This window comes from Chiloscyllium plagiosum, unplaced genomic scaffold (genome assembly GCF_037043375.1).
Source record: "Chiloscyllium plagiosum isolate Xiang-an unplaced genomic scaffold, Cpla_swu_hap1 HiC_scaffold_28, whole genome shotgun sequence".
In the NCBI taxonomy this organism is placed as follows: Eukaryota; Metazoa; Chordata; class Chondrichthyes; order Orectolobiformes; family Hemiscylliidae; genus Chiloscyllium; species Chiloscyllium plagiosum.
Genome location: NW_028270166.1, coordinates 53,206,501 through 53,494,858, shown reverse-complemented (window position 1 = coordinate 53,494,858; position 288,358 = coordinate 53,206,501). Strand labels below are relative to the sequence as shown.

The 288,358-nt window shown below is 46.2% G+C and overlaps 1 long non-coding RNA gene and 1 pseudogene across 1 annotated transcript; one reads left to right on the top strand and one right to left on the bottom strand.

Annotated features, from left to right (window-relative positions):
• Window positions 1–79,763: 79,763 nt before the first annotated feature.
• LOC148142760 (uncharacterized) lies at window positions 79,764–283,171 on the bottom strand. Its single transcript, XR_015751939.1, has 3 exons — window positions 283,100–283,171; window positions 282,735–282,833; window positions 79,764–80,086 (listed from the first exon to the last, which is right to left on the bottom strand). It is a non-coding gene; the product is annotated as an uncharacterized LOC148142760 (long non-coding RNA).
• On the top strand, window positions 97,596–207,857 carry LOC148142761 (uncharacterized; annotated as a pseudogene).
• Window positions 283,172–288,358: the final 5,187 nt, after the last annotated feature.

Sequence of the window (288,358 nt, the reverse complement as noted above, 5' to 3'; positions counted from 1 at the left end):
GTGGGCTTCGAGGGCTGAAGGGCCTGTTCATGTGCTGTAATTTTCTTTGTTCTTTGCTCTTTGTTCTGATACCTGTAAACTTCTGCAGTCTCCACAACCTTCCATATATCTGTTCGTTGCTCTAGTTTATACAATTGTCTTCTCTCTAAAATGCTCTTATCTTTGCCTTTCAGGTTGTCTGCCACTCTCTACCAACACCCAGCTCTATCTCTGGAATTTAATCCAGCCACCACTATCTCTGTAGCTTCCTCTAATCCCTAAAGTCCTTTCACCCACTATTATTCTCAACCGGTGCTTAACTTCGTAACATCTTAGAATCCCTATATGATTTGCTATCTCTGTAACACACCGATTGTCCCTTTACCCCCACAATCACTGAATCACTCCTTGCATTTGTGACAAGGCAGGTGGAATGACAGTATTATCTGAAATGATCTGATATGATTGAACTGTCAATATGAAGGTGCGGCTGCAGAATGACCATGGCTGGAAAGTGAACATAGAAAACATAGAAAAATACAGCACAGTACAGGCCCTTTGGCCCTCGATGTTGCGCCGATCCAAGCCCATCTAACCTACACTAGCCCACTATCCTCCATACGCCTATCCAATGCCCGTTTAAATGCCCATAAAGAGGGAGAGTCCACCACTGCTACTGGCAGGGCATTCCATGAACTCACGACTCGCTGAGTAAAGAACCTACCCCTAACATCTGTCCTATACCTACCACCCCTTAATTTAAAGCTATGCCCCCTCGTAATAGCTGACTCCATACGTGAAAAAAGGTTCTCATGGTCAACCCTATCTAAACCCCTAATCATCTTGTACACCTCTATCAAGTCACCCCTAAACCTTCTTTTCTCCAATGAAAACAGCCCCAAATACCTCAGCCTTTCCTCATACGATCTTCCTACCATACCAGGCAACATCCTGGTAAACCTCCTCTGCACCCGTTCCAGTGCCTCCACATCCTTCCTATAGTATGGCAACCAAGACTGCACACAATACTCCAGATGCGGCCGCACCAGAGTCTTATACAATTGCATCATGACCTCAGGGCTCCGGAACTCAATTCCTCTACCAATAAAAGCCAGTACGCCATATGCCTTCTTCACCGCACTATTTACCTGCGATAGGTACATGGACACCAAGATCCCTCTGCTCATCCACACTACCAAGTATCCGACCACTAGCCCAGTACCCCATCTTTCTGTTACTCTTACCAAAGTGAATCACTTCACACTTACTTACATTGAACTCCATTTGCCACCTTTCTGCCCAGCTCTGCAACTTATCTATATCCTCACTGTCAACAACTCCACCGACTTTTGTATCATCTGCAAACATGCTCACCCAACCTTCTAGCCCCTCCTCCAGATCATTTATAAAAATGACAAACAGCAATGGTCCCAAAACAGATCCTTGCAGAACATCGCTAGTAACTGCACTCCAAGATGAACCTTTACCATCAACTACTACCCTCTGTCTTCTTCCAGCCAGCCAATTCCTAATCCAAACCTCCAACTCACCCTCAATGCCATACCTCCGTATTTTTTGCAGTAGCCTACCATGGGGAACCTTATCAAACGCTTTACTAAAATCCATATACACCACATCTACCGCTTTACCCTCGTCTACCTCCTTAGTCACCTTCTCAAAGAATTCAATAAGGTTTGTGAGGCACAACCTGCCCTTCACAAAACCATGCTGACTATCCTTGATCACATTATTCCTATCCAGATTTTCATAAATCCTATCCCTTACAATTCTCTCTAAGACTTTGCCCACAACAGAAGTGAGACTCACCGGCCTATCGTTACTAGGGTTATCCCTACTCCCCTTCTTGAACAAGGGAACCACATTTGCTATCCTCTAGTCTACTGGCACTATTCCTGTAGACAACGAGGACATAAAAATCAAGGCCAATGGTTTGTAGGGATTGAATATCAAAGGATTGTCGGGATTTAGGCAAAATAGGCAAAAAACCAAGTGAAGTCAAGTTGTGTTGTGAAGAACAGATGCAGTCAGTGTATTAGTGAGACAACCATGTGGATTGGAAAATCAAAATGCAGATTCTTTCTGGCTGAAGCTGAGAAACAACAAGGGGCAGCAACTGTTAGTAGAAATTCTTGTGCAGGCACCAGCTAGTGATGGTCATGCAAATATGGTTTCAGTCAGGAAATTAGATGTACTTGTAGCAAGGGCACGAAAGTTACTACGTGTGATAGGAGTCTCATTCCCGACTGGATAACTGCAATGGATGGAATCCGAGATTATCTCTGAGATGGTTTTCTATCACAACATGGGCTATTCTGGATCAAATGCTGTGTAATGATAAATGTCTAATAATCTCATTATAAACGAGTTCTGTGAGCACAGAACCATAATATGAAACAATCTTTTATTGAGGTTGAAACTGATTAAGCGAAGATCATGCGACACAGAAGTGGAATTAAGCCATTTGGCCCATCAGGTATTTCTGCGATTGAATGAGATCATGGCAGATCTGATGATCCCAAACTCTACTTTCCCATGTTTTCCATGTAACCCTTGTTTCCCTGCTTAAGTAAAATGTGGCCATTTCTACTGTAAACATACTGAAAGACCCAGCCTTGACAGCCCTCTGCAGTAAGGAATTCCACAGATTCATGATCCTCTGAGTGAACACATTACTCCTCATCACTGTCTTTAGATTAGATTCCCTACAGTGTGGCAACAGGCTATTTGGCCCAACAAGACCCTCTGAAGAGTATCCATTCCCCTACATTTTACCTCTGACTAATGCACGTAACACTGTGGTCAACTTAGAGTCATAGAGATGTACAGCATGGAAACAGACACTTCGGTCCAACCTGTCCATGCCGACCAGATATCCCAACCCAATTTAGTCCCACCTGCCAGCACCCGGCCCATATCCCTCCAAACCCTTCCTAATCATATACCCATCCAGATGCCTCTTAAGTGTTGCAATTGTACCAGCCTCCACCACTTCCTCTGGCAACTCATTCCATACACGTACCACCCTCTGCGTGAAAAAGTTGCCCCTTAGGTCTCTTTTATATCTTTTCCCTCTCATCCGAAGGATGCAAAAGCAGGTTACCAGAATGTTGCCTGTGTTCGATGTTTTGAGAGTGTGTTAGCTTTCTGGTGAGATTGGACAAACTTGGATTGTTTTGTCAGAGTGTAAGTGACTGAGGGGTGACCAGGTACAGGAATATAAAATTAGGAGAGGCAAGGATAATGTGATTAGTTGAAATTTCTTTTTGAATGTGCAAGTATCAAATACAATGGTGCATAGGATTAAGGTGAGACGGAAATGTTTAAATGTTTAAATGCCTGAGGCAAGAATTTTTATTTATGTAAAGAATAGAAAGTGCCTTGGGAGATTGTAGAAGCAGAAATGTTAGCAAAGTTTTCAAATGGCATTTAGACAGACATCTGAACATATAGCGAGTAGAGCAATATGGACCATTTGCAGGCAGATGGTATTCGACTGGAATAACATCATGGTCAAAAAGGCCATGGTGAGCACTAATCTATTTTCTAACTTCCAGGCATCTACCCTGTCAAAACCCTTTGGAATCTTGAATGTTTCATGAAATATTTCACACATTCTTCTCAACTCCAATGAGTTCAAACTCAATCCATTCATGATCTTCTCATTAGCAAAGCCTTTGATTGTCAAGATCAGTCTAGTGAACCTTGTCTCGCCTGCCTTCAATGCAATTATTCTGTTCAGAACGTTCTGGGTGTGGTCTAACTCGTACCTTGTATAGTCTCAGCAACACCTCCCTGTTTTTATTCTCCATTCCCTTTGAAATAAATGCTAGCATTTGATTTGCCTTCTCCACAACCCGTGGAACCTGTCAGCAACCTTTTTCAGATTGATACACAAGGGACTCCCAAAACCCTTTGAGCAAATACTCTGAAACCAAATGGTGTTAGCCTAACAGTAAGTTTGAAATGTGCTGGAATGTGTTAGAAAGGATATGACAATAAAGAATAACAGGACTCTTAGGAACAATGGGAGACATGTTTTATAAAAGATATTTCTTTCTATGAGCCTGTTTGATTTTATTTGTTGGTATGGCTATAGGCAGAATAATTGGTAGAATAGTTAAGAATGAGGGAGGGGCATGGTGGGTGGGGGAATATGGTTTATTTGAAGTTTCAGGAGCTTTTTGACAAGGTTCCACAAGGGCTAAACAATAAATAAGGAAAGAATAGAGGCCTGTAAAAATCAACAATGCCGTCTAGGTGTGGAACCAGAGGAGATGGGTAGGATATTAACAAATATTTCCCTTCAGAATTTACTGTGGAGAAATTCATGAACAGTTGGGAATATGGGAAATAAATAGTGATGCTTTGGAAAGATTCCACAACAGAGAAGAGATGGTGCTGGAACTCTTCAAATGTATAGAGGTAGCTTAATCCTCAGGAGCTCATTAGTTGGATCCCAGGGTATTCTGGCAATCTAGGGGCACTGAACAGAGATTATGTGTGTCATCGACAGCCACAGTGAGGTGCCGTAAGACTGGAGGGTAGCTAATGCTGTTCCATCACTTCCTGCCATTGTAATACTGTCCTTCACTAACAATGCCACATCTCCCCCTCTTTCACCATCTTCCTTGTTCTTACTGAAACATCTAAACCCTGAAACCTGCAACAACATTCCTGCCCCTGCTCCATCTATGTCTCCAAAATGGCCACAGTATTGAAGTCCCAGGTACCAACACATGCTGTAAGTTTACCCACCTTATTCCGGATGTTCCTGGGGTTGAAATAGATGCACTTCAAACCACCTTCCTGCTTGCCGGTACATTCTTTCGACCTTGAACTCTTATTTATGACCTCACTGCTCTCAACCTCATGTACAGTGGCGCTACAATTCAGGTTCCCAGCTGAATTAGTTTAAACTCTCTCAAACAGCATGAGCAAATTTCCCTCCCAGGATATTGGTACCCCTTGGTTCAGGTGTAAATAATCCCATTTGTAGAAGCCCCACTTACCCCAGAATGAGCCTCAATTATCCAAGTATCTGAGCCCCACCCCCTGCACCATCCCTGTGCTCAACTCCTCTCTCTTCCTATTCCTCGCCTCGCCAGCACGTGGCATGGTTAACAAACCAGAGATAACAACTCTGTTTGTTCGAGCTCTAAGTTTCAACCACAACTCCCTGAATTTCTGCCTTAAATCCCAATCCCTTCTCCTACCTATGTCATTAATGCCTCTGTGGACCATGACTTGGAGCTGCTCCCACTACCCCCTCAAGGAATCCGAAAACATGATCCAAGACATAACAAATCCTGGCACCTGGGGGGCAACACACAAACTGTGATTCCACTCTGTTGATAAGACATGTCCTTCCCTGCACAAAATGCATGTTGCCTATCACTGATAAGCCCATTTTCTTCCAAATGGGACTAAATTCTATCCCTCAGTATCTTCTCCAGTAGTTTCCCTACCACGAATGTCAGGCTCATCGGTCTATAATGATCTGAATTACCCCTGCTACCCTTCTTAAACAAGGGGCAGCATTAGTAGTTCACCAGTCCTCCGGGACCTCACCAGTGTTTAAGGATGCCGCAACTGTTAAGGCTCCAGCTATTTCTGATCCCGCTTCCTGCAGTAACCTGAGATAGATTCCATCCAAACAAAAGTGAGGGCTTCAGATGCTGGAAACCAGAGTTTAGATCAGATGGGTGCTGGACAAGCAGAGCAGGTCAGGCAGCATCCAAGGAGCAGGAAAATCGATGTTTCAGGCAAAAGGCCTTCATCAGGATTCACCTGATTCCAGCACCACTCTGATCTAGATTCCATCCAGACCTGGGGACTTGTCCATCTCAATGCCTTTTAGAATACCCAACACTTCCTCCCTCCTTATGTTGATTTGACCTAGAGTACTCAAAGATCTATCCCTAACCTCAATATCCGTCATGTCCCTCTCCTCGGAGAACACTGACACAAAGTACTCATTAAGAATGTTATCCATTTTCTCTGACACCACACATATCTTTCCTCCTTTGTCCTTGAGTGAGCTAGCCATTTCTCTCATCAGCCTCTAGTTCCTTATATATGAATAAAAGGCTTTGGGATTTTCCTTAACCCTTTTTGCGAAAAGGTATCTCATGACCCCTTTTAGCCCTGTTAATTCCTCATTTCAGATTGGTCCTACATTCCCGATATTCTTCCAAAACTTTGTCTGTCTTCAATCACCTAGACCTTATGTTTGCTTCCTATTTCCTCTTAGCTAGTCTCACAGTTTCACCTGTCATCCTTGGTTCCCTAATCTTGCCAATTTTATGCCTCAATTTCACAAGGGCATGTCGCTCTTGCAATCTAATCAACAACAACAATCTGCCATTCCAAGATGTCATAGTAGAGCCAACGCTCAATGGGGAACTTCAAACGTGTATCAGCAGGAAAATAACATGCACGGACCAAATACTGAACAATGGAAGCAATCATCTTAAAACCCACAAACGAAACTGCATTCGGCCATTATTTCAATGAGCCGCCACACACTACAGCACTGAGGAACTACGAAGAGCAGAAGGGAAATACCTATACATTGTATTCAAGAAGAATGTGTACCCAGTAAACACAGTCTGCCGATTCCTCAGCAACAAACCCAAATAAGCAAACACAGCATGCCCAGAAACCCTAGCCACTTTACCCTACAACAAAAAGATCTCTGAAATAAAATCCAGCCTACTCAGACTGCTTGGCATCACGGTAGCCCACAAACCTAACAACGCACTGAAACAGCGGCGAATTAACTTAAACATCCCGTGACAAACAACAAGCAAAACGAATGTCATTTACAAAATACCTTGCAAGGACTGAAGCAAAAACCTCATGAGACAAACAGGCAGAAAACTAACTACCACAATGCATGTACATCAACCTGCCACAAAATGATATGACCCACTATCACTAGTACATACAGACAAATAAGGACACCACTTTGACAATACATCCATCCCAGGACAGGTATAGCTGAGATACACACAAGAATTCCTTGAAGCAAGGCATTCCAATCAGAACTCTATCAATAAACACATTGATTTGGACTCCATCTCCCATCCTCTGAGAAAAAGAACTGGAAATGACATCACCCACCCAAAGAAACCTAAACACATAAATAGAAAGCAGAACGGACCATCAGTACTTCACCAGAGACTCACTGATAATGTTGCCTAGTGTGGTGACGAAACGTCTGACAACAAACCTTCCAGATCAGTGAGCAGACTTACATCCGAAATGTCTACCTGAGCTACAAATCTGTTCAAAAATTGATTTCCATTTACCCTTCCACTACTATTCTCTGTCACCTGTTGCCCAGCCAGTTCTCTATCCATCTCGCTCATCCACCCTGGACCCCATACGACTTCACTCTTTCCATCAGCCTAACATGGGGAATCTTATCAAACGCTTTATATTGTTTTTTAAAATAAATATTTGTGTCTTGAAATCTCTTATGTTCTTTCAATTGATATTATGGGAGGTATCGAGTTATTATAGTAAGGGAATAATTGGTTTTCTTTGTACAGCTTCTGGGAGGAACTTCAAAATTTGTCGCCCTTGGCAACAGTTTGAAGGAAACCAAATCGCGTACTGACACACAACATGCAAAAGGTGAAAAGAAAGCAGGTAAGTCATCCTTTATGTTCCTTATCAGAAATGAAACATTCTGAAATTGTAATACATAAACTTTAAACTATACAACTAAGTCTGATTCATCTTTCCACAAGCTGGCACTTTGTCCTCAATATGCCGTGAAACAGTTCTCCTTACAATTATAATGAAGGCATCAGCATTTGCATGTTTGAAGCTATAATCATGTGCTGTTTGCACGTACACATGTGTTGCTTTGTGAATAGAATATTTCTATGTGTAAGATGAGTGAACTTGTGGGCTGGGTTCGTATGCATAAACATTTCCTATGTGGGAGGAAAAGGTGAGGACTGCAGATGCTGGATATCAGAGACGTGAGTGTGGGACTGAAAAAACACAGAAGATCATGCAGCATCCAAGGAGCAGAAGAATCGATATTTCGGGCAAAAGCCCTTCATCAGGAGTCATTTCCCATGCCTGGTAAATACATCCAACATCTTGCTTCAAACATTGGCATTTTTCAATGTTCACAAAGTCAGGGATTGAGGTCTGCAATTGTTCATTCTTTTTAGGATAGGGAAGGAAGAACTGAACCTAGGTTATACAATAACTCAGATAGCCATCATCCGTGAAGCTGGCTCAATAGAGTATTCACGACAATGCCCTTTGTCTCTGCCCAAGTCATAAATCAGCCATCTATTCTTATCCCATTTTCTACCACTTAGCCCACAGCCTTCCAGGTATTTTTAATCAACATATTCTGACACATGATGACATTTGTCTGACACAAGTGAAACTCAAACCCAGATGTCCTCGCTCAGCACATGACCATTTTAAAGAATTTGCATTTCTTGGTGTTTTAATCTATCTATTCAGACAGACTTATGACTATCTTCTGAAGCAGGAAGAACCTGAACTGGATCCCATGCCGCAAAGATAGGAATGATATCTACACAATGCCACAAGAGCACCACCCCAAACCACATCCCCACCCAGGAGCTTTGGGTGCTATGGCATTTCAAGAGCCCATTAAAATAGTTCTTCAATGTCTCGAGGGTTCCTGTCTCTGCCAATCTTTTAAACAGTGAGTTGTAGATATCCACCACCTCCTGGATGAAACGTTTTTACTCAATTCCCCTCTAAACATTCTGCTTCATGTATTACACTGTAGCCCCTGATTATTAACGAGGAAGGAAAGAAACTTTTCCACACCCTTTTCAATCTTTACACCTTAACCAGTTCCCCCTCAGCCTTCTGTGCTCTATTGAAGACATCCCCAGCTTATTTAGTTCCTTTCCATAGCTGAATTCTTCCAGACCAAGCAAGTCTTCCAGACCAAACAGGAATCTCATGTGCATCCTCTCGTGTGCAGTTACATACTTGCTATCGTGTGGTGACAAGAACTGTACACGGTATTCCATCTGTAGCTTAACTAGTGTTATTTTCAATTCCGTCATTACCTCCTTGCTCTTACATTCAATGCCTTCACCAATAAAGGCAACTATACAATAGCTGCTTTAACCACCTTAACCACTGGTCCTCCTGCGTTCACGAATATATCTGATCCTCTGTACTTCCCAAAATTTTAATTTAGCATGCATTGTCCTGACTTATTAATCCTCCCACTTCTGCTCTCACTTTTCAGGACAGAATTCTACTTGTCTCTGCATAGGCCTTGTCACCATTTGTGTTATCCTAGAGACTAAGACATTTTGTGACTGAGTACATCTTCAAATGTTGTGTTGCCTATGAACTTACTGTTCACACTTGGAACATTCGTGTCTTTATCATTAATGTGCACAGCAGTAAGGGACCAACACTGTACCTGTGATATATCGCTGGGTGAAAGACTCCAGTTGTAGAGGCCCCCTTCAAACATCATCCTTATTTTCTGCCATGAAGCCAATGTTGGATCCAATTTGTCAATGGCAGTGGATCTCTTAGGATTTTCACTTCTTAACCAACATTCCATATGAGACCACTAAATGAATCCTTGGGGTGAGACGATTCCTATGAAGGAACATTAAGAAGGACTATATTCTTGAGTTTAGAAGAATGAGACCTAATCTTACTGAGACAAAAATTTGGAGATCTGGAGAGATATGTTGTTGTCATCCTCAAGGGAAATTCTGCAATTCTTAGAAACCTTCCAATCTCCAATGACCAACTAATGCAAATGGGTCAAAACAATGACTGCAGATGCTGGAAACCAGATTCTGGATCAATGGTGCTGGAAGAGCACAGCAGTTCAGGCAGCATCGAGGAGCTTCAGCAAAATCGACGTTTCGGGCAAAAGCCCTTCATCAGGAATAAAGCAAATACTGAGTTTGGTTGACACTTCACAGATCAGGAATCAAACTCTGAACTTGCTTGACTTTTACAGGCCTATTTTTGTATTCCTCTGTATAACTGTGTCTAAGAATTGACTAAAAGTGTGTTTAAGTTGATTTTGTTGCGTGATAAAGCGGATAAATAAGGCATGAGTGGTATGTTTAGGAAATACATTCAATATGGATGAAACAAATTCACCTCACTTTTTATCGTGTTTAGGTCAGAGAATTGTGCCGTCCCTAACATATCTCAGAGTGCTGGATTCGGTTTTCCCTTACTATTGTTTTGTAAGTCTGTTTTACAAGATTTTGGATTCCTTATTTGCTGATGAGCACCAATTATTTCACTTTCATTGCAAGTTGCTTGTAGATGAAATTTAAACCAATAATTTAAAAAATCAGTATGTTTAATGATGTGGATTAAAATAATTTGGTGCTTTGTGCTGTGAATCAAATAACTTGTTAATAAAGGAACACATAAATCATTTTGCAGTTGATTGAATATTGACTTAGTTCAGAAAAAGACGGAAGCATATGTCAGGTATAGACAGGATGGATCGAGTGAATCCTCAGAAGAGTATAAAGACAGTAGGAGTGTACCTTAGAGAGAAATCAGGAGGGCAAAAAGGGGATATGAGATAGCTTTGGCAAATAGACTTAAAGAGAATCCAAAGGGATTTTACAAATACATGAAGGACAAAAGGGTAACTAGGGAGAGAATAGGGCCGTTCAAAGATCAGCAAGGCGGCCTTTGTGTGGAGCCGCAGGAGATGGGGCAGATATGAAACGTGTATTTTGCATCAGTATTTACTGTGGAAAAAGACAGGGAAGGTATAGAATGTAGGGAAATAGATGGCGATATCTTGAAAAATGTTCATATTACAGAGGAGGAAGTGCTGGATGCCTTGAAACACATAAAAATGGACAAATCCCCAGGACCTGATCAGGTGTACCCTGGAACTCTGTGGGAAGCTAGGGAAGTGATTGCTGGGCCTCTTGCTGAGAAATTTGGATCATCGATAGTCACAATTAGGTGCCAGAAGACTGGAGGTTGGCTAACGTGGGGCCACCGTGTAAGAAGGGTGGTAAGGACAAGACAGGGAACTATAGACCAGCGAGCCTGACATCGGTGGTGGGCAAGTTGTTGTAGAGAATCCTGATGGACGGGATGTACATGTATTTGGAAAGGTAAGGACTGATTAGGGACTGTCAACATGGCTTTGTGCATGGGAAATCATGTCTCACAAACTTGATTGAGTTTTTTGAAGAAGAAACAAAGAGAATTGATGAGGGCAGAGTGATAGATGTGATCTATATGGACTTCAGTAAGGCGTTCGACAAGGCTCCCCATGGGAGACTGTTGAGCAAGGTTCGATCCAATAGAATACAGGGAGAACTAGCTATTTGGATACAGAGCTGGCTCACAGGTAGAAGACAGAGGGTGGTGGTGGAAGGTTGTTTTTCAGACTGGAAGCCTGTGACCAGTGGAGTGCCACAAGGATCGGTGCTGGGTCCACTATTTGTCATCATTTATATAAATGATTTGGATGTGTGCATAAGAGATATAGTTAGTAAGTTTGCTGACGACACCAAAACTAGAGGTGTAGTGGACAGTGAAGAAGGTCACCTTAGGATCTTAATTAGATGGGCCCATGGGCTGAGAAGTGGCAGATGGAGTTTAATCGAGATAAATGTGTGGTGCTGCATTTTGGGAAAGCAAATCTTAGCATGACTTATACACTTAATGGTAAGGTCCTAGGGAGTGTTGCTGAACATAGAGATCTTGGAGTGCTGGTTCATAGCTCCTTGAAAGCTGATAGGATAGGATAGTGAAGAAGGCATTTGGTATGCTTTCCTTTATTAGTCAGAGTATTAGGTACAGAAGTTGGGAGGTCATTGCTTAGGCCACTGTTGGAATATTGAGTGTAATTCTGGTCTCCTTCCTGTTGGAAAGATGTTGTGAAACTTGAAAGGGTTCAGAAAAGATTTACAAGGATGTTACCAGGGTTGGAGGATTTGAGCTTTAGGGAGAGACTGAACAGGCTAGGGCTGTTTTCCCTGGAATGTAGGAGGCTGAGGGGTGACCTTATAGGGGTTTACAAAATTATGAGGGGCATGGATAGGGGAAATAGGCAAAGTCTTTTCCCTGGGGTGGGGGAGTCCAGAACTAGAGGGTTTAGGGTGAGAGAAAGATATAAAAGAGATCTAAGAGGCAACTTTTTCACTCAGAGGGTGATATGTGCATGGAAAAAATTGCAGGAGAAGCTTTTTTGCTCCGAGCAGGCAGTGTGCAGAACCTGCTGCCACCAGGGATTGTTGGGAAAATTAGCGTCAATGGACAGTATTTGAGGGAACTTTAGATGTCAAAAAGGGCACAGGGAGCATATTAAGAGTTTGAAGCAAGGTAGGAGAAGTGTAAATACCAGTATGGCCTGTTTTTGTTCTGCTGATTTGATGCAATTTCCCTTTCAGCGCTCACAACCAATTATAAGAGGAACCAGATTATGAAGATGTTGTTAACTCCGTCTTGATATAACAAATTATTTTGCCCCATTAATGCTGTTGTGTGACCAGTACATCATATTGATGTATACCCCGAGCAGCAGCCTCTTCATTCAAAAGCAGTCAGCCATTCCCATCATTTTCGGATCTTCAAGTGGAAAGAAAGGATGGCCTCTTGGATAAAGGCCACAGCTTTGTAAATTGTTCAAAGCTCTGTCCTCCATACAACTCCCTACCACCATCCAAACACATCGAAATATCCCCTGTGTCCTGAGAGCAATGGGGCCGTTGACCATTAGGGTGATGGAGTGATGTCAGAATGGGTCAGACTGAACTCTCCAATACACACTGTAACACTAACTCTTATGATAACCCTCAATTTATGTAATATTCAGTCTTTTATTCTTTCTGAAATAATCACAGGTTCACATTTCCCAACATTGTATTCCATCTGCCAATGTGTTGCCCATTGCTTATCCATTTCCAGAGTCTTTGTTGAGAGATGTGAAGGAGGAGTGGAGGACTGCTGGGAGAGTGAGTAAAATGAGTACTTACCTCAGGTTTCGGGGCCTCCATTTGTTGAGAGTTGCAGAGGAGGAGCAGAGGACGGCTAGGAAGGTGTGTTAAAAAAATTTGGTTTTTTACTGAGTGGTGAGGAGAAAGGGCAAAGAGAAACGAGGGCTGCCGGGAAGTTTTTAAGTGGGTGATATCTGAAAAGTGACCACAGAGAGCTAGGTTGGAAGCTGAAAAGCAGGACGAGATCTCGGGTTTGTTACCAGTGCTACGAGATAGTGACGGGAGGAACAGTCAGTGAATGCAGCTTAACACGTGGCAGCGAGGCTGGTGCACAAGGGAGGGCTTCAGATACCTAGACCATTGGGAGATCTTCTGGGGAAGGTGGGACCTGTACATGAAGGACACGTTGCACCTGAAATGGAGAGGCACAAATTTCCTGGGTGGGAGATTTGGTCGTGTGGTTTGGGAGGGTTTAAACTAGTCTGGTAAGGGGTGGGAATCAGAGCTACATATCTGAGAGGGGGGCACTAGTAGATGGGGCACAGAATGTAGTGAATCTATCGGGAAGGTTTCTCACACAATGAAACAAAGGGATTGGTTAAAGTGTGTCTGCTTTAATGCAAGGAGTATCAGAAATAAGAATGACAAACTTAGAGCATGGATCAGTACTTGGAGCTACTGTACTGTGGCCATAACACAGACGTGGGTTTCACAGGGAGAGGAATGGTTCCTTGATTTTCCAGGGTTTAAAACGTTTAAAAAGGGTGGGTGGAAAAACATGAGGGGGTGTAGCATTGCTAATCAGAGAGTTCATCACGGCTACAGAAATGAAGTTTGTTGAGGAGAGTCTGTTTACTGAGTTAGTATGGGTGGAAGTCAGGTGCAGCAAGGGAACAGTCACCTCATTGGGGGTTTTCTACAGACCCCCTAATAGCAGTAGAAAGATTGAAGAACTCATAAGCTGGCAGATTTTGAAAAAATGCATATGTAGCAGGGTTGTTGTTGTGGGTGATTTCAGCTTTCCCAATATCGACTGGAATCTCCTAAGTGCAGGTGGTTTGGATGGGGCTGGTTTTGTCTGGTGAGTTCAGGAGAGTTTCCTTACTCAGTATGCAGACAGGCCGACAAGGGGAGACACCATTTTGCATTTGGTCCAAGTTTACCAGGATGCTGCCTGGATTTGAGGGCTTGCCTGATGAAGAAAGGTTGAATAAGCTCGGACTTTTCTCTCTGGAGAGAAGGAGGAAGAGAGGAGACCTGATCGAGGTGTACAAAATAATGAGAGGAATAGATAGAATAAATAGCCAGAGACTTTTCCCCAGGACAGGATTGACTGGTACAAGGGGTCATAGTTTTAAGATATTAGGAGAATTGTATAGAGGGGACATCAGAGGAAGGTTCTTTCTGCAGAGATTTGTGAATGCATGGACCGCGTTGCCAGTGGTGGTGGTGAAAGCAAAGTCATTAGGGACATTTAAGCCACTGCTGGACATGCACATGGATAGCAGTGAGTTGTGGGGTGCGTAGGTTAAGTTATTTTGTTTTACATTAGGATTACACTCGGCACAACATCATGGGCCAAAGGGCCTATTCTGTGCTGTATGTTTCTACATTCTATGTTCTAAAAGCACAGAACAGGCCAGTCAGCCCATTGTGTCCATGCGGTTCTCTAAATGATCTTTCCAACCATGTGCCATTTTCTTACATTGTTTATCATCAAATAATCATCTACTGCCTTTGATTGAACCTGCCGAAACCACTGTTTCATGCAATGTCTTCCAGATCTAATTACTCGCTGAGTGAAGTTTCTTTCTCACATCCAGTTCCTTCTCTTGCAATGTATTTGAAATCAACCCTCTTATTCTCAATGCTTCTACTACTGGGAGGGATTTGGTTGAGCCCAGTTGTCTGGGTCAATGGTTTGCAGAGCAGTGTGATGTCAACAGTGAGTTTAATACCCATTGCCTGTTTCAGGTTCCCATGAAGGGCTTTCCTTCACAACCTCTGTCCTTGTCTGAGGTCTGCTGACCCTCAGATTAAATCATCAGCAGTTGCTTCTCTCTTGAATGAGGAAGCAATGGCTGTGGTCTGGTTAGACGATGGCAACACGACATACTAGTCAGCCCAGATCTTTGTACAGCGAGTCCCTTCGGACCCGGTCCATCTTTGACCTCCATATGAACTGGAAGATTGCCCAGGTTACTGCAGCGGCACAGGTTTTGTGAATAGGCCAGACCTGTGCCACGTATAACAGCAATTACAGTGCCTCACACCTGATGACCAGGTTTTTTCCCACGATGGAGAGCGACCGTAGCGTCCATCTGCCCAGTTTCTGCCTCACTTTACTGATACGCTCCTCCCAAGACTTGGCGCACGCCCCACCCCCCCCCGAACCAAATACCCAGCACCTTCAGGTGGTCGGTCCTGACGGTGAAGGGGATCGAGGATTGTCAGCCCAGTTCCCAAAGGGCATGGCCTCGCTCTTGCCTCGGTTTACCTTGGCCCCCGAGGCCCGTTCGAACTGGTCACATATGGACATGAGTCTGCGCACGGACAGCGGATCCGAGCAGAAAACGGCGACGTCATCCATGTACAGGGAGGCCTTAATCTGCAGGCCCCGCTGCCAGGAATAGTCACCACTCTCAGGCTCGCATCTTTCCTGATGGACTCGGCAAATGGCTCTATGCAGCACACAAACAAGGCAGGAGAGAGAGGGCAGCCCTGCCTGACTCCAGATCTGATTGAGAAGTTATCTGATTCCCACCCATTGATTGAGACTGCACTGACAATGTTGGTGTAGAGCAGTCTGATCCAATTGCAGATTCCCTCCCCAAAGCCCATTTTGGAGAGAACATCTCTCATATACGTATGTGATATCCTGTCAAAGGCTTTCTCCTGGTCCAGGCTGATCAGGCAGGCGTCCAACCCTCTGTCCTGCACGTAGGCGATCGTATCCCTGAGGAGTGCGAGACTCTCAGCGATCCTCCTGCCCGGCACAGCACAGGTTTGGTCAGGGTGAATCACCGACCCCAGAGCAGACCTGACCCGGTTGGCGGTTACCTTTGACAGAATTTTGTAATCCGCATTCAACAGTGAGATTGGTCTCCAATTTTTGAGTTCCTCCCTCTCCCCCTTCCGTTTGTAGATGAGAGTGATGATGCCTTTCCTCATGGATTCACTCATGGTACCTGCCCGAAGCATACTGACATACACCTCCAGCAGGTCCTGGCCAATCAAGTCCCAAAGAGCTCGAGCGGTAAGCCGTCACTTCCGGGAGTTTTATTCTTTTCGAAGGACTCGAGGGCATTAGTCCAGAGATAGCGGCTGGTCCAGCCTCTCCCGTGTTCTGTCGTCTAAGACCTCCGTGATAGAGGACAGGAACAACTGGGAGGCCGTGCTGTCAGTCAGCTTCGCGTCATACAGACTGGCATAGAAGGATTTACTGATCCTCATGAGGTCAGCCTGAGATGACGTTATCGAGCCATCTTCTTCCTTCAGACTGCTGAGCACGGAGCTCTCTTTGTGCACCTTCTGGAAGAAGAAACGTGAGCACATCTTGTCCTGCTCCACCGAGCGGACCCTGGACAAGAAGATTATGTTGGAGGCCTCCGAAGCAAAGAGCGAGGCTTGCTGGCCCTTCACCTCCTTGAGGTCCTCCGTGACATCCACCCCCATCGGCTGCAGCAGGAGCAGGTTCTGCATACTTTCCTGGAGCTGGGACAGTTTTCCCCGCCTCTCTCTCGCCTCCTGAACACCTTTGAAGATGAAGAACCTCTTGATGTTCCCTTTTACTGTTTCCCGCCAGTCCGCTGGGGACTCAAAGAGGGGCTCCACGGTTCTCCAACCTGCGTAGTCTCTCTTGAGCTCCTCAATGTTTCCCGGGGTCAACAGCTTTGTGTTCAGCTTCCACGTTCCCTTACCAGCCCGCTGCTCGTCCTGTAGGTGACAGTCGGCCAGCAGGAGGCAGTGGTCAGAGAAGAACACCGGCTTGACGTCGGGAGATCTGACCGTGAGCGTTTGGGACACAAACAGGTAATCTATCCTTGAGCGGATAGACCCGTCTGCCCGTGACCAGGTGTATCTACGCTGCGCTCCGTCTGCAGGGGCGCTGAAGACGTCGTGCAGCTTGGCATCTTTTACCGTGTCCATCAGGGCTCTGGACGTGGTGTCCAGTTTACTGTCCCCCCCCGCCGGATCGTCCATCTGCATCAATGATACAGTTGAAGTCTCCGGCCAGAATGACCGGCCTGGACGTAGCCAGCAACAGTGGAAGCTGCTGCAGGACGGCCAACCGTCCACTCTTACCCACTGGGGAGTACGCATTAATCAGTCTCAGGGGAGCATTCCTGTACATGACGTCAGCGACGAGGAGGCGCCCGCCCACCACCTCCTTAACCTCGGAGATGGTGAAGTTGCCTCCTCGCAACAGGATACCCAGGTCGGAGGCGCGGCTATCGTTGCCCCCCGACCAAACTGACGGCCCATGGGCCCACAAGCTCGACCATCTCCTGTAGCTGCTGAGGCGCGGTATCCCACACTCCTGCAGAAACAGGACGTTGGCTTTCACGTTGGCCAGGAAGGCCATCGTAGAAACCCATCGCGTAGCCGATTTGATGCTACGCACATTGATGCTGGCAATTTTTAACACCATTTTAACAGTTTACAAGGTTAACACTGTCCATTTGCTGCTGGTCTTGCCCCTCTGGGGTAGCTGTGTACATTCCCGTGGTGACGGCAAACTGCTGGACCCTCCCAGGGCTGAGGTAGCTGTCCGGCTCCACGATGGAGCCATTCCCCCACTCTGGTGTCTTCGGGTCGGGCCCAGGGTCCGCATAGTTCAGTTCTCCATCTGACAACAGAGCTGTCACAGGACCGCTGCTCCCAGTTACCTGGAGCTGTGGGGAGGTGGGTACCTCTTGGTTCTCACTGGGTGGGGGGAGGCCTTTACCCATCCCTTCAGAGGGATCGTCTTTTCCTGCTTGGGCGGTGCTGCCCTCCTTCTTCCCCACGGCGCTCTGTCTCTTCCTCTGGTGACAACTCTCCTTGCGCCCGTCCTCACCGTCGGAAGAGCTGCCTGTATCCTCGTCGCGTAGGTGTCGCTTCCCCCCTCGCTGGGTGGCTTTGAGAGGTTTCCTCTTCCTGCTTTTCACAGTAATCCAATCCTCTGCCTCCTTTGATCCCTTCTCTTCCATTTCCTCCGTCTGTCCTGAAGGAGCTTGGATCGGCTGCTGCACCTCCCCGCTGTCTGCCGTCTGCTCCGCTACAGCCTGCCCTTCCTTCTGGGTGCCTCCAGACACCGTTCCCGTGCTGTTTATTCGTACCTTGCTGGTCTTAGGCGGTCCACGGCTCGTGTTGCCACCTCCGGCCATCTGTGCGTAGGTGGCGGCCCCTCGTCTTGGGCAGGCCTTGTACATGTGGCCCGCCTCTCCGCACAGATTACAGTTCTTGGCCTCCTTACAGTCCTTGGTTGGGTGGTCTTCCTGCTTGCAGTTTCGGCAGACGGTCACCTTGCAATCCGCCGCCATGTGGCCTGACCTCCCGCAGGTTCGGCACACTTTTGGCTGCCCTGCGTATGTCAGGTAACCTCTGCTTCCTCCGATGGCAAAGCTGGAGGGTGGGTGGAGGATGTTCCCACTGGCATCGACCCTCAGGGTTACCCCGACCTGTCGTTTGCTGGTCCAGATCCCGAAAGGATCGATCACATCGGTACTCTCTCCCTCGACCTGGACGTATCTCCTCAAGAAGGTCAGGACATCTGCTGCTGGGACGTGAGGGTTGTACATCTGGATTGTTACGACCCGACTCCTCTGTGCAGGAAGCACACACAATGGGACCACCGACAAGATGGAGAACAGAGGTTCCCCTTCCTTCTCCTTGAAGAACTTCAGGAGCTGCTCGCAATTCTTCACGCTCCTGAAGGTCACATTGAAATAGCCTGCCGCAGGGAAATCCTGCAGACAGTACACGTCCGCTTTTTTATTTATTTCAAAAATATACTTTATTCATAAAATAATTTGATGGTCTGTACAGTTGGTCATGCCATACTTATGTAAACATGTACATACAGAGATCAGAATTCATCATTTTTATACAGGCCTGTACATTTTCCATCATATGCCCATATAATTAGCTGAGGTGTCAGCAGAGCCCAAATGACTGCATGGGCCCCCTGTTCTTCGTTAGGCAGGCAGACTTTAAACAGTGGTCCTTCCCCACCGCGCCTTGGCGGCAGCTGCCCCAAGCTTCAGCGCATCCCTCAACATGTAGTCCTGGACCTTGGAATGTGCCAGTCTGCAGCACTCAGTCAGGGTCAACTCCTTCAGCAGGTTTCGGACCACCCAGAGAGCGTCCTTCACCGAGTTGAGAATCCTCAAGGAACAGTTGATGTTCGTCTTGGTGTGCGTCCCGGGGAACAGGCCGTAGAGCACGGAGTCCCGCGGGGCGTGCATAAAGGATCTCACAGGCAGAGCCCTTCTCACCACCAGCCAAGCCATGTCTTGGTGCTTGTTGGAAAGTTCTGGCGATGAGACAGTCTGCTCAGGGAACCACTCGATAGGATCCGCCCTCTCCTTTTCCCGAAGGGTCTCAAGGACACTACGTGCTGATGGACTTGTGGTCAAAGGCGTTTTTCTTCATAAACTTCTCCACGAAGGACAGGTGATACGGAACGGTCCAACTACTCGGAGCGTTCCGCGGCAGCGAGGCCAGGCCCATCCTTCGCAACACCGGGGACAGGTAGAACCTCAGTACGTAGTGACACTTGGTGTTTGCGTACCGGGGATCCACGCACAGCTTGATGCAGCCACACACAAAGGTGGCCATCAGGGTGAGGGTGGCATTGGGTGTATTTTTTCCCCCGTTGCCCAGATCTTTGTACAGCGAGTCCCTTCGGACCCGGTCCATCTTTGACCTCCATATAAACTGGAAGATGGCCCAGGTGACTGCAGCGGCACAGGTTCTGGGAATAGGCCAGACCTGTGCCACGTATAACAACAATGACAGTGCCTCACACCTGATGACCATGTTTTTTCCCACGATGGAGAGCGACCGTAGCGTCCATCTGCCCAGTTTCTGCCTCACTTTACTGATACGCTCCTCCCAAGACTTGGTGCACGCCCCAGTCCCCCCGAACCAAATACCCAGCACCTTCAGGTGGTACACGAACGCTGCTTTGAACCCGCAGCACTCCAGAAAAATCTTCTTCACAAACACCATCCGATCGACAGATGTGTGATCCTCCACCTTCTTCACAGTCACCCTGATTGTGTTGCGAATGCCCTGGCCAGGGCTGCGAGCGGCTGCTGAGGCCATAGCTCTGAGGTTGGCTGGTACCTGAATTGGCGTTAGGCCGAAGCCAGCATAAAGATCCACCAAGAGCAGGTCAGCACAACCAAACGATCCTCCAACGTCCAATCATGATCCAGCGAAGGTCTCCAGCAGCTCCGACGACTCGCAGCACAATCCCTGCGGTTTCTCCCCCGCCAGCACACGTCCGCTGCGCTAACCAACAGCACTCGAGCAGAATCTCTTCCTCTGGTCCTCAGAAACTACACATATTCCGATCCAAAAGGCCGAGAAGCGACCGAACTCCAGTTACACACCAAGAAGAATGAAGCCGCTGTTTCGAGTCCCTGCTCCAATTTTCATTCCTGAGCTACCTCCTCGATCCCTCTCTCCTGTAACTCATTGTGATTCAGCCAGTTTGTTCACAACTTGGTGCTGCATTTGATTCTGAGAGGAGCTGCTGATCTCAGACTAAAGAAAAAAAAACAATTTTATATACTCAAAAACATCAGACCAGCTGATTGGTTTTATGTCATTCATAACGGTAAAATACAAATTCAGTTGGATTTTGGTATCTCGGACATAATTTAAACTGATTGGTCAAATTTGAATCTGTTGTGTACGATGGCAACGCAGCTCCAGCTATTTGTTACACAACCAAATGTTACATTTTTAAATGTTTCAGCTCACTCTGTGACAGCCAGAAGTTTCAGCTCCCTTAAAGGTACAGTACAGTTTCAGAACCAAGAAGTCATGCTTCAGCAAGACAAGACACTGGTAAGACCTGGAGTATTGCATACAAGGATGTGGAAGCTTTGGAAAGTATTCAGAATGGATTTACTAGGCTGTTGCCGCGTATGGAAGGAATGTCTTACGAGGAAACGCTGAGGAAACTGAGGCTGTTTTCGTTGGAGAGAAGAAGATTCGGAGGTGACTGAATTGAGATTTATTAGATAATCGGGGGTTAGATAGGTTGGACAGTGAGAGCCTTTTTCCTTGGATGGTGAAGGCTAACAAGAGGGGATATAGCTTTAAATTGAGGGGTTGAAAAATTTAGGACAGATATCAGGGTAGTTTCTTTACTCAGAGAGTAGTAGGGGTGTGGATCGGCCTGCCTGCAACAGGAGTAGACTCAAAGGCATTTAAATGGGCATTAGACAGGCACTGATAATAATGGAATGGTGTAGGTGAGATGGGCATCAGATTATTTTCACGTATCCGCACAGCATCGAGGGCCGAAGGGCCTGTACTATACTCTAACATTCTATGTTCCATGTTCTTTGAGTCACAAGATCATGGAGACAGTCAACAAGTTCAGTGAGTGTATGGAAAGAAGAAGTTTATTCTTCTTTGAGAAATAAAACTCTTATAGCTGGAAGAATGCATTATAATGAATGAAAAGCTGTATCCATGGTATCGGTGTTGTTAAAGTTATAGTGGGAAACAGCTGGAATAACGTTAGCATTGAACAATTATTACAGTGACCATATTCTGTTTTATTCATTCACAGGATGAGGGCGTCGCTGGCGAGGCAGCATTTTGTGTCCATCCCTAATTGCCCAAAGTGCAGTTAAGAGGCAACAATATTGCTGTGGGTCACATGGAGGTCAGACCATGTAAGGATGGCAGTTTCCTTCCCTAATGGACATTAATGAAACAGACCCAAATCCGTGGGAAATAAATCAATAATGGGCATTCCTATGCACATCCCCAGGTTCCCATGATCTCATGGTGTTTACCAGACATTGTAGTGTCCAGGCCATGGGATCTTTCTATGCATCCTATGCATTCGCATTCCGACATGACAAGTTATGCTCCCTCAGGTACGTTTCAGGCTTGCTTATATCTAATTTACTGTTCCTTCACGATCATTTTTTAGAATTCTTGGAATCCCCTTACAAACAGCTCTGTGCATTCGACTGTGCCACTTGGATAGAAGAGGTTCAAGGCGGCAGCTCTCTGTTACCTTGTCCAGAGCTGTGGAGAATAACAAACAAACTCACCACTTGCTAGTGCCTTCCAAAACCCATAAACAAATATGTTAAAATACCAAGATATTTTATGTTTTCGTGGTTTGTTCTGAAGTCTCAGAAACGGAAGACCTTGTTGTATGAGTGTGACCCCAGTGACATCAGGAGCACGACATGACACTGAGGTAACAATCTCATTTGTTTTCAAACAGTCAGAGGATTGATCGTGTGATGCCAACGCCACTGAGTTCATCATTTTCATGACAAGTTATAAAAAAACAACACATCATCGATATCGGGACGTTTAATATGGACTCTGAGTAATTTCTCATTTACTGTCCATCACCAAATACTTGACAGTGCTCTGACACAGTAGCTTTGCTGTTCCCATTCACAGCAGACAATTTGTCATAGTTCAGAAAGAAGAGAAACTCAGTAGGTCTGGCAACATCTGAATAGTCAAAAACTGAGTTAACATCTTGACTCCAATATAACTTTTTCACAATAGCTTCATCTAAAGTCGATATGTTAACTCTGTTTCTCTATTCAGATGTAACCTCATCTGCTGCATGTCTCTCCCACTTCCTGTTTGAATTTCAGGTTTCCATTGTACCCAGTGTCTTGGTTTCTTTGATGAACCAAGAGGTTGAACTTGGTTATATTTGCCCAATATGGTCCTGAAGAAGGGCTTATGCCCGAAACGTCGATTCTCCTGTTCCCTGGATGCTGCCTGACCTGCTGCGCTTTTCCAGCAACACATTTCCAGCCAATATGGTCCGTGACTTGAGCTGATGTGCCAGTGACACTTGTGTTACATCGGAGGCTGTATCTTCTTTAAGTTCCAAGGAAAAAATGTTTTGCTAAAATCCATCTAAATATGGGAATCTCAGGAATTCGATTTTACTTGAAAAGGCATTTTGCGGAAACTGCACTTCATGAAACAACAGGAATAGATTATTGATGATGCCACAATCTATGGCCTTCACTGAACAGGTTTGTCTCCTCAGACTCCAAATGCTTTTAGTACATATCAGAGACTAATTACAGCAAAACCGATTGGTCATTCAGCCAATTACCTCTGCACTGGCACAGAGTGAGTTATATATCTGCTGCTTTTATCCTGGAATCTCCCTATACCCCTACACATTTTGTTGCCTGTGTCTGTTTGAATTCTGAATATCCTGTTCAGGCATGAACAATCTTAGCAGCCTGTTAGCCTGCGATGAAAGAGTGTGTCTGTAAAATATATTGCCTGAATCACATTTATAACTTTCCTGTTCTATTCAGATTATCGATTGACATTCCATCTCCCAAATGTAATCTGTCTCCTTGCTCTGCATTATATGTCATTCCATCTGTCAGAAAGAGTGATGTTTGAATACCGGTGACTGGAGGATATCATTGTACTCCCCTCCAACCTCCACAGCCAAAGGCCCCATTCCTCTGTATCTCCGAGGCAATGTCAAATTCATTCTGTCCCTGATTCCTTAATAAGTAATGTTTTAATAAACAAGATGATTGTACATGTCACATTTAGCTTTGGTCTAAAGTCAAAGAATGTAAATATTGCTGATTTAAAGCAAATAAACTGCAATAAGATATTTGTTATTTTTTTAAAAAAGCTGAAGCACATTTTGTGCTGAAATTACAAAGTTGCCTGATTAAATCAGTGAAACAAACATTCAGGCAAATCCATGGTTGGGGTAATTATGCCCAGTGACAATCTGTTGGTTGGCGGTTGATTGCATGATCAGCACAGTAACAACCTCTTGACTGCTTTTTTTGAGGGGGGGCTGTTGGGTGTAGCAGTGTATATGAACAACATGACAAAATCATGGGCAAAAAGGAAACATCCGTTATTCTCCCTCCCCACTGACTTCACAAGAACAGTTGGTATTGGGAGATAAGACCAATAGCAAGCGATGCCAACATCCAGTCCAGTCCAGTTATTGTTATGAATTGAAAAGGGGTTAACTGGAAATGTTTATTCAGTGACTGTGATTAATGTCAATCTCCATGGAATCTAATTGTGTAACTGGAGGCTTTCCCTCTCCTATTAGTAAGGGCGTCTTTCAATGCATCATCCCCTTGTTTCTGCAACTGCTTCACATCCACCACTAACGGCAGCTGCAGAGATAGGGAAAGGCGAGACCAGAATCTGAGAACAATGGACTGGAATGTTCCAACATTGGACAGGAGTTTATCTTTGGGTTTTAACTTTCTTTCCTGGTCTTTATTATCTTTTCGGATAGAAGGTGTACTGCTGATTATTCAGGCGGGTTACTATCCCATCCTCTCTATTGTTGGTGTTCCTGGTAAGTTTCTTTATGTCTATCTCCATTCATTTATTCCCTAAACCATGTTGAACTCCATTGCTATTTCTGTTGTCTGTATTTGACAAGGACAGGAACTATTAACTTCAGTTTCAATTAAACACTCCATTCATTATCCACAAATTTCAGACCCCTGCCTCACAAGCATCTGATACCGAGACTGCTCACAATGGCGAGGCCCCTTTTTGCCCTGAACCAATTTGTGTCTTGGTATTGTGTCCATCATCAAACCTGTCCATTGCCGGCTCCATAATATCACCAGACTCCACCCATATTTCAGTACTGTTGCTGAATAAACAATTCTCTAAGCCTTGGTAAAATTCAGATTTTACTATTGCAACTCTCTTCTCGTCATGCTTTCAGTTGCAAATATTTTGATCACAAACTTGTTTTTGTCACTAAAGTAATTCCATGATAGGGACACTGTGCCAGAGTATCAATGTCACTGGGAGGGTAAGTCAGAGCCTCAAGCTAATTTTCTGAAGGCACTCATTCATATCTAACAACAACTGATAACAGACCTTAAATTCAAATGACAAGAATTGGAAAAAAATTGAATTTCACCAATAACAACCATAAGTCCCTCAGGGTTTTGTCCAAACACCGAGCTGTTTCACTGATGTTGTTTGGGAAAGAAATCTAACATTCTTATCTGGTTTGGGTTAAATGTGCCTTCAGACCCAAAACATTGTGCTTGGCTCTATTCTGCCTTGTGGAATGGCCTCACAGTCAAGGTCAATCAGTGATGGTCATCAAATTCTGTCCCGACCAGTGATCCCGACATACCCATGAAATCAAAGAAATTAAGAGTTAAATCAAACAAAGGACGACGCTGGCATTTTGAAACCAGAAAAAAAGTGTTGGGGAAAATGAACATGTCTGCCTGCCTCTGTCGAGAGAAAAACAGAGTTCACATTTCGAGTCCACAGACCATACATGAGAACTGAAAGCAGCTGGGAAATATTATGATTTTTTTAGTGACAGAATTGTTTGTTTTCAAGGGGGGAAGGAGTGAGTTGACCAGTAGGAGAAGGGTGGGGGTGGGGAGAGGGAGAGAAAAAGAAGCAATCAAAGAGATTGTTGATCGGCTGGGATGGAAATAAAATGTGGCATCATCTTATTTATTTTCTGCCTTTTCCCATACTCTTGAAAATCATTCCAAGTCATTGTTTAAACTGAGTTATGTCCCCTCTGCGTCTCTTCCCAGATTGTGCTCATCTCCTTATATTCACTAATGGGACATGGGTATCACTGACTGAGCCAGTATTTATTTCCCCTGCCAATTGCCCTTGAGAAGATGCTGCTGAGCTGCCTTCTTGACCAACTGTAGGTGCCTAGGCCCATTCAGTTTCATTTCTCTGAGACTTTGTAGTGATTGATCCAGCTGAGTGGCTGACTTGGCCATTTCAAAGGGCAGTTGCGAGTCAACCTTGTTGCTGAGTGTCTTGAGTCACATGTAGGTCAGACCAGGTGAAGGTGGTAAATTTCCTTTCCTGAAGGACATTAGATTAGATTAGATTAGATTACAGTGTGAAAACAGGCCCTTCGGCCCAACAAGTCCACACGACCCGCCAAAGCGAAACCCACCCATACCCCTACATTTACCCCTTACCTAACACTACGGGCAATTTAGTATGGCCAATTCACCTGCACATCTTTGGACTGTGGGAGGAAACCGGAGCACCCGGAGGAAACCCACGCAGACACGGGGAGAATGTGCAAACTCCACACAGTCAGTCGCCTGAGGCGGGAATTGAACCCGGGTCTCTGGCGCTGTGAGGCAGCAGTGCTACCGCTGTGCCACCGTGCTGCCCACGACATTAGGGAGCCAGGTGGGTTTTCCTGACAACAAACGATGGTTTCATAGTTTCGTTTGAGTCATAATTTCAGATGTTTGATTGAATTCAAACTCCACCATCTGCCGTGGTGGGATCAAATCCGGGGTCTCGGTTATTGCTTGGGTCCCTGGACCATCTGGAGACCTCACCTTCCCTGGATTAATAGACCACAGGCTGAGCCATCACCTCCCCGTCTTATCAAATCAACTCCCCATGCTGTCACCGTGACTGAGATACAGAAAATGGTGCAATTCTACTGCTATGGAGACTGGAATTGCAAATATTTCAGGACACTGGGACTGTGCAGAGATGTAACAGTTCATCAGCAACTGACAAGAATCTGAGAACGAAGGCATTTTCAACACAGAGTGGGTGTGCCATGCATACAATGATTTTACCTGCTCCTGTCACTGGAACATCAGTGAAGGTTCTGTAAATGGCTAACTCAGGTTTGTGTATCAGCTGCTGCATTCATTCAGGGAGAGCTGAGGGTCTGGTGACCCCACTCTGAACAAGGTGTGGGCCGGGCATTCACAGTGTATCGGGGTCTTCAACACGGCTAACAAATGGAGCAGAGACTGCATAGAAGGGAAGCTCTGTAAACAGTGGGGAGCAGGGCACCACAATCTCCTCTCTGGCATTTCCAGGAATATTTTCCAATGTTGTACCTATTCCAGGTGCAATGTGTGAAGCCAGTTTGATTAGACAATGAGGAGGTCACAGAGCTGTGTCGCCTGCTTCAGCAGAACCTGTGGTCTCACACCAGGGAGAGGACTATGCTGATACTGACCATGAAGTGAACTGGTTTGATTCTGGAACTTTCCGTGCAAGAATGGGTGTCATATCCATCATGTGCCATCGTGCCATCCTTGGAGGTATTCAAGAGGTGACATAGACTTTCTCTGTCCCCAGAGGTTGATTCAGTTTCCACAGATGAAGGAACAGAAAATCTTGCAGAAATATTAGGGAGCAGGGTGACTGGTGAAGATGAGAAAGTGCAAGGAATTTGATTTATTAAAGAGCAATTACTTGAAAAACTGATTGCATTGAAGTGTGGTAATTGCTGCACCAAATAAGTGATGAATTTCATGGACTGCGGAGATGGGGCTGCAGATGAAGTATGCTGGATAGCTCTTTTGGGAGCCAGTATAGAGATGATGGGTCAGTGGCCTCTTTTGGTCCTTTAATTCCTTGATTCTATGAGGCATTTCCATGACTATTGAGGGAAGTGAAAGTTCTTCAAAGCTCTTTCGATTCTGGGAAAGATCCTGGACAGTTGTGAGTAGGTGCTATGGCTGCAAATATTTAAAACATGATGCAGAGGGAATAATTTGATGTCAGTTGGTAGAAGATATGAGCACATTTTGTGAGGAATGTGATAACTGGATAATTGGAGAGTAATGATGTGATTTAGCAGAGCCAGCCTACATTCAGAAATTAGCTTTAATAAATCTGCTGAGGTTTGTGGAAGATGTTGTTTGTGACGTCTACAAATGAGAACAGTGGAACTGGAATATTTCAGTTTTCAGATGAATATTGAAACGCTTGCACGTTGGTGAGTGAAGAAGGTTAGAGCCCAGGGGTAAGGGGGGATATATTACATGGATTGACGTTACAGAGTCGAAAGACTGCATGATCACTTTAAGAAAGATGATGCAGGAACCATGGTTTCGATGTCTGGCTGAAGGAGCAGCGGGTGTGTAGCTGGCAGTACTGCCAGTGCCACAAGTGCCACCTGGTCACCGAGTGGCAGCGTATCATGGCAGTGCAGAAAGGGCTCCACAAACAGCAGCAGCGAGAGGAGGAAATGGGGATAACCGGCCCTTCTCAAGGGGCAGACGCCAGAAACACCAGCCTCCTGCCACGGGGCAAGAAACAGGCCAGCTCCTCAGCACAATGTTGGAGGGAGACACCTCTGTCTCGGATAGGCATGGCCCCTCAATGGGGCAGCAGGGTAAACAGGGCAGTGGCGACAGGAACAACAGTCCGTCTGCCCATGTGGTCCACACCTCTGACTCCTTTGATCATCCTCCTCGATACCAGGAGGTTTGAACTCAGTTTATCAAAGATAACTCCCCACTCCTGACACCAACCTGTTTTAATGCAGAGGTCTAGCTCCTCTGCTAATTAAAACCAAAACCCCAGGAAAGGCTCCCTCACTTCGTAATCTGGGCAAAAAAATGGAATGGGAGTGAAAGAAAACTTCTGATTTCCACTGTTTAAAGAAAAATAACAATTTCCTTTTCCTAACTCTAACAGTGAACAGTGAACAAAACTATTAACAAATCTGAGCCCACTTTTTCTTAGCTAATCACTGCTTGACTCCAATTCTTAAAATTCTCCTCCAATAACACAATGATTACCCATTAAAGTAACTTAATCTCTCAAAGTCCATACAGACCCTTACTCTGTCTTCCTTCTATCCTTCCATTTCTGCCGTCATCTCCCTGGGCCATCTTCTTACACTTTTTCCTGTTTTCACTGGAAAAGGTATGTTTGATAGGTAGTGCCTTTAAAGAGATTTCTTTGAGAGGGTGAAGAGCCCCTTCAGATGACATGTGCTCTGACTAATTTTCAAAATGCACTTGCTTTTAAATGTCCAAGAGTCATTTGGTCAGATGTTGTCAATACAATTAAATTCAAATTCAATTGGTTTTTGGTATCCTGGGCATAATTTAAATTCATTGGTTAAATTCAAATGTGATTGCCTTGACATCAAAACACAACCCCAAGCTAACGGTTACATTTTCTCAATTTTCAGCAATCTCTGCACTCACAGACACATGGGCTGTCATAATCTCTCCACTTAGAAACACACCCTCTCTTTTAAAGTAACCATGCACTCCTTCGACTTTGTAACTATTGATTATTGGTTAATGGAGAGAATACAGAGAGTTGGGTTCTGCTCTCTACTGCTCTCTTCTGCTCTCTCACTCATGGGGTATCATCTGTATTCCTGAAGAAGGGCTCATGCCCGAAACGTCGATTCTCCTGCTCCTTTTAATGCTGCCTGACCTGCTGCGCTTTTCCAGCAACACATTTTCAGGGTATCATCTGTATCAGTGCTTGGAGCATCGGTATTGACAAGGCAAAGGAATGATTTGGGTGTGGGCAACAAATACCATCCTTCTGATTTTATATTGATTAGAAGGTGTGAGGTTGGGAAGTGCTGTTGGTGAAAGGATCTGAATGGCCTTGGTCATGAGTCACTGACAGAATTCATACAGGGCAGCAAGCAATCAGGACTGTTAATAGTATGTTGTCCTTTGTCGCAAAATGATTCAAGTACAGGAATAAAGACAGCTTCCTGCTGTTGTTGAGTGTTGGTGAGACAATATCTGGAGCACTGTGTACAGATTTTCTCTCCTTTATGAGGAATGATTTCCTAGCCACAGAGACAGTGTAAAGGAGGTCCACCAGAATAATCCCTGGGAAGATGGTACCATGAGGAGAGTGTGAAGGAAATGAGTATATCATCTGTAGTGTTGGGAGGCAATAAGAGGTGGTAGTGCTGAACCGGTGGGTTATGGCCGAACCCATTATGTCCAAACAAATGACACCGATAGCATGAAAAATTGCATCTTTATTTCCTCCATGATATGTGTTTCCTGATAGTTTACATACCTCTGCGACTCCCATGTTGGTTGAGAGAAAGCTCCAGGCTCTGAATGATCTCTCACCACCTCAGTGTGTGCTGCTGTGTGACCCTGCATTGAAAGTCACATTGTTCGCAAATCTGTCAGCAGCCACAATGCCTTTCTCCTGAAAGAGTTAGCCGTTCCCATCAGCTTCTGACCTCCATCGAGAATGCCAGTTTGTCTTCTTGGAGATGGAAGCTGCATCCTTGAGACTTGGCATAAACCATCCCCTTTCCCTCCTCACCCTAAGCAAACCTCAGTAAAGTAGCACATGCGTACCATTATCAATGGAGCCAGGAGGGACAATGTGGAGAAGTCTGCCTGTGCAGTCTCTGCATCATTGGTTTGTCATGTTGGAGCATCATTGACATCCTGCAATGTCTGTATAAGCAGCTTGAGGGGCTGAATGGTCTCTTCCTGTTGCTGTGTTAGGGACTCATGCAGTGATTTGGGGATCGAGAGTGTGGTTCTGGAAAAGCACAGCAGGTCAGGGAGGTCCGAGGTACCGGAGAATCGACGTTTCGGGCAGAAGTTCTCACTTTCTCCTCAAAAGGTGAGTTGTCCTGGTCCCATGGAAGAGGCTCAGTGAGCTGATTGGGTGATCGCTGGTTCCTGTTTAACAGCTCGATGTGCAGTACAGACCTCTTTTTCTGGGCCTCTTCTTCTCCAATAGTTTCAATGTTATTTTCCTGTGAAACCAGCTTGAGGTGCTGAATGAGATCCTCTTCCTCTTCACTGTGGAAATGGGCAGTGCCCAACAGTCCTGATGCATGAATGTTACAGACACTTTAACAGCACAAGCTGAAATGTTGTCCAGCCCTTGCTGCACATGGCCACAGGAGCTGAGGGCTAACAAATAGTTTTGAACATTGTGTAATCTTCAGTGAACATCCCCACTTCTGACCTTATGATGGGGAAAGACATTGATGAAGTAGTTGAAGATGTGCCGAGGAAACTATCCTGAGGATCTCCTGCACAAATGTACCGGGACTGAGAGGATTGATGTTCATAGATCACAAACATGTTCATTTGTCCTCTGAATGACCCCAACCAGCGGGGAATTTACAACTCATTCCTATTAAGTTCAACTTTGTTTGCTTTCCTTGCTGTCATCCTTATTCAATGTCCAGATCCTTGGTTTTTTAGATTAGATTAGATTAGATTACTTACAGTGTGGAAACAGGCCCTTCGGCCCAACGAGTCCACACCGAACCGCTGAAGCGTAACCCACCCAGACCCATTCCCCTACATTTACCCCTTCACCTAACACTACGGGCAATTTAGCATGGCCAATTCACCTGACCTGCACATTTTTGGATTGTGGGAAGGAACCGGAGGAACCCACGCAGATACGGGGAGAATGTGCAAACTACACACAGTCAGTCACCTGAGGCGGGAATTGAACTCGGGTCTCTGGTGCTGTGAGGCAACAGTGCTAACCACTGTGCCACCGTGCTGCCCTCTCACTGTGCCACCGTGCTGTTCATGGTATTAACCCGTTGCCTATTTTCATAGGGTGTGCATCCCTCTGCTCCCTGCCCAATCATGTATCTGTCTAGATACATCTTAAATGACACTATTCTTCCTGTCTCGACAGCCTCCACTGGCAACGCGTTCCAGGCACCCACCAACCTCTGTGATAAGACTTTTCCACTCATATCCCCTCAAAACCTTTTCCCTCTCACTTTGAACTCCTGACCCCTAGTAATTGGGTTCCGCACTCTGGGAAAAAGCTTCTTGCTATCCACACTGTCTGCACCTCTCATGATTTTGTAGACCTCAATCAGGTCACCCCTCACCTCCATCTTTATACAAGACTCATAAAGTTATAGAGATGTACAGCATGGAAGCAGTCCCTTCGGTCCAACCCATCCATGCTGACCAGATATCCCAACCCAATCTAGTCCCATCTGCCAGCACCCGGCCCATATGCCTCCAAACCATTCCTATTCATATACCCATTCAAATGCCTCTTAAATGTTGCAATTGTACCAGCCTCCACCACTTCCTCTGGCAGCTCATTCCATACACATATTACCCTCTGTGTGAAAACATTACCCCTTAGGTCTTTTTTATATCTTTCCCCTCTCACAATAAACCTATGCCCTCTAGTTCTGAACTTCCCCCCCGCCCAGGGAAAAGACTTTGCCTATTTACCCTATCCATGCCCCTTACAATTTTGTCAACCTCTAAAAGGTCACCCCTCAGCCTCCAACTCTCCAAGGAAAACAGCCCCAGCCTGTTCAGCCTCTCCCTACAGCTCAAATCCTCCAACCCTGGCAACATCCTTGTAAATGTTTTCGGAACCCTTTCAGGTTTAACAACATCTTTCCGATAGGAAGGAGACCAGAACTGCATGCAATATTTCTACAGTGGCCTAACCAATGTCCTGTACAGCCATAACATGACCTCCCAACTCCTGTACTCAATACTCTGACCAGTAAAAGAAAACATACCAAACACCTTAATCACTATCCTATCTACTTGCGACTTCACTTTCAAGGAGCTATGAACCTGCAGCCCAAGGTGTCTTTGTTCAGCAACATTCCCTAGGACCTTACCATTAAGTGTATAAGACCTGCTAAGTTGCAAACTTACTAACTGTACCTCTAATGCTCATCTCCAGATCATTTATGTAAATGACAAAAAGTAGAGGACCCAGCACCGATCCTTGTGGCACTCCACTGGTCACAGGCCTCCAGTCTGAAAAACAACCCTCCACCACCATCCTCTGTCTTCTACCTTTGAGCCAATTCTGTATCCCAATGGCTAGTTCTCCCTGTATTCCATGAGATCTAACCTTGCTAATAGTCTCCCATGGGGAACCTTGTCGAACGCCTTACTGAAATTCAATTAGATCACATCTTCCGCTCTGCCCTCATCAATCCTCTTTGTTACTTCTTCAAAAAACTCAATCAAGTTTGTGAGACATGATTTCCCAAGCACAAAGCCATGTTGACTATCCCTAATCAGTCCTAGCCTTTCCAAATGCATGTACATCCTTTCCCTCAGAATTCCCTCCAACAACGTGCCCACCACCGATGTCAGGCTCGCTGGTCTATAGTTCCCGGCTTGTCCTTACCACCCTTCTTAAACAGTGGCACCATGTTTGCCAATCTCCTGTCTTCCGGGACCTCATCTGTGACTATCGATGATACAAATATCTCAGCAAGAGGCCCAGCAATCACTTATCTAGCTTCCCACAGAGTTCTCGGGTACACCTGATCAGGTCCTGGGGATTTATTCATCTTTACCCGTTTCAAGACATCCAGCACTTCCTCCTCTGTGAAAATAATCCTAATCTATTCAACCTCTCTTCAAAGCTAGCACCCTCCATATCATGCAACACCCTGGTGAACCTCCTCTGCACCCTCTCCAAAGCATCCACATCTTTTGGTAAAGTTGCGACCAGAACTGTCAGCTGAATTCCAAATGGGGCCGAACTAAAGTCCTATACAACTGTAACATGATCTGCCAACTCTTGTACGCAATACCCCGTCCAATGAAGGAAAGCATGCCATAAGCCTTCTTGACCACTTTGCTGACCTGCACCTTCCTGGAACAATGGACCTGAACACACAGATCTCTCTGTACATCAATTCTCCCCAGGACTTTTCCATTTACTGTTTCGTTCGCTCTTGAATTAGATCTTCCAAAATGCATCACCTTGCATTTGCCCGGCTTGAATTCCATCTGCCATTTCTCTGCCCATATTTCCAATTTATCTATATTCTGCTGTATTCTCTGACAGTCCCTTTCACTCTCTGCTACTTCACCAATCTTGATGTCATCTGCAAACTTGTTATTCAGAGCTGACAATGTATTGCTGGAAAAGCGCAGCAGGTCAGTCAGCATCCAAGGAACAGGAGAATCGACGTTTTGGGCATAAGCCCGTCTTCAGGAACTTGTTATTCAGGCAACCTATACCTTCCTCCAAATCATTTATATATATCACAATCAAGAGTCAGCCCAGCACGAATCCCTGTGGAGCTCTACTGGTCACAGGTGACAGTGAAGCCTGTAGATGCTGGAGATCAGAGCTGAGAGTGTGTTGCTGAAAAAGCTGGAGCTCCCAGCCTTATTCCTGATGAAGGGCTCCGGCTCGAAATGCCGATTCTCCTGCTCCTCAGATGTTGCCTGAACTACTGTGCTTTTCTAGCAACACACTGGTCACAGGTCTCCATTTTGAGAAACTCCTTTCCGCTACTACTCTACTGCCCAACCCATTCCCTATCCATGTAGCTAGAACACCCTGGACACCATGCAACTTCACCTTCTCCATCAGGGGAATCTTAGTAAATGCCTTACTAATGTTCATGAATATAGCCCTTTCCCCATCAGTCAATGTTGTCACCTCCTCAAAGAATTCTCTTAGGTTTGTAAGTCATGACTTTTCCCGCATAAACTCATGCTGCCTATTACTGATAAGCCCATTTTCTTCCAAATGGAAATAGATTCTATCCCTCAATATCTTCTCCAGCAGCTCCCCTACCACTGATGTAAGGGCTATAATTTTCTGGAGTATCCCTGCTACCCTTCTAAGACAAGGGGACAACATTCGCAATTCTCCAGTCCTCCGGGTCCTCACCCGTGTTCAAGGATGCTGCAAAGATATCTGTTAAAGCCCCAACTATTTCTTCCCTTGCTTCCCTCAGTAACCTAAGGTAGATCCCATCTGACCTGGGAACTTGTCTACCTTTTAGAATACCCGGAACTCACTCCCTCCTTCTGCTGACTTGACCTAGAGTACTCAAAGAACTATCCCTAACCTCAGCATCTATCATCTCCCTCTCTCCTTGGTGAAAACCAATGCAAAATACTTATAAAGAATCTCACCCATGTTTTCTGACCCCACACACATAACTTTCCTCCTTTGTAGTTTACTGCATCAGGTGTTCCCGATGTGGCCTTTTCTACTTTGGGCAGACCGAATGTAAACTTAGGGAACTTAGGGAACTAGGTAGCTAGTCTCACAACTTCACCTGTCAGGCACAGTTCCCTGACCTTGCCATTTCTATCCCTCATTTTCACAGGATCATACCTCTTCTGAAATCTAATCAACCTCTCTTTAAAGGCATATCGAAGGTGGATTTACCTTCAAACAGCTGTTCCCAATTTACGTTCCCCAGCTCCTGCTGAATTTTGGGAGAGTTGACCTTTCCCCAATTTTGCACTCTTCCTTTAGGACCACTTTCATCTTCGTCCATGAGTGTTCTAAAACTCCCGAAATTGTGATCACTATTCCCAAAATAATCCTCTCCTGAAACTTCAACCACCTGGCCAGACTCATTCCCCAACACCAGGTCCAGTATGGCCCCTTCCCTACATACTGCTCTAAAGAGTCCTCCTGGATGCTCCTCACAAATTCTGCTCCAAGCTCTAACACAAAGTGAATCCCAATCATTGTTGGGAAAATTAAAATCTCCCATCACGACCACCTGTTGCTCATCCATCTTCCCATGATCCTTTTAGATATTTGTACCTCTATCTCCCGCTTGCTGTTGGGAGGCCTGTAGTACAGCCCTAACATTGTCACTGCACCCTTCCTGTCTCTGAGCCCTGCCCATATCGCCTCATTGCTCGAGTCTTCCATAGTGTCCTCCTTCAGCCCAGCTGTGACATTCTCTCTGACCAGGAATGCAACTTCTCCACCCCTTTTACCTCACTCTCTTTCCTGCCTGAAGCATCGATATCCTGGGATATTTCACTGCCAATCATGATCTTCCCTGAACCAAGTCTCATTGATAGCAATACGTCATATTACCAGCTACTAATCCAAGCCCTAAGTTCATCTGCCTCACCTACTACACTTCTCGCATTAAAACAAATGCACCTCAGATCACCAGAGCTTTTGCTCCCTGCCTCCTCTTCCCCTTCGTCATGCTGACTTCATTATCTAGTTTATTTCAGGCTTTAGTTACTACCTCCTCACTGTCAGTTTAAACCCTCCCCAACAGCGTTAGCAAAAGGACCCCCAAGGACATTGGTTCCAGTCCAGCCCAGGTGGAAACCATCCAATTTGTAATAGTCCCACCTCCCCCAGAACCGGTCCCAATGTCCCAAAAATCTAAACCCCTCCCTCCTGCACCATCTGTCAAGCCACTCATTCATCCTGTTTATTCTATCCCTCTGACGAGCACGTGGGACCGGTAGCAATATTGAGATTACTGCCTCTGAGGTTCGACTTTTTAACTTGGCTCCAGACTCCCTGAATTCTATTTGTAGGCATTCATCTTGTTTTTTACCTATATTGTTTGTGTCTTTATACACTACGACAACTGGCTGATCACCCTCCCCCCTTGAGAATGTTCTGCAGCCGATCTGAGATATCTCTGATCCTTGCACCTGGGAGGCAACACTCCATTCGGGAGTCTCGTTTTCAAACATAGAAATGCCTACCTACTCCTCTACAATTGAACCCCCTCTGACTATAGCCCTTCCACTCTTTTTCCTGCCCTTCTGTACAGCAGAGACAGACATGGTGCGATGAACATGGCGACTGCTATCTTCCCCTGGTGAGCTCTCAGCGCCACTCGGTCCCACTCAGCACCTCATTCTCCCCACTCCCACTCAGCTCCTCGCTCTCCCCACTCCCACTCAGTTCCTCACTCTCCCCACTCCCACTCAGCTCCTCGCTCTCCCCACTCCCACTCAGTTCCTCACTCATCCCGCTCTCACTCAGCTCCTCACTCAAACTGCTCCCACTCAGCTCCTCACTCTCCCTACTCCCACTCAGTTCCTCACTCTCCCCGCTCCCACTCAGCTCCTCGCTCTCCCCGCTCTCACTCAGCTCCTCTCTTTCCCCGCTCCCACTCAGTTCCTCACTCTCCCCACTCCCACTCAGCTCCTCGCTCTCCCCAATCCCACTCAGTTCCTCACTCATCCCGCTCTCACTCAGCTCCTCACTCTCCCTACTCCCACTCAGCTCCTCACTCTCCCCGCTCCCACTCAGCTCCTCGCTCTCCCCGCTCTCACTCAGCTCCTCTCTTTCCCCGCTCCCACTCAGTTCCTCACTCACCCCCCCCACTCAGCTCCTCACTCTCCCCGTTCCCACTCAGCTCCTCACTCTCCACGCTCCCACTCAGCTCCTCACTCTGCCCTCTCCCACTCAGCTCCTCACTCTCCCCCCTCCCACTCAGCACCCCACTCTCCGCCCTCCCACTCAGCTCCTCACTCTCCCTGCTCCCACTCAGCTCCTCACTCTCCCCGCTCCCACTCAGCTCCCCTCTCTCCCTGCTCCCACTCAGCTCCTCTCTCTCCCCGCTCCCACTCAGCTTCTCTCTCTCCCTGCTCCCATTCAGCTCCTCACTCTCCCCCCTCCCACTCAGCTCCTCACTCTCCTCGCTCCCACTCAGCTCCTCACTCTTCCCGCTCCCACTCAGCACCTCACTCTTCCCGTTCCCACTCAGTTCTTCACTCTCCCTGCTCCCTCTCAGCTCCTCTCTCTTCCTGCTCCAATTCAGCTTCTCTCTCTCCCCACGCCCACTGTTGCTGAAAATAGGCAGCTGATGCTTGTGGTAAGTCCCTTTTGAGTGTGAAATATACCCAGGTCCTCTCTCTCTATCTTGCCCGTCCTGAAAATACTCTCCCCATCTCTGCCTCACACAAGGATCGTTCCCTTTGACAGTCCTTGGTTTGTGCCACTCTCCCCACTGACAGCTCCCTCCTCCAGGAATGTTGCCCTGCAACCAGAAAAGATGCAAAACCAGGCAAGGCCCCAAACAGTCCTTCGAGTGAGACAGACCTTTACCTGCCTCACTTCCAACCCAGTTTACTGCATCAGGTGTTCCCGATGTGGCCTTTTCTACTTTGGGCAGACCGAATGTAAACTTAGGGAACTTAGGCAGCCAAATCCGCAGGGACCGACCGACCTCCCAGTCACTGCCCATTTCAATTCCCCCAACCATTCCCTTTCCAACATCACCGTCCTCCCAATCACTGACCATTTCAATTCCCCCAACCACTCCCTTTCCAACATCACTGACCTCCCAGTCACGGCCCATTTCAATTCCCCCAAACATTCCCTTTCCGACATGACCACCTCCAAGTGCTCTGGTTTCCTCGAACAATCCAAAGGTGTGCAGATTGAGTGAATTGGCCATGCTGAGTTGCCCATCGTGTTCAGGGATGTGAGGTATGGGGCATTGGTCAGGGGTAAATGTCAAGTAATTAGGGAGGGAAAAAGGTTTAAGTGGGATCCTCTTCAGAGTGTTGGTGTGGACTTGTTGGGCCAAAGGGCCTGTTCCCACACCGAAGAAATTCTATAAATGATACAGAAATGATCTGGAAAAGGGCACTATTGGAATGATCAGCAAGTTTGCAGATGACACAAAGATTGGTGGAGTAGCTGGAAGCATAAGGGACTGTCAAAGAATGCAGGAGGATATAGATAGACTGGAGAGTTGGGTGGAAAAGTAACAGGTGAAGTTCAATCCAGACAAATGTGAGGTAACGCATTTCGACAAGTCTAATTCTCGAGCGAATTATACAATGAATGAAAGAGCCTTGGGAAAGGTTGATGGGCAGAGAGATCATGGAGTGCAGGTCCATTGTTCCCTGAAGGTTGCTGCACAAGTTGCTAGGGTTGTGAAGAAGGCATATAGTATGCTTGCCTTCATCGGATGGGGTATTGCGTATAAGAGCTGGCCAGTCATGTTAAAATTGTACAAGACATTGGTTCGGCCGCATTTCGAATACTGTGTCCAGTTCTGGTCACCACATTACCAATACGATGTGAACACGTTGGAGAGGGTGCAGAGAAGGTTGACGAGGATGTTGCCTGGTATGGAAGATGCGAGCTGTGAAGAGAGGTTGAGGAGGTTAAGATTGTTTTCCTTAGAAAAAAGGAGATGGTGGACGGCTGATTGAGGTCTATAAAATCATGAAGGGTTTAGACAGGGTGGATAGAGGTACGTTTTTTCCCATGGTGAAGGATTCAGTAATGAGAGGTCACACTTTCAAGGTGAGAGGTGAAAAGATTAAGGGGGTTACACGCAGCAAGTACTTCACATAGAGGGTGGTGTGTGTCTGGAACGCATTGCCATCAAAGGTGGGAAAAGCAAGCACGCTAGATTCATTTAAGATGCATGTGGACAGAGGCACGAGTAGGTGGGGAGCAGTGGGAAACAGATGCTTAGGAATTGGGCGACAGGTTTAGACGGTGGATTTGGATCGACTCAGGCTTGGAGGGCCGAAGGGCCTGTTCCTGGCCTCTAAATTTTCATTGTTCTTCTCTTTGTTCTTTATAACTATAACTAACATCTCATCTTCCACCTGGGCAGCCAAGAGCCCAGAGGACTCACGATTGATTCTCCAATTTCAAAATGCCTTCCTTCCCATCACCCCACCCCCTTCTCAACCCTCCCCATCCCTTCCACTGCACCCTGCCACCAAACGGATTCAGTCCTCCCATTGACCAATCAGGTTGTACCTTTCACCTGCCTTCACCTATCCCCATTTCACGACCCCGCCCTCTGCAAACCCCTATATCTGCAGCTCCCCCTACACCCACACCAAGCCCTGAATAAGGGGTACACCTTCGATTTCTCCACTTCCTGATGTTGACCGGCTTGCTATCTTCTCCCAATTTATGGTATCTGGGCTGATTCTCTTGGGGAGACTCAGAATTCCATGGAATAAACTGTTTCAGTTGATCTGGCAATGTCCTAATTCAATTTTCTCATTGTTGTGACAGTACTCTCCAAGCTCTCACTCCTCCAGTTAGTCCCACTCCCTTGTCTTCTTCTCCATGTTTCCACACCACATTCTCCATTAATTAATTATCTGTTTCTGTCTTTAATATGGATCTTTGTGTCCCTCTGTATCTTTCCCTGGCCTTGGTTTATCGCTCCCCAGTCTATCGAGTGCTGCCATTGTGAAGCTCAGAAACAAGAAAAAGGTTTGTGTCGGGCTGTTGCTCACTTCCCGGTATGTCCCATGTGACGCTCCATGTGGGACAGAGGGTTACAGCAGCTTTGACACACATCCTTGAAACTTGGTCTGTGCCTGTCGACTGAACGCCTGTGTTTGTCCCTCTCAGCTGATCGTGCGGTCAGTAACACGGGGAAAGCCCTCGAGTATTATTGTAAAGGAGCAGGTGTCTGACTTGTAGCTGAGGGGCTTCTGACTGACTCCTGTTATTGAAACGTTAGTGGAGGTGCTGGGGATGGTTTGCTGGAGGTTGTGCTGTGAGCTGCCTTAGACATTCAGGGAGACCTGAGGATTTGGTGACCCAACTCTGGATGGAGTCTGGGGACTGTAGTTACAGCATCTGGGTCTGTAACATGAACAACAAATGGAGCAGGGGCTGGAGAGAGGGGCAGCTCTGAAACCACAGAGTGAGTGTGGGTGGGGAAAGGGATCTGCCGTATCCACTCCGGGTTTTCCAAGAACAGCTTCCCAAGTGACACTTAACCTAGGAGCAGAGTGCGAGGGATTCCCTGATTGAACAAGGAGCTGGTCACAGAGCAGTGTCACCTCCTTCAACATGACCTGCAGCTTCACACCAGGGGTGGACGGTGCTGCCAGTGGCTGTTAGGGTCACAGCTTCATTCAGCTTCTAGGATCCGGAACTTTCCAGGCAGGCGTGGGGGACATATCCATCATCTCCCAGTATGGATCTCCCGCCATTTGGTGACGGAGGATATATATGGCGGATGAGGTGAATACAATGTTTCCTCCCTCAGCAGAAAGCTGCCAGGGCTACCCTTGTTTTCCCAGTACTGTGGGATTCCCGATGGTGTACATGGCTCTGCAGGGTCCCCATGTCAATGGGGAGTGTTAGAGGAACTGAAAGACCTCTCACTCCATTAATGGTGCAGTGTGACCATGCACAGTACATCATGTTGGTGAATACCCACTGTCCTGGCAGCAGCCACAGCCTCTTCATTCAGAAGCAGTCAGCCATTCCCATCATCTTCAGGTCTCCACGTAGAAAGAAAGGATGGTGTCTCAGATGAGGCCACCCCCTTCGGACACGGTTCAACGCACCCTGCCCCTCACCACTCCCCACCGCCAACCAACCACATCAAAATATCCCGTGTGCACTGAGAGCAATGGGAACACTGGGAACATTAGGGATCAGACCATCAGGGAGATGGAGCAACACTTCCGATGTTTGAACAAGCTCCTGCAATCTCCCTCCATTTATGTAATCTATAGCCTTGTATCCTTTCTGAAAAATTCACAGGTTTACAATTAGCCACACTAATTCCATCTGCCAAATGGTTATTTACTGCTTATCCATTTACAGATCCTCCACCTCCTCTTGATAACTTTGTTTCCTTCCTATCTCAGCATCATCGCTGAATTTAGTGAGAATTCATTTGTTCCATTTATCTAAACCGTTGATATAATTTGCAAATAGATGAGGACCCAGCAGGTGTCTGTTCAGTCATTATTTCCTGTTAAACTGATAAAGACTGATTTATCCCACTGGATGGTGTCTTCAATATGAGGCTGAGCATTTCCTTCCACCAGGACTGTGTGCCGGCTGGTGTGGAGGCAGTAGATGTCCATCATCAGGCACGTTCCTTGAACATCTTTGACCTGTCACCATGAGAATTCTTGGGTTCTGGAATCAATGTTCGGGAATTACAAGGTAACTCCTTTCTTGACTGTACAGCACGGTTTCATCACCATCGGTGGGTCTGTCCTGCCGTTGGGACAGGATATACCCAGGATTAGTGATGGGGCTTCGTGAAACATTACCCTTCAGGTTTGATTCTGTGTGTAATGGCAATGTCAAACTGTTTCTTGCCTGGTCAAAATGAGGAATATAGGTGACAATGGAGCAGGGAATAATGGCTTAAAAAGCTGAATGAAAGACACGCCATCTGATTACACATTGTATCTTCAAAAATGATTGAGGAACTCAATGCATACATTGAGGTAAATGGATACAATTTAATGACATCAGAGTGTCTGATATTTGGAACTGAACATCCAGGACCTTTTATATTTGGGGACGTAATACAAAACATAAAAGGAGGTGGAGTAGATCTCCAAGTAAAAGTTGAGATCTGTACAATTGTAAACAGAGAATCTTACATCAAATCTTCAAGTTTTTGGCTTAATCTTATTGTTTCTGTATGCAAAGTGCCAGTTGAGTTGGGTTTGGAGAGAGATTTTCACAATGACGCTGAGTGGATTTCACCAAACCTAATGGACAGAAGGGCCTGAGTGATGTGGCTTTTTATGACCCTATCACATTCTCAAACGGATATTCTCCGGAACATTCTCTAACCAACATTCCTCCGGAACAGTCTATGACTGACATTCTCCAACACATTATATAACTGACATTCTCCGGAACATTCTATAAATGGCATTCTCTGGAACATTCTACAAGTCACATTCTCTGAACATTCCATCACCAACATTCCCAGAATATTGGTGACTTGATGGGCGGCACGGTGGCACAGTGGTTAGCACTGCTGCCTCACAGCGCCTGAGACCCGGGTTCAATTCCCGCCTCAGGCGACTGACTGTGTGGAGTTTGCACGTTCTCCCCGTGTCTGCGTGGGTTTCCTCCGGGTGCTCCGGTTTCCTCCCACAGTCCAAAAGATGTGCAGGGTCAGGTGAATTGGCCATGCTAAATTGCCCGTAGTGTTAGGTAAGGGGTAAAATGTAGGGGTATGGGGTGGGTTTCGCTTCGGCGGGTCGGTGTGGACTTGTTGGGCCGAAGGGCCTGTTTCCACACTGTAATGTAATCTAATCTAATCTAATCTAATATTCTATTACTGACATTCTCTTAACACATTCTGTAACCAACATTCTCTGGAACATTCTATAAACAGCATTCTCCAGAACATTCTCTGACCCACCTTCCCTGGAACAATCTATAACCAACATTCTTCAGAACATTCTTTTACCAACATTTGTAGGAAAATTCTACAGCCTACGTTCCCGGGAACATTCTGTAACTACATTCCCCTGAACAATCTATATCCAACATTCTCTTGATCATTCTATAAGCAACATTCTATGAGCAAGATCCAGTTCCATGGAGGAGGAAACACTGTTTCGAACGCCCCTCAGCAGTTAAAGGGCTTTCCCCTACGTTTACACTTCTTCACCTCAGAGGATCGATCGACCACAATTTAGACTAAAAGACAGAAATTTCTAACGTCCGTTTTCTTTAAAGAACTGCAAGAGAATTCTTCAGGATAGCAATGTTTATCCTCTGTATTAGGAACTGTAAAGACGTGACCTATTTGCTTTCGAGTGATCGAGAGTGTGGGAATATTCTAGAATCCATCTGTTTTAAGAGATGCTTGTCTGTGCGTTTAGGGATGGAGGGTTTCTTTTGTATTACATCACGTTTCTGTCAGTAATTCAGAATTTGCCATGTGTTATTCCAGCTCCAACTACATCAATAAATCTCAGAACATTTCATTTTGAAAATCTCACTCTGATCTCAATCAATTGTAAAATGTCCTTCAGGCTGATGTCTAAATTGTTGGTTTTCCTTCCTCACAGTTAACATCATGACCATCTTCGTCCTGCTTTATAAAGATTGTGGATTGTCTCCATGTATCAGGCGTTACCTGGAGGCAATGGCAGTGACGGATCTACTGGTCATTATCCTCGATCTGATATTGAGACACATTCCCATTGTTTATCAGGAACAGTTTTATTTCCTGTACTCCGTCCCCGTGTGTAATATCCATGCCGTCCTGCTTTATGCAGCCACTGACTGTTCTGTCTGGTTCACTGTCACTTTCACCTTTGATCGGTTTGTGGCCATTTGTTGCCAGAAGCTGAAAAATAAATATTGCAGTGAGAAAACGGCGGCTGTGGTTCTGGGAACAGTGACTGTGCTGAGCTGCTTAAAGAACATTTTCTGGTATTTCATGCTCACGGGTCTCTATCGGTTGGGGAACTCCCCCTGGTTTTGTTACATAAGGAACGGTGTTCTATCTTCTCGTGTCTGGGTCACAATCGAGTTCCTCCATCACATTCTAACACCAGCTCTCCCATTTCTCCTGATTCTGCTGCTCAATGTTTTCACCATCAGACACATTTTAGTGACCAGCAGAGCCCGCAAGAGACTTCGGATTCACACCAATGGGGACACTCACCATGATACAGAAATGCAAAATCGCAAAACATCGATCATTTTATTGTTTGTGATCTCGGCCAATTTCATCCTGTTATGGTCAACATTAATGCTGTATTCAATATGGACTCGGATGTATGCCTTGGCATATAATTTTGTGTATCTGCATCGCTTTGTGCGGGAATTGGGCTTCATGCTGCAGCTCCTCAGTTGCTGCACTAACACCGCGATTTACGCTGTGACCCAGACTAAGTTCAGACAGCAGCTGAAAAATGTGCTGAAATATCCCTTCGCCCAAATTCATCAATCAATCAAATTCACTGATTCGTCAATTTATCCAGGATTTTCTCATTTCAGTTCAATGTTTCAGCAACGAAAAAGCCTGTCGCTATGATAACAGACTGAGGGCAGTGCTGTTTTTTCCAACCTGATTCAACAGGGGGTTACATGGACACATTTCAATGTTTCTCAACTCGGGGATCAGTGAAAAAAGGCACCATTTCACTGAATGTATCTGTCACTTCAATCTGTAAAAATGAAATTGTTCATTAAGAAGTACCAAGCAGCAGAACAAACTATTTTGTTGTTTGTGTTGAAGCAGCTGAGCTGGAGAGAGACAGACTCAGCCCCAAGTCCTGGTCATTAGGGAAGGGGAGGGAACTGGGTCTGAGCTCAGGAGTTGGGTTTAAGTCACTCTGTCCTTTACTTTCACCTCAGGGTCACTGACTCTGACCTGACCTCGGCAGATTTCATCTCTCTCTCCATATCCAGCTCTCATTCTCACAATGTCCCCTCTTTCTCGCATCCTCCCATTTTTGTTTCCTGTTGCTCATATCTCAGATGCAACATCGGTCAGCCAAAACTGCTGTGTCGCCAAAGAAATTGTTTGAAGAATAACACAACTGTGCAACATGAGAGATTCACAAGCTGTGATGCTCTCACCACAGAAAAGATCATCCACTCATGTAGCGGCATGTAACGACCAGCAGAGAGTGGCATTGTATCACATTAAACAATTCCGGGGAGAGAGAGGGGTGTTTAACGGGGGCGTGTGTGTGTGTGTGTGTATACGTGTGTGCAAAAGAGACTCAGCCTTTGATTCATCACTTTTTAATTCATTCACTCATTCAAACTTCCCTCCAGTCCCATTGCACGAGAGACAGATCCACAGGCACAAATATATAGAGACACAATTTGGAGATACTCTCCAATATGACACTTTACACACAAGATAGACAGACAGAAAGAAAGGGGAGAGACGGGTAAACACCATTTCAATGGATTCACCCCCAGAACAACAGAGGTCACTGCACAGTGACACAGACTTAGAGACACACTGAGTCAGAGGGACGCACACTAATACACACACTCATCTACAGCAGTTGATGGGCACACAGCTACAATAAGAGCTGAAATAGATCAGAAGAGACAGTTCAGTACAGATATACACACACACACAGATACACGCATAGATATATATATATATATATACACACATACACACACACAGATACACACACATAGATACACACACACTGACACAAAGACACAGACAGATAGACACACACACACAAAGATACACACATAGAGGTATACATACACACATAGATACACACACACATACAGATACACAGACACACACACACAGATACACAGACACACACAAACACAGATACACACATACATACACACACAGGTACAGATACACACACACACTCACACGCACACAGATACACACACACCCAGATACATGCAGACACACAGTCACACACACATGCACACAGACACACACAGATATACACACACATACAGATATACACACATACACAGATATACACACACACACTCACCCACACACACACAGATACACACATATACACACAGACATACACAGATACACACACACAGATGCACACACATGCACACACACACACAGATGTACACAAACACACACGCACACACATATATGGAGATACACACAGACACACACACACAGATACACACATACACACACACGCAGATACACACACATACAGACACACGCAGATACACACATAGATCCACACAGATACATATGCACACACACATGCACACACAGATACACACACACAGGCATGTACAGATACACACAGACACACATGCACACACAGACACACACACATGCACACGCACATACACACAGATACGCGCACACACACACACACACAGATCAACACTAATACACACATCCATAAAAACTGCCTCAAACACTCAGAGCTACGAACATGCAGATATAGTTCGTTTGGGATAGACACGCAGACAGTTACAGATAGAGAATCACATACAGACACAGAGATACACACAGGCACATTTATACACACAAACATATGGACCGACATAGATTCATACACATACAAAGACAGAAACAGACACAGACTGAGGTGCAGACGTGCAAACAGACCTTTACACAGACACAGACACAGAAACATATACATACAAACTCAAACACACAACCAAGCGCACAGACATATGTTATTGTGGGTAAAAACAAGGACTGCACATGCTGGAAACCAGAATCTAGATTAGAGTGGTGCTGGAAAAGCACAGCACGTCAGGCAGCATCCGAGGAGCAGGAAAACCAAGCCAGAACACCTCAAATATATTTTGGTAGCTGAGACCCTAACCTTTTTTTATTTTAAAGGCAGATTGGAAATCAATATTCCAGGTGTGATGCAGCTGGTCAGACCACTCAATACATAATTTATGAAAACACAGCAGTATAACAAAAGAAAATCAAATTTAGAATAACGTAATTATTGGAAAACCTAACTATCCAGATACAGCAAATTAATGAAGGGACTGTACCCATCCAGACATCCCAGAATACACACTTTGGCAAAATAGGGAAACTGAAACAGATTCTTGCAGGCAGGAGGAAACAACATCCAAAGAAATTCGAGAGCGACAGTAAGTTAGGATTCATCTGCTGAGGGTTGGAATCATTTCTGGACTCCAGCATCTTGTGACTGCCACAGTTAAACCAAACTGGAAAGAAAAACGTGAACTGGGAGAACTGGCCACTCCCCTGCCATTGTTAACCTCGGCTCTTTCTAACCCCTTCAACATCTCTGCCTTTACAATCTCTCTTATCCGTGTTGGTGGAATTGAAGAATTGCATAGGTATAAATAAAACCATAGTTGGAGTTATGTACAGGCCTCCAAACAGTCGTCAGGAGGTGGGGCGCAAGATACAACCGCCACCAGGACAGAACCCCACTGGTCCTCACCTACCACCCCACCAATCTCCATGTACAGCGCATCATCCGCCGTCATTTCCGCCACCTCCAAACGGACCCCACCACCAAGGATATATTTCCCTCCCCTCCCCTATCAGCATTCCGTAAAGACCACTCCCTCTGTGACTCCCTCGTCAGATCCACACCCCCCACCAACCCAACCTCCACTCCCGGCACCTTCCCCTGCAACCGCAGGAGGTGCAAGACTTGCGCCCACACCTCCCCCCTCACCTCCCTCCAAGGCCCCAAAGGAAACTTCCATATCCGCCACAGATTCACCTGCACCTCCACACATCATCTATTGCATCCTCTGCACCCGATGTGGCTTCCTCTATATTGGGGAGACAGGCCGCCTACTTGCAGAGCTTTTCAGAGAACACCTCTGGGACACCCGGACCAACCAACCCAACCACCCCGTGGCTCAACACTTCAACTCCCCCTCCCACTCCACCAAGGATATGCAGGTCTTTGGACTCCTCCATCGCCAGACCACAACAACACGACGGTTGGAGGAAGAGCGCCTCATCTTCCGCCTTGGAACCCTCCAACCACAAGGGATGAACTCGGATTTCACCAGTTTACTCATTTCCCCTCCCCCCACCTTGTCTCAGTCAAATCCATCGAATTCAGCACCGCCTTCCTGACCTCTCCGCCCCCCACCCCAGTCTGACCTATCACCCTCACATTGACCTCTTTCCACTATCACATTTCTGACGCCCCTCCCCCAAGTCCCTCCTCCCTACCTTTTATCTTAGCCTGCTGGACAAACTTTCCTCATTCCTGAAGAAGGGCTTATGCCCGAAATGTCGATTCTCCTGTTCCCTGGATGCTGCCTGACCTGCTGCGCTTTTCCAGCAACACATTTTCAGCTCCCCTGTTCTTGTCAACCAAGGTTCCTTAGTCTTACCCCTTTTTGCCTGTGTCAGTGGACAAATTTGTGTATCACTTGCAACAACTGCTCCTTAAATACTCTCCACATGTCTGTTATACCCTTTCTGTGGAACAATTGCTCCCAATCTGTACTTCCCAACTCCTGTCTGATAGTGTCATAATTTCCTTTTCCCCAATTAAATATCTTCCCTTGGAAACTGCTCCTTTCCCTCTCCAAGGCTATGGTAAATGTGAGGCAGTTGTGGTCACTGTAACCAAAGTGTTTCCCACCGCGAGATCTGCCACCTGTCCTGGCTCATTGCCGAGCACCAAATCCAAAATGGCCTCTCCCCTCGTCGGCCTGTCTACATACTGAATAAGGAAACTCACCTGAACACACCTGACAAAAATGGCTCCGTCCAAACCATCTGAACTAAGGAGGTTCCAGTCAATATTTGGAAAGTTGAAGTCACCCACAACAACCCTGTGACATCTGCATTTTTCCAAAATCTGCCTGCCGATGAGTTCTTTGATCTCTCTTCTGCTATTAGGGTGTCTGTAGGAAACCCCCAATGAGGTGGATGTTCCCTTGCTGTTCCATACTGACTCAGTAGGCAAACCTTTCTCAACAGCCTTCCTTTCTGTAGCTGAGATGCACTCTCTGATTAGCAATGCTGCACCCCCTCCTCTTTTTCCATCCTCCCTGTTCTTTTTAAATGTTCTAAACCCTGGAACATCTAGCAACCATCCCTGCCCCTGTGAAACCCACATCTCCGTTATGGCCACAACATCATAGTCCCAAGTACTGATCCACGCTGTCAGTTCATCACTCTTATTTCTGACACTCCTGGATGTACTGGCCCTGGAGTCTGTTCAGAGAAGGTTCACGAGAATGGCCCCAGGAATGAAAAGCTTAACATACGAGGAATGTTTCCGGACTCTGGATGGGGTTCAGAAGAATGAGGGAAATCTAATTGAAACCTGGAATACTGAATGTCCTGGACAGAATGGATTATATTAGATTATATTACAGTGTGGAAACAGGCCCTTCGGCCCAACAAGTCCACACCGACCCGCCGAAGCGAAACCCACCCATACCCCTACATTTACCCCTTACCTAACACGACGGGCAATTTAGTATGGCCAATTCACCTGACCCTGCACATCTTTGGACTGTGGGAGTTGGGAAGATGCTTCCATTGGTCGGAAAGACTAGGACCGAGGGCACAGCTTTAGGGTAAAGGGAAGACCTTTTTAAATGGAGTCAAGGAGAAACGTCTTCAGCCAAAGAGTGATGCATCTATGGAATTCACTGCCTCAGAAGGCTGTGGGGGCCAGGACTTTGAATATATTTAAGACAGAGAGAGATAATTTCTTAACTGTCAGGGGGATCAAGTGTTACAGGGAGAATAGGGACGAGAAATGTAGCAGCCATGATTGAATAGTGGAGAAGGTTCGATGGGCTGAATGGCCTAATTTCTGCTTTTATGTCTTATAGCTGTTTTTAAAAAATGAAGGACAAAATAAGCTTGTCACATCCAGATGCACTGACACAGACATACATACAGATACACAGAAACACACACACCAACACACAGAAACATGTACACACAGACACACTGACTCGCACATCTATACAGATACACAGAAACATGCACACACAGACACACTGCCTCACTCATATATACAGACACACAGAAACATATACACACAGTGCAGTAAATGACACTTGCCTGTGTATAACCATTGAGAGAGTGAAACAGTGCTGTGATGTCCCTCAGCTATTGTCCGGGAGGGGGTGAATGTGTCTAACAAACCCATGATCATGAACAAACGTCCACTGGTACAATAGATCCATTAGTCCCTTTGTGTCCATCTGTGAAATAGTTTGACGTTCACTCTCAGAAACTTGTCTGTGTAGAAATGCGATGTTCCCCTGTGGGATAAATCTGTGTTCCTTGGCTGCAGAAGACTGTTCCCTTGTCTGAATAAAGGCATTTTGTAACTGGTTTGAAACTGCAGCTTTGTCTCTGTGTGGATTTCAGGTCTGGGGCCAGTTTGTGTGTGTGTGTGTGAGAGAGAGAGAGAGAGAGAGAATGTGGGTTCTGCTGGAAGCTCAGTTCCAGTTTTGAACTTTTATCAATCCATCACTGAAACAGACCCTGTCTGAAGTGACCCCTGGAGCAGTGGCTATCCCTCATGGGAGCGAGGGAGAGTGAGAAGTCAGACAGAGAGAGAGCTGGGACCCACAGGAATGGTGAGTATCACCGTTTCAGACTGTGTCCTTCGTGAACTCCCGCCTGTCTCTGGCTGATTTCCCATCTCTTTCTCAGATTGTCATTTTATGTCTCTTTGTTTCTTACTTTGTGTCCCTGTATCTTTCTCTCAAAGTCTCTCCTCCTTTCTCTCTTTTGGTCTTTCTGTCTTTCCCTCCTGCATCTCTGTCTGTCACACTCTCAACTCTTTATTTCATTCTCCCTCTGTCTGTCCATTCCCTCCAGTTGTGTGTCCCCCTCCCTCTCTGTCTGCATTTTTTCTATCTCCTATCTCCACCTTTCTGCCCCTCCCTCTCTCTGCATTTTTCCTGCCCCTCCCAAAAATGTTTTTCTCGATCCAAAATTACTGAATGTGACTCCCTGCCAAATGTGACTTATCGAACTTTGTGTCATCCAATTTTGCGACCCCATACACCCCCCATTTTACACCCTCGCCTTCTCATTTTTGCCCCCGCAGATATTCCCTCAACATGTTTCACTACCTCCCACTTTTGCCCTTGTCTTTACTCCACAACTTTGCCGCACCCACACTGTGATTTGCCCCATCCCAAAATCTAGAGTCACCTCAGAAGAACATTACCACCCTCAGATGTTGCCCTCCCCCTGCACAAATATTTCGCCCACCATCTGCCAAATATTGTCTCGTCAAATGTAGTGTCCCATCAATTCAGTAGTCCCCAAATATCTTCCCACAGTTCACCCTCCATCCCAATTTTGGATTTTATGGGAAGACCCATGCCCTTAGTCACCAGGCCCCACAAACCTCTCCACAGATACAGCACTACCCCTGACACATGAGGCTCTGCTGGATTAGGGCCAAGCCCTCAGTAGGGTCATTAACCTTCACTATGATTTGATAAACGCAGCGATGCCCAGACCCCACCAGGAGCCACCTCATCCATTCCAACCTGGGGACTATGTAATGATCAAATCACTGGGAAAGGATTCTCGCTCTCCTCGGTGGAAAGGTCCATACTTGGTGCCTCTGACAGCCCCGAAAGCTGTCAAACTGAAGGGAAAACCTGATTGGACACATGGGACCTGCTGCAAGTGAGCTCCGCCCCCAAAAGACAACAACTAGGAAGCACAGCAAACGACAGCTCCACACCCCAAGGAAAGCTCCAGCTAACCACCACAGCCATCACCATCTTTATACTCCCCCGATCATCCTGCCACGGGATGACTGGAACCAGGATGATGCAGTGAGACACCTGACCGTTCGCGAGTCACTGGTCAATACATTCCTCTGTGTGACCTGTGTGTATGCTCAGGGGGTCAGCCAGAGTAGCTGTTGGGTTTGTGCTCATGTCCCCATGCACTCCCAAGGGGGCATTCCCCTGAGACCCTTCCCTTTTAATGAATCAGACAATGCTGAATGGTGGGTGGGACGGGACAGGTCCCCTGAAGTAACCACTCTCAGTCTACCACCGTAAATGGGATCTTACAGAGGTAATTCTCCAGCCTGCTGGAAATCCGCAGAGTACCCATTAAACAATTTTCAGGGATGGTTCTATCCCTCATACAATCTTCCCCATGAACCCCCAGCCCTACTCCTCACAGACATTCCCGGACAGGGCACACCCATCGGATCGATCTGCCTCAAAAGCAGCCATCCATCCGGATGGAATGCTGGCTGGGGCCGGTGCGCCAACTCCTTGCTCCTCACCCCGCAGCAAGTCAGTCCACAGCAGAGGGCAGGATACTGAACCTTCACATCCCCAACAGGAGCAGGCAAAACCCCACTTTCACCACCACCTGGACAGGGACCCAGACCGACCGCCTGAGAACCTATAATGGCACTTACTTTATTTACAGCCACAAAGCCTCCCCTTGGCTCCTGTTATCCTGGACCTGGAGCTGCTGTGTTGGGTCCGTGGTCCCATTGTATAACATTCCCAGTCTTCTCCCTTCACGAAGCCACCGTCTCACAGGGAGTGAACCCCCAACACCCTTGACCAGATTCTCTCTGTCTGTTCACCCACCTATGCAGCCATTCGATTGGAAATAGAAGCCCAGCTGCTGGCCATCCCCTTGGAGGAGGTAGCCAATGCCACATCCAAAGCACTCACCCAGTTGAATGCGGAAGTTCTTGCCATTCACACTGTGGCCCAACAAAACAGGTCTGCCCCTGGATTATCTGCTGGCAGAGAAAGGGGCACATGTTCCCTCATCGGCTCTGATTGCTGCAGTTACATACCCGGCCCCAGTGGGAACATACTAACTCAGCCCGACATATCCAACAGGCTGCCGCTGTACTGCACAACCCAAAACCAAAATGGGACCCATGGAACTGGGCATGCTCCTGGCTGGGTTCCTGGGGCACGGCCTTGCTCCAGGGTCTCATAGTCCTCATTCCTATCATTGTCATTATTGCAGTTCTTGTCATGGCTATTAAAATGTGCTGTCTGAGCTTGTGCTCAATGCTGCTACCCCCCTGCCCTGACCTTACCACCCAAATAGTGAAGATCCACAGGGACAATAACTTTGCTCCCGACACAGAATATGTGGTCTCAGACTCGGACTCCGAATACTACCCCACTGATTCCGACCCTCCCCCTGGCTCTGGCTACATTCCCCCCTTCGCCTCTACCCCTAACTCAACGCTTCCCTGACAAAAACAAAAAAAGGGGAATTGTAGGAGAAAAGATAAACCACTCTGCCTGCCCACTGCATGTTCAAATAAACCATGCCTGTTCTTAGCAAAACAGAGCATACTGGGACTGCAGGTCCATTCTGAAGGTTACTGCACAGGTGGATAGAGTGGTCAAGAAGGCATATGGTATGCTTGCCTTCATTGGATGTGGTATTGAGTGTGAGAGCTGGTAAGTCATGTTAACATTGCACAAGACATTCGTTCAGCCGCATTTGGAATACTGTGTACAATTCTGGTCAGCACATTACCAAAAGGATGAGGATACTTTGGAGAGGGTGCAGAGAAGGTTTATGAGGATGTTGCCTGGTATGGATGATGCTAGCTCTGAAGAGAGGTTGAGTAGGTTAGTTTTACTTTCATTAGGAAAAAGGAGATTATGGAGGGACGTGATTGAGGTTTACAAAATCATGAAGGGTATGGACAGGGTGGATAGAAACAAGCTTATTCCCAGGATGAAGGATTCAATCGCAAGAGTTCATGTTTTCAAGCTGAGAGGTGGAAAGTTTAAGGGGGATAACACGCGGCAAGTGCTTCACACAGAGAGGGTGGTAGGCATTTGGAACGTGTTGCGAGCAGAGTTGGAAGAGGCAGGCACGGTAGATTCATTTAAGATGCGTCTGGACAAATACTTGAATGAGTGGGGAGCAGAGGGGTACAGATGCTTAGGAATTGATCGACAGGGTTAGAGAGTACATTTGGATTGGCTCAGGCTTGGAGGGCCGAAGGGCCTGTTCCTGGGTTGTAAATTTTCTTTCTTTGTTCTATAATCCCTCAACTTCACGACAACCAGCTCAGGAACTAAACAGCAAAACCAGACATTACCTAAACGGCTTCCAGACTGAAGGAATACACTCCTCAGATGATCTGATAACAGACTTCCTACCTCACAATAGCATCACCGCTCCTGCAGCCCCGAGGGCATCCACAGTGCCCTCAGGTACTGAAGCCCCACAAAGCCTCCCTAGACTGAGTGGCACCCAGATACCTGACAAGAATACGCACCCCCCTGCAGGCCCATTGGAACCAGGATACTGGACATTAGCACCTGCTCTCGCAGAGGGACGGAACCTCCTGTTATAGTTATTACCTGATTGCTGTGACCGGCCAGCCGATTGTTTTCCATTGAATGTAATTTAATTCGTCTTGTCTTGTAATTAACACTACACTACTGTAACACCACTGTAACACTATAAAACTGTCTGTATCTGATACTTGGGGAAAAGAATCCAAGACTTAACTGGGCAAAGTGTCCGTTTTCTATGAGTATTGTCAATTTCTCTTTCCCACCAGAAAGTGAGAAATAAACTAGTGTTCGTCAATTTCACAAGATCGGTGTGTGGCCTCTATTTGTAATTGGACGATTCTCCGACAGTGTCCTATATTGCAACAAGTGGCTCAGAGTCAAAATGTCATTTGCAGAGGCTGTGATTTTACATTTTCTTTCTCACTCTCTGTCCCGCTGTGTCCATTTCCTTCTGTCTGACCTCCCTCAGTCTTGGGTCTTCGTCCATTTCTCTCTCTCCATCGTCTGGCTCTTTCTTTCTCACTCCACTCCCCTCTCTCTGTCTCTCTCTCTCACACACACACACGCACACCTACTCACTTTCTGCTTCTCCATCACAATTCCTCTGTCTGTCATCTTCCCCCGCCTCCCCATCAAACTCTCTAGAACGTCCCATCATGTTAATCCATCAATGCTGTAATGTTTCGAGTCAGGTTTACAAAATGCAACGAACTCCAACATTTCAGAGACAGAGGTTTCAATCACAGAAACATTTTTTTAATATTCTTTTGTGGGGCTTGGGCGCCACTGGCTGGCTAACATTGACAGCCCATCCTTGTTTGCCCTTGAGAAGGTGGTGGTGAGCTCCATCTTGAATCACTGCAGTCCCCAATGCCGGTAGGGAGGGAATTCCAAGATTTTCCCCCAACAATTGTGAAGGAATGGCGATATATTTCCAAGTCAGGGTGGCGAGTGGGTGGTGCACCCCAGTACCTGCTGCCGTTGTCCTCCTAGATGGGAGTGGTCATGGATTTGGAAGATGCTGTTGAAGGGTCTTTGGGGGATTTCTGCAGTGCATTTTGTAGATAGCACACATTGCTGCCACTGGGCGCCAGTGGTGGAGGGGTTGAATATTTGTCGATGTGGTGCCAATCAAGTGGGTTGCTTTGTCTTGGATGGTGTCAAGCTCCTTGAGTGTTGTTGGAGCTGCACCCATCCAGGCAAGTGGGGAGTATTCCATCACATTCCTGACTTGTACCTTGTAGACAGTGGATAGAGTTTGGGGAGTCAGGAGGTGAATTACTCGCCACAGTATCCCTAGTCTCTGACCTGCTCGTGTAACCACTGTGTTCATGTGGTGAGTCCACTGAGTTTCCGGTCAATGGTAACTCCAAGGATGTTGACAGTGGGGGATTCAGTGACGGTAACACTGTTGAATGTCAAGGAGTGGTGATTACAGTGTCTTTTATTGGTGATGGTCATGGTCTGGCATTTGTGTGGCGTGAATATTACTTGTCACTTGTTGGCCCAAGCCTGGATATTGTCCAGATCTTGTTGCATTTGAGCACGAATTGCTTCAGTACCTAAGGAGTCATGAAATGTGCTGAAAACTGTGCAAACATCAGCGAACATCCCCACTTCTGACCTTATGACAGAGGGAAGGTAATTGATGAAGCAGCTGAACATCATTGGGCCTAGGACACTACCCATTTCTCCTGCAGAGACGTCCTAGAGCTGAGATGTCTGACCCTCTGCAACCACAATCATCTTCCTTTGTGCCAGGTATGACTCTAACCAGTGAAGTGTTTGCCCCCATTACCTATTGATTCCATTTTTGACAGGACTCCTTGATGCCATACCCGGTCAAATGCAGCCTTGATGTCAAGGGCTCACACCTAACCTCTGGAATTCAGCTCTTTTGTCCATGTTTGAACCGAGGCTGCAATGAGATCAGGAGCTGAATGACTTTGGCCAAACCCAAACTGGGCATCACTGAGCAGGTTATTGCTGAGCAGGTGCTGTTTGATAGCCCTCGACAAAAGTGAGGAGTGCAGATGCTGGAAACCCGAGTTTAGATTAGAGTGGTGCTGGAGAAGCACAGCAGGTCAGGCAGCATTTCACTCCTCAGATGCTGCCTGACCTGCTGTGCTTTTCCAGCACCACTCTGTTTGATAGCCCTGTTGATGGAGAGTCGGCAGATTGGGTGGTAATTAGCCGGGTTGGATTTGTCATGCTTTTTATGTCCAGGAAATACCTGGGCAATTTTCCACATTGTCAGGGAGATGCCAATGTTGTAACTGTGCGGGAAGAGTTTGGCTAGGGGAGCAGCAAGTACTGGAGTGCACTTCTACAGTACTATTGCCAGAATGTTCTCAGAGCCCATTGCCTTTGCAGTATCCACGGGGAGTGAATCGAATTGTCTGGAGACTGGTATCTGTGATGCTGGGGAGCACTGGAGAAGTCCAAGATGGATCATCTACTCAGCACTTCTGACTGAACATTGATGCGAATGCATCAGCCTTATCTTTTGCACTGATGTGCTGGGCTCCTCCATCATTGAGGATGGGGATACTTGTGGAGCATCTCCTCCAGTGAGTTGTTAAATTGTCCATCACCATTCACGACTGGATATGGAAGGACTGCAGAGCTTAGATCTGATGCATTGGTTGTGGGAGCACGTAGCTCTGTCTATCACTTCCTGTTTATGCCATTTGGCATGCAAGTACTCCTGTTTAGTACCTTCACCGGGTTGACACCTCATTTTTAGGTCTGCCTGATGCTGCTCCTGGCACACTCTCCTGAACTCTCCATTGAACCAAGATTGATCCCCTGGCTTGATGGTAATGGTTGAGTGGGGGATATGCTAGGCCATGAGGTTACAGATTGTGCTGGAGTACAGCAGTTTTGATGACCCACAGTGCTTCATGGATGCCCAGTATTGAGCTGCTAGATCGGTTCGAAGTCCGTCCCATTTAGCACAGTGACAGCAGCACACAGCAAGATGGAGGGTATTCTCAATGTGAAGGCAGGACTTTGTCTCCATCAGGACAGTGCGGTGGTCACTTTTATCTATACTGTCATGGACAGAGGCGATTGCAACTGGCAGATTAGTAAGGATGAGGTCAAATACATTTTCTGCTCTTGTTGGTTCCTTCACCACCTGCCAGAGACCCAGTGTAGCAGTTATACCCTTTAGGACCAGACCAACCCGATCAGTAATGCTGCTGCTGTCGAGCCACTCTTGGTGGTGGATGTTGAAATCCCCCACCCAGTAGATATTTTACCACCCTCAGTGCTTCCTAGAGGTGTTGTTCAACATGGAGGGGCACTGATTCATCAGCTGAAGGAGGATAATATGTGATAACCAGTAAGATGTTTCCTTGCCTCTATTTAACTTGAAGCCATGAGAGTTCATGAGGTCCAGAGTCGATGTCAAGGACTCCCAGGGCAACTCCCTGCCAACCGTATGCCACTGTGCTACCACTTCTGTTGGGTCTGTCCTGCCAGTGGGACCGGACATATCCAGGGATGGTAATGGTGGTGTCTGGGTACATAAAGTATGATCTGATAAGAATGAATATATCAGGCTGCTGCGTGACTTGTTTGTGAGACAGTTTTCTCAATTTCGGCACTAGCTCCCAGATTCCAGTATAGAGGACAGGGCCGTTGTCTTTTCTGGTTCCAAGGTCGATGCCAGGTGGTCCAGGGTTTCATTTCTTTATTGTGAGTTTCTAGCGATTGATACGACTGAGTGGTTTGTGAGGCCATTTCAGAGGGCAGTGGAGAATCAACCACATTGCTGTGGCTCTGGAGTCACATGGAGGCCAGACCCAGTAATGATGGCAAATTTCCTTCCCTAAAGGACATAATGAATCTGATAGTTTTTTCCAACAATTGACAATGGTTTCACGGTTAACCCTTAATTCCGTTTTTAAAAAAAATTGAATTCAAACTCCATCATCTGCCATGGCACGATTTGAACCCAGGTCCCCAGAGCATTATTCTGAGTTTCTGGATTAAAAGTCAAGCGACAATACCACTAGACTATCAATTCCACTGAGGAGGTAGATGGGGATGCAGTGAGAAGGAGGGTGTGGAAAGGCAGGAATGGGAGTCAGCCTGGAGGGCCGTGGGAATGGGGATGTGTGGGGCAGGGAATAGGTACAAGGGCTGGGTTGGGGGTGGTGATAATCTCCTGTCACTGAGCATTGAAATTGCAGGAGAAATAGTTCTCAGCACATGAGTGAAGATGACAGCCTGGGATAGAGAGAATGAGACAGAGAGAAGTTGGACAGATACACAAACATGAAGGGAGGGGGTGACAGTGTCTCAACCTTTGCAGTCTCTGGTTTCTAACCGTGTGTGTGATGTGCTTTTGTTGAAATGCAGTGAGACTGCGTGTGGAATCTTCCTTCATTCGACAAGGTATTGCACAAAAGGGCATAAGCTAAACATACAGGCCATGTATTAGCATGGATACAGGATGGGTTAGCTGACAGGAAGCAAAGAGTGGGGATAAATGAGTGCGTTTCTGGTTGGTGATCAGTGACAAGTGTTTGCTTCAGTGATTACCATTAGGACCACAATTATTCACAATTTATAGAGATGATTTGGAGTTGGGACGACATTTAGTGTCAATGTTTATGGATGACACGAAGGTGAGTGGTAGAGTAAAGTGTGCAGAGCACTCTGAAAGTTTCCAAAGGGACATCGATAGTTCAAGTGAGTGGACAAAGGTCTGGTAGATGGAGTACAATGTTAATAAATGTGAAATCATCCAATTTGGAATAACTGTGAGAAGGATTGTTTCTGAATGGTGAAAGAAACCTGCAGCATGATGCTGTGCAGAGGGACCTGGGGGTCCTTGTGCATGGATCAGAGAATGTTAGTCTGCAGGTGCAACAAGTAATTCAAAAGGAAAGTGGAATTTTGTCTTTCATCGCTAAAGGGATTTAGTTTAAAAGTAGGGAGGTTACATTGCAGCTGTATAGGGTGCTGGGGGGGAGGCCACACCTGGAGGACTGTGTGCAGGCTTTGTTTCCGTACTTGAGAAAGGATGTACTGGCACTGGAGGTGGTGCAGAGGAGGAGGTTCACTAGGTTGATTCCGGAGTTCAAGGGGGTGGCTTATGAGGAGAGACTGAGCAGACTGGGATAATATTCCTTGGAATTTCCTGGAATATTGGGGATGGTGGGGTGGAAGTGGAATAGATAAGATTGAAGTAAACAGGGTGTTTCCACCGGCAGGTGAAACTGGGACAAGTGGGCATAGCCTCAAAATAAGAAGGAACAGATTAGGACTGAATTGAGAAGGAAGTTCTTCACCCAGAGGGTTGGGAATCTATGGAAATCCCTGCACAATGAAGTAGTTGAGGCTTCCTCAGTAAATGAGTTTAAAGTTAAGAGAGATAGATTTTTGAACAGGAAAGGAGTTAAGGGTGATGGTGAGAGGGTGGGTATGTGGAGATGATCCCAAAAAAAGACCAGCAATGATCACATTGAATGACTCAGGAGGCTCAAAGGGCAAGACGGACATTTCCCGCTCCTCATTCTTATGGTCTCATGGATTCGAACATTAACCTCTTCTGGGGGGTTGTGTGTATGTGTGTGGGGGTGGGAGGGTGAGGGTGGAGATGTGTGTGTGGCGGGGTGGGGGTGGTGAGGATGGAGGTGTTGGGTAGGGTTGGTGGTGAGGATGGAGTCCTGAGCCTCTGAAGCTTTTTTTCAATCATTGTGGAAGGGTTGGATTATTACTTCAGACAGTGCTAAATGGAAGTTGCACGTGACACTCAAATGTAGTTTATTGTTCAGCTGAGGCTAATGGGGGAGGGAAAGAGAGGGTTGGATTTTTCTGTCTCTCCACCCAGCCGTTTTCTTTTCTGTATTTCCTCTCGGAATATCTGGGACAGACTCCACTGGGACTTGTCGCCATTTTAATGGGGAGGTGGGTGAGTGGTCAGTCGGGATCATGGTGTGGGAAGGGAGTGGGATCCCAACCCCTCCCCACCTCCCCCACAACATGTCCCACTCCCTCCTCCTACCCTTCTCAGTCTATCTGTGAGGTTTGGGGGATGAACAGAAGGAATTGTTGCCATTGACTGGGAACTTATTACGGGTAAAAACAATGACTGCAGATGCTGAAAACCAGATTCTGGATTAGTGGTGCTGGAAGAGCACAGCAGTTCAGGCAGCATCCGAGGAGCAGTAAAATTGACGTTTTGGGCAAAAGCCCTTCATCAGGAATAAAGGCAGAGAGCCTGAAGCGTGGAGAGATAAGCTGGAGGAGAGTGGGGGTGGGGAGAGAGTAGCATAGAGTACAATAGGTGAGTGGGGGAGGGGATGAAGGTGATAGGTCAGGGAGGAGGGTGGAGTGGATTGGTGGAAAAGGAGACAGGCAGGTAGGCATGGTTGAAGAGCTTCAGGGCAGAGGAAATGACCTGGGAGTTGCAGTGGCAGAGGGACTCCCTGAGATTCTTGTAGAGAGAGGAGGAAAACATCTTCAAGGCAGGCATCCTTGCAAGAGGATTCGCAGTAGGGTTAAGATCAACTAGGTAAAAGCAATGACTGCAGATGCCTCCCCCACTCACCTATTGTACTCTATGCTACTTTCTCCCCACCCCCACTCTCCTCCAGTTTATCTCTCCTACTTGTCACCTCTTCAGAGAATTCCAACAGGTTTGTCAGGCACGACCTCCCCTTACTAAATCCATGTTGACTTGTTCTAATCCGACCCTACTCTTCCAAGAATTTAGAAACATCATCCTTAATGATGGATTCTAGAATTTTACCAACAACTGAGGTTAGGCTATTTGGCCTATAATTTTCCAACTTTTGTCTTGATCCTTTCTTGAACAAGGGGGTTACAACAGCGGTCTTCCAATCATCCAGGACTTTCCCTGACTCCAGTGACTTTTGAAAGATCTCAACCAACACCTCCGCTATTTCCTCAGAACTCTAGGATGTAGCCCATCGAGGCCAGGAGATTTATCAATTTTAAGACCTTTTAGCTTTTCTAGCACTTTCTCTTTTGTAATGGCAACCACACTCAACTCAGCCCCCTGACTCCCTTTAATTGTTGGAATATTACTCATGTCTTCCACTGTGAAGACTGATGCAAAGTACTTATTAAGTTCTCCAGCTATTTCCTTATCTCCCAACACTAGGCTTCTAGCATCAGTTTGAAGTGGCCCAATGTCTACTTTTGCCTGTCGTTTGTTTCTTATGTATTGAAAGAAACTTTTACTATCATTTCTAATATTACTGGCTAGCCTATCTTCATATTTGATCCTCGCCTTCCTTATTTCTCTCCTTGTTATCCTCTGTTTTTGTAGCCTTCCCAATCTTCTGATTTCCCAGTGCTCTTGGCCACTTTATAGGATCTCTCTTTTTCTTTAATACATTTCCTGACTTCCTTTGTCAGCCATGGCTGTCTAATCCCTCCCCGGATAATCTTTCTCTTCTTGGGGATGAACCTCTGTACAGTGTCCTCAATTATACCCACAAACTCCCGCCATTTTTGCTCTACTGTCTTCCCTGCTAGGCTCTGCTTCCAGTCTATTTTTGTCAGTTCCTCTCTCATGCCCTCATAATTACCTTTATTTAACTGTAACACCATTACGTCCGATTTTGCCTTCTCTCTTTCAAACTGCAGACTGAACTCTACCATATTATGATCGCTGCTTCCTAAGTGGTCCCTTACTTTCAGATTTTTTATAAAGTCTGGTTCATTACATAGCACTAGGTCCAGAATAGCCTGCTCCCTTGTGAGCTCCATGACAAGCTGTTCCAAAAAGCCATCCTGTAAGCATTCCATGAATTCCCTTTCTTTGGATTCACTGGCAACATTATTTACCGAGTCTACCTGCATATTGAAGTCTCCCATGATCACCGTGACCTTGCCTTTCTGACATGCCTTCTCTATTTCCCGGTACATGTTGCGCCCCTGGTCCTGACCACTGTTAGGAGGTCTGTACATAACTCCCATTATGGTTTTTTTGCCTTTGTGGTTCCTCAATTCCACCCACAGCGACTCCATATCATCCAACGCTTTGTCATTCAGTGCCATAGATTTAATTTTGTTCTGAACTTACAAGGCAACCCCGCCCCTTTGCCCGCCTCCCTGTCTTTTCGATAAGCTGAAAATCCTTGGATGTTTAACTGCCAGTCCTGACCCCCCTGCAACCACGTCTCTGTGATGCCTACCACATCATAATCATTCACGATGATCTGTGCCGTTAGTTCATCTGCTTTGTTACGACTGCTATGAGCATTCAGGTAAAGTGCCTTAATGCTAAATTCCTTATCATTAGAGATATTGGAAGTCATAAGATGTCCTAAGTTATCCTTCCTTTTTGCTGCACTCCCAGTCTGCCTCAAGTTTAAATCCGCCTGCACACATGCTATCCTGCTGCTTGCTTATCTTTCCATTTAACTCCATACTCCCTGTCGCTTTCACTTTCCCTTCCCCCCAACTCAGAAGATTAAAGTCTGACTGATGTAACACAAGTGTCACCAGCACATCAGCTCAAGTCACAGACCATATTGGGCAAATATAACCAAGTTCAACCTCTTGGCTCATCAAAGAAACCAAGACACTGGGTACAATGGAAACCTGAAATACAAACAGGAAATTGTAGAGACACCACCACAGGCAATGCATTCCATGCATTCACAACTCTCTGCGTAAAGAACCTTCCTCTGATGTCGTCTCTATACCTTTCTCCTAATATCTTAAAACTATGACACCTCATACCAGTCATTACTGCCCTGGGAAAAAGTCTCTGACTATTGACTCTATCTATTCCTCTCATTATTTTGTACACCTCGATCAGGTCACCTCTCTTCATCCTCTCCAGACAGAAAAGTCCGAGCTTATTCAACCTCTCTTCATAAGGCAAGCCCTCTAGTCCAGGCAGCATCCTGTTAAACCTTCTTTGCACCCTCTCCAAAGCCTTTGTATCTAGAACTGGACACAATATTCCAAGTGTGGTCTCACCAGGGACTTATAGAGCTGTCACAAAACCTCGCTGCTCTTAAACTCGATTCCCCTGTTAATGAAAGCTAAAACACCATATGCTTTCTTAACAACCCTATCCACTTGGGTGACAACTTTGAAGGATCTATGTACTTGCACACCAAGATCCCTCTGTTGCTCCACACTGCTAAGAATCCTGTCTTTAATCCTATATTCAGCATTCGAGTTTGAACTTCCAAAATGCATCACTTCACATTTATCCAGGTTGAATCCCATCTGCCATTTCTCAGCCAGGCTCTGCATCCTGTCTGTCACACTGCAGAATGCAATAGCCCTCGATACTATCAACGGCAACTCCAACCTTTGTGTCATCTGCAAATTTACTAATCCACCCCTCAAACTCCTCATCCAAGTCATTTATAAAAACGACAAAGAGTAGAAGCCCAAGAAAGAGCCCTGCGGGATCCCACTCAACAGTGACCTACAGGCAGAATACTTTCCAATTACAACCACTCTACAACCACTCTCTGACTTCTGTCAGCCAGCCATTTCTGAATCCAGATAGCCAAATCTCCCTGTATCCCATACTTCCTGAATGAGCCTACCATGGGGAACCTTATCAAATGCCTTGCTAAAGTCATATACACCACATCCACTGCTCGACATTTGTCGACCTGTCTTGTTACCTCCTCAAAGAACTCAATAAGATTTGTGAGGCATAACCTGCCCCTCACAAAACCATACTGACTGCCTTTCATCACACTACGCTTTGCCAAATAGTCATAAATCCAACTCTCAGAATTCTTTCCAAAACTTTGTTGACCACAGACTAAGACTGACTGGTCTGTAATTGCCTGGGATTTCCCTATTACCCTTCTTGAAAAGAGGAACAACATTTGCCTCCTTCCAATCCTCCGGTACGACTCCCATGGAGAGTGAGGAGGCAAAGATCTTCACCAGTGTCTGAGTAACCTCCTTTCTTGCTTCCCGGAGCAGGCTAGGATAAAACTGGTCTAACCATGGGGACTTATCAATCTTAATGTTTTCCAATATTTCCAGTACATCAACTTCTTGATCTGGTCAAGCCTGTACCCCAGCTCCTCAAAGTTCTCATTCACAACAATGTCACTTTGCTCAGTGGAAACTGAAGCAAAAAACTCATTTAGGGCTTCCCTATCTGCTCAGACTCCACACACAAGTTCCCAACGCTATCCCTGATCGGCCCTACCTACTCCCTGATCGTTCTCTTATTCCTCACAAATGAGGGTTCTCCATAATCCTTCCTGCCAAGCCTTTTTTTGTGCCCCCTCCTGCTCTCCTCAGTCCACTTCTGAGCACCTTTCTAGCAAGCCTGTAATCCTCTAAAGCTGTGCTAGATCCTTGCTTCCTCCACCTTACATAAGCGGCCTTCTTCCTTTTGACGAGAAACTCCTCTGTTCTCGTCATCCAAGGTTCCTTAATCCTACCCCTTCTTACCTGTCTCAGAGGAACAAATTTGTGCATCACTCACAACAACTGCTCCTTAAATAGTCTCCACATGTCTGCTGTTCCCTTATTGTGGAACAATTGCTCCCAGTCTGTACTTCCCAACTCATCTGATCGCATCATAATTTCCTTTTCCCCAATTAAATATCTTCCCTAGTTGACTGCTCCTTTGCTCCAGTGAACCGGATCAGTACCAAGCTGATAACATTCTTCGTTGTTCAACTGCTCAGTGGGCAGTGACATCCAGGTAACGTATACACCTGTACAAAATAAAAAATGTGCAATTTATCCAAACTTGTCATGGCACAGAAAAAAATAAGTCAGAGAGAGTCATAGAGTCATAGAGATGTACAGCACAGAAACAGCCCCTTCGGTCCAAATATCCCAACCCAATCTAGTCCCACCTGCCAGCACCCGGCCCATATCCCTCCTAAGCCTTCCTATTTATATACCCACCCAGATGCCTTTTAAATGTTGCAATTGTACTAGCCTCTACCACTTCCTCTGGCAACTCATTCCGCACACATACCACCCTCTGAGTGAAAAAGTTACCTCTTAGGTCTCTTTTATATCTTTCCCCTCTCACCCTAAACCTATGCCCTCTAGTTCTGGACTCCCCCACCCCAGGGAAAAGACTTTGCTTATTTACCCAATAATTGCGGTCTTTGAAGAAGGAGGCCATCTGGGTTGTACGGTATTGGAACTGTCCTCCTGGTAGCAGATGCGGCGGAGACGAAGGAATTGGGAATTCCCCCCAGACGTGATCAACGATGTCCTCCACCGCTTCCCGCTCCTCCGCCCTTGAGCCCCACACCTCCAATCACCACTAGGACAAAACCCCACTGGTCCTCATCTACCATCCCACCAACCTCCATATACATCGTATCATCCGTCGTCATTTCCGCCACCTCCAAACGGACCCCACCACCAGGGATATATTTCCCTCGCCTCCCCTATCAGCATTCCGAAAAGACCACTCCCTCCATGACTCCCTCGTCAGGTCCACACCCCCCACCAACCCTACCTCCACTCCCGGCACCTTCCCATGCAACCACAAGAAATGCAAAACTTCCGCCCACATCTCCCCCCTTACTTCCTTCCAAGGCCCCAAGGGATCCTTCCATATCCACCACAAATTCATCTGCACCTCCACACACATCATCTACTGCATCCGCTGCACCCGATATGGCCTCCACTATATTGGGGAGACAGCCCGCCTACTTGCGGAACGTTTCAGAGAACACCTCTGGGACACCCGGACCAACCAACCCAACCACCCTGTTCTCGTCATCCAAGGTTCCTTAATCCTACCCCTTCTTACCTGTCTCAGAGGAACAAATTTGTGCATCACTCACAACAACTGCTCCTTAAATAGTCTCCACATGTCTGCTGTTCCCTTATTGTGGAACAATTGCTCCCAGTCTGTACTTCCCAACACTTTGCTCAACACTTCAACTCCTCCTCCCACTCCACCAAGGACATGCAGGTCCTTGGACTCCTCCATCGCCAGACCATAGCAACATGACGGTTGGAGGAAGAACGCCTCATCTTCCGCCTAGGAACCCTCCAACCACAAGGGATGAACTCAGATTTCTCCAGTTTACTAATTTCCCCTCCCCCCACCTGGTCTCAGTCAAATCCCTCAAACTCAGCAGAGCCTTCCTAACCTGCAATCTTCTTCCTGACCTCTCCGCCCCCAACCCCACTCCGGCCTATCACCCTCACCTTGACCTCCTTCCACCTATCGCATTTCCAACGCCCCTCCCCCAAGTCCCTCCTCCCGACCTTTTATCTTAGCCGGCTGGACACACTTTCCTCATTCCTGAAGAAGGGCTCATGCCCGAAACGTCGATTCTCCTGCTCCTTGGATGCTGCCTGACCTGCTGCGCTTTTCCAGCAATACATTTTCAGCTCTGATCTCCAGCATCTGCATTCCTCACTTTCACCTCCCTGACTGCAGGGAAAAGACTTTGCCTATTTATCCTATCCATGCCCCTCATAATTTTGTAGACCTCTATAAGGTCACCCCTCAGCCTCTGACGCTCCAAGGAAAACAGTCCCAGCCTGTTCAGCCTCTCTCTATAGCTCAGATCCTCCAACCCTGGCAACATCCTTGTAAATCTTTTCTGAACCCTTTCAAGTTTCACAACATCTTTCCGATAGGAAGGAGACCAGAATTGCACGCAATATTCCAACAGTGGCCTAACCAATGTCCTGTACAGCCGCAACATGACCTCCCAACTCCTGTACTCAATTCTCTGACAAATAAAGGAAAGCATACCAAACACCTTCTTCACTATCCTATCTACCTGCAACTCCACTTTCAAGGAGCTATGAACCTGCACTCCAAGGTCTCTGTTCAGCAACACTCCCTAGGACCTTACCATTAAGTGTATAAGTCCTGCTAAGATTTGCTTTTCCAAAATGCAGCACCTCGCATTTATCTGAATTAAACTCCATCTGCCACTTCTCAGCCCATTGGCCCATCTGGTCAAGATCCTGTTGTACTCTGAGGTAACCCTCTTTGCTGTCCACTACACCTCCAATTTTGGTGTCATCTGCAAACTTACTAACTGTACTTCTTATGCTCGCATCCAAATCATTTATGTAAATAACAAGCACCGATCCTTGTGGCACTCCACTGTTCACAGGCCTCCAGTCTGAAAAACAACCCTCCACCACCACCCTCTGTCTTCTACCTTTGAGCCAGATCTGTATCCAAATGGCTAGTTCTCCCTGTATTCCATGAGATCTAACCTTGCTAATTAGTCTCCCGTGGGGAACCTTGTCAAACGCCTTACTGAAGTCCATATAGATCACATCTACTGCTCTGCCCTCATCAGTCTTCTTTGTTACTTCATCAAAAAACTCAATCAAGTTTGTGAGACATGATTTCCCTCGCACAAAGCCATCTTGACTATCCCAAATCAGTCCTTGCCTTTCCAAATACATGTACATCCTGTCCCTTAGGATTCCCTCCAACAACTTGCCCACCACCGAGGTTAGATTCACTGGTCTATAGTTCCCTGGCTTGTCCTTACCACCCTTCTTAAACAGTGGCACCATGTTTGCCAACCTCCAGTCTTCCGGCACCCCACCTGTGACTATCAATGATACAAATATCTCAGCAAAAGGCCCAGCAATCACTTCTCTAGCTTCCCACAGAGTTGTCAGGTATACCTGATCAGGTCCTGTGGATTTATCCACCTTTAACCGTTTCAAGACATCCAGCACTTCCTCCTCTGTAATCTGGACATTTTGCAAGATGTCACCATCTTTTTCCCTACAGTCTATATCTTCCATATCCTTTTCCACTGTAAATACTGATGCAAAATATTCATTTAGTATCTCCCCCATTTTCTGTGGCTACACACAAAGGCCACTTTGCTGATCTGTGAGGGGCCCTATTCTCTCCCTAGTCCTCAATATATTTGTAAAACCCCTTTGGATTCTCCTTAATTCTATTTGCCAAAGCTATCTCATGTCCCCATTTTGCCTTCCTGATTTCCCTCTTAAGTATACTCCTACTTTCTTTATACTCTAAGGATTCACTCGATCTATCCTGACTGTACCTGACATATGCTTCCTTCTTTTTCTTAACCAAACCCTCAATTTCTTTAGTCATCTAGCATTCCCTATATCTACCAGCCTTCCCTTTCACTCTGACAGAAATATACTTTCTCTGGATTCTTGTTATCTCATTTCTGAAGGCTTCCCATTTTCCAGCCCGTCTCTTTACCTGCAAACATCTGCCTCCAATCAGCTTTTGAAAGTTCTTGCCTAATACTGTCAAAATTGGCCTTTCTCCAATTTAGAACTTCAACTTTTAGATCTGGTCTATCCTTTTACATCACTATTTTAAAACAAATAGAATTATGGTAACTGGCCCCAAAGTGCTCCCCCATTGACACCTCAGTCACCTGCCCTGCCTTATTTCCCAAGAGTAGGTCAAGTTTTGCACCTTCTCTAGTAGGTACATTCACATACTGAATCAGAAAATTGTCTTGTACACACTTAAGAAATTCCTCTCCATCTCAACCTTTAACACTATGGCAGCCCCAGTTGATGTTTGGAAAGTTAATATCCCCTATTATTCTTACAGATAGCTGAGATCTCCTTACAAGTTTGTTTCTCAATTTCCCTCTGACTATTAGGGGGTCTATAATACAATCCCAATAAGGTAATCATCCCTTTCTTATTTCTCAATTCCACCCAAATACCTTCGCTGGATGTATTTCCGGGAATATTGTCCCTTAGCACAGCTGGAATGCTATCCCTTATCAAAAATGCCACTCTCCCTCCTCTTTTGCCTCCCTTTATATCCTTCCTGTAGCATTTGTGGACTTGTTGGGCCGAAGGGCCTGTTTCCACACTGTAAGTAATCTAATCTAATCCCAGTCCCATGTTTCTAACCATGCCCTGAGTTCATCTGCCATCCCTGTTAGGCCCCTTGCATTGAAATAAATGCAATTTAATTTATTAGTCCTACCTTGTCCCTGCCTGCCCTGACTGTTTGACTCACTTCTGTTCTCAGTTGTACCTGTCTCAGATCGATCTCTTTCCTCACTATCTCCCTGGATCCCACCCTCCCACCTTACTAGTTTAAATCCTCCCAAGCAGTTCTAGCAAATTTCCCTGCCAGTATATTAGTCCCCTTCCAATTTAGGTGCAATCTGTCCTTCTTGTACAGGTCACTTCTACCCCAAAAGGGATTCCAATGATCCAAAGATGTGAATCCGTCTCACAAATACCAGCTCCTCAGCCATGCATTCATCTGCTCTCTCCTCCTATTCCTGCCCTCACTAGCTCGTAGCACTGGGGGTAATCCAGATAATACTACCCTTCGATGGACCCAATAAGGAGAGACTTTTATTTTAATTCTACTTTCGGTTCAAAGCAGTAGAGGGAACCCCACATTGAGTCGAAGCCGTTGTTGTCTCTGTCGTTAGAATCTGGTTTCCAGCATCTGCAGTCATTGTTTTTACCTGTTTAATGACAATGATGAGGCAGCTGTACTTTCATTTTAAAAGAGTAGAGTCAGATTTAATTTCTATCTACCCTGTGCCAAACCTATTCCAAGGTGTCTGATGGAGACAGTATGTGGAGAAAGTGAGGACTGCAGATACTGGAGATCAGAGTCGAGAGTGTGCTGCTGGAAAAACACAGCAGGTCAGGCAGCATCCAAGGGACAGGAGAATCAATGTTTCAGGCATAAGCCCTTCAACAGGAATCAGGAGACAGTATGTGGCATGATTTAATGAATATCTAATTCCATGTTGAACACAGCCTGGGGATTTGAAAGGGCCTAGTGTAGAGAGAGATGTACATTGTAATTAAACATGTGCATACCTGTTCTCGAATGTTTGATGAGGGATGTTTATTTTCCAAGTGGAGGCACAGGAAAGGTGTTGGCGAGGTGCTCATCCTCGTCGATAATGTGTTGCAGGCTGCAAAGAACGTGTTGCAGTCATTTGGCTCTCGGGAAGGACTGGACAATGAAGTGTACACTGTCTGTTGTAGACTGTGGCTGTCTCCTGAGGAGGTCACTACGCTTTCTTACTATGGCACAACAGAACTGGCAGTCGATGAGTTGAGCATTGTACCCTGTTCTTATGAGGGCATCCTTGAGCACTGTCAAGTGTCCATCATGCCTCCTCCTCCTCTGAGTTGACTGAGTGTGACATCAAGGAGCCTGAGCAAAACTATGATCAATGGGAATTGGAGAAAATTCTGCACTGGCAATGCCCTCAACTGTAAATGGGAAATCCAATCTCTGTCAGTTGTCTTCCAAGTCACTTAACATCCTGACCAGGGACTAATTTACTGCTCCTTCACTATCGTTTGTTAAAAATCTTGGAATCCCCTTCCAAACAGCTCTGTGTGTACGACTGCACCACTTGGATAGAAGAGGTTCGAGACGGCAGCTCCCTGTTACCTTCTCCAGAGCTGTTGGGAATAACAAATAAACTCTGTCTTTACTAGTAGAAAGTGAGGACTGCAGATGCTGGCGATCAGAGCTTAAAAATGTGTTGCTGGAAAAGCGCAGCAGGTCAGGCAGCATCAAAGGAGAAGGAGAATCGACGTTTCGGGCATAAGCCCTTCTTCTTTGATGCTGCCTGACCTGCTGTGATTTTCTGGCAACACATGTTTAAGCTCTGCGCTTGCTAGTGCCTTCCAATACCCATGAACCGATGTGTTAAAATCGGTTTTATGTTTTCACAGTTAGTTCTGAAGTCTCAGAAAGGGAAGACCTTGCTGTATGAGTGTGACACCAGTAACATCAGGAGCACCACATGACATTGAGGTAACAATTCCCTTCGTTTTCACACAGTCAGAGGATTGATCGTGTGATGTCAATGCCATTGAGATCAACATTTACATCGCAAGTTATAAAAATGCAACACATCATTGATATAGGGACATTTGAGATGGAAACTGAGAAATTTCTCATTTACTGTCCATCACCAAATACTTGTGAGTCCTCTGACACGGCAGCTTTGCTGTTCCTGTTCACATCAGACAATTTGTCACAGTTCAGAAAGAAGAAACAAAAATTAAACTGCTGGAGAGAAACTCAGCAGGTGAAAAGACAGAAACAGAATTAACACTTTGAGGCCAATGAAACTTACTCACAACAGCTTTATGTCAGAGTCAATATGTTTACTCTGTTTCCCTATTCAGATGTAACCTCATCTGCTGCATGTCTCTACCGGTTTCTGTTTGTATTTCAGGTTTCAGTTGCTTTTTATGACGAGTCTCGAGGTTGAACTTGGTTATATTTGCCCAATATGGTCCACTCCTTGAGCTGTTGTGCCAGTGACAGTTGTGTTACACTGGAGTCTGTTTTTTCTTCATGTTCCAAAAAATCTCTTTTTGCTCATATCCATCCAAATATGCAAATCTCAGGAAATCGGTTTTATTTGAAAAGGCATTTTGCGGAAACTGCATTTCACGAAACAACAGGAATAGATTATTGATGATGCCGCAATCTATGGCCTTCATTGAACAAGTTTGTCTCCTCAGACTCCAAAAGATTTTAATACATATCAGAGACTAATTACAGCAAAGCCCACCATCTCTGCACTGACCCAGACTGAGTTATATATCTCCTGTTATTATCATGTAATCTCCCTGTACCCCTGCACATTTTGTTGTCTCTGCCTGTTTTAATTCTGAATATCCTGTGCAGATGTGAACAATCTTTTCAACCTGTTACCCTGCGATGAAAGAGTGTGTCTGTAAAATCTATTGCCTGAATCACATTTATAATTCTCCTGTTCTATTCAGATTATCGATTGACATTCCATCTCCCAAATGTAATCTGTCTCCTTGCTCTGCATTATATTTCATTCCACCTGTTTGAAAGCGTGATGTTTGAATACAGGTGACTGGACGATATCATTGTACTCCCCTCCAATCTCCACAGCCAAAGCCTCCAATCCCCTGTATCTCTGAGGCAATGTCAAATTCATTCTGTCCCTGATCCCTTAATAAGCAATGATTTAATAAACTGTTGTACATATCACATTTTGGTCTAAAGTCAAAGAATGTAAATATTGCTGATTTAAACCAAATAAACTGCAATAATATATTTGCTATTTTAAAAAAATGCTGAAGAGCACTTTGTGGTGAAGTTACAAAGTTGCGTTATTAGATCAGTGAAAGGAACATTCAGGCAAATCCATACTTCCTGCAAATGGTCAGAGTAATTATGGTGACAATCTGGTGGTTGGCGGTTGATCGAGTGATCAGCACAGTAACAACCTCTTGACTGCTTTTTTTGAGGAGGGCTGTTGGATGCAGCATTGTGCAGGGAAAACACAACAGGATCATCCAGCCTGCGAAAAAGAAACATCCATCATTCTCCCTCCCCACTGACTTCACTAGAACAATTGGCAATGGGAGATAAGAACAATAGCCAGTGATATCAAATCCAGTCCCATTATCAATGTGTACTGAAAGTGTTGTATTGAAAAGGGGTTAACTAGAAATGTTTGTTCAGTCACTGTGATTAACGTCAATCTCCATGGAATCTAATTGCGTAACTGGAGGCTTTCTCTCTCCTATTAGTAAGGGCTTCTTTCAATGCATCATCCCCTTGTTTCAGCAACTGCATCACATCCACCACTAACGGCAGCTGCAGAGACAGGGAAAGGAGAGATCAGAATCTGAGAACAATGGACTGGAATGTTCCAACAATGGACAGGAGTTTATCCTTGGGGCTTAACTTCCTTTCCTGGTCTTTATTATCTTATCGGATAAAAGGTGTACTGCTGATTATTCAGGCAGGTTACTATCCCATCCTCGCTATTGTTGGTGTTCCTGGTAAGTCCCTTTATGTCTATCTCCATTCATTTGTTTCCCTAAATCATGTTGAACTCCATTGCTATTTCTGTTGTCTGTATTTGACAAGGACAGAAACTATTAACTTCAGTTTCAATTAAACACTCCATTCATTATCCACAAATTTCAGACCCCTCCCTCACAAGCATCTGATACCGAGACTGCTCACAATGTCGAGGCCCTTTTTATCCTGAACCGATTTGTGTCTTGGTATTGTGTCCATCATCAAACCTGTCCATTGCCGGCTCCATAATACCACCAGATTCCACCTACATTTCAGTACTGTTGATGAATAAACAATTATCTCAGCCTGGTCACACGTTCAGTTGTGAATATTTCAATTGCAAACTTGTTCTTGGCTCGAAAGTAATTCCATGACAGAAACACCATGTCATGAATTAATGTCACTGGAAGGATAATTCAGAGACACAAGCTAATGTGCGAAAGACACTGTTTCATATTCTATCACAACTGAAAACAGACCTTAAATTCAAATGACAAGAATTGGAGAAAAAGTGAGTTTCACTAATAACAACCGTAAGACCCCCACGATTTTGTCTGAAATCCGAGCTGTTTCACTGATGTTGTTTGGGAAAGAAATCTAACATGCTTATCTGGTTTGGGTTAAGTGTGACTTCGGATCCAAAACATGTCATTAAACTTGTAATCTGAGGCCAAATAGTAGAAGATAGACTGGGACCTTTTTCACAGGAGTGCAGGAGATGGAGAGGCAACCTGATAGGAGTTGAGAAAATGATTAGAGGAACAGATCGTTGTCTTTTCTCTATGATGGGGGATTTCAAGACTGAGGGCACCTTTTTCTGGTGAGAGGAGAGAGATGTTAAAGACATGAGGGGCAAAGCTTTTACACAGGAGGTGGTTCACATGTGGAATGAATTTCCTGAGGAAGTGGTGGATGTGGGTACAATTACAACATTCCAAAGAGATTTGGATAAGTACATGAGTAGGGAAGATTTGGAGGGTTTTGAACAAGGAGCAGGGAGGTAGGAAAAGTTTAGTTTGGGATTATGTTCAGCATGGACTGGTTGGACTGAAGGGTCTGCTTCTGTGCTGCTATGTAATGTGCTTGGCTCTATTCTGCCTTGGGGAATGGCCTCTCAGGTCAAGGTCAATCAGTGTTGGTCATCAAACGCTGTCCATACCAGTGATCAGAACATTCCCATGGAATCAAAAACATCAAGGGTTAAATCAAACAAAGGAATATGCTGCCGTTTTGAAACAAAAAAAAGTGTTGGGAAAAATGAACATGTTTGCCCGCCTGTGTCGAAAGAAAGACAGAGTTCACATTTCGAGTCCACTGACCATACGTGAGAACTGAAAGCAGCTGGGAAATATTGTGATTATTTTAGTGACAGAAATGTTTGTTATGAAGAGGAGAAGGAGTGAGTTGAACAGAAGGAGAAAGAGAGGGAGAGAAAAAGGAGCAAACAAAGGGATTGCTGATCGGCTGGGATGGAAATAAAATGTGGCATTAATCTCATTTATTTTTCGCCTTTTCCCATACTCTTGAAAATCATTCCAAGTCGCTGTTTAAACTGAGTTATGACCCCTCTGCGTCTCTTCCCAGACTGTGCTCATCTCCTTATATTCACTAATGGGACATGGGTATCACAGACTGGGCCAGCGTTTATTTCCCCTGCCAATTGCCCTTGAGAAGATGCTGCTGAGCTGCCTTCTTGACCAACTGAAGGTGCCTCGGCCCATTCAGTTTCATTTCTCTGAGACTTTGTAATGATTGATCCAGCTGAGTGGCTGACTTGGCCATTTCAAAGGACAAGTGTCAACCTTATTGCTGAGAGTCTGGAGTCACATGTAGGCCAGACCAGGTGAAGGTGGTAAATTTCCTTCCCTGAAGGACATTAGGGAGCCAGGTGGGTTTTCCTGACAACAAACGATGGTTTCAGAGTTTCATTTGAGTCATAATTCCAGATGTTTGATTGAATTCAAATTCCACCATCTGCCACGGTGGGATCAAATCCGAGGTCTCGGTTATTACCTGGATCCCTGGATTAATAGACCACAGGCTGGACCATCGCCTCCCCATATTCTCTATTCACCTCCCCATGCAATAGTGGTGTTGCTGTCATCGTGACTGAGGGACAGAAAATGGTGCGATTGTCAACTACTTCTATGGAGACTGGAACTGCTAATATTTCGGGTCAGTGGGACTGTGCAGAGATGTAACAGTTCATCAGCAACTGACAAGAATCTGAGAACGAAGGCATTTTCAACACAGAGTGGGTGTACCATGTATTTGTAGATTTGACCTGCTCCTGTCACTGGAACATCAGTGAAGGTTCTGTAAATGGTTTCCTCAGGTTTGTGTACCAGCTGCTGCATTCATTCAGGGAGAGCTGAGTGTCTGGTGAACCCACTCTGTACAAGGTGTGGGCAGGGCATTCACAGTGTATCGGGGTCTTCAACACGGCTAACAAATGGAGCAGAGACTGCACAGAAGGGAAGCTCTGTAAACAGTGGGGAGCAGGGCACTACAATCTCCTCTCTGGAATTTCCAGGAATATTTTCCAATGTTGTACCTATTCCAGTTGCAATGTGTGACGCCAGTTTGATTAGACAATGAGGAGGTCACAGAGCTGTGTCGCTTGCTTCAGCAGAACCTGTCACACCAGGGAGAGGACTGTGCTGATATGGACCATGAAGTGAACTGGTTTGATTCTGGAAGTTCCAATCCAAAAATGTGCAACAGAGGTGAATTGGCCTAAATTGCCCATTGGATTGGTTATTAGTGAGGGGTAAATATACAATAGCTGAATGGTTCTGGGTGGGTTACACTTTGGAGGGTCGATGTGGACTTATTGGGCCGAAGGGCCTGTTTCCACAATGTAGGGATTCTAATTCTAAAAGAATAGGTGTCATATCCCTCAGGTGCCATAATGCCATTTCTGAGATATTCAGGCTATCTCTGTCCCATGAGGTGAATATGTTGGTTCTGTCTCCACAGTGAAAGGAACAGAAAATCTTCCAGAAATATTAGGGAACAGAGTGACCAGTGAAGATGAGTGAGTGCAGGAAATTAGAATTATTGAAAAGGAATTACTTGAAAAACACATTACATTGAAGTGTGGTAATTGCTGCACCAAATGAGTAATGAATTTCGAGGGCTGCGGAGATGGGGCTGCAGACAGAGCATGCTGGACAGCTCTTTTAGGAGCCGGTATTGACATGATGGGTCAATGGCCTCTTTTCATCCTGTAAATTCCTTGATTCTATGAGGCACTTCCCTGAGTCTTGAGAGAAGTCAAAGTTCTTCAAAGCTCTTCCGATTCTGGGAAATATCCAGGACCGTAGTGAGTAGGTGCTGTGGCTGCAAATATTTAAAACACGGTGCAGAGGGAAAACAGAAAACAAAATCGTGGATAACTTGACATCAGTTGTGAGGAAAGTATTAGCATGTTTGTAAGGTATGTGATAACTGGATAATTGGAGAATAATGGTATAACTTAACAGAGTCAGCCCAGATTCACAAAAGGGAAATTATCTTTGATAAATCTGCTGGGGTTTGTGGAGAATGTTGTTTCTGACATTGACAAATGAGAACAGTGGAACTGGAATATTTCAATTTTCAGAAGAATTTGAGATATTTGGTTACAGGTAAGTGAAGAAGGTTAGGGCCCAGGAGTAAGAGGGGAATATACTGCAAGGATTGATGTTACGAAGTTGAAAGAGTGTTTGGTCACTACAAGAAGGAGGGTGCATTTCTGAGCTGAGAGAGTTTCATAGCCCATGTGCCTGTGACTAGGTGACAGCTGCAGAGAGTGCTGAGAATTGAGAAAATGTAACCAAAGGCTTCGAGTTGTGTTTTTGGGTTAATGAAACCGGATTTGAATTTATCCAATTAATTGAAGTTATGCCCAGGATATCAAAAACCAATTGAATTTGAATTTAATTGTATTGACAACATTTGACCAACCTGAGGTTATGAGTCTTCGTGTTTTAAAAGGAAGGACATTTTAAAAAGTAGTCCACCACCAGCGTCCATTTGTCTTTGAGGAACTGGGAGAGAATCCTTCAGGACAACAATGTTTATTCTCCATATTAGGAGCTGTAAAGCAATGACCTGTCTGCTCTCGAGTAATCACGTGTTTGGGAATTAGATTAGATTACATTACAGTGTGGAAACAGGCCCTTTGGCCCAACAAGTCCACACCGACCCGCCGATGCAGAACCCACCCATACCCCTACATTTACCCCTATATCTAACACTACGGGCAATTTAGCATGGCCAATTCCCCTGACCTGCACATCTTTGGACTATGGGAGGAAACCGGAGCACCCGGAGGAAGCCCACGCAGACACAGAGAGAATGTGCAAACTCCACACAGACAGTCACCTGAGGCGGGAACTGAACCCGAGTCTCTGGCGCTGTGAGGCAGCAGTGCTAACCACTGTGCCACCGTGCCGCCCAGTGTTCTGGGAATGTTCTAGAAACCATCTGTTCTTGTGGATGTGTGTCTGTGTGTTTAGGGAGGGAAGGTTTCTTCTGTATTACATCACCTATCTGTCAGTAATTCGGAATTTGCCATGTGTTATTCCAGCTACAACTACATCAATAAATCTCTGAACATTTCATTTTGAAAATCTCACTCTGATCTCAATCAATTATAAAATGTCCATCAGGCTGATGTATAAATTGTTGGTTTTCCTTCCTCACAGTTAACGTCATGACAATCTTCGTCCTGCTTTATAAAGATTGTGGATTGTCTCCATGTGTCAGGCGTTACCTGGAGGCAATGGCAGTGACGGATCTACTGGTCATTATCCTCGACCTGATATTGAGACACATTCCCAACGTTTATCGGGAACAGTTTTATTTCCTGTGGGACATCCCCGTGTGTAATATCCACGCCGTCCTGCTTTATGCAGCCACTGACTGTTCTGTCTGGTTCACCGTCACTTTCACCTTTGATCGGTTTGTGGCCATTTGTTGCCAGAAGTTGAAAAATAAATATTGCAGTGAGAAAACGGCGGCTGTGGCTCTGGGAACAGTGACTGTGCTGAGCTGTTTAAAGAACATTTTCTGGTATTTCATGCTCACGGGTCGTTATCGGTTGGCGAACTCCCCCTGGTTTTGTTACATAAGGAACGGTGTTCTATCTTCTCGTGTCTGGGTCACAATCGAGTTCCTCCATCACATTCTAACACCAACTCTCCCATTTCTCCTGATTCTGCTGCTCAATGTTTTCACCATCAGACACATTTTGGTGACCAGCAGAGCCCGCAGGAGACTCCGGAGTCACACCAATGGGGACTCTCACCATGATAAAGAAATACAACACCGAAAAAAATCTATTGTTTTATTGTTTGTGATCTCGGCCAATTTCATCCTGTTATGGTCAATGTTAATGCTGTATTCAATATGGAACCGAATGTATAGTCTGGCATATGACTCTGTGTATCTAGATGCCTATGTGCAGGAATTAGGCTTCATGCTGCAGCTCCTCAGTTGCTGCACTAACACCGCGATTTACGCTGCGACCCAGACTAAATTCAGACAGCAGCTGAAGAATGTGCTGAAATATCCCTTTACTCAAATTCATCAAACAATCAAATTCGCTTATTAATCAATCCATCCAGGATTTTCTCATTTCAGTTCCATGTTTCAGCAATGAGGCAGCCTGTTGCTATGGTAACAGACTGAGGGTAGTGCTGGTTTATGCAATTTTTTCCCACAGGGGGTTACCAGGACACATTTCAATGTTTCTCACAACTTGGGAGCCAGTGAGAAAAGGCACCATTTCACTGACTGTATCTGTAACTTCAATTTGTAAATAATGAAAATGTTCATTAAGAAGTGCCAAGCAGTGGAACAAACTGCTTTATTGTTTATCTTTGTGTTGAAGAAGCTGAACTGGAGAGAGACAGACCCGACCCCAAGTCCTGGTCCTTAGGGAAGGGAAGGGAACCGGGGCCGAGTTCAGGAGTTGGGGTTCAGTCACTTTGTCCTTTACCTTCACCTCAGGATCACTCTCTCTGACCTGGCATCAGCAGGATTCATCTCTCTCCCTTGATTCCTCTCCCTCCATTTACAGCTCTCACTCTCACAATGTCTCCCTCTCTCTCCTCTCCACCCATTGTTGTCTCCTTTTGCTCACATCAATGATGCAACATCAGTCGGACAAAACTGCTCTGTGTCGCCAAAGACATTGTTTGAAGAACGAGACACCAGCAACCTGAGAGATTCACAAGCTGTGATGCTCTGTCTGAAGGAAAATATCGGCCACTTTTGTAGTGGCATGTCGAGGCCACCAGAGGGTGGCATTGTATTACATTAAACACAGGAAGGGAGCAAGAGAGACTCAGCCTTTAATTCATCACTTTTTAATTCATCAATTCATTCAAACTTTCCTCCAGTCCCATTGCAGCCAGAGACACAGGCTGCACAAACACATACAAACACACATTTGGAGATAAACATCAAAAGGACCATTGAATGTGCACACAGATACATAACACAGTTCGGCCGACAAAGACACACATACACACACAGACACACAGATACGGAGACACACACTAATACACACATCCATATACATTACCTCACACACTTATAACTACAAACACGCAGAGATAGATCGACTGAGATAACGCACACAGTTCAAGAGAGAGAATCACATACAGACACACACAGGCACATTTACACACACAAACATGCAGACCGACATAGATTCATACACATACAAAGACAGAAACAGACACAGACTGAGGTGCAGATGTGCAACAGGCCTTGACGCAGACACACACAAACACACAGAAACACATTGTTATGGACCAGGCCAGCCCACCTTAAAATATTTGAAGGCAGTAGCTTAGACCCTAGCATTTTACTCTTTTAAAGACAGATGTGAAATCGATATTCTCATATACTTCGGGAGTGTTGCTGAACAAAGAGACCTTGGAGTGCCGGTTCGTCGCTCCTTGAAAGTGGTGTCGCAGGTAGATAGGATAGTGAAGAAGGCGTTTTATATGCTTTCCTTTGTTGGTCAGAGTATTGAGTACAGGAGTTGGCAGGTCATGTTGTGGCTGTAGAGGACATTGGTTAGGCCACTGTTGGAATATTGCATGCAATTCTGGTCTCCTTCCTATTGGGAAGATCTTGTGAAACTTGAAAGGGTTCAGAAAAGATTTACAATGATGTTGCCAGGGTTCGAGGATCTGAGCTACAGGGAGAGACTGAACAGGTTGGGGTTGTTTTCCCTGGAGTGTCAGAGGCTGAGGGGTCACCTTATAGAGGTATACAAAATCATGAGGGGCATGGATAGGATAAACAGACAAAGTCTTTTCCCTGGGTTTGGGAGTCCAGAATGAGAGGGCATAGGTTTAGGGTGAGAGGGGAAAGATATAAAAGAGACCAAAAGGGCAACTTTTTCACACAGAGGGTGGTATGTGTATGGAATGAGCTGCCAGAGGAAGTGGTAGAGGCTGGTACAATTGCAACATTTAAAAGGCATCTGGAAGGGTATATGAATAGGAAGGGTTTGGATGGATATGGGCCGGGTGCTGGCAGGTGGGGCTAGATTGGGTGGGGATATCTGGTTAGCATGGAAAGGTTGGACCGAAGGGCCTGTTTCCATGTTGTACATCTCTTTGATTCTATATCTCTATTCCAGGTGTAATGCAGCTGGTCAGGCCGCTCAACTTTCAGCAAAACAGAGTTTATTTAAACATGAGAGTTTAACAAAACAAAACAGAATTTAGAATAACGTAACTATTGGAAAACATAACTGACCAGATACAGCAACTTCGTTCAGGCACTATTCCAATGCAGTAACATCCCATAACACACACCATCCTGATATATCAGGAATAAAAGAATGACTAGAGTAAGATTAGGACCAATCAAGGATAGGAGTGGGAAGTTGTGCATGGAGTCCGAGGTGGATCGGGAAGCATGAAATGAATATCTGTCAGTACTTACACTAGAAAAAGACAATGTTGTTGAGGGGAATACTGAGATACAGGCTACAAGGCTCGAGGTGAATGAGGTTCACAAGGAGGAGGTGTGAGCAATTCTAGAAAGTTTGAAAATAGATAAGTCCCCTGGACCAGATGGGATTTATCTTCGGATTCTCTGGGAAGTAAGAGAGGAGATTTCCAAGCCTTTGGCTTTGATCTTGATGTCACCATTGTCGACAGGAATAGTGCCAGAAGGCTGGAGGATAACAAATGGAACACAGAATATAGAACAATACAGCACAGAACAGGCCCTTCGGCCCTCGATGTTGCACTGACCTGTGAGCTATTCTCAGCTCGTCCACCTACACTATCCCATTGTCATCCATTATCCAATGATTGTTTAAATCTCCATAATGTGGAGGAGTTAAGTACATTGGCAGGTAGGGCATTCCATACCCTTAACACTCTCTGAATAAAGAACCTGCCTCTGTCATCTGTCTTAAATCTATCACCTATCAATTTGTAGTTATTCCCCCTTGCACAAGCTGGCGTCGTCATCCCAGGAAAAAGACTTTCACTGTGTACCCTACCTTATCCTCTGATCATCGTGCATGTCTCTATCAAATCCCCTCTTAGCCTTCTTCTTTCCAATGAGACCAGAGCCAAGTCTCTCAGCCTTTCCTCATGAGACCTTCCCTCAGAGCAGGCAACATCCTGGGTAAATCTCCTCTGACTCTTTTCCAGTGCTTCCACATCCTTCCCAAAATATGGCGACCAGAACTGTACACAATATTCCAAGTGTGGCCGCACAAGCGTTTTGTATAGTTGCAGCATAAAATTGCTGCTCCGGAACTCAATCCCTCTACCAATGAAACCTAACACACCGTATGCCTTCTTAACAGCACTATCTACCTGGGTGGCAACTTTCAGAGATCTATGTACATGGACTCCAAGATCCCTCTGCACATCCACACTACCAAGAATCTTTCCATTGACCCAGTACTCTGCCTTCTTGTTATTCTTCCCAAAGTGCATCACCTCACATTTATCTGCATTGAACTCCATTTGCCATCTCTCAGCCCAATTCTGCAGTTTATCCAAGTCCCCTGCAACCTGTAACATTCTTCCAAACTATCCACTACCCACCGACTTCAGTGTCATCTGCAAATTTACCTATGCCTGCGTCGAAGTCATTTATCAAAAATGACAAACAACAGTGGCACTAAAACAGATCCTTGTGGCACACCACTAGTAACTGGAGTCCAGGCCGGATATTTTACATCAACCACTACTCGCTGCCTACTTTCAGAGAGCCAGTTTCTAATCCAAGCTCCAAAATCACCCCCAATCCCATGCCTCTGCATTTTCTCCAACAGCTTACCATGTGGGACCTTATCAAAGGCCTTACTGAAGTCCATGCATACCACATCAACTGCCCTATCCTCATCTACATGCTTGGTCACCTTCTCAAAAAACTCAATGAGGCTTGTGAGACATGACCTGTCCTTGATGAAACCATGTTGACCATCTGAAATCAAATTGTTGCTTGCTAGAATAATCCTTTCCAAAACCTTTCCTACAACAGAAGTACGACTCACTGGTCTATAATTACCTGGATCATCTCTACTGCCTTCTTGAACAAGGGCACAACATTTGCAATCCTCCAGTCCTCTGGTACAAAACCTGTAGACAATGACGACTCAAATATCAAAGCCAAAGGCTCTGCTATCTCCTTCCTAGCTTCCCAGAGAATCTTCGGATAAATCCCATCCGGACCAGGGGACTTGTCTACTTTCGTTCCTTTGAGAATTGATGACACCTGTTTGTAACTAACCTCGATTCTTCCTGGTCTAATATCTCGTACCTCGTTCTTCTCCTCTACAATATTCTCCTTTTCCTGAGTGAAAACTGATGAGAAATGTTCATTTATGATCTCTCCGATCTCGACAGGGTCCACACTCAACTTCCCACGTCTGTCTTTGACTGGCCCTATTCCTACACTAATCATCCTTTTATTCCTCACATCCTTTTATTCCTTTATTCTATTTGCTAAACACTGCTCATGTCCTCTCTTTGCTTTTCTTAACTCTCTCTTTAAATCCTTCCCAACTGATCCGTATCCCTCCATCACCTCATCTTGAACCATCTTGCCTCATCAACACATAAACCTCCTTCTTCTGCTTAACAATTTCTGCTGTAAACCACGGTTCCGTTACCTTATCACTTCCCTCCTGCCTGACAGGGACATACCTATCAAGGACACACAATATCCGATCCTTAAACCAGCTCCACGTTTCCATTGTCTGCATCCTCTGCATTTTGTTACCCCATTCTTTGCATCCTAATTCTTGCCTAATCGCATTATTACTGCCTTGCCCCATCAATAACTCTTGCCCTGTGGCATGTACGTATCCCTTTCCATCGTTAAACTAAACATGACTGAATTATGGTCACTCTCTCCAAAGTGCTCACCTACAACTAAATCAAACACCTGGCCTGGTTCATTACCAAGCACCAGATCCAGTGTGGCTTCCCCTCTTGTCAGCCCTTCGACATACTGGGTCAGGAAACCCTCCTGTACACATTGGGCAAAAACTGATCCATCCGAGGTACTAGAGATATAGCATTTCCAGTCAATGTTGGGGAAGTTAAAGACACCATACTGACCACCCTGTTCCTTTCACTCCTACCCAGATTAATGTTGTTAATCCTCTCTTCCACCTCCCTGGAACTCTGCAGAGGCCGATGAAAAACTCCAAGAAATGTGACCTCTCCTCTCCAGTTTCTAACCTCAGCCCACACTATCTCAATGGATGTGTCCTCATCAAAGGTTCTCTCAGCCACTGTTATACTATCCTTGACTAACAAGGCCACACCTTCCCCTCTTTTACTGCTTTGCCTGTTCTTAATGAAGAATCTAAACCCCTGGAACCCATTCCTCACCCTGATCTATCCATGTCTCTGAAATGGTCACAACATCGAAGTCCCAGGTACCTATCCATGCTGCAAGCTCACCAACTTACTTCGGATACTCCTGGCGTTGAAGTAGATACACTTCAAACCAGCTTGCTGTCTGCCAGCACATTCCTGTGACCCTGAAATCCTGTCCCTCTCCTTCCTACTATCATCCTCCGGTGCACTGCAACTACACCTCAGGTTCCCATTCCCCTGCTGAGCTAGTTTAAACCCACCCGAATAGCACCAGGATATTAGTACCCCTCTGGTTCAAGTGAAGACCGTTTGTACAGGTCCCACCTTCCCCAGAATGAGCCCCAATTATCCAAGTACCTGAAACCCTCCCTCCTGCACCATCCTTGCAGCTATGAGATCAGCTGATGTCTTTCTCTATTCCATGCCTCGCTATCACGTGGCACGGGTAACAAACCAGAGATAACAACAAACATTGTCCCCTTGTTAAAGAAGGGGAGTAGAGATAACCCTGGCAATTATAGACCTGTGAGCCTTACTTCAGCTGTGGGTAAAGTATTGAAAAATGTTATAAGAGTTAGGATTTATAATCATCTACAAAGGAATAATTCGATTAGGGATCGTCAATATTGTTTTGTGAAGGGTAGGTCGTGCCTCACAAGCATTATGGAGTTCTTTGAGAAGGTGACCAAACAGGTAGATGAGGGTTAAGCAGTTGGTGTGGTATATGTGGATTTCAGAGAGATGTTTGATAAGGTTCCCCATGGTAGGCTATTGCACAAACTACGGAGGCATGAGATTGAGGGTGATTGAGCAGTTTCGATCAGAAATTGGCAAGCTGAAAGAAGACAGGGGATAGTGTTTGATGGGAAATGTTCATCTTGGAGTTCAGTTACTACTGGTTACTGCAGGGATCTGTTTTGGGTCCACTGCTGTTTGTCATTTTTATAAATGATCTGGATGAGGTCGTCTGGATGGTAGTAAATTTGTGGATGACACTAAGGTCGGTAGAGTTGTGGGTAGTGCCGAAGGATGTTGTAGGTTACAAAGGGATACAGGTAAGCTGCAGAGCTGGGCTGAGAGGTGGCAAATGGAGTTAATGCGGAAAAGTGTGAGGTGATTAACTGTGGAAGGAGCAACAGGAATACAGAGCACTGGCCTCACGGTAAGATTCTTGGTAGTGTCGATGAGCAGAAAGATCTTGGTGTCCATGTACATAGAAAGTTGTCACCCAGGTTGATAGGGTTGTTAAGAAGTCATTTGGTGTGTCAGCTTTTATTAGTAGAGGGACTGAGTTTCAGAGCCATGACGTCATGCTGCCGCTGTACACAACTCTGGTGCAGCCGCACTTGGAGTATTGTATACAGTTCAGGTAACCGCATTATAGGAAGGATGTGGAAGCTTTGGAAAGGGTTCAGAGGAGATTCACTAAGATGTTGCCTGGTATGGTGGGAAGGTCTGACCAGGAAAGGTTGATGGACCTGAGACTGTTTTCATTAGAAAGAAGAAGGTTGAGAGGTGACTTAATTGAGACATATAAATTAATTAAAGGGTTAGATAGGGTGGACAGTGCAAACATTTTCCTCGGATGGTGATGGCTCGCACAAGGGGGCATACTTTAATTTGAGGGGTGATGGATATAGGACAGATGTCAGAGGTAGGTTTTTCACACAGAGGATAGTAGGGACATGGAATGCACTACCTACTACAGTTGGAGACTCGCCAACCTTAAGGACATTTAAATGGTCATTGGATAGACATATGGAATAGTGTAGGTTAGATGGGCTTCAGATGGGCTTCACAGGTCGGCGCAACATTGAGGGCCGAAGGGCCTGTACTGCGCTGTAATGTTCTATGTTCAATAATATAAACTGGAACACAGATTCTTACAGGCAAGAGGCAGACTTGGTCAGGGAGCTTAAGGTGAAGGAATCCTCAGCAGGCAGTGATCATAATATGACTGAAATTACTCTTCAATTTGAGAGGGAGATAATAGAATCAAAGGTAATGGAATACAGCTGAATAAAGGCAACTACAGAGGCATGAGAGAGGAAGTGGGTAGAATTGACTGGGAGAGGAGTGTATCAGGAAAGACAGTGGAACAGCAATGGCAGGAGGTTCTGGGAATAACTCAGGAGACACAGCAGAGATTCATCCCAAGGGAAAGAAGCATGGTACAGGGAGGAAGAGGCAACCATGGCTGACTAGGGAAGGCAGAGATAGCATAAAAGTTATAGAGAAAACAGATCATTTGGGGAAGGGCAGTGGGAAACCAAAGGATTGGGAACTTGCAAAGACCAATGGAGAGCAACAACAAAAGATATAAGGACGGTCACGATGAACTATGAGGGGAAGCTAGCCAGACATATCAAGGAATACTGCAAGAGTTTCTACAGATATATAAAAGGCAAAAGAGAGGCAAAAGTGGACATTGGATCACTGGAAAATGAGGCTGGAAAGATAGTTGTGGGGAAAAGGAAATGGCTGAGGAATTGAATAATTATTTTGTGTCTGATTCATGGTGGAAAATACGAGTAATATCAAATATATTCAAGAGAGTCTCGTGGCAGAGCTGAGTATGATTGTCATCACCAAAAGAGAAGGTTCTAGATAAACCGAATGGCCAGAGAGACACAGACAGACAGAGATGCACGGTGGCTCAGTGGTAAACACTGCTGCCTTAGTGCCAGGGACCCAGGTTCAAATCCAGCCTTGAATGACCGTCTGTGTGGAGTTTGCACATTCTCCTTGTGTCTGCCTGGGTTTCCTCTGGGTGCTTTGGTTTCCTTCCACAGTCCAAAGATGAGCAGATTAAGTGGACAAGCCATGGGAAGTGTAGGGTTACAGAGATGGGAAAGGTTTGGGGAGGCTGTCCTTCAGAGGGTTGGTGTGGAATCAATGAGCTGAATGGCCTGCTTCCATCCTGTGGGGAATCTATGGAAACCCAAGGAGAGAAAGAAGTCGGTGGGGAGAAAGGCAAACAGATACCATTGAGCATGAGCGATGGAGAGGGACAGAGAACGAGGGGGATGTGGCTCAAATGACCCTCAGGGAACAATAGCAAGATCACAGAGGGCAGAGAGAGGTTGGCGGGAAAGGCCAAAGATCAGAAATACTGAACGACAGATCAGTTCCTGAAAAACCTGGGGAGAGGGTGAGAGAGTGGGCAGGGGTAGATGTGAAGGATATGGCAGAGAGAAGAATGTATAGAAAGCTGCGTGAGGGACAGGCAGCTGGGAATATGGAGGCAGAGAGAGAAGGAGGCAGTGAAATCTGTGGGATCAGACTGTGCAGCAACTCCCTTTTTGCCCTTCTGTCTTCCCACACCCTCTACCCCCCCAGAGCTCACCCCCTTGTGGTACAAACCGCGGAGACTGCCTGAGCTCCACAATTGTTCTCCCCCGGGAGTGTGTGTTTGTGTGTAAATGAATGACAGGAGATGGGACAGTTTATAATAATTGTCTCTCTCTCTGTCTCTGCATCATCCCGTGTTTCACCTCCCGAAACAAATCTCCCCGGGAATGGGGGCGGAAGGACTGAGAGAGAAATGAAAATTAATTAGTTTTTCACAAACTCCTGCACCAAAAGCACAGCAAGATCCCACCGCTCGCTGCCTCCACAATCTGACAGGCTCCTCCCAACACAGCCCCTGATATTAAATACATGGATCGGGAACGGGAAGGTTACTCAGACTGCCTCAGGACTGTCCCAGTGTTTCTGTTTGAGGGGAGCAGGGTCAGAAATATTTATTGTCTCCCATCATCCCAACTCCCCCTCCCCACACACCACCCCCATTCCCATTGCCAGAGTCTTTGTCTCCCTCAGTGTCCAAGGTTCAGTCTCTCAGAAATCCCCCCAGGAGAGAGATGGAAATTGATCAAATCAAAGCTAAGATGTTCTGAAACAAAACTGAGGAGAAACAAATGAGATCCCATCACTGACTGACTTCCAAAGTCTCTATGTTTAATCAGCACCTCGCCCTGATCTTAAACCCAGAGAATAGGAACAGATTTCAAATGGGATTAGGGGCAAATGCTTTCTGACTGCCCCCAGGGTTTATTTTCTGAGGGGCTGGGCAATGACTCAGTGGTGGAGAGTCACTCACCACAACTTGTGTCCCTCTCCCCCTTTTCCCACCACTCGCCCCCAGCCCCCACCATCCATTGGGTTTCATCTGCCCTGTCCAGCTGGTTCTCTGACACTCCAGGGGGTACGAAAAGCACAAGAAATAAGACCAATGTTCCCCTGACCCACTCCCATTCAAAGGGCGCCACCCCCGTGCCCACTCCATCTGGGATTAGTGCAGTTTCTATATGAAATATTAATGAGGAACCTTTCCCTGGTACAGGCACCTCTCGATCTGTGTGTCCCTGTCTCTCTCTTTCACTCCTCTCTCCCTCTGTCTGACCCTATCCACTTGTCCATCTCTGTTCAGCTTTCTCCTCCTGTTCTCGCAAATCAATCAATGTCTTTCCTTCTCTGACCCCTTCTCCCTCTTCCTCTTTCACTGTCCCAGCCACACCTCCATCTCTGGTCAGATTTCCCTTTCCTCTCGATAATCTCTCTCTCTTTCTCTCCATTCCACACATGTTTTGATTGAAATGCCCTCTCCTGCCTCACGTTTGCCTTGTGCTCCAATCTCTGCACCATGTCTCGGAGAGTGTGGGGATGACGGGAGGTGGTGGGAGGGTCAGAGCTATGGGGGAAATGGAGGCTCGGTGCAGCCCAAAACACTATCAGACCATCAGTGACCTCAGCCTGGGGTCCGATGGATAGGCTAACGTAACATGTGAGGGTGAGCTGCAGGCCGAGGGAGTGCACTGCAAGATCCCATAGGGAGCTGAATGCAGGACTGCCATGGCATTCCTTCAACAACCTGTCAGAGCCCACATCCACTCACCAACCCCCCCACCTCCCCAGTGCCCCCACAGAGAGGGGCTGATATTGGAGTGAAGGGTATTCTGCACAGCTGGATCCCACCAGCTGTCCCCAGTTTCCCCCACTCCATGGTGAATGAAACTGAAGGTTTCTGTACCTTCACCATCCACGTTCAGAACCCCTTGCCCTCACCTCCTGAATTTCCTGAATGTGAAAAGTGTTGCTCCCTGCTACTGTAAAGGAAATGGCTGCAGTCTATCCCTGCACAGCAAAATCCCACAGGCTGTAATGTGAAAACAGCAGACCCCCACCCACCCCCCCATCCCCACTAAGCCACCAGCAAATACTAAACACTCCCGTTTCAACCTGGAGCTGGGCTGGGACTGAACACTGGAGTAAACCCTCACACCCTCCCTCTAGATCCCGTACCTAGCCCCCCACCACCCCATCCCTCTTTCACTCCAACAACCCCATCTTCACCCCCCCCCGCCCCCACAATCCCTGCTGTGCAGGATCCCACAAGAAGCAAAATGAAAAAATGGCCAATCGTTGATGGAGTGGGTTAATATCATCCTGAACGTTGGCCAAAAGGGAGTGGGGCAGCGGGGGAGGGTGGTGGGGTGGGGGCTGCGCAGGGCGGTGTGGGAGGGTGGTGAGGTGGGGGCTGTGCAGGTCCTGCATTTCTTGCCCCTTTGCAATGCTGAGGACCCTCCTCAGTCCCAGAGCCTACTCCAAAACCCCACCCCCTAACCCCAGAGACAGTAATAAGATCCCAGTCAACAGCAACAATTCCTTCTGTTCATCCCCCAATCCTCACAGATAGACTGAGAAGGGTAGGAGGAGGGAGTGGGACATGTTGTGGGGGAGATGAGGGGTCTTGTGATCCCCTCTGACCATTCACCCACCTCCCCATTAAAATGGCGACAAGTCCCAGTGGAGTCTCTCCCAGATATTCCGAGAGGAATTACAGAAAAGAAAACGGCTGGTGGAGAGACAGGAAAATCCAACCCTCTCCGCGCACCTCCCACCGCCGCCATTAGCCTCAGCTGACCAATAAACTACATTTGAGTGGCACCTGCAACTTCCATTTAGCACTGTCTGAAGTAATAATCCAACCCTTCCACAATGATTGAAAAAAAGCTTCAGAGGCTCAGGACTCCACCCTCACCCCCAACCCCCCCCCCCACCACCAACACCTCCATCCTCACCGCCCCCACCCCTGCCACACACACACCCCCACCCTCACCCCCCACTGCCCTAACACCTCCATCCTCACCGCCCCCCACCCCACACATACACACAACCCCCCAGAAGAGGTTAATGTTTAAATCCATAAGACCATAAGAATGAGGAGCAGGAAATGGCCGTCTGGCCCTTTGAGCCTCCTGCGTCATTCAGTGTGATCACGGCTGGTCTTTTTGTGGCATCAGCTCCACATACCCACCCTCTCACCATCACCCTTAATTCCTTTCCTGTTCAAAAATCTATCTCTCTTAACTTTAAACTCATTCACTGAGGAGGTCTCAACTGCTTCACTGGGCCGGGATTTCCACAGATTCACAACCCTCTGGGTGAAGAACTTCCTTCTCAATTCAGTCCTAATCTGTTCCTTCTTATTTTGAGGCTATGCCCACTTGTCCCAGTTTCACCTGCCAGTGGAAACACCCTGTTTACTTCTATCTTATCTATTCCACTCCCACCCCACCATCCCCAATATTCTAGGAAATTCCAAGGAATATTATCCCAGTCTGCTCAGTCTCTCCTCATAAGCCACCCCCCTGAACTCCGGAATCAACCTAGTGAACCTCCTCCTCTGCACCACCTCCAGTGCCAGTACATCCTTTCTCAAGTACGGAAACAAAGCCTGCACACAGTCCTCCAGGTGTGGCCTCCCCAGCACCCTATACAGCTGCAATGTAACCTCCCTGCTTTTAAACTCAATCCCTTTAGCGATGAAAGACAAAATTCCACTTTCCTTCTGAATTACTTGTTGCACCTGCAGACTAACATTCTCTGATCCACGCACAAGGACCCCCAGGTCCCTCTGCACAGCATCATGCTGCAGGTTTCTTTCACCATTCAGAAACAGTCCCTCTCACAGTTATTCCAAATTGGATGATTTCACATTTATTCACATTGTCCTCCATCTACCAGACCTTTGCCCACTCACTTGAACTATCGATGTCCCTTTGGAAACCTTCAGAGTGCTCTGCACACTTTACTCTACCACTCACCTTCATGTCAACCGCAAACATTGGCACTAAATATAAATTGTGAATGATTGTGGTCCTTATGCTAATCACTGAGGCAAACACTCGTCACTGATCACCAACCAGAAAGGCACTCATTTATCCCCACTCCTTGCTTCCTGTCAGTTAACCTATCCTGTATCCATGCTAATACATGGCCTGTATGTTTAGCTTATGCCAGAATCTTTTGTGCAACCCCTTATCGAATGAAGGAAGATCCCACACGCAGTCTCACTGCATTCCAACAGAAGCACATCACACACACGGTTAGAAACCAGAGGCTGCAAAGGTTGGGACACAGTCACCCCCCCCTCATGTTTGTGTATCTGTCCGACTTCTCTCTGTCTCACTCTCTCTGTCCCAGGCTGTCATCTTCACTCATGTGCTGGGAACTATTTCTCTCGCAATTTCATTGCTCAGTGACTGGAGAAAAATAAATAGCCCTGTCCTCCAACCTGGAATCTGGGAGCTCGTGCCGAAATTGAGGAAACTATCTCACAGACAAGTCAAGCAACATCCCGATATAATCATTCTTATCAGATCATACCTTACATACCCAGACACCACCATTACCATCCCTGGATATGTCCGGTCCCACTGGCCGAACAGACCCAGCCGAGGTGGCAGCACAGTGGCATACAGTCAGGAGGGAGTTGCCCTGGGAGCCCTTGACATCGACTCTGGACCTCATGAGGTCTCATGGCTTCAAGTGAAACAGAAGCAAGGAAACCTCTTACTGCTTATCACCTATCGTTGTCCTTCAGCTGATGAATCAGTGCCCCTCCATGTTGAGCAACACTTGGAGGAAGCACTGAGGGTGGCAAAATATCATACTGTGTGGGGGATTTCAGTGTCCACCACCAAGAGTGGCTCAGCAGCAGCAGCATTACTGATCGGGTCGGTCGGGTCCTAAAGGATATAACTGCTACACTGGGTCTCTGGCAGGTGGTGTAGGAACCAACAAGAGCAGAAAATGTATTTGACCTCACCCTTACGAATCTGCCAGCTGCAATCACCTCTGTCCATGACAGTATTGATAAAAGTGACCACCACACTGCCCTTATGGAGACAAAGTCCCGCCTTCACATTGAGAATACCCTCCACCTTGTTGTGTGCTGCTATCACTGTGCTAAATGGGACAGACTTCGAACCGATCTAGCAGCTCAATACTGGGCATCCATGAAGCATCCATGGGTCATCAAAACTACTGTACTCCAGCACAATCTGTAACCTCATGGCCTGGTACATCCCCCACTCAACCATTACCATCAAGCCAGGGGATCAATCTTGGTTCAATGGAGAGTTCAGGAAGGCATGCATCAGGCAGACCTAAAAATGAGGTGTCAACCTGGTGAAGCTACTAAACAGGAGTACTTGCATGCCAAATGGCATAAACGGGAAGTGATAGACAGAGCTAAGTGCTCCCACAACCAACGCATCAGATCAATGCTCTGCAGTCCTTCCACATCCAGTCGTGAATGGTGATGGACAATTTAACAACTCACTGGAGGAGATGCTCCACAAATATCCCCATCCTCAATGATGAAGAAGCCCAGCACATCAGTGTAAAAGATAAGGCTGATGCATTCGCAACAATCTTCAGTCAGAAGTGCTGAGTAGATAATCCATCTCAGGCTTCTCCAGTGACCCCCAACATCACAGATAACAGTCTCCAGACAATTCGATTCACTCCCCGAGATATCCAGAAATGGCTGGAGGCACTGGATACTTCATAGGCAATGGGCCCTGAGAATATTCTGGCAATAGTACTGAAGAAGCGCACTCCAGTACTTGCCACTCCTCTCGCCAAGCTCTTCCAGTACAGTTACAACATTGGCATCGACCTGACAATATGGAAAATTGCCCAGGTATTTCCTGTACATAAAAAGCATGACCAGTCCAACCCGGCTAATTACCACCCAATCTGCCGACTCTCCATCAACAGGGCTATCAAACAGAGTGGTGCTGGAAAAGCACAGCAGGTCCGAGGAGTCAGATGCTGCCTGACCTGCTGTGCTTTTCCAGCACCACTCTGATCTAAACCCGGGTTTCCAGCATCTGCACTCCTCACTTTTGTCGAGGGCTATCAAACAGCACCTGCTCAGCAATAACCTGCTCAGTGATGCCCAGTTTGGGTTTGGCCAAAGACATTCAGCTCCCGATGTCATTACAGCCTCGGTTCAAACATGGACAAAAGAGCTGAATTCCAGAGGTGAGGTGAGAGTGACAGCCCTTGACATCAAGGCTGCATTTGACCGGATGTGGCATCAAGGAACCCTGTCAGAAATGGAATCAATAATATTGGGGGCAAACACTTCACTGGTTAGAGTCATACCTGGCACAAAGGAAGATGATTGTGGTTGTAAAGGGTCAGACATCTCAGCTCCAGGACATCTCTGCAGGAGAAATGGGTAGTGTCCTAGGCCCAATGATCTTCAGCTGCTTCAGCAATTACCTTCCCTCTGTCGTAAGGTCAGAAGTGGGGATGTTCGCTGATGTTTGCACAGTTTTCAGCACTTTTCACGATTCCTTAGATACTGAAGCAATCTGTGCTCAAATGCAACAAGATCTGGACAATATCCAGGCTTGGGCCAACAAGTGGCAAGTAACATTCACGCCACACAAATGCCAGACCATGACCATCACCAATAAAAGACACTGTAATCACCACTCCTTGACATTCAACGGTATTACTATTGACTGGAAACTCACTGGACTCACCACATGAGCACAGTGGTTACAAGAGCAGGTCAGAGACTAGGGATACTGTGATGAGTAATTTACCGCCTGACATCCCAAATTCTATCCACTGTCTACAAGGTACAAGTCAGCAATGTGATGGAATACTCCCCACTTGCTTGGATGGGTGCAGCTCCAACAACACTCAAGGAGCTTGACACCATCCAGGACAAAGCAACCCACTTGATTTGGCACTACATCGACAAATATTCAACCCCCCCACCACTGGCGCCCAGTGGCAGCGGTATGTGCTATCTACAAGATGCACTGCAGAATTTCACCAAAGATTCTTCAACAGCACCTTCCAAATCCACGACCACATCCATCTAGAAGGACAAGGGCAGCAGGTATTTGGGAACACCACCACCTGCAAGTTCCCCTTCAAGCCACTCACCATCCTGAGTTGGAAATATATCGCCATTCCTTCACAATTGTTGGGTGAAAATCTTGGAATTCCCTCCCTACCGGCAATGTGGGTCAACCCACAGCAAGTGAACTGAAGTAATTCAAATGGCATCTCACCACCACCTTGTCAAGGGCAAATAGGGACAGGCTAACAATGCTGGCCAGTCAGTGACGCCTGTGAGAGACGATTTCGGTACAAACAATTGAGATGTGCATGACCCCAGAGTCTAAGGGGAATAGAGCCATAGGGGTAGGGTAAAACATGCTTCTCTGTAATAAAAGACGAGACATCTGCTGCTACGGATTGATAAGACCACTCACATTGACAGAGTAGAAAAACAAGTCCTTGATTGATAGGACCACTAACTCTGACAGAGAAGAATAAGTCCTTGACTGATAAGACTACAGCGTAGAAAAAACAACTCGGGAGACATCTGCTGCAGACTTTGAGATAAGGATACAGAATGGAAAAATACTGAACGGTTGAGAATGTGAACCTCGTGACTCTTTAGAGCCACAGAGGGGAGGGACCTGTCCTGTATTTAATCAGAAAGCATTGTTAGCCTCGGCGCGCTTTTCTCAGAAGGGTGCCCAACTCTGCAGACTTGCTAATAAAACTTTGTTTTCCTGAATTTGTCTAGAGCGATTATTAAGAGGCGATTTTCGTTTCTAACAACGCCCAAGTCCCACAAGTGAATATTTTAAAACGTTTCTCTGATTTAAACTTCTGTCTCTGAAATGTAGTTCCTATCACTTTGTAAACCTGACTTGAGACATGGATTAAAATGATGGGACGGTCTGGATAGTTTGATGGGTAGGTGGGGGAAGATGACAGACAGAGGAATTGTGATGGAGAGGCAGAAAAGGAGTGTGTGTGTGAGAGACAGAGGAGTGAGAAAGAAAGACCCAGACGATGGACAGAGAGAAATGGAGGTAGACCGAAGACTGAGGGAGGTGCAGGCAGAGTGAAATGGACACAGCGGGACAGAGAGTGAGAAAGAAAATGTAAAATCACAGCCTCTGCAAATTACATTTTGACTCTGAGCCACTTGTTGCAATCTCGGACACCGTCGGAGAATCGTCCAATTACAAATAGAGGCCGCACACTGATCTTGTGAAATTGACGAACACTAGTTTATTTCTCACTGTATCGTGGGAAAGAGAAATTAAAAGGACTGATAGAAAATGAGCACTTTACCCAGTTAAGTCATGGATTCTTTTCCCCAAGCTGCAGATACAGACAGTTTTATAGTGTTACAGTGGTGTTACAGTAGTGTAGTGTTAATTACAAGATAAGACGAATTAAATTACATTCAATGGAATACAATCGGCTGGCCGGTCACAGCAATCAGGTAATAACTGTAACAGGAGGTTCCGTCCCTCTGCGAGAGCAGGTGCTAATGTCCAGGATCCTGGTTCCAATGGGCCTGCAGGGGGGTGCGTATTCTTGTCAGGTATCTGGGTGCCACTCAGTCTATGGAGACTTTGTGGGGCTTGAGTACCTGAGGGCACTGTGGATGCCCTCGGGGCTGCAGGAGCGGTGATGCTATTGTGAGGTAGGAAGCCTGTTATCAGATCATTTGAGGAGTGTATTCCTTCAGTCTGGAGGCTGTTTAGGTAATGTCTTGCTTTGCTGTTTAGTTCCTGAGCTGGTTGTAGTCAAGCTGAGGGAATATAGAACAAAGAAAGAAAATTTACAACCCAGGAACAGGCCCTTCGGCCCTCCATGCCTGAGCCGACCCAAATGTACTCTCTAAACGTGTTGGTCAATTCCTAAGCATCTGTATCCCTCTGCTCCCCACTTACTCAAGCATTTGTCCAGACGCATCTTAAATGAATCTACCGTGCCTGCCTCTCCCATCTCTACTGGCAACGCTTTCCAAATGTCTACCACCCTCTGTGAAAAGTACGTATGTATCCCCTTTAAACTTTCCACCTCTCACCTTGAAAGCATAACCTCTCATGATTGAATCCTTCATCCTAGGAAAAAGCTTGTCTCTATCCATCCTTCATGATTTTGTAAACCTCAATTAGCTCCCCCCTCAACCTCATTTTTTCTAATGAAAATAAACCTAACCTACTCAACCTCTCTTCAGAGCTAGCATCTTCAATACCAGGCAATATCTTCGTAAACCTTCTCTGCGTCTTCTCCAAAGTGTCCACATCCTTTTGGTAACATGGTGACCAGAACTGTACACAGTATTCCAAATGCGGCCGAACCAATGTCTTGGACAATTTTAACATGACTTACCAGCTCTTATACTCAATGCCCATCCAATGAAGGCAATCATACCATATGCCTTCTTGAACACTCTATCCACCTGTGCAGTAACCTTCAGGGTAACCTGTGCAGTAACCTGCACTCCCAGTATGCTCTGTTTTGCTAAGAACAGATATGGTTTCTCTGAACAAGGCAGGCAGAGTGGTTTATCTTTTCTCCTACAATTCCCCTTTTTTTGTTTTTGTCAGGGAAGCGCTGAGTTCGAGGAAGAGACGAAGGGGGGGGGTATGTAGCCAGAGCCAGGGGGAGGGTCGGAATCAATGGGGTAGTATTCGGAGTCCGAGTCTGAAACCACATATTCTGTGTCGGGGGCAAAGTTATTGTCCCAGTGGATCTTCACTAGTTGGGTGGTAAGGTCAGGGCAGGGGGGTAGAAGCATTGAGCACAAGCTCAGGCAGCACATTTTAATAGCCATGACAAGAACTGCAATAACGACAATGATAGGAATGAGGACTATGAGACCCTGGAGCAAGGCCGTGCCCCAGGAACCCAGCCAGGAGCGTGCCCAGTTCCATGGGTCCCATTTCGGATTTTGATTGTGCAGTACAGCGGCAGCCTGTTGGATATGTCGGGCTGAGTTAGTAATGTTCCCACTGGGGCCGGGTATGTAACTGCAGCAATCAGAGCCGATGAGGGCACATGTGCCCCTTTCTCTGCCAGCAGATAATCCAGGGGCAGACCTGTTTTATTGGGCCACAGTGTGAATGGCAAGAACTTCCGCATTCAGCTGGGTGAGTGCTTTGGATGTGGCATTGGCTACCTCCTCCAAGGGGATGGCCAGCAGCTGGGCTTCTATTTCCAATTGAATGGCTGCATAGGTGGGTGAACAGACAGAGAGAATCTGGTCAAGGGTGTTGAGGGTTCACTCCCTGTGAGACGGTGGCTTCGTGAAGGGAGAAGACTGGGAATGTTATACCATGGGACCACGTGCCCAACACAGCAGCTCCTGGTCCAGGATAACAGGAACCAAGGGGAGGCTTTGTGGCTGTAAATAAAGTAAGTGCCATTATAGGTTCTCAGGCGGTCGGTCTGAGTCCCTGTCCAGGTGGTGGTGAAAGTGGGGTTTTGCCTGTTCCTGTTGGGGATGTGAAGGTTCAGTATCCTGCCCTCTGCTGTGGACTGACTTGCTGTGGGGTGAGAAGCAAGGAGTTGGCGCACCGGCCCCAGCCAGCATTCCATCCGGATGGATGGCTGCTTTTGAGGCAGATTGATCCGATGGGTGTGCCCTGTCCGGGAGTGTCTGTGAGGAGTAGGGCCGGGGGTTCATGGGGAAGATTGTATGAGGTTCCAGTCATCCTGAGGCAGGATGATCAGGGGGAGTATAAAGATGGTGATGGCTGTGGCGGTTAGCTGGAGCTTTCCTCAGGTTGTGGAGCTGTGGTTTGCTGTGCTTCCTGGTTGTTGTCTTTTGGGGGCGGAGCTCACTTGCAGCAGGTCCTGTGTGTCCAATCGGGTTGTCAGAGGCACCAAGTATGGGCCTTTTCACCGAGGAGAGAGAGAATCCTTTCTCAGTGATTTGATCATTACATAGTCCCCAGGTTGGAACGGATGAGGTGGCTCCTGGTGGGGTCTGGGCATCGCTGCCTTGATCAAATCATGGTGAAGGTTAATGACCCTACTGAGGGCTTGGCCCTAATCCAGCAGAGCCTCCTGTGTCAGGGGTAGTGCTGTATCTGTGGAGAGGTTTGGGGGGGCCTGGTCACTAAGGGCATGGGTCCAAAACTGAGATGGAGGAGAAATTTTGGGATGATATTTGGGGACTACAGAATTGATGGGAGCATTACATTTGACGAGACAATATTTGGCAGATGGTGGGCAAAATATTTGTGCGAGGGAATGCTACATCTGAGGGTGATATTCTTCTGGGGTGACTCAAGATTTTGGGAAGGGGCAAATTACTGTGAGGGTGTGGCAAAGTTGTGGGGTAATGACAAGGGCAAAAGTGGGAAATAGTGAAATATGTTGAGGGAATATCTGCGGGGGTAAAAACGAAAAGGCGAGGGTGTGAAATGGGGGGTGTATGGGATCTCAAAATTGGATGACACAAAGTTCGAGAGGTAACATTTGGCAGGGAGTCACATTCAGCAATTTTGGATCGAGAAAAACATTTGGGGGAGAGACAGGAAAAATGCAGAGAGAGGGAGAGACAGAAAGGTGGAGATAGGAGATAGAAAAAATGCAGACAGAGAGGGAGGGGGCACACATCTGGAGGGAATTGACAGACAGAGGGAGAATGAAATAAAGAGTTGAGAGTGTGACAGACAGAGATGCAGGAGGGGAAGACAGAAAGACCAAAAGAGAGAAAGGAGGAGAGACTTTGAGAGAAAGATACAGGGACACAAAGTGAGAAACAAAGAGACATAAAGTGACAATGTGAGAAAAGTGATGGGAAATCGGCCAAGAGGCAGGAGTTCAGGAAAGACACAGTCTGAAAAGGTGATACTCACCATTACTCTCTCTCTCTTGCTGATTTCTCACACTCACTTGCTTCCATGAGGGATAGACACTGCTCCTGGGGTTCACTTCAGATAGGGCCTGTTTTGGGGATGGGTTGGTAAAGGTTCAAAACTGGAACTGAGCTTCCAGCAGTACCCTCTCTTTCTCTCTCTCTCTCTCACACACACCAACTAGCCCGAGACCTGAAATCCACACAGAGACACAGCTGCAGTTTGTTGGACACATTCACCCCCTCCCTGACAACAGCTGAGGGACACCACAGCACTGTCTCACTCTCTCAATGGTTCAACACAGGCAAGTGTCATTTCCTGCACACTACAGTCTGTGTGTGTATAGGTTTTCTGTGTGCCTGTATGGATGTGTGTCTGTGTGCACATGTTTCATGTATGCATTTATGTGTGTCGTTTTGTGTGTTTCTGTGTATCTGTTTGTATGTCTGTGTCAGAGCATCTGGATGTGACAATGCTGTCACTTTAACAAGCTTATTTTGTTCTTCATTTTTTAAAAAATCTATAAGACAAAAAAGCAAAACTTAGGCCATTCATCCCATCGCGCCTGCTCCACTATTCAATCATGGCTGCTACGTTTCTCATCCCTATTCTCCCTGTCACACTTGATCCCCTTGACAGTAAAGAAATTATCTCTCTCCATCTTAAATATATTCAAAGTCCAGGCCCCCACAGCCTTCTGAGGCAGTGAATTCCATAGATGCATCACTATTTGGTTGAAGACGTTTCTCCTTGACTCCATTTAAAAAAAGGTCTTCCCTTTACTCTACTGATGTGCCCTCAGTCCTAGTCTTTCCTACCAATGGAAACATCTTCCCAACATCCTTTCTGTCCAGGACATTCAGTATTCCAGGTTTCAATTAGATTCCCCCTCATTCTTCTGAACTCCATCGAGTGCACACCTAGAGTCCTGAAACATTCCTCAAATGTTAAGCTTTTCATTCCTGGGGCCATTCTCGTGAATGTTCTCTGAACAGACTCCAGGGCCAGTACATCCAGGAGTGTCAGAAATAAGAGTGATGAACTGACAGCGTGGATCAGTACTTGGGACTATGATGTTGTGGCCATAACGGAGATGTGGGTTTCACACGGGCAGGGATGGTTGCTAGATGTTCCAGGGTTTAGAACATTTAAAAAGAACAGGGAGGATGGAAAAAGAGGAGGGGGTGCAGCATTGCTAATCAGAGAGTGCATCACAGCTACAGAAAGGAAGGCTGTTGAGGAAGTATTGTCTACAGAGTCAGTATGAACAGCAAGGGAGCAGTCACCTCTGTAGCAGTTTCCTACAGACCCCCTAATAGCAGTAGAGAGATCAAAGAACTCACCGGCTGGCAGATGTCACAGAGTTGTTGTTGTTGTTATGGGTGACTTCAACTTTCCCAATATCGAATGGAACCTCCTTAGTTCAGATGTTTTGGACGGAGCTGTTATTGTCAGGTATGTTCAGGAGGGTTCCCTTACTCAGTATGTAGACAGGCCGACGAGGGGAGAGGCCATTTTGGATTGGTGCTCGGCAATGAGCCAGGACAGATGCCCGGTCTCATGTTGGGAAACACTTTGGTTACAGTGACCACAATTGCCTCACATTTACCATAGCCTTGGAGAGGGAAAGGAGCAGTTACCAAGGGAAGATATTTAATTGGGGAAAAGGAATTTATGATGCTATCAGACAGGAGTTGGGAAGTACAGATTGGGAGCAATTGTTCCACAGAAAGGGTATAACAGACATGTGGAGAGTATTTAAGGAGCAGTTGTTGCAAGTGATGCACAAATTTGTCCACTGACAGGCAAGAAGGGGTAAGATTCAGGAATCTTGGATGACGAGAACAGGGGAGCTTCTTGTCAAAAGGAAGAAGGCAGCTTATGTGAGGTGGAGGAAGCAAAGATCTAGCACAGCTTTAGAGGATTACAGCTTACTAGAAAGGAGCTCAGAAATGGACTGAGGAGAGCCAGGAGAGGTCATGAAAAAGGCTTGGCAGGAAGGATTAGGGAGAACCCAAAGGCATTTTACTCATATGTGAGGAATAAGAGAATGTAGGGTCAGTCAGGGATAGGGAACTTATGTGTGGAATCTGAGGAGATAGGGGAAGCCTTAAATGAGATTTTTGCTTTATTTTCACTAAGGAAAGGGACCTTGTTGTGAATGAGAACTTTAAGGAGCTGGGAAACAGGCTGGAACAGATCAGGATTGATGAAGTTGATGTCTTTGGTGATGGCCACCACACGAGCTCTGTCCCTACCCTCTCTTGATTTTTTTGGGATATTAGTCATGTCTTCCACAATAAAGACTGCCACAGAATAATTATTTAATTTTTCAGCCATTTCCTTTTCCCTGCCACTATCTTTCTGCGTCATTTGCCACCGGCCCAATGTCCACGTCTTCCTCTCTTTTGCCCTTTATCTGTCGAAAGAAACTCTTATGGTATTGCGTGATATGTCTGGCTAGCTTACCGTCATTTTTCATCGTGACCCTCCTTATTTCTTTTGTTATTGCTCTCCATTGGTCTTTGCAAGTTTCTAATGCTTTGGTTTCCCACTGACCTTCCCCAAATGATCTGCTTTCTCTTTCACTTTTATGCTATCCCTATCTTCCTTAGTCAGCCATGGTTGCCTCATCCTCCCTGTACCAGGCTTCTTTTCCCTCGGGATGAATCTCTGCTGTGTCTCCTGAGTTACTCCCAGAACCTCCTGCCATTGCTGTTCCACTGTCTTTCCTGATACACTCCTCTCCCAGTCAATTCTACCCACCTCCTCTCTCATGCCTCTGTAGTTGCCTTTATTCAGCTGTAATTCTGTTACCTTTGATTCTATCATCTCCCTCTCAAATTGCAGAGTAATTTCAGACATATTATGATCACTGCCTGCTGAGGATTCATTCCTCTTAAGCTCCCTGATCAAGTCTGCTTCATACCACATCACTAAATCCAGTGTTGCCTGTTCCCTACTGGGCTCCACCACAAGTTGGTCCAAAAAGCCATCTCATAGACATTCCATAAATTCACTTTCTTGCGAACTATTCCCAACCTGATTTTCCCAGTCCACCTGCATATTGAAATCCCCAATGATCACTGTAACTTTGCATTTCCTACAAATCTTTTGCATCTCCGGTTGTATCTTGCGCCCCACCTCCTGACGACTGTTTGGAGGCCTGTACATGACTCCAACTATGATTTTGTTAATACCTATGCAGTTCCTCAATTGCACGACATGGAGAAGAGAGGTTGTAAAGACGGAGGTGTTGAAGGGGCTTGAAAGAGCCGAGGTTAACAATGGCAGGGGAGTGGCCAGTTCTCTCAGTACAGGTTTTTTCTTTCCAGTTTGGTTTAGCTGTGGCAGTCACAAGATGCTGGAGTCCAGAATCCTAACTTACTGTCGCTCTCGAATTTCTTTGGATGTTGTTCCCTCCTGCCTGCAAGAATCTGTTTCAGTTTACCTATTTTGCTAAAGTGTGTGTTCTGGGATGTCTGGATGGGAACAGATCCTTCGTTAATTTGCTGTATCTGGATAGTTAAGTTTTCTAGTAATGATGTTATTCTAAATTTGATTTTCTTTTGTTATTCTGTTGTGTTTTCATAAATTCTGTTTTGCTGAAAGCTGAGTGATCTGACCAGCTGCATCACACCTGGAATATTGATTTCTCATCTGCCTTTAAAATAAGAAAAAGTTAGGGCTTAAGCTACCTTCTCAATATATTTTGAGGTAGTCTGGCCTGGTCCATAACAATATGTGTCTGTGTGTTTGAGTGTGTGAGTGCGTTTGTACGTGTATGGTTCTGTGTGTTTGTCTGTGTCTGTGTAAAGGTCTATTTGCACATCCGCACCTCAGTCTGTGTCTATTGCTGTCTTTGTATGTGTATGAATCTATGTTGGTCTGTATGTTTGAGTATATAAATGTGCCTGCATGTGATTCTCTCCCTGTAACTGTCTGTGTGTCTATCTCAATTGAACTATCTCTGCAAATTTGTAGCTATGAGTGTGTGAGCCAGTGTACCGTCTATCGGTGCGTGTGTATGTGTGTGTGTGTATCTGTGTGCGTGTGTGTGTGTGCATGTGTATGTGTATCTGTGTGTGTGTATCTGTGTGTGCGCGCGTGCATGTGTGTCTGTGTGTGTATCTGTGTGTGGGCGCATGCGTGCATGTCTGTGTGTGTGAATCTGTGTGTATGCATCTTTGTGTGTGAATGTGTGTGTGTATCTGTGTACATGCGTGTATATGTGTGTGCGTGTGTGTGTGTCTTCTATGTGTGTGCGTGTGTATCTGTGTGCGTGTTTGTGTGTGTATCTATGTACATGTGTGTGTATGCATGTGTGTGTGTGTGTACGTAAGTGTGTGTTTATTTGTGTGTGTGTCTGTGTGTGTGCATGTATGTGTGCGTGTGTGTGTCTGTGTGTGTCTGTGTGTGTGTCTGTGTGTCTGAGTGTGTGTCTGTGTGTGTGTGTGTATGTCTGTGTGTGTATGTCTGTGTGTGTGTCTGTATGTGTGTCTGTGTGTGTTTCTGTGTATGTGTGTCTGTGTGTGTCTCTACGCGTATGTATGTGTCTGTGTGTGTGTCAGTGTCTGTGTGCGTGTGTGTCTGTGTGCGTGTGTGTCTGTATCTCTGTTTGTGTCTGTGTGTGTGTCTGTGTGCGTGCGTGTCTGTGTCTGTGTGTGTGTCTGTGTGCGTTTGTGTCTGTGTGTCTGTGTCTGTGTATGTGTCTGTGTGCGTGTATATGTGTCTGTGTGTGTCTGTGTGTGTCTGTGTGCGTGTGTGTCTGTTTCTGTGTGTCTGTGTGTGTGTCTGTGTGCGTGTCTGTGTGTGTTTCTGTGTATGTGTGTCTGTCTGTGTGCCTGTGTGCGTGTATATGTGTCTGTGTGTGTGTGTATGTGTCTGTGTGTCTGTGTCTGTGTGTGTGTTTGTGTATGTGTGTCTGTGTGAGTGTGTATGTGTTTGTGTGTGTGTCTGTGTCTGAGTGCGTCTGTGTGCGTGTGTATGTGTCTGTGTGTGGCTGTGTCTGTGTGTGTGTCTGTGCGCATGTATATGTGTCTGTGTCTGTTTGTGTGTGTCTGTTTGTGTGTGTCTGTGTGTATGAGTCTGTGTATGTGTGTGTATGTCTGTGTGTGTGTGTCTGTGTGGGTGTCTGTGTGTGTGTCTGTGTGTGTTTCTGTGTATGTGTTTCTGTGTCTCTGTGTGTGTCTGTGTGTGTATCTGTGTGTCTGAGTGCGTGTCTGCATGCGTGTATATGTGTCTGTGTCTGTGTGTGCCTGTGTGCATGTGTGTCTGTGTCTGTGTGTCTGTGTCTGTGTGTATGTGTCTGTGTGTCTGTGTCTGTGTGTGTGTCTGTGTATGTGTGTCTGTGTGTGCGTATGTGTGTGTATGTATGTGTGTGTGTTTATTTGTGTGTGTGTCTGTGTGTGTGCATGTATGTGTGCGCGTGTGTGTCTGTGTGTGTGTCTGTGTGTGTCTGTGTGTCTGAGTGTGTGTCTGTGTGTGTAAGTCTGTGTGTGTATGTCTGTGTGTGTTTCTGTGTGTGTGTGTCTGTGTGTGTTTCTGTGTATGTGCGTCCAGGAGAGTTTTCTAGAGGAGTTTGTCAAAAGTTCGACGAGGGAAGGGACCATATTGGACCTGGTGCTGGGGAATGAGCCAGGTCAGGTGGTAGAAGTTGCGGTGGGGGATTTCTTTGGGAACAGTGACCACAATTCTGTAAGTTTTAGAATCCTCGTAGATAAAAAAGAGAGTGGTCCTAAGGGAGGAGTACTAAACTGGGCCAAGGCCAATTATATCAAAATTAGGCAGAAGCTGGGAAATGTGGATTGGACACAGCAATTTGAAGGGAAGTCCATATTTGAGATGCGGGAGGCTTTCAAAGATAGGTTAAGGATAGCGCAGGATAGGCATGTCCCATTGAAGGCAAGGGATAGGACAGGCAAGATTCGTGAACCGTGGATGACAGGAGAAATTGTACGACTAGCCAAGAGGAAAAGGGAAGCGTACATAAGGTCTAGGCAGCTAAGAACAGAATGGGCCCTGGAGGAATATCGGAAGAGTAGGACCAGTCTTAATTGAGGAATCAAGCGGGCTAAAAGGGGTCATGAAATAGTTTTAGCAAGCAGAATTAAGAAAAACCCCAAAGCATTTTATTCTTATATAAGAAGCAAGCAGGTAACTAGAGAAAGGATCGGTCCACAGAAAGATATTGAAAGAAGGCTGTGTGCCGAACCTGAGAGAATGGGTGAGATTCTGAATGATTAATTTGCATCAGTGTTCACTGAGGAGAGGAACATGATGAATCTTGAGATTCGAGACAGAAGTTTGATTAGTCTGGATCACGTTGGCATCAGTAGGGAAGATGTGTTGGGTATGTTAGAGGTTATTAAGGTGGACAAATTCCCAAGACTGGATGGGATCTATCCCAGGTTACTGAGGGAGGCGAGAGAGGAAATAGCTGGGGCCCTGACAAATATCTTTGTGGCATCCTTAAGTACAGGTGATGTGCCAGAGGACTGGAAGTTTGCTCATGTTGTCCTCCAGTACAAGAAGGGTAGTAGGGATATTCCGGGTAACTACAGACCAGTGAGCCTGACGTCGGTGGTGGAGAAGGTACTGAGGGATAGGATCTATTTATATTTAGAAAAGAATGGGCTTATCAGTGATAGGCAAAATGGTTTTGTGCGAGGTAGATCGTGCCTTATCAACTTAATAGAGTTCTTCGAGGAAGTGACCAAGTTGTTAGATGAAGGGAGGGCTGTTGATGTCATATACATGGACTTTAGTAAGGCGTTTGATCAGGTTCCCCATTGTAGACTAATGGAGAAAGTGAAGTCACATGGTATGCAGGGTGTTCTCGCTAGGTGGATAAAGAACTGGTCGAGCAACAGCAGACAGAGAGTGGTAGTTGAAGGGAGTTTCTCGAAGTGGAGGAAGGTGACCAGTGGTGTTCCACAGGGGTCAGTGTTGGAGCCACTGTTGTTTGTAATATACATAAATGATCTGGAAGAGGGCACTGTTGGTATGATCAGCAAATTTGCAGATGACACAAAGATTGGTGGTGTAGCAGAAAGCAGAAAGTTGGGCGGCACGGTGGCACAGTGGTTAGCACTGCTGCCTCATGGCGCCAGAGACCCGGGTTCAATTCCCGACTCAGGCGACTGACTGTGTGGAGTTTGCACGTTCTCCGTGGGTTTCCTCCGGGTGCTCCGGTTTCCTCCCACAGTCCAAAGATGTGCATGTCAGGTGAATTGGCCATGCTAAATTGCCCATAGTGTTAGGTAAAGGGGTAAATGTACGGGAATGAGTGGGTTCCACTTCGGCGGGTCGGTGTGGACTTGTTGGGCTGAAGGGCCTGTTTCCACACTGTAAGTAATCTAATCTAATCTAATCTAATCTAATAAGGGATTGTCAGAGAATACAGGAGGATATAGATAAACTGGAGAGTAGGGCGGAAAAATGGCAGATGGCTTTCAATCTAGACAAATGTGAGGTGATGCAAGTCTAATTCTAGAGCGAATTATACAATGAATGGAAGAGCCTTGGGAAAAGTTGATGGGCAGAGAGATATGGGACTGCAGGTCCATTGTTCCCTGAAAGTTACTGCACAGGTGGATAGAGTGGTCAAGAAGGCGCATAGTATGCTTGGCTTCACTGGATGGGGCATTGAGTATAAGAGCTGGCAAGTTATGTTAAAATTGTACAAGACATTGGTTCGGCTGCATTTAGAATACTGTGTACAGTTCTGCTCGCCACATTACCAAAAGGGTGTGGACGCTTTGGAGAGGGTTCAGAGAAGGTTTACGAGGATGTTGCCTGGTACGGAAGGCGTTAGCTATGAAGAGAGGGTGAGTAGGTTAGGTTTATTGTCATTAGAAAAAAGGAGATGGGAGGGACCTGATTGAGGTTTACAAAATCATGAAGGGTATAGACAGGGTGGATAGAGACAAGCTTTTTCCCAGGGTGAAGGGGATTCAATAACGAGAGGTCATGCTTTCAAGGTGAGAGGTGAAAAGTTTAAGGGGGATACTTCACACAGAGGTTGGTGGGCATTTGGAAAGCGTTGCCAGCAGAGGTGGTAGAGGCAGGCACGGTAGATTCATTTAAGATGTGTCTGGACAGATGCATGAGTAGCTGGGGAGCAGAGGGATACAAATGCTTCGGAATTGACCTACAGGTTCAGACAGTACATTTGGATCGGCTCAGGCTTAGAGGGCCGAAGGGCCTGTTCCTGGGCTGTAAATCTTCTTTGTTCTGTGTGTGTGTGTATATCTGTACTGAACTGTCTCTGCTGATCTATCTTTGCTCTGTTTGTTAATGTGTGCACATCAGCTGCTGTAGATGAGTGTATGTATTAGTGTGCATCTCTCTTTCAGTGTGTTTCTAAGTCTGTGTCACTGTGCAGTGGGATCTCTGTTGTTCTGGGGGTGAATCCATTGAAATGGTGTTCACCCGTCTCTCCCCTTTCTTTCTGTCTGTCTGTTTTGTGTGTAAAGTGATACAATTGTCATATTGGTGTGTATCTCCAAATGTGTGTCTCTATGTGTTTGTGCCTGTGGATCTGTCTCTCGGTGCAATGGTGTAGGGGGTGGTGTAATTTTTAAATCATTAACTGCTGTAGTAAGCACATAGTAAGTACAAAGCCACCATTTTAGTCTTCTCTACCTTGTAGTAAACACGAGCAGACACTCCCCCAGATTTTCATGAATGGAACAATGGAAACAGCTTTCCTCGTGGCTGAGGGACCGCCCACAACCACGGCTGTACGTCATCATCCATATAAGGGAGAAGCGGGGAACTCGAACACTGATTGGCTGGGTGAATAACCAAATAATCTCATACATCAGGAGGACAGTGGGGAACTTTAACACTCATTGGCTGAGACAGTAGAAGGCCCCGCCCACTCCTACATGTATATAACGTGCGGGGATTACAATCTGTGTGTGTGCCTCGTGGGAAGCCATTGAGGTAACACCCGGTTCTGCAGAATTGAATAAATAGTTTTGGACGAATTCCTCCGTGTCTTTGTTCTTGGGAAGGGAAGCAGAGTGCCTGATGGGGGTCGCAGAGTCCCCTATCCTGCACAATTGGGGGCTCGTCCGGGATGCAATAATTATTGCCGGGGCTCTCTTCGGCTCGTGGATCAAGTCTGATACAAAAAGACGCGTCTGGTATATATTTATACTGCTCACTGGATCGGCTTGGTCCGTCAGCCGTCGGCCCAGAGAGTGACCCGGCTCATTAAAATAATTTTGGATCCCGAGAAAAGGAACACACGGACGAGTGCTGGGACGACCGGTTAGTGACTATATGCGGGGGTACACACATTTAAAAAGGCCAGACAACTCCGTGCACGGATCAAGGTAAGAGATTTTTTTTGTTCTTCCTTGTTGGCCGCGTGGTTTTGACGGTCATCTGTGAAAACGCTTTAGGCGTTTAAGACCAGGACCGAAGATAGACCATGGGAAATTGTGGTTTTGACGGTTATCTGTGAAAATGCTTTAGGCGTTTAAGACCAGGACCGAAGATAGACCACGGGAAATTGTGGTTTTGACGGTCATCTGTGAAAATGCTTTAGGTGTTTAAGACCAGGACCGAAGATAGACCATGGGAAATCAGACTTTTAGGTCCACTAAGGACAAGTCAGGGAGGACTGTAAATGGAAAAGAAATACCCCCCGATAGTCCACTGGGTCGGAAATTGAGTTTATGGACGGAAAGCAGTAGGACAAAGGACTTAAAGAAAGAGACTATGATAAAATATTGTTGTTTTATATGGACCAAAGAACCTATCCGCGCCCCCTCGGTAGTTTGGCCCGAGTATGGGTCTGATGAAGACTGGGTGTGTCAACTCCTAAATATATATGTTAACAGAAAACAACCGTTTAACCCAGAAGAGAGCAAATACACCGCCGCCTGGTTGGCGAGTGACTGTGGGGACCCCACGAGTCTCTATCCTCTGATTCCCCAAACAGACCCGAGAAAGCCCCAGAAGTCTTGGGACGTCCTCACCGACGGTTTGCCCCCTTCTGCCCCGCCCCCGTATGTACAACCCGCGCACGGCCAGGCGTCCAGCGCGGACCTCCCTCCTGCGTCGGATAATCCCGGTTCCCGGCAGGTCATGCTCAGTGAGGGAGAGCCTGCTGGGGGGGACACAGGAAGGGAAGAAGAGCCCACCCCAGGCATTAGGAGATCAGCCCGAATTGAGATGCGGAGAGATCAAGAAGAGAGATTGGGTGCTGAGAGGGTTAACAATGTTGAACAGATGAACCCTTTACGAGAGGTGCCGTTTGGGAACGAACGGACCGGATTCATAGTACAACCTTTAAATTCTGGGGATATCCGACAACTCCGTAATGAACTACCCCGTCTACTGGACGACCCCGTCAGTGTGGGAACACAATTAGATCAATTTCTGGGGCCCAGTATATACACATGGGCCGAATTGCAGGCCATGATGAGAATACTATTTAATTACGATGAAATTGTCATGATCCGGAATAGTGCAATGGCCATTTGGGATAGGGAGCATCAGGACGGCCCTCAGCGTGGAGAGCAGAAGTACCCCTTAGAGGACCCCCGGTGGGATCATAATGACGAGGGGGGACGGGCTAATATGACAGACCTCAGAAACCTTATAATCAGGGGAATCAAAACCTGCGTGCCCAAACAGCGGAATTTAGCGAAAGCATTCGAAGTTGGACAGAAAAAGGATGAATCCCCGAGTGAGTTTTTAGACCGTTTGCGGGAGTCCATACGAAAGTATTCAGGTTTAGACCCCGATGGGGAAATAGGCAAGGGCATGCTTAAGGTGCACTTTGTGACTAAGTCATGGCCTGACATTCAGAAGAAATTACAGAAAGTGGAGGATTGGGCTGAAAAAGATATTGCAGAATTATTACGGGAAGCACAGACGGTGTACGTTCAGAGGGATGTAATAAGGGAGAAACAGAAGACAAAAATGATGGTGGCAGCCGTACAGGAAGCTTGTAAATCCACCGGAATGGGGGAAGAAGGTTATGGGATGGAAAGAGGAAGGTCGAGGAAAAGTTGGAGAGGGAGAGGAGCGAGACGGGGCAGAAGTGGGAGAGGAGGAATCGAACGGCCTCAGGCGGCCGGATGTTACCATTGCGGGAAACTGGGACACTTCAAGAGGGATTGTCCCGATTTTAAAAGGGAGCGAGAAGGGATGTATGAAATGGAGCGCGAACAAATGGATTAGGGAAGTCAGGGGAGGATCGGAACACGGGCCTACCAAGAACCCTTGGTAAATTTACGGGTGGGCCCATTTAGACAAGATGTTACTTTCTTAGTTGACACAGGTGCCGGCAGGTCCTCAATCCCCCTCCATCCTAGGGGGGTTGGCTTCCAGGCTAAAACATTAAACATTTCAGGAGTAAAGGGTGGGGTTTTCAGTGCAAGAATATTTGAACCACAACCCTTGCGGCTGGAGGAGGAGGAGCTCCAAGTGGAACTCCTTCACCTCCCGCACCTTCCCTATGGGTTGTTGGGACGGGATTTAATAGTCCGTTTCGGTCTACGAATAGGAGTGGGTGAAGAGGAAGAATTAGCCATTACCATGTCATACCTTAGTGAGTCCCGATTGACAGAGATAGACCCTAGGATTTTGGTCGCCAAAGGGAACCGGGGGGGGCTCGCAATTCGACCTGTGGAGGAAAAATTAAAGCCCCAGAGCCCCGACGTCAGAGTGCGCCAATACCCCATCTCTTGGGAAGGGAGGCAGGGCCTGAAGACAGTTACCAAATGCCTACCCCTCGCCCTGTTGCAAATTCGCACCCAGCCAAGACGGGATTTGGGCGTCTCCCCTTACGAAATGCTGTTTGGCCTCCCGTTCCATGGGCCGAAGGGAGAACCTCCCTTATTCGAGTCTTGGGACATGTTTGTGCAAAAATATGTGGTGGCTCTGGGGTCTGCTCTATCTCGTTTACGCCAACAGGGACTTTTGGCACAGACGCCGCCCCTCGAGTTTGCGGTGCACACCGTCAAGCCGGGTCAGTGGGTCCTGATTAAAAGCTGGAAGCAACGCACCCTCGAACCAACTTGGGACGGTCCCTTCCTAGTACTTTTGACGACCGAAACGGCTGTCCGCACGGCCGAAAAGGGCTGGACACATTATACTCTGATCAAGGGACCGGTGCCACAACCGACGGAGGACGAACAAACCTCTCTGACAGAGGCATCTAAGGAACAGAGACCCTGAGAACAGACTAATTGGACTTTGGCGAGTTTAAAGGACTGTGTCCTCCGGCCGGACACGAGTGTTGCAACAAAATGCAGTCAATCGTATTGTTAACTTGCTTTGTCATTATCCTTCGGCTGGGTGCGTGTGCGTGTTACCCAATTCGGCCTCTGGGGAAAAAACAGGCAGAGGACCGTCGGTGGCTCTCCATCTCCGTTCCCGCCAACAAGCCAACACAGACACTTAGTTTAGACCTATGTGGGTTGGTGCCCTGTGCGACTAAAAGTGAACTGAATCAGACTAAGCGTAACCTAGAGAGAGAAAGGGGATTCCAGGGTCAGACGTTAGTATTACAGTTGCATGGCAAAGAAGGCATCAATAGACCTCCGGCCCCCGGGGTCCAGGCTATGGTGTCAATTGTCCGTGATCCCATCACCCCTGGGCGGAATTGTGAGCAGAATCAGTGCAATCCACTCTACCTGACCATAAAGACCTTGGGGAACAACGGGACGAGCCTTAATGGAACGATCCTGGGTATTAGGGTTGGGGGCCAGGCAGGACAGAAGGGGTTGCAGCTGTGCTGCACAACCATCACGGTCATTGAAGCTGAGTCTGGGGCCTTAATCCACCCCCGATGAGCAGGAAAAGGTTAGGATAATTGAGGTGATGGACTTGGAAAGGACCTTTGAAATAGAAACGGGATACGGGGAGGCGAATGCCTGGATGGAATGGGTCAAATATACGGTAAGGAGCATGAAAAAGAGTGATTGCTACGCGTGCACGTGTGCCCGTCCTAACCCTCAGGTGGTCCCATTCCCGCTGGGATGGGAGAAACATCCACAAGCCTTGGACTGCATGGTAAGGCTGTACCAGGACCGAGAGGCCTGGAACGACCCCACTTGTCGACCCTTAAGTTTGAAGTTTCCTCCCGTCAGGTCTAAAGGGGCGCCCCGCCCTCCATCATTCACAGGGGTAACGGGTACGCACCAAGCCTGCGTCTCTCGGACGGCACTGCAATGGGACAATGATGTGGGGACATTTGACAAGTGCAGCGGATCAATTCGGCTGGTCAACGAAACTACCGGGGGCAGGAATTACTCCCACATTCATGTGCCTAGGGCAGACCTCTGGTGGTACTGTGGTGGGAGGATTCTGCGACCGACCCTGCCCCGAAAATGGGCGGGCACTTGTGCAATCGTTCAATTGGCCATCCCATTCACCCTGGCATTCGAAAAACAAGAGCAACCCCGTTCCAGTAGAAGAACTAAGGGCTTTGGAGACCTCTTTCGATGATAACATATATTTAGATGCCATAGGGGTCCCCAGGGGTGTTCCTGAAGAATACAAGGCTAGGAACCGGATAGCGGCGGGTTTTGAGTCGTCACTGTTCTGGTGGGTTACCATCAATAAGAACGTGGATTGGATTAATTATATTTACTACAATCAGCAGAGGTTCATTAATTATACTCGGGATGCAGTGAAGGGAATAGCAGAACAACTAGACGCCACTAGCAGAATGGCGTGGGAAAATAGGTTGGCCCTGGACATGATGTTAGCAGAGAAGGGGGGTGTTTGTGTCATGATAGGCACTCAGTGCTGCACTTTCATCCCCAACAACACAGCCCCTGATGGGTCCATCACCCGCGCCCTGGATGGGCTCACCACATTGGCGGATGAACTCGCCGAAAACTCGGGCATCGATTCTGGCCTCACGGGTTGGTTGGAAGCTTGGTTCGGTAAATGGAAGGGGGTGGTCGTTTCCTTTCTCGTCTCATGTATAGTGGTGGCAGGGGTACTAACTGCCCTCGGGTGTTGCATCATTCCCTGCGCCAGGGGATTAACTCAGCGACTGATCGAAACCGCCCTTACTAAGAGGGATGTTCCTTATGGGCAGGTCGAAAGGATGAACCTCGAGATAGAACAGTCTGAATCCCTCTTGGGCGGGGGTAGCATTAGAGACGGGCAGCTTGATAAACAAGCTCGGGAGCTATTGGACGCCCTGGAGAAGAAACTCCCAGTTTAAAAATTACAAACCGTAAGAAAAGACACGGGGGATTTGTAGGGGGTGGTGTAATTTTTAAATCATTAACTGCTGTAGTAAGCACATAGTAAGTACAAAGCCACCATTTTAGTCTTCTCTACCTTGTAGTAAACACGAGCAGACACTCCCCCAGATTTTCATGAATGGAACAATGGAAACAGCTTTCCTCGTGGCTGAGGGACCGCCCACAACCACGGCTGTACGTCATCATCCATATAAGGGAGAAGCGGGGAACTCGAACACTGATTGGCTGGGTGAATAACCAAATAATCTCATACATCAGGAGGACAGTGGGGAACTTTAACACTGATTGGCTGAGACAGTAGAAGGCCCCGCCCACTCCTACATGTATATAACGTGCGGGGATTACAATCTGTGTGTGTGCCTCGTGGGAAGCCATTGAGGTAACACCCGGTTCTGCAGAATTGAATAAATAGTTTTGGACGAACTCCTCCGTGTCTTTGTTCTTGGGAAGGGAAGCAGAGTGCCTGATGGGGGGGGTCGCAGAGTCCCCTATCCTGCACAATGGGACTGGAGCCACGTTTGAATAAATGAATGAATGAAAAAGTGATAAATGAAAGACTGAGTCTCTTTTGCTCCCCCTCCCCCTCCCCGCCCAAACAGATTCTGTTTAATGCGATACAATGCCACCCTCTGATGGTCTCGACATGCTACTACATGAGTGGATGATCTTTTCTGTGGTGAGAGCATCACAGCTTGTGAATCTCTCATGTTGAAGGATATTTTACAATTCATTGAGACCAGAGTGAGATTTTCAAAATGAAATGTTCAGAAATTTATTGATGTAGTTGTAGCTGGAATAACACATGGTAAATTCTGAATTACTGACAGAAATGTGATTTAATACAGAAGAAACCCTCCCTCCCTAAACACACAGACATGCATCTATAAGAACCGATGGTTTCTAGAACATTCCCACACACTCAATCACTCAAAAGCAGACAGGTCACTTCTTTACAGTTCCGAAGACAGAGAGTAAACATTGCCGTCCTGAAGGATTCTGTCCCAGTTCCTTGAAGACAAACGGACGTTAGAAACTTCTGTCTTTTAGTCTAAATTGTGGTTGATCGATTCTCTGAGTTGAAGAAATGTAAACGTAGGGGAAAGCCCTTTAACTGCCTGAGGGACTTCGAAACAGTGTTTCCTCCTCCGTGGAATGGGATCTTTGCCCTGGGGATTTATCTTCTTTCAATTAAATGTCATCCGGCTGTTCATAAATAATGTCAGTTTTAGAATGTTTTGGAGAATGTTGCTTATAGAATGATCAAGAGAATGTTGGATATAGATTGTGCAGGGGAATGTCAGTTACAGAATGTTCCGGGGAATGTAGGCTGTAGAATTTTCCTAGAAATGTTGGTAAAAGAATGTTCTGGAGAATGTTGGTTATAGATTGTTCCAGGGAAGGTGGGTCAGAGAATGTTCTGGAGAATGCTGTTTATAGAATGTTCCAGAGAATGTTGGTTACAGAATGTGTTAAGAGAATGTCAATAATAGAATATTCTGGGAATGTTGGTGATGGAATGTTCAGAGAATGTGACTTGTAGAATGTTCCAGAGAATGCCATTTATAGAATGTTCCGGAGAATGTCAGTTATAGAATGTGTTGGAGAATGTCAGTCATAACTTTATTGCTGGAACAGCACAGCAGGTCAGGCAGCATCCAGGGAACAGGAGATTCGACGTTTCGGGCACAGGCCCTTCTTCAGGAAAGATTCCTGAAGAAGGGCCTGTGCCCGAAACGTCGAATCTCCTGTTCCCTGGATGCTGCCTGACCTGCTGTGCTGTTCCAGCAATAAAGTTTCAACTTTGATCTCCAGCATCTGCAGACCTCACTTTCTCCTCGAATGTCAGTCATAGACTGTTCCAGAGGAATATTGGTTAGAGAATGTTCCGGAGAATATCAGTTTGAGAATATGACAGGGTCATAAAAAGCCACATCACTCAGGCCCTTCTGTCCATTAGGTTTGGTGAAATCCACTCAGCGTCATTGTGAAAATCTCTCTCCAAACTCAACTCAACTGGCACTTTGTGTACTGAAACAATAAGATTAAGCCAAAAACTGGAAGATTTGATGTAAGATTCTCTTCAAAGTTTGTGCAAAGATTTGTAGCTCGGGTGCTCGTTGTAGTGGTTCTGTTCGCCGAGCTGGAAGTTTTTGTTGCAAACGTTTCGTCCCCTGGCTAGGCGACATCATCAGTGCTTGGGAGCCTCCTGCGAAGCACTTCTTTGATGTTTCCTCCGGTGTTTATAGTGGTCTGTCCCTGCCGCTTCCGGTTGTCAGTTTCAGCTGTCCGCTGTAGTGGTTGGTATATTGGGTCCAGGTCGATGTGTTTGTTGATGGAGTTTGTAGATGAATGCCATGCCTCTAGGAATTCCCTGGCTGTTCTCTGTCTGGCTTGCCCTATGATAGTAGTGTTGTCCCAGTCAAATTCATGTTGCTTGTTGTCTGCGTGTGTGGCTACTAAGGATAGCTGGTCGTGTCGTTTCGTGGCTAGTTGATGTTCATGTATGCGGATTGTTAGCTGTCTTCCTGTTTGTCCTATATAGTGTTTTGTGCAGTCCTTGCATGGTATTTTGTACACTACATTGGTTTTGCTCATGTTGGGTATCGGGTCCTTCGTTCTGGTGAGTTGTTGTCTGAGCGTGGCTGTTGGTTTGTGTGCCGTTATGGGTCCTAGGGGTCGCAGTAGTCTGTGAAAACCTTAGCCAGAGAAACAATAGCCAACCTACTGGACATACAGAACAGAAAACAGGACGCTGAACCTACCAACAAAGACGGCATACTTAAACTACTGGACTTGTGCCTCACAACACACTTCACATTCAACAACCAGATATACGAACAAATCAACGGAACACCCATGGGATCACCAATCTCGGGATTCATAGTAGAGGCAGTTATGCAAAGGTTAGAACAAACAGTCCTACCACAAATTCAACCCAAACTCTGGGTCAGATATGTCGATGACACGTTTGTAATCATTAAAAACACGGAAATAGAAAAAACACACCGGATCATCAACGCCACACTCACAGAAGAAAAGGATAGCCAACTCCCATTCCTAGACGTGATGGTACAGAGAACACCGAATGGAGAATTCACTACAAGGGTACACAGGAAAGCCACACACACAGACCAAGTCCTAAACTATGAAAACAACCACCCCAACACACACAAACGAAGCTGCATCAGGACACTATTCAAAAGGGCCACAACACAGTGCAGTACACCAGAACTGCAAAAAGAAGAAGAGGAACACCTATACAAGGTATTCGCCAAAAACAGATACCCGCGCAACTTCATTAACAGATGCCTTTGAGAAAGACCACGAAACGAGGACATACCACAACCAAAAGGACGAGCCACACTACCATACATCAGGAGCATCTCAGAACTGACAGCCAGACTACTGCGACCCCTAGGACTCATAACGGCACACAAACCAACAGCCACGCTCAGACAACAACTCACCAGAACGAAGAACCCAATACCCAACATGAGCAAAACCAATGTAGTGTACAAAATACCATGCAAGGACTGCACAAAACACTATATAGGACAAACAGGAAGACAGCTAACAATCCGCATACATGAACACCAACTAGCCACGAAACGACACGACCAGCTATCCTTAGTAGCCACACACGCAGACAACAAGCAACATGAATTTGACTGGGACAACACTACTATCATAGGGCAAGCCAGACAGAGAACAGCCAGGGAATTCCTAGAGGCATGGCATTCATCTACAAACTCCATCAACAAACACATCGACCTGGACCCAATATACCAACCACTACAGCGGACAGCTGAAACTGACAACCGGAAGCGGCAGGGACAGACCACTATAAATACCGGAGGAAACATCAAAGAAGCGCTTCGCAGGAGGCTCCCAAGCACTGATGATGTCGCCTAGCCAGGGGACGAAACGTTTGCAACAAAAACTTCCAGCTCGGCGAACAGAACCACAGTAAGATTCTCTGTTTACAATCGTACAGATGTCAACTTTTACTTGGAGATCTACAAATATAAAAGGTCGTTCCAAATATCAGACACCCTGGAGCAAGGACTCTCTGATGTCATTAAATTGTATCCATTTACCTCAATGTTTGCATTGAGTTCCTAAATCATTTTTGAAGATACAATGTGTAATCAGATGGCGGTCTTTCATTCAGCTTTTTAAGCCATTATTCCCTGCTCCATTGTCACCTTTATTCCTCATTTTGACCAGGCAGGAAACAGTCTGACATTGCCATTACACACAGAATCAAACCTGAAGGGTAATGTTTCACGCAGCCCCATCACCATCCCTGGGTATATCCTGTCCCAACGGCAGGACAGACCCACCGATAGTGATGGCACCATGCTGTACAGTCAAGAAAGGAGTTACCTTCTAATTCCCCAACATTAATTCCAGAACCCAAGAATTCTCATGGTGACAGGTCAAAGATGGTCAAGGAAAGTGCCTGATGATGGACATCTCCTGCCTCCACACCAGCCGGCACACAGTCCTGATGTAGGGAAAGGCTCAGCCTCATATTGAAGACACCATCCAGTGGGATAAATCAGTCTTTATCAGTTTAACAGAAAATAATGACTGCACAGACACCTGCTGGGTCCTCATCTATTTGCAAATTATATCAACGGTTTAGATAAATGGAACAAATGAATTCTCACTAAATTCAGCGATGTTGCTGAGATAGGAAGGAAACAAAGTTATCAAGAGGAGGTGCAGGATCTGTAAATGGATAAGCAGTAAATAACCATTTGGCAGATGGAATGTAGCGTGGCTAACTGTGAACCTGTGAATTTTTCAGAAAGGATACAAGGCCATAGATTACATAAATGGAGGGAGATTGCAGGACCTAGTTCAAACATCGGAAGTGTTGCTCCATCTCCCTGATGGTCTGCTCCCTGATGTTCCCAGTGGGCCCATTGCTCTCAGTATACATGGGATATTTTGATGTGGTTGGTTGGCGGTGGGGAGTGGTGAGGGGCAGGGTGCGTTGAACCGTGTCCAAAGGGGGTGGCCTCATCTGAGACACCATCCTTTCTTTCTACGTGGGGACCTGAAGATGATGGGAATGGCTGACTGCTTCTGAATGAAGAGGCTGTGGCTGCTGCCAGGACAGTGGGTATTCACCAACATGATGTACTGTGCATGGTCACACTACACCATTAATGGAGTGAGAGGTCCTTCAGTTCCTCTAACTCTCCCCATTGACATGGGGACCCTGCAGAGCCATGTACACCATCGGGAATCCCACTATACTGGGAAAACAAGGGTAGCCTTGGCAGCTTTCTGCTGAGGCAGGAAACATTGTATTCACCTCATCCGCCATATATATCCTCCGTCACCAAATGGCGGGAGATCCATACTGGGAGATGATTGATATGTCCCCCACGCCTGCCTGGAAAGTTCCGGATCCTAGAAGCTGAATGAAGCTATGACCCTAACAGCCACTGGCAGCACCGTCCTCCCCTGGTGTGAAGCTGCAGGTCGTGTTGAAGGAGGTGACACTGCTCTGTGACCAGCTCCTTGTTCAATCAGGGTCCCCTCACACCCTGCTCCTGGGTTAAGTGTCACTTGGGAAGCTGTTCTTGGAAAACCTGGAGTGGATACAGCAGATCCCTTTCCCCACCCACACTCACTCTGTGGTTTCAGAGCTGCCCCTCTCTCCAGCCCCTGCTCCATTTGTTGTTCATGTTACAGACCCAGATGCTGTAACTACAGTCCCCAGGCTCCATCCAGAGTTGGGTCACCAAATCCTCAGGTCTCCCTGAATGTCTGAGGCAGCTCACAGCACAACCTCCAGCAAACCATCCCCAGCACCTCCACTAACGTTTCAATAACAGGAGTCAGTCAGAAGCCCCTCAGCTACAAGTCAGACACCTGCTCCTTTACAATAATACTCGAGGGCTTTCCCCGTGTTACTGACCGCACGATCAGCTGAGAGGGACAAACACAGGCGTTCAGTGGACAGGCACAGACCAAGCTTCAAGGATGTGTGTCAAAGCTGCTGTAGCCCCCTGTCCCACATGGAGCATCACATGGGGCACACCGGGAAGTGAGCAACAGCCCGACACAAACCTTTTTCTTGTTTCTGAGCTTCACAATGGCAGCACTCGATAGACTGTGGAGCGATAAACCAAGGCCAGGGAAAGATACAGAGGGACACAAAGATTCATATTAAAGACAGAAACATAATTAATTAATGGAGAATGTGGTGTGGGAACATGGAGAAGAAGACAAGGGAGTGGGACTAACTGGAGGAGTGAGAGCTTGTAGAGTGCTGTCACAACAATGAGAAAATTGAATAAAGACATTGCCAGATCAGCTGAAATGGTTCATTCCATGGAATTCTGAGTCTCCCTGAGGGAATCAGCCCAGACACCATAAACAGGGAGAAGATGTCAACCCAGCAGGTGGCTGGAAGAACACAGCAAGCCGACAACATCTGGAGGTGGAGATATCGATGTTTCAGGTCTACCCCTTCTTCAGAACTGCGGGTGGGGTGTCGGGGGAGCTGCAGAGAAAGGGGGTGGTGGGGGCAGGGTGGTGAAGTGGGGATAGGTGAAGGCAGGTCAAAGGTACAACCTGATTGGTCAATGGGAGGACTGAATCCGGTTGGTGGCAGGGACGAGTGGAAGGGATGGGGAGGGGTTGGAAAGGGAGACTTTTTGAAATTGGAGAACTCAATTGTGAGTCCTCCGGGCTCTTGGCTGTCCAGGCGGAAGATGAGATGTTAGTTATAGTTATAAAGAACAAAGAGAAGAACAGTGAAAATTTTCAGGCCAGGAACAGGCCCTTCAGCCCTCCAAACCTGACCCTATCCAAATCCACTGTCTAAACCTGTTGTCCAATTCCTAAGCATCTGTATCCCTCTGCTCCCCACCTACTCGTGCATCTGTCCAGACGCATCTAAAAATGAATCTACCGTGCTTGCCTCTACCACCTCTGCTGGCAACACGTTCCAGACACCCACCACTCTCTGTGTGAAGTACTTGCCGCCTGTATTCCCCTTAAGCTTTTCACCTCTCACCTTGAAAGTGTGACCTCTCGTTATTGAATCCTTCATCCGGGAAAAAAGCTTATTTCTATCTACCCTGTCTGTACCCTTCATGATTTTATAGACCTCAATCAGGTCCTCCCCCATCTCCTTTTTTCTAACGAAAACAATCTTAACCTGCTCAACCTCTCTTCATAGCTAGCACTTTCCATACCAGGCAACATCCTCGTAAACCTTCTCTGCACCCTCTCCAAAGTGTTCACATCCTATTGGTATTGTGGTGACCAGAACTGTACACAACATTCTAAATGCAGCTGAACCAATGTCTTGTACAATTTTAACATGACGTTCCAGCTCTTCAACTCAATATCACATCTGATGAAGGCAAGCATAGCATATGCCTTCTTGACCACTCTATCCACCTGTGCAGCAACCTTCAGGGAACAATGGACCTGCACTCCATGATCTCTCTGCCCATCAACTTTTCCCGAGGCTCTTCCATTCATTGTATAATTTGCTCTGGAATTAGACTTGCCTAAATGCATCATCTCACATTTGTCTGGATTGAACTCCATCTGCTACTTTTCCACCCAACTCTCCAGTCTATCTATATCCTCCTGCATTCTTTGACAGTCCCTTATGCTTCCAGCTACTCCAACAATCTTTGTGTCATCTACAAACTTGCTGATCATTCCAACAGTGCCCTTTTCCAGATCATTTCTGTAGCATTTATAGAATTTCTTCAGTGTGGGAACAGGTCCTTTGGCCCAACAAGTCCACACCAACACTCCGAAGAGGATCCCATACAAACCAATTCCCTTCCCTTATTGCTTGACACTTACCCCTGACTAATGCCCCATACCTCACATCCCTGAACACGATGGGCAACTTACCATGGCCAATTCACTCAATCTGCACTTCTTTGGATTGTTCGAGGAAACCAGAGGCCTTGGAGGTGGTCATGTCGGAAAGGGAATGTTTGGGGGAATTGAAATGGGGCCGTGACTGAGAGGTTAGTGATGTTGGAAAGGGAGTGGTTAGGGGTATTGAAATGGGCAGTGACTGAGAGGATGGTGATGTTGGAAAGGGAATGGTTAGGGGAATTGAAATGGGTAGTGCCTGGGAGGATGGTGATGTTGGAAAGGGAGTGGTTAGGGGAATTGAAATGGGCAGTGACTGGGAGGATGGAGATGTTGGAAAGGGAGTGGTTAGGGGAATTGAAATGGGCAGTGACTGGGAGGATGGAGATGTTGGAAAGGGAATGGTTAGGGCAATTGAAATAGGCAGTGACTGGGAGGATGGAGATGTTGGAAAGGGAATGGTTAGAGGAATTGAAATAGGCAGTGACTGAGAGGTCGGTCGGCCCCTGCGGATTTGGCTGTGATGCTCGGCGAACCATTCCCTAAGTTTACATTCGGTCTGCCCAAAGTAGAAAAGGCCACATCGGGAACACCTGATGCAGTAAACTGGGTTGGAAGTGAGGCAGGTGAAGCTCTGTCTCACCTGGAAGGACTGTTTGGGGCCCTGCCTGGTTTTGCATCTTTTCCTGTTGCAGGGCAACGTTCCTGGGGGAGGGAGCTGTCAGTGGGGAGAGTGGCACAAACCAAGGACTGTCAAAGGGAATGGTCCTTGTGTAAGGCAGAGATGGGGAGAGCATTTTCAGGGCGGGCGAGATAGAGAGAGAGGACCGGGGTATATTTCACACATTAAAAGGGACTTACCTCGAGCATCAGCTGCCTATTTTCCGCAACAGAGGGAGCGGGGAGAGAGAGGAGCTGAATTGGAGCAGGGAGAGTGAGGAGCTGTGTGGGAGTGGGGAGAGCGAGGAGCTGAGTGGGAGCGGGTAGAGTGATGAGCTGAGTGGGAGCTCACCAGAGGAAGGCAGCAGTAGCCATGTTCATGGCACCGTGGCTGGCTCTGCTGTACAGAAGGGCAGGAAAAAGAGTGGAAGGGCTATAGTCAGAGGGGGTTCTATTGTAGAGGAGTAGGTAGGCAGCTCTGTGGTTGAACACGAGACTCCCGAATGGTGTGTTGCCTCCTAGGTACAAGGGTCAGGGATGTCTCAGATCGGCTGCAGAACGTTCTCAAGGGGGAGGGTGAACAGCCAGTTGTCGTGGTGTATAAAGGCACAAACAATATTGGTAAAGAAAATGGGATGAGGGCCTACAAACAGAATTCAGGGAGTTAGGAGCCAAGTTAAAAAGTAGAACCTCAGAGGTAGTTATCTCAATATTGCTACGGGTGCCACGTGCTCGTCAGAGGGATAGAATAAACAGGATGCATGAGTGGCTTGACAGATGGTGCAGGAAGGAGGGGTTTAGATTTTTGGGACATTGGGACCGGTTCTGGGGGAGGTGGGACTATTACAAATTGGACGGTCTCCACCTGGGCTGGACTGGAACCAATGTCCTTGGGGGTCCTTTTGGTAACGCTGTTGGGGAGGGTTTAAACTGACAGTGAGGAGGTAGTAACCAAAGCCTGACATAATGAAGTCAGCATGACGAAGGGGAAGAGGAGGCAGGGAGCAGATAATGAACGCAAAGGGTCTGGTGGTCTGAGGTGCATTTGTTTTAATGCAAGAAGTGTCGTAGATAAGGCAGATGAACTTAGGGCTTGGATTAGTAGCTGGGAATATAACGTTATTGCTATCACTGAGACTTGTTGAGGGTAGATCATGATTGGAAGTGAAATATCCCAGGATATCGATGTTTCAGGCAGGATAGAGAGGGAGGTAAAAGAGGTGGAGGAGTTGCATTCCTGGTCAGAGAGAATGTCACAGCTGGGCTGAAGGAGGACACTATGGAAGACTCGAGCAGTGAGGCGATATGGGCAGGGCTCAGAGACAGGAAGGGTGCAGTAACAATGTTAGGGCTGTACTACAGGCCTCCCAACAGCAAGTGGGAGATAGAGGTACAAATATGTAAAAAGATCATGGGAAGATGGAGGAGCAACAGGGTGGTGGTGATGGGAGATTTTAATTTTCCCAACAATGACTGGGATTCACTTTGTGTTAGAGCTTGGAGCAGAATTTGTAAGGAGCATCCAGGAGGACGTTTTAGAGCAGTATGTAAATAGTCCAACTTGGGAAGGGGCCATACTGGACCTGGTGTTGGGGAATGAGCCTGGTCAGGTGGTTGAAGTTTCAGGAGGGGATTATTTTGGGAATAATGATCACAATTTCGGGAGTTTTAGAACACTCATGGACAAAGATGAAAGTGGTCCTAAAGGAAGAGTGCAAAATTGGGGGAAAGGCCAACTCTCCCAAAATTCAGCAGGAGCTGGGGAACGTAAATTGGGAGCAGCTGTTTGAAGGTAAATCCACCTTCGATATGCCTTTAAAGAGAGGTTGATTAGATTTCAGAAGAGGTATGATCCTGTGAAAATGAGGGATAGAAATGGCAAGGTCAGGGAACTGTGCATGACAGGTGAAGTTGTGAGACTAGCTAACAGGAAAAGGGACACAGACATAAGGTCTAGGCTGCTGAACACAGACAAAACTTTGGAAGAACATTGGGAATCTAGGACCAATCTGAAACGAGAAATTATGAGGGTTAAAAGGGGTAATGAGGTGCCTTTAGCAAATAGGGTTAAACAGCATCCCAAAGTCTTTTTTTCATATATAAGGAACTAAAGGGTAACGAGAGAAACATAGAATAGAACATAGAACAATACAGCACAGAACAGGCCCTTCGCCCACGATGTTGTGCCAAACATTTGTCCTAGCTTAAGCACCCATCCATGTACCTATCCAATTGCCACTTAAAGGTCACCAATGATTCTGACTCTGCCACTCCCACAAGCAGTGTATTCCATGCCCCCACCACTCTCTGGGTAAAGAACCCACCCCTGACATCCCCCCTATACCTTCCACCCTTCACCTTAAATTTATGTCCCCTTGTAACACTCTGTTGTACCCGGGGAAAAAGGTTCTGACTGTCTACTCTATCTATTCCCCTGATCATCTTATAAAGCTCTATCAAGTCTTTTCACAGCAGAGAGCGGCGCGAGCTGGGTGGAAGTGAGGTTGGAGCGCAGAGCTGGTCGGGAAGGTAAGTGATTGATATTTGAGTGGGTGTGTTCTAGACCCCAGGCCCTACATAGTAGGGCCTCCCTCCCATCCTCCTCCTCTAACCTAATTTGAAGTCCACAGGTAAGCTACTCAGTGTTCTTGTTTTGGAGACGAGGTGTAGAGTAATGGCAGCGCAGGCAGTGGAATGTTCCTCCTGCAGGATGTTTGAGGTAGGGGTGACCACCGATACTCCTGCCGACTTCATCTGCAGGAAATGCAGTCAGATCCTGCTCCTCACAGAACGAGTTAGGGAACTGGAAATGGAGTTGGATGAATTGAGGATTATTCGAGAGGCTGAGAGGGTGATAGATAGAAGCTACAGGGACATAGCTACACCAGAGAACAGAGGTAGCTGGGTAACAGTTAGAGGTGGGAAGGGGAGGAAGCAGGCAGTGCAGGGATCCCCTGTGGTCGTTCCCCTAAACAATAAGTATACCGCTTTGGATACTGTTGGGGGGGACGGCCTAGCAGGGATAAGCTGCAGTGACCGGGTCTGTGGCGCGAGGTCTGCTTCTGAGACTCAGAAGGGAATGGGGAGAGGAGGAGAGCGCTAGTGATAGGAGACTCTCTAGTTAGAGGGACGGACAGGCGGTTCTGTGGACATGGGCGAGACTCTCGGATGGTTTGTTGCCTCCCGGGTGCCAGGGTCCAAGACATCTCGGACCGTGTCTTCAGAATCCTTAAGGGGGAGGGTGCGCAGCCAGAAGTCGTGGTGCACGTTGGCACCAATGACATAGGTAGGAAGAGGGGTGGGGAGGTCATTCAAGAGCTCGGGGAGTTAGGCTGGAAGCTAAAAGCTAGGACAGACAGAGTCATCATCTCTGGGTTGTTGCCGGTGCCACGTGACAGTGAGGCAAGGAATAGGGAGAGAGTGCAGTTGAACGCGTGGCTGCAAGGATGGTGTAGGAGGGAGGGCTTCAGGTATTTGGACAATTGGACTGCATTCTAGGGAAGGTGGGACCTGTACAAGCAGGACGGATTGCACCTGAACCAGAAGGGCACCAATATCCTGGGGGGTAGGTTTGCTAGCACTCTTCGGGGGGGATTAAACTAATTTGGCAGGGGGATGGGATCCGGACTTGTAGTCCAGCAAGTAGGCTAGCTGTTTGTCAGGATGTCCAAGAATGTAGGGAGGCTGTGAAGAAGGTAGCACTGACAGGGAATACTTGCGGACACAGAGATGGGTTCAAGTGCGTATACTTCAACGCAAGGAGTATCAGAAATAAGGTGGGCCGAAGGGCCTGTTCTGTGCTGTACTCTTCTATGTCCTATTTTCTATGTTCTAAGTCACCCCTCATCCTTCGCCGTTCCAATGAGAAAAGGCCTACCACTCTCAACCTATTCTCGTACGACCTATTCTCCATTCCAGGCAACATCCTGATAAATCTTCTCTGCACCCTCTCCAAAGCTTCCACATCTTTCCTAAATTGAGGTGGCCACAACTTCACACAGTACTCCAAATGTGCCTAACCAAGGTCCTGTACAGCTGCAACATCACTTCACGATTCTTGAATTCAATCCCTCTGCTAATGAACGCTAATACACCATTGGCGTTCTTACAAGCTCTATCCACCTGAGTGGCAACTTTCAAAGAGCTATGAATATACACCCCAAGATCCCTCTGCTCCTCCACCTTACTAAGAACCCCACCATTAACCCTGTATTCCGCATTCTTATTTGTCCTTCCAAAATGGACAACCTCACACTTGGCAGGGTTGAACTCCATCTGCCACTCCTCAGCCCAGCTCTGCATCATATCTAAGTCTCTTTGCAGCCAACAACAGCCCTCCTCACTATCCACAACTCCACCAATCTTCGTATCGTCTGCAAATTTACTGACCCACCCTTCGACTCCCTCTTCCAAGTCATTAATAAAAATTACAAATTGGGCGGCACGGTGGCACAGTGGTTAGCACTGCTGCCTCGCAGCGCCAGAGATCCAGGTTCAATTCCCGCCTCAGGCGACTGACTGTGTGGAGTTTGCACGTTCTCCCCGTGTCTGCGTGGGTTTCCTCCGGGTGCTCCGGTTTCCTCCCACAGTCCAAAGATGTGCAGGTCAGGTGAATTGGCCATGCTAAATTGCCCGTAGTGTTAGGTAAGGGGTAAATGTAGGGGTATGGGTGGGTTACGCTTCAGCGGGTCGGTGTGGACTTGTTGGGCCGAAGGGCCTGTTTCCACACTGTAAAGTAATCTAAATCTAAATCTACAAATAGCAGAGGACCCTGCGGAACTCCACTTGTAACTGGGCTCCAGGCTGAAAATTTACCATCTACCACCACTCTCTGACTTCGACTGGTTTGCCAGTTTTCTATCCAACTGGCCAAATTTCCCTCTATCCCATGCCTCCTGACTTTCCGCATAAGTCTACCGTGGGGAACCTTATCAAATGCCTTACTAAAATCCATGTACACTACATCCACTGCTCTACCCTCATCCAAATGATTGGTCACCTCCTCAAAGAATTCAATAAGACTTGTAAGGCAAGACCTACCTCTCACAAATCCGTGCTGGCTTTCCCTAATCAAGCAGTGTCTTTCCAGATACTCATAAATCCTATCACTCAGTATCCTTTCCATTACTTTGCCTACCACCGAAGTAAGACTAACTGGCCTGTAATTCCCGGGGTTATCCCTATTCCCTTTTTTGAACAGAGGCACAACATTCGCCACTCGCCAGTCCCCTGGTACCACCCCCGTTGACAGTGAAGACGAAAAGATCATTGCTAACAGCTTTGCAATTTCCTCTCTTGCTTCCCACATAATCCTAGGATATATCCTGTCAGGCCCGAGGGACTTGTCTATCCTCAAGTTTTTCAAATTGCCCAACACACGGCACGGTGGCACAGTGGTTAGCACTGCTGCCTCACAGCGCCAGAGACCTGGGTTCAATTCCCGCCTCAGGCGACTGACTGTGTGGAGTTTGCACGTTCTCCCCGTGTCTGCGTGGGTTTCCTCCGGGTGCTCCGGTTTCCTCCCACAGTCCAAAGATGTGCAGGTCAGGTGAATTGGCCATACTAAATTGCCCGTAGAGTTAGGTAAGGGGTAAATGTAGGGGTATGGGTGGGTTTCGCTTCGGCGGGTCGGTGTGGACTTGTTGGGCCGAAGGGCCTGTTTCCACACTGTAATCTAATCTAATCTAAAAAACATCTTCCTTCCTAACAAGTATCTCTTCTAGCTTACCAGTCTGTTTCACACTCTCCTCTTCAACAATACGGTCCCTCTCATTTGTAAATACTGAAGAAAAGTACTCATTCAAGACCTCTCCTATCTCTTCCAACTCAATACACAGTCTCCCACGACTGTCCTTGATCGGACCTACCCTCGTTCTCGTCATTCTCATGTTTCTCACATATGCATAAAATGTCTTGGGGTTATCCTTGATCCTACCCACCAAAAATTTTTCATGCCCTCTCTTAGCTCTTCTAATCCCTTTCTTCAGCTCCCTTCTGGCTATCCTGTATCCCTCCAACGCTCTGACTGAACCTTGTTTCCTCAACCTTATGTAAGCCTCCTTCCTCTTTACAAGACATTCAACCTCCCTCACCAACCAAGGTTCCCTCACACGACCATCTCTTTCCTGCCTGACAGGTACATACATATCAAGGACACGTCGTATCTGTTCCTTGAAAAAGTTCCACATTTCCACGACATCCTTCCCTGATAGCCTATGCTCCCAACTTATGCTCCTCAGACCCTGTCTTGCAGCATCGTATTTACCATTCCCCCAATTGTAAAACCTGCCCTGTTGCACGCACCTATCTCTCTCCATAACCAAGGTGAAAGTCACAGAATTGTGGTCACATCACCAAAATGTTCACCCATTAACAAGCCCATCACTTGTCCTGGTTCGTTACCAAGTACCAAATCCAATATGGCCTCCCCTCTGGTCGGACAATCTACACCTTGTTGGGTGTTTACTATAGGCCCCCCAATAGCAGCAGAGATGTGTAGAAAGAGATTGGGAAACAGATTTTGGAAAGGTGCAGAAGCCACAGGGCGATTTCATGGGCGATTACAACTTCCCAAATATTGATTGGAAGCTCTTTAGATCAAGTAGATTGGATGGGGCGGTGTTTGTGCAATGTGTCAAGGAAGCTTTTCTACAATTCCTCGCTATTGTAGAAGAAGAGGGCCAGAAAAAGAGGTCTGTACTGCACATCGAGCTGTTAAATAGGAACCAGCGATCACCCAATCAGCTCACTGAGCCTCTTCCATGGGACCAGGACAACTCACCGTTTGAGGAGAAAGTGAGAACTTCTGCCCGAAACGTCGATTCTCCTGTACCTCGGACCTGCCTGACCTGCTGTGCTTTTCCAGAACCACACTCTCGATCCCCAAATCACTGCATGAGTCCCTAACACAGCAACAGGAAGAGCCCATTCAGCCCCTCAAGCTGCTTATACAGACATTGCAGGATGCTCCAACATGACAAACCAATGATGCAGAGACTGCACAGACAGACTTCTCCATGTAGTCCCTCCTGGCTCCATAGTACGCATGTGCTACTTTACCGAGGTTTGCTTAGGGTGAGGAGGGAAAGGGGATGTTTTGTGCCAAGTCTCAAGGACACAGCTTCCATCTCAAAGAAGACAGACTGGCATTCTCGATGGAGGTCAGAATCTAGTGGGAATAGCTAACTCTTTCAGGAGAAAGGCATTGTGGCTGCTGACAGATTTGCGAACAATGTGACTTTCAATGCAGGGTCACACAGCAGCACACACTGAGGTGGTGAGAGTTCATTCAGAACCTGGAGCTCTCTCTCAACCAACATGGGAGTTGCAGAGGTATGTAAACTATCAGGAAACACATATCATGGAGGAAATAAAGATGCAATTTTTCATGCTATCGGTGTCATTTGTTTGGACATAATGGGTGTTCGGCCATAACCCACCGGTTCAGCACTACCACCACTTATTGCCTCCCAACACTACAGATGATATACTCATTTCCTTCACACTCTCCTCATGGTACCATCTTCCCAGGGATTATTCTGGTGGACCTCCTTTACACTGTCTCTGTGGCTCGGAAATCATTCCTCATAAAGGAGAGAAAATCTGCACACAGTGCCCCAGATATTGTCTCACCAACACTTGACAACAGCAGGAAGCTGTCTTTACTCCTGTACTTGAATCATTTTGTGACAAAGGACAACATACTATTAACAGTCCTGATTGCTTGCTGCCCTGTATGAATTCTGTTAGTGACTCATGATCAAGGGCATTCAGATCCTTTCACCAACAGCACTTCCCAACCTCACACCTTCTAATCAATATAAAATCAGAAGGATGGTATTTGTTGCCCACACCCAAATTATTTCCTTGCCTTGTCAATCCCGATGCTCCAAGTACTGATACAGGTGATACCCCATGAGTGATGACCTTCAGTCCAGAGCAGAACCCGACTCTCTGTATTCTCTCCATGAACCAATTCTCAATAGTTACAAAGTCGAAGGAGTGTAAGGTTACTTTAAAAGAGAGGGTGTGTTTCTAAGCTGAGAGATTGTGACAGCCCATGTGCCTGTGAGTGCAGAGATTGCTGAAATTTGAGAAAATGTAACCGTTACCTTGGGGTTGTGTTTTGATGTTAAGGCAATCAAATTTGAATTTAACCAATGAATTTAAATTATGTCCAGGATACCAACAATCAATTGAATTTGAATTTAATTGTATTGACAACATCTGACCAAATGAGTCTTGGACATTTAAAAGCAAGGGTATTTTAAAAATTAGTCTGAGCACATGTCATCTGAAGGGCTTCTCAACGCTCTCAAAGAAATCTCTCAGAAGGCACTATCTCTCAAACATACCTTTTCCAGTGAAAACAGCAAAAAGTGTAAGAAGACGGCCCAGGGAGATAACAGCAGAATTAGAAGGATAGAAGGGAGACAGCATAAGGGTCTGTATGGACTTTGAGAGAGTAAGTTACTTTAATAGGTAATAATTGTGTTATTGGAGGAGAATTTTAAGAGTTGGAGTCGTCATGATTAGTTAAGAAAAAGTGAGCTCAGATTTGTTTATAGATTTGTTTCGTGTTCACTGTTAGAGTTAGGAAAAGGAAATTGTTATTTTTCTTTAAACAGTGGAAATCAGGAGTTTTCTTTCACTCACTCAGCCTTTTTTTTATCAGATTACGAAGTGAGGGGAGCTTCCCTGGGGTGTTGGTTTTAATTAGCAGAGTAACTAGACCTCTGCATTAAAACAGGTTGGTGTCAGGAGTGGGGAGTTATCTTTGATAAACCGAGTTCAAACCTCCTGGTATTGAGGAGGATGATCAAAGGAGTCAGAGGTGTGGACCACACGGGCAGACGGACTGTTGTTCCTGTCGCCACTGCCCTGTTTACCCACCTGCCCCATTGAGGGGCCATGCCTATCCGAGACAGAGGTGTCTCCCTCCAACACTGGACTGGGGAGCTGGCCTGTTGCTTGCCCCGTGGCAGGAGGCTGGTGTTTCTGGCGTCTGCCCCCAGAGAAGGGCCGGTTATCCCCATTTTCTCCTCTCGCTGCTGCTGTTGTGGAGCCCTTTCTGCACTGCCATGATACGCTGCCACTCGGTGACCAGGTGGCACTTGTGGCACTGGCAGTACTGCCAGCTACACACCCGCTGCTCCTTCAGCCAAACATCGAAACCATGGTTCCTGCATCGTCTTTCTTAAAGTGACAATGCAGTCTTTCAACTTTGTAACATCAATCCACGTAGTATATTCCCCTCTTACCCCTGGGCTCTAACCTTCTTCACTCACCAGTGTGCAAGCGTTTCAATATTCGCCTGAAAATTGAAATATTCCAGTCCCACTGTTCTCATTTGTCGATGTCTCAAATAACAGCCTCCACAAACTGCAGCAGATTTATTTAAGATAATTTCTGAATGTAAACTGGCTCTGCAAAATCATATCATTACTCTCCAATTATCCTGTTATCACATTACTCATAAAATGTGCTAATATCTTCTACCAACTGCCATCAAATTATTCATGACTTGGTTATTAATTCCCTCTGCATCATGTTTTAAATATTTGCAGATGCAGCACCTACTCACTACTGTCCAGGATCTGACCAAGAATCGAAAGAACTGTGACTTCCTCATTTAGTGCAGCAATTACCACACTTCAATGCAATCAGTTTTTCAAGTAATTGCTCTTTAATAATTCAAATTTCCTGCACTTGCTCATCTTCACCAGTCACCCTGTTCCCTAATAATTCTGCAAGATTTTCGGTTCCTTCCTCTGTGGAAACTGAACCAACCTCAGGAGACAGAGAAAATCAATGTCACCTCATGGGTACCTCTGAGGATGGCACGATGGCACATGGTGGATATGACACCCATTCTTGCACGGAAAGTTCCAGAATCAAACTAATTCACTTCATTTTTAGTATTAGCACAGTCCTCTCCCTGGTGTGAGACCACAGGTTCTGCTGAAGCAAGCGACACAGCTCTGTGACCTCCTCATTGTCTAATCAAAGTGGCGTCACACATTGCACCTGGAATAGGTACAACATTGGAAAATATTCCTGGAAATCCCAGAGAGGAGATTGTAGTGCCCTGCTCCCCACTGTTTACAGAGCTTCCCTTCTATGCAGTCTCTGCTCCATTTGTTAGCCGTGTTGAAGCCCCGATACACTGTGAATGCCCTGCCCACACCTTGTTCAGAGTGGGGTCACCAGACCCTCACCTCTCCCTGAATGAATGCAGCAGCTGATACACAAACCTGAGGAAACCATTTACAGAACCTTCACTGATGTTCCAGTGACAGGAGCAGGTCAAATCTACGTATACATGGCACACCCACTCTGTGTCGAAAATGCCTTCATTCTTAGATTCTTGTCAGTTGCTGATGAACTGTTACATCTCTGCACAGTCCCACTGACCTGAAATATTAGCAGTTCCAGTCTCCATAGAGTAAGTTGACAATCGCACCATTTTCTGTACCTCAGTCACGATGACAGCAACACCACTATTGCATGGGGAGTTGATTAGAGAATATGGAGAGGCGATCCCAAATTTGTTTTTGTCACTAAAGTAATTCCATGATAGGGACACTGTGCCAGAGTATTAATGTCACTGGAAGGTTTATTCAGAGCCACAAGCTAATTATCTAAAGACACTGATTCATATCTGACAACAACTGATAACAGCCCTTAAATTCAAATCACAAGAATTGGAACAAAAGTAAATTTCATTGATAATAACTATAAGTCCCTCAGGATTTTGTCTAAAAACCGAGCTGTTTCGCTGATGTCGTTTGGAAAAGAAATCGAACATTCTTATCTGGTTTGGGTTATGTGTGACTTCAGACCCAAATCATTGTGCTTGGCTCTATTCTGCCTTGTGGAATGACCTCACAGTCAAGGTCAATCAGTGATGGTCATCAAATGCTGTCCTTCCCAGTGATGTCGACATTCCCATGAAATCAAAGAAATTAGGAGTTAAATCAAACAATGGAAGATGCTGCCATTTTGAAACCAAAAAAAAAAGTGTTGGGGAAAATGAACATGTTTGCCTGCCTCTGTTGAGAGAAAGACAGAGTTCACATTTCGAGTCCACAGACCATACGTGAGAACTGAAAGCAGCTGGGAAATATTGTGATTATTTTAGTGACAGAATTGTTTGTTATGAAGAGGAGAAGGAGTGAGTTGAACAGAAGGAGAGAGAGAGGGAGAGAAAAAGAAGCAAACAAAGGGATTGTTGATCGGCTGGGATGGAAATAAAATGCACCATGAATCTCATTTATTTTCTGCCTTTTCCCATACTCTTGAAAATCATTCCAAGTCGTTGTTTAAACTGAGTTATGTCCCCTCTGCCTCTCTTCCCAGAGTGTGCTCATCTCCTTATATTCACTAATGGGACATGGGTATCACAGACTGGGCCAGTATTTATTTCCCCTGCCAATTGCCCTTGAGAAGATGCTGCTGAGCTGCCTTCTTGACCAACTGCAGGTGCTTAGGCCCATTCAGTTTCATTTCTCTGAGACTTTGTAGTGATTGATCCAGCTGAGTGGCTGACTTGGCCATTTCAAAGGGCAGCTGAGAGTCAACCCTGTTGCTGAGAGTCTGGAGTCACATGTAGGCCAGACCAGGTGAAGGTAGTAAACTTCCTTTCCTGAAGGACATTAGGGAGCCAGGTGGGTTTTCCTGACAACAAACGATGGTTTCATAGTTTCATTTGATTCATAATTCCAGGTGTTTTATTGAATTCAATTTCCACCTTTTACCGTGGTGGGATCAAATCCGGGGTCTCGGTTATTACCTGGATCCCTCAATTAATAGACCACAAGCTGGACCATCGCCTCCCCGTCTTCTCTAATCAAATCCCCATGCAATAGTGGTGTTGCTGTCATCGTGACTGAGGTACAGAAAATGGTGCGATTGTCAACTAACTCTATGGCGGGTGGAACTGCAAATATTTCAGGACACTGGGACTGTGCAGAGATGTAAACAGTTCATCAGCAACTGACAAGAATCTGAGAACGAAAGCATTTTCAACACAGAGTGGGTGTGCTATGTATACATGGATTTGACCTGCTCCTGTCACTGGAACAACAGTGAAGGTTCTGTAAATGGTTTCCTCAGGTTTGTGTACCAGCTGCTGCATTCATTGAGGGAGAGCTGAGGGTCTGGTGAGCCCACTCTGAACAAGGTGTGGGCAGGGCATTCACAGTGTATCGGGGTCTTCAACACGGCTAACAAATGGAGCAGAGACTGCATAGAAGGGAAGCTCTGTAAACAGTGGGGAGCAGGGCACCACAATCTCCTCTCTGGAATTTCCAGGAATATTTTCCAATGTTGTACCTATTCCAGTTGCAATGTGTGAAGCCAGTTTGATTAGACAATGTGGAGGTCACAGAGCTGTGTCACCTGCTTCAGCATAACTTGTGGTCTCACACCAGGGAGAGGACCATGAAGCGAACTGGTTTGATTCTGGAACTTTCCATGCAAGAATGGTTGTCATATCCACCATGTGCCATAGTGCCATCCCCTGAGGTACTCACGAGGTGACATAGATGATCCCTGTCCCCTGAGGTGAATACGTTGGTTCTGTCTCCACAGAGGAAGGAACAGAAAATCTTCCAGAAATATTAGGGAACAAGGTGACTAGTGAAGATGAGGAAGTGCAGGAAATTTGAATTATTAAAGAGCAATTACTTGAAAAACTGATTGGATTGAAGTGCGGTAAGTTGCTGCACCAAATGACTGATGAATTTAGAACACTGTAGAGATGGGGCTGCAGACTGAGCATGCTCTTTTGGGTGCCAGTCTGGACATGATGAGTCAATGGCCTCTTTTCATCCTGTAAATTCCTTGATTCTATGCAGCATTTCCATGACTAATGAGGGAAGTCAAAGTTCTTCAAAGTTCTTCAAATTCTGGGAAAGTGGGCGGCACGGTGGCATAGTGGTTAGCACTGCTGCCTCACAGCGCCTGAGACCCGGGTTCAATTCCCGCCTCAGGCGACTGACTGTGTGGAGTTTGCACGTTCTCCCCGTGTCTGCGTGGGTTTCCTCCGGGTGCTCCGGTTTCCTCCCACAGTCCAAAGATGTGCAGGGTCAGGTGAATTGGCCATGCTAAATTGCCCGTAGTGTTAGGTAAGGGGTAAATGTAGGGGTATGGGTGGGTTTCGCTTCGGCGGGTCGGTGTGGACTTGTTGGGCCGAAGGGCCTGTTTCCACACTGTAATGTAATCTAATCTAATCCAAGACAGTGGTGAGTAGGTGCTATGGCTGCAAATATTGAAAACATGATGCAGAGGGAATTATTTACCAAACAGTTAGTAATTTGATGCCAGTTGGTTAAAGATACGAGCACGTTTTGTGAGGAAGGAGGTAACTGGATAATTGGAGAGTAATGATATGATTTTGCAGAGCCAGCCGACATTCAGAAATTATCTTTAATAAATGCGCTGGGGTTTGTGGAGGATGTTGTTTGTAACATTGTCTAATGAGAACAGTGGGACTGGAATATTTCAATTTTCAGATGAATTTTGTAATGCTTGCACACTGGTGAGTGAAGAAGGTGAGCCCAGGGGTAAGAGGAGAATATATTACACGGATGGGTTTACAAAGTCGAAAGACTGCATTGTCACTTTAAGAAAGACGATGCAGGAACCATGGTTTCGATGTTTGGCTGAAGGAGCAGCGGGTGTGTAGCTGGCAGTACTGCCAGTGCCACAAGTGCCACCTGGTCACCGAGTGGCAGCGTATCATGGCAGTGCAGAAAGGGCTCCACAAACAGCAGCAGCGGGAGGAGGAAATGGGGATAACCGGCCCTTCTCTGGGAACACCAGCCTCCTGCCATGGGCCAGTTTCCCAGCCAGTGTTGGAGGGAGACACCTCTGTCTCGGATAGGCATGGCCCCTCAATGGGGCAGGTGGGTAAACAGTGCAGTGGCGACAGGAACAACAGTCCGTCTGCCCATGTGGTCCACACCTCTGACTCCTTTGATCATCCTCCTCGATCCCAGGAGGTTTGAACTCGGTTTATCAAAGGTAACTCCCTACTCCTGAGTCCAACCTGTTTTAATGCAGAGGTCTAGTTCCTCTGCTAATTAAAACCAATATCCCAGGAAAGCTTGCCTCACCTCGTAATCAGGTCAAAAAAAGGCTAATTGAGTGAAAGAAAACTCATGATTTCCACTGTTTAAAGAAAAATAATTTCTTTTTCCTAACTCTAACAGTGAACACTAAACAAAACTATTAACAAATCTGAGCCCCCTTTTTCTGAACTAACCGCTACTTGACTCCAACTCTTTAAAAATGCTGGTCCAATAACACAATTATTACCCATTAATGTAACTTAATCTCTCAAAGTCCAAACAGACCCTTCTGCTGTCTTCCTTCTATCCTTCCAAATCTGCTGTCATCTCCCTGGGCTGTCTTCTTACACTTTTTTCCTGTTTTCACTGGAAAAGGTATGTTTGATAGATAGTGCCTTCTGAGAGATTTCTTTGAGAGGGTGAAGAGCCCCTTCAGATGACATGTGCTCAGACTAATTTTTAAAATGCACTTGCTTTTAAATATCCAAGTCATTTGGTCAGATGTTGTCAATACAATTAAATTCAAGTTCAATTGGTTTTTGGTATCCTGGGCATAATTTATATTAATTGGTTAAATTCAAATTTGATTGCCTTGACATCAAAACACAACCCCAAGCTAACGGTTACATTTTCTCAATTTTCAGCAATCTCTGCACTCACAGACACATGGGCTGTCACAATCTCTCAGCTTAGAAACACACCTTCTCTTTTAAAGTAACCATACATTCCTTTGACTTTGTAACTATTGAGAATTGGTTCATGGAGAGAATACAGAGAGTTGGGTTCTGCTCTGGACTGAAGGTCATCACTCATGGGCGTCACCTGTATCAGTACTTGGAGCATCGGGATTGACAAGGCAAAGGAATGATTTGGGTGTGGGCAACAAATACCATCCTTCTGATTTTATATTGATTAGAAGGTGTGAGGTTGGGAAGTGCTGTTGGTGACAAGGACCTGAATGCCCTTGGTCATGAGTCACTAGGGATTCATACGGAGCAGCAAGTAATCAGGACAGTTGTCCTTCATTGTTGTCCTTCATTGCAGAATGTTCATTGTAGGAGCAAAGACAGCTTCCTGCTGTTGTCAAGTGTTGGTAAGACAATATTTGGGGCACTGTGTACAGATTTTCTCTCCTTTATGAGGAATGATTTCCTAACCACATAGACAGTGTAAAGGAGGTCCACCAGAATAATCCCTGGGAAGATGGTACCATGAGAAGAGTGTGAAGGAAACGAGTGGTTAATCTCTCGTGTTGGGAGGCAATAAGAGGTGATCGCATTGAAACCGGAGGGTAATAGGCTAACATTCATTATGTCGAAAATAATGAAACTGACAGCGTAAAAAATTGCATATTAATTTCCTCCATGATACATGTTTCCCAATAGTTTTTCTCTGCGAAGCTCCCATCTTGGTTGAATGAACTCTCACCACCTCAGTGTGTGCTGCCGTGTGACCCTGCAGTGAAACTCACGTTGTTCAAAAATCTGTCAGCAGCCACGATGCCTTACTCCTGAAAGAGTTAGCCATTCCCACCAGCTTCTGACCTCCATCGAGAATGCCAGTCTGTCTTCTCGGAGATGGAAGCTGCATCCTTGAGATTTGGCACAAACCATCCCCTTTCCCTCCTCACCCTAAGCAAACCTTGGTAAAGTAACACATGTGTACCATTATCAATGGAGCCAGGAGGGACAACATGGAGAAGTCTGTCTGTGCAGTCTCTGAAACATTGGTTTGTCATGTTGGAGCATCAATGATATCCGAGGAATCGACGTTTCGGGCATTAGCCCTTCTTCAGGAAGGTTCCTGAAGAAGGGCAAATGCCCGAAACGTCGATTCTCCTGTTCCCTAGATGCTGCCTGACCTGCTGCGCTTTTCCAGCAACACATTTCCACCTCTGATCTCCAGCATCTGCAGACCTCACTTTCTCATCAATTATATCCTCCTATCAGAGGCTTGAGGGGCTGAATGGCCTCTTGCAGTTGCTGTGTCAGGGACTCAAGCAGTGATTTGGAGATCGAGAGTGTGGTGCTGGAAAAGCACAGCAGGTCAGGCAGGTCCTAAGTGCAGGAGAACCAACGTATTAGGAATAAATCCTCACTTTCTCCTGAAGAGGTGAGTTGTCCTGGTCCCATGGAAGAGGCTCAATGAGCTGATTGTGTGATCGCTGGTTCCTGTTTAACAGCTCGATGTGCAGGACAGACGACTTTTTCTGGGCCTCTTCTTCTCCAATAGTTTCAATGTTATTTTTCTGTGAAACCAGCTTGAGGTGCTGAATGAGATCCTCTTCCTCTTCACTGTGGAAATGGGCAGTGCCCAACAGTCCTGTTGCATGAATGTTCCAGACACTTTAACAGCACAAGCTGAAATGTTGTCCAGGCCTTGCTACACATGGCCACAGGAACTGAGGGCTAACAAATGTTTTGGACATTGTGTAATCTTCAGTGAACATCCCCACTTCTGATCTTATGATGGAGAAAGACATTGATGAAGCAGCTGAAGATGTTTGGTTCAGCGAGGAAGCTATCCTAAGGAACTCCTGCACAAATGTACCGGGACTGAGAGGATTGATGTCCAGGGATCACAAACACGTTCATTTCTGCTCTGAATGAGCCCCTTCCAAGCTTTACTATTTACATACTGCTCTAAAAAATACCTCCTGGATGCTCCTTACAAATTCTGCTCCAAGCTCTAACACAAAGTGAATCCCAGTCAATGTTGGGAAAATTAAAATCTCCCATCACCACCACCCTGTTGCTCCTCCATCTTTCCATGATCCTTTTACATATTTGGACCTCTATCTCCTGCCTGCTGTTGGGAGGCCTGTAGTACAGCCCTAACATTGTCACTGCACCCTTCCTGTCTCTGAGCCCTGCCCATATCGCCTCACTGCTCTAGTGTTCCATAGTGTCCTCCTTCAGCCCAGCTGTGACGTTCTCTCTGACCAGGAATGCAACTTCTTCACCCATTTTACCTCCCTCTCTATCCTGCCTGAAGCATCGATATCCTGGGATATTTCACTGCCAGTCATGATCTTCCATTAACCAAGTCTCAGTGATACCAATAATGTCATACTCCCAGCCCTAAGTTCATCTGCCTTATCTAAGACATTTCTTGCATTAAAACAAATGCACCTCAGACCACCCGCCCCTTTGTGTTCATCATCTGCTCCCTGTCTCCTCTTCCCCTTCGTCATCCTGACTTCATTATCTAGTTTATTACAGGCTTTAGTTACTACCTCCTCACTGTCAGTTTAAACCCTCCCCAACAGCGTTACCAAAAGGACCCCCAAGGACATTGGTTCCAGTCCAGCCCAGGTGGAGACCGTCCAATTTGTAATAGTCCCACCTCCCCCAGAACCGGTCCCAAAGTCCCAAAAATCTAAACCCCTCCCTCCTGCACCATCTGTCAAGCCACTCATTCATCCTGTTTATTCTATCCCTCTGATGAGCACGTGACTCTATTAGCAATCCTGAGATTACTACTTCAGAGGTCCGAATTTTTAACTTGGCTCCAGACTCCCTGAATTCTGTTTGTAAGCCCTCATCCCATTTTCTTTACCGATATTGTTTGTGCCTTTATACACCACGACAACCGGCTGTTCACCCTCCCCCTTGAGAATCTTCTGCAACTGATCTGAGACATCCCTGACATGTGCACATGGGAGGCAACATACCATCTGGGAGTCTCGTTTTCAACCACAGAACTGCCTACCTACTCCTCTACAATTGAATCCCCTCTGACAATAGCCCTTCCACACTTTTTTCTTCCCTTCTGTACAGCAGAGCCAGCCACGGTGCCATGAACATGGCGACTGCTGCCATCCCCTGGTGAGCTCTCCCCGCTCCCAGTCAGCTCCTCACTCTCCCTGCTCCCACTCAGCTCCTCACTCTCCCCGCTCCACATAGCTCCTCACTCTCCCCGCTCCACATAGCTCCTCACTCTCCCCGCTCCCAGTCAGCTCCTCACTCTCCCTGCTCCCACTCAGCTCCTCAATCTCCCCGCTCCCCCTGAGCTCCTCACTCTCCCCGCTCCCACTCAGCTCCTCACTCTCCCTGCTCCCACACAGCTCCTCACTCTCCCCGCTCCCACACAGCTCCTCACTTACCCCGCTCCCACACAGCTCCTCACTCTCCCCGCTCCACATAGCTCCTCACTCTCCCCGTTCCCACTCAGCTCCTCACTCTCCGCACTCCCACTCAGCTCCTCACTCGCCCCACTCCCACTCAGCTCCTTCACCTGCCTCTCTTCCAACCGGGCTTGCTGCATCAGGTTTTCCCACTGTCACCTTCTCTACATCGGAGAGACCGAATGTAAACTTAGGCTCACGAGCATCGCTGCCGGGTCCGCAGGGGCCGACCAGATCTCCCAGTCACTGCCCATTTCAATTCCCCTCACCACTCCCTTTCCAAAATCTCCATCCTCCAAGGCATCGCACATTTCAATTCCCCCAATCACTCCCTTTCCAACATGACCATCCTCCCACAATCCAAAGATGTGCAGATTGGGTGAATTGGCCATGCTAAATTGCGCATATTGTTCAGGGATGTGAGGTATGGAGCAGCAGATTGTGAATGGAACTGTCAGAGATTGCAGCAGAATGTAGATAGATTGGAGAACTGAGCAGAGAAATGGCAGATGGAGTTCAATCTGGAAAAATGTAAGGTGATGTATTTTGGAAGATGCAGTTCAAGGAACTATACAGCAAATGGAAAAGTCCTGGGGAAAATTGATGTACAGAGAGATCTGGGTGTTCAGGTTCATTGTACCCTGAAGGTGGCAACGCAGGTCAACGGAGTGGTCTGGAAGGCATATGGCAAGCTTCTAGACGCGGTATTGAGTACAAGAGTTGGCAGGTCATGTTACAGCTGTAGAAGCCATTGCTTCAGTCACATTTGGAGTACTGCGTACAGTTCTGTTTGCCACATTATCAGAAGGATGTGCTTTGGAGAGGGTACAGAGGAGATTGATTGGTATGTTGCCCGGTCTGGAGGGTGCTGGCTATAAAGAGAGGTTGAGTAGATTAGGATTATTTTCATTAGAAAGGCAAAAGTTGAGGGGGCACCTGGTTGAGGTCTACAAAATCATGAAAAGTATGGACAGGGTAGATAGCAAGACACTTTTTCCCAGAGTAGGGGATTCAATTCCGAGGGGTCACAAGTTCAAGGGGAGAGTGAAAACCTTAAAATGAAATATGCGTGGAAAGTTCTTTACACAGAGGGTGGTGGGTTCCTGGAACACATTGCCAGCTGAGATGGTAGAGTTAGGCATGATAGTGTCATTTAAGATGTATCTAGACAGATACATGAATGGGCAGGGGGCAGGGGGATACAGACCCTTGGAAAATAGGTGACACTTTTAGTTAGAAGATCTGGAACGGCGCAGGCTTTTTCTTTGTTCTTTTTGCTTGGTCTGAGATCAGCAGCTCCTCTCAGAATCAAATGCAGCACCAAGTTGTGAACAAACTGGATGAATCATAATGAGTTACAGGAGAGAGGGACCGAGGAGGTAGCTCAGGAATGAAAATTGGAGCAGGGAAAATTGGAAACAGCGGCTTCATTCTTCTTGGTGTTTAACTGGAGTTTGTTTATCAGCATGAAGAGACTCAGGCACCAGGATGGACCATGAGACTGTTCTGGGGTGAATTTAGTTTCACCTGAAGAGAAGATTAGATTAGATTAGATTAGATTCCCTACAGTGTGGAAACAGGCCCTTCGGTCCAACAAGTCCACACTGACCCTCCGAAGAGTAACTTATCCATTCCCATTTCCCTCTGCCTAATGCATCTAACACTACGGGCAATTTAGCTTGGCTAATGACACAGGGAGAATGTGCAAACCCCATACAGACAGTAGCCCGAGGAGGAGAAGGAGCAGAAAGAATACTGGGGGGTTTGGAGAAACCGCCTTCACATAAATGGTTCCAGTAGTAAGAAATTTCAGTCAGAAAGTTAGATTGGAGAAGGCTGGCAGAAGATTTGAAAGAAGTTTTCAAAATCATGCACAGCCTAGCCAGAGTAGATAATGTGATGCCATGCTGACTAGCATGTCATGGTGCCATAGTCTTACCTGACCATAGGGGCTTCTTCCTCATTCAAGAGAGAAGCAACTGGTGATGATTTAATCTGAGGGTCAGCAAACCTTTAGGCAAGGGAAGAGGTTGAGAAGGAAAGCCCTTCATGGGAACCTGAAACTGGCAATGTGTATTAAACCTACTGTTGACATCACACTGCTCTGCAAACCATTGACCCAGGCAATTGGGCTCAGCCAAATCCCTCCCAATAGTAGAAGCATTGAGAATAAGAGGGTTGATTTCAAATACATTGCAAGAGAAGGAACTGGATGTGAGAAAGAAACTTTGCTCAGTGAGTAATTAGATCTGGAAGACATTGCATGAAACAGTGGTTTTGGCAGGTTCAATCAAGGGCAGTAGATGATTAATTGATGATAAATAATGTAAGAGAATGGCACATGGTCAGAAAGCTTGGACACAATGGGCCAACTGGCCTGTTTCTTTGCTTTTATAATTTGGTGAATCACAATTGCTAATTGAACCTCCACATAGTCAGTTTTGAACTTCTGCTATTCGGTATGTTGAGTGATATAAATGACAGGAATGTGCAGAGATTGGGACTAGGACCCCAGCTATTCACAAGGTATGTCAATGATTCAGATCGAAATGTAGTGTTTCAAAATTTGCAGATGACACAAAGCTGTATTAAAGGGTCAGCTTTGAGGAGGATGTAAAGTTAATTGGATTGGCTGCGTTAGTGGGCAATCTGCGTGGCAGATGCAGTTTTGTGTGGATAAATGTGAAGTTTTCCACTTTGGTCGAAAAACCAGAAAGGCAGGTTATTTGAATGGCTGTACATTGGGAGAGGGGTGTTTTTGTGCATCAGTCACTGAAAGGAAGTGTGTTGGCGCAGTAGTCAGTAAAGGAAACTGACTGTGTGTTGACATTCATAGCAAACAGAAAGGAATAACGTGTCTCACTGCGATTAAACAGGGCATTGGTGAGGCCACATCTGAAATACTGGGTGCAGTTTTGGTATCCTTGTTTGGGAAAGAATGCTCTTACGATCGAGGGAGTGCAGTGAAGATTGACCAAATTGAATCCTGAGATGACAGGATTGACACATGAGGAGAGATTGAGATAAGGATTGTATTCATTGGAACTAAGAATGAGGGATCTCATGGAAACCTATAAAATTCTGCTGGGACCAGCCAGGTTAAATGTAAGAAGGATATTCCTGATGGTGGGCGTATCGAGAGCCGTGGGATACAGTTTAAGATTTAGGGGTAAATCTTTTCGATCTGAGATGAGGAGAAGTGTCTTCACCCAGAGAGTGGTGAGCCTGTGGAATTCACACCACAGTTGAGGCCAAACATTATATTTTCAAGAAGGAATCACATCTAAATCATGTGATTAGATTCTGCGCAGTGTGGAAACAGGTCCTTCGGCCCAACATGTCCATTCTGACCCTCCGAAGAGTAACCCAGCCAAATTCATTTCCCTATATTTACCCCTGAATTATTCCTCGAAGCGTGGTGGTTCAATAGTTAGCACTGCTGCCTCACAGAAGCAGGTGCTCAGGTTCAATTCCTGCCTTGGGCAACTGTCTGTTTGGAGTTTGCACACTCTCCCCTTGTCTGTGTGGGCTTCCTCCCACATTCCAAAAGATGTACGGGTTAGAAGAATTGGCTATGCTGCATTGCCCATATGTTAGGTGCTTACATCAGGGGGAAATGTAGGGAAAATGAGTCTGGATGAGTTACTCTTCAGAGGGTAGGTGTGGACTTGTTGGGCTGAAGGGCCTATTCCCAGGATCATTTTGAATCATGGCTCAATGGATCAAACAGTCTCCTCACGCTCCTATTAGCTATGTTTCTATAAAGTGAGATATGGAACATATGCTATCTGTCGGTGCACATTTCTGTTAAACTTTCAGAAAGGATTATTCAATCCTTTATTTGGATTGGCAGAAGGAGGGTAGAAATGGGAGACAGGGATTTGCAGCTTCGGGAAACAAACTGAAATTGTCTGTTTCGAAGTTCCATCCTGTATTTATCAGTGCTAACTTATATCAATACATTTTAAGGAATTAGTAAAATATGTATTGCTGATGAGAAACTTCAATCGTACATCACACTAAGATCTGAGACAGTCACTGAATTCTTCACCTTAATGTGATCTTTCATTGTGTACATCTGATCTATCAGTGGGAAAAAAACTTCCAAATATCAGTCTGCGACTGGAAAAGCAGAAGGAAAAAAAAAACACCTGTGAGAGTGTTTGGGTGAACTGAAGGTGACAAAGACCTTGAGCCAGTTCCAGAGCCTGGAAAAGAACACTTTCCCATTTACTGGAAAGCTACACTTCTGGGGCTCCAGCAAGGTCACACTGAGGAGAGGTCCTTCAGTACTGACTGTGGAAAGAGGTTCAATCAGACCGAAAAATTCCATTGTACACCAGTGAGGTCACACTGGGGAAGGAGCATTCACCTGCTCTCAGTGTGGGAAGGGATTCATTGACTCATCCCAGTTGCAGACACTAGTGCATTGACAAGCAACTGCAGCAATGATTCTGTAATTACACACATCAAGGACTGACCCATGTTCCTTCTGACAATTGCTGTCTGCTTCTGCCAATTTTAATACAGCCAGTAACTGGAGATTGAGGTACTGGATCCACAGCTGATTGGACTGTCATGGCTGCCATGTCCCTTTTAAAAGCTCCATCTGATCATTCCCCATAATACAGGAACTTACATCAGAAATACTTTAAAATCACTTTATGCACTTTCTGCTTTCATCCTGAATTGATTTTGCTGCAAACTTTGCAATTCTGTATCTGAGATGTTCTACTCAGTAACATCTCCAATGAGAATGTGCTGATGGATTCTTGCTGACAATTCTGACTGAGTTACATGTTCCTCACAGCGGCTACTTCATTCTCCACCAGCACGAAAGGGAATGGGGATTAGTGGAGAAGCGAGAGCCCCCAAATCGTGCTCTTTTATCTGGTCTGGAATTCCCAATGGGACAGGAACGGAGCCAACTATAATTCTAGTAACAGATTATGGGAAATGACTGTCTCATAACCCGATTAAATCTTCAGAAATGTACTGTTACAGAAAATACTCAGTCTTGATCTTGTGAAGAAAGATTTCATAGCAGTTTACTGACTGACAGATGCAGGACAGCCCTGTTCCAGGATAGGACTCCAACATAGATCCAGACAACTTAAAAGATTTACATCTGGGAGTCACAGACGCCCCAAAAACAAAACAGTCAACTCATAGGTGACTGAAAAGTTAATTATGAAGATGTAGCAGTTAAAAGTAAGAAGCTGAACATGAACTGTTCCAGGTGAGAATTGTTTCCTCGTCCCGGTGTCAAAACATATGGAGTACTCAGAGCGAGTGAGGTGATTCACTTTGGAAGGAGCAACAGGAATAAAAAGGACTGGACTAATGGTAAGATTATTGGTAGTGCAGATGAGCAGAGAAATCTTGGTGTTTATGCACATAGATCCTTGAAAGTCGCCACCCAGGTTGACAGGGTTGTTAGGAGGCATATTGTATGTTCGTTTTCATTAGTGGAGGGATCTCAATCCTTCTACCACGAGGAGCCACGAGTTCATGCTGCAGATGCACAAAACTGTGGTGCAGCTGCACTTGAAGTATTGTGTACAGTTCTGGTCACAGCATTATGGGAAAGAGGTGGAAGCTTTGGAGAGGGTTCAGAGGATATTTACTAGAACGTTGCCTGGTTTGGAGGGAAACTCTTATGAGGAAAGGCTGAGGGACTTGTGGCTGTTTTCATTACAGAGAAGAAGTTTTAGAGGTATCTTAATAGAGACATACAAGATAATCAGAAGGTTAAATGGGGTGGACAGTGAAAACCTTTTTCTTTGGATGGTGATGGCCAGCATGAGGGGTCATAGCTTTAAATTGAGGGGTGTTAGATACAGGACAGATGTCAGAGGTAGTTCTTATTCAGAGAGTAGTGGGGGCGTGGAACGCACTGCCTGCAATAGTAGTAGACTCACCAACATGAGAGCATCTAAATGGTCAGTGGATAGACATATGGATGAGCAAGTTTTGAGAAGATTTGTAGCTCAGGTTGAGGTTTTGGATGTAGGTTGCTGGCTGAGCTGGAAGGTTCATCTCCAGACATTTTGTTACCTTACTAGGTAACATCTGCAGTGGGCCTCAGGCGAAGCAATACTGAAAATTCCTGCTTTCTATTTATGTTTGGGTTTCTTTGGGTTGGTGATGTCATTTCTTTTGGTGATGTTTTTCCTGTGGTGAAGTCACTTCCTGTTTCTTTTCTCAGGGAGTGGTAGATGGGATCTAACTTGATGTGTTTGTAGAGTTTTAGATTACTTTACAGTGTGGAAACAGGCCCTTCGGCCCAACAAGTCCACACCGACCCGCCGAAGCGTAACCCACCCATACCCCCCCTACATTTACCCCTTACCTAACACTATGGGCAATTTAGCATGGCCAATTCACCTGACCTGCACATCTTTGGACTGTGGGAGGAAACCGGAGCACCCGGAGGAAACCCACGCAGACACGGGGAGAACGTGCAAACTCCACACAGTCAGTCACCTGAGGCGGGAATTGAACCCGGGTCTCTGGCGCTGCGAGGCAGCAGTGCTAACCACTGTGCCACCGTGCCGCCCAGTTCCGGTTGGAATGCTGTGCTTCCAGGAATTCTCGTGGGTGTCTTTGAGGCGGTTAATGTCACAGCAACAGTTGGCTATGAAGAGATCGAGGGCGGGTAAGAGGCCAGCACGGGGTATCCAGTGGATGGGGTGTGTTGGAGGCGGGAGAAGGGGTCGTCAGAGGGTGGGCGAGAATCCTGGTTGGAGGCGAAGGCGGTGGAAGAATTATTCGACGTCTCGCCACGTGTTGAACTCGAGATGGATTCTTAGAACAGCTGGTGCTGGAGCCTACCAGGGAGAAGGCAATTCTGGATCTGGTATTGTGCAACGAACCAGAATTGATCAGGGACCTCGAATTGAAGGAGTCATTGGGAAGTAGTGACCATAATACAATAAGCTTCAATCTACAATTTGAGAGGGAGAGGGTACAATCGGAAGTGACAATATTTCAGTTGACTGGGAGTTGGCTATCCTTTTCTTCTTCTCTCGTGAATCGGATTAAAAACACGGAAATCACGGAATTCCGTGTTATAATCATTAAAACACGGAAATAGAAAAAACACACCGGATCATCAACGCCACACTCACAGGAATCCGATTCACGAGAGAAGAAGAAAAGGATAGCCAATTCCCATTCCTAGACGTGATGGTACAGAGAACACCAGACGGAGAATTCACTACAAGGGTATACAGGAAAGCCACACACACACAGACCAAGTCCTAAACTATGAAAGCAACCACCCCAACACACACAAACGAAGCTGCATCAGGACACTATTCAAAAGGGCTACAACACACTGCAGTACACCAGAACTGCAAAAAGAAGAAGAGGAACACCTATACAAGGTATTCGCCAAAAACAGATACCCGCGCAATTTCATCAGCAGATGCCTAAGAGAAAGACCACGGAACGAGGACATACCACAATCAAAAGGACGAACCACACTACCATACATCAGGAGCATCTCAGAACTGATAGCCAGACTACTGCGACTCCTAGGACTCATAACGGCACACAAACCAACAGCCACACTCAGACAACAACTCACCAGAACGAAGGACCCGATACCCAACATGAGCAAAGCTAATGTAGTGTACAAAATACCATGCAAGGACTGCACAAAACACTATATAGGACAAACAGGAAGACAGCTAACAATCCGCGTACATGAACATCAACTAGCCACGAAACGACACAACCAGCTATCCTTAGTAGCCACACACGCAGACAACAAGCAACATGAATTCGACTGGGACAACACTACTATCTTAGGGCAAGCCAGACAGAGAACAGCCAGGGAATTCCTAGAGGCATGGCATTCATCCACAAACTCCATCAACAAACACATCGACCTGGACCCAATATACCAACCACTACAGCGGACAGCTGAAACTGACAACCGGAAGCGGCAGAGACAGACCACTATAAACACCAGAGGAAACATCAAAGAAGCGCTTCGCAGGAGGCTCCCAGGCACTGATGATGTCGCCTAGCCAGGGGACGAAACGTTTGCAACAAAAACTTCCAGCTCGGCGAACAGAACCACAATAAAAGAGAAAAAGTATAACATAGCAAAGATAAGTGGGAAAACGGAGGACTGGGAAGCTTTTAAAGAACAACAGAGGATTACTAAGAAGGAAATACGCAGAGAAAAAATGAGGTACGAAGGTAAACTGGCCAAAAATATAAAGGAGGATAGTAAAAGCTTTTCTACGTATGTGAAAGGCAAAAACAAATGGTTAAGACTAAAATTGGGCCCTTGAAGACAGAAACAGGGGAATATATTACGGGGAACAAAGAAATGGCAGAAGAATTGAATTGGTACTTCAGATCTGTGTTCACCGGGGAAGACACAAGCAATCTCCCTGAGGTATCAGTGGCTAAAGGACCTGAACTGAAGGGAATTTATATTTGCCAGGAATTGGTGTTGTAGAGACTGTTAGGTCTGAAGGCTGATAAGTCCCTGGGGCCTGATGGTCTACATCCCAGGGTACTGAAGGAGGTGGCTCTAGAAATCGTGGATGCGTTGGTGATTATTTTCCAGAGTTTGATAGATTCAGGATCAATTCCTGCGGATTGGAGGGTGGCTAATGTTGTACCACTTTTTAAGAAATGTGGGAGAGAGAAAGCAGGAAATTATAGAGCAGTTAGTCTGACCTCAGTGGTGGGAAAGATGCTGGAGTCTATTATAAAGGATGAAATTACTGCACATCTGGATAGTAGTAACAGGATAGGACAGAGTCAGCATGGATTAATGAAGGGGAAATCATGCTTGACTAATCTTCTGGAATGTTTTGAGGATGTAACTCTGAAAATGGACGAGGGAGATCCAGTAGATGTAGTGGACCTGGACTTTCAGAAAACCTTTGATAAAGTCCCACATAGGAGGTTAGTGATCAAAATTAGGGCGCATGGTATTGGGGGCAAAGTACTAACTTGGATTGAAAGTTGGTTGGCTGATAGGAAACAAAGAGTAGTGATAAATGGCTCCATTTCGGAATGACAGGCAGTGACCAGTGGGGTACCGCAGGGATCAGTGCTGGGACCGCAGCTTTTTATAATATTTATTAATGATATGGAAGATGGTATTAGTAATAACATTAGCAAAATTTGCTGATGATACTAAGCTGGGTGGCAGGGTGAAATGTGAGGAGGATGCCACTCAGGTGGATAGAGCTTGTAAGAAGGCCTATGGTGTATTAGCGTTCATTAGCAGAGGGATTGAATTCAAGAGTTGTGAAGTGATGTTGCAACTGTACAGGACTTTGGTTAGGCCACATTTGGAGTACTGTGTGCAGTTCTGGTCGCCTCACTTTAGGAAAGATGTGGAAGTTTTGGAGAGGGTGCAGAGAAGATTTACCAGGATGTTGCCTGGAATGGAGAATAGGTCGTACGAGGATAGGTTGAGAGTGCTAGGCCTTTTCTCGTTGGAACGGCGAAGGATGAGGGGTGACTTGATAGAGGTTTATAAGATGAAATAGATAGAGTAGACAGTCAGAAACTTTTTCCCCGGGTACAACAGGTGTTCAAAGGGGACATAAATTTAAGGTGAAGGGTGGAAAGGTATAGGGGAGATGTCAGGGTTGGGTTCTTTACCCAGAGAGTGGTGGGGACATGGAATGCGCTGCCTGTGGAAGTGGTAGAGTCAGAATCTTTGGTGACCTTTAAGTGGCAATTGGATAGGTACATGGATGGGTGCTTAAGCTAGGACAAATGTTCGGCACAACATCGTGGGCCAAAGGGACTGTTCTGTGCTGTATTGTTCTATGTTCTATGTTCTATGTTAGGCGACTACAGGGTGACCTGGACAGGTTAGGTGAGTGGTCAGATGCATGGCAGATGCAGTTTAATGTGGATGGATGTATGGTTATCCACTTTGGAGGCAAGAACAGGAAGGCAGATTACTACCTAAATGGAATCAATTTAGGTAAAGGGTCAGTACAAGGAGATCTGGGTGTTCTTGTACACCAGTCAATGAAGGTAAGCATGCAGGTACAGCAGGTAGTGAAGAAGGCTAATAGCATGCTGGCCTTCTTAACAAGAGGGATTGAGTATAGAAGCAAAGAGGTTCTTCTGCAGCTGTACAGGGCCCTGGTGAGACCACACCTGGAGTATTGTGCGCAATTCTGGTCTCCAAATTTGAAGACAGACATTCTGGTTATTGAGGGAGTGCAGCGTAGGTTCACGAGGTCAATTCCTGGAATGGCGGGACTACCTTATGCTGAAAGACTGGAGCGATTGGGCTTGTAAACCCTTGAGTTTAGAAGACTGAGAGGGAATCTGATTGAGACATATAAGATTATTAAAGGATTGGTCACTCTGGAGGCAGGAAACATGTTTCTGCCGATGGTTGAGTACCAAACCAGAGGACACAGCTTAAAAATACGGGATAGATCATTTAGGACAGAGATGAGGAGAAACCTCTTCATCCAGAGAGTGGTGGCTGTGTGGCATGCTCTGCCCCAGAGGGTAGTGGATGCCCAGTCTCTGGATTCATTTAAGAAAGAGTTGGATAGAGTTCTCAAGGATAGTGGAATCAAGGGATATGGAGATAAGGCAGGAACAGGATACTGATTAAGGAGGATCAGCCATGACCTACTCCTGCATCTATTGTCTATTGTTAATCCAGGAGTGTAGGGGGATGAAGGTGAGGCCTCTGCTGAGGACTGATCTTTCATCCTCAGAGAGGGGGAGGTATGGAGGGATGGTGAAAATACGGCAGCTCGCACCTGGTGTGGGGCTGGAGCTGGGAGTGTAGGCAGGATTAGGTGTGGGGGCGGAGTTAGGCGTGGGGACGGAGTTGGGCTTGGGGGTGGAGTTGGGCGTGGGGGCGGAGTTGGGCGTGGGAGCGTAGATTCGCATGGGGGCGGGGTTAGGCGTGGGGGTGGAGATCGGTGTTGGGGCGGAGATTGGTGCTTGGGCGGAGATCGGCGTGGGGGCAGAGATCTGCACGTGGCGGAGATGCATGTGGCGTGGTCGTTGTGCAGGTGAGCGACATCACTGGGGGCAGAAGTAGATGCGGCGATGGTAACTCCGGGTGCGGAAATGGTTGTGGCAATGGCAGAAACGGTGTTGTTCCCGGTGGCTGTGGACCCTGCGGAGGCCGCGAATCTGTTGGCGATGGTCTTCCTGGCGATCGTGGAGCCGGTTGTCTGGGCGGCGATCACAGAGGCTGTATGGTCAGTGGGAGAGGAATTGACGTCATGGTTCACGGCGGCGGTTGCTGCAGTGGCCACGTGGGTAATGGCTCCCGAGCGGTTCCGGAGGCTGATGGAAGATACTGGAACGGTTGAGGAATCCGGAGTCTGGGGTAAGTACATGAAAGTACATTCCAGAGGGAGGTCTGTTGCTGGAGTCTTCGGATTTGTTGTAGGTACTGGTCCAAATGTTGTTGGTCTGAACGTAGTCTGGAGTCCATGCGGGATCAGTCAGTTCGGTCGACAGGTGCTGAGGAAGGAGATGTGGCTGTGGTAGCGAGTCTGTTTGAGGACGTGGCTGAAGAGCTTCAGGGCAGAGGAGATGACCTGGGGGGTGCAGTGAGAGAGGGACTCACTGAGATCCTTGTAGAGAGAGGAGAAGAGTTTCTTCAAGAGTATTCGCAGTAGGTTAAAATCAACTAGGAGAAAGTGAGGACTGCAGATGCTGGAGATCAGAGCTGAAAAATGTGTTGCTGGAAAAGCGCAGCAGGTCAGGCAGCATCCGAGGAGCAGGAGAATCGACGTTTCGGGCATAAGCCCTTCTTCAGGAATGAGGAAGGTGTGCCAAACAGGCTAAGATAAAAGGTAGGGAGGAGGGACTTGGGGGAGGGGCGCTGGGAATGCGATACGTGGAAGGAGGTCAAGATGAGGGTGATAGGCCGGAGTGGGGTTGGGGGCGGAGAGGTCAGGAAGAAGATTGCAGGTTAGGAAGGTGGTGCTGAGTTCGAGGGATTTGACTGAGACCAGGTGGGGGGAGGGGAAATGAGTAAACTGGAGAAATCTGAGTTCATCCCTTGTGGTTGGAGGGTTCCTAGGCGGAAGATGAGGCGTTCTTCCTCCAGGCGTCGTGTTGCCATGGTCTGGCGATGGACGAGGCCAAGGACCTGCATGTCCTTGGTGGAGTGGGAGGGGGAGTTAAAGTGTTCAGCCACGGGGCGGTTGGATTGGTTGGTGTGGGTGTCCCAGAGGTGTTCTCTGAAACATTCCGCAAGTACGCGGCCTGTCTCCCCAATGTAGAGAAGGCCACATCTGGTGCAGCGGATGCAGTAAATGAAGTGTGTGGAGGTGCAGGTGAATTTGTGACGGATATGGAAGGATCCCTTGGGGCCTTGGAGGGAAGTGAGGGGGGAGGTGTGGGCGCAAATTTTGCATTTCTTGTGGTTACAGGTGAAGGTGCCGGGAGTGGAGGTTGGGTTGGTGGGGGGTGTGAACCTAACGAGGGAGTCGCGGAGGGAGTGGTCTTTCTGGAATGCTGAGTAAATGATGTGTGTGGAGGTGCAAGTGATTAGAAAATGATGTGTGTGGAGGTGCAGGTGAATAGTAAATGATGTGTGTGGAGGTGCAGGTGAATAGTAAATGACGTGTGTGGAGGTGCAGGTGAATAGTAAATGATGTGTGTGGAGGTGCAGGTGAATAGTAAATGATGTGTGTGGAGGTGCAGGTGAATAGTAAATGATGTGTGTGGAGGTGCAGGTGATTAGAAAATGATGTGTGTGGAGGTGCAAGTGATTAGTAAATGATGTGTGTGGAGGTGCAGGTGATTAGAAAATGATGTGTGTGGAGGTGCAAGTGATTAGTAAATGATGTGTGTGGAGGTGCAGGTGAATAGAAAATGATGTGTGTGGAGGTGCAGGTGAATAGTAAATGATGTGTGTGGAGGTGCAGGTGATTAGAAAATGATGTGTGTGGAGGTGCAAGTGATTAGTAAATGATGTGTGTGGAGGTGCAGGTGAATAGAAAATGATGTGTGTGGAGGTGCAGGTGAATAGTAAATGATGTGTGTGGAGGTGCAAGTGATTAGAAAATGATGTGTGTGGAGGTGCAGATGAATAGTAAATGATGTGTGTGGAGGTGCAAGTGATTAGAAAATGATGTGTGTGGAAGTGCAGGTGAATAGTAAATGATGTGTATGGAGGTGCAGGTGAATAGAAAATGATGTGTGTGGAGGTGCAAGTGATTAGAAAATGATGTGTGTGGAGGTGCAGGTGAATAGTAAATGATGTGTGTGGAGGTGCAGGTGAATAGAAAATGATGTGTGTGGAGGTGCAGGTGAATAGTAAAGGATGTGTGTGGAGGTGCAGGTGAATAGAAAATGATGTGTGTGGAGGTGCAGGTGAAAAGTAAATGATGTGTGTGGAGGTGCAGGTGAATAGTAAATGATGTGTGTGGAGGTGCAGGTGATTAGTAAATGATGTGTGTGGAGGTGCAGGTGAAAAGTAAATGATGTGTGTGGAGGTGCACGTGATTAGTAAATGATGTGTGTGGAGGTGCAGGTGAATAGAAAATGATGTGTGTGGAGGTGCAGGTGAACAGTAAATGATGTGTGTGGAGGTGCAAGTGATTAGAAAATGATGTGTGTGGAGGTGCAGGTGAATAGAAAATGATGTGTGTGGAGGTGCAGGTGAATAGTAAATGATGTGTGTGGAGGTGCAAGTGATTAGAAAATGATGTGTGTGGAGGTGCAGGTGAACAGTAAATGATGTGTGTGGAGGTGCAAGTGATTAGAAAATGATGTGTGTGGAGGTGCAGGTGAATAGTAAATGATGTGTGTGGAGGTGCAGGTGAATAGAAAATGATGTGTGTGGAGGTGCAGGTGAATAGTAAATGATGTGTGTGGAGGTGCAGGTGAATAGAAAATGATGTGTGTGGAGGTGCAGGTGAAAAGTAAATGATGTGTGTGGAGGTGCAGGTGAATAGTAAATGATGTGTGTGGAGGTGCAGGTGAATAGAAAATGATGTGTGTGGAAGTGCAGGTGAATAGTAAATGATGTGTGTGGAGGTGCAGGTGAATAGTAAATGATGAGTGTGGAGGTGCAGGTGAATAGAAAATGATGTGTGTGGAGGTGCAGGTGATTAGTAAATGATGTGTGTGGAGGTGCAGGTGAATAGTAAATGATGTGTGTGGAGGTGCAGGTGAATAGAAAATGATGTGTGTGGAGGTGCAGGTGAACAGTAAATGATGTGTGTGGAGGTGCAAGTGATTAGAAAATGATGTGTGTGGAGGTGCAGGTGAATAGTAAATGATGTGTGTGGAGGTGCAGGTGAATAGAAAATGATGTGTGTGGAGGTGCAGGTGAATAGTAAATGATGTGTGTGGAGGTGCAGGTGAATAGAAAATGATGTGTGTGGAGGTGCAAGTGATTAGAAAATGATGTGTGTGGAGGTGCAGGTGAATAGTAAATGATGTGTGTGGAGGTGCAAGTGATTAGAAAATGATGTGTGTGGAGGTGCAGGTGAATAGTAAATGATGTGTGTGGAGGTGCAGGTGAATAGAAAATGATGTGTGTGGAGGTGCAGGTGAATAGTAAATGATGTGTGTGGAGGTGCAGGTGAATAGAAAATGATGTGTGTGGAGGTGCAGGTGAAAAGTAAATGATGTGTGTGGAGGTGCAGGTGAATAGTAAATGATGTGTGTGGAGGTGCAGGTGAATAGAAAATGATGTGTGTGGAAGTGCAGGTGAATAGTAAATGATGTGTGTGGAGGTGCAGGTGAATAGTAAATGATGAGTGTGGAGGTGCAGGTGAATAGAAAATGATGTGTGTGGAGGTGCAGGTGATTAGAAAATGATGTGTGTGGAGGTGCAGGTGAATAGTAAATGATGTGTGTGGAGGTGCAGGTGAATAGAAAATGATGTGTGTGGAGGTGCGGTTATTAGAAAATGATGTGTGTGGAGGTGCAGGTGAATAGAAAATGATGAGTATGGAGGTGCAGGTGAATAGAAAATGATGAGTGTGGAGGTGCAGGTGAATAGTAAATGATGTGTGTGGAGGTGCAGATGAATAGAAAATGATGAGTGTGGAGGAGCAGGTGAATAGAAAATGATGTGTGTGGAGGTGCAGGTGAATAGTAAATGATGTGTGTGGAGATGCAGGTGAATAGAAAATGATGTGTGTGGAGGTGCAGGTGATTAGTAAATGATGTGTGTGGAGGTGCAGGTGAATAGTAAATGATGTGTGTGGAGGTGCAGGTGAATAGTAAATGATGTGTGTGGAGATGCAGGTGAATAGAAAATGATGTGTGTGGAGGTGCAGGTGATTAGTAAATGATGTGTGTGGAGGTGCAGGTGAATAGTAAATGATGTGTGTGGAGGTGCAGGTGAATAGAAAATGATGTGTGTGGAGGTGCAGGTGAAAAGTAAATGATGTGTGTGGAGGTGCAAGTGATTAGGAAATGATGTGTGTGGAGGTGCAGGTGAATAGAAAATGATGTGTGTGGAGGTGCAGGTGAATAGAAAATGATGTGTGTGGAGGTGCAGGTGAATAGAAAATGATGTGTGTGGAGGTGCAGGTGAATAGTAAATGATGTGTGTGGAGGTGCAGGTGAATAGTAAATGATGTGTGTGGAGGTGCAGGTGAATAGAAAATGATGTGTGTGGAGGTGCAGGTGATTAGAAAATGATGTGTGTGGAGGTGCAGGTGAATAGTAAATGATGTGTGTGGAGGTGCAGGTGAATAGAAAATGATGTGTGTGGAGGTGCAGGTGATTAGAAAATGATGTGTGTGGAGGTGCAGGTGAATAGTAAATGATGTGTATGGAGGTTCAGGTGAATAGAAAATGATGTGTGTGGAGGTGCAGGTGAATAGTAAATGATGTGTGTGGAGGTGCAGGTGAATAGAAAATGATGAGTGTGGAGGAGCAGGTGAATAGAAAATGATGTGTGTGGAGGTGCAGGTGAATAGAAAATGATGTGTGTGGAGGTGCAGGTGAATAGTAAATGACGTGTGTGGAGGTGCAGGTGAATAGTAAATGATGTGTGTGGAGGTGCAGGTGAATAGTAAATGATGTGTGTGGAGGTGCAGGTGAATAGTAAATGACGTGTGTGGAGGTGCAGGTGAATAGTAAATGATGTGTGTGGAGGTGCAGGTGAATAGTAAATGATGTGTGTGGAGGTGCAGGTGATTAGAAAATGATGTGTGTGGAGGTGCAGGTGAATAGAAAATGATGTGTGTGGAGGTGCAGGTGAATAGTAAATGACGTGTGTGGATGTGCAGGTGAATAGTAAATGATGTGTGTGGAGGTGCAGGTGAATAGAAAATGATGTGTGTGGAGGTGCAGGTGAATAGTAAATGATGTGTGTGGAGGTGCAAGTGATTAGAAAATGATGTGTGTGGAAGTGCAGGTGAATAGTAAATGATGTGTGTGGAGGTGCAGGTGAATAGAAAATGATGTGTGTGGAGGTGCAGGTGAATAGTAAATGATGTGTGTGGAGGTGCAGGTGAATAGAAAATGATGTGTGTGGAGGTGCAGGTGAATAGTAAATGATGTGTGTGGAGGTGCAGGTGAATAGAAAATGATGTGTGTGGAGGTGCAGGTGAAAAGTAAATGATGTGTGTGGAGGTGCAAGTGATTAGTAAATGATGTGTGTGGAGGTGCAGGTGAACAGTAAATGATGTGTGTGGAGGTGCAAGTGATTAGAAAATGATGTGTGTGGAGGTGCAGGTGAATAGTAAATGATGAGTGTGGAGGTGCAGGTGAATAGAAAATGATGTGTGTGGAGGTGCAGGTGAATAGTAAATGATGTGTGTGGAGGTGCAAGTGATTAGAAAATGATGTGTGTGGAGGTGCAGGTGATTAGAAAATGATGTGTGTGGAGGTGCAGGTGAACAGTAAATGATGTGTGTGGAGGTGCAAGTGATTAGAAAATGATGTGTGTGGAGGTGCAGGTGAATAGTAAATGATGTGTGTGGAGGTGCAGGTGAATAGAAAATGATGTGTGTGGAGGTGCAGGTGAATAGTAAATGATGTGTGTGGAGGTGCAGGTGAATAGAAAATGATGTGTGTGGAGGTGCAGGTGAATAGAAAATGATGTGTGTGGAGGTGCAGGTGAATAGTAAATGATGTGTGTGGAGGTGCAAGTCATTAGAAAATGATGTGTGTGGAGGTGCAGGTGAATAGTAAATGATGTGTGTGGAGGTGCAGGTGAATAGAAAATGATGTGTGTGGAGGTGCAGGTGAATAGTAAATGATGTGTGTGGAGGTGCAGGTGAATAGAAAATGATGTGTGTGGAGGTGCAGGTGAAAAGTAAATGATGTGTGTGGAGGTGCAGGTGAATAGTAAATGATGTGTGTGGAGGTGCAGGTGAATAGAAAATGATGTGTGTGGAAGTGCAGGTGAATAGTAAATGATATGTGTGGAGGTGCAGGTGAATAGTAAATGATGAGTGTGGAGGTGCAGGTGAACAGAAAATGATGTGTGTAGAGGTGCAGGTGATTAGAAAATGATGTGTGTGGAGGTGCAGGTGAATAGTAAATGATGTGTGTGGAGGTGCAGGTGAATAGAAAATGATGAGTGTGGAGGTGCAGGTGATTAGAAAATGATGTGTGTGGAGGTGCAGGTGAATAGAAAATGAAGTGTATGGAGGTGCAGGTGAATAGTAAATGATGTGTGTGGAGGTGCAGGTGAATAGAAAATGATGTGTGTGGAGGTGCAGGTGATTAGAAAATGATGTGTGTGGAGGTGCAGGTGAATAGTAAATGATGTGTGTGGAGGTGCAGGTGAATAGAAAATGATGTGTGTGGAGGTGCAGGTGATTAGAAAATGATGTGTGTGGAGGTGCAGGTGAATAGTAAATGATGTGTATGGAGGTTCAGGTGAATAGAAAATGATGTGTGTGGAGGTGCAGGTGAATAGTAAATGATGTGTGTGGAGGAGCAGGTGAATAGAAAATGATGTGTGTGGAGGTGCAGGTGAATAGAAAATGATGTGTGTGGAGGTGCAGGTGAATAGTAAATGACGTGTGTGGAGGTGCAGGTGAATAGTAAATGATGTGTGTGGAGGTGCAGGTGAATAGTAAATGATGTGTGTGGAGGTGCAGGTGAATAGTAAATGATGTCGTGTGGAGGTGCAGGTGATTAGAAAATGATGTGTGTGGAGGTGCAAGTGATTAGTAAATGATGTGTGTGGAGGTGCAGGTGAATAGAAAATGATGTGTGTGGATGTGCAGGTGAATAGTAAATGATGTGTGTGGAGGTGCAAGTGATTAGAAAATGATGTGTGTGGAGGTGCAGATGAATAGTAAATGATGTGTTGTGGAGGTGCAGGTGAATAGTAAATGATGTGTGTGGAGATGCAGGTGAATAGAAAATGATGTGTGTGGAGATGCAGGTGAATAGAAAATGATGTGTGTGGAGGTGCAGGTGATTAGTAAATGATGTGTGTGGAGGTGCAGGTGAATAGTAAATGATGTGTGTGGAGGTGCAGGTGAATAGAAAATGATGTGTGTGGAGGTGCAAGTGATTAGGAAATGATGTGTGTTGAGGTGCAGGTGAATAGAAAATGATGTGTGTGGAGGTGCAGGTGAATAGAAAATGATGTGTGTGGAGGTGCAGGTGAATAGTAAATGATGTGTGTGGAGGTGCAGGTGATTAGAAAATGATGTGTGTGGAGGTGCAGGTGATTAGAAAATGATGTGTGTGGAGGTGCAGGTGATTAGAAAATGATGTGTGTGGAGGTGCAGGTGAATAGTAAATGATGTGTGTGGAGGTGCAGGTGAATAGAAAATGATGTGTGTGGAGGTGCAGGTGATTAGAAAATGATGTGTGTGGAGGTGCAGGTGAATAGTAAATGATGTGTATGGAGGTTCAGGTGAATAGAAAATGATGTGTGTGGAGGTGCAGGTGAATAGTAAATGATGTGTGTGGAGGTGCAGGTGAATAGAAAATGATGAGTGTGGAGGAGCAGGTGAATAGAAAATGATGTGTGTGGAGGTGCAGGTGAATAGAAAATGATGTGTGTGGAGGTGCAGGTGAATAGTTAATGATGTGTGTGGAGGAGCAGGTGAATAGAAAATGATGTGTGTGGAGGTGCAGGTGAATAGTAAATGATGTGTGTGGAGATGCAGGTGAATAGAAAATGATGTGTGTGGAGGTGCAGGTGAATAGTAAATGATGTGTGTGGAGGTGCAGGTGAATAGTAAATGATGTGTGTGGAGGTGCAGGTGATTAGAAAATGATGTGTGTGGAGGTGCAAGTGATTAGTAAAAGATGTGTGTGGAGGTGCAGGTGAATAGAAAATGATGTGTGTGGAGGTGCAGGTGAATAGTAAATGATGTGTGTGGAGGTGCACGTGATTAGAAAATGATGTGTGTGGAGGTGCAGATGAATAGTAAATGATGTGTGTGGAGGTGCAAGTGATTAGAAAATGATGTGTGTGGAAGTGCAGGTGAATAGTAAATGATGTGTATGGAGGTGCAGGTGAATAGAAAATGATGTGTGTGGAGGTGCTGGTGAATAGTAAATGATGTGTGTGGAGGTGCAAGTGATTAGAAAATGATGTGTGTGGAGGTGCAGGTGAATAGTAAATGATGTGTGTGGAGGTGGAGGTGAATAGAAAATGATGTGTGTGGAGGTGCAGGTGAATAGTAAATGATGTGTGTGGAGGTGCAGGTGAATAGAAAATGATGTGTGTGGAGGTGCAGGTGAAAAGTAAATGATGTGTGTGGAGGTGCAGGTGAATAGAAAATGATGTGTGTGGAGGTGCAGGTGAAAAGTAAATGATGTGTGTGGAGGTGCAGGTGAATAGTAAATGATGTGTGTGGAGGTGCAGGTGAATAGTAAATGATGTGTGTGGAGGTGCAGGTGATTAGTAAATGATGTGTGTGGAGGTGCAAGTGATTAGTAAAAGATGTGTGTGGAGGTGCAGGTGAATAGAAAATGATGTGTGTGGAGGTGCAGGTGAATAGTAAATGATGTGTGTGGAGGTGCAAGTGATTAGAAAATGATGTGTGTGGAGGTGCAGATGAATAGTAAATGATGTGTGTGGAGGTGCAAGTGATTAGAAAATGATGTGTGTGGAAGTGCAGGTGAATAGTAAATGATGTGTATGGAGGTGCAGGTGAATAGAAAATGATGTGTGTGGAGGTGCAGGTGAATAGTAAATGATGTGTGTGGAGGTGCAAGTGATTAGAAAATGATGTGTGTGGAGGTGCAGGTGAATAGGAAATGATGTGTGTGGAGGTGCAGGTGAATAGAAAATGATGTGTGTGGAGGTGCAGGTGAATAGTAAATGATGTGTGTGGAGGTGCAGGTGAATAGAAAATGATGTGTGTGGAGGTGCAGGTGAAAAGTAAATGATGTGTGTGGAGGTGCAGGTGAATAGAAAATGATGTGTGTGGAGGTGCAGGTGAAAAGTAAATGATGTGTGTGGAGGTGCAGGTGATTAGTAAATGATGTGTGTGGAGGTGCAGGTGAATAGAAAATGATGTGTGTGGAGGTGCAGGTGAACAGTAAATGATGTGTGTGGAGGTGCAAGTGATTAGAAAATGATGTGTGTGGAGGTGCAGGTGATTAGAAAATAATGTGTGTGGAGGTGCAGGTGAATAGTAAATGATGTGTGTTGAGGTGCAGGTGAATAGAAAATGATGTGTGTGGAGGTGCAGGTGAATAGTAAATGATGTGTGTGGAGGTGCAAGTGATTAGAAAATGATGTGTGTGGAGGTGCAGGTGATTAGAAAATGATGTGTGTGGAGGTGCAGGTGAACAGTAAATGATGTGTGTGGAGGTGCAAGTGATTAGAAAATGATGTGTGTGGAGGTGCAGGTGAATAGTAAATGATGTGTGTGGAGGTGCAGGTGAATAGAAAATGATGTGTGTGGAGGTGCAGGTGAATAGTAAATGATGTGTGTGGAGGTGCAGGTGAATAGAAAATGATGTGTGTGGAGGTGCAGGTGAATAGAAAATGATGTGTGTGGAGGTGCAGGTGAATAGTAAATGATGTGTGTGGAGGTGCAAGTGATTAGAAAATGATGTGTGTGGAGGTGCAGGTGAATAGTAAATGATGTGTGTGGAGGTGCAGGTGAATAGAAAATGATGTGTGTGGAGGTGCAGGTGAATAGTAAATGATGTGTGTGGAGGTGCAGGTGAATAGAAAATGATGTGTGTGGAGGTGCAGGTGAAAAGTAAATGATGTGTGTGGAGGTGCAGGTGAATAGTAAATGATGTGTGTGGAGGTGCAGGTGAATAGAAAATGATGTGTGTGGAAGTGCAGGTGAATAGTAAATGATGTGTGTGGAGGTGCAGGTGAATAGTAAATGATGAGTGTGGAGGTGCAGGTGAACAGAAAATGATGTGTGTGGAGGTGCAGGTGATTAGAAAATGATGTGTGTGGAGGTGCAGGTGATAGTAAATGATGTGTGTGGAGGTGCAGGTGAATAGAAAATGATGTGTGTGGAGGTGCAGGTGATTAGAAAATGATGTGTGTGGAGGTGCAGGTGAATAGAAAATGATGTGTATGGAGGTGCAGGTGAATAGTAAATGATGTGTGTGGAGGTGCAGGTGAATAGAAAATGATGTGTGTGGAGGTGCAGGTGATTAGAAAATGATGTGTGTGGAGGTGCAGGTGAATAGTAAATGATGTGTGTGGAGGTGCAGGTGAATAGAAAATGATGTGTGTGGAGGTGCAGGTGATTAGAAAATGATGTGTGTGGAGGTGCAGGTGAATAGTAAATGATGTGTATGGAGGTTCAGGTGAATAGAAAATGATGTGTGTGGAGGTGCAGGTGAATAGTAAATGATGTGTGTGGAGGTGCAGGTGAATAGAAAATGATGAGTGTGGAGGAGCAGGTGAATAGAAAATGATGTGTGTGGAGGTGCAGGTGAATAGAAAATGATGTGTGTGGAGGTGCAGGTGAATAGTAAATGACGTGTGTGGAGGTGCAGGTGAATAGTAAATGATGTGTGTGGAGGTGCAGGTGAATAGTAAATGATGTGTGTGGAGGTGCAGGTGAATAGTAAATGATGTCGTGTGGAGGTGCAGGTGATTAGAAAATGATGTGTGTGGAGGTGCAAGTGATTAGTAAATGATGTGTGTGGAGGTGCAGGTGAATAGAAAATGATGTGTGTGGTGGTGCAGGTGAATAGTAAATGATGTGTGTGGAGGTGCAAGTGATTAGAAAATGATGTGTGTGGAGGTGCAGATGAATAGTAAATGATGTGTTGTGGAGGTGCAGGTGAATAGTAAATGATGTGTGTGGAGATGCAGGTGAATAGAAAATGATGTGTGTGGAGGTGCAGGTGATTAGTAAATGATGTGTGTGGAGGTGCAGGTGAATAGTAAATGATGTGTGTGGAGGTGCAGGTGAATAGAAAATGATGTGTGTGGAGGTGCAGGTGAATAGTAAATGATGTGTGTGGAGGTACAAGTGATTAGGAAATGATGTGTGTGGAGGTGCAGGTGAATAGAAAATGATGTGTGTGGAGGTGCAGGTGAATAGAAAATGATGTGTGTGGAGGTGCAGGTGAATAGTAAATGATGTGTGTGGAGGTGCAGGTGATTAGAAAATGATGTGTGTGGAGGTGCAGGTGAATAGTAAATGATGTGTGTTGAGGTGCAGGTGAATAGAAAATGATGTGTGTGGAGGTGCAGGTGATTAGAAAATGATGTGTGTGGAGGTGCAGGTGAATAGTAAATGATGTGTATGGAGGTTCAGGTGAATAGAAAATGATGTGTGTGGAGGTGCAGGTGAATAGTAAATGATGTGCATGGAGGTGCAGGTGAATAGAAAATGATGAGTGTGGAGGAGCAGGTGAATAGAAAATGATGTGTGTGGAGGTGCAGGTGAATAGAAAATGATGTGTGTGGAGGTGCAGGTGAATAGTTAATGATGTGTGTGGAGGAGCAGGTGAATAGAAAATGATGTGTGTGGAGGTGCAGGTGAATAGTAAATGATGTGTGTGGAGATGCAGGTGAATAGAAAATGATGTGTGTGGAGGTGCAGGTGAATAGTAAATGATTTGTGTGGAGACGCAGGTGAATAGAAAATGATGTGTGTGGAGGTGCAGGTGAATAGTAAATGATGTGTGTGGAGGAGCAGGTGAATAGAAAATGATGTGTGTGGAGGTGCAGGTGAATAGTAAATGATGTGTGTGGAGATGCAGGTGAATAGAATATGATGTGTGTGGAGGTGCAGGTGAATAGTAAATGATGTGTGTGGAGGTGCAAGTGATTAGGAAATGATGTGTGTGGAGGTGCAGGTGAATAGAAAATGATGTGTGTGGAGGTGCAGGTGAATAGTAAATGATGTGTGTGGAGGTGCAGGTGAATAGTAAATGATGTGTGTGGAGGTGCAGGTGAATAGAAAATGATGTGTGTGGAGGTGCAGGTGAAAAGTAAATGATGTGTGTGGAGGTGCAGGTGAATAGAAAATGATGTGTGTGGAGGTGCAGGTGAAAAGTAAATGATGTGTGTGGAGGTGCAGGTGAATAGTAAATGACGTGTGTGGAGGTGCAAGTGATTAGAAAATGATGTGTGTGGAGGTGCAGGTGAAAAGTAAATGATGTGTGTGGAGGTGCAGGTGAATAGTAAATGACGTGTGTGGAGGTGCAAGTGATTAGAAAATGATGTGTGTGGAGGTGCAGGTGAATAGAAAATGATGTGTGTGGAGGTGCAGGTGAATAGTAAATGATGTGTGTGGAGGTGCAGGTGATTAGAAAATGATGTGTGTGGAGGTGCAGGTGATCAGAAAATGATGTGTGTGGAGGTGCAGGTGAATAGAAAATGATGTGTGTGGAGGTGCAGGTGAATAGTAAATGATGTGTGTGGAGGTGCAGGTGATTAGAAAATGATGTGTGTGGAGCTGCAGGTGAATAGTAAATGATGTGTGTGGAGGTGCAGGTGAATAGTAAATGATGTGTGTGGTGGTGCAGGTGATTAGAAAATGATGTGTGTGGAGGTGCAGGTGAATAGTAAATGATGTGTGTGGAGGTGCAAGTGATTAGAAAATGATGTGTGTGGAGGTGCAGATGAATAGTAAATGATGTGTGTGGTGGTGCAAGTGATTAGAAAATGATGTGTGTGGAAGTGCAGGTGAATAGTAAATGATGTGTGTGGAGGTGCAGGTGAATAGAAAATGATGTGTGTGGAGGTGCAGGTGAATAGTAAATGATGTGTGTGGAGGTGCAAGTGATTAGAAAATGATGTGTGTGGAGGTGCAGGTGAATAGTAAATGATGTGTGTGGAGGTGCAGGTGAATAGAAAATGATGTGTGTGGAGGTGCAGGTGAATAGTAAATGATGTGTGTGGAGGTGCAGGTGAATAGAAAATGATGTGTGTGGAGGTGCAAGTGATTAGTAAATGATGTGTGTGGAGGTGCAGGTGAATAGAAAATGATGTGTGTGCAGGTGCAAGTGATTAGAAAATGATGTGTGTGGAGGTGCAGATGAATAGAAAATGATGTGTGTGGAGGTGCAGGTGAAAAGTAAATGATGTGTGTGGAGACGCAGGTGAATAGAAAATGATGTGTGTGGAGGTGCAGGTGAATAGAAAATGATGTGTGTGGAGGTGCAGGTGAATAGTAAATGATGTGTGTGGAGGTGCAAGTGATTAGAAAATGATGTGTGTGGAGGTGCAGGTGAATAGTAAATGATGTGTGTGGAGGTGCAGGTGAATAGAAAATGATGTGTGTGGAGGTGCAGGTGAATAGTAAATGATGTGTGTGGAGGTGCAGGTGAATAGAAAATGATGTGTGTGGAGGTGCAGGTGAAAAGTAAATGATGTGTGTGGAGGTGCAGGTGAATAGAAAATGATGTGTGTGGAGGTGCAGGTGAAAAGTAAATGATGTGTGTGGAGGTGCAGGTGATTAGTAAATGATGTGTGTGGAGGTGCAGGTGAATAGAAAATGATGTGTGTGGAGGTGCAGGTGAACAGTAAATGATGTGTGTGGAGGTGCAAGTGATTAGAAAATGATGTGTGTGGAGGTGCAGGTGATTAGAAAATGATGTGTGTGGAGGTGCAGGTGAATAGTAAATGATGTGTGTGGAGGTGCAGGTGAATAGAAAATGATGTGTGTGGAGGTGCAGGTGAATAGTAAATGATGTGTGTGGAGGTGCAAGTGATTAGAAAATGATGTGTGTGGAGGTGCAGGTGATTAGAAAATGATGTGTGTGGAGGTGCAGGTGAACAGTAAATGATGTGTGTGGAGGTGCAAGTGATTAGAAAATGATGTGTGTGGAGGTGCAGGTGAATAGTAAATGATGTGTGTGGAGGTGCAGGTGAATAGAAAATGATGTGTGTGGAGGTGCAGGTGAATAGTAAATGATGTGTGTGGAGGTGCAGGTGAATAGAAAATGATGTGTGTGGAGGTGCAGGTGAATAGTAAATGATGTGTGTGGAGGTGCAGGTGAATAGTAAATGATGTGTGTGGAGGTGCAAGTGATTAGAAAATGATGTGTGTGGAGGTGCAGGTGAATAGTAAATGATGTGTGTGGAGGTGCAGGTGAATAGAAAATGATGTGTGTGGAGGTGCAGGTGAATAGTAAATGATGTGTGTGGAGGTGCAGGTGAATAGAAAATGATGTGTGTGGAGGTGCAGGTGAATAGTAAATGATGTGTGTGGAGGTGCAGGTGAATAGTAAATGATGTGTGTGGAGGTGCAAGTGATTAGAAAATGATGTGTGTAGAGGTGCAGGTGAATAGTAAATGATGTGTGTGGAGGTGCAGGTGAATAGAAAATGATGTGTGTGGAGGTGCAGGTGAATAGTAAATGATGTGTGTGGAGGTGCAGGTGAATAGAAAATGATGTGTGTGGAGGTGCAGGTGATTAGAAAAGTAAATGATGTGTGTGGAGGTGCAGGTGAATAGTAAATGATGTGTGTGGAGGTGCAGGTGAATAGAAAATGATGTGTGTGGAAGTGCAGGTGAATAGTAAATGATGTGTGTGGAGGTGCAGGTGAATAGTAAATGATGAGTGTGGAGGTGCAGGTGAACAGAAAATGATATGTGTGGAGGTGCAGGTGATTAGAAAATGAGGTGTGTGGAGGTGCAGGTGAATAGTAAATGATGTGTGTGGAGGTGCAGGTGAATAGAAAATGATGTGTGTGGAGGTGCAGGTGATTAGAAAATGATGTGTGTGGAGGTGCAGGTGAATAGAAAATGATGTGTATGGAGGTGCAGGTGAATAGTAAATGATGTGTGTGGAGGTGCAGTTGAATAGAAAATGATGTGTGTGGAGGTGCAGGTGATTAGAAAATGATGTGTGTGGAGGTGCAGGTGAATAGTAAATGATGTGTGTGGAGGTGCAGGTGAATAGAAAATGATGTGTGTGGAGGTGCAGGTGAATAGTAACTGATGTGTATGGAGGTTCAGGTGAATAGAAAATGATGTGTGTGGAGGTGCAGGTGAATAGTAAATGATGTGTGTGGAGGTGCAGGTGAATAGAAAATGATGAGTGTGGAGGAGCAGGTGAATAGAAAATGATGTGTGTGGAGGTGCAGGTGAATAGAAAATGATGTGTGTGGAGGTGCAGGTGAATAGTAAATGACGTGTGTGGAGGTGCAGGTGAATAGTAAATGATGTGTGTGGAGGTGCAGGTGAATAGTAAATGATGTGTGTGGAGGTGCAGGTGAATAGTAAATGATGTCGTGTGGAGGTGCAGGTGATTAGAAAATGATGTGTGTGGAGGTGCAAGTGATTAGTAAATGATGTGTGTGGAGGTGCAGGTGAATAGAAAATGATGTGTGTGGAGGTGCAGGTGAATAGTAAATGATGTGTGTGGAGGTGCAAGTGATTAGAAAATGATGTGTGTGGAGGTGCAGGTGAATAGTAAATGATGTGTGTGGAGGTGCAGGTGAATAGAAAATGATGTGTGTGGAGGTGCAGGTGAATAGTAAATGATGTGTGTGGAGGTGCAGGTGAATAGAAAATGATGTGTGTGGAGGTGCAGGTGAATAGTAAATGATGTGTGTGGAGGTGCAGGTGAATAGTAAATGATGTGTGTGGAGGTGCAAGTGATTAGAAAATGATGTGTGTGGAGGTGCAGGTGAATAGTAAATGATGTGTGTGGAGGTGCAGGTGAATAGAAAATGATGTGTGTGGAGGTGCAGGTGAATAGTAAATGATGTGTGTGGAGGTGCAGGTGAATAGAAAATGATGTGTGTGGAGGTGCAGGTGAATAGTAAATGATGTGTGTGGAGGTGCAAGTGATTAGAAAATGATGTGTGTAGAGGTGCAGGTGAATAGTAAATGATGTGTGTGGAGGTGCAGGTGAATAGAAAATGATGTGTGTGGAGGTGCAGGTGAATAGTAAATGATGTGTGTGGAGGTGCAGGTGAATAGAAAATGATGTGTGTGGAGGTGCAGGTGATTAGAAAAGTAAATGATGTGTGTGGAGGTGCAGGTGAATAGTAAATGATGTGTGTGGAGGTGCAGGTGAATAGAAAATGATGTGTGTGGAAGTGCAGGTGAATAGTAAATGATGTGTGTGGAGGTGCAGGTGAATAGTAAATGATGAGTGTGGAGGTGCAGGTGAACAGAAAATGATATGTGTGGAGGTGCAGGTGATTAGAAAATGAGGTGTGTGGAGGTGCAGGTGAATAGTAAATGATGTGTGTGGAGGTGCAGGTGAATAGAAAATGATGTGTGTGGAGGTGCAGGTGATTAGAAAATGATGTGTGTGGAGGTGCAGGTGAATAGAAAATGATGTGTATGGAGGTGCAGGTGAATAGTAAATGATGTGTGTGGAGGTGCAGTTGAATAGAAAATGATGTGTGTGGAGGTGCAGGTGATTAGAAAATGATGTGTGTGGAGGTGCAGGTGAATAGTAAATGATGTGTGTGGAGGTGCAGGTGAATAGAAAATGATGTGTGTGGAGGTGCAGGTGATTAGAAAATGATGTGTGTGGAGGTGCAGGTGAATAGTAACTGATGTGTATGGAGGTTCAGGTGAATAGAAAATGATGTGTGTGGAGGTGCAGGTGAATAGTAAATGATGTGTGTGGAGGTGCAGGTGAATAGAAAATGATGAGTGTGGAGGAGCAGGTGAATAGAAAATGATGTGTGTGGAGGTGCAGGTGAATAGAAAATGATGTGTGTGGAGGTGCAGGTGAATAGTAAATGACGTGTGTGGAGGTGCAGGTGAATAGTAAATGATGTGTGTGGAGGTGCAGGTGAATAGTAAATGATGTGTGTGGATGTGCAGGTGAATAGTAAATGATGTCGTGTGGAGGTGCAGGTGATTAGAAAATGATGTGTGTGGAGGTGCAAGTGATTAGTAAATGATGTGTGTGGAGGTGCAGGTGAATAGAAAATGATGTGTGTGGAGGTGCAGGTGAATAGTAAATGATGTGTGTGGAGGTGCAAGTGATTAGAAAATGATGTGTGTGGAGGTGCAGATGAATAGTAAATGATGTGTGTGGAGGTGCAGGTGAATAGTAAATGATGTGTGTGGAGATGCAGGTGAATAGAAAATGATGTGTGTGGAGGTGCAGGTGAATAGTAAATGATGTGTGTGGAGGTGCAAGTGATTAGGAAATGATGTGTGTGGAGGTGCAGGTGAATAGAAAATGATGTGTGTGGAGGTGCAGGTGATGAGAAAATGATGTGTGTGGAGGTGCAGGTGAATAGAAAATGATGTGTGTGGAGGTGCAGGTGAATAGTAAATGATGAGTGTGGAGGTGCAGGTGAATAGATAATGATGTGTGTGGAGGTGCAGGTGATGAGAAAATGATGTGTGTGGAGGTGCAGGTGAATAGTAAATGATGTGTGTGGAGGTGCAGGTGAATAGAAAATGATGTGTGTGGAGGTGCAGGTGAATAGTAAGTGATGTGTGTGGAGGTGCAAGTGATTAGGAAATGATGTGTCTGGAGGTACAGGTGAATAGAAAATGATGAGTGTGGAGGAGCAGGTGAATAGAAAATGATGTGTGTGGAGGTGCAGGTGAATAGAAAATGATGTGTGTGGAGGTGCAGGTGAATAGTAAATGATGTGTGTGGAGGTGCAGGTGAATAGAAAATGATGTGTGTGGAGGTGCAGGTGATTAGAAAATGATGTGTGTGGAGGTGCAGGTGAATAGTAAATGATGTGTGTGGAGGTGCAGGTGAATAGAAAATGATGTGTGTGGAGGTGCAGGTGATTAGAAAATGATGTGTGTGGAGGTGCAGGTGAATAGTAAATGATGTGTTTGGAGGTTCAGGTGAATAGAAAATGATGTGTGTGGAGGTGCAGGTGAATAGAAAATGATGTGTGTGGAGGTGCAGGTGAATAGTAAATGATGTGTGTGGAGGTGCAGGTGAATAGAAAATGATGTGTGTGGAGGTGCAGGTGAATAGTAAATATTGTGTGTGGAGGTGCAAGTGATTAGGAAATGATGTGTGTGGAGGTGCAGGTGAATAGAAAATGATGAGTGTGGAGGAGCAGGTGAATAGTAAATGATGTGTGTGGAGGTGCAGGTGAATAGTAAATGATGTGTGTGGAGGTGCAAGTGATTAGGAAATGATGTGTGTGGAGGTGCAGGTGAATAGAAAATGATGAGTGTGGAGGAGCAGGTGAATAGTAAATGATGTGTGTGGAGGTGCAGTTGATGAGAAAATGATGTGTGTGGAGGTGCAGGTGAATAGTAAATGATGTGTGTGGAGGTGCAGGTGAATAGTAAATGATGTGTGTGGAGGTGCAGTTGATTAGAAAATGATGTGTGTGGAGGTGCAGGTGAATAGAAAATGATGTGTGTGGAGGTGCAGGTGATTAGTAAATGATGTGTGTGGAGGTGCAGGTGAATAGAAAATGATGTGTGTGGAGGTGCAGGTGAACAGTAAATGATGTGTGTGGAGGTGCAGGTGAATAGTAAATGATGTGTGTGGAGGTGCAGGTGATTAGTAAATGATGTGTGTGGAGGTGCAGGTGAATAGTAAATGATGTGTGTGGAGGTGCAGGTGAATAGTAAATGATATGTGTGGAGGTGCAGGTGAATAGTAAATGATGTGTGTGGAGGTGCAAGTGATTAGAAAATGATGTGTGTGGAGGTGCAGGTGAATAGAAAATGATGTGTGTGGAGGTGCAGGTGAATAGTAAATGATGTGTGTGGAGGTGCAGGTGAATAGTAAATGATGTGTGTGGAGGTGCAGGTGATTAGTAAATGATATGTGTGGAGGTGCAGGTGAATAGTAAATGATGTGTGTGGAGGTGCAAGTGATTAGAAAATGATGTGTGTGGAGGTGCAGGTGAATAGAAAATGATGTGTGTGGAGGTGCAGGTGAATAGAAAATGACGTGTGTGGAGGTGCAAGTGATTAGTAAATGATGTGTGTGGAGGTGCAGGTGATTAGTAAATGATGTGTGTGGAGGTGCAAGTGATCAGAAAATGATGTGTGTGGAGGTGCAGGTGAATAGTAAATGATGTGTGTGGAGGTGCAGGTGAATAGTAAATGATGTGTGTGGAGGTGCAGGTGATTAGTAAATGATATGTGTGGAGGTGCAGGTGAATAGTAAATGACGTGTGTGGAGGTGCAGGTGAATAGTAAATGATGTGTGTGGAGGTGCAGGTGAATAGTAAATGATGTGTGTGGAGGTGCAGGTGATTAGTAAATGATATGTGTGGAGGTGCAGGTGAATAGTAAATGATGTGTGTGGAGGTGCAGGTGAATAGAAAATGATGTGTGTGGAGGTGCAGGTGAATAGTAAATGATGTGTGTGGAGGTGCAGGTGATTAGTAAATGATGTGTGTGGAGGTGCAGGTGAATAGAAAATGATGTGTGTGGAGGTGCAGGTGATTAGTAAATGATGTGTGTGGAGGTGCAGGTGAATAGTAAATGATGTGTGTGGAGGTGCAGGTGAATAGAAAATGTTGTGTGTGGAGGTGCAGGTGATTAGTCAATGATGTGTGTAGAGGTGCAGGTGAATAGAAATTGATGTGTGTGGAGGTGCAGGTGAATAGAAAATGATGTGTGTGGAGGTGCAGGTGATTAGTCAATGATGTGTGTAGAGGTGCAGGTGAATAGAAATTGATGTGTGTGGAGGTGCAGGTGAATAGTAAATGATGTGTGTGGAGGTGCAGGTGAATAGAAAATGTTGTGTGTGGAGGTGCAGGTGATTAGTCAATGATGTGTGTAGAGGTGCAGGTGAATAGAAAATGTTGTGTGTGGAGGTGCAGGTGAATAGAAATTGATGTGTGTGGAGGTGCAGGTGAATAGTAAATGATGTGTGTAGAGGTGCAGGTGAATAGAAATTGATGTGTGTGGAGGTGCAGGTGATTAGTAAATGATGTGTGTGGAGGTGCAGGTGAATAGAAAATGTTGTGTGTGGAGGTGCAGGTGATTAGTCAATGATGTGTGTAGAGGTGCAGGTGAATAGAAATTGATGTGTGTGGAGGTGCAGGTGAATAGTAAATGATGTGTGTGGAGGTGCAGGTGAATAGAAAATGATGTGTGTGGAGGTGCAGGTGATTAGTAAATGATGTGTGTGGAGGTGCAGGTGAATAGAAAATGATGTGTGTGGAGGTGCAGGTGAATAGTAAATGATGTGTGTGGAGGTGCAGGTGAATAGAAAATGATATGTGTGGAGGTGCAGGTGAATAGAAAATGATGTGTGTGGAGGTGCAGGTGAATAGTAAATGATGTGTGTGGAGGTGCAGGTGAATAGTAAATGATGTGTGTGGAGTTTGCAAATGATTAGAAAATGATGTGTGTGGAGGTGCAGGTGAATAGTAAATGATGTGTGAAGTAGGTAAGTGTTAGATTTGGAGGTAGATGAGCACTTTGGTGATAGTGACCATAATTCGATTACGCTTCCTCTCATGATGGAAAGATGTAATACAGAGCAAAATTTATTAGCCGCGGGAAAGGCAGTTATGATGTGATTAGGCAAGATTTAGGATGCATAGGATGGGGAAGGAAACTGCAGGGAATGGGAACTATTGAAATGTGCAGCTTGTTCAAAGAACAGCTTCTGCATGTTCTTGGTAAGCATGTTCCTGTCAGACAGGGAGGTAGTGGTCAAGTGAGGGAGCCGTTGTTTACTGGAGAAAATGAATCCCTTGTCAAGAGTAAGAAGGAGACTTACGTAAAGATGAGACGTGAAGGCCCAGTTAAGGATGCTTGAGAGTTACAAGTTTTCCAGGAAGGACCTAAAGAAAAGCCAGGAAGGGCTATGAGAAGTATTCAGCAGGTGCAATCAAGGAAAACCCTAAAGCTTTCTAAAGGTATGTCAGGAAAATAGGAATGACTGGAGTAAGGTTAGGGCCATTTATGGACAGTAGTGGGAAGCAGTGCATGGAGTCCAAGGAGAGAGGAGAAGCGCTAAATGAATATTTTTTGTCAGTATTCACACTGAAAAAAGGCAATGTTGTCGAGCAGATTACTGCGATGGAAGCATTGGAAAGGATGCAAAGGAGGTTGCCTGGTATGGAGGAAAGGTCCGATGAGGAAAAGCTGAGGGACTTGAGGTTGTTTTTGTTAGAGAGAAGAAGATTGAGAGGTGACTTAAAAGATACATTTAAGATGATCAGAGGATTAGAAAGGGTGGATACTGACAGCCTTTTTCCTCAGATGGTGATGGCTAGCATGAAGTGATGGGTGATAAATTTAGGACAGATGTTAGAAGAAGGTTCTTTACTCAGAGTACTGCCTGCAACAGTAATAGACTCACCAACTTTAAGGGCATTTAACTGGTCATTGGAAAAACATATGGATGATAATGGAATAGTGTAGGTCAGATGGGTTTCACAGGTCGGCTCAACATTGAGGGCTGAAGGGCCTGTACTGCGCTGTAATGTTCTATGTTCTATGTCCTATGACCTATGACCCAGCAGTCCCTACATTTTCATTGTTACTCCATGGTGCAGGGGTCCTCATATCTCTCCATATGGGAGGACCAGCTGACTACTCATCCATACACAGGACAGGATACAGTTTCTCCCCACCATGAATGTTGTGATGCCAGTCAGGCTGTGGAACTGGGTCAAGACCTGTCCACAGTCAGTTCACTGGAACACTCATTGGGTGTCTGTGTCTCGGTGCGTTTCCAGTCACACTCATGTTTGAATTCCTTTCCAACCCCAAAATAGGCAAACATTGAAATCCTGATGAATTGTCTCACTCTCAGATCTTGATGGGATGTCTGTTTGGAATCCTTGTTGATAAACATACCTCTCTCATTCTCTGGAAAATAAATTTCAAAGGGTAAAGGAGGTCGTGAAATGGAGTTAATTGAATTTGATAATTTGTGTGAAAGACTCTCAGAAATAGTGATCATGAAAACTGACTGGATTGTCATAAAAATTCAACTAGTTCATGAATGTCCGTCAGGGAAGGGAACCCACTGTCTATCCTGGGCCCTCAATGGAAGAAGACAGCGAGAGTAGTGGAATACTTAATAAGACTGCCTCCTCTCTCCACATCACAGGAATAACAGTGACAGATCCTCTTCCAAGAAAGTCAAGACACTGAGTATGGGGGAAAATCACGTGTAGAATCCCCTCCCAGACACACATTGCCCTCTTGTGGACACATATTGCTGTTTTTTGACAGCTGCTGTCTGACAATCCTGTCAATCCTCAATGAACAGTGCTGTGGGAGAACTCTCACAGCAGCACAGCTGTGAATGCTGCTCTCTCTCACCTTGCTCATGTCCCAGTAATAAGATTAAATGTAAATTGATTTAGAACTGTTGTTGAGATTATTTTTTGCAAAAATATGCTTTTTTACATTGCTTTTATATCTGTACTTTTAAACCTTGAAAGGTACATTGAAAACTGAATCTCAAATGCCCACAGGAAAAAGTCTGATACTTGTTTTGCAGTCAAAAGGAGTCCATCACAGCCTTAGTCTGAGTTTCTAAAGGAGCTGACTCATTGCACAATACTTATATTTAAGCAACAGTTATCTTCTGCATATTTATTTCAATTTTTGTAGAACTGTTGACTGCCAACAGTGGCACAGTGGTTAGCACTGCTGCCTCACAGCGCCAGAGACCTGGGTTCAATTCCCACCTCAGGCAACTGTCTGTATGGAGTTTGCACATTCTCCCCGTGTTTCCTCCGGGTGCTCCGGTTTCCTCCCACAGTCCAAAAATGTGCAGGTTAGGTGAATTGGCCATGCTAAATTGCCCGTAGTGTTAGGTGAAGGGGTAAATGTAAGGGAATGGGTTTGCATGGGTTACACTTCAGCGAGTTGGTGTGGGCTTGTTGGCCCTAAGGGCCTGTTTCCACACTGTAAGTAATCTAATCTAATCTAATCTTACATGAAGCAAATTGTTATGAACGTACAATTACTAAAGAAGTTCAGATCTCAACAGGTTTTGCAGACAAAGAAGAAAATGACAGTGGGGTTTGACTTCTCGATAGTTACAATGAATCTAACTGCATTTCTGAACAATGTTGGGTACTGGGACCAGTTTACACGTATCTGAGGGAACACACCACAGAGCACAGAGTCCTGTGTCACGGAGCTGCTCGGGACAAATCTCGACAAATCCATTACATCTCTCTTCAGATATCCTTTGCGAAAGCACATCCCAGAGGGAGATGTGTGACAGTCTCATCCTCCTGAAGTCACTTCAACAGCAGCTTGTGGTAACACAGACTGACCAGGCAGATATAAAGAATCTCACATCTAGTGTCCTTCACATCACCAGCCAAACGATGGCTTGGTGCCTGTTAGAAAGAGTGTGGTGCTGGAAAAGCACAGCAGGTCAAGCACAATCTCGATTCTCCTGCTCCTCAGATGCTGCCTGACCTGCTGTGCTTTTCCAGCACCACACTCTCGACTCTGATCTCCAGCATCTGCAGTCCTCATTTTCTCCTGCTTGTCAGAAAGGTTTGGTGGTGAGGCATTCTGCCAAATTGCTTTGACAGCCTGCTCAAAAACCATGTGACAGGATCCACACCCCCCCCAGGGTATCGAGGGCACTACAAGGACTGGTGGTCAAAGGTGCTTGTCTAGGCAGATTTCTCAACCAAGGACTGGTGACAGGAACAGACTAACCATTTGGAGCATTCTGCGGCAGCAAGGTCAGTCCCATTCTTTGCAAAATCCAGGACAGATCGAGCCTCAGTCCAGATGACACTTGGCGTTAGGGTACTGAGGGTGTACACACAGCTCGATGCAGCCATACACAAATGTAGCCATCAGGATGAGAGGAACATTGTGGAAATTCTTCATGCACTCCCCCTCCCCATCCAGAGTTTTACATATGGAGTCCTTGCAGACCCAGACTATGTTAGTCTCCTCCTGAAACGAATTCCTGAACTTTGAATAGACCCCTTCAGTTTCACAACAAACCCCAGGGAATACATCTCATGACAGTTTCCCATTGGAAGTCATTGCAGCCAGAAACCAGATTCTGGATCAGTGGTGCTGGAAGAGCACAGCAGTTCAGGCAGCATCCAAGGAGCTTCGAAATCGACGTTTTGGGCAAAAGCCCTTCATCAGGAATAAAGGCAGTGAGCCTGGAGTGTGGAAAGATAAGCTAGAGAGGGTGGGGGTGGGGAGAAAGTAGCATAGAATGGGTGAATGGGGGAGGGGATGAAGGTGATAGGTCAGGGAGGAGAGGGTGGAGTGGATAGGTGGAAAAGGAGATAGGCAGGTAGGACAAGTCCGGACAAGTCATGGGGACAGTGCTGAGCTGGAAGTTTAGAGGGTGAGGTGGGGGAAGGGGAAATGAGGAAACTGTTGAAGTCCACATTGATGCCCTGGGGTTAAAGTGTTCTGAGGCGGAAGATGAGGCATTCTTCCTCCAGGCGTCTGGTGGTGAGGGAGTGGCGGTGAAGGAGGCCCAGGACCTCCATGTCCTCGGCAGAGTGGGAGGGGGAGTTGAAATGTTGGGCCACGGGGTGGTGTGGTTGATTGGTGCGGGTGTCCCAGGGATGTTCTCTAAAGCACTCTGCTAGGAGGCACCCAGTCTCCCCAATGTAGAGGGTTAGGGTTACTGGGAAATTGAGCACGACATGTGGCGAGACATTCCAAGGACCATCCACCATCTACAAGGCACATGTCAGGAGAGCGATGGAATACTCCCCACTTGCCTGGATGAGTGCAGCTCCAACAACACTCAAGAAGCTTCACACCATCCAGGAAAAAGCAACCTGCTTGATTGGCATCACATCGACAAATATTCAATCTCTCCACCACTAGCGCTCAGTGGCAGCAGTGTGTGCTATCTACAAGAGGCACTGAAGAAATTCACCAAAGATCCTTCAACAGCACCTTCCAAATCCACGACCACTTCCATCCAGAAGGACAAGGGCAGCAGGTACTTGGGTACACCACCACCTGCAAGATCCCCTCCAAGCTACTCACCACCCTGACTTGGAAATATACTGTCGTTCCTTTATAGAAATTGGGTCAACATTCTGGAATTCCATCCCTGCCGGCATTGTGGGTCAACCCACAGCAAGGGGACTGCAGCAATTCAAGATGGCATCTCACCACCACCTTCTCAAGGGCAAGGAGTGATGGGCTATCAATGCAGGCCAGCCAGTTATGCCCAAGTCCCACAAATGCATAAAAAAACTTCCTATCTCTGTGAGCTCCCTCTTCTCCCAACAATCCCTCAGTACATTTGAAACCTATTCCAATGCTGATTACCCTTCCTATCTCTGTAAATTACTTCAATCTCCATAACATTTCCAATCTCTGCCATCTCCTCCTCCAGTCACTACAATAATACCTATTTCTGTCATCTTGTCTTCTGTCATTCTGCAGCCTCTACCAACCTCCCCATCTGTGCACCTTATTCTAGCCCCTTACAGCACATGACATCACTGTAACTTTCTCCAGTCTCTACAACAGTCCTGCTTCCTGTCAGACAGTGCTCATGACCTCTGTGACCCTCTATCATCCCTACTGACCTCCCTGTCTGTATATACTCCTCCTGTCCCTATCGCCTTTCCTGTCTGTGAAACCTGCTTTAATCCTTCAACCCTCCCTTTTTATAGTGTTCTGAAGCCACCAATTCCTCCCCATGTCTGCAATTTCATCCAGTCTCTGCAATCTCTACTGCCTTTGTGAACTTCTCCCGTCACTACAATCCTCCTTAACTCTACCTCCTCCTGTCACTATTAACCTTCTTAACACTGTAACCTCCAAAAGCCATGAAAACCATCCATGGAACAGTGATACCCTCTTGATTGCTGAGTCCAACTTCAGCCCCGACAGCTGTCTCTATCTGGAACTTCCTTCAGTCTGAACAACTGTTACTCACCTTACCCAGTGTCTGCAGTATTACTAACTTCATTCAATCGCAAAAACCATTCCTGTCTCTGCAGCCTTCTCCAGTACCTGAATCCATCCCTTTTTAAGGCATTTGATAATGTTCCCCATGGTAGGCTGATGGAGAAGTTGAAGTCGCATGGGTTCCCAGATCGATGGATGTAGAACTGGCTGGGCAACAGGAGACAGAAAGTAACAGTGGAAGGGAGTTTCTCAAAGAGGAGAATTGTGACTGGTGGTGTTTCACAAGGATCTGTACTGAATGATCTGGAGGAAGATATCAATGGTGTGATTAACAAGTTTGCAGATAACACTAAGATTGGTGGAGTCGCAAATACAGAAGGGGACTGTCAGAGATTACAGCAGAATATAGATAGATTGGAGAGTTGGGTGGAGAAATGGCAGATGGAATTTGATTCTGATAAATGTGATGTGATGCATTTTGAAAGATACAATTCAAGAGCAAACTATACACTAAATGGAAAAGTCCTGAGGAAGACTGATGTAGAGAGAGAGATCTGGGTGTTCAGGTCCATTGTTTCCTGAAGGTGGCAATGCAGGTCAACAGAGTGGTCAAGAAGGCACAAGGCATACTTTCCTTCATTGGACGGGGTATTGAATAAAGAGTTGGCACGTCATGTTACAGTTGTATAAGACTTTGTTTCGGCCACATTTGGAATACTGTGTACATGTCTGGTCGCCACATGGATGATTTGGAGAGGGTTCATTGAGATGTTGTCTGGTTTGGAGGGTGCTAGCTATGAGGAGAGGTTGAGTAGAAGACGATTATTTTCACAAGTAAACGGAGGTTGAGCGGGGACCTGATAGAGAGGCATAGACAGGGTGGATAGCAAGAAGCTTTGTCCCAGAGTGGGGGACTCAATTACTAGGGGTCACGAGTTCAAAGTCAGAGGGGAAAGGTTTACAGGAAGATGTGTGTGGCAAGGTCATTGTGCAGAGGGTGGTGAGTACCTGGAATGCGTTGCCAGCTGAGGTGGTAGAGGTGGGCATGAAAGCATCATTTAAGATGTAGTTGACAGAAATATAAATGGGTTGGAAGCAAAGGGATACAGAGCCGTAGAAAATACGTGCAAGTTGTAGATCGAGGATCTGGATCAGCACAAGCTTGGAGGGCCGAAGGGCCTGTTCCTGTGCTCTAATTTCCTTTGTTCTTTGTTCTATCTCTTTAATCATGTGTAGCCTCCAGAGCCCTCCTTATTGCTGTCAAGGAGTTCCTGACTCAACAGAATTCCCAACTCTTGTCTCGTCTATTGCCTCTGTGAAGGCGGTTTGTCAACCAGAGGGATGGAGAGAGACAAAAGAATCTGCAGATGCTGGAATCCAAAGCAGACAAACAGGAGGCTGGGAGAACACAACAAGCCAGGCTGCCTGGTTTACTGTGTTCTTCCAGCCTCCTGTATGTCAGCTGGAGAGAGAGGTCTGGATCCTTTACTCAGTCCTGCAGCACGGTAAGTTCACTCACAATAAACAGGAGAGGGATGAGGTAGAGGATTTCTATAGTCAATGACTGAGGACCCCACATGTTACAATACTGGGCAAAGAACACAGAAGAGAAAGGTCCCAGGCTTCATTATCACCATCTTGTTTGTAATTTCCACTGGTCTACAGAAAACTCTTTATCCCTGTCAGCTTCTCCAATCTGAATCAGTGCAGCCTTCTCCAGTAGATAGTACCTTCCCTATCTCTGTAAACCCCTACAGTCCTGCCTATCCCAGTTGACTCCTCCGACCAATACAACCCTCCATGTTTCTGTATTTGCCTTTAATCCTATATCTGTCCCTATCTGTGTAATTTTCTTCAGACCCTATAGCACTCCTTATCTGTGAAAAAGAATTATTAGCCCCTTGAGCCAGCTCTGTCAGTGCAATCCTTTCCAGGCTGGAAAAAAAATCCTTCTTACGTATGAAGAAAGGATTGCGAGGATGATTCAAGAGAAGAGTGAAAGTAATAGGGTGGTTGTTATGGGGGACTTTAACTTTCCTGATATTGATTGGGAAAGCTATAGCTCAAGTTCGTTAGATGGGTCAGTGTTTGTCCAATGTGTGCAGGAGGGTTTCCTGACACAATATGTAGATAGGCCAACAAGAGGTGAGGCCATACTGGATTTGGTTCTGGGTAATGAACCAGGCCAGGTAGGTGAGCACTTTGGGGACAGTGACCACAATTCGGTCACTGTGAGTACTGAGTCACAATTAAGTAGAATGGATGGCTTTGAGGTATGTAGAGAAGAGGTGTTGGAAATTCTGGAAAGGGTGAAAATAGATAAGTCCCCTGGGCCTGATGACATTTATCCTAGGATTCTCTGGGAAGCAAGGGAGGAGATTGCAGAGCCATTGGCCTTGATTTTTATGTCCTCGTTGTCTTCAGGAGTAGTGCCAGAAGATTGGAGGCTAGCAAATGTGGTTCCTTTGTTCAAGAAGGGGAGTAGGGATAACCCTAGTAACGATAGGCTGGTGAGTCTCACTTCTGTTGTGGGCAAAGTCTTAGAGAGAATTGTAAGGGATAGGATTTATGAACATCTGGATAGGAATAATGTGATCAAGGATAGTCAGCATGGTTTTGTGAAGGGCAGGTCGTGCCTCACAAACCTTATTGAATTCTTTGAGAAGGTGACTAAGGAGGTGGACGAGGGGAAAGCGGTAGATGTGGTGTATATGGATTTTAGTAAGGCATTTGATAAGGTTCCCCATGGTAGACTACTGCAAAAAATACGGAGGTATGGCATTGAGGGTGAGTTGGAGGTTTGGATTAGCAGTTGGCTGGCTGGAAGAAGACAGAGGGTAGTAGTTGATGGCAAAGGTTCATCTTGAAGTGCCGTCACTAGCGGTGTTCCGCAAGGATCTGTTTTGGGACCTTTGCTGTTTGTCATTTTTATAAATGACCTGGAGGAGGGGTTAGAAGGTTGGGTGAGCAAGTTTGCGGATGATACAAAAGTCGGAGGAGTTGTAGACAGTGAGGAAGGATGTGGCAGGTTACAGCGGGATATAGATAAGTTGCAGAACTGGGCAGAAAGGTGGCAAATGGAGTTCAATGTAAGTAAGTGTGAGGTGATTCACTTTGGTAAGAGTAATAAAAAGATGGGGTACTGGGCTAATGGACGGATACTTGGTAGTGTGGATGAGCAGAGGGATCTTGGTGTACATGTACACAGATCTTTGAAAGTTGCCACCCAGGTAAATAGTGCGGTGAAGAAGGCATATGGTGTACTGGCTTTTATTGGTAGAGGAATTGAGTTCCGGAGTCCTGAGGTCATGTTGCAGTTGTATAAGACTCTGGTGCAGCCGCATCTGGAGTATTGTGTGCAGTTTTGGTCGCCATACTTTTGGAAGGATGTGGAGGCACTGGAACGGGTGCAGAGGAGGTTTATGGTAGAAAGATCGTATGAGGAAAGGCTGAGGCACTTGGGGTTGTTTTCATTGGAGAAAAGAAGGTTTAGGCGTGACTTGATAGAGGTGTACAAGATGATTAGGGGTTTAGATAGGGTCGACAGTGAGAATCTTTTTCCACGTATGGAGTCAGCTATTACAAGGGGGAATAGCTTTAAATTAAGGGGGGGTAGGTATAGGACAGATGTTAGGGGTAGGTTCTTTACTCAGCGAGTCGTGAGTTCATGGAATGCCCTGCCAGTAGCAGTGGTGGACTCTCCCTCATTATGGGCATTTAAGCAGGCATTGGATAGGCATATGGAGGATAGTGGGCTAATGCAGGTTAGGTGGTCTTGGATCGGCACAACGTCGAGGGCCGAAGGGCCTGTACTGCACTGTATTCTTCTATGTTCTATGTTCTATGTAACCATGTTATGCTCTTACGAACCTCACTATCTATGACACCTTCCCCTATCTCTGCAAAAAAAACCTCCCTTCCTTTATAACCCCCACCAGCTATTAGAATCTTCACTGTCTCTGGACACCATCCAGAGTTACTCTCCTTATCACATAATTTAGTCCCTGCAGTCCAAAGATGACTTTCAACTCCTCCTGTCTCTAAATCACACTCAATCACTGCAAACTTCGCCGATCCCTACTCCCCTCCCTTTGCATGTAATCTCCTTCAATCAGTACAAACCTTAACCTCCTCCAGACATGATGACACAATTTATTTCCATTACCTACATGAGCTCCCATAATCCTCCCTGTGACTGTAACCACGTTACATTCCGACATACCTCTGTTTCTCTGTAAAATCCTTCCTCAGTCTGACACTTGTTACAGCCTCCACAGTCCTCCCTATCTCTGTTAAATACTTTCCAGTTACTGCAGCCCTCTGTATCACAAAGTGCCACCAGTCACTACAATATCAGAATATGAAGTGAAGGCAGGAACATTGTACTGAGTTAGATGATCGGTCATGATCATATTGAATGGTGGGGGAGGCTCATTAGATTAGATTACATTACAGTGTAGAAACAGGCCCTTCGGCCCAACAAGTCCACACCGACCCGCCGAAGCGAAACCCACCCATACCCCTACATTTACCCCTTACCTAACACTACGGGCAATTTAGCATGGCCAATTCACCTGACCCTGCACATCTTTTGGACTGTGGGAGGAAACCGGAGCACCCGGAGGAAACCCACGCAGACACGGGGAGAACGTGCAAACTCCACACAGTCAGTCGCCTGAGGCGGGAATTGAACCCGGGTCTCAGGCGCTGTGAGGCAGCAGTGCTAACCACTGTGCCACCGTGCCGCCCACGTGTTGAAGAAACGCAGAAAAGAATGATCACAGGCTTCATTATTACCTGATCCTCTTTCGCTGTATATCTATAAACTCCCTATCTCCAAAACCTTCTTCAGTCCCCACAACCCTCCCTATCTGTGTAAACTTTTCAAACTCTGGCAGGGCTCCCTATCACTGTAACCTCCTTCTACAAAGCCTAGAACATTCCATATATGTCAAACCTGCTCCAATACCTTCAACCCTCCCGATCTTTGTAACTTCCTTTGGTTGCTAAACCCTTCCTATTTCTGTTACATACCATCCTACAGTGTTGAAAGACCTCTGTCTCTTTGTAAGTTCTTATGATCACTACAACCATCCCTTTCTTTGTAACATTTCCTTGCACCTTGAAATCACCTGATTGCTGAAACCTCTTCAGGAACTGTACTGTCTCTATATCTGTTAATTTCCCCTGTTCTTAGAAACCTCCCTCTCAGTGTGATCCCCTGCAGTCTCTGCAGCCTTCCTATCTCTAACCTCCACCACTCTCCATAACCCTCCCTACATCTGTAATGTCTTCCAGTCCCGAACTGCAAACTTCTCCAGTCCCTATTTCACTCTCCATTTGTCAGGCCTATTTGCGTTCCTCCAATGTATGTCAGTGTCTGAAACCCATGCTGTCACTAATGTCCAAATTTCTACAAGTCTCTCTATGAGGTTTTTTTAGATGAGATTCCCTACAGTGTGGAAACAGACCCTTTGGCCCAACAAGTCAACACCAACCCTTCAAAGAGTAACCCACCCAAGACCCATCTCCCTCTGACTAATGCACCTGACACTATGGACAATTTAGCATGACCAATTCATCTTACCTGCACATCTTTGGACTGTAGGAGGAAACTGGAGCACCTGGAGGAAACCCACGCAGACACTTGGAGAATGTGCAAACTCCATACAGGCAGTCGCCCGAGGCTGGAATCAAATCTTGGACCCAAGTGCTTTGAGGCAATAGTGCTAATGACTGAGCAACCATGCCGCCCCCTTGTGTAAAGCTCTCCAGCCTAAACAAACATCCATACCTGACTTAGTTTCTCCAGACCCATGAAGCTTCCGATTCTGTACACCAGGCCTCCCAACCATGAGTGTGAGACAGAGGGACAATATGTAACCAGATTATGGAAAGATGTAGGAGCAGCAAGGTGATGATAGAGGATTTTAATTTTCCCAAAAATGACTTGGATTCACTTATTGTTAAAGGTCTAGATGGAGCAGAATTTGTAGGGAGCACACAGAAAGTTTCAGTAGAGCAGAGAGTAAATAGTCCAACTTGGGAAGGGGCCAGAAAGGACCTGGTTTGGGGGAATGGGCCTGGCCAGGTGGTTGAACATTCAGTGGGGGAGTGCTTTGGAAATAGTCATCACAATTCCGTAAGTTTTAGAATACTTTTGAACAAAGATGAGTGTGGTCATAAAGGAAGAGTGTGAAATTGGGGGAAGGCCAACGATAGCAAAATTTAGCAGGAAGTCGGGAATGTGGATTGGGAGCAGGTTTTTGAAGGCAAATCCACATTTGATGCGTGGGAGGCTATTAAAGAGAGGTTGATTATAGTGTAGGACAGACATGTTCCTTTGAAAATGTGGGATAGAACTGGCAAGATTAGGGAGCGATGGATGACAGGTGAAATTGTGAGACTAGCTAGGAGGAATAACGAAGCATACATAAGGTCAAGGCGATAAAAACTGGCAAAACTTGGGAAGAATGTCAGGAAAGTAGGACCAATCTGAAATGATAAATTACAAGGATGAAAAGGGCTTATGAATTATCTTTAACAAACAGGGTTAAGGAAAATTCCAAAGCCTTTTAATTCACACAGAAGGAGCAAGAGGGTAACGAGAGAAAGCTTTGGCCCGCTCAGGACAAAAGGAGGAAAGTTATGCTTGGAGTCAGAAAAAATGGGTGAGAGTCTTAGCAAGTACTTTGCATCAGTGCTCACCGAGAGGAGGGACGTGATGGATGCTGAGTTTCGAGATAGATATTTGACTACTCTCAGTCAAGTCAGCATAAAAAGGGAGAAAGTGTTGAATATTCTAAAAGGCATTAAGGTAGACAAGTCCCCAGATCCAGATGGGATCTATCCCAGGTTGCTGAGGGAAATAAAAGAGGAAATAGCTGGGCATTAACAGATATCTTTGCAGCAAGCTTGAACACGGGCAAAGTCCAGGAGGACTGTAGAATTGTTAATGTTTCCTCTTGTTTAAGAAGGGCAGCAGGGGATAATCAAGGTAATTATAGATCGGTGAGCCTGATGTCAGTGGTAGGGAAACTGCTGGAGAAGATATTGAGGGATGGGGTGACATTGAGAAGGGCTTAGCAGTGATAGGCAACATGGTTTTGTGCAGGGAAAGTCATGTCTTACCAACTTAACAGAAATCTTTGAGGAAATGACAAACGTGACTGATGAGAGAAGTATTATAAGTGCTACATACATGGACTTCAGTAAGGTGTTTGATATGTTTCCTCATGGTGGGCTGATGGAGAAAATGAAGTTGTGTGTGGTCCAGGGTTTGCTAGCTGGTTGGATAGATAGCTGGCTGGTCTGCAGGACATAGAGAGTAGGAGTGGAAGGCAGTTTCTCAAAATGGAGAAATGGTGTTTCACAGGGATCAGTGTTGAGACCACTGTTGTTTATGATATACATAAGTGATCTGGAGGAAGATATAGGTGTTCTGATTAGCACATTTGCAGGCGACGCTAAGATTGTTGGAGTAGCAGTTAATGAAGGGATCTGTCAGAGAATGCAGCAGAATATAGATAGATTGGAGAGTTGGACGGAGAAATGGCAGATGGAGTTCAATCTGGGCAAATGTGAGGTGGTACATTTTGTAAGTTCCAATTTAAGAGCGAATTACACGGTAAATGGAAAGGCCTGTTGAAAATTGATGTAGAGAGATATCTTGGTGTTCAGGTTAATTGTTCCCTGAAGATGGCAATGGAGTTCGATAGAGTGGTCAAGAAGGCATATGGCATGCTTTCCTTCATCGGACCGGGTACTGAGTATAAGAGCTGGCAGGGAATGTCAGAGTTGTATTGGACTTTGGAGTACTGTGTACAGTTCTGGTTGCCGCATCACCAGAAGGTTCACCAGAATGTTGCCTGGTATGGTGAGCAGTTGCTATGAAGAGAAGTTGAGTAGAATAGGATTATTTTCATGAGAAAAATGGGGGTTGAACCTGATTGATGTCTACAAAATCATGAGAGATAGAGAGAGGGTGGATAGCAAAAAACTTTTTCCCCAGAGTGAGGATTAATTGCTCGGGGTCACGAGTTCAAGGTGAGAGGGGAAAAGTTTCAGGGAAATATGCATGGAAAGGTCTTTACACAGAGGGTCATGGATGTCCAGAATGCATTGGCTGTGGAGGTGATAGAGGCAGGTACGAAAGTGTCATTTAAGATGCATCTAGACAGACATATGAGTGGGCAGGGAGCAGAGGGATACAGATCCTTAGGAAATAGGCAACAGGTTTAGACAGAGGATTTGGATTGGCGTGGGCTTCGAGGGCTGAAGGGCCTGTTCATGTGCTGTAATTTTCTTTGTTCTTTGCTCTTTGTTCTGATACCTGTAAACTTCTTCAGTCTCCACAACCTTCCATATATTTGTTCGTTGCTCTAGTTTATACAATTGTCTTCTCTCTAAAATGCTCTTATCTTTGCCTTTCAGGTTGTCTGCCACTCTCTACCAACACCCAGCTCTATCTCTGGAATTTAATCCAGCCACCACTATCTCTGTAGCTTCCTCTAATCCCTAAAGTCCTTTCACCCACTACTATTCTCAACCGGTGCTTAACTTTGTAACATCTCAGAATCCCTATACGATTTGCTATCTCTGTAACACACCGATTGTCCCTTTACCCCCACAATCACTGAATCACTCCTTGCATTTGTGACAAGGCAGGTGGAATGACAGTATTATCTGAAATGATCTGATATGATTGAACTGTCAATATGAAGGTGCAGCTGCAGAATGACCATGGCTGGAAAGTGAACGTAGAAAACATAGAAAAATACAGCACAGTACAGGCCCTTCGGCCCTCGATGTTGCGCCGATCCAAGCCCACCTAACCTACACTAGCCCAGGGCATTCCATGAACTCACGACTCGCTGAGTAAAGAACCTACCCCTAACATCTGTCCTATACCTACCACCCCTTAATTTAAAGCTATGCCCCCTCGTAATAGCTGACTCCATACGTGGAAAAAGGTTCTCATGGTCAACCCTATCTAAACCCCTAATCATCTTGTACACCTCTATCAAGTCACCCCTAAACCTTCTTTTCTCCAATGAAAACAGCCCCAAGTGCCTAAGCCTTTCCTCATACCATCTTCCTACCATACCAGGCAACACCCTGGTAAACCTCCTCTGCACCCGTTCCAGTGCCTCCACATCCTTCATATAGTATGGCAACCAAGACTGCACACAATACTCCAGATGCAGCCGCACCAGAGTCTTATACAATTGCATCATGACCTCAGGGCTCCGGAACTCAATTCCTCTATCAATAAAAGCCAGTACGCCATATGCCTTCTTCACCGCACTATTTACCTGCGATAGGTACATGGACACCAAGATCCCTCTGCTCATCCACACTACCAAGTATCCGACCACTAGCCCAGTACCCCATCTTTTTGTTACTCTTACCAAAGTGAATCACTTCACACTTACTTACATTGAACTCCATTTGCCACCTTTCTGCCCAGTTCTGCAACTTATCTATATCCCGCTGCAACCTGACACATCCTTCCTCACTGTCAACAACTCCACCGACTTTTGTATCATCCACAAACGTGCTCACCCAAGCTTCTAGCCCCTCCTCCAGATCATTTATAAAAATGACAAACACCAATGGTCCCAAAACAGATCCTTGCGGAACACCGCTAGTAACTGCACTCCAAGATGAACCTTTACCATCAACTACTACCCTCTGTCTTCTTCCAGCCAGCCAATTCCTAATCCAAACCTCCAACTCACCCTCAATGCCATACCTCCGTATTTTTTGCAGTAGCCTACCATGGGGAACCTTATCAAACGCTTTACTAAAATCCATATACACCACATCTACCGCTTTACCCTCATCTACCTCCTTAGTCACCTTCTCAAAGAATTCAATAAGGTTTGTGAGGCACGACCTGCCCTTCACAAAATCATGCTGACTATCCTTGATCACATTATTCCTATCCAGATGTTCATAAATCCTATCCCTTACAATTCTCTCTAAGACTTTGCCCACAACAGAAGTGAGACTCACCGGCCTATCGTTACTAGGGTTATCCCTACTCCCCTTCTTGAACAAGGGAACCACATTTGCTATCCTCCAGTCTACTGGCACTATTCCTGTAGACAACAAGGACATAAAAATCAAGGCCAATGGTTTGTAGGGATTGAATATCAAAGGGTTGTCTGGATTTAGGCAAAATAGGCAAAAAACCAAGTGAAGTCAAGTTGTGTTGTGAAGAACAGATGCAGTCAGTGTATTAGTGAGACAGCCATGTGGATTGGAAAATCAAAATGCAGATTCTTTCTGGCTGAAGCTGAGAAACAACAAGGGGCAGCAACTATTAGTAGAAATTCTTGTGCAGGCACCAGCCAGTGATGGTCATGCAAATATGATTTCAGTCAGGAAATTAGATGTACTTGTAGCAAGGGCACGAAAGTTACTACGTGTGATAGGAGTCTCATTCCCAACTGGATAACTGCAACGGATGGAATCCGAGATTATCTCTGAGATGGTTTTCTATCACAACATAGAATGGGCTATTCTGGATCAAATGCTGTGTAATGATAAATGTCTAATAATCTCATTATAAACGAGTTCTGTGAGCACAGAACCATAATATTATACAATCTTTTATTGAGGTTGAAACTGATTAAGCGAAGATCATGCGACACAGAAGTGGAATTAAGCCATTTGGCCCATCAGGTATTTCTGCGATTGAATGAGATCATGGCAGATCTGATGATCCCAAACTCTACTTTCCCGTGTTTTCCATGTAACCCTTGTTTCCCTGCTTAAGTAAAATGTGGCCATTTCTACTGTAAACATACTGAAAGACCCAGCCTTGACAGCCCTCTGCAGTAAGGAATTCCACAGATTCACGATCCTCTGAGTGAACACATTACTCCTCATCACTGTCTTTAGATTAGATTCCCTACAGTGTGGCAACAGGCTATTTGGCCCAACAAGACCCTCTGAAGAGTATCCATTCCCCTACATTTTACCTCTGACTAATGCACGTAACACTGTGGTCAACTTAGAGTCATAGAGATGTGCAGCATGGAAACAGACACTTCCATGCCGACCAGATATCCCAACCCAATTTAGTCCCACCTGCCAGCACCCGGCCCATATCCCTCCAAACCCTTCCTAATCATATACCCATCCAGATGCCTCTTAAGTGTTGCAATTGTCCCAGCCTCCACCACTTCCTCTGGCAGCTCATTCCATACACGTACCACCTCTGCGTGAAAAAGGTGCCCCTTAGGTCTCTTTTATATGTTTTCCCTCTCATCCGAAGGATGCAAAAGCAGATTACCAGAATGTTGCCTGTGTTCAATGTTTTGAGAGTGTGTTAGCTTTCTGGTGAGATTGGACAAACTTGGATTGTTTTGTCAGAGTGTAAGTGACTGAGGGGTGACCAGGTACAGGAATATAAAATTAGGAGAGGCAAGGATAATGTGATTAGTTGAAATTTCTTTTTGAATGTGCAAGTATCAAATACAATGGTGCACAGGATTAAGGTGAGACGGAAATGTTTAAATGTTTAAATGCCTGAGGCAAGAATTTTTATTTATGTAAAGAATAGAAAGTGCCTTGGGAGACTGTAGAAGCAGAAATGTTAGCAAAGTTTTCAAATGGCATTTAGACAGACATCTGAACATATAGCGAGTAGAGCAATATGGACCATTTGCAGGCAGATGGTATTCGACTGGAATAACATCATGGTCAAAAAGGCCATGGTGAGCACTAATCTATTTTCTAACTTCCAGGCATCTACCCTGTCAAAACCCTTTGGAATCTTGAATGTTTCATGAAATATTTCACACATTCTTCTCAACTCCAATGAGTTCAAACTCAATCCATTCATGATCTTCTCATGAGCAAAGCCCTTGATTGTCAAGATCAGTCTAGTGAACCTTCTCTCGCCTGCCTTCAATGCAATTATTCTGTTCAGAACGTTCTGGGTGTGGCCTGACTCGTACCTTGTATAGTTTCAGCAACACCTCCCTGTTTTTATTCTCCATTCCCTTTGAAATAAATGCCAGCATTTGATTTGCCTTCTCCACTACCCGAGGAACCTGTCAGCAACCTTTTTCAGATTGATACACAAGGGACACCCAAAACCCTTTGAGCAAATACTCTGAAACCAAATGGTGTTAGCCTAACAGTAAGTTTGAAATGTGCTGGAATGTATTAGAAAGGATATGACAATAAAGAATAACAGGACTCTTAGGAACAATGGGAGACATGTTTTATAAAAGATATTTCTTTCTATGAGCCTGCTTGATTTTATTTGTTGGTATGGCTATAGGCAGAATAATTGGTAGAATAGTTAAGAATGAGGGAGGGGCATGGTGGGTGGGGGAATATGGTTTATTTGAAGTTTCAGGAGCTTTTTGACAAAGTTCCACAAGGGCTAAACAATAAATAAGGAAAGAATAGAGGCCTGTAAAAATCAACAATGCCGTCTAGGTGTGGAACTAGAGTAGATGGTTAGGATATTAACAAATATTTCCCTTCAGAATTTACTGTGGAGAAATTCATGAACAGTTGGGAATATGGGAAATAAATAGTGATGCTTTGGAAAGATTCCACAACAGAGAAGAGATGGTGCTGGAACTCTTCAAACGTATAGAGGTAGCTTAATCCTCAGGAGCTCATTAGTTGGATCCCAGGGTATTCTGGCAATCTAGGGGCACTGAACAGAGATTATGTGTGTCATCGACAGCCACAGTGAGGTGCCGTAAGACTGGAGGGTAGCTAATGCTGTTCCATCACTTCCTGCCATTGTAATACTGTCCTTCACTAACAATGCCACATCTCCCCCTCTTTCACCATCTTCCTTGTTCTTACTGAAACATCTAAACCCTGAAACCTGCAACAACATTCCTGCCCCTGCTCCATCTATGTCTCCGAAATGGCCACAGTATTGAAGTCCCAGGTACCAACACATGCTGTAAGTTTACCCACCTTATTCCGGATGTTCCTGGGGTTGAAGTAGATGCACTTCAAACCACCTTCCTGCTTGCCGGTACATTCTTTCGACCTTGAACTCTTATTTATGACCTCACTGCTCTCACCCTCATGTACAGTGGTGCTACAATTCAGGTTCCCAGCTGAATTAGTTTTAACTCTCTCAAACAGCATGAGCAAATTTCCCTCCCAGGATATTGGTATCCCTAGGTTCAGGTGTAAACAATCCCATTTGTAGAAGCCCCACTTACCCCAGAATGAGCCTCAATTATCCAAGTATCTGAGCCCCACCCCCTGCACCATCCCTGTGTTCAACTCCTCTCTCTTCCTATTCCTCGCCTCGCCAGCACGTGGCATGGTTAACAAACCAGAGATAACAACTCTGTTTGTTTGAGCTCTAAGTTTCAACCACAACTCCCTGAATTTCTGCCTTAAATCCCAATCCCTTCTCCTACCTATGTCATTAATGCCTCTGTGGACCATGACTTGGAGCTGCTCCCACTACCCCCTCAAGGAATCCGAAAACATGATCCAAGACATAACAAATCCTGGCACCTGGGGGGCAACACACAAACTGTGATTCCACTCTGTTGATAAGACATGACCTTCCCTGCACAAAATGCATGTTGCCTATCACTGATAAGCCCATTTTCTTCCAAATGGGACTAAATTCTATCCCTCAGTATCTTCTCCAGTAGTTTCCCTACCACGAATGTCAGGCTCATCGGTCTATAATGATCTGAATTACCCCTGCTACCCTTCTTAAACAAGGGGCAGCATTAGTAGTTCACCAGTCCTCCGGGACCTCACCAGTGTTTAAGGATGCCGCAACTGTTAAGGCTCCAGCTATTTCTGATCTCGCTTCCTGCAGTAACCTGGGATAGATTCCATCCAAACAAAAGTGAGGGCTTCAGATGCTGGAAACCAGAGTTTAGATCAGATGGGTGCTGGAAAAGCACAGCAGGTCAGGCAGCATCCAAGGAGCAGGAAAATCGATGTTTCAGGCAAAAGGCCTTCATCAGGATTCACCTGATTCCAGCACCACTCTGATCTAGATTCCATCCAGACCTGGGGACTTGTCTACCTCAATGCCTTTTAGAATACCCAACACTTCCTCCCTCCTTATGTTGATTTGACCTAGAGTACTCAAAGATCTATCCCTAACCTCAATATCCGTCATGTCCCTCTCCTCGGAGAACACTGACACAAAGTACTCATTGAGAATGTTATCCATTTTCTCTGACACCACACATATCTTTCCTCCTTTGTCCTTGAGTGAGCTAGCCATTTCTCTCATCAGCCTCTAGTTCCTTATATATGAATAAAAGGCTTTGGGATTTTCCTTTACCCTTTTTGCTAAAAGGTATCTCATGACCCCTTTTAGCCCTGTTAATTCCTCATTTCAGATTGGTCCTACATTCCCGATATTCTTCCAAAACTTTGTCTGTCTTCAATCACCTAGACCTTATGTTTGCTTCCTATTTCCTCTTAGCTAGTCTCACAGTTTCACCTGTCATCCTTGGTTCCCTAATCTTGCCAATTTTATGCCTCAATTTCACAAGGGCATGTCGCTCTTGCAATCTAATCAACAACAACAATCTGCCATTCCAAGATGTCATAGTAGAGCCAACGCTCAATGGGGAACTTCAAACGTGTATCAACAGGAAAATAACATGCACGGACCAAATACTGAACAATGGAAGCAATCATCTTAAAACCCACAAACGAAACTGCATTCGGCCATTATTTCAATGAGCCGCCACACACTACAGCACTGAGGAACTACGAAGAGCAGAAGAGAAATACCTATACATTGTATTCAAGAAGAATGTGTACCCAGTAAACACAGTCTGCCGATTCCTCAGCAACAAACCCAAATAAGCAAACACAGCATGCCCAGAAACCCTAGCCACTTTACCCTACAACAAAAAGATCTCCGAAATAAACTCCAGCCTACTCAGACTGCTTGGCATCACGGTAGCCCACAAACCTAACAACGCACTGAAACAGCGGCGAATTAACTTAAACATCCCGTGACAAACAACAAGCAAAACGAATGTCATTTACAAAATACCTTGCAAGGACTGAAGCAAAAACCTCATGAGACAAACAGGCAGAAAACTAACTACCACAATGCATGTACATCAACCTGCCACAAAATGATATGACCCACTATCACTAGTACATACAGACAAATAAGGACACCACTTTGACAATACATCCATCCCAGGACAGGTATAGCTGAGATACACACAAGAATTCCTTGAAGCAAGGCATTCCAATCAGAACTCTATCAATAAACACATTGATTTGGACTCCATCTCCCATCCTCTGAGAAAAAGAACTGGAAATGACATCACCCACCCAAAGAAACCTAAACACATAAATAGAAAGCAGAACGGACCATCAGTACTTCACCAGAGAATCACTGATAATGTTGCCTAGTGTGGTGACGAAACGTCTGACAACAAACCTTCCAGATCAGTGAGCAGACTTACATCCGAAATGTCTACCTGAGCTACAAATCTGTTCAAAAATTGATTTCCATTTACCCTTCCACTACTACTCTCTGTCACCTGTTGCCCAGCCAGTTCTCTATCCATCTCGCTCATCCACCCTGGACCCCATACGACTTCACTCTTTCCATCAGCCTAACATGGGGAATCTTATCAAACGCTTTATACTGTTTTTTAAAATAAATATTTGTGTCTTGAAATCTCTTATGTTCTTTCAATTGATATTATGGGAGGTATCGAGTTATTATAGTAAGGGAATAATTGGTTTTCTTTGTACAGCTTCTGGGAGGAACTTCAAAATTTGTCACTCTTGGCAACAGTTTGAAGGAAACCAAATCGCGTACTGACACACAACATGCAAAAGGTGAAAAGAAAGCAGGTAAGTCATCCTTTATGTTCCTTATCAGAAATGAAACATTCTGAAATTGTAATACATAAACTTTAAACTATACAACTAAGTCTGATTCATCTTTCCACAAACTGGCACTTTGTCCTCAATATGCCGTGAAACAGTTCTCCTTACAATTATAATGAAGGCATCAGCATTTGCATGTTTGAAGCTATAATCATGTGCTGTTTGCACGTACACATGTGTTGCTTTCTGAATAGAATATTTCTATGTGTAAGATGAGTGAACTTGTGGGCTGGGTTCATATGCATAAACATTTCCTATGTGGGAGGAAAAGGTGAGGACTGCAGATGCTGGATATCAGAGACGTGAGTGTGGGACTGAAAAAACACAGAAGATCATGCAGCATCCAAGGAGCAGAAGAATCGATATTTCGGGCAAAAGCCCTTCATCAGGAATCATTTCCCATGCCTGGTAAATACATCCAACATCTTGCTTCAAACATTGGCATTTTTCAATGTTCACAAAGTCAGGGATTGAGGTCTGCAATTGTTCATTCTTTTTAGGATAGGGAAGGAAGAACTGAACCTAGGTTATACAATAACTCAGATAGCCATCATCTGTGAAGCTGGCTCAATAGAGTATTCACGACAATGCCCTTTGTCTCTGCCCAAGTCATAAATCAGCCATCTATTCTTATCCCATTTTCTACCACTTAGCCCACAGCCTTCCAGGTATTTTTAATCAACATATTCTGACACATGATGACATTTGTCTGACACAAGTGAAACTCAAACCCAGATGTCCTCGCTCAGCACATGACCATTTTAAAGAATTTGCATTTCTTGGTGTTTTAATCTATCTATTCAGACAGACTTATGACTATCTTCTGAAGCAGGAAGAACCTGAACTGGATCCCATGCCCCAAAGATAGGAATGATATCTACACAATGCCACAAGAGCACCACCCCAAACCACATCCCCACCCAGGAGCTTTGGGTGCTATGGCATTTCAAGAGCCCATTAAAATAGTTCTTCAATGTCTCGAGGGTTCCTGTCTCTGCCAATCTTTTAAACAGTGAGTTGTAGATATCCATCACCTCCTGGATGAAACGTTTTTACTCAATTCCCCTCTAAACATTCTGCTTCTTGTATTACACAGTAGCCACTGATTATTAACGAGGAAGAAAAGAAACTTTTCCACACCCTTTTCAATCTTTACACCTTAATCAGATTCCCCCTCAGCCTTCTGTGCTCTATTGAAGACATCCCCAGCTTATTTAGTTCCTTTCCATAGCTGAATTCTTCCAGACCAAGCAATTCTTCCAGACCAAACAGGAATCTCATGTGCATCCTCTCGTGTGCAGTTACATACTTGCTATCGTGTGGTGACAAGAACTGTACACGGTATTCCATCTGTAGCTTAACTAGTGTTATTTTCAATTCCGTCATTACCTCCTTGCTCTTACATTCAATGCCTTCACCAATAAAGGCAACTATACAATAGCTGCTTTAACCACCTTAACCACGGGTCCTCCTGCGTTCGCGAATATATCTGATCCTCTGTACTTCCCAAAATTTTAATTTAGCATGCATTGTCCTGACTTATTAATCCTCCCACTTCAGCTCTCACTTTTCAGGACAGAATTCTACTTGTCTCTGCATAGGCCTTGTCACCATCTGTGTTATCCGAGAGACTAAGACATTTTGTGACTGAGTACATCTTCAAATGTTGTGTTGCCTATGAACTTACTGTTCACACTTGGAACATTCGTGTCTTTATCATTAATGTGCACAGCAGTAAGGGACCAACACTGTACCTGTGATATATCACTGGGTGAAAGACTCCAGTTGCAGAGGCCACCTTCAAACATCATCCTTACTTTCTGCCATGAAGCCAATGTTGGATCCAATTTGTCAATGGCAGTGGATCTCTTAGGATTTTCACTTCTTAACCAACATTCCATATGAGACCACTAAATGAATCCTTGGGGTGAGACGATTCCTATGAAGGAACATTAAGAAGGACTATATTCTTGAGTTTAGAAGAATGAGACCTAATCTTACTGAGACAAAAATTTGGAGATCTGGAGAGATATGTTGTTGTCATCCTCAAGGGAAATTCTGCAATTCTTAGAAAACTTCCAATCTCCAATGACCAACTAATGCAAATGGGTCAAAACAATGACTGCAGATGCTGGAAACCAGATTCTGGATCAATGGTGCTGGAAGAGCACAGCAGTTCAGGCAGCATCGAGGAGCTTCAGCAAAATCGACGTTTCGGGCAAAAGCCCTTCATCAGGAATAAAGCAAATACTGAGTTTGGTTGACACTTCACAGATCAGGAATAAAACTCTGAACTTGCTTGACTTTTACAGGCCTATTTTTGTATTCCTCTGTATAACTGTGTCTAAGAATTGACTAAAAGTGTGTTTAAGTTGATTTTGTTGCGTGATAAAGCGGATAAATAAGGCATGAGTGGTATGTTTAGGAAACACATTCAATATGGATGAAACAAATTCACCTCACTTTTTCTCGTGTTTCGGTCAGAGAATTGTGCCGTCCCTAACATATCTCAGAGTGCTGGATTCGGTTTTCCCTTACTATTGTTTTGTAAGTCTGTTTTACAAGATTTTGGATTCCTTATTTGCTGATGAGCACCAATTATTTCACTTTCATTGCAAGTTGCTTGTAGATGAAATTTAAACCAATAATTTAAAAAATCAGTATGTTTAATGATGTGGATTAAAATAATTTGGTGCTTTGTGCTGTGAATCAAATAACTTGTTAATAAAGGAACACATAAATCATTTTGCAGTTGATTGAATATTGACTTAGTTCAGAAAAAGACGGAAGCATATGTCAGGTATAGACAGGATGGATCGAGTGAATCCTCAGAAGAGTATAAAGACAGTAGGAGTGTACCTTAGAGAGAAATCAGGAGGGCAAAAAGGGGATATGAGATAGCTTTGGCAAATCAGTGGGCGGCACGATGGCACAGTGGTTAGCACTGCTGCCTCACAGCGCCAGAGACCCGGGTTCAATTCCCGCCTCAGGCGACTGACTGTGTGGAGTTTGCACATTCTCCCCGTGTCTGCGTGGGTTTCCTCCGGATGCTCCGGTTTCCTCCCACTATCCAAAAGATGTGCAGGTCAGGTGAATTGGCCATGCTAAATTGCCCGTAGTGTTAGGTAAGGGGTAAATGTAGGGGTAGGGGTTTGGGTGGGTTGCGCTTCGGCAGGGCAGTGTGGACTTGTTGGGCTGAAGGGCCTGTTTCCACACTGTAAGTAATCTAATCTAATCTAAATAGACTTAAAGAGAATCCAATGGGATTTTACAAATACATGAAGGACAAAAGGGTAACTAGGGAGAGAATAGGGCCGTTCAAAGATCAGCAAGGCGGCCTTTGTGTGGAGCCGCAGGAGATGGGGCAGATATGAAACGTGTATTTTGCATCAGTATTTACTGTGGAAAAAGACAGGGAAGGTATAGAATGTAGGGAAATAGATGGCGATATCTTAAAAAATGTTCATATTACAGAGGAGGAAGTGCTGGATGCCTTGAAACACATAAAAATGGACAAATCCCCAGGACCTGATCAGGTGTACCCTGGAACTCTGTGGGAAGCTAGGGAAGTGATTGCTGGGCCTCTTGCTGAGAAATTTGGATCATCGATAGTCACAATTAGGTGCCAGAAGACTGGAAGTTGGCTAACGTGGGGCCACCGTGTAAGAAGGGTGGTAAGGACAAGACAGGGAACTATAGATCAGCGAGCCTGACATCGGTGGTGGGCAAGTTGTTGTAGAGAATCCTGATGGACGGGATGTACATGTATTTGGAAAGGTAAGGACTGATTAGGGACAGTCAACATGGCTTTGTGCGTGGGAAATCATGTCTCACAAACTTGATTGAGTTTTTTGAAGAAGAAACAAAGAGAATTGATGAGGGCAGAGTGATAGATGTGATCTATATGGACTTCAGTAAGGCGTTCGACAAGGTTCCCCATGGGAGACTGTTGAGCAAGGTTCGATCCAATAGAATACAGGGAGAACTAGCTATTTGGATACAGAGCTGACTCACAGGTAGAAGACAAAGGGTGGTGGTGGAAGGTTGTTTTTCAGACTGGAAGCCTGTGACCAGTGGAGTGCCACAAGGATCGGTGCTGGGTCCACTATTTGTCATCATTTATATAAATGATTTGGATGTGTGCATAAGAGATTTGGTTAGTAAGTTTGCTGACGACACCAAAACTAGAGGTGTAGTGGACAGTGAAGAAGGTCACCTTAGGATCTTAATCAGATGGGCCCATGGGCTGAGAAGTGGCAGATGGAGTTTAATCGAGATAAATGTGTGGTGCTGCATTTTGGGAAAGCAAATCTTAGCATGACTTATACACTTAATGGTAAGGTCCTAGGGAGTGTTGCTGAACATAGAGATCTTGGAGTGCTGGTTCATAGCTCCTTGAAAGCTGATAGGATAGGATAGTGAAGAAGGCAATTGGTATGCTTTCCTTTATTAATCAGAGTATTAGGTACAGAAGTTGGGAGGTCATTGCTTAGGCCACTGTTGGAATATTGAGTGTAATTCTGGTCTCCTTCCTGTTGGAAAGATGTTGTGAAACTTGAAAGGGTTCAGAAAAGATTTACAAGGATGTTACCAGGGTTGGAGGATTTGAGCTTTAGGGAGAGACTGAACAGGCTAGGGCTGTTTTCCCTGGAATGGAGGAGGCTGAGGGGTGACCTTATAGGGGTTTACAAAATTATGAGGGGCATGGATAGGGTAAATAGGCAAAGTCTTTTCCCTGGGGTGGGGGAGTCCAGAACTAGAGGGTTTAGGGTGAGAGAAAGATATAAAAGAGATCTAAGAGGCAAATTTTTCACTCAGAGGGTGATATGTGCATGGAAAAAATTGCAGGAGAAGCTTTTTTGCTCCGAATAGGCAGTGTGCAGAACCTGCTGCCACCAGGGATTGTTGGGAAAATTAGCGTCAATGGACAGTATTTGAGGGAACTTTAGATGTTTAAAAGGGCACAGGGAGCATATTAAGAGTTTGAAGCAAGGTAGGAGAAGTGTAAATACCAGTATGGCCTGTTTTTGTTCTGCTGATTTGATGCAATTTCCCTTTCAGCGCTCACAACCAATTATAAGATGGACCAGATTATGAAGATGTTGTTAACTCCGTCTTGATATAACAAATTATTTTGCCCCATTAATGCTGTTGTGTGACCAGTACATCATATTGATGTATACCCCGAGTAGCAGCCTCTTCATTCAAAAGCAGTCAGCCATTCCCATCATTTTCGGATCTTCAAGTGGAAAGAAAGGATGGCCTCTTGGATAAAGGCCACAGCTTTGTAAATTGTTCAAAGCTCTGTCCTCCATACAACTCCCTATCACCATCCAAACACATCGAAATATCCCCTGTGTACTGAGAGCAATGGGGCCATTGACCATTAGGGTGATGGAGTGATGTCAGAATGGGTCAGACTGAACTCTCCAATACACACTGTAACACTAACTCTTATGATAACCCTCAATTTATGTAATATTCAGTCTTTTATTCTTTCTGAAATAATCACAGGTTCACATTTCCCAACATTGTATTCCATCTGCAAATGTGTTGCCCATTGCTTATCCATTTCCAGAGTCTTTGTTGAGAGATGTGAAGGAGGAGTGGAGGACTGCTGGGAGAGTGAGTAAAATGAGTACTTACCTCAGGTTTCGGGGCCTCCATTTGTTGAGAGTTGCAGAGGAGGAGCAGAGGACGGCTAGGAAGGTGTGTTAAAAAAATTTGTTTTTTTTACTGAGTGGTGAGGAGAAAGGGGAAAGAGAAACGAGGGCTGCCGGGAAGTTTTTAAGTGGGTGATATCTGAAAAGTGACCACAGAGAGCTAGGTTGGAAGCTGAAAAGCAGGACGGGATCTCGGGTTTGTTACCAGTGCTACGAGATAGTGACAGGAGGAACAGTCAGTGAATGCAGCTTAACACGTGGCAGCGAGGCTGGTGCACAAGGGAGGGCTTCAGATACCTAGACCATTGGGAGATCTTCTGGGGAAGGTGGGACCTGTACATGAAGGACACGTTGCACCTGAAATGGAGAGGCACAAATTTCCTGGGTGGGAGATTTGGTCGTGTGGTTTGGGAGGGTTTAAACTAGTCTGGTAAGGGGTGGGAATCAGAGCTACATATCTGAGAGGGGGGCACTAGTAGATGGGGCACAGAATGTAGTGAATCTATCGGGAAGGTTTCTCACACAATGAAACAAAGGGATTGGTTAAAGTGTGTCTGCTTTAATGCAAGGAGTATCAGAAATAAGAATGACAAACTTAGAGCATGGATCAGTACTTGGAGCTACTGTACTGTGGCCATAACAGAGACGTGGGTTTCACAGGGAGAGGAATGGTTCCTTGATTTTCCAGGGTTTAAAACGTTTAAAAAGGGTGGGTGGAAAAACATGAGGGGGTGTAGCATTGCTAATCAGAGAGTTCATCACGGCTACAGAAATGAAGTTTGTTGAGGAGAGTCTGTCTACTGAGTTAGTATGGGTGGAAGTCAGGTGCAGCAAGGGAACAGTCACCTCATTGGGGGTTTTCTACAGACCCCCTAATAGCAGTAGAAAGATTGAAGAACTCATAAGCTGGCAGATTTTGAAAAAATGCATATGTAGCAGGGTTGTTGTTGTGGGTGATTTCAACGTTCCCAATATCGACTGGAATCTCCTAAGTGCAGGTGGTTTGGATGGGGCCGGTTTTGTCTGGTGAGTTCAGGAGAGTTTCCTTACTCAGTATGCAGACAGGCTGACAAGGGGAGACACCATTTTGCATTTGGTCCAAATTTACCAGGATGCTGCCTGGATTTGAGGGCTTGCCTTATGAAGAAAGGTTGAATAAGCTCGGACTTTTCTCTCTGGAGAGAAGGAGGAAGAGAGGAGACCTGATCGAGGTGTACAAAATAATGAGAGGAATAGATAGAATAAATAGCCAGAGACTTTTCCCCAGGGCAGGATTGACTGGTACAAGGGGTCATAGTTTTAAGATATTAGGAGAATTGTATAGAGGGGACATCAGAGGAAGGTTCTTTATGCAGAGATTTGTGAATGCATGGACCGCGTTGCCAGTGGTGGTGGTGAAAGCAAAGTCATTAGGGACATTTAAGCCACTGCTGGACATGCACATGGATAGCAGTGAGTTGTGGGGTGTGTAGGTTAAGTTATTTTGTTTTACATTAGGATTACACTCGGCACAACATCATGGGCCAAAGGGCCTATTCTGTGCTGTATGTTTCTACATTCTATGTTCGAAAAGCACAGAACAGGCCAGTCAGCCCATTGTGTCCATGCGGTTCTCTAAATGATCTTTCCAACCATGTGCCATTTTCTTACATTGTTTATCATCAAATAATCATCTACTGCCTTTGATTGAACCTGCCGAAACCCCTGTTTCATGCAATGTCTTTCAGATCTAATTACTCACTGAGTGAAGTTTCTTTCTCACATCCAGTTCCTTCTCTTGCAATGTATTTGAAATCGACCCTCTTATTCTCAATGTTTCTACTACTGGGAGGGATTTGGTTGAGCCCAGTTGTCTGGGTCAATGGTTTGCAGAGCAGTGTGATGTCAACAGTGGGTTTAATACCCATTGCCTGTTTCAGGTTCCCATGAAGGGCTTTCCTTCACAACCTCTGTCCTTGTCTGAGGTCTGCTGACCCTCAGATTAAATCATCACCAGTTGCTTCTCTCTTGAATGAGGAAGCAGTGGCTGTGGTCTGGTTAGACTATGGCAACACGACATACTAGTCAGCCCAGATCTTTGTACAGCGAGTCCCTTCGGACCCGGTCCATCTTTGACCTCCATATGAACTGGAAGATTGCCCAGGTGACTGCAGCGGCACAGGTTCTGTGAATAGGCCAGACCTGTGCCACGTATAACAGAAATGACAGTGCCTCACACCTGATGACCAGGTTTTTTCCCGCGATGGAGAGCGACCGTAGCGTCCATCTGCCCAGTTTCTGCCTCACTTTACTGATACGCTCCTCCCAAGACTTGGCGCACACCCCAGCCCCCCCGAACCAAATACCCAGCACCTTCAGGTGATCGGTCCTGACGGTGAAGGGGATCGAGGATTGTCAGCCCAGTTCCCAAAGGGCATGGCCTCGCTCTTGCCTTGGTTTACCTTGGCCCCCGAGGCCTGTTCGAACTGGTCACATATGGACATGAGTCTGCGCACGGACAGCGGATCCGAGCAGAAAACGGCGACGTCATCCATGTACAGGGAGGCCTTAATCTGCAGGCCCCCGCTGCCAGGAATAGTCACCGCTCTCAGGCTCGCATCCTTCCTGATGGACTCGGCAAATGGCTCTATGCAGCACACAAACAAGGCAGGAGAGAGAGGGCAGCCCTGCCTGACTCCAGATCTGATTGGGAAGTTATCTGATTCCCACCCATTGATTGAGACTGCACTGACAATGTTGGTGTAGAGCAGTCTGATCCAATTGCAGATTCCCTCCCCAAAGCCCATTTTGGAGAGAACATCTCTCATATACGTATGTGATATCCTGTCAAAGGCTTTCTCCTGGTCCAGGCTGATCAGGCAGGCGTCCAACCCTCTGTCCTGCATGTAGGCGATCATATCCCTGAGGATTGCGAGACTCTCAGCGATCCTCCTGCCCGGCACAGCACAGGTTTGGTCAGGGTGAATCACCGACCCTACAGCAGACCTGACCCGGTTGGCGGTTACCTTTGACAGAATTTTGTAATCCGCATTCAACAGTGAGATTGGTCTCCAATGTTTGAGTTCCTCCCTCTCCCCCTTCCGCTTGTAGATGAGGGTGATGATGCCTTTCCTCATGGATTCACTCATGGTACCTGCCCGAAGCATACTGACATACACCTCCAGCAGGTCCTGGCCAATCAAGTCCCACAGAGCGGAATAGAGCTCGACCGGTAAGCCGTCACTTCCGGGAGTTTTATTCTTTTCGAAGGACTCGAGGGCAATAGTCCAGAGATAGCGGCTGGTCCAGCCTCTCCCGTGTTCTGTCGTCTAAGACCTCCGTGATAGAGGACAGGAACAACTGGGAGGCCGTGCTGTCAGTCAGCTTCGCGTCATACAGACTGGCATAGAAGGATTTACTGATCCTCATGACGTCAGCCTGAGATGACGTTATCGAGCCATCTTCTTCCTTCAGGCTGCTGAGCACGGAGCTCTCTTTGTGCACCTTCTGGAAGAAGAAACGTGAGCACATCTCGTCCTGCTCCACCGAGGGACCCTGGACCAGAAGATTATCTTGGAGGCCTCCGAAGCAAAGAGCGAGGCTTGCTGGCCCTTCACCTCCTTGAGGTCCTCCGTGACATCCACCCCCATCGGCTGCAGCAGGAGCAGGTTCTGCATACTTTCCTGGAGCTGGGACAGTTTTCCCCGCCTCTCTCTCGCCTCCTGAACACCTTTGAGGATGAAGAACCTCTTGATGTTCCCTTTTACTGTTTCCCGCCAGTCCGCTGGGGACTCAAAGAGGGGCTTCACGGTTCTCCAACCTGAGTAGTCCCTCTTGAGCTCCTCAATGTTTCCCGGGGTCAACAGCTTTGTGTTCAGCTTCCACGTTCCCTTACCAGCCCGCTGCTCGTCCTGTAGGTGACAGTCGGCCAGCAGGAGGCAGTGGTCAGAGAAGAACACCGGCTTGACGTCGATGGATCTGACCGAGAGCGTTTGGGACACAAACAGGTAATCTATCCTTGAGCGGATAGACCCGTCTGCCCGTGACCAGGTGTATCTACGCTGCGCTCCGTCTGCAGGGGCGCTGAAGACGTCGTGCAGCTTGGCATCTTTTACCGTGTCCATCAGGGCTCTGGACGTGATGTCCAGTTTACTGTCCCCCCCCGCCGGATCGTCCATCTGCATCAATGATACAGTTGAAGTCTTCGGCCAGAATGACCGGCCTGGATGTAGCCAGCAACAGTGGAAGCTGCTGCAGGACGGCCAACCGTCCACTCTTACCCACTGGGGAGTACACATTAATCAGTCTCAGGGGAGCATTCCTGTACATGACGTCAGCGACGAGGAGGCGCCCACCCACCACCTCCTTAACCTCGGAGATGGTGAAGTTGCCTCCTCGCAACAGGATACCCAGGTCGGAGGCGCGGCTATCGTTGCCCCCCGACCAAACTGACGGCCCATGGGCCCACAAGCTCGACCATCTCCTGTAGCTGCTGAGGCGCGGTATCCCACACTCCTGCAGAAACAGGACGTTGGCTTTAACATTGGCTAGGAAGGCCATCGTAGAAACACATCGCGTAGCCGATTTGATGCTACGCACATTGATGCTGGCAATTTTTAACACCATTTTAACAGTTTACAAGGTTAACACTGTCCATTTGCTGCTGGTCTTGCCCCTCTGGGGTAGCTGTGCACACTCCCGTGGTGACGGCAAACTGCTGGACCCTCCCAGGGCTGAGGGAGCTGTCCGGCTCCACGATGGAGCCATTTCCCCACTCTGGTGTCTTCGGGTCGGGCCCAGGGTCCGCATAGTTCAATTCTCCATCTGACAACAGAGCTGTCACAGGACCGCTGCTCCCAGTTACCTGGAGCTGTGGGGAGGTGGGTACCTCTTGGTTCTCACTGGGTTGGGGGGAGGCCTTTACATCCCCTCAGAGGGATCGTCTTTTCCTGCTTGGGCGGTGCTGCCCTCCTTTTTCCCCACGGCGCTCTGTCTCTTCCTCTGGTGACGACTCTCCTTGCGCCCGTCCTCACCGTCGGAAGAGCTGCCTGTATCCTTGTCGCGTAGGTGTCGCTTCCCCCCTCGCTGGGTGTCTTTGGGGGGTTTCCTCTTCCTGCTTTTCACAGTAATCCAATCCTCTGCCTCCTTTGATCCCTTCTCTTCCATTTCCTCCGTCTGTCCTGAAGGAGCTTGGATCGGCTGCTGCACCTCTCCGCTGTCTGCCGTCTGCTCCGCTACAGCCTGCCCTTCCTTCTGGGTGCCTCCAGACACCGTTCCCGTGCTGTTTTTTGGTACCTTGCTGGTCTTAGGCGGTCCACGGCTCGTGTTGCCACCTCCGGCCATCTGTGCGTCGGTGGCGGCCCCTCGTCTTGGGCAGGCCTTGTACATGTGGCCCGCCTCTCCGCACAGATTACAGTTCTTGGCCTCCTTACAGTCCTTGGTCGGGTGGCCTTCCTGCTTGCAGTTTCAGCAGACGGTCACCTTGCAATCCGCCGCCATGTGGCCTGACCTCCCGCAGGTTCGGCACACTTTTGGCTGCCCTGCGTATGTCAGGTAACCTCTGCTTCCTCCGATGGCAAAGCTGGAGGGTGGGTGGAGGATGTTCCCACTGGCATCGACCCTCAGGGTTACCCTGACCTGTCGTTTGCTGGTCCAGATCCCGAAAGGATCGATCACATCGGTACTCTCTCCCTCGACCTGGACGTATCTCCTCAAGAAGGTCAGGACATCTGCTGCTGGGACGTGAGGGTTGTACATCTGGATTGTTACGACCCGACTCCTCTGCGCAGGAAGCACACACAATGGGACCACCGACAAGATGGAGAACAGAGGTTCCCCTTCCTTCTCCTTGATGAACTTCAGGAGCTGCTCGCAATTCTTCACGCTCCTGAAGGTCACATTGAAATAGCCTGCCGCAGGGAAATCCTGCAGACAGTACACGTCCGCTTTTTTATTTATTTCAAAAATATACTTTATTCATAAAATAATTTGATGGTCTGTACAGTTGGTCATGCCATACTTATGTAAACATGTACATACAGAGATCAGAATTCATCACTTTTATACAGGCCTGTACATTTTCCAATCATATGCCCATATAATTAGCTGAGGTGTCAGCAGAGCCCAAATGACTGCATGGGCCCCCTGTTCTTCGTTAGGCAGGCAGACTTTAAACAGTGGTCCTTCCCCACCGCGCCTTGGCGGCAGCTGCCCCAAGCTTCAGCGCATCCCTCAACATGTAGTCCTGGACCTTGGAATGTGCCAGTCTGCAGCACTCAGTCAGGGTCAACTCCTTCAGCAGGTTTCGGACCACCCAGAGAGCGTCCTTCACCGAGTTGATGATCCTCAAGGAACAGTTGATGTTCGTCTTGGTGTGCGTCCCGGGGAACAGGCCGTAGAGCACGGAGTCCCGCGGGGCGTGCATAAAGGATCTCACAGGCAGAGCCCTTCTCACCACCAGCCAAGCCATGTCTTGGTGCTTGTTGGAAAGTTCTGGCGATGAGACAGTCTGCTCAGGGAACCGCTCGATAGGATCCGCCCTCTCCTTTTCCCGAAGGGTCTCAAGGACACTCACTACGTGCTGACCACTTCCTGATGGACTTGTGGTCAAAGGTGTTTTTCTTCATAAACTTCTCCACGAAGGACAGGTGATACGGAACGGTCCAACTACTCGGAGCGTTCCGCGGCAGCGAGGCCAGGCCCATCCTTCGCAACACCGGGGACAGGTAGAACCTCAGTACGTAGTGACACTTGGTGTTTGCGTACCGGGGATCCACGCACAGCTAGATGCAGCCACACACAAAGGTGGCCATCAGGGTGAGGGTGGCATTGGGTGTATTTTTTCCCCCATTGCCCAGATCTTTGTACAGCAAGTCCCTTCAGACCCAGTCCATCTTTGACCTCCATATAAACTGGAAGATGGCCCGGGTGACTGCAGCGGCACAGGTTCTGGGAATAGGCCAGATCTGTGCCACGTATAACAGCAATGACAGTGCCTCACACCTAATGACCAGGTTTTTTCCCACGATGGAGAGCGACCGTAGCGTCCATCTGCCCAGTTTCTGCCTCACTTTACTGATACGCTCCTCCCAAGACTTGGCGCACGCCCCAGCCCCCCCGAACCAAATACCCAGCACCTTCAGGTGGTACACGAACGCTGCTTTGAACCCGCAGCACTCCAGAAAAATCTTCTTCACAAACACCATCCGATCGACCGGTGTGTGATCCTCCACCTTCTTCACAGTCACCCTGATTGTGTTGCGAATGCCCTGGCCAGGGCTGCGAGTGGCTGCTGAGGCCATAGCTCTGAGGTTGGCTGGTACCTGAATTGGCGTTAGGCCGAAGCCAGCATAAAGATCCACCAAGAGCAGGTCAGCACAACCAAACGATCCTCCAACGTCCAATCATGATCCAGCGAAGGTCTCCAGCAGCTCCGACGACTCGCAGCACAATCCCTGCGGTTTCTCCCCCGCCAGCACACGTCCGCTGCGCTAACCGACAGCACTCGAGCAGAATCTCTTCCTCTGGTCCTCAGAAACTATACATATTCCGATCCAAAAGGCCGAGAAGCGACCGAACTCCAGTTACACACCAAGAAGAATGAAGCCGCTGTTTCCAGTCCCTGCTCCAATTTTCATTCCTGAGCTATCTCCTCGATCCCTCTCTCCTGTAACTCATTGTGATTCAGCCAGTTTGTTCACAACTTGGTGCTGCATTTGATTCTGAGAGGAGCTGCTGATCTCAGACCAAAGAAAAAAAAACAATTTTATATACTCAAAAACATCAGTTGGTTTTATGTCATTCATAACGGTAAAATACAAATTCAATTGGATTTTGGTATCTCGGACATAATTTAAACTGATTGGTCAAATTTGAATCTGTTGTGTACAATGGCAACGCAGCTCCAGCTATTTGTTACACAACCAAATGTTACATTTTTAAATGTTTCAGCATACTCTGTGACAGCCAGAAGTTTCAGCTCCCTTAAAGGTACAGTACAGTTTCAGAACCAAGAAGTCATGCTTCAGCAAGACAAGACACTGGTAAGACCTGGAGTATTGCATACAAGGATGTGGAAGCTTTGGAAAGTATTCAGAATGGATTTACTAGGCTGTTGCCTAGTATGGAAGGAATGTCTTACGAGGAAACGCTGAGGGAACTGAGGCTGTTTTTATTGGAGAGAAGAAGATTCAGAGGTGACTGAATTGAGATTTATTAGATAATCGGGGGTTAGATAGGTTGGACAGTGAGAGCCTTTTTCCTTGGATGGTGAAGGCTAACAAGAGGGGATATAGCTTTAAATTGAGGGGTTGAAAAATTTAGGACAGATATCAGGGTAGTTTCTTTACTCAGAGAGTAGTAGGGGTGTGGAACGGCCTGCCTGCAACACGAGTAGACTCAAAGGCATTTAAATGGGCATTAGACAGGCACTGATAATAATGGAATGGTGTAGGTGAGATGGGCATCAGATTTTTTTCCCGGATCCGCACAGCATCGAGGGCCGAAGGGCCTGTACCACACTCTAACATTCTATGTTCCATGTTCTTTGAGTCACAAGATCATGGAGACAGTCAACAAGTTCAGTGAGTGTATGGAAAGAAGAAGTTTATTCTTCTTTGAGAAATAAAACTCTTATAGCTGGAAGAATGCATTATAATGAATGAAAAGCTGTATCCATGGTATCGGTGTTGTTAAAGTTATAGTGGGAAACAGCTGGAATAACGTTGGCATTGAACAATTATTACAGTGACCATATTCTGTTTTATTCATTCACAGGATGAGGGCGTCACTGGCGAGGCAGCATTTTGTGTCCATCCCTAATTGCCCAAAGTGCAGTTAAGAGGCAACAATATTGCTGTGGGTCACATGGAGGTCATACCATGTAAGGATGGCAGTTTCCTTCCCTAATGGACATTAATGAAGCAGACCCAAATCCGTGGGAAATAAATCAATAATGGGCATTCCTATGCACATCCCCAGGTTCCCATGATCTCATGGTGTTTACCAGACATTGTAGTGTCCAGGCCATGGGATCTTTCTATGCATCCTATGCATTCGCATTCCGACATGACAAGTTATGCTCCCTCAGGTACGTTTCAGGCTTGCTTATATCTAATTTACTTTTCCTTCACGATCATTTTTTAGAATTCTTGGAATCCCCTTACAAACAGCTCTGTGCATTCGACTGTGCCACTTGGATAGAAGAGGTTCAAGGCAGCAGCTCTCTGTTACCTTGTCCAGAGCTGTGGAGAATAACAAATAAACTCACCACTTGCTGGTGCCTTCCAAAACCCATAAACAAATATGTTAAAATACCAAGATATTTTATGTTTTCGTGGTTTGTTCTGAAGTCTCAGAAACGGAAGACCTTGCTGTATGAGTGTGACCCCAGTGACATCAGGAGCACGACATGACACTGAGGTAACAATCTCATTTGTTTTCAAACAGTCAGAGGATTGATCGTGTGATGCCAACGCCACTGAGTTCATCATTTTCATGACAAGTTATAAAAAAACAACACATCATCGATATCGGGACGTTTAATATGGACTCTGAGTAATTTCTCATTTACTGTCCATCACCAAATACTTGACAGTGCTCTGACACAGTAGCTTTGCTGTTCCCATTCACAGCAGACAATTTGTCATAGATCAGAAAGAAGAGAAACTCAGTCGGTCTGGCAACATCTGAATAGTCAAAAACTGAGTTAACGTCTTGACTCCAATATAACTTTTTCACAATAGCTTCATATTAAAGTCGATATGTTAACTCTATTTCTCTATTCAGATGTAACCTCATCTGCTGCATGTCTCTCCCACTTCCTGTTTGAATTTCAGGTTTCCATTGTACCCAATTTCTTGGTTTCTTTGATGAACCAAGAGGTTGAACTTGTTATATTTGCCCAATATGGTCCTGAAGAAGGGCTTATGCCCGAAACGTCGATTCTCCTGTTCCCTGGATGCTGCCTGACCTGCTGCGCTTTTCCAGCAACACATTTCCAGCCAATATGGTCCGTGACTTGAGCTGATGTGCCAGTGACACTTGTGTTACATCGGAGGCTGTATCTTCTTTAAGTTCCAAGGAAAAAATGTTTTGCTAAAATCCATCTAAATATGGGAATCTCAGGAATTCGATTTTACTTGAAAAGGCATTTTGCAGGCAACTGCACTTCATGAAACAACAGGAATAGATTATTGATGATGCCACAATCTATGGCCTTCACTGAACAGGTTTGTCTCCTCAGACTCCAAATGCTTTTAGTACATATCAGAGACTAATTACAGCAAAACCGATTGGTCATTCAGCCAATTACCTCTCACTGGCACAGAGTGAGTTATATATCTGCTGCTTTTATCCTGGAATCTCCCTATGCCCCTACACATTTTGTTGCCTGTGTCTGTTTGAATTCTGAATATCCTGTTCAGGCATGAACAATCTTAGCAGCCTGTTAGCCTGCGATGAAAGAGTGTGTCTGTAAAATATATTGCCTGAATCACATTTATAACTTTCCTGTTCTATTCAGATTATCGATTGACATTCCATCTCCCAAATGTAATCTGCCTCCTTGCTCTGCATTATATGTCATTCCATCTGTCAGAAAGAGTGATGTTTGAATACCGGTGACTGGAGGATATCATTGTACTCCCCTCCAACCTCCACAGCCAAAGGCCCCATTCCTCTGTATCTCCGAGGCAATGTCAAAGTCATTCTGTCCCTGATCCCTTAATAAGTAATGTTTTAATAAACAAGATGATTGTACATGTCACATTTAGCTTTGGCCTAAAGTCAAAGAATGTAAATATTGCTGATTTAAAGCAAATAAACTGCAATAAGATATTTGTTATTTTTTTTAAAAAGCTGAAGCACATTTTGTGCTGAAATTACAAAGTTGCCTGACTAAATCAGTGAAACAAACATTCAGGCAAATCCATGGTCGGGGTAATTATGCCCAGTGACAATCTGTTGGTTGGCGGTTGATCGCATGATCAGCACAGTAACAACCTCTTGACTGCTTTTTTTGAGGGGGGGCTGTTGGGTGTAGCAGTGTATATGATCAACATGACAAAATCATGGGCAAAAAGGAAACATCCGTTATTCTCCCTCCCCACTGACTTCACAAGAACAGTTGGTATTGGGAGATAAGACCAATAGCCAGCGATGCCAACATCCAGTCCAGTCCAGTTATTGTTGTGAACTGGAAGTGCTGTATTGAAAAGGGGTTAACTGGAATTGTTTATTCAGTGACTGTGATTAATGTCAATCTCCATGGAATCTAATTGTGTAACTGGAGGCTTTCCCTCTCCTATTAGTAAGGGCGTCTTTCAATGCATCATCCCCTTGTTTCTGCAACTGCTTCACATCCACCACTAACGGCAGCAGCAGAGACAGGGAAAGGCGAGACCAGAATCTGAGAACAATGGACTGGAATGTTCCAACATTGGACAGGAGTTTATCTTTGGGTTTTAACTTTCTTTCCTGGTCTTTATTATCTTTTCGGATAGAAGGTGTACTGCTGATTATTCAGGCGGGTTACTATCCCATCCTCGCTATTGTTGGTGTTCCTGGTAAGTCTCTTTATGTCTATCTTCATTCATTCATTCCCTAAACCATGTTGAACTCCATTGCTATTTCTGTTGTCTGTATTTGACAAGGACAGGAACTATTAACTTCAGTTTCAATTAAACACTCCATTCATTATCCACAAATTTCAGACCCCTGCCTCACAAGCATCTGATACCGAGACTGCTCACAATGTCGAGGCCCCTTTTTGCCCTGAACCAATTTGTGTCGTGGTATTGTGTCCATCATCAAACCTGTCCATTGCCAGCTCCATAATATCACCAGACTCCACCCATATTTCAGTACTGTTGCTGAATAAACAATTCTCTAAGCCTTGGTAAAATTCAGATTTTACTGTTGCAACTCTCTTCTCGTCATGCTTTCAGTTGCAAATATTTTGATCACAAACTTGTTTTTGTCACTAAAATAATTCCATCATAGGGACACTGTGCCAGAGTATTAATGTCACTGGGAGGGTAAGTCAGAGCCTCAAGCTAATTTTCTGAAGGCACTCATTCATATCTAACAACAACTGATAACAGACCTTAAATTCAAATGACAAGAATTGGAAAAAAATTGAATTTCACTAATAACAACCATAAGTCCCTCAGGGTTTTTTCCAAACACCGAGCTGTTTCACTGATGTCGTTTGGGAAAGAAATCTAACATTCTTATCTGGTTTGGGTTATGTGTGACTTCAGACCCAAAACATTGTGCTTGGCTCTATTCTGCCTTGTGGAATGGCCTCACAGTCAAGGTCAATCAGTGATGGTCATCAAATTCTGTCCCGACCTGTGATCCCGACATTCCCATGAAATCAAAGAAATTAAGAGTTAAATCAAACAAAGGACGACGCTGGCATTTTGAAACCAGAAAAAAAGTGTTGGGGAAAATGAACATGTCTGCCTGCCTCTGTCGAGAGAAAAACAGAGTTCACATTTCGAGTCCACTGACCATACATGAGAACTGAAAGCAGCTGGGAAATATTATGATTTTTTTAGTGACAGAATTGTTTGTTTTCAAGGGGGGAAGGAGTGAGTTGACCAGTAGGAGAAGGGTGGGGGTGGGGAGAGGGAGAGAAAAAGAAGCAATCAAAGAGATTGTTGATCGGCTGGGATGGAAATAAAATGTGGCATAATCTTATTTATTTTCTGCCTTTTCCCATACTCTTGAAAATCATTCCAAGTGGCTGTTTAAACTGAGTTATGTCCCCTCTGCCTCTCTTCCCAGAGTGTGCTCATCTCCTTATATTCACTAATGGGACATGGGTATCACTGACTGGGCCAGTATTTATTTCCCCTGCCAATTGCCCTTGAGAAGATGCTGCTGAGCTGCCTTCTTGACCAACTGTAGGTGCCTCGGCCCATTCAGTTTCATTTCTCTGAGACTTTGTAGTGATTGATCCAGCTGAGTGGCTGACTTGGCCATTTCAAAGGGCAGCTGAGAGGCAACCCTGTTGCTGAGTGTCTTGAGTCACATGTAGGTCAGACCAGGTGAAGTAGTAAATTTCCTTTCCTGAAGGACATTAGATTAGATTAGATTAGATTACAGTGTGGAAACAGGCCCTTCGGCCCAACAAGTCCACACCTACCCGCCGAAGGGAAACCCACCCATACCCCTACATTTACCCCTTACCTAACACTACGGGCAATTTAGTATGGCCAATTCACCTGACCTGCACATCTTTGGACTGTGGGAGGAAACCGGAGCACCCGGAGGAAACCCACGCAGACACGGGGAGAATGTGCAAACTCCACACAGTCAGTCGCCTGAGGCGGGAATTGAACCCGGGTCTCTGGCGCTGTGAGGCAGCAGTGCTAAACGCTGTGCCACCGTACCGCCCACGACATTAGGGAGCCAGGTGGGTTTTCCTGACAACAAACGATGGTTTCATAGTTTCGTTTGAGTCATAAGTCCAGATGTTTGATTGAATTCAAACTCCACCATCTGCCGTGGTGGGATCAAATCCGGGGTCTCGGTTATTGCTTGGGTCCCTGGACCATCTGGAGACCTCACCTTCCCTGGATTAATAGACCACAGGCTGAACCATCGCCTCCCCGTCTTATCTAATCAACTCCCCATGCTGTCACCATGACTGAGATATAGAAAATGGTGCAATTCTACTGCTATGGAGACTGGAATTGCAAATATTTCAGGACACTGGGACTGTGCAGAGATGTAACAGTTCATCAGCAACTGACAAGAATCTGAGAATGAAGGCATTTTCAACACAGAGTGGGTGTACCATGCATACAATGATTTTACCTGCTCCTGTCACTGGAACATCAGTGAAGGTTCTGTAAATGGCTTACTCAGGTTTGTGTATCAGCTGCTGCATTCATTCAGGGAGAGCTGAGGGTCTGGTGACCCCACTCTGAACAAGGTGTGGGCAGGGCATTCACAGTGTATCGGGGTCTTCAACACGGCTAACAAATGGAGCAGAGACTGCAAAGAAGGGAAGCTCTGTAAACAGTGGGGAGCAGGGCACCACAATCTCCTCTCTGGCATTTCCAGGAATATTTTCCAATGTTGTACCTATTCCAGGTGCAATGTGTGAAGCCAGTTTGATTAGACAATGAGGAGGTCACAGAGCTGTGTCGCCTGCTTCAGCAGAACCTGTGGTCTCACACCAGGGAGAGGACTGTGCTGATACTGACCATGAAGTGAACTGGTTTGATTCTGGAACTTTCCGTGCAAGAATGGGTGTCATATCCATCATGTGCCATCGTGCCATCCTTGGAGGTATTCAAGAGGTGACATAGACTTTCTCTGTCCCCAGAGGTTGATTCAGTTTCCACAGATGAAGGAACAGAAAATCTTGCAGAAATATTAGGGAACAGGGTGACTGGTGAAGATGAGAAAGTGCAAGGAATTTGATTTATGAAAGAGCAATTACTTGAAAAACTGATTGCATTGAAGTGTGGTAATTGCTGCACCAAATAAGTGATGAATTTCATGGACTGCGGAGATGGGGCTGCAGATGAAGTATGCTGGATAGCTCTTTTGGGAGCCAGTATAGAGATGATGGGTCAGTGGCCTCTTTTGGTCCTTTAATTCCTTGATTCTATGAGGCATTTCCATGACTATTGAGGGAAGTGAAAGTTCTCCAAAGATCTTTCGATTCTGGGAAAGATCCTGGACAGTTGTGAGTAGGTGCTATGGCTGCAAATATTTAAAACATGATGCAGAGGGAATAATTTGATGTCAGTTGGTAGAAGATATGAGCACATTTTGTGAGGAATGTGATAACTGGATAATTGGAGAGTAATGATGTGATTTAGCAGAGCCAGCCTACATTCAGAAATTAGCTTTAATAAATCTGCTGAGGTTTGTGGAAGATGTTGTTTGTGACGTCTACAAATGAGAACAGTGGAACTGGAATATTTCAGTTTTCAGATGAATATTGAAACGCTTGCACGTTGGTGAGTGAAGAAGGTTAGAGCCCAGGGGTAAGGGGGGATATATTACATGGATTGACGTTACAGAGTCGAAAGACTGCATGATCACTTTAAGAAAGATGATGCAGGAACCATGGTTTCGATGTCTGGCTGAAGGAGCAGCGGGTGTGTAGCTGGCAGTACTGCCAGTGCCACAAGTGCCACCTGGTCACCGAGTGGCAGCGTATCATGGCAGTGCAGAAAGGGCTCCACAAACAGCAGCAGCGAGAGGAGGAAATGGGGATAACCGGCCCTTCTCAAGGGGCAGACGCCAGAAACACCAGCCTCCTGCCACGGGGCAAGCAACAGGCCAGCTCCCCAGTCCAGTGTTGGAGGGAGACACCTCTGTCTCGGATAGGCATGGCCCCTCAATGGGGCAGGTGGGTAAACAGGGCAGTGGCGACAGGAACAACAGTCCGTCTGCCCATGTGGTCCACACCTCTGACTCCTTTGATCATCCTCCTCGATACCAGGAGGTTTGAACTCGGTTTATCAAAGATAACTCCCCACTCCTGACACCAACCTGTTTTAATGCAGAGGTCTAGCTCCTCTGCTAATTAAAACCAAAACCCCAGGAAAGGTTCCCTCACTTCGTAATCTGGGCAAAAAAATGGAATGGGAGTGAAAGAAAACTTCTGATTTCCACTGTTTAAAGAAAAATAACAATTTCCTTTTCCTAACTCTAACAGTGAACAGTGAACAAAACTATTAACAAATCTGAGCCCACTTTTTCTTAGCTAATCACTGCTTGACTCCAATTCTTAAAATTCTCCTCCAATAACACAATGATTACCCATTAAAGTAACTTAATCTCTCAAAGTCCATACAGACCCTTACTCTGTCTTCCTTCTATCCTTCCATTTCTGCCGTCATCTCCCTGGGCCATCTTCTTACACTTTTTCCTGTTTTCACTGGAAAAGGTATGTTTGATAGGTAGTGCCTTTAAAGAGATTTCTTTGAGAGGGTGAAGAGCCCCTTCAGATGACATGTGCTCTGACTAATTTTCAAAATGCACTTGCTTTTAAATGTCCAAGAGTCATTTGGTCAGATGTTGTCAATACAATTAAATTCAAATTCAATTGGTTTTTGGTATCCTGGGCATAATTTAAATTCATTGGTTAAATTCAAATGTGATTGCCTTGACATCAAAACACAACCCCAAGCTAACGGTTACATTTTCTCAATTTTCAGCAATCTCTGCACTCACAGACACATGGGCTGTCATAATCTCTCCACTTAGAAACACACCCTCTCTTTTAAAGTAACCATGCACTCCTTCGACTTTGTAACTATTGATTATTGGTTAATGGAGAGAATACAGAGAGTTGGGTTCTGCTCTCTACTGCTCTCTTCTGCTCTCTCACTCATGGGGTATCATCTGTATTCCTGAAGAAGGGCTCATGCCCGAAACGTCGATTCTCCTGCTCCTTTTAATGCTGCCTGACCTGCTGCGCTTTTCCAGCAACACATTTTCAGGGTATCATCTGTATCAGTGCTTGGAGCATCGGTATTGACAAGGCAAAGGAATGATTTGGGTGTGGGCAACAAATACCATCCTTCTGATTTTATATTGATTAGAAGGTGTGAGGTTGGGAAGTGCTGTTGGTGAAAGGATCTGAATGGCCTTGGTCATGAGTCACTGACAGAATTCATACAGGGCAGCAAGCAATCAGGACTGTTAATAGTATGTTGTCCTTTGTCGCAAAATGATTCAAGTACAGGAATAAAGACAGCTTCCTGCTGTTGTTGAGTGTTGGTGAGACAATATCTGGAGCACTGTGTACAGATTTTCTCTCCTTTATGAGGAATGATTTCCTAGCCACAGAGACAGTGTAAAGGAGGTCCACCAGAATAATCCCTGGGAAGATGGTACCATGAGGAGAGTGTGAAGGAAATGAGTATATCATCTGTAGTGTTGGGAGGCAATAAGAGGTGGTAGTGCTGAACCGGTGGGTTATGGCCGAACCCATTATGTCCAAACAAATGACACCGATAGCATGAAACATTGCATCTTTATTTCCTCCATGATATGTGTTTCCTGATAGTTTACATACCTCTGCAACTCCCATGTTGGTTGAGAGAAAGCTCCAGGCTCTGAATGAACTCTCACCACCTCAGTGTGTGCTGCTGTGTGACCCTGCATTGAAAATCACATTGTTCGCAAATCTAACAGCAGCCACAATGCCTTACTCCTGAAAGAGTTAGCCGTTCCCACCAGATTCTGACCTCCATCGAGAATGCCAGTTTGTCTTCTTGGAGATGGAAGCTGCATCCTTGAGACTTGGCATAAACCATCCCCTTTCCCTCCTCACCCTAAGCAAACCTCAGTAAAGTAGCACATGCGTACCATTACCAATGGAGCCAGGAGGGACAATGTGGAGAAGTCTGCCTGTGCAGTCTCTGCATCATTGGTTTGTCATGTTGGAGCATCAATGACATCCTGCAATGTCTGTACAAGCAGCTTGAGGGGCTGAATGGTCTCTTCCTGTTGCTGTGTTAGGGACTCATGCAGTGATTTGGGGATCGAGAGTGTGGTTCTGGAAAAGCACAGCAGGTCAGGGAGGTCCGAGGTACCGGAGAATCGACGTTTCGGGCAGAAGTTCTCACTTTCTCCTCAAACGGTGAGTTGTCCTGGTCCCATGGAAGAGGCTCAGTGAGCTGATTGGGTGATCGCTGGTTCCTGTTTAACAGCTCGATGTGCAGTACAGACCTCTTTTTCTGGGCCTCTTCTTCTCCAATAGTTTCAATGTTATTTTCCTGTGAAACCAGCTTGAGGTGCTGAATGAGATCCTCTTCCTCTTCACTGTGGAAATGGGCAGTGTCCAACAGTCCTGATGCATGAATGTTACAGACACTTTAACAGCACAAGCTGAAATGTTGTCCAGCCCTTGCTGCACATGGCCACAGGAGCTGAGGGCTAACAAATAGTTTTGAACATTGTGTAATCTTCAGTGAACATCCCCACTTCTGACCTTATGATGGGGAAAGACATTGATGAAGTAGTTGAAGATGTGCCGAGGAAACTATCCTGAGGATCTCCTGCACAAATGTACCGGGACTGAGAGGATTGATGTTCATGGATCACAAACATGTTCATTTGTGCTCTGAATGACCCCAACCAGCGGGGAATTTACAACTCATTCCTATTAAGTTCAACTTTGTTTGCTTTCCTTGCTGTCATCCTTATTCAATGTCCAGATCCTTGGTTTTTTAGATTAGATTACTTACAGTGTGGAAACAGGCCCTTCGGCCCAACGAGTCCACACCGAACCGCTGAAGCGTAACCCACCCAGACCCATTCCCCTACATTTACCCCTTCACCTAACACTACGGGCAATTTAGCATGGCCAATTCACCTAACCTGCACATTTTTGGATTGTGGGAGGGAACCGGAGGAACCCACGCAGACACGGGGAGAATGTGCAAACTACACACAGTCAGTCACCTGAGGCGGGAATTGAACTCGGGTCTCTGGTGCTGTGAGGCAACAGTGCTAACCACTGTGCCACCGTGCTGCCCTCTCACTGTGCCACCGTGCTGCTCATGGTATTAACCCGTTGCCTATTTTCATAGGGTGTGCATCCCTCTGCTCCCTGCCCAATCATGTATCTGTCTAGATACATCTTAAATGACACTATTCTTCCCGTCTCGACAGCCTCCACTGGCAACACGTTCCAGGCACCCACCAACCTCTGTGATAAGACTTTTCCACTCATATCCCCTCAAAACCTTTTCCCTCTCACTTTGAACTCCTGACCCCTAGTAATTGGGTTCCGCACTCTGGGAAAAAGCTTCTTGCTATCCACACTGTCTGCACCTCTCATGATTTTGTAGACCTCAATCAGGTCACCCCTCACCTCCATCTTTATACAAGACTCATAAAGTTATAGAGATGTACAGCATGGAAGCAGTCCCTTCGGTCCAACCCATCCATGCTGACCAGATATCCCAACCCAATCTAGTCCCATCTGCCAGCACCCGGCCCATATGCCTCCAAACCATTCCTATTCATATACCCATTCAAATGCCTCTTAAATGTTGCAATTGTACCAGCCTCCACCACTTCCTCTGGCAGCTCATTCCATACACATATTACCCTCTGTATGAAAACATTACCCCTTAGGTCTTTTTTATATCTTTCCCCTCTCACAATAAACCTATGCCCTCTAGTTCTGAACTTCCCCCCCGCCCAGGGAAAAGACTTTGCCTATTTACCCTATCCATGCCCCTTACAATTTTGTCAACCTCTAAAAGGTCACCCCTCAGCCTCCAACTCTCCAAGGAAAACAGCCCCAGCCTGTTCAGCCTCTCCCTGCAGCTCAAATCCTCCAACCCTGGCAACATCCTTGTAAATGTTTTCGGAACCCTTTCAGGTTTAACAACATCTTTCCGATAGGAAGGAGACCAGAACTGCATGCAATATTTCTACAGTGGCCTAACCAATGTCCTGTACAGCCATAACATGACCTCCCAACTCCTGTACTCAATACTCTGACCAGTAAAAGAAAACATACCAAACACCTTAATCACTATCCTATCTACTTGCGACTTCACTTTCAAGGAGCTATGAACCTGCAGCCCAAGGTGTCTTTGTTCAGCAACATTCCCTAGGACCTTACCATTAAGTGTATAAGACCTGCTAAGTTGCAAACTTACTAACTGTACCTCTAATGCTCATCTCCAGATCATTTATGTCAATGACAAAAAGTAGAGGACCCAGCACCGATCCTTGTGGCACTCCACTGGTCACAGGCCTCCAGTCTGAAAAACAACCCTCCACCACCATCCTCTGTCTTCTACCTTTGAGCCAATTCTGTATCCCAATGGCTAGTTCTCCCTGTATTCCATGAGATCTAACCTTGCTAATAGTCTCCCATGGGGAACCTTGTCGAACGCCTTACTGAAATTCAATTAGATCACATCTTCCGCTCTGCCCTCATCAATCCTCTTTGTTACTTCTTCAAAAAACTCAATCAAGTTTGTGAGACATGATTTCCCAAGCACAAAGCCATGTTGACTATCCCTAATCAGTCCTAGCCTTTCCAAATGCATGTACATCCTTTCCCTCAGAATTCCCTCCAACAACGTGCCCACCACCGATGTCAGGCTCGCTGGTCTATAGTTCCCGGCTTGTCCTTACCACCCTTCTTAAACAGTGGCACCATGTTTGCCAATCTCCTGTCTTCCGGGACCTCATCTGTGACTATCGATGATACAAATATCTCAGCAAGAGGCCCAGCAATCACTTATCTAGCTTCCCACAGAGTTCTCGGGTACACCTGATCAGGTCCTGGGGATTTATTCATCTTTACCCGTTTCAAGACATCCAGCACTTCCTCCTCTGTGAAAATAATCCTAATCTATTCAACCTCTCTTCAAAGCTAGCACCCTCCATATCATGCAACACCCTGGTGAACCTCCTCTGCACCCTCTCCAAAGCATCCACATCTTTTGGTAAAGTTGCGACCAGAACTGTCAGCTGAATTCCAAATGGGGCCGAACTAAAGTCCTATACAACTGTAACATGATCTGCCAACTCTTGTACGCAATACCCCGTCCAATGAAGGAAAGCATGCCATAAGCCTTCTTGACCACTTTGCTGACCTGCACCTTCCTGGAACAATGGACCTGAACACACAGATCTCTCTGTACATCAATTCTCCCCAGGACTTTTCCATTTACTGTTTCGTTCGCTCTTGAATTAGATCTTCCAAAATGCATCACCTTGCATTTGCCCGGCTTGAATTCCATCTGCCATTTCTCTGCCCATCTTTCCAATTTATCTATATTCTGCTGTATTCTCTGACAGTCCCTTTCACTCTCTGCTACTTCACCAATCTTGATGTCATCTGCAAACTTGTTATTCAGAGCTGACAATGTATTGCTGGAAAAGCGCAGCAGGTCAGTCAGCATCCAAGGAACAGGAGAATCGACGTTTTGGGCATAAGCCCGTCTTCAGGAACTTGTTATTCAGGCAACCTATACCTTCCTCCAAATCATTTATATATATCACAATCAAGAGTCAGCCCAGCACGAATCCCTGTGGAGCTCTACTGGTCACAGGTGACAGTGAAGCCTGTAGATGCTGGAGATCAGAGCTGAGAGTGTGTTGCTGAAAAAGCTGGAGCTCCCAGCCTTATTCCTGATGAAGGGCTCCGGCTCGAAATGCCGATTCTCCTGCTCCTCAGATGTTGCCTGAACTACTGTGCTTTTCTAGCAACACACTGGTCACAGGTCTCCATTTTGAGAAACTCCTTTCCGCTACTACTCTACTGCCCAGCCCATTCCCTATCCATGTAGCGAGAACACCCTGGACACCATGCAACTTCACCTTCTCCATCAGGGGAATCTTATTAAATGCCTTACTAATGTTCATGAATATAGCCCTTCCCCCATCAGTCAATGTTGTCACCTCCTCAAAGAATTCTCTTAGGTTTGTAAGACATGACCTTTCCCGCATAAACTCATGCTGCCTATTACTGATAAGCCCATTTTCTTCCAAATGGAAATAGATTCTATCCCTCAATATCTTCTCCAGCAGCTCCCCTACCACTGATGTAAGGGCTATAATTTTCTGGAGTATCCCTGCTACCCTTCTAAGACAAGGGGACAACATTCGCAATTCTCCAGTCCTCCGGGTCCTCACCCGTGTTCAAGGATGCTGCAAAGATATCTGTTAAAGCCCCAACTATTTCTTCCCTTGCTTCCCTCAGTAACCTAAGGTAGATCCCATCTGACCTGGGAACTTGTCTACCTTTTAGAATACCCGGAACTCACTCCCTCCTTCTGCTGACTTGACCTAGAGTACTCAAAGAACTATCCCTAACCTCAGCATCTATCATCTCCCTCTCTCCTTGGTGAAAACCAATGCAAAATACTTATAAAGAATCTCACCCATGTTTTCTGACCCCACACACATAACTTTCCTCCTTTGTAGTTTACTGCATCAGGTGTTCCCGATGTGGCCTTTTCTACTTTGGGCAGACCGAATGTAAACTTAGGGAACTTAGGGAACTAGGTAGCTAGTCTCACAACTTCACCTGTCAGGCACAGTTCCCTGACCTTGCCATTTCTATCCCTCATTTTCACAGGATCATACCTCTTCTGAAATCTAATCAACCTCTCTTTAAAGGCATATCGAAGGTGGATTTACCTTCAAACAGCTGTTCCCAATTTACGTTCCCCAGCTCCTGCTGAATTTTGGGAGAGTTGACCTTTCCCCAATTTTGCACTCTTCCTTTAGGACCACTTTCATCTTCGTCCATGAGTGTTCTAAAACTCCCGAAATTGTGATCACTATTCCCAAAATAATCCTCTCCTGAAACTTCAACCACCTGGCCAGACTCATTCCCCAACACCAGGTCCAGTATGGCCCCTTCCCTACATACTGCTCTAAAGAGTCCTCCTGGATGCTCCTCACAAATTCTGCTCCAAGCTCTAACACAAAGTGAATCCCAATCATTGTTGGGAAAATTAAAATCTCCCATCACGACCACCTGTTGCTCATCCATCTTCCCATGATCCTTTTAGATATTTGTACCTCTATCTCCCGCTTGCTGTTGGGAGGCCTGTAGTACAGCCCTAACATTGTCACTGCACCCTTCCTGTCTCTGAGCCCTGCCCATATCGCCTCATTGCTCGAGTCTTCCATAGTGTCCTCCTTCAGCCCAGCTGTGACATTCTCTCTGACCAGGAATGCAACTTCTCCACCCCTTTTACCTCACTCTCTTTCCTGCCTGAAGCATCGATATCCTGGGATATTTCACTGCCAATCATGATCTTCCCTGAACCAAGTCTCAGTGATAGCAATACGTCATATTACCAGCTACTAATCCAAGCCCTAAGTTCATCTGCCTCACCTACTACACTTCTCGCATTAAAACAAATGCACCTCAGATCACCAGAGCTTTTGCTCCCTGCCTCCTCTTCCCCTTCGTCATGCTGACTTCATTATCTAGTTTATTTCAGGCTTTAGTTACTACCTCCTCACTGTCAGTTTAAACCCTCCCCAACAGCGTTAGCAAAAGGACCCCCAAGGACATTGGTTCCAGTCCAGCCCAGGTGGAAACCATCCAATTTGTAATAGTCCCACCTCCCCCAGAACCGGTCCCAATGTCCCAAAAATCGAAACCCCTCCCTCCTGCACCATCTGTCAAGCCACTCATTCATCCTGTTTATTCTATCCCTCTGACGAGCACGTGGGACCGGTAGCAATATTGAGATTACTACCTCTGAGGTTCGACTTTTTAACTTGGCTCCAGACTCCCTGAATTCTATTTGTAGGCGTTCATCTTGTTTTTTACCTATATTGTTTGTGTCTTTATACACTACGACAACTGGCTGATCACCCTCCCCCCTTGAGAATGTTCTGCAGCCGATCTGAGATATCTCTGATCCTTGCACCTGGGAGGCAACACTCCATTCGGGAGTCTCGTTTTCAAACATAGAAATGCCTACCTACTCCTCTACAATTGAACCCCCTCTGACTATAGCCCTTCCACTCTTTTTCCTGCCCTTCTGTACAGCAGAGACAGACATGGTGCGATGAACATGGCGACTGCTACCTTCCCCTGGTGAGCTCTCAGCGCCACTCGGTCCCACTCAGCACCTCATTCTCCCCACTCCCACTCAGCTCCTCGCTCTCCCTGATCCCACTCAGTTCCTCACTCTCCCCACTCCCACTCAGCTCCTCGCTCTCCCCACTCCCACTCAGTTCCTCACTCATCCCGCTCTCACTCAGCTCCTCACTCAAACTGCTCCCACTCAGCTCCTCACTCTCCCTACTCACACTCAGCTCCTCACTCTCCCCGCTCCCACTCAGCTCCTCACTCTCCCCGCTCTCACTCAGCTCCTCTCTTTCCCCGCTCCCACTCAGTTCCTCACTCTCCCCACTCCCACTCAGCTCCTCGCTCTCCCCGCTCTCACTCAGCTCCTCTCTTTCCCCGCTCCCACTCAGTTCCTCACTCTCCCCACTCCCACTCAGCTCCTCGCTCTCCCCAATCCCACTCAGTTCCTCACTCATCCCGCTCTCACTCAGCTCCTCACTCAAACTGCTCCCACTCAGCTCCTCACTCTCCCTACTCCCACTCAGCTCCTCACTCTCCCCGCTCCCACTCAGCTCCTCGCTCTCCCCGCTCTCACTCAGCTCCTCTCTTTCCCCGCTCCCACTCAGTTCCTCACTCACCCCCCCCACTCAGCTCCTCACTCTCCCCGTTCCCACTCAGCTCCTCACTCTCCACGCTCCCACTCAGCTCCTCACTCTGCCCTCTCCCACTCAGCTCCTCACTCTCCCCCCTCCCACTCAGCACCCCACTCTCCGCCCTCCCACTCAGCTCCTCACTCTCCCTGCTCCCACTCAGCTCCTCACTCTCCCCGCTCCCACTCAGCTCCCCTCTCTCCCTGCTCCCACTCAGCTCCTCTCTCTCCCCGCTCCCACTCAGCTTCTCTCTCTCCCTGCTCCCATTCAGCTCCTCACTCTCCCCCCTCCCACTCAGCTCCTCACTCTCCCCGCTCCCACTCAGCTCCTCACTCTTCCCGCTCCCACTCAGCACCTCACTCTTCCCGTTCCCACTCAGTTCTTCACTCTCCCTGCTCCCTCTCAGCTCCTCTCTCTTCCTGCTCCAATTCAGCTTCTCTCTCTCCCCACGCCCACTGTTGCTGAAAATAGGCAGCTGATGCTTGTGGTAAGTCCCTTTTGAGTGTGAAATATACCCAGGTCCTCTCTCTCTATCTTGCCCGTCCTGAAAATACTCTCCCCATCTCTGCCTCACACAAGGATCGTTCCCTTTGACAGTCCTTGGTTTGTGCCACTCTCCCCACTGACAGCTCCCTCCTCCAGGAATGTTGCCCTGCAACCAGAAAAGATGCAAAACCAGGCAAGGCCCCAAACAGTCCTTCGAGTGAGACAGACCTTTACCTGCCTCACTTCCAACCCAGTTTACTGCATCAGGTGTTCCCGATGTGGCCTTTTCTACTTTGGGCAGACCGAATGTAAACTTAGGGAACTTAGGCAGCCAAATCCGCAGGGACCGACCGACCTCCCAGTCACTGCCCATTTCAATTCCCCCAACCATTCCCTTTCCAACATCACCGTCCTCCCAATCACTGACCATTTCAATTCCCCCAACCACTCCCTTTCCAACATCACTGACCTCCCAGTCACGGCCCATTTCAATCCCCCCAAACATTCCCTTTCCGACATGACCACCTCCAAGTGCTCTGGTTTCCTCGAACAATCCAAAGGTGTGCAGATTGAGTGAATTGGCCATGCTGAGTTGCCCATCGTGTTCAGGGATGTGAGGTATGGGGCATTGGTCAGGGGTAAATGTCAAGTAATTAGGGAGGGAAAAAGGTTTAAGTGGGATCCTCTTCAGAGTGTTGGTGTGGACTTGTTGGGCCAAAGGGCCTGTTCCCACACCGAAGAAATTCTATAAATGTTACAGAAATGATCTGGAAAAGGGCACTATTGGAATGATCAGCAAGTTTGCAGATGACACAAAGATTGGTGGAGTAGCTGGAAGCATAAGGGACTGTCAAAGAATGCAGGAGGATATAGATAGACTGGAGAGTTGGGTGGAAAAGTAACAGGTGAAGTTCAATCCAGACAAATGTGAGGTAACGCATTTCGGCAAGTCTAATTCTCAAGCGAATTATACAATGAATGAAAGAGCCTTGGGAAAGGTTGATGGGCAGAGAGATCATGGAGTGCAGGTCCATTGTTCCCTGAAGGTTGCTGCACAAGTTGCTAGGGTTGTGAAGAAGGCATATAGTATGCTTGCCTTCATCGGATGGGGTATTGCGTATAAGAGCTGGCCAGTCATGTTAAAATTGTACAAGACATTGGTTCGGCCGCATTTCGAATACTGTGTCCAGTTCTGGTCACCACATTACCAATACGATGTGAACACGTTGAAGAGGGTGCAGAGAAGGTTGACGAGGATGTTGCCTGGTATGGAAGATGCGAGCTGTGAAGAGAGGTTGAGGAGGTTAAGATTGTTTTCCTTAGAAAAAAGGAGATGGTGGGGGGCTGATTGAGGTCTATAAAATCATGAAGGGTTTAGACAGGGTGGATAAAGGTACGTTTTTTCCCATGGTGAAGGATTCAGTAATGAGAGGTCACACTTTCAAGGTGAGAGGTGAAAAGATTAAGGGGGTTACACGCAGCAAGTACTTCACATAGAGGGTGGTGTGTGTCTGGAACGCATTGCCATCAAAGGTGGGAAAAGCAAGCACGCTAGATTCATTTAAGATGCATGTGGACAGAGGCACGAGTAGGTGGGGAGCAGTGGGAAACAGATGCTTAGGAATTGGGCGACAGGTTTAGACGGTGGATTTGGATCGACTCAGGCTTGGAGGGCCGAAGGGCCTGTTCCTGGCCTCTAAATTTTCATTGTTCTTCTCTTTGTTCTTTATAACTATAACTAACATCTCATCTTCCACCTGGGCAGCCAAGAGCCCAGAGGACTCACGATTGATTCTCCAATTTCAAAATGCCTTCCTTCCCATCACCCCACCCCCTTCTCAACCCTCCCCATCCCTTCCACTGCACCCTGCCACCAAACGGATTCAGTCCTCCCATTGACCAATCAGGTTGTACCTTTCACCTGCCTTCACCTATCCCCATTTCACGACCCCGCCCTCTGCAAACCCCTATATCTGCAGCTCCCCCTACACCCACACCAAGCCCTGAATAAGGGGTACACCTTCGATTTCTCCACTTCCTGATGTTGACCGGCTTGCTATCTTCTCCCAATTTATGGTATCTGGGCTGATTCTCTTGGGGAGACTCAGAATTCCATGGAATAAACTGTTTCAGTTGATCTGGCAATGTCCTAATTCAATTTTCTCATTGTTGTGACAGTACTCTCCAAGCTCTCACTCCTCCAGTTAGTCCCACTCCCTTGTCTTCTTCTCCATGTTCCCACACCACATTCTCCATTAATTAATTATCTGTTTCTGTCTTTAATATGAATCTTTGTGTCCCTCTGTATCTTTCCCTGGCCTTGGTTTATCGCTCCCCAGTCTATCGAGTGCTGCCATTGTGAAGCTCAGAAACAAGAAAAAGGTTTGTGTCGGGCTGTTGCTCACTTCCCGGTATGTCCCATGTGACGCTCCATGTGGGACAGAGGGTTACAGCAGCTTTGACACACATCCTTGAAACTTGGTCTGTGCCTGTCCACTGAACGCCTGTGTTTGTCCCTCTCAGCTGATCGTGCGGTCAGTAACACGGGGAAAGCCCTCGAGTATTATTGTAAAGGAGCAGGTGTCTGACTTGTAGCTGAGGGGCTTCTGACTGACTCCTGTTATTGAAACGTTAGTGGAGGTGCTGGGGATGGTTTGCTGGAGGTTGTGCTGTGAGCTGCCTTAGACATTCAGGGAGACCTGAGGATTTGGTGACCCAACTCTGGATGGAGTCTGGGGACTGTAGTTACAGCATCTGGGTCTGTAACATGAACAACAAATGGAGCAGGGGCTGGAGAGAGGGGCAGCTCTGAAACCACAGAGTGAGTGTGGGTGGGGAAAGGGATCTGCCGTATCCACTCCGGGTTTTCCAAGAACAGCTTCCCAAGTGACACTTAACCTAGGAGCAGAGTGCGAGGGATTCCCTGATTGAACAAGGAGCTGGTCACAGAGCAGTGTCACCTCCTTCAACATGACCTGCAGCTTCACACCAGGGGTGGACGGTGCTGCCAGTGGCTGTTAGGGTCACAGCTTCATTCAGCTTCTAGGATCCGGAACTTTCCAGGCAGGCGTGGGGGACATATCCATCATCTCCCAGTATGGATCTCCCGCCATTTGGTGACGGAGGATATATATGGCGGATGAGGTGAATACAATGTTTCCTCCCTCAGCAGAAAGCTGCCAGGGCTACCCTTGTTTTCCCAGTATAGTGGGATTCCCGATGGTGTACATGGCTCTGCAGGGTCCCCATGTCAATGGGGAGAGTTAGAGGAACTGAAGGACCTCTCACTCCATTAATGGTGCAGTGTGACCATGCACAGTACATCATGTTGGTGAATACCCACTGTCCTGGCAGCAGCCACAGCCTCTTCATTCAGAAGCAGTCAGCCATTCCCATCATCTTCAGGTCTCCACGTAGAAAGAAAGGATGGTGTCTCAGATGAGGCCACCCCCTTCGGACACGGTTCAACGCACCCTGCCCCTCACCACTCCCCACCGCCAACCAACCACATCAAAATATCCCGTGTGCACTGAGAGCAATGGGAACACTGGGAACATTAGGGATCAGACCATCAGGGAGATGGAGCAACACTTCCGATGTTTGAACAAGCTCCTGCAATCTCCCTCCATTTATGTAATCTATAGCCTTGTATCCTTTCTGAAAAATTCACAGGTTTACAATTAGCCACACTAATTCCATCTGCCAAATGGTTATTTACTGCTTATCCATTTACAGATCCTCCACCTCCTCTTGATAACTTTGTTTCCTTCCTATCTCAGCATCATCGCTGAATTTAGTGAGAATTCATTTGTTCCATTTATCTAAACCGTTGATATAATTTGCAAATAGATGAGGACCCAGCAGGTGTCTGTTCAGTCATTATTTCCTGTTAAACTGATAAAGACTGATTTATCCCACTGGATGGTGTCTTCAATATGAGGCTGAGCCTTTCCTTCCACCAGGACTGTGTGCCGGCTGGTGTGGAGGCAGTAGATGTCCATCATCAGGCACGTTCCTTGAACATCTTTGACCTGTCACCATGAGAATTCTTGGGTTCTGGAATCAATGTTCGGGAATTACAAGGTAACTCCTTTCTTGACTGTACAGCACGGTTTCATCACCATCGGTGGGTCTGTCCTGCCGTTGGGACAGGATATACCCAGGATTAGTGATGGGGCTTCGTGAAACATTACCCTTCAGGTTTGATTCTGTGTGTAATGGCAATGTCAAACTGTTTCTTGCCTGGTCAAAATGAGGAATATAGGTGACAATGGAGCAGGGAATAATGGCTTAAAAAGCTGAATGAAAGACACGCCATCTGATTACACATTGTATCTTCAAAAATGATTGAGGAACTCAATGCATACATTGAGGTAAATGGATACAATTTAATGACATCAGAGTGTCTGATATTTGGAACTGAACATCCAGGACCTTTTATATTTGGGGACGTAATACAAAACATAAAAGGAGGTGGAGTAGATCTCCAAGTAAAAGTTGAGATCTGTACAATTGTAAACAGAGAATCTTACATCAAATCTTCAAGTTTTTGGCTTAATCTTATTGTTTCTGTATGCAAAGTGCCAGTTGAGTTGGGTTTGGAGAGAGATTTTCACAATGACGCTGAGTGGATTTCACCAAACCTAATGGACAGAAGGGCCTGAGTGATGTGGCTTTTTATGACCCTATCACATTCTCAAACGGATATTCTCCGGAACATTCTCTAACCAACATTCCTCCGGAACAGTCTATGACTGACATTCTCCAACACATTATATAACTGACATTCTCCGGAACATTCTATAAATGGCATTCTCTGGAACATTCTACAAGTCACATTCTCTGAACATTCCATCACCAACATTCCCAGAATATTCTATTACTGACATTCTCTTAACACATTCTGTAACCAACATTCTCTGGAACATTCTATAAACAGCATTCTCCAGAACATTCTCTGACCCACCTTCCCTGGAACAATCTATAACCAACATTCTTCAGAACATTCTTTTACCAACATTTGTAGGAAAATTCTACAGCCTACGTTCCCGGGAACATTCTGTAACTACATTCCCCTGAACAATCTATATCCAACATTCTCTTGATCATTCTATAAGCAACATTCTATGAGCAAGATCCAGTTCCATGGAGGAGGAAACACTGTTTCGAACGCCCCTCAGCAGTTAAAGGGCTTTCCCCTACGTTTACACTTCTTCACCTCAGAGGATCGATCGACCACAATTTCGACTAAAAGACAGAAATTTCTAACGTCCGTTTTCTTTAAAGAACTGCAAGAGAATTCTTCAGGATAGCAATGTTTATCCTCCGTATTAGGAACTGTAAAGACGTGACCTATCTGCTTTCGAGTGATCGAGAGTGTGGGAATATTCTAGAATCCATCTGTTTTAAGAGATGCTTGTCTGTGCGTTTAGGGATGGAGGGTTTCTTTTGTATTACATCACATTTCTGTCAGTAATTCAGAATTTGCCATGTGTTATTCCAGCTCCAACTACATCAATAAATCTCAGAACATTTCATTTTGAAAATCTCACTCTGATCTCAATCAATTGTAAAATGTCCTTCAGGCTGATGTCTAAATTGTTGGTTTTCCTTCCTCACAGTTAACATCATGACCATCTTCGTCCTGCTTTATAAAGATTGTGGATTGTCTCCATGTATCAGGCGTTACCTGGAGGCAATGGCAGTGACGGATCTACTGGTCATTATCCTCGATCTGATATTGAGACACATTCCCATTGTTTATCAGGAACAGTTTTATTTCCTGTACTCCGTCCCCGTGTGTAATATCCATGCCGTCCTGCTTTATGCAGCCACTGACTGTTCTGTCTGGTTCACTGTCACTTTCACCTTTGATCGGTTTGTGGCCATTTGTTGCCAGAAGCTGAAAAATAAATATTGCAGTGAGAAAACGGCGGCTGTGGTTCTGGGAACAGTGACTGTGCTGAGCTGCTTAAAGAACATTTTCTGGTATTTCATGCTCACGGGTCTTTATCGGTTGGGGAACTCCCCCTGGTTTTGTTACATCAGGAACGGTGTTCTATCTTCTCGTGTCTGGGTCACAATCGAGTTCCTCCATCACATTCTAACACCAGCTCTCCCATTTCTCCTGATTCTGCTGCTCAATGTTTTCACCATCAGACACATTTTAGTGACCAGCAGAGCCCGCAAGAGACTTCGGATTCACACCAATGGGGACACTCACCATGATACAGAAATGCAAAATCGCAAAACATCGATCATTTTATTGTTTGTGATCTCGGCCAATTTCATCCTGTTATGGTCAACATTAATGCTGTATTCAATATGGACTCGGATGTATGCCTTGGCATATAATTTTGTGTATCTGCATCGCTTTGTGCGGGAATTGGGCTTCATGCTGCAGCTCCTCAGTTGCTGCACTAACACCGCGATTTACGCTGTGACCCAGACTAAGTTCAGACAGCAGCTGAAAAATGTGCTGAAATATCCCTTCGCCCAAATTCATCAATCAATCAAATTCACTGATTCGTCAATTTATCCAGGATTTTCTCATTTCAGTTCAATGTTTCAGCAACGAAAAAGCCTGTCGCTATGATAACAGACTGAGGGCAGTGCTGTTTTTTCCAACCTGATTCAACAGAGGGTTACATGGACACATTTCAATGTTTCTCAACTCGGGGATCAGTGAAAAAAGGCACCATTTCACTGAATGTATCTGTCACTTCAATCTGTAAAAATGAAATTGTTCATTAAGAAGTACCAAGCAGCAGAACAAACTATTTTGTTGTTTGTGTTGAAGCAGCTGAGCTGGAGAGAGACAGACTCAGCCCCAAGTCCTGGTCATTAGGGAAGGGGAGGGAACTGGGTCTGAGCTCAGGAGTTGGGTTTAAGTCACTCTGTCCTTTACTTTCACCTCAGGGTCATTGACTCTGACCTGACCTCGGCAGATTTCATCTCTCTCTCCATATCCAGCTCTCATTCTCACAATGTCCCCTCTTTCTCGCATCCTCCCATTTTTGTTTCCTGTTGCTCATATCTCAGATGCAACATCGGTCAGCCAAAACTGCTGTGTCGCCAAAGAAATTGTTTGAAGAATAACACAACTGTGCAACATGAGAGATTCACAAGCTGTGATGCTCTCACCACAGAAAAGATCATCCACTCATGTAGCGGCATGTAACGACCAGCAGAGAGTGGCATTGTATCACATTAAACAATTCCGGGGAGAGAGAGGGGTGTTTAACGGGGGCGTGTGTGTGTGTGTGTGTACGTGTGTGCAAAAGAGACTCAGCCTTTGATTCATCACTTTTTAATTCATTCACTCATTCAAACTTCCCTCCAGTCCCATTGCACGAGAGACAGATCCACAGGCACAAATATATAGAGACACAATTTGGAGATACTCTCCAATATGACACTTTACACACAAGATAGACAGACAGAAAGAAAGGGGAGAGACGGGTAAACACCATTTCAATGGATTCACCCCCAGAACAACAGAGGTCACTGCACAGTGACACAGACTTAGAGACACACTGAGTCAGAGGGACGCACACTAATACACACACTCATCTACAGCAGTTGATGGGCACACAGCTACAATAAGAGCTGAAATAGATCAGAAGAGACAGTTCAGTACAGATATACACACACACACAGATACACGCATAGATATATATATATATATATACACACATACACACACACAGATACACACACATAGATACACACACACTGACACAAAGACACAGACAGATAGACACACACACACAAAGATACACACATAGAGGTATACATACACACATAGATACACACACACATACAGATACACAGACACACACACACAGATACACAGACACACACAAACACAGATACACACATACATACACACACAGGTACAGATACACACACACACTCACACGCACACAGATACACACACACCCAGATACATGCAGACACACAGTCACACACACATGCACACAGACACACACAGATATACACACACATACAGATATACACACATACACAGATATACACACACACACTCACCCACACACACACAGATACACACATATACACACAGACATACACAGATACACACACACAGATGCACACACATGCACACACACACACAGATGTACACAAACACACACGCACACACATATATGGAGATACACACAGACACACACACACAGATACACACATACACACACACGCAGATACACACACATACAGACACACGCAGATACACACATAGATCCACACAGATACATATGCACACACACATGCACACACAGATACACACACACAGGCATGTACAGATACACACAGACACACATGCACACACAGACACACACACATGCACACGCACATACACACAGATACGCGCACACACACACACACACACAGATCAACACTAATACACACATCCATAAAAACTGCCTCAAACACTCAGAGCTACGAACATGCAGATATAGTTCGTTTGGGATAGACACGCAGACAGTTACAGATAGAGAATCACATACAGACACAGAGATACACACAGGCACATTTATACACACAAACATATGGACCGACATAGATTCATACACATACAAAGACAGAAACAGACACAGACTGAGGTGCAGACGTGCAAACAGACCTTTACACAGACACAGACACAGAAACATATACATACAAACTCAAACACACAACCAAGCGCACAGACATATGTTATTGTGGGTAAAAACAAGGACTGCACATGCTGGAAACCAGAATCTAGATTAGAGTGGTGCTGGAAAAGCACAGCACGTCAGGCAGCATCCGAGGAGCAGGAAAACCAAGCCAGAACACCTCAAATATATTTTGGTAGCTGAGACCCTAACCTTTTTTTATTTTAAAGGCAGATGGGAAATCAATATTCCAGATGTGATGCAGCTGGTCAGACCACTCAATACATAATTTATGAAAACACAGCAGTATAACAAAAGAAAATCAAATTTAGAATAACGTAATTATTGGAAAACCTAACTATCCAGATACAGCAAATTAATGAAGGGACTGTACCCATCCAGACATCCCAGAATACACACTTTGGCAAAATAGGGAAACTGAAACAGATTCTTGCAGGCAGGAGGAAACAACATCCAAAGAAATTCGAGAGCGACAGTAAGTTAGGATTCATCTGCTGAGGGTTGGAATCATTTCTGGACTCCAGCATCTTGTGACTGCCACAGTTAAACCAAACTGGAAAGAAAAACGTGAAACTGGGAGAACTGGCCACTCCCCTGCCATTGTTAACCTCGGCTCTTTCTAACCCCTTCAACATCTCTGCCTTTACAATCTCTCTTATCCGTGTTGGTGGAATTGAAGAATTGCATAGGTATAAATAAAACCATAGTTGGAGTTATGTACAGGCCTCCAAACAGTCGTCAGGAGGTGGGGCGCAAGATACAACCGCCACCAGGACAGAACCCCACTGGTCCTCACCTACCACCCCACCAACCTCCATGTACAGCGCATCATCCACCGTCATTTCCGCCACCTCCAAACGGACCCCACCACCAAGGATATATTTCCCTCCCCTCCCCTATCAGCATTCCGTAAAGACCACTCCCCTCTGTGACTCCCTCGTCAGATCCACACCCCCCACCAACCCAACCTCCACTCCCGGCACCTTCCCTGCAACCGCAGGAGGTGCAAGACTTGCGCCCACACCTCCCCCCTCACCTCCCTCCAAGGCCACCAAAGGAAACTTCCATATCCGCCACAGATTCACCTGCACCTCCACACACATCATCTATTGCATCCTCTGCACCCGATGTGGCTTCCTCTATATTGGGGAGACAGGCCGCCTACTTGCAGAGCTTTTCAGAGAACACCTCTGGGACACCCCGGACCAACCAACCCAACCACCCCGTGGCTCAACACTTCAACTCCCCCTCCCACTCCACCAAGGATATGCAGGTCTTTGGACTCCTCCATCGCCAGACCACAACAACACGACGGTTGGAGGAAGAGCGCCTCATCTTCCGCCTTGGAACCCTCCAACCACAAGGGATGAACTCGGATTTCACCAGTTTACTCATTTCCCCTCCCCCCACCTTGTCTCAGTCAAATCCATCGAATTCAGCACCGCCTTCCTGACCTCTCCGCCCCCCACACCTATCACCCTCACCTTGACCTCTTTCCACTATCACATTTCTGACGCCCCTCCCCCAAGTCCCTCCTCCCCCACCTTTTATCTTAGCCTGCTGGACAAACTTTCCTCATTCCTGAAGAAGGGCTTATGCCCGAAATGTCGATTCTCCTGTTCCTGGATGCTGCCTGACCTGCTGCGCTTTTCCAGCAACACATTTTCAGCTCCCCTGTTCTTGTCAACCAAGGTTCCTTAGTCTTACCCCTTTTTGGCCTGTGTCAGTGGACAAATTTGTGTATCACTTGCAACAACTGCTCCTTAAATACTCTCCACATGTCTGTTATACCCTTTCTGTGGAACAATTGCTCCCAATCTGTACTTCCCAACTCCTGTCTGATAGTGTCATAATTTCCTTTTCCCCAATTAAATATCTTCCCTTGGAAACTGCTCCTTTCCCTCTCCAAGGCTATGGTAAATGTGAGGCAGTTGTGGTCACTGTAACCAAAGTGTTTCCCACCGCGAGATCTGCCACCTGTCCTGGCTCATTGCCGAGCTACCAAATCCCAAAATGGCCTCTCCCCTCGTCGGCCTGTCTACATACTGAATAAGGAAACTCACCTGAACACACCTGACAAAAATGGCTCCGTCCAAACCATCTGAACTAAGGAGGTTCCAGTCAATATTTGGAAAGTTGAAGTCACCCACAACAACCCTGTGACATCTGCATTTTTCCAAAATCTGCCTGCCGATGAGTTCTTTGATCTCTCTTCTGCTATTAGGGTGTCTGTAGGAAACCCCCAATGAGGTGGATGTTCCCTTGCTGTTCCATACTGACTCAGTAGGCAAACCTTTCTCAACAGCCTTCCTTTCTGTAGCTGAGATGCACTCTCTGATTAGCAATGCTGCAACCCCCTCCTCTTTTTCCATCCTCCCTGTTCTTTTTAAATGTTCTAAACCCTGGAACATCTAGCAACCATCCCTGCCCCTGTGAAACCCACATCTCCGTTATGGCCACAACATCATAGTCCCAAGTACTGATCCACGCTGTCAGTTCATCACTCTTATTTCTGACACTCCTGGATGTACTGGCCCCTGGAGTCTGTTCAGAGAAGGTTCACGAGAATGGCCCCAGGAATGAAAAGCTTAACATACGAGGAATGTTTCCGGACTCTGGATGGGGTTCAGAAGAATGAGGGAAATCTAATTGAAACCTGGAATACTGAATGTCCTGGACAGAATGGATTATATTAGATTATATTACAGTGTGGAAACAGGCCCTTCGGCCCAACAAGTCCACACCGACCCGCCGAAGCGAAACCCACCCATACCCCTACATTTACCCCTTACCTAACACGACGGGCAATTTAGTATGGCCAATTCACCTGACCCTGCACATCTTTGGACTGTGGGAGTTGGGAAGATGCTTCCATTGGTCGGAAAGACTAGGACCGAGGGCACAGCTTTAGGGTAAAGGGAAGACCTTTTTAAATGGAGTCAAGGAGAAACGTCTTCAGCCAAATAGTGATGCATCTATGGAATTCACTGCCTCAGAAGGCTGTGGGGGCCAGGACTTTGAATATATTTAAGACAGAGAGAGATAATTTCTTAACTGTCAGGGGGATCAAGTGTTACAGGGAGAATAGGGACGAGAAATGTAGCAGCCATGATTGAATAGTGGAGAAGGTTCGATGGGCTGAATGGCCTAATTTCTGCTTTTATGTCTTATAGCTGTTTTTAAAAAATGAAGGACAAAATAAGCTTGTCACATCCAGATGCACTGACACAGACATACATACAGATACACAGAAACACACACACCAACACACAGAAACATGTACACACAGACACACTGACTCGCACATCTATACAGATACACAGAAACATGCACACACAGACACACTGCCTCACTCATATATACAGACACACAGAAACATATACACACAGTGCAGTAAATGACACTTGCCTGTGTATAACCATTGAGAGAGTGAAACAGTGCTGTGATGTCCCTCAGCTATTGTCCGGGAGGGGGTGAATGTGTCTAACAAACCCATGATCATGAACAAACGTCCACTGGTACAATAGATCCATTAGTCCCTTTGTGTCCATCTGTGAAATAGTTTGACGTTCACTCTCAGAAACTTGTCTGTGTAGAAATGCGATGTTCCCCTGTGGGATAAATCTGTGTTCCTTGGCTGCAGAAGACTGTTCCCTTGTCTGAATAAAGGCATTTTGTAACTGGTTTGAAACTGCAGCTTTGTCTCTGTGTGGATTTCAGGTCTGGGGCCAGTGTGTGTGTGTGTGTGTGAGAGAGAGAGAGAGAGAGAGAGAGAGAGAGAGAGAGAGAGAGAATGTGGGTTCTGCTGGAAGCTCAGTTCCAGTTTTGAACTTTTATCAATCCATCACTGAAACAGACCCTGTCTGAAGTGACCCCTGGAGCAGTGGCTATCCCTCATGGGAGCGAGGGAGAGTGAGAAGTCAGACAGAGAGAGAGCTGGGACCCACAGGAATGGTGAGTATCACCGTTTCAGACTGTGTCCTTCGTGAACTCCCGCCTGTCTCTGGCTGATTTCCCATCTCTTTCTCAGATTGTCATTTTATGTCTCTTTGTTTCTTACTTTGTGTCCCTGTATCTTTCTCTCAAAGTCTCTCCTCCTTTCTCTCTTTTGGTCTTTCTGTCTTTCCCTCCTGCATCTCTGTCTGTCACACTCTCAACTCTTTATTTCATTCTCCCTCTGTCTGTCCATTCCCTCCAGTTGTGTGTCCCCCTCCCTCTCTGTCTGCATTTTTTCTATCTCCTATCTCCACCTTTCTGCCCCTCCCTCTCTCTGCATTTTTCCTGCCCCTCCCAAAAATGTTTTTCTCGATCCAAAATTACTGAATGTGACTCCCTGCCAAATGTGACTTATCGAACTTTGTGTCATCCAATTTTGCGACCCCATACACCCCCCATTTTACACCCTCGCCTTCTCATTTTTGCCCCCGCAGATATTCCCTCAACATGTTTCACTACCTCCCACTTTTGCCCTTGTCTTTACTCCACAACTTTGCCACACCCACACTGTGATTTGCCCCATCCCAAAATCTAGAGTCACCTCAGAAGAACATTACCACCCTCAGATGTTGCCCTCCCCCTGCACAAATATTTCGCCCACCATCTGCCAAATATTGTCTCGTCAAATGTAGTGTCCCATCAATTCAGTAGTCCCCAAATATCTTCCCACAGTTCACCCTCCATCCCAATTTTGGATTTTATGGGAAGACCCATGCCCTTAGTCACCAGGCCCCACAAACCTCTCCACAGATACAGCACTACCCCTGACACATGAGGCTCTGCTGGATTAGGGCCAAGCCCTCAGTAGGGTCATTAACCTTCACCATGATTTGATAAAGGCAGCGATGCCCAGACCCCACCAGGAGCCACCTCATCCGTTCCAACCTGGGGACTATGTAATGATCAAATCACTGAGAAAGGATTCTCGCTCTCCTCGGTGGAAAGGTCCATACTTGGTGCCTCTGACAGCCCCGAAAGCTGTCAAACTGAAGGGAAAACCTGATTGGACACATGGGACCTGCTGCAAGTGAGCTCCGCCCCCAAAAGACAACAACTAGGAAGCACAGCAAACGACAGCTCCACACCCCAAGGAAAGCTCCAGCTAACCACCACAGCCATTACCATCTTTATACTCCTCCTGATCATCCTGCCACGGGTTGACTGGAACCAGGATCATGCAGTGAGACACCTTACCGTTCGCGAATCACTGGTCAATACATTCCTCTGTGTGACCTGTGTGTATGCTCAGGGGGTCAGCCAGAGTAGCTGTTGGGTTTGTGCTCATGTCCCCATGCACTCCCAAGGGGGCATTCCCCTGAGACCCTTCCCTTTTAATGAATCAGACAATGCTGAATGGTGGGTGGGACGGGACAGGTCCCCTGAAGTAACCACTCTCAGTCTACCACCGTAAATGGGATCTTACAGAGGTAATTCTCCAGCCTGCTGGAAATCCGCAGAGTACCCATTAAACAATTTTCAGGGATGGTTCTATCCCTCATACAATCTTCCCCATGAACCCCCAGCCCTACTCCTCACAGACATTCCCGGACAGGGCACACCCATCGGATCGATCTGCCTCAAAAGCAGCCATCCATCCGGATGGAATGCTGGCTGGGGCCGGTGCGCCAACTCCTTGCTCCTCACCCCGCAGCAAGTCAGTCCACAGCAGAGGGCAGGATACTGAACCTTCACATCCCCAACAGGAGCAGGCAAAACCCCACTTTCACCACCACCTGGACAGGGACCCAGACCGACCGCCTGAGAACCTATAATGGCACTTACTTTATTTACAGCCACAAAGCCTCCCCTTGGCTCCTGTTATCCTGGACCTGGAGCTGCTGTGTTGGGTCCGTGGTCCCATTGTATAACATTCCCAGTCTTCTCCCTTCACGAAGCCACCGTCTCACAGGGAGTGAACCCCCAACACCCTTGACCAGATTCTCTCTGTCTGTTCACCCACCTATGCAGCCATTCGATTGGAAATAGAAGCCCAGCTGCTGGCCATCCCCTTGGAGGAGGTAGCCAATGCCACATCCAAAGCACTCACCCAGTTGAATGCGGAAGTTCTTGCCATTCACACTGTGGCCCAATAAAACAGGTCTGCCCCTGGATTATCTGCTGGCGGAGAAAGGGGGCACATGTGCCCTCATCGGCTCTGATTGCTGCAGTTACATACCCGGCCCCAGTGGGAACATTACTAACTCAGCCCGACATATCCAACAGGCTGCCGCTGTACTGCACTACCCAAAACCAAAATGGGACCCATGGAACTGGGCACGCTCCTGGCTGGGTTCCTGTGGCACGGCCTTGCTCCAGGGTCTCATAGTCCTCATTCCTATCATTGTCATTATTGCAGTTCTTGTCATGGCTATTAAAATGTGCTGTCTGAGCTTGTGCTCAATGCTGCTACCCCCCTGCCCTGACCTTACCACCCAAATAGTGAAGATCCACAGGGACAATAACTTTGCCCCCGACACAGAATATGTGGTCTCAGACTCGGACTCCGAATACTACCCCACTGATTCCGACCCTCCCCCTGGCTCTGGCTACATTCCCCCCTTCGCCTCTACCCCTAACTCAACGCTTCCCTGACAAAAACAAAAAAAGGGGAATTGTAGGAGAAAAGATAAACCACTCTGCCTGCCCACTGCATGTTCAAATAAACCATGCCTGTTCTTAGCAAAACAGAGCATACTGGGACTGCAGGTCCATTCTGAAGGTTACTGCACAGGTGGATAGAGTGGTCAAGAAGGCATATGGTATGCTTGCCTTCATTGGATGTGGTATTGAGTGTGAGAGCTGGTAAGTCATGTTAACATTGCACAAGACATTCGTTCAGCCGCATTTGGAATACTGTGTACAATTCTGGTCAGCACATTACCAAAAGGATGAGGATACTTTGGAGAGGGTGCAGAGAAGGTTTATGAGGATGTTGCCTGGTATGGATGATGCTAGCTCTGAAGAGAGGTTGAGTAGGTTAGTTTTACTTTCATTAGGAAAAAGGAGATTATGGAGGGACGTGATTGAGGTTTACAAAATCATGAAGGGTATGGACAGGGTGGATAGAAACAAGCTTATTCCCAGGATGAAGGATTCAATCGCAAGAGTTCATGTTTTCAAGCTGAGAGGTGGAAAGTTTAAGGGGGATAACACGCGGCAAGTGCTTCACACAGAGAGGGTGGTAGGCATTTGGAACGTGTTGCGAGCAGAGTTGGAAGAGGCAGGCACGGTAGATTCATTTAAGATGCGTCTGGACAAATACTTGAATGAGTGGGGAGCAGAGGGGTACAGATGCTTAGGAATTGATCGACAGGTTTAGAGAGTACATTTGGATTGGCTCAGGCTTGGAGGGCTGAAGGGCCTGTTCCTGGGTTGTAAATTTTCTTTCTTTGTTCTATCATCCCTCAACTTCATGACAACCAGCTCAGGAACTAAACAGCAAAACCAGACATTACCTAAACGGCTTCCAGACTGAAGGAATACACTCCTCAGATGATCTGATAACAGGCTTCCTACCTCACAATAGCATCACCGCTCCTGCAGCCCCGAGGGCATCCACAGTGCCCTCAGGTACTGAAGCCCCACAAAGCCTCCCTAGACTGAGTGGCACCCAGATACCTGACAAGAATACGCACCCCCCTGCAGGCCCATTGGAACCAGGATACTGGACATTAGCACCTGCTCTCGCAGAGGGACGGAACCTCCTGTTATAGTTATTACCTGATTGCTGTGACCGGCCAGCCGATTGTATTCCATTGAATGTAATTTAATTCGTTTTGTCTTGTAATTAACACTACACTACTGTAACACCACTGTAACACTATAAAACTGTCTGTATCTGATACTTGGGGAAAAGAATCCAAGACTTAACTGGGCAAAGTGTCCGTTTTCTATGAGTATTGTCAATTTCTCTTTCCCACCAGAAAGTGAGAAATAAACTAGTGTTCGTCAATTTCACAAGATCGGTGTGTGGCCTCTATTTGTAATTGGACGATTCTCCGACAGTGTCCTATATTGCAACAAGTGGCTCAGAGTCAAAATGTCATTTGCAGAGGCTGTGATTTTACATTTTCTTTCTCCCTCTCTGTCCCGCTGTGTCCATTTCCTTCTGTCTGACCTCCCTCAGTCTTGGGTCTTCGTCCATTTCTCTCTCTCCATCGTCTGGCTCTTTCTTCCTCACTCCACTCCCCTCTCTCTGTCTCTCTCTCTCTCTCACACACACACGCACACCTACTCACTTTCTGCCTCTCCATCACAATTCCTCTGTCTGTCATCTTCCCCCGCCTCCCCATCAAACTCTCTAGAACGTCCCATCATGTTAATCCATCAATGCTGTAATGTTTCGAGTCAGGTTTACAAAATGCAACGAACTCCAACATTTCAGAGACAGAGGTTTCAATCACAGAAACATTTTTTTAATATTCTTTTGTGGGGCTTGGGCGCCACTGGCTGGCTAACATTGACAGCCCATCCTTGTTTGCCCTTGAGAAGGTGGTGGTGAGCTCCATCTTGAATCACTGCAGTCCCCAATGCCGGTAGGGAGGGAATTCCAAGATTTTCCCCCAACAATTGTGAAGGAATGGCGATATATTTCCAAGTCAGGGTGGCGAGTGGGTGGTGCACCCCAGTACCTGCTGCCGTTGTCCTCCTAGATGGGAGTGGTCATGGATTTGGAAGATGCTGTTGAAGGGTCTTTGGGGGATTTCTGCAGTGCATTTTGTAGATAGCACACATTGCTGCCACTGGGCGCCAGTGGTGGAGGGGTTGAATATTTGTCGATGTGGTGCCAATCAAGTGGGTTGCTTTGTCTTGGATGGTGTCAAGCTCCTTGAGTGTTGTTGGAGCTGCACCCATCCAGGCAAGTGGGGAGTATTCCATCACATTCCTGACTTGTACCTTGTAGACAGTGGATAGAGTTTGGGGAGTCAGGAGGTGAATTACTCGCCACAGTATCCCTAGTCTCTGACCTGCTCGTGTAACCACTGTGTTCATGTGGTGAGTCCACTGAGTTTCCGGTCAATGGTAACTCCAAGGATGTTGACAGTGGGGGATTCAGTGACGGTAACACTGTTGAATGTCAAGGAGTGGTGATTACAGTGTCTTTTATTGGTGATGGTCATGGTCTGGCATTTGTGTGGCGTGAATATTACTTGTCACTTGTTGGCCCAAGCCTGGATATTGTCCAGATCTTGTTGCATTTGAGCACGAATTGCTTCAGTACCTAAGGAGTCATGAAATGTGCTGAAAACTGTGCAAACATCAGCGAACATCCCCACTTCTGACCTTATGACAGAGGGAAGGTAATTGATGAAGCAGCTGAAGATCATTGGGCCTAAGACACTACCCATTTCTCCTGCAGAGACGTCCTAGAGCTGAGATGTCTGACCCTCTGCAACCACAATCATCTTCCTTTGTGCCAGGTATGACTCTAACCAGTGAAGTGTTTGCCCCCATTACCTATTGATTCCATTTTTGACAGGACTCCTTGATGCCATACCCGGTCAAATGCAGCCTTGATGTCAAGGGCTCACACCTAACCTCTGGAATTCAGCTCTTTTGTCCATGTTTGAACCGAGGCTGCAATGAGATCAGGAGCTGAATGACTTTGGCCAAACCCAAACTGGGCATCACTGAGCAGGTTATTGCTGAGCAGGTGCTGTTTGATAGCCCTCGACAAAAGTGAGGAGTGCAGATGCTGGAAACCCGAGTTTAGATTAGAGTGGTGCTGGAGAAGCACAGCAGGTCAGGCAGCATTTCACTCCTCAGATGCTGCCTGACCTGCTGTGCTTTTCCAGCACCACTCTGTTTGATAGCCCTGTTGATGGAGAGTCGGCAGATTGGGTGGTAATTAGCCGGGTTGGATTTGTCATGCTTTTTATGTCCAGGAAATACCTGGGCAATTTTCCACATTGTCAGGGAGATGCCAATGTTGTAACTGTGCGGGAAGAGTTTGGCTAGGGGAGCAGCAAGTACTGGAGTGCACTTCTACAGTACTATTGCCAGAATGTTCTCAGAGCCCATTGCCTTTGCAGTATCCACGGGGAGTGAATGGAATTGTCTGGAGACTGGTATCTGTGATGCTGGGGAGCACTGGAGAAGTCCAAGATGGATCATCTACTCAGCACTTCTGACTGAACATTGATGCGAATGCATCAGCCTTATCTTTTGCACTGATGTGCTGGGCTCCTCCATCATTGAGGATGGGGATACTTGTGGAGCATCTCCTCCAGTGAGTTGTTAAATTGTCCATCACCATTCACGACTGGATATGGAAGGACTGCAGAGCTTAGATCTGATGCATTGGTTGTGGGAGCACGTAGCTCTGTCTATCACTTCCTGTTTATGCCATTTGGCATGCAAGTACTCCTGTTTAGTACCTTCACCGGGTTGACACCTCATTTTTAGGTATGCCTGATGCTGCTCCTGGCACACTCTCCTGAACTCTCCATTGAACCAAGATTGATCCCCTGGCTTGATGGTAATGGTTGAGTGGGGGATATGCTAGGCCATGAGGTTACAGATTGTGCTGGAGTACAGCAGTTTTGATGACCCACAGTGCTTCATGGATGCCCAGTATTGAGCTGCTAGATCGGTTCGAAGTCCGTCCCATTTAGCACAGTGACAGCAGCACACAGCAAGATGGAGGGTATTCTCAATGTGAAGGCAGGACTTTGTCTCCATCAGGACAGTGCGGTGGTCACTTTTATCTATACTGTCATGGACAGAGGCGATTGCAACTGGCAGATTAGTAAGGATGAGGTCAAATACATTTTCTGCTCTTGTTGGTTCCTTCACCACCTGCCAGAGACCCAGTGTAGCAGTTATATCCTTTAGGACCAGACCAACCCGATCAGTAATGCTGCTGCTGTCGAGCCACTCTTGGTGGTGGACGTTGAAATCCCCCACCCAGTAGATATTTTACCACCCTCAGTGCTTCCTAGAGGTGTTGTTCAACATGGAGGGGCACTGATTCATCAGCTGAAGGAGGATAATATGTGATAACCAGTAAGATGTTTCCTTGCCTCTATTTAACTTGAAGCCATGAGAGTTCATGAGGTCCAGAGTCGATGTCAAGGACTCCCAGGGCAACTCCCTGCCAACCGTATGCCACTGTGCTACCACTTCTGTTGGGTCTGTCCTGCCAGTGGGACCGGACATATCCAGGGATGGTAATGGTGGTGTCTGGGTACATAAAGTATGATCTGATAAGAATGAATATATCAGGCTGCTGCGTGACTTGTTTGTGAGACAGTTTTCTCAATTTCGGCACTAGCTCCCAGATTCCAGTATAGAGGACAGGGCCGTTGTCTTTTCTGGTTCCAAGGTCGATGCCAGGTGGTCCAGGGTTTCATTTCTTTATTGTGAGTTTCTAGCGATTGATACGACTGAGTGGTTTGTGAGGCTATTTCAGAGGGCAGTGGAGAATCAACCACATTGCTGTGGCTCTGGAGTCACATGGAGGCCAGACCCAGTAATGATGGCAAATTTCCTTCCCTAAAGGACATAATGAATCTGATAGTTTTTTCCAACAATTGACAATGGTTTCACGGTTAACCCTTAATTCCGTTTTTAAAAAAAATTGAATTCAAACTCCATCATCTGCCATGGCACGATTTGAACCCAGGTCCCCAGAGCATTATTCTGAGTTTCTGGATTAAAAGTCAAGCGACAATACCACTAGACTATCAATTCCACTGAGGAGGTAGATGGGGATGCAGTGAGAGGGAGGGTGTGGAAAGGCAGGAATGGGAGTCAGCCTGGAGGGCCGTGGGAATGGGGATGTGTGGGGCAGGGAATAGGTACAAGGGCTGGGTTGGGGGTGGTGATAATCTCCTGTCACTGAGCATTGAAATTGCAGGAGAAATAGTTCTCAGCACATGAGTGAAGATGACAGCCTAGGAGAGAGAGAATGAGACAGAGAGAAGTCGGACAGAAACACAAACATGAAGGGAGGGGGTGACAGTGTCTCAACCTTTGCAGTCTCTGGTTTCTAACCGTGTGTGTGATGTGCTTTTGTTGAAATGCAGTGAGACTGCGTGTGGAATCTTCCTTCATTCGACAAGGTATTGCACAAAAGGGCATAAGCTAAACATACAGGCCATGTATTAGCATGGATACAGGATGGGTTAGCTGACAGGAAGCAAAGAGTGGGGATAAATGAGTGCGTTTCTGGTTGGTGATCAGTGACAAGTGTTTGCTTCAGTGATTACCATTAGGACCACAATTATTCACAATTTATAGAGATGATTTGGAGTTGGGACGACATTTAGTGTCAATGTTTATGGATGACACGAAGGTGAGTGGTAGAGTAAAGTGTGCAGAGCACTCTGAAAGTTTCCAAAGGGACATCGATAGTTCAAGTGAGTGGACAAAGGTCTGGTAGATGGAGTACAATGTTAATAAATGTGAAATCATCCAATTTGGAATAACTGTGAGAAGGATTGTTTCTGAATGGTGAAAGAAACCTGCAGCATGATGCTGTGCAGAGGGACCTGGGGGTCCTTGTGCATGGATCAGAGAATGTTAGTCTGCAGGTGCAACAAGTAATTCAAAAGGAAAGTGGAATTTTGTCTTTCATCGCTAAAGGGATTGAGTTTAAAAGTAGGGAGGTTACATTGCAGCTGTATAGGGTGCTGGGGAGGCCACACCTGGAGGACTGTGTGCAGGCTTTGTTTCCGTACTTGAGAAAGGATGTACTGGCACTGGAGGTGGTGCAGAGGAGGAGGTTCACTAGGTTGATTCCGGAGTTCAAGGGGGTGGCTTATGAGGAGAGACTGAGCAGACTGGGATAATATTCCTTGGAATTTCCTGGAATATTGGGGATGGTGGGGTGGAAGTGGAATAGATAAGATTGAAGTAAACAGGGTGTTTCCACCGGCAGGTGAAACTGGGACAAGTGGGCATAGCCTCAAAATAAGAAGGAACAGATTAGGACTGAATTGAGAAGGAAGTTCTTCACCCAGAGGGTTGGGAATCTATGGAAATCCCTGCACAATGAAGTAGTTGAGGCTTCCTCAGTAAATGAGTTTAAAGTTAAGAGAGATAGATTTTTGAACAGGAAAGGAGTTAAGGGTGATGGTGAGAGGGTGGGTATGTGGAGATGATCCCAAAAAAAGACCAGCAATGATCACATTGAATGACTCAGGAGGCTCAAAGGGCAAGACGGACATTTCCCGCTCCTCATTCTTATGGTCTCATGGATTCGAACATTAACCTCTTCTGGGGGGTTGTGTGTATGTGTGTGGGGGTGGGAGGGTGAGGGTGGAGATGTGTGTGTGGCGGGGTGGGGGTGGTGAGGATGGAGGTGTTGGGTAGGGTTGGTGGTGAGGATGGAGTCCTGAGCCTCTGAAGCTTTTTTTCAATCATTGTGGAAGGGTTGGATTATTACTTCAGACAGTGCTAAATGGAAGTTGCACGTGACACTCAAATGTAGTTTATTGTTCAGCTGAGGCTAATGGGGGAGGGAAAGAGAGGGTTGGATTTTTCTGTCTCTCCACCCAGCCGTTTTCTTTTCTGTATTTCCTCTCGGAATATCTGGGACAGACTCCACTGGGACTTGTCGCCATTTTAATGGGGAGGTGGGTGAGTGGTCAGTCGGGATCATGGTGTGGGAAGGGAGTGGGATCCCAACCCCTCCCCACCTCCCCCACAACATGTCCCACTCCCTCCTCCTACCCTTCTCAGTCTATCTGTGAGGTTTGGGGGATGAACAGAAGGAATTGTTGCCATTGACTGGGAACTTATTACGGGTAAAAACAATGACTGCAGATGCTGAAAACCAGATTCTGGATTAGTGGTGCTGGAAGAGCACAGCAGTTCAGGCAGCATCCGAGGAGCAGTAAAATTGACGTTTTGGGCAAAAGCCCTTCATCAGGAATAAAGGCAGAGAGCCTGAAGCGTGGAGAGATAAGCTGGAGGAGAGTGGGGGTGGGGAGAGAGTAGCATAGAGTACAATAGGTGAGTGAGGGAGGGGATGAAGGTGATAGGTCAGGGAGGAGGGTGGAGTGGATTGGTGGAAAAGGAGACAGGCAGGTAGGCATGGTTGAAGAGCTTCAGGGCAGAGGAAATGACCTGGGAGTTGCAGTGGCAGAGGGACTCCCTGAGATTCTTGTAGAGAGAGGAGGAAAACATCTTCAAGCCAGGCATCCTTGCAAGAGGATTCGCAGTAGGGTTAAGATCAACTAGGTAAAAGCAATGACTGCAGATGCCTCCCCCACTCACCTATTGTACTCTATGCTACTTTCTCCCCACCCCCACTCTCCTCCAGTTTATCTCTCCTACTTGTCACCTCTTCAGAGAATTCCAACAGGTTTGTCAGGCACGACCTCCCCTTACTAAATCCATGTTGACTTGTTCTAATCCGACCCTACTCTTCCAAGAATTTAGAAACATCATCCTTAATGATGGATTCTAGAATTTTACCAACAACTGAGGTTAGGCTATTTGGCCTATAATTTTCCAACTTTTGTCTTGATCCTTTCTTGAACAAGGGGGTTACAACAGCGGTCTTCCAATCATCCAGGACTTTCCCTGACTCCAGTGACTTTTGAAAGATCTCAACCAACACCTCCGCTATTTCCTCAGAACTCTAGGATGTAGCCCATCGAGGCCAGGAGATTTATCAATTTTAAGACCTTTTAGCTTTTCTAGCACTTTCTCTTTTGTACTGGCAACCACACTCAACTCAGCCCCCTGACTCCCTTTAATTGTTGGAATATTACTCATGTCTTCCACTGTGAAGACTGATGCAAAGTACTTATTAAGTTCTCCAGCTATTTCCTTATCTCCCAACACTAGGCTTCTAGCATCAGTTTGAAGTGGCCCAATGTCTACTTTTGCCTGTCGTTTGTTTCTTATGTATTGAAAGAAACTTTTACTATCATTTCTAATATTACTGGCTAGCCTATCTTCATATTTGATCCTCGCCTTCCTTATTTTTCTCCTTGTTATCCTCTGTTTTTGTAGCCTTCCCAATCTTCTGATTTCCCAGTGCTCTTGGCCACATTATAGGATCTCTCTTTTTCTTTAATACATTTCCTGACTTCCTTTGTCAGCCATGGCTGTCTAATCCCTCCCCGGATAATCTTTCTCTTCTTGGGGATGAACCTCTGTACAGTGTCCTCAATTATACCCACAAACTCCCGCCATTTTTGCTCTACTGTCTTCCCTGCTAGGCTCTGCTTCCAGTCTATTTTTGTCAGTTCCTCTCTCATGCCCTCATAATTACCTTTATTTAACTGTAACACCATTACGTCCGATTTTGCCTTCTCTCTTTCAAACTGCAGACTGAACTCTACCATATTATGATCGCTGCTTCCTAAGTGGTCCCTTACTTTCAGATTTTTTATAAAGTCTGGTTCATTACATAGCACTAGGTCCAGAATAGCCTGCTCCCTTGTGAGCTCCATGACAAGCTGTTCCAAAAAGCCATCCTGTAAGCATTCCATGAATTCCCTTTCTTTGGATTCACTGGCAACATTATTTACCGAGTCTACCTGCATATTGAAGTCTCCCATGATCACCGTGACCTTGCCTTTCTGACATGCCTTCTCTATTTCCCGGTACATGTTGCGCCCCTGGTCCTGACCACTGTTAGGAGGTCTGTACATAACTCCCATTATGGTTTTTTTGCCTTTGTGGTTCCTCAATTCCACCCACAGCGACTCCATATCATCCAACGCTTTGTCATTCAGTGCCATAGATTTAATTTTGTTCTGAACTTACAAGGCAACCCCGCCCCTTTGCCCGCCTCCCTGTCTTTTCGATAAGCTGAAAATCCTTGGATGTTTAACTGCCAGTCCTGACCCCCCTGCAACCACGTCTCTGTGATGCCTACCACATCATAATCATTCACGATGATCTGTGCCGTTAGTTCATCTGCTTTGTTACGACTGCTATGAGCATTCAGGTAAAGTGCCTTAATGCTAAATTCCTTATCATTAGAGATATTGGAAGTCATAAGATGTCCTAAGTTATCCTTCCTTTTTGCTGCACTCCCAGTCTGCCTCAAGTTTAAATCCGCCTGCACACATGCTATCCTGCTGCTTGCTTATCTTTCCATTTAACTCCATACTCCCTGTCGCTTTCACTTTCCCTTCCCCCCAACTCAGAAGATTAAAGTCTGACTGATGTAACACAAGTGTCACCAGCACATCAGCTCAAGTCACAGACCATATTGGGCAAATATAACCAAGTTCAACCTCTTGGCTCATCAAAGAAACCAAGACACTGGGTACAATGGAAACCTGAAATACAAACAGGAAATTGTAGAGACACCACCACAGGCAATGCATTCCATGCATTCACAACTCTCTGCGTAAAGAACCTTCCTCTGATGTCGTCTCTATACCTTTCTCCTAATATCTTAAAACTATGACACCTCATACCAGTCATTACTGCCCTGGGAAAAAGTCTCTGACTATTGACTCTATCTATTCCTCTCATTATTTTGTACACCTCGATCAGGTCACCTCTCTTCATCCTCTCCAGACAGAAAAGTCCGAGCTTATTCAACCTCTCTTCATAAGGCAAGCCCTCTAGTCCAGGCAGCATCCTGTTAAACCTTCTTTGCACCCTCTCCAAAGCCTTTGTATCTAGAACTGGACACAATATTCCAAGTGTGGTCTCACCAGGGACTTATAGAGCTGTCACAAAACCTCGCTGCTCTTAAACTCGATTCCCCTGTTAATGAAAGCTAAAACACCATATGCTTTCTTAACAACCCTATCCACTTGGGTGACAACTTTGAAGGATCTATGTACTTGCACACCAAGATCCCTCTGTTGCTCCACACTGCTAAGAATCCTGTCTTTAATCCTATATTCAGCATTCGAGTTTGAACTTCCAAAATGCATCACTTCACATTTATCCAGGTTGAATCCCATCTGCCATTTCTCAGCCAGGCTCTGCATCCTGTCTGTCACACTGCAGAATGCAATAGCCCTCGATACTATCAACGGCAACTCCAACCTTTGTGTCATCTGCAAATTTACTAATCCACCCCTCAAACTCCTCATCCAAGTCATTTATAAAAACGACAAAGAGTAGAAGCCCAAGAAAGAGCCCTGCGGGATCCCACTCAACAGTGACCTACAGGCAGAATACTTTCCAATTACAACCACTCTACAACCACTCTCTGACTTCTGTCAGCCAGCCATTTCTGAATCCAGATAGCCAAATCTCCCTGTATCCCATACTTCCTGAATGAGCCTACCATGGGGAACCTTATCAAATGCCTTGCTAAAGTCATATACACCACATCCACTGCTCGACATTTGTCGACCTGTCTTGTTACCTCCTCAAAGAACTCAATAAGATTTGTGAGGCATAACCTGCCCCTCACAAAACCATACTGACTGCCTTTCATCACACTACGCTTTGCCAAATAGTCATAAATCCAACTCTCAGAATTCTTTCCAAAACTTTGTTGACCACAGACTAAGACTGACTGGTCTGTAATTGCCTGGGATTTCCCTATTACCCTTCTTGAAAAGAGGAACAACATTTGCCTCCTTCCAATCCTCCGGTACGACTCCCATGGAGAGTGAGGAGGCAAAGATCTTCACCAGTGTCTGAGTAACCTCCTTTCTTGCTTCCCGGAGCAGGCTAGGATAAAACTGGTCTAACCATGGGGACTTATCAATCTTAATGTTTTCCAATATTTCCAGTACATCAACTTCTTGATCTGGTCAAGCCTGTACCCCAGCTCCTCAAAGTTCTCATTCACAACAATGTCACTTTGCTCAGTGGAAACTGAAGCAAAAAACTCATTTAGGGCTTCCCTATCTGCTCAGACTCCACACACAAGTTCCCAACGCTATCCCTGATCGGCCCTACCTACTCCCTGATCGTTCTCTTATTCCTCACAAATGAGGGTTCTCCATAATCCTTCCTGCCAAGCCTTTTTTTGTGCCCCCTCCTGCTCTCCTCAGTCCACTTCTGAGCACCTTTCTAGCAAGCCTGTAATCCTCTAAAGCTGTGCTAGATCCTTGCTTCCTCCACCTTACATAAGCGGCCTTCTTCCTTTTGACGAGAAACTCCTCTGTTCTCGTCATCCAAGGTTCCTTAATCCTACCCCTTCTTACCTGTCTCAGAGGAACAAATTTGTGCATCACTCACAACAACTGCTCCTTAAATAGTCTCCACATGTCTGCTGTTCCCTTATTGTGGAACAATTGCTCCCAGTCTGTACTTCCCAACTCATCTGATCGCATCATAATTTCCTTTTCCCCAATTAAATATCTTCCCTAGTTGACTGCTCCTTTGCTCCAGTGAACTGGATCAGTACCAAGCTGATAACATTCTTCGTTGTTCAACTGCTCAGTCGGCAGTGACATCCAGGTAACGTATACACCTGTACAAAATAAAAAATGTGCAATTTATCCAAACTTGTCATGGCACAGAAAAAAATAAGTCAGAGAGAGTCATAGAGTCATAGAGATGTACAGCACAGAAACAGCCCCTTCGGTCCAAATATCCCAACCCAATCTAGTCCCACCTGCCAGCACCCGGCCCATATCCCTCCTAAGCCTTCCTATTTATATACCCACCCAGATGCCTTTTAAATGTTGCAATTGTACTAGCCTCTACCACTTCCTCTGGCAACTCATTCCGCACACATACCACCCTCTGAGTGAAAAAGTTACCTCTTAGGTCTCTTTTATATCTTTCCCCTCTCACCCTAAACCTATGCCCTCTAGTTCTGGACTCCCCCACCCCAGGGAAAAGACTTTGCTTATTTACCCAATAATTGCGGTCTTTGAAGAAGGAGGCCATCTGGGTTGTACGGTATTGGAACTGTCCTCCTGGTAGCAGATGCGGCGGAGACGAAGGAATTGGGAATTCCCCCCAGACGTGATCAACGATGTCCTCCACCGCTTCCCGCTCCTCCGCCCTTGAGCCCCACACCTCCAATCACCACCAGGACAAAACCCCACTGGTCCTCATCTACCATCCCACCAACCTCCATATACATCGTATCATCCGTCGTCATTTCCGCCACCTCCAAACGGACCCCACCACCAGGGATATATTTCCCTCGCCTCCCCTATCAGCATTCCGAAAAGACCACTCCCTCCATGACTCCCTCGTCAGGTCCACACCCCCCACCAACCCTACCTCCACTCCCGGCACCTTCCCCTGCAACCACAAGAAATGCAAAACTTCCGCCCACATCTCCCCCCTTACTTCCTTCCAAGGCCCCAAGGGATCCTCCCATATCCACCACAAATTCATCTGCACCTCCACACACATCATCTACTGCATCCACTGCACCCGATATGGCCTCCACTATATTGGGGAGACAGCCCGCCTACTTGCGGAACGTTTCAGAGAACACCTCTGGGACACCCGGACCAACCAACCCAACCACCCCGTGGCTCAACACTTCAACTCCTCCTCCCACTCCACCAAGGACATGCAGGTCCTTGGACTCCTCCATCGCCAGACCATAGCAACATGACGGTTGGAGGAAGAACGCCTCATCTTCCGCCTAGGAACCCTCCAACCACAAGGGATGAACTCAGATTTCTCCAGTTTACTAATTTCCCCTCCCCCCACCTGGTCTCAGTCAAATCCCTCAAACTCAGCAGAGCCTTCCTAACCTGCAATCTTCTTCCTGACCTCTCCGCCCCCAACCCCACTCCGGCCTATCACCCTCACCTTGACCTCCTTCCACCTATCGCATTTCCAACGCCCCTCCCCCAAGTCCCTCCTCCCGACCTTTTATCTTAGCCGGCTGGACACACTTTCCTCATTCCTGAAGAAGGGCTCATGCCCGAAACGTCGATTCTCCTGCTCCTTGGATGCTGCCTGACCTGCTGCGCTTTTCCAGCAATACATTTTCAGCTCTGATCTCCAGCATCTGCATTCCTCACTTTCACCTCCCTGACTGCAGGGAAAAGACTTTGCCTATTTATCCTATCCATGCCCCTCATAATTTTGTAGACCTCTATAAGGTCACCCCTCAGCCTCTGACGCTCCAAGGAAAACAGCCCCAGCCTGTTCAGCCTCTCTCTATAGCTCAGATCCTCCAACCCTGGCAACATCCTTGTAAATCTTTTCTGAACCCTTTCAAGTTTCACAACATCTTTCCGATAGGAAGGAGACCAGAATTGCACGCAATATTCCAACAGTGGCCTAACCAATGTCCTGTACAGCCGCAACATGACCTCCCAATTCCTGTACTCAATTCTCTGACAAATAAAGGAAAGCATACCAAACACCTTCTTCACTATCCTATCTACCTGCAACTCCACTTTCAAGGAGCTATGAACCTGCACTCCAAGGTCTCTGTTCAGCAACACTCCCTAGGACCTTACCATTAAGTGTATAAGTCCTGCTAAGATTTGCTTTTCCAAAATGCAGCACCTCGCATTTATCTGAATTAAACTCCATCTGCCACTTCTCAGCCCATTGGCCCATCTGGTCAAGATCCTGTTGTACTCTGAGGTAACCCTCTTTGCTGTCCACTACACCTCCAATTTTGGTGTCATCTGCAAACTTACTAACTGTACTTCTTATGCTCGCATCCAAATCATTTATGTAAATAACAAGCACCGATCCTTGTGGCACTCCACTGTTCACAGGCCTCCAGTCTGAAAAACAACCCTCCACCACCACCCTCTGTCTTCTACCTTTGAGCCAGATCTGTATCCAAATGGCTAGTTCTCCCTGTATTCCATGAGATCTAACCTTGCTAATTAGTCTCCCGTGGGGAACCTTGTCAAACGCCTTACTGAAGTCCATATAGATCACATCTACTGCTCTGCCCTCATCAGTCTTCTTTGTTACTTCATCAAAAAACTCAATCAAGTTTGTGAGACATGATTTCCCTCGCACAAAGCCATCTTGACTATCCCAAATCAGTCCTTGCCTTTCCAAATACATGTACATCCTGTCCCTTAGGATTCCCTCCAACAACTTGCCCACCACCGAGGTTAGATTCACTGGTCTATAGTTCCCTGGCTTGTCCTTACCACCCTTCTTAAACAGTGGCACCATGTTTGCCAACCTCCAGTCTTCCGGCACCCCACCTGTGACTATCAATGATACAAATATCTCAGCAAAAGGCCCAGCAATCACTTCTCTAGCTTCCCACAGAGTTGTCAGGTATACCTGATCAGGTCCTGTGGATTTATCCACCTTTAACCGTTTCAAGACATCCAGCACTTCCTCCTCTGTAATCTGGACATTTTGCAAGATGTCACCATCTTTTTCCCTACAGTCTATATCTTCCATATCCTTTTCCACTGTAAATACTGATGCAAAATATTCATCTAGTATCTCCCCCATTTTCTGTGGCTACACACAAAGGCCACTTTGCTGATCTGTGAGGGGCCCTATTCTCTCCCTAGTCCTCAATATATTTGTAAAACCCCTTTGGATTCTCCTTAATTCTATTTGCCAAAGCTATCTCATGTCCCCATTTTGCCTTCCTGATTTCCCTCTTAAGCATACTCCTACTTTCTTTATACTCTAAGGATTCACTCGATCTATCCTGACTGTACCTGACATATGCTTCCTTCTTTTTCTTAACCAAACCCTCAATTTCTTTAGTCATCTAGCATTCCCTATATCTACCAGCCTTCCCTTTCACTCTGACAGAAATATACTTTCTCTGGATTCTTGTTATCTCATTTCTGAAGGCTTCCCATTTTCCAGCCCGTCTCTTTACCTGCGTTCTTGCCTAATACTGTCAAAATTGGCCTTTCTCCAATTTAGAACTTCAACTTTTAGATCTGGTCTATCCTTTTACATCACTATTTTAAAACAAATAGAATTATGGTAACTGGCCCCAAAGTGCTCCCCCATTGACACCTCAGTCACCTGCCCTGCCTTATTTCCCAAGAGTAGGTCAAGTTTTGCACCTTCTCTAGTAGGTACATTCACATACTGAATCAGAAAATTGTCTTGTACACACTTAAGAAATTCCTCTCCATCTCAACCTTTAACACTATGGCAGCCCCAGTTGATGTTTGGAAAGTTAATATCCCCTATTATTCTTACAGATAGCTGAGATCTCCTTACAAGTTTGTTTCTCAATTTCCCTCTGACTATTAGGGGGTCTATAATACAATCCCAATAAGGTAATCATCCCTTTCTTATTTCTCAATTCCACCCAAATAACTTCGCTGGATGTATTTCCGGGAATATCGTCCCTTAGCACAGCTGGAATGCTATCCCTTATCAAAAATGCCACTCTCCCTCCTCTTTTGCCTCCCTTTATATCCTTCCTGTAGCATTTGTATCCTGGAATATTCAGCTGCCAGTCCTGCCCATCCCTGAGCCATGTTTCCATAATTGCTATGATATTGTGGGCGGCACGGTGGCACAGTGGTTAGCACTGCTGTCTCGCAGCGCCAGAGACCCAGGTTCAATTCCCGACTCAGGCGACTGACTGTGTGGAGTTTGCACGTTCTCCCCGTGTCTGCGTGGGTTTCCTCCGGGGGCTCCGGTTTCCTCCCACAGTCCAAAGATGTGCAAGTCAGGTGAATTGGCCATGCTAAATTGCCCGTAGTGTTAGGTAAAGGGGTAAATGTAGGGGTACGGGTGGGTTACGCTTTGGCGGGTCGGTGTGGACTTGTTGGGCCGAAGGGCCTGTTTCCACACTGTAAGTAATCTAATCTAATCCCAGTCCCATGTTCCTAACCATGCCCTGAGTTCATCTGCCATCCCTGTTAGGCCCCTTGCATTGAAATAAATGCAATTTAATTTATTAGTCCTACCTTGTCCCTGCCTGCCCTGACTGTTTGACTCACTTCTGTTCTCAGTTGTACCTGTCTCAGATCGATCTCTTTCCTCACTATCTCCCTGGATCCCACCCTCCCACCTTACTAGTTTAAATCCTCCCAAGCAGTTCTAGCAAATTTCCCTGCCAGTATATTAGTCCCCTTCCAATTTAGGTGCAATCTGTCCTTCTTGTACAGGTCACTTCTACCCCAAAAGGGATTCCAATGATCCAAAGATGTGAATCCGTCTCACAAATACCAGCTCCTCAGCCATGCATTCATCTGCTCTCTCCTCCTATTCCTGCCCTCACTAGCTCGTAGCACTGGGGGTAATCCAGATAATACTACCCTTCGATGGACCCAATAAGGAGAGACTTTTATTTTAATTCTACTTTCGGTTCAAAGCAGTAGAGGGAACCCCACATTGAGTCGAAGCCGTTGTTGTCTCTGTCGTTGGAATCTGGTTTCCAGCATCTGCAGTCATTGTTTTTACCTGTTTAATGACAATGATGAGGCAGCTGTACTTTCATTTTAAAAGAGTAGAGTCAGATTTAATTTCTATCTACCCTGTGCCAAACCTATTCCAAGGTGTCTGATGGAGACAGTATGTGGAGAAAGTGAGGACTGCAGATACTGGAGATCAGAGTCGAGAGTGTGCTGCTGGAAAAACACAGCAGGTCAGGCAGCATCCAAGGGACAGGAGAATCAATGTTTCAGGCATAAGCCCTTCAACAGGAATCAGGAGACAGTATGTGGCATGATTTAATGAATATCTAATTCCATGTTGAACACAGCCTGGGGATTTGAAAGGGCCTAGTGTAGAGAGAGATGTACATTGTAATTAAACATGTGCATACCTGTTCTCGAATGTTTGATGAGGGATGTTTATTTTCCAAGTGGAGGCACAGGAAAGGTGTTGGCGAGGTGCTCATCCTCGTCGATAATGTGTTGCAGGCTGCAAAGAACGTGTTGCAGTCATTTGGCTCTCGGGAAGGACTGGACAATGAAGTGTACACTGTCTGTTGTAGACTGTGGCTGTCTCCTGAGGAGGTCACTACGCTTTCTTACTATGGCACAACAGAACTGGCAGTCGATGAGTTGAGCATTGTACCCTGTTCTTATGAGGGCATCCTTGAGCACTGTCAAGTGTCCATCATGCCTCCTCCTCCTCTGAGTTGACTGAGTGTGACATCAAGGAGCCTGAGCAAAACTATGATCAATGGGAATTGGAGAAAATTCTGCACTGGCAATGCCCTCAACTGTAAATGGGAAATCCAATCTCTGTCAGTTGTCTTCCAAGTCACTTAACATCCTGACCAGGGACTAATTTACTGCTCCTTCACTATCGTTTGTTAAAAATCTTGGAATCCCCTTCCAAACAGCTCTGTGTGTACGACTGCACCACTTGGATAGAAGAGGTTCGAGACGGCAGCTCCCTGTTACCTTCTCCAGAGCTGTTGGGAATAACAAATAAACTCTGTCTTTACTAGTAGAAAGTGAGGACTGCAGATGCTGGCGATCAGAGCTTAAAAATGTGTTGCTGGAAAAGCGCAGCAGGTCAGGCAGCATCAAAGGAGAAGGAGAATCGACGTTTCGGGCATAAGCCCTTCTTCTTTGATGCTGCCTGACCTGCTGTGATTTTCTGGCAACACATGTTTAAGCTCTGCGCTTGCTAGTGCCTTCCAATATCCAAGAACCGATGTGTTAAAATCGGTTTTATGTTTTCACAGTTTGTTCTGAAGTCTCAGAAAGGGAAGACCTTGCTGTATGAGTGTGACACCAGTAACATCAGGAGCACCACATGACATTGAGGTAACAATTCCCTTCGTTTTCAAACAGTCAGAGGATTGGTCGTGTGATGTCAATGCCATTGAGATCAACATTTACATCGCAAGCTATAAAAATGCAACACATCATTGATATCGGGACATTTAATATGGAAACTGAGTAATTTCTCATTTGCTGTCCATCACCAAATACTTGTGAGTCCTCTGACACGGCAGCTTTGCTGTTCCTGTTCACATCAGACAATTTGTCACAGTACAGAAAGAAGAAACAAAAATTAAACTGCTGGAGAGAAACTCAGCAGGTGAAAAGACAGAAACAGAATTAACATTTTGAGGCCAATGAAACTTACTCACAACAGCTTTATGTCAGAGTCAATATGTTTACTCTGTTTCCCTATTCAGATGTAACCTCATCTGCTGCATGTCTCTACCGGTTTCTGTTTGTATTTCAGGTTTCAGTTGCTTTTTCTGACGGGTCTCGAGGTTGAACTTGGTTATATTTGCCCAATATAGTCCACTACTTGAGCTGTTGTGCCAGTGACACTTGTGTTACACTGGAGTCTGTTTTTTCTTCATGTTCCAAAAAATCTCTTTTTGCTCATATCCATCCAAATATGCAAATCTCAGGAAATCGGTTTTATTTGAAAAGGCATTTTGCGGAAACTGCATTTCACGAAACAACAGGAATAGATTATTGATGATGCCGCACTCTGTGGCCTTCATTGAACAAGTTTGTCTCCTCAGACTCCAAAAGATTTTAATACATATCAGAGACTAATTACAGCAAAGCCCACCATCTCTGCACTGACCCAGACTGAGTTATATATCTCCTGTTATTATCATGTAATCTCCCTGTACCCCTGCACATTTTGTTGTCTCTGCCTGTTTTACTACTGAATATCCTGTGCAGATGTGAACAATCTTTTCAACCTGTTACCCTGCGATGAAAGAGTGTGTCTGTAAAATATATTGCCTGAATCACATTTATTACTTTCCTGTTCTATTCAGATTATCGATTGACATTCCATCTCCCAAATGTAATCTGTCTCCTTGCTCTGCATTATATTTCATTCCACCTGTTTGAAAGCGTGATGTTTGAATACTGGTGACTGGAGGATATCATTGTACTCCTCTCCAATCTCCACAGCCAAAGCCCCCAATCCCCTGTATCTCCGAGGCAATGTCAAATTCATTCTGTCCCTGATCCCTTAATAAGCAATGTTTTAATAAACTGTTGTACATATCACATTTTGGTCTAAAGTCAAAGAATGTAAATATTGCTGATTTAAACCAAATAAACTGCAATAAGATGTTTGCTATTTTAAAAAAATGCTGAAGAGCACTTTGTGGTGAAGTTACAAAGTTGCCTTATTAGATCAGTGAAAGGAACATTCAGGCAAATCCATACTTCCTGCAAATGGTCAGAGTAATTATGGTGACAATCTGGTGGTTGGCGGTTGATCGAGTGATCAGCACAGTAACAACCTCTTGACTGCTTTTTTTGAGGAGGGCTGTTGGATGCAGCATTGTGCAGGGAAAACACAACAGGATCATCCAGCCTACGAAAAAGAAACATCCATCATTCTCCCTCCCCACTGACTTCACTAGAACAATTGGCAATGGGAGATAAGAACAATAGCCAGTGATATCTACATCCAGTCCCGTTATCAATGTGTACTGAAAGTGCTGTATTGAAAAGGGGTTAACTAGAAATGTTTATTCAGTGACTGTGATTAACGTTGATCTCCATGGAATCTAATTATGTAACTGGAGGCTTTCTCTCTCCTATTAGTAAGGGCTTCTTTCAATGCATCCTCCCCTTGTTTCTGCAACTGCATCACATCCACCACTAACGGCAGCTGCAGAGACAGGGAAAGGAGAGATCAGAATCTGAGAACAATGGACTGGAATGTTACAACATTGGACAGGAGTTTATCCTTGGGGCTTAACTTGATTTCCTGGTCTTTATTATCTTATCGGATAGAAGGTGTACTGCTGATTATTCAGGCAGGTTACTATCCCATCCTCGCTATTGTTGGTGTTCCTGGTAAGTCTCTTTATGTCTATCTCCATTCATTTGTTTCCCTAAATCATGTTGAACTCCATTGCTATTTCTGTTGTCTGTATTTGACAAGGACAGAAACTATTAACTTCAGTTTCAATTAAACACTCCATTCATTATACACAAATTTCAGACCCCTCCCTCACAAGCATCTGATACTGAGACTGCTCACAATGTCGAGGCCCCTTTTTATCCTGAACCGATTTGTGTCTTGGTATTGTGTCCATCATCAAACCTGTCCATTGCCGGCTCCATAATATCACCAGATTCCACCTACATTTCAGTACTGTTGCTGAATAAACAATTATCTAAGCCTTGACAAAATTCAGACTTTACTGTTCCAACTTTCTCCTGGTCACACTTTCAGTTGTAAATATTTCAATTACAAACTTGTTCTTGGCTCGAAAGTAATTCCATGACAGAAACACCATGTCAGAGTATTAATGTCATTGGAAGGATAATTCAGAGACACAAGCTAATATGCGAAAGACACTGTTTCATATCCTATCACAACTGAAAACAGACCGTAAGTTCAAATGACAAGAATTGGAGTAAAAGTGAGTTTTACTAATAACAACCATAAGACACCCACGATTTTGTCTGAAATCCGAGCTGTTTCACTGATGTTGTTTGGGAAAGAAATCTAACATTCTTATCTGGTTTGGGTTAAGTGTGACTTCGGATCCAAAACATGTCATTAAACTTGTAATCTGAGGCCAAATAGTAGAAGATAGACTGGGACCTTTTTCACAGGAGTGCAGGAGGTGGAGAGGCAACCTGATAGGAGTTTATAAAATGATGAGAGGTACAGATCGTTGTCTTTTCTCTATGATGGGGGATTTCAAGACTGAGGACACCTTTTTCTGGTGAGAGGAGAGAGATGTTAAAGACATGAGAGGCAAAGCTTTGACACAGGAGGTGGTTCACATGTGGAATGAATTTCCTGAGGAAGTGGTGGATGTGGGTACAATTACAACATTCCAAAGAGATTTGGATAAGTACATGAGTAGGGAAGATTTGGAGGGTTTTGAACAAGGAGCAGGGAGGTAGGAAAAGTTTAGTTTGGGATTATGTTCAGCATGGACTGGTTGGACTGAAGGGTCTGCTTCTGTGCTGCTATGTAATGTGCTTGGCTCTATTCTGCCGTGTGGAATGGCCTCTCAGGTCAAGGTCAATCAGTGTTGGTCATCAAACGCTGTCCTTACCAGTGATCAGGACATTCCCATGGAATTAAAAACATTAAGGGTTAAATCAAACAAAGGAATATGCTGCCGTTTTGAAACAAAAAAAAGTGTTGGGGAAAATGAACATGTTTGCCCGCCTGTGTCGAAAGAAAGACAGAGTTCACATTTCGAGTCCACTGACCACACATGAGAACTGAAAGCAGCTGGGAAATATTGTGATTATTTTAGTGACAGAATTGTTTGTTATGAAGAGGAGAAGGAGTCAGTTGAACAGAAGGAGAAAGAGAGAGGGAGAGATAGAGAAACAGAAGCAAACAAAGGGATTGTTGATCGGCTGGGATCGAAATAAAATGTGGCATTAATCTCATTTATTTTTCGCCTTTTCCCATACTCTTGAAAATCATTCCAAGTGGCTGTTTAAACTGAGTTATGTCCCCTCTGTGTCTCTTCCCAGAGTGTGCTCATCTCCTTATATTCACTAATGGGACATGGGTATCACTGACTGGGCCAGCGTTTATTTCCCCTGCCAATTGCCCTTGAGAAGATGCTGCTGAGCTGCCTTCTTGACCAACCGTAGGTGCCTCGGCCCATTCAGTTTCATTTCTCTGAGACTTTGTGGTGATTGATCCAGCTGAGTGGCTGACTTGGCCATTTCAAAGGACAAGTGTCAACCTTATTGCTGAGCGTCTGGAGTCACATGTAGGCCAGACCAGGTGAAGGTGGTAAATTTCCTTCTCTGAAGGACATTAGGGAGCCAGGTGGGTTTTCCTGACAACAAACGATGGTTTCATAGTTTCATTTGAGTCATAATTCCAGATGTTTGATTGAATTAAAATTCCACCATCTGCCACGGTGGGATCAAATCCGGAGTCTCGGTTGTTACCTGGGTCGCTGGATTAATAGACCACAGGCTGGTCCATTGCCTCCCTGTCTTCTCTCATCACCTCCCCATGCAATAGTGGTGTTGCTGTCATCGTGACTGAGGGACAGAAAATGGTGCGATTGTCAACTACTTCTATGGAGAGTGGAACTGCTAATATTTCGGGTCAGTGGGACTGTGCAGAGATGTAACAGTTCATCAGCAACTGACAAGAATCTGAGAACGATGGCATTTTCGACACAGAGTGGGTGTGCCATGTATATGTGGATTTGACCTGCTCCTGTCACTGGAACAACAGTGAAGGTTCTGTAAATGGTTTCCTCAGGTTTGTGTATCAGCTGCTGCATTCGTTCAGGGAGAGCTGAGGGTCTGTTGAACCCACTCTGTACAAGTTGTGGGCAGGGCATTCACAGTGTATCGGGGTTTTCAACACGGCTAACAAATGGAGCAGAGACTGCACAGAAGAGACGCTCTGTGAACAGTGGGGAGCAGGGCACTACAATCTCCTCTCTGGAATTTCCAGGAATATTTTCCAATGTTGTACCTATTCCAGTTGCAATGTGTGACGCCAGTTTGATTAGACAATGAGGAGGTCACAGAGCTGTGTCGCTTGCTTCAGCAGAACCTGTGGTCTCACACCAGGGAGAGGACTGTGCTGATATGGACCATGAAGTGAACTGGTTTGATTCTGGAACTTTCAATCCAAAAATGTGCAACAGAGGTGAATTGGCCTAAATTGCCCATTGGATTGGTTATTAGTGAGGGGTAAATATACAATAGCTGAATGGTTCTGGGTGGGTTACTCTTTGGAGGGTCGATGTGGACTTGTTGGGCCGAAGGGCCTGTTTCCACAATGTAGGGATTCTAATTCTAAAAGAATAGGTGTCATATCCCTCAGGTGCCATAATGCCATTTCTGAGATATTCAGGCTATCTCTGTCCCATGAGGTGAATATGTTGGTTCTGTCTCCACAGTGAAAGGAACAGAAAATCTTCCAGAAATATTAGGGAACAGAGTGACCAGTGAAGACGAGTAAGTGCAGGAAATTAAAATTATTGAAAAGGAATTACTTGAAAAACAAATTACATTGAAGTGTGGTAAGTTGCTGCACCAAATGAGTAATGAATTTCGAGGGCTGCGGAGATGGGGCTGCAGACGGAGCATGCTGGACAGCTCTTTTGGGAGCCGGTATAGACATGATGGGTCAATGGCCTCTTTTTATCCTGTAAATTCCTTGATTCTATGAGGCACTTCCCTGAGTCTTGAGGGAAGTCAAAGTTCTTCAAAGCTCTTCCGATTCTGGGAAATATCCAGGACCGTAGTGAGTAGGTGCTGTGGCTGCAAATATTTAAAACACGGTGCAGAGGGAAAACAGAAAACAAAATCGTGGATAACTTGACATCAGTTGTGAGGAGAGTATCAGCATGTTTGTAAGGTATGTGATAACTGGATAATTGGAGAATAATGGTTTTACTTCGCAGAGTCAACCCAGATTCACAAAAGGGAAACTATCTTTGATAAATCTGCTGGGGTTTGTGGAGAATGTTGTTTCTGACATTGACAAATGATAACAGTGGAACTGGAATATTTCAATTTTCAGAAGAATTTGAGATGTTTGCACACAGGTAAGTGAAGAAGGTTAGGGCCCAGGAGTAAGAGGGGAATATACTGCAAGGATTGATGTTACGAATTTGAAAGAATGTTTGGTCACTACAAGAAGGAGGGTGCATTTCTGAGCTGAGAGAGTTTCATAGCCCATGTGCCTTTGACTCGTTGACAGGTGCAGAGAGTGTTGAAAATTGAGAAAATGTAACCAAAGGCTTCAAGTTGTGTTTTTGTGTTAATGAAACTGGATTTGAATTTAACCAATTCATTGAAGTTATGCCCAGGATACGAAAAACCAATTGAATTTGAATTTAATTGTTTTGACAACATTTGACCAACCTGAGGTTATGAGTCTTCGTGTTTTAAAAGGAAGGACATTTTAAAAAGTAGTCCACCACCAGCGTCCATTTGTCTTTGAGGAACTGGGAGAGAATCCTTCAGGACAACAATGTTTATCCTCCATATTAGGAGCTGTAAAGCAATGACCTGTCTGCTCTCGAGTAATCACGTGTTTGGGAATTAGATTAGATTACATTACAGTGTGGAAACAGGCCCTTTGGCCCAACAAGTCCACACCGACCCGCCGAAGCACAACCCACCCATTCCCCTACATTTACCCCTATATCTAACACTACGGGCAATTTAGCATGGCCAATTCACCTGACCTGCACATCTTTGGACTATGGGAGGAAACCGGAGCACCCGGAGGAAGCCCACGCAGACACAGGGAGAATGTGCAAACTCCACACAGACAGTCGCCTGAGGCGGGAACTGAACCCGAGTCTCTGGCGCTGTGAGGCAGCAGTGCTAACCAATGTGCCACCGTGCCGCCCAGTGTTCTGGGAATGTTCTAGAAACCATCTGTTCTTGTGGATGTGTGTCTGTGTGTTTAGGGAGGGAAGGTTTCTTCTGTATTACCTCACCTATCTGTCAGTAATTCGGAATTTGCCATGTGTTATTCCAGCTACAACTACATCAATAAATCTCTGAACATTTCATTTTGAAAATCTCACTCTGATCTCAATCAATTGTAAAATGTCCATCAGGCTGATGTATAAATTGTTGGTTTTCCTTCCTCACAGTTAACGTCATGACGATCTACGTCCTGCTTTATAAAGATTGTGGATTGTCTCCATGTGTCAGGCGTTACCTGGGGGCAATGGCAGTGACGGATCTACTGGTCATTACCCTCGACCTGATCCTGAGACACATTCCCATTGTTTATTGGGAACAGTTTTATTTCCTGTACTCCGTCCCCGTGTGTAATATCCACGCCGTCCTGCTTTATGCAGCCACTGATTGTTCTGTCTGGTTCACCGTCACTTTCACCTTTGATCGGTTTGTGGCCATTTGTTGCCAGAAGTTGAAAAATAAATATTGCAGTGAGAAAACGGCGGCTGTAGTTCTGGGAATAGTGAATGTGCTGAGCTGTTTCAAGAACATTTTCTGGTATTTCATGCTCAGGGGTCTTTATCGGTTGGCGAACTCCCCCTGGTTTTGTTACATAAGGATCGGTGTTCTATCTTCTCATGTCTGGGTCACAATTGAAATCGCCCACCACTTTCTAACACCAGCTCTCCCATTTCTTCTGATTCTGCTACTCAATGTTTTCACCATCAGACACATTTTGGTGACCAGCAGAGCCCGCAGGAGACTCCGGACTCACACCAATGAGGACACTCACCATGATAAAGAAATACAAAACCGAAAAAAATCTATTGTTTTATTGTTTGTGATCTCGGCCAATTTCATCGTGTTATGGTCAATGTTAATGCTGTATTCAATATGGAACCGAATGTATAGTCTGGCATATGACTCTGTGTATCTACATGCCTATGTGCAGGAATTAGGCTTCATGCTGCAGCTCCTCAGTTGCTGCACTAACACCGCGATTTACGCTGTGACCCAGACTAAATTCAGACAGCAGCTGAAGAATGTGCTGAAATATCCCTTTACCCAAATTCATCAAACAATCAAATTCGCTTATTAATCAATCCATCCAGGATTTTCTCATTTCAGTTCAATGTTTCAGCAATGAGGCAGCATGTTGCTATGGTAACAGACTGAGGGTAGTGCTGGTTTATCCAATCTTATCCCACAGGGTGTTACAGGGACACATTTCAATGTTTCTCATAACTTGGGGGCCCGTGAGAAAAGGCACCATTTCACTGACTGTATCTATAAGTTCAATTTGTAAATAATGAAAATGTTCATTAAGAAGTGCCAAGCAGTGGAACAAACTGCTTTATTGTTTATCTTTGTGTTGAAGAAGCTGAACTGGAGAGAGACAGACCCGACCCAAGTCCTGGTCCTTAGGGAAGGGAAGGGAACCGGGGCCGAGCTCAGGAGTTGGGGTTCAGTCACTTTGTCCTTTACCTTCACCTCAGGATCACTCTCTCTGACCTGGCATCAGCAGGATTCATCTCTCTCCCTTGATTCCTCTCCCTCCATTTACAGCTCTCACTCTCACAATGTCTCCCTCTCTCTCCTCTCCACCCATTGTTGTCTCCTTTTGCTCACATCAATGATGCAACATCAGTCGGACAAAACTGCTCTGTGTCGCCAAAGACATTGTTTGAAGAACGAGACACCAGCAACCTGAGAGATTCACAAGCTGTGATGCTCTGTCCGAAGAAAAATATCGGCCACTTTTGTAGTGGCATGTCGAGGCCACCAGAGGGTGGCATTGTATTACATTAAACACAGGAAGGGAGCAAGAGAGACTCAGCCTTTAATTCATCACTTTTTAATTCATTCATTCATTCAAACTTTCCTCCAGTCCCATTGCAGCCAGAGACACAGGCTGCACAAACACATACAAACACACATTTGGAGATAAACATCAAAAGGACCATTGAATGTGCACACAGATACATAACACAGTTTGGCCGACACAGACACACATACACACAGAAACGGAGACATACACTAATACACACATCCATATCCATTACCTCACACACTTATAACTACAAACACGCAGAGATAGTTCGACTGAGATAACGCACACAGTTCAAGAGCGAGAATCACATACAGACACACACAGGCACATTTATACACACAAACATGCAGACCGACACAGATTCATACACATACAAAGACAGAAACAGACACAGACTGAGGTGCAGATGTGCAACAGGCCTTGACGCAGACACAGACAAACACACAGAAACACATTGTTATGGACCAGGCCAGCCCACCTTAAAATATTTGAAGGCAGTAGCTTAGACCCTAGCATTTTACTCTTTTAAAGACAGATGTGAAATCGATATTCTCATATACTTCGGGAGTGTTGCTGAACAAAGAGACCTTGGAGTGCCGGTTCGTCCCTCCTTGAAAGTGGTGTCGCAGGTAGATAGGATAGTGGAGAAGGCGTTTTATATGCTTTCCTTTGTTGGTCAGAGTATTGAGTACAGGAGTTGGCAGGTCATGTTGTGGCTGTACAGGACATTGGTTAGACCACTGTTCGAATATTGCATGCAATTCTGGTCTCCTTCCTATTGGGAAGATATTGTGAAACTTGAAAGGGTTCAGAAAAGATTTACAATGATGTTGCCAGGGTTCGAGGATCTGAGCTACAGGGAGAGACTGAACAGGTTGGGGTTGTTTTCCCTGGAGTGTCAGAGGCTGAGGGGTCACCTTATAGAGGAATACAAAATCATAAGGTGCATGGATAGGATAAACAGACAAAGTCTTTTCCCTGGGTTTGGGAGTCCAGAATGAGAGGGCATAGGTTTAGGGTGAGAGGGGAAAGATATAAAAGAGACCAAAAGGGCAACTTTTTCACACAGAGGGTGGTATGTGTATGGAATGAGCTGCCAGAGGAAGTGGTAGAGGCTGGTACAATTGCAACATTTAAAAGGCATCTGGATGGGTATATGAATAGGAAGGGTTTGGATGGATATGGGCCGGGTGCTGGCAGGTGGGGCTAGATTGGGTGGGGATATCTGGTTAGCATGGAAAGGTTGGACTGAAGGGCCTGTTTCCATGTTGTACATCTCTTTGATTCTATATCTCTATTCCAGGTGTAATGCAGCTGGTCAGGCCGCTCAACTTTCAGCAAAACAGAGTTTATTTAAACATGAGAGTTTAACAAAACAAAACAGAATTTAGAATAACGTAACTATTGGAAAACATAACTGACCAGATACAGCAACTTCATTCAGGCACTATTCCAATGCAGTAACATCCCATAACACACACAATCCTGATATATCAGGAATAAAAGAATGACTAGAGTAAGATTAGGACCAATCAAGGATAGTAGTGGGAAGTTGTGCATGGAGTCCGAGGTGGATAGGGAAGCATGAAATGAATATCTGTCAGTATTTACACTCGAAAAAGACAATGTTGTTGAGGGGAATACTGAGATACAGGCTACAAGGCTCGAGGTGAATGAGGTTCACAAGGAGAAGGTGTTAGCAATTCTAGAAAGTTTGAAAATAGATAAGTCCCCTGGACCAGATGGGATTTATCTTCAGATTCTCTGGGAAGTAAGAGAGGAGATTTCCAAGCCTTTGGCTTTGATCTTGATGTCACCATTGTCGAAAGGAATAGTGCCAGAAGGCTGTAGGATAACAAATGGAACACAGAATATAGAACAATACAGCACAGAACAGGCCCTTCGGCCCTCGATGTTGCACTGACCTGTGAACTATTCTCAGCTCGTCCACCTACACTATCCCATTGTCATCCATTCTCCAATGATTGTTTAAATCTCCATAATGTGGAAGAATTAAGTACATTGGCAGGTAGGGCATTCCATACCCTTAACACTCTCTGAATAAAGAACCTGCCTCTGTCATCTGTCTTAAATCTATCACCTATCAATTTGTAGTTATTCCCCCTTGCACAAGCTGGCGTCGTCATCCCAGGAAAAAGACTTTCACTGTGTACCCTATCTTATCCTCTGATCATCGTGCATGTCTCTATCAAATCCCCTCTTAGCCTTCTTCTTTCCAATGAGACCAGAGCCAAGTCTCTCAGCCTTTCCTCATGAGACCTTCCTCAGAGCAGGCAACATCCTGGGTAAATCTCCTCTGACTCTTTTCCAGTGCTTCCACATCCTTCCCAAAATATGGCGACCAGAACTGTACACAATATTCCAAGTGTGGCCGCACAAGCGTTTTGTATAGTTGCAGCATAAAATTGCTGCTCCGGAACTCAATCCCTCTACCAATGAAACCTAACACACCGTATGTCTTCTTAACAGCACAATCTACCTGGGTGGCAACTTTCAGAGATCTATGTACATGGACTCCAAGATCCCGCTGCACATCCACACTACCAAGAATCTTTCCATTGACCCAGTACTCTGCCTTCTTGTTATTCTTCCCAAAGTGCATCACCTCACATTTATCTGCATTGAACTCCATTTGCCATCTCTCAGCCCAATTCTGCAGTTTATCCAAGTCCCCTGCAACCTGTAACATTCTTCCAAACTACCCACTGACTTCAGTGTCATCTGCAAATTTACCTATGCCTGCGTCAAAGTCATTTATCAAAAATGACAAACAACAGTGGCACTAAAACAGATCCTTGTGGCACACCACTAGTAACTGGAGTCCAGGCCGGATATTTTACATCAACCACTACTCGCTGCCTACTTTCAGAGAGCCAGTTTCTAATCCAAGCTCCTAAATCACCCCCAATCCTATTCCTCTGCATTTTCTCCAACAGCTTACCATGTGGGACCTTATCAAAGGCCTTACTGAAGTCCATGCATACCACATCAACTGCCCTATCCTCATCTACATGCTTGGTCACCTTCTCAAAAAACTCAATGAGGCTTGTGAGACATGACCTGCCCTTGATGAAACCATGTTGACCATCTGAAATCAAATTGTTGCTTGCTAGAATAATCCTTTCCAAAACGTTTCCTACAACAGAAGTACGACTCACTGGTCTATAATTACCTGGATCATCTCTACTACCTTCTTGAACAAGGGCACAACATTTGCAATCCTCCAGTCCTCTGGTACAAAACCTGTAGACAATGACGACTCAAATATCAAAGCCAAAGGCTCTGCTATCTCCTTCCTAGCTTCCCAGAGAATCTTCGGATAAATCCCATCCGGACCAGGGGACTTGTCTACTTTCGTTCCTTTTAGAATTGATGACACCTGTTTGTAACTAACCTCGATTCTTCCTGGTCTAATATCTCGTACCTCGTTCTTCTCCTCTACAATATTCTCCTTTTCCTGAGTGAAAACTGATGAGAAATGTTCATTTAGGATCTCTCCGATCTCGACAGGGTCCACACTCAACTTCCCACTTCTGTCTTTGACTGGCCCTATTCCTACACTAATCATCCTTTTATTCCTCACATCCTTTTATTCCTTTATTCTATTTGCTAAACACTGCTCATGTCCTCTCTTTGCTTTTCTTAACTCTCTCTTTAAATCCTTCCCAACTGATCCATATCCCTCCATCACCTCATCTGAACCATCTTGCCTCATCAACACATAAACCTCCTTCTTCTGCTTAACAATTTCTGCTGTAAACCACGGTTCCGTTACCTTATCACTTCCCCCCTGCCTGACAGGGACATACCTATCAAGGACACACAATATCCGATCCTTTCACCAGCTCCACGTTTCTATTGTCTGCATCCTCTGCATTTTGTTACCCCATTCTTTGCATCCTAATTCTTGCCTAATCGCATTATTACTGCCTTGCCCCATCAATAACTCTTGCCCTGTGGCATGTACGTATCCCTTTCCATCGTAAAACTAAACATAACTGAATTATGGTCACTCTCTCCAAAGTGCTCACCTACAACTAAATCAAACACCTGGCCTGGTTCATTACCAAGCACCAGATCCAGTGTGGCTTCCCCTCTTGTCAGCCCTTCGACATACTGGGTCAGGAAACCCTCCTGTACACATTGGGCAAAAACTGATCCATCCGAGGTACTAGAGATATAGCATTTCCAGTCAATGTTGGGGAAGTTAAAGACACTATACTGATCACCCTGTTCCTTTCACTCCTACCCAGATTAATGTTGCTAATCCTCTCTTCCACCTCCCTGGAACTCTGCAGAGGCCGATGAAAAACTCCAAGTAATGTGACCTCTCCTCTCCAGTTTCTAACCTCAGCCCACATTATCTCAATGGGTGTGTCCTCATCAAAGGTTCTCTCAGCCACTGTTATACTATCCTTGACTAACAAGGCCACACCTTCCCCTCTTTTACTGCTTTGCCTGTTCTTAACGAAAGATCTAAACCCCTGGAACCCATTCCTCACCCTGATCTATCCATGTCTCTGAAATGGCCACAACATCGAAGTCCCAGGTACCTATCCATGCTGCAAGCTCACCAACTTACTTCGGATACTCCTGGCGTTGAAGTAGATACACTTCAAACCAGCTTGCTGTCTGCCAGCACATTCCTGTGACCCTGAAATCCTGTCCCTCTCCTTCCTACTATCATCCTCCGGTGCACTGCAACTACACCTCAGGTTCCCATTCCCCTGCTGAGCTAGTTTAAACCCACCCGAATAGCACCAGGATATTAGTACCCCTCTGGTTCAAGTGAAGACCGTTTGTACAGGTCCCACCTTCCCCAGAATGAGCCCCAATTATCCAAGTACCTGAAACCCTCCCTCCTGCACCATCCTTGCAGCTACGAGATCAGCTGATGTCTTTCCCTATTCCTTGCCTCGCTATCACGTGGCACGGGTAAAAAACCAGAGATAACAACAAACATTGTCCCCTTGTTAAAGAAGGGGAGTAGAGACAACCCTGGCAATTATAGACCTGTGAGCCTTACTTCAGTTGTGGGTAAAGTAATGAAAAATGTTATAAGAGTTAGGATTTATAATCATCTACAAAGGAATAATTCGATTAGGGATCGTCAATAGTGTTTTGTGAAGGGTAGGTCGTGCCTCACAAGCATTTTGGAGTTCTTTGAGAAGGTGACCAAACAGGTAGATGAGGGTTAAGCAGTTGGTGTGGTAGATGTGGATTTCAGTGAGATGTTTGATAAGGTTCCCCATGGTAGGCTATTGCACAAACTACGGAGGCATGAGATTGAGGGTGATTTAGCAGTTTCGATCAGAAATTGGCAAGCTGAAAGAAGACAGGGGATAGTGTTTGATGGGAAATGTTCATCTTGGAGTTCAGTTACTACTGGTGTACTGCAGGGATCTGTTTTGGGTCCACTGCTGTTTGTCATTTTTATAAATGATCTGGATGAGGTCGTCTGGATGGTAGTAAATTTGTGGATGACACTAAGGTCAGTAGAGTTGTGGGTAGTGTCGAAGGATGTTGTAGGTTACAAAGGGATACAGGTAAGCTGCAGAGCTGGGCTGAGAGGTGGCAAATGGAATTAATGTGGAAAAGTGTGAGGTGATTAACTGTGGAAGGAGCAACACGAATACAGAGCACTGGCCTCATGGTAAGATTCTTGTTAGTGTCGTTGAGCAGAAAGATCTTGGTGTCCATGTACATAGATCCCTGAAAGTTGTCACCCAGGTTGATAGGGTTGTTAAGAAGTCATTTGGTGTGTTAGCTTTTATTAGTAGAGGGACTGAGTTTCAGAGCCATGATGTCATGCTGCCGCTGTACGCAACTCTGGTGCAGCCGCACTTGGAGTATTGTATACAGTTCAGGTAACCGCATTATAGGAAGGATGTGGAAGCTTTGGAAAGGGTTCAGAGGAGATTCACTAAGATGTTGCCTGGTATGGTGGGAAGGTCTGACCAGGAAAGGTTGATGGACCTGAGGCTGTTTTCATTAGAGAGAAGAAGGTTGAGAGGTGACTTAATTGAGACATATAAAATAATTAAAGGGTTAGATAGGGTGGACAGTGCGAACATTTTCCTCGGATGGTGATGGCTCGCACAAGGGGACATACTTTAATTTGAGGGGTGATAGATATAGGACAGATGTCAGAGGTAGATTTTTCACTCAGAGGATAGTAGGGACATGGAATGCACTACCTACAACAGTTGTAGAGTCGCCAACCTTAAGGTCATTTAAATGGTCATTGGATAGACATATGGAATAGTGTAGGTTAGATGGGCTTCAGATGGGCTTCACAGGTCGGCGCAACATTGAGGGCCGAAGGGCCTGGACTGCACTGTAATGTTCTATGTTCTATAATATAAACTGGAACACAGATTCTTACAGGCAAGAGGCAGACTTGGTTAGGGAGCTTAAGGTGAAGGAATCCTCAGCAGGCAGTGATCATAATATGACTGAAATTACTCTTCAATTTGAGAGGGAGATGATAGAATCAAAGGTAATGGAATACAGCTAAATAAAGGCAACTACAGAGGCATGAGAGAGGAGGTGGGTAGAATTGACTGGGAGAGGAGTGTACCGGGAAAGACAGTGGAACAGCAATGGCAGGAGGTTCTGGGAGTAACTCAGGAGACACAGCAGAGATTCATCCCAAGGGAAAAGAAGCCTGGTACAGGGAGGATGAGGCAACCATGGCTGACTAGGGAAGACAGGGATAGCATAAATGTAAAAGAAAAAGCAGATAAGTTGGCAAAGGGCAGAGGGAGACCAAAGGATTGGGAACTTGCAAAGACCAATAGAGTCTCTCAGAAGTGCCCCCAGGAGAGAGATGGAAATTGATCAAATCAAAGCTAAGATGTTCTGAAACAAAACTGAGGAGAAACAAATGAGATCCCATCACTGACTGACTTCCAAAGTCTCTATGTTTAATCAGCACCTCGCCCTGATCTTAAACCCAGAGAATAGGAACAGATTTCAAATGGGATCAGGGGCAAATGCTTTCTGACTGCCCCCAGGTTTTATTTTCTGAGGGGCTGGGCAATGACTCAGTGGTGGAGAGTCATTCACCACAACTTGTGTCCCTCTCCCCCTTTTCCCACAACTCGCCCCCAGCCCCCACCATCCATTGGGTTTCATCTGCCCTGTCCAGCTGGTTCTCTGACACTCCAGGGGGTACGAAAAGCACAAGAAATAAGACCAATGTTCCCCTGACCCACTCCCATTCAAAGGGCGCCGCCCCCGTGCCCACTCCATCTGGGATTAGTGCAGTTTCTATATGAAATATTAATGAGGAACCTTCCCCTGGTACAGGCACCTCTCGATCTGTGTGTCCCTGTCTCTCTCTTTCACTCCTCTCTCCCTCTGCCTGACCTTATCCACTTGTCCATCTCTGTTCAGCTTTCTCCTCCTGTTCTCGCACATCGATCAATGTCTTTCCTTCTCTGTCCCTTTCTCCCTCTTCCTCTTTCACTGTCCCAGCCACACCTCCATCTCTGGTCAGATTTCCCTTTCCTCTCGATAATCTCTCTCTCTCTCTCCATTCCACACATGTTTTGATTGAAATGCCCTCTCCTGCCTCACGTTTGCCTTGTGCTCCAATCTCTGCACCATGTCTCGGAGGGTGAGGGAATGACGAGAGGTGGTGGGAGGGTCAGAGCTATGGGGGAAATGGAGGGACGGTGCAGCCCAAAACACTATCAGACCATCAGTGACCTCAGCCTGGGGCCCGATGGATAGGCTAACGTAACATGTGAGGGTGAGCTGCAGGCCGAGGGAGTGCACTGCAAGATCCCATAGGTAGCTGAATGCAGGACCGCCATGGCATTCCTTCAACAACCTGTCAGAGCCCACGTCCACTCACCAACCCCCCCACCTCCCCAGTGCCCCCACAGAGAGGGGCTGATATTGGAGTGAAGGGTATTCTGCACAGCTGGATCCCACCAGCTGTCCCCAGTTTCCCCCACTCCATGGTGAATGAAACTGAAGGTTTCTGTACCTTCACCATCCACGTTCAGAACCCCTTGCCCTCACCTCCTGAATTTCCTGAATGTGAAAAGTGTTGCTCCCTGCTCCTGTAAAGGAAATGGCTGCAGTCTATCCCCACACAGCAAGATCCCATAGGCTGTAATGTGAAAACAGCACCCCCCCCACCCCCCCATCCCCACTAAGCCACCAGCAAATACTAAACACTCCCGTTTCAACCTGGAGCTGGGCTGGGACTGAACACTGGAGTAAACCCTCACACCCTCCCTCTAGATCCCGTACCTTGCCCCCCACCACCCCATCCCTCTTTGACTGCAACAGCCCCATCTTCACCCCCCGCCCCCACAATCCCTGCTGTGCAGGATCCCACAAGAAGCAAAATGAAAAAATGGCCAATCGTTGATGGAGTGGGTTAATATCATCCTGAACGTTGGCCAAAAGGGAGTGTGGCGGTGTGGGAGGGTGGTGGGGTGGGGGCTGTGCAGGGCGGTGTGGGAGGGTGGTGAAGTGGGGGCTGTGCAGGGCGGTGTGGGAGGGTGGTGAGGTGGGGGGTGTGCAGGGCGGTGTGGGAGGGTGGTGAGGTGGGGGCTGTGCAGGGTGGCGTGGGAGGGTGGTGAGGTGGGGGTTGTGCAGGGCGGTGTGGGAGCGTGGTGAGGTGGGGGCTGTGCAGGGCGGTGTGGGAGGGTGGTGAGGTGGGGGCTGTGCAGGGCGGTGTGGGAGGGTGGTGAGGTGGGGGCTGTGCAGGGCGGTGTGGGAGGGTGGTGAGGTGGGGACTGTGCAGGGCGGTGTGGGAGGGTGGTGAGGTGGGGGCTGTGCAGGGCGGTGTGGGAGGGTGGTGAGGTGGGGGCTGTGCAGGGCGGTGTGGGAGGGTGGTGAGGTGGGGGCTGTGCAGGGCGGTGTGGGAGGGTGGTGAGGTGGGGGCTGTGCAGGGTGGCGTGGGAGGGTGGTGAGGTGGGGGCTGTGCAGGGCGGTGTGGGAGGGTGGTGAGGTGGGGGCTGTGCAGGGCGGTGTGGGAGGGTGGTGAGGTGGGGGCTGTGCAGGGTGGCGAGGTGGGGGCTGTGCAGGGCGGTGTGGGAGGGTGGTGAGGTGGGGGCTGTGCAGGGCGGTGTGGGAGGGTGGTGAGGTGGGGGCTGTGCAGGGTGGCGAGGTGGGGGCTGTGCAGGGCGGTGTGGGAGGGTGGTGAGGTGGGGGCTGTGCAGGGTGGCGTGGGAGGGTGGTGAGGTGGGGGCTGTGCAGGGTGGTGTGGGAGGGTGGTGAGGTGGGGGCTGTGCAGGGCGGCGTGGGAGGGTGGTGAGGTGGGGGCTGTGCAGGGCGGTGTGGGAGGGTGGTGAGGTGGGGGCTGTGCAGGGCGGCGTGGGAGGGTGGTGAGGTGGGAGCTGTGCAGGGCGGCGTGGGAGGGTGGTGAGGTGGGGGTTGTGCAGGGCGGTGAGGTGGGGGTTGTGCAGGGCGGCGTGGGAGGGTGGTGAGGTGGGGGCTGTGCAGGGAGGTGTGGGAGGGTGGTGAGGTGGGGGTTGTGCAGGTCCTGCATTTCTTGCCCCTTTGCAATGCTGAGGACCCTCCTCAGTCCCAGAGCCAACCCCAAAACCCCACCCCCCAACCCCAGAGACAGTAATAAGATCCCAGTCAACAGCAACAATTCCTTCTGTTCATCCCCCAATCCTCACAGATAGACTGAGAAGGGTAGGAGGAGGGAGTGGGACATGTTGTGGGGGAGATGAGGGGTCTTGTGATCCCCTCTGACCACTCACCCACCTCCCCATTAAAATGGCGATAAGTCCCAGTGGAGTCTCTCCCAGATATTCCGAGAGGAATTACAGAAAAGAAAACGGCTGGGTGGAGAGACAGAAAAATCCAACCCTCTCCGCGCACCTCCCACCGCCGCCATTAGCCTCAGCTGACCAATAAACTACATTTGAGTGGCACCTGCAATTTCCATTTAGCACTGTCTGAAGTAATAATCCAACCTTCCACAATGATTGAAAAAAAGCTTCAGAGGCTCAGGACTCCACCCTCACCCCCAACCACCCGCCCCCCCACCACCAACACCTCCATCCTCACCGCCCCCTCCCCTGCCACACACACACCCACCCTCACCCCCCACTGCCCTAACACCTCACCGCCCCCCACCCCACACATACACACAACCCCCCAGAAGAGGTTAATGTTTAAATCCATAAGACCAAAAGAATGAGGAGCGGGAAATGTCCGTCTGGCCCTTTGAGCCTCCTGCGTCATTCAGTGTGATCACGGCTGGTCTTTTTGTGGCATCAGCTCCACATACCCACCCTCTCACCATCACCCTTAATTCCTTTCCTGTTCAAAAATCTATCTCTCTTAACTTTAAACTCATTCACTGAGGAGGTCTCAACTGCTTCACTGGGCCGGGATTTCCACAGATTCACAACCCTCTGGGTGAAGAACTTCCTTCTCAATTCAGTCCTAATCTGTTCCTTCTTATTTTGAGGTTATGCCCACTTGTCCTAGTTTCACCTGCCAGTGGAAACACCCTCTTTACTTCTATCTTATCTTTTCCCTTCATAATTTCATATGGTTCTGAGATCCACTCCCTCCCCACCATCCCCACTATTCTAGGAAATTCCAATGAATATAATCCCAGTCTGCTCAGTCTCTCCTCAAAAGCCACTCCCCTGAACTCCGGAATCAACCGAGTGAACCTCCTCCTCTGCACCACCTCCAGTGCCAGTACATCCTTTCTCAAGTAAGGAAACAAAGCCTGCACACAGTCCTCCAGGTGTGGCCTCCCCAGCACCCTATACAGCTGCAACGTAACCTCCCTGCTTTTAAACTCAATCCCTTTAGCGATGAAAGACAAAATTCCACTTTCCTTCTGAATTTCTTGTTGCACCTGCAGACTAACATTCTCTGATCCACGCACAAGGACCCCCAGGTCTCTCTGCACAGCATCATGCTGCCTGTTTCTTTCACCATTCCGAAACAGTCCCTCTCACAGTTATTCCAAATTGGATGATTTCACATTTATTCACATTGTACTCCATCTACCAGACCTTTGCCCACTCACTTGAACTATCGATGTCCCTTTGGAAACTTTCAGAGTGCTCTGCACACTTTACTCTACCGCTCACCTTCATGTCATCCGCAAACATTGGCACTAACTATAAATTATGAATATTTGTGAATAATTGTAGTCCTAATGCTAATCACTGAGGCAAACACTCGTCACTGATCAACAACCAGAAAGGCACTCATTTATCCCCACTCCTTGCTTCCTGTCAGTTAACCTATCCTGTATCCATGCTAATACATGGCCCGTATGTTTAGCTTATACCAGGCCCTTTTGTGCAACCCCTTATCGAATGAAGGAAGATCCCACACGCAGTCTCACTGCATTCCAACAGAAGCACATCACACACACGGTTAGAAACCAGAGGCTGCAAAGGTTGGGACACTGTCACCTCCCCCCTCATGTTTGTGTATCTGTCCGACTTCTCTCTGTCTCATTCTCTCTATCCCAGGCTGTCATCTTCACTCATGTGCTGGGAACTATTTCTCTTGCAATTTCATTGCTCAGTGACTGGAGAAAAATAAATAGCCCTGTCCTCCAACCTGGAATCTGGGAGCTAGTGCCGAAATTGAGGAAACTATCTCACAGACGAGTCAAGCAACAGCTTGATATAATCATTCTTATCAGATCATACCTTACATACCCAGACACCACCATTACCATCCCTGGGTATGTCCGGTCCCACTGGCCGGACAGACCCAGCCGAGGTGGCAGCACAGTGGCAAACAGTCAGGAGGGAGTTGCCCTGGGAGCCCTTGACATCGACTCTGGACCTCATGAGGTCTCATGGCTTCAAGTGAAACAGAAGCAAGGAAACCTCTTACTGCTTATCACCTATCGTTGTCCTTCAGCTGATGAATCAGTGCCCCTCCATGTTGAGCAACACTTGGAGGAAGCACTGAGGGTGGCAAAATATCATACTGTGTGGGGGGTTTCAGTGTCCACCACCAAGAGTGGCTCAGCAGCAGCAGCATTACTGATCGGGTCGGTCGGGTCCTAAAGGATATAACTGCTACACTGGGTCTCTGGCAGGTGGTGTAGGAACCAACAAGAGCAGAAAATGTATTTGACCTCACCCTTACGAATCTGCCAGCTGCAATCACCTCTGTCCATGACAGTATTGATAAAAGTGACCACCGCACTGCCCTTATGGAGACAAAGTCCCGCCTTCACATTGAGAATACCCTCCACCTTGTTGTGTGGTGCTATCACTATGCTAAATGGGACAGACTTTGAACCGATTTAGCAACTCAATATTGGGTATTGAGCTGTGGGTTATCAACAGCAGCAGAACTGTACTCCAGCACAATCTGTAACCTCATGGCCCAGCATATCCCCCACTCAACCATTACCATCAAGCCAGGGATCAGTCTTGGTTCAATGGAGAGTTCAGGAGGGCGTGCGAGGAGCAGCACCAGGTAGACCTAAAAATGAGGTGTCAACCTGGTGAAGGTACTAAACAGGAGTACTTGCGTGCCAAATGGCATAACCAGGAAGTGATAGACAGAGCTACGTGCTCCCACAACCAACGCATCAGATCTAAGCTCTGCAGTCCTTCCACATCGTGAATGGTGGTGAATGGTGGTGAACAATTTAACAACTCACTGGAGGAGATGCTCCACAAATATCCCCATCCTCAATAATGGAGGAGCCCAGCACATCAGTGTAAAAGATAAGGCTGATGCATTCGCAACAATCTTCAGTCAGAAGTGCTGAGTAGATGGTCCATCTCAGGCTACTACAGTGGTCCCCAGCCTCACAGATACCAGTCTCCAGACAATTCCATTCACTCCCCGAGACATCCAGAAATGGCTGAGGCACTGGATACTGCAAAGGCAATGGGCACTGAGAACATTCTGGCAATAGTACTGAAGTACTTACCACTCCCCTAGCCAAGCTCTTCCCGCACAGTTACAACACTGGCATCTCCCTGACAATGTGGAAAATTGCCCAGGTATTTCCTGTACATGAAAAGCATGACAAATCCAACCCGACTAATTACTACCCAATCTGCCGACTCTCCATCAACAGGGCTATCAAACAGAGTGATGCTGGAAAAGCACAGCAGGTCAGGCAGCATCCAAGGAGTGAAATGCTGCCTGATCTGCTGTGCTTTTCCAGCACCACTCTGATCCAAACCCGGGTTTCCAGCATCTGCACTCCTCACTTTTGTCGAGGGCTATCAAACAGCACGTGCTCAACAACAACCTGCTCAGTGATGCCCAGTTTGGGTTTGGCCAAAGTCATTCAGCTCCCGATGTCATTACAACCTCGGTTCAAACATGGACAAAAGAGCTGAATTCCAGAGGTTAGGTGTGAGTGACAGCCCTTGACATCAAGGCTGCATTTGACCAGGTATGGCATCAAGGAGTCCTGTCAAAAATGGAATCAATAGATAATGGGGGCAAACACTCCACTGGTTAGAGTCATACCTGGCACAAAGGAAGATGATTGTGGTTGTAGAGGGTCAGACATCTCAGCTCCAGGACATCTCTGCAGGAGAAATGGGTAGTGTCCTAGGCCCAATGATCTTCAGCTGCTTCATCAATTACCTTCCCTCTGTCATAAGGTCAGAAGTGGGGATGTTCACTGATGTTTGCACAGTTTTCAGCCCCTTTCACGATTCCTTAGATACTGAAGCAATCTGTGCTCAAATGCAACAAGATCTGGACAATATCCAGGCTTGTGCCAACAAGTGGCAAGTAACATTCACGCCGCACAAATGCCAGACCATAACCATCACCAATAAAAGACACTCTAATCACCATTCCTCGACATTCAACGGTATTACCATCACTGAATTCCCCCCACTGTCAACATCCTTGGAGTTACCATTGACCGGAAACTCACTGGACTCACCACATGAATACAGTGGTTACAAGAACAGGTCAGAGGCTAGGGATACTGTGGCGAGTAATTCACCTCCTGACACCCCAAATTCTATCCACTCTCTACAAGGTACAAGTCAGGAATGTGATGGAATACTCCCCACTTGCCTGGATGGGTGCAGCTCCAACAACACTCAAGGAGCTTGACACCATCCAGGACAAAACAATTCACTTGATTGGCACCACATCGACAAATATTCAAACCCTCCACCACCGGTGCCCAGTGGCAACAGTGTGTGCTATCTACAAGATGCACTGCAGAAATCCACCAAAGATTCTTCAACAGCACCTTCCAAATCCACAACCACATCCGTCTCGAAGGACAAGGGCAGCAGGTACTTGGGAACACCACCACCTGCAAGTTCCCCTGCAAGCCACACACCACCCTCACTTGGAAATATACCGCCATTTCTTTACAGTTGTTGGGTGAAAATCTTGGCATTCCCTCCCTACCGGCATTGTGGGTCAACTCACAGCAAGGGGACTGCAGTGATTCAAGAAGGCAGCTCACCACCACTTTCTCCAGGGCAAATAAGGATGGGCTGTCAATGTTAGCCAGCCAGTGACGCCCAAGTCCCACAAAAGAAAATTAAAAGAAGTTTCTATGATTTAAACCTCTGTCTCTGAAATGTTGTAGTTCCTGTCATTTTGAAAACCTGACTCGAAACGTTACAGCATTGATGGTTTAAACTGATGGGATGGTCTGGGGCGTCTGATGGGGAGGCGGGGAAAGATGACAGATAGAGGAATTGTGATGGAGAGGTAGAAAGGGAGTGTGTGTGTTTGTAAGATATCATGGGAAAGAGAGTTGACCAGGCTGACAGAAAACGGACACTTTGCTCAGTTATGTTAGGAATCTATTCCCCAAGCTGCAGATACAGACAATTTTTATCGTATTACAGTAGTGTACTGTTAATTACAAGAAAATATGAATTAAATTACATTCAATGGAAAACAATCAGCTGGCCGGTCACAGCAATCAGGTAATAACTATAACAGGAGGTTCCGTTCCTCTGCGAGAGCAGGTGCTAATGTCCAGTATCCTGGTTCCAATGGGCCTGCACGGGGGTGCGTATTCTTGTCAGGTATCTGGGTGCCACTCAGTCTTTGGAGACTTTGTGGGGCTTCAGTACGTGAGGGCACTGTGGATGCCCTCGGGGCTGCAGGAGCGGTGATGCTATTGTGAGGTAGGAAGTCTGTTATCAGATCATCTGAGGAGTGTATTCCTTCAATTTGGAAGCTGTTTAGGTAATGTCTGGTTTTGCTGTTTAGTTCCTCAGCTGGTTGTAGTCAAGCTGATGGATTATGGTATGCTCTGTTCAGATAAGAACAGACATGGTTTCTGTGAACAAATAGTGGGCAGGCAGAGTGGTTTATCTTTTCTCCGACAATTCCGTTTTTTTGGTTTTGTCAGGGAAGCGCTGAGTTAGGGGTAGAGGCGAAGGGGGGAATGTAGCCAGAGCCAGGGGGAGGGTCGGAATCAGTGGGGTAGTATTCGGAGTCTGAGTCTGAAACCACATATTCCGTGTCGGGGCAAAGTTCTTATCCCTGTGGACCTTCACTAGTTGGGTGGTAAGGTCAGGGCAGGGGGGTAGAAGCATTGAGCACAAGCTCAGACAGCACATTTTAATAGCCATGACAAGAACTGCAATAATGACAATGATAGGAATGAGGACTATGAGACCCTGGAGCAAGGCTGTGCCCCAGGAACCCAGCCAGGAGCGTGCCCAGTTCCATGGGTCCCATTTTGGTTTTGGGTTGTGCAGTACAGCGGCAGCCTGTTGGATATGTCGGGCTGAGTTAGTAATGTTCCCACTGGGGCCGGGTATGTAACTGCAGCAATCAGAGCCGATGAGGGCACATGTGCCCCTTTCTCTGCCAGCAGATAATCCAGGGGCAGACCTGTTTTATTGGGCCACAGTGTGAACGGCAAGAACTTCCGCATTCAACTGGGTGAGTGCTTTGGATGTGGCATTGGCTACCTCCTCCAAGGGGATGGCCAGCAGCTGGGCTTCTATTTCCAATCGAATGGCTGCATAGGTGGGTGAACAGACAGAGAGAATCTGGTCAAGGGTGTTGGGGGTTCACTTCCTGCGAGACGGTGGCTTCGTGAAGGGAGGAGACTGGGAATGTTATACAATGGGACCACGTACCCAACATAGCAGTTCCTGGTCCAGGATAACAGGAACCAAGGGGAGGCTTTGTGGCTGTAAATAAAGTAAGTGCCATTATAGGTTCTCAGGCGGTCGGTCTGGGTCCCTGTCCAGGTGGTGGTGAAAGTGGGGTTTTGCCTGCTCCTGTTGGGGATGTGAAGGTTCAGTATCCTGCCCTCTGCTGTGGACTGACTTGCTGCGGGGTGAGGAGCAAGGAGTTGGCGCACCGGCCCCAGCCAGCATTCCATCCGGATGGATGGCTGCTTTTGAGGCAGATCGATCCGATGGGTGTGCCCTGTCCGGGAGTGTCTGTGAGGAGTAGGGCCGGGGGTTCATGGGGAAGATTGTATGAGGGATAGAACCATCCCTGAAAATTGTTTAATGGGTACTCTGCGGATTTCCAGCAGGCTGGAGAATTACCTCTGTAAGATCCCATTCACGGTGGTAGGCTGAGAGTGGTTACTTCAGGGGACCTGACCCATCCCACCCACCTTTCAGCCATGTCTGATTCATTAAAAGGGAAGGGTCTCAGGGGAATGCCCCCTTGGGAGTGCATGGGGACATGAGCACAAACCCAACAGCTACTCTGGCTGACCCTCTGAGCATACACACAGGTCACACAGAGGAATGTATTGACCAGTGACTCGCGAACGGTAAGGTGTCTCACTGCATGATCCTGGTTCCAGTCATCCCGTGGCAGGATGATCAGGGGGAGTATAAAGATGGTGATGGCTGTGGCGGTTAGCTGGAGCTTTCCTTGGGGTGTGGAGCTGTCGTTTGCTGTGCTTCCTGGTTGTTGTCTTTTGGGGGCGGAGTTCACTTGCAGCAGGTCTGTGTGTCCAATCAGGTTTTCCCTTCAGTTTGACAGCTGTTGGGGCTGTCAGAGGCACCAAGTATGGGCCTTTTCACCGAGGAGAGCGAGAATCCATTCCCAGTGATTTGATCATTACATAGTCCCCAGGTTGGAACGGATGAGGTGGCTCCTGGTGGGGTCTGGGCATCGCTGCCTTTATCAAATCATGGTGAAGGTTAATGACCCTACTGAGGGCTTGGCCCTAATCCAGCAGAGCCTCCTGTGTCAGGGGTAGTGCTGTATCTGTGGAGAGGTTTGTGGGGCCTGGTCACTAAGGGCATGGGTCTTCCCATAAGATCCAAAATTGGGATGGAGGACAAACTTTGTGATGATATTTGGGGACTACTGAATTGATGGTAACACAACATTTGATGAAACAATATTTGGCAGATGGTGGGCAAAATATTTGTGTGGGGGGAGTGCAACATCTGAGAGAGGGTGATATTCTTTTGGAGTGACTCAAGATTTTGGGAAGGGACATATTATTGTGAGGATGGGGCAAAGTTGTGGAGTAAAGACAAGGGCAAAAATGGGAGGTAGTGAAACGTGTTGAGTGAATATTTGAGGGGAAAAAAGAGAAGGCGAGGGTGTGAAATGGGGTGTGTATGGGGTCACAAAATTGGATGACACAAAGTTCGAGAAGTTACATTTGGCAGGGAGTCACATTCAGCAATTTTGGATCGAGAGAAAAATTTGGAGGAGGGGCAGGAAAAATGCAGAGAGAGGGAGGAACAGAAAGGTGGAGACAGGGGACAGAAAAAATGCAGTCAGAGAGGAAGGGGGAGACACGGCTGGAGGGAACGGACAGACAGAGGGAGAATGAAATAAAGAGTTGAGAGTGTGTCAGGCAGAGACGCAAGAGGGAAAGACAGAAAGACCAAAAGAGAGAAAGGAGGAGAGGCTTTGAGAGAAAGATACAGGGACACAAAGTGAGAAACAAAGAGACATAAAGTGATAATGTGAGAAAGAGATGGGAAATCAGCCAGAGACAGGCAGGAGTTCAGGAAAGACACAGTCTGAAACGGTGATACTCACCACTACTGTGGGTCCCAGCTCTCTCTCTCACTGATTTCTCACACTCCCTCGCTCCCATGAGGCATGAACACTGCTCCTGGGGTTCACTTCAGACAAGGTCTATTTTGGGGACAAGTTGGTAAAGGTTCAAAACTGGAACTGAGCTTCCAGCAGTACTCCCCCCCCACACACACACAGACGCACACACACGGACACAAACACACACGCATGCCGTCAGAGAGAGCATGACACCCTCTGGGCTCCATTCACATAGCAAAAGGAAGTCTGACGGCCAAGACCTGCTTTATAAACGCCCAGGTCTGTCACTCAAACCCCTTTCTCTTCCCAAATCTCACTTCATCCTGTCAGTTTCCAGTTTCCTCTACCTGAAACACACCACCCCCAGATACAGAGCAAAGCAAGAGGCTTATTTGGGAGATTAAAGTGGGGAGGGATAAGGGTTGAGAGAAACAGCAATTCAATAGTACAGTCCAATGGCTCTTGTTTGACGCTGCATTCCCCCTTCACACAATTATTCACACTCTGTGTCTCTCTCTCTCTCTCTCTCACACACACACACAGGCCCCAGAGCTGAAATCCACACTGAGACAAAGCTGCAGTTTCAAACCAGCTACAAAGCGCTTTTATTCAGACAAGGGAACAGTCTTCTTCTGCCAAGGAACACAGATTTATCCCACAGGGGAACATCGTATTTCCACACTGACAAACACAAGGTGTGAGTGGGATGAACTTAACCAGTAAAGTTAGTGAGTTTCTGAGAATTAAAATCTAACTATTTCACAGATGTGTGTGAAGGGCCTACATGGATCGGTTGTACCAGTTGGCATTTTTTCATTGTACAAATGATCATGTGTTTATTTCACACATTCATCTACTCCCTGACAATAGCTGAGGGACATCATAACACTGTCTCACATTCTCATTGATGTTTCATCAGGAAAAGCTGGGAATTATCAGATTGACTCAAACCCTTTTAAAAATAGTTAAACCCAGGCAAGTGTCATTTACTGCACACACAGTCTATGTGTGTCTATGTTTCTGTGTGTCTGTGTATATGTGGGAGTCAGTGTGTCCGTGTGTGTACATGTTTCTCCGTGTGTTTATGTGTGTCAGTGTGCGTGTTTCAGCCTATCTGTAAGTATGTCTGTGTCAGTGTGTCTGTACGTGTGTATTGTGATGATGCTGTCACTTTAACAAACTTATTTTGTCCTTGGGTTTTTTTTTAAGACTATAAGACATAAAAGCTGAAATTAGGCCATTCTTCTGAACCCCATCCAGAGTCCGGAAACATTCCTCGTATGTTAAGCTTTTCATTCCTGGGGCCATTCTCGTGAACCTTCTCTGAACAGACTCCAACGCCAGTACATCCAGGGGTGTCAGAAATAAGAGTGATGAACTGACAGCGTGGATCAGTACTTGGGACTATGATGTTGAGGCCAGAATGGAGACGTGGGTTTCACAGGGGCAGGGATGGTTGCTAGATGTTCCAGGATTTAGAACATTTAAAAAGAATAGGGAGGGTGGAAAAAGGGGAGGGGGTGTGACATTGCTAATCAAAGAGTGCGTCACAGCTACAGAAACGAAGGCTGTTGAGGAAGGTTTGTCTTCTGAGTCAGTATGGGTAGACGTAAGGAATAACAAGGGAGCAGCCACCTCATTGGGGGTTTTCTACAGACCCTCTAATTGCAGTAGAGAGATTGAAGAATTCAGAGGCTGACAGATTTTGGAAAAATGCGGATGTAGCAGGGTTATTGTGATGGGTGACTTCAAATTTCCCAATATTGACTGGAACCTCCTTAGTGCAGATGGTTTGGAGGGAGCCATTTTTGTCAGGTGTGTTCAGGAGGGTTTCCTTATTCAGTTTGTAGACAGGCCGACAAGGGGAGAGGCCATTTTGGATTTGGTGCTCGGCAATGAGCCAGGACAGGTGTCAGATCTTATGCTGGGAGAGCACTTTGGTGACAGTGACCACAACTGCCTCACATTTACATAGATTTGGAGAGTGAAAGGAGCAGTTACCGAGGGAAGATATTTAATTGGGGAAAAGGAAATTAGGGCGTTGGGAAGTACAGATTGGGAGCAATTGTCCCACAGAAAGGGCACAGCAGACATGTGGAGACTATTTAAGGAGCAGTTGTTGCGAGTGATGCACAAATTATTTCCATTCAGACAGGGAAGAAGGGGTAAGATTAAGGAGCCTTTGTTGTCGATAACAGGGGAGCTTCTTGTCAAAAGGAAGAACGCAGCTTATGTGAGGTGCAGGAAGCAAGGATCTAGCTCAGCTTTAGAAGATTACAGGTTTATGAGAATGGAGCTCAGAAATGGACTGAGGAGAGCCAGGAGGGGTCATAAAAAAGGCTTGGCAGGAAGGACTGGGGAGACACCAAAGGCATTTTACTCATATGTGAGGAATAAGAGAACGATCAGGGAGAAGGTAGGGCTGCTCAGGGATAGTGTAGGGAACTTGTGTGTGGAGTCTGAGCAGATAGGGGAAGCCCTAAATGAGTTTTTTGCTTCGGCTTTCACGAAGGAAAGGGACCTTGTTGTGAATGAGAATTTGAGGAGCTGGGAAACAGGCTGGAACAGATCAGGATTGATGAAGTTGATGTCTTTGGTGATGGCCACCACACTGAGCTCTGTCCCTACCCTCTCTTGATATTTTGAGATATTAATCATGTCTTCCACAATAAAGACTGACGCAGAATAATTATTCAATTCCTCAGCCATTTCCTTTTCCCCATCACATCTTTCCAGTGTCATTTTCCAGTGATCAAATGTCACTTCTTCCTCTCTTTTGCCCTTTATGTATCTGAAGAAACTCTTGCAGTATTCCTTGATATGTCTGGCTAGCTTACCCTCATATTTCATCGTGACCCTCCTTATATTTTTTGTTGTTGCTCTCTATTGGTCTTTGCAAGTTCCCAATCCTTTGGTTTCCCACTGCCCTTCCCCAAATGATCTCTTTTACTTTTATGCTATCCCTGCCTTCCTTCGTCAGCCATGGTTGCCTCATCCTCCCTGTACCAGGCTTCTTTTCCCTTGGGATGAATCTCTGCTGTGTCTCCTGAGTTACTCCCAGAACCTCCTGCCATTGCTGTTCCACTGTCTTTCCTGATACACTCCTCTCCCAGTCAATTTTAAGATTAGATTCCCTACAGTGTGGAAACAGGCTCTTCAGCCCAACAAGTCCACACCGACCCTTCGAAGAGTAACCCACCCAGACCCATTTCCCTCTGACTCATGCACCTAACACTATGGGCAATTTAGCATGGCCAATTCATCTGACCTGCACATCTTTGGGCTGTGGGAAGAAACAAGAGCACCCGGAGGAAACCCACGCAGACACGGGGAGAATGTGAAACTCCACACAGTCAGTCGCCCGAAGCTGGAATCGAACCTGGGACCCTGGTGCTGTGAGGCAGCAGTGCCAACCACTGAGCCACCGTGCCACCCACTTATTATTTATTTTAAAATCCTGAGGAATGTTTCTACATTATCTCCCCAAACCCTAAAAATAAAAAGGTGAGCAGGACAATTCAATGGCTCTTGAAAAAGATGCCACAGACTGAATGTCCTCTCAGAATGTGCCAACCATTTGAATTTATTATGAGATGCAATTCTGAGGAAACACTGAACTTTTCTTGCTATCACAGAAGGGGGCTCTGAAATTTCAGATTTCTTTATGACACAGAATAACAAAATTAACATTGATAGCCTGAGAATCCAGAGCTGAAAAGTGTGGTGCTGGAAAAGTGCAGCAGGCCAGGCAGCATCCGAGGAGCAGGAGAATCGACGTTTCGGACATAAGCCCTTCTTCAGGAATGGATGCTGATGTGCCAAGTGGGCTGAGATAAAAAGTGGAGGGGGGGATTTGTGGGAGGGGCACTGGAAATACGATAGGTGGAAGGAGGTGAGGTTGAGGGTGATAGCCTGGAGAGGGGATGGGAGCGGAGAGGTCGGGAAGAAGATTGCAGGTCAAGAGGGCGGTGCTGAATCCAGGGATTGGGACTGAGATAAGGTGGGGGGAGGGGAAATGAGGAAGCTGGAGAAATCTACATTCATCCTGCGTGGTTGGAGGGTTCCTCGGCGGAAGATGAGGTGCTCTTCCTCCGGGCGTCGTGTGGCCAGGGTCTGGTGATGGAGCAGGCCAAGGACCTGCATGTCCTTGGCGGAGTGGGAATGGGAGTGGGAGGGGGAGTTAAAGTCGGGGCGGTTGGGTTGGTTGGGTTAGTTGGTGCGGGTGTCCCAGAGGTGTTCCCTGAAACATTCCGCAAGTAGGCGGCCTGTCTCCCCAATGTAGAGACCACATCAGGTGCTGCGGACACAGTAAATGATGTGTGTGAAGGTGCAGGTGAATGTGCGACCGATATGGAAGGATCCATTGGGGCCTTGGAGGGAGGTGAGGGGGGAGGTGTGGGCGCAAGTTTTGCACTGCTTGTGGTTGCAGGGGAAGGTGCCGGGAGTGGAGGTTGGGTTGGTGGGGGGTGTGGACCTGACGAGGGAGTCGTGGAGGGAGTGGTCTCTCCAGAATGCTGATAGGGGTGGGGAGGGAACTATATCCCTGGTGGTGGGGTCTGTTTGGAGATGGCGGAAATAATGGAGGATGATACGATGTATCCGGAGGTTGGTGGGGTGGAAGGTGAGGACCAGTGGGGATCTGTCCTGGTGGCGATTGGAGGGGCGGGGTTCAAGGACAGAGGTGCAGGAAGTGGAGAAGATGCGGGAGAGCATTGTCGACCATGTCTGAGGAGAAATTGCAGTCTTTGAAGGAGGAGGCCGTCTGGGTTGTTCGGTATTGGAATTGGTTCTCCTGGAAGCAGATGCGGCGGAGGCAAAGGAATTGGGAATATGGGATGGCATTTTTACAGGGGCCGGGGTGGGAGGAGGTGTAATCTAGGTAGCTGTGGGAGTCGGTCGGTTTGTCGTAAATGTCTGTGTTGAGTCGGTCACCTGAGATAGAAATGGAGAGGTCGAGGAAGGGGAGGGAGGAGTCTGAAACAGTCCAGGTGAATTTGAGGTCGAGGTGGAAAGTGTTAGTAAAGTGGATGAACTGTTCAACCTCCTCGTGGGAGCACGAGGTAGCACCAATACAATCATCGATGTAGCGGATAAAAAGATGGGGGATGGTGCCAGTGTAGCTGCAGAAGATGGACTGTTCCACATATCCGATGAAGAGGCAGGCATAACTGGGGCCCATGCAGGTGCCCATGGCTACTCCTTTGGTTTGGAGGAAGTGGGAGGATTGAAAGGAGAAGTTGTTAAAAGTGAGGACCAGTTCAGTCAGTCGAAGGAGGGTGTCAGTGGAAGGGGTACTGGTTGGGTCGGCGGGAAAGGAAGAAGCGGAGGGCTTGGAGACCTTCGTGATGGGGGATGGAGGTGTACAGGGACTGGATGTCCATCATGAAGATAAGGTGTTGGGGGCCGGGGAAGCGAAAATCATGGAGGAGGTGGAGAGCGTGCGTGGTGTCCCAAATGTAGGTGGGGAGTTCTTGGACTAAGGGGGACAGGACAGTGTCGAGGTATGCAGAGATGAGTTCGGTGAGGCAGGAGCAGGCTGAGACAATGGGTCGGCCGGGGCAGTCGGGTTTGTGGGTTTTGGGCAGGAGGTAGAAGCGGGAGGTGCG